Source organism: Aptenodytes patagonicus, chromosome 21, assembly GCF_965638725.1.
Source record: "Aptenodytes patagonicus chromosome 21, bAptPat1.pri.cur, whole genome shotgun sequence".
NCBI classification, from domain to species: Eukaryota; Metazoa; Chordata; class Aves; order Sphenisciformes; family Spheniscidae; genus Aptenodytes; species Aptenodytes patagonicus.
Window position 1 is genome coordinate 3,440,612 of NC_134969.1, and position 218,891 is coordinate 3,659,502.

The 218,891-nt window shown below is 47.7% G+C and overlaps 18 protein-coding genes across 36 annotated transcripts; 7 read left to right on the forward strand and 11 right to left on the reverse strand.

Moving 5' to 3' along the window:
* The first annotated feature begins 3,944 nt into the window (after nt 1-3,944).
* Nucleotides 3,945-17,783, forward strand: CAP1 (cyclase associated actin cytoskeleton regulatory protein 1). 3 transcript variants are annotated; one of them, XM_076357333.1, is made up of 13 exons: nt 3,945-3,991; nt 9,569-9,681; nt 10,120-10,220; nt 10,675-10,752; nt 12,639-12,782; nt 12,880-12,965; nt 13,510-13,615; nt 13,723-13,900; nt 14,590-14,777; nt 14,984-15,107; nt 15,208-15,290; nt 15,842-15,985; nt 16,370-17,783. In XM_076357333.1, exons 2-13 carry the CDS (start codon nt 9,588-9,590, stop codon nt 16,451-16,453), a joined length of 1,410 nt encoding a protein of 469 aa, XP_076213448.1. In that variant the 5' UTR covers nt 3,945-3,991; nt 9,569-9,587; the 3' UTR covers nt 16,454-17,783. The 3 variants fall into 3 exon arrangements, with proteins under 3 accessions (XP_076213448.1, XP_076213450.1, XP_076213449.1); XM_076357335.1 differs by lacking the exon at nt 3,945-3,991 and adding an exon at nt 4,213-4,235; XM_076357334.1 differs by lacking the exon at nt 3,945-3,991 and adding an exon at nt 4,801-4,902.
* A 46-nt stretch (nt 17,784-17,829) lies between these two features.
* PPT1 (palmitoyl-protein thioesterase 1) lies at nt 17,830-23,728 on the reverse strand. Its single transcript, XM_076357346.1, has 9 exons — nt 23,617-23,728; nt 23,149-23,258; nt 21,639-21,766; nt 21,267-21,337; nt 20,315-20,417; nt 20,131-20,221; nt 19,521-19,619; nt 19,217-19,288; nt 17,830-18,741 (listed from the first exon to the last, which is right to left on the reverse strand). Exons 1-9 carry the CDS (start codon nt 23,714-23,716, stop codon nt 18,619-18,621), a joined length of 897 nt encoding a protein of 298 aa, XP_076213461.1. The 5' UTR covers nt 23,717-23,728; the 3' UTR covers nt 17,830-18,618.
* Nucleotides 23,729-23,942: 214 nt separating this feature from the next.
* On the forward strand, nt 23,943-29,191 carry LOC143169745 (sodium-dependent phosphate transport protein 3-like). Of its 2 annotated transcripts, XM_076357332.1 has the most exons (13): nt 23,943-24,078; nt 24,444-24,592; nt 24,923-25,095; nt 25,339-25,572; nt 25,673-25,760; nt 26,153-26,239; nt 26,622-26,740; nt 26,947-27,108; nt 27,313-27,445; nt 27,531-27,678; nt 27,982-28,072; nt 28,605-28,755; nt 28,866-29,191. In XM_076357332.1, coding segments are annotated over exons 1-12 (1,518 nt in total). In that variant the 5' UTR covers nt 23,943-24,076; the 3' UTR covers nt 28,737-28,755; nt 28,866-29,191. The 2 variants fall into 2 exon arrangements, with proteins under 2 accessions (XP_076213447.1, XP_076213446.1); XM_076357331.1 differs by having other exon boundaries at nt 28,605-29,191.
* A 1,002-nt stretch (nt 29,192-30,193) lies between these two features.
* On the forward strand, nt 30,194-33,798 carry RPL11 (ribosomal protein L11). The gene is made up of 6 exons (XM_076357425.1): nt 30,194-30,251; nt 30,615-30,765; nt 31,191-31,297; nt 31,708-31,839; nt 32,617-32,727; nt 33,723-33,798. Exons 1-6 carry the CDS (start codon nt 30,246-30,248, stop codon nt 33,750-33,752), a joined length of 537 nt encoding a protein of 178 aa, XP_076213540.1. The 5' UTR covers nt 30,194-30,245; the 3' UTR covers nt 33,753-33,798.
* A 70-nt stretch (nt 33,799-33,868) lies between these two features.
* LOC143169792 (kelch-like protein 31) lies at nt 33,869-60,267 on the reverse strand. 2 transcript variants are annotated; one of them, XM_076357423.1, is made up of 3 exons: nt 60,260-60,267; nt 38,395-39,606; nt 33,869-36,962 (listed from the first exon to the last, which is right to left on the reverse strand). In XM_076357423.1, the coding sequence occupies exons 2-3, from the start codon at nt 39,582-39,584 to the stop codon at nt 36,230-36,232; spliced, it is 1,923 nt and encodes a 640-aa protein (XP_076213538.1). In that variant the 5' UTR covers nt 39,585-39,606; nt 60,260-60,267; the 3' UTR covers nt 33,869-36,229. The 2 variants fall into 2 exon arrangements, with proteins under 2 accessions (XP_076213538.1, XP_076213537.1); XM_076357422.1 differs by lacking the exon at nt 60,260-60,267 and adding an exon at nt 40,011-40,049.
* On the forward strand, nt 43,375-59,476 carry ELOA (elongin A). 3 transcript variants are annotated; one of them, XM_076357418.1, is made up of 11 exons: nt 43,375-43,498; nt 48,888-48,944; nt 49,587-49,705; nt 50,592-51,807; nt 53,111-53,225; nt 53,592-53,747; nt 54,197-54,294; nt 54,577-54,757; nt 55,300-55,411; nt 55,710-55,861; nt 56,459-59,476. In XM_076357418.1, the coding sequence occupies exons 1-11, from the start codon at nt 43,427-43,429 to the stop codon at nt 56,518-56,520; spliced, it is 2,340 nt and encodes a 779-aa protein (XP_076213533.1). In that variant the 5' UTR covers nt 43,375-43,426; the 3' UTR covers nt 56,521-59,476. The 3 variants fall into 3 exon arrangements, with proteins under 3 accessions (XP_076213533.1, XP_076213535.1, XP_076213536.1); XM_076357420.1 differs by having other exon boundaries at nt 53,595-53,747; XM_076357421.1 differs by having other exon boundaries at nt 49,590-49,705.
* On the forward strand, nt 59,885-62,905 carry PITHD1 (PITH domain containing 1). Its single transcript, XM_076357424.1, has 6 exons — nt 59,885-60,073; nt 60,305-60,348; nt 60,511-60,588; nt 61,480-61,584; nt 62,111-62,219; nt 62,458-62,905. Exons 1-6 carry the CDS (start codon nt 59,885-59,887, stop codon nt 62,557-62,559), a joined length of 627 nt encoding a protein of 208 aa, XP_076213539.1. The 3' UTR covers nt 62,560-62,905.
* Nucleotides 62,906-63,330: 425 nt separating this feature from the next.
* LYPLA2 (lysophospholipase 2) lies at nt 63,331-72,853 on the forward strand. 5 transcript variants are annotated; one of them, XM_076357432.1, is made up of 11 exons: nt 63,331-63,389; nt 64,681-64,895; nt 65,972-66,077; nt 66,873-66,904; nt 67,585-67,650; nt 68,466-68,513; nt 68,711-68,781; nt 69,059-69,132; nt 69,327-69,428; nt 69,888-70,064; nt 70,302-72,853. In XM_076357432.1, the coding sequence occupies exons 3-11, from the start codon at nt 66,000-66,002 to the stop codon at nt 70,350-70,352; spliced, it is 699 nt and encodes a 232-aa protein (XP_076213547.1). In that variant the 5' UTR covers nt 63,331-63,389; nt 64,681-64,895; nt 65,972-65,999; the 3' UTR covers nt 70,353-72,853. The 5 variants fall into 5 exon arrangements, with proteins under 5 accessions (XP_076213547.1, XP_076213546.1, XP_076213548.1 ...); XM_076357431.1 differs by lacking the exon at nt 64,681-64,895; XM_076357433.1 differs by lacking the exon at nt 63,331-63,389 and having other exon boundaries at nt 64,069-64,895.
* Nucleotides 72,854-74,046: 1,193 nt separating this feature from the next.
* On the reverse strand, nt 74,047-78,085 carry GALE (UDP-galactose-4-epimerase). Of its 3 annotated transcripts, none has more exons than XM_076357426.1 (11): nt 78,053-78,085; nt 76,485-76,611; nt 76,267-76,382; nt 75,868-75,981; nt 75,430-75,606; nt 75,185-75,298; nt 75,021-75,087; nt 74,818-74,903; nt 74,585-74,662; nt 74,254-74,368; nt 74,047-74,162 (listed from the first exon to the last, which is right to left on the reverse strand). In XM_076357426.1, the coding sequence occupies exons 2-11, from the start codon at nt 76,603-76,605 to the stop codon at nt 74,107-74,109; spliced, it is 1,044 nt and encodes a 347-aa protein (XP_076213541.1). In that variant the 5' UTR covers nt 76,606-76,611; nt 78,053-78,085; the 3' UTR covers nt 74,047-74,106. The 3 variants fall into 3 exon arrangements, with proteins under 3 accessions (XP_076213541.1, XP_076213544.1, XP_076213542.1); XM_076357429.1 differs by lacking the exon at nt 78,053-78,085 and adding an exon at nt 77,917-77,973; XM_076357427.1 differs by lacking the exon at nt 78,053-78,085 and adding an exon at nt 77,898-77,951.
* Nucleotides 78,086-78,438: 353 nt separating this feature from the next.
* On the reverse strand, nt 78,439-83,526 carry HMGCL (3-hydroxy-3-methylglutaryl-CoA lyase). Its single transcript, XM_076357435.1, has 9 exons — nt 83,444-83,526; nt 83,003-83,089; nt 82,626-82,733; nt 82,113-82,208; nt 81,431-81,579; nt 80,760-80,823; nt 80,233-80,421; nt 79,972-80,097; nt 78,439-79,521 (listed from the first exon to the last, which is right to left on the reverse strand). The coding sequence occupies exons 1-9, from the start codon at nt 83,492-83,494 to the stop codon at nt 79,420-79,422; spliced, it is 972 nt and encodes a 323-aa protein (XP_076213550.1). The 5' UTR covers nt 83,495-83,526; the 3' UTR covers nt 78,439-79,419.
* Nucleotides 83,527-85,111: 1,585 nt separating this feature from the next.
* Nucleotides 85,112-90,222, reverse strand: FUCA1 (alpha-L-fucosidase 1). The gene is made up of 8 exons (XM_076357436.1): nt 89,879-90,222; nt 89,118-89,252; nt 88,757-88,894; nt 88,002-88,107; nt 87,363-87,563; nt 86,957-87,147; nt 86,026-86,125; nt 85,112-85,355 (listed from the first exon to the last, which is right to left on the reverse strand). The coding sequence occupies exons 1-8, from the start codon at nt 90,220-90,222 to the stop codon at nt 85,215-85,217; spliced, it is 1,356 nt and encodes a 451-aa protein (XP_076213551.1). The 3' UTR covers nt 85,112-85,214.
* A 1,669-nt stretch (nt 90,223-91,891) lies between these two features.
* Nucleotides 91,892-92,941, reverse strand: CNR2 (cannabinoid receptor 2). The gene has a single exon (XM_076357438.1). The coding sequence runs from the start codon at nt 92,939-92,941 to the stop codon at nt 91,892-91,894; it is 1,050 nt and encodes a 349-aa protein (XP_076213553.1).
* Nucleotides 92,942-105,335: 12,394 nt separating this feature from the next.
* On the forward strand, nt 105,336-109,897 carry PNRC2 (proline rich nuclear receptor coactivator 2). The gene is made up of 3 exons (XM_076357083.1): nt 105,336-105,470; nt 106,596-106,800; nt 107,569-109,897. The coding sequence occupies exon 3, from the start codon at nt 107,587-107,589 to the stop codon at nt 108,007-108,009; it is 423 nt and encodes a 140-aa protein (XP_076213198.1). The 5' UTR covers nt 105,336-105,470; nt 106,596-106,800; nt 107,569-107,586; the 3' UTR covers nt 108,010-109,897.
* A 598-nt stretch (nt 109,898-110,495) lies between these two features.
* SRSF10 (serine and arginine rich splicing factor 10) lies at nt 110,496-121,522 on the reverse strand. 6 transcript variants are annotated; one of them, XM_076357610.1, is made up of 7 exons: nt 121,360-121,517; nt 119,143-119,249; nt 117,286-117,387; nt 115,461-115,623; nt 115,109-115,162; nt 114,834-114,935; nt 110,496-111,720 (listed from the first exon to the last, which is right to left on the reverse strand). In XM_076357610.1, exons 1-7 carry the CDS (start codon nt 121,422-121,424, stop codon nt 111,702-111,704), a joined length of 612 nt encoding a protein of 203 aa, XP_076213725.1. In that variant the 5' UTR covers nt 121,425-121,517; the 3' UTR covers nt 110,496-111,701. The 6 variants fall into 6 exon arrangements, with proteins under 6 accessions (XP_076213725.1, XP_076213727.1, XP_076213726.1 ...); XM_076357612.1 differs by lacking the exon at nt 114,834-114,935 and having other exon boundaries at nt 115,109-115,159; nt 121,360-121,515; XM_076357611.1 differs by lacking the exon at nt 114,834-114,935 and having other exon boundaries at nt 121,360-121,512.
* Nucleotides 121,523-125,091: 3,569 nt separating this feature from the next.
* Nucleotides 125,092-127,973, reverse strand: LOC143169686 (fatty acid-binding protein, liver). The gene is made up of 4 exons (XM_076357224.1): nt 127,858-127,973; nt 126,657-126,829; nt 126,283-126,372; nt 125,092-125,202 (listed from the first exon to the last, which is right to left on the reverse strand). Exons 1-4 carry the CDS (start codon nt 127,922-127,924, stop codon nt 125,152-125,154), a joined length of 381 nt encoding a protein of 126 aa, XP_076213339.1. The 5' UTR covers nt 127,925-127,973; the 3' UTR covers nt 125,092-125,151.
* A 1,944-nt stretch (nt 127,974-129,917) lies between these two features.
* On the reverse strand, nt 129,918-158,992 carry MYOM3 (myomesin 3). Of its 2 annotated transcripts, XM_076357138.1 has the most exons (38): nt 158,954-158,992; nt 158,797-158,865; nt 156,473-156,607; nt 156,246-156,320; nt 155,402-155,561; nt 155,001-155,158; nt 153,770-153,865; nt 153,041-153,129; nt 150,006-150,050; nt 149,651-149,791; nt 148,498-148,659; nt 148,073-148,214; nt 147,782-147,981; nt 147,412-147,465; nt 146,958-147,085; nt 146,168-146,351; nt 145,115-145,289; nt 144,359-144,480; nt 143,493-143,680; nt 143,203-143,329; nt 142,544-142,722; nt 142,353-142,467; nt 141,932-142,088; nt 141,429-141,538; nt 140,910-140,954; nt 140,642-140,778; nt 138,896-139,040; nt 137,629-137,688; nt 136,578-136,645; nt 136,180-136,290; nt 134,984-135,071; nt 133,871-133,909; nt 133,235-133,340; nt 132,255-132,418; nt 131,575-131,611; nt 131,438-131,460; nt 131,292-131,347; nt 129,918-130,573 (listed from the first exon to the last, which is right to left on the reverse strand). In XM_076357138.1, the coding sequence occupies exons 3-38, from the start codon at nt 156,577-156,579 to the stop codon at nt 130,310-130,312; spliced, it is 4,257 nt and encodes a 1,418-aa protein (XP_076213253.1). In that variant the 5' UTR covers nt 156,580-156,607; nt 158,797-158,865; nt 158,954-158,992; the 3' UTR covers nt 129,918-130,309. The 2 variants fall into 2 exon arrangements, with proteins under 2 accessions (XP_076213253.1, XP_076213252.1); XM_076357137.1 differs by lacking the exon at nt 158,954-158,992 and having other exon boundaries at nt 158,797-158,897.
* Nucleotides 158,993-163,456: 4,464 nt separating this feature from the next.
* IL22RA1 (interleukin 22 receptor subunit alpha 1) lies at nt 163,457-171,491 on the reverse strand. Its single transcript, XM_076357236.1, has 7 exons — nt 171,431-171,491; nt 169,111-169,243; nt 168,201-168,382; nt 166,799-166,983; nt 166,187-166,322; nt 165,818-165,939; nt 163,457-165,163 (listed from the first exon to the last, which is right to left on the reverse strand). Exons 1-7 carry the CDS (start codon nt 171,471-171,473, stop codon nt 164,135-164,137), a joined length of 1,830 nt encoding a protein of 609 aa, XP_076213351.1. The 5' UTR covers nt 171,474-171,491; the 3' UTR covers nt 163,457-164,134.
* A 3,967-nt stretch (nt 171,492-175,458) lies between these two features.
* Nucleotides 175,459-180,622, reverse strand: IFNLR1 (interferon lambda receptor 1). Its single transcript, XM_076357139.1, has 7 exons — nt 180,565-180,622; nt 179,747-179,870; nt 179,305-179,486; nt 178,748-178,890; nt 178,039-178,195; nt 177,419-177,543; nt 175,459-177,194 (listed from the first exon to the last, which is right to left on the reverse strand). The coding sequence occupies exons 1-7, from the start codon at nt 180,620-180,622 to the stop codon at nt 176,286-176,288; spliced, it is 1,698 nt and encodes a 565-aa protein (XP_076213254.1). The 3' UTR covers nt 175,459-176,285.
* Nucleotides 180,623-218,891: the final 38,269 nt, after the last annotated feature.

Genomic DNA, 218,891 nt, shown 5'->3' on the forward strand with positions numbered 1-218,891 from the left:
GGGCACAGCCAGATGTTCACCCCAACCGCAGGGCACTTGTCCTGGGAGGTGACTGTGGAGGGGACAAAACCAAGCAAACATCAGTCGTGGCCTCCGAAGGGCAGCACACGAACCTGCAAAATTGGACCTACATCCTCTGTTTGTCACCGAGGGTGGTCTCCCCCCTCCCCGGGCGAGGCAGAGGCAGCAGGAGGGACAGTCCTCAAGGTGAGAGCGGCCATGCTGTGTCTGCTTATCCTACGGTGGATACGTGGAAGTGTGAAAAGTCACTCCTTGCAGGGGGGGCAAAGAATAACCCCCCTCCTTATCCCCAGGGAAAGGGCAAAGAGCCTCGGGTTTACCTCGCAGCAGAAAGAGATTTATGAAACTTTCAAACAGCTGCTGGTGAGGATGGTTTTCCCTTGGCTCCTGGGCTGGAGGGACCTCTGTGCCCCACACTGCAGCAGAAATCACCCAGGGCTGGTTTCACGGACACTTCAAGCTGAACCAAGCATGGGCTCCCATGGAAAGGGGTTGTCTGACAGTGCAGCCACCCCGCTGTGCTGGTACATCAGGGAACAGATCCAGTTGGAAATTAGCTCAGCCGGGGAAGCTCTGGGGGAGAAGCAGGATTGCTGGAGCAGGGCTGTGCTCGGGACAGAGGCACTGGCCAGCGGGTCATGGTGAGCAGGTCCACCTCCCTGCCACGCAGATCCCCAGGCGGGCTGGGCTCTGTCACCAGCTGGGGAAGGCAGAGTTAACCCAGGGCCACCTGCGCAGCTCGAGGGGTGCAGCACAGAGGCATTCCTGGGTACAGCTGTCCCCAGGGGTGACCCTCCCTGTGCCACCTGGCTGAGGTCACTCACTTTATCTGCAAACAGAGACTGAAAGCTACTGACCTGTTTTGGTGGGCTTTAGTTAATGTTTTGCAAAACCACTGTTTCCAGGGATGTAAGCAGCCAAGGTGCTGCAGTATGTGGCCAGAAACTGATGGGGCAGCAAGACGGTTTCCTGCTATTCCCCCCCCCAAAAAAAATCCCTTTTCCCAGGAATTAAGCTTTAAATTGCTTTGCTGGGAAATGAAATGCTGTGTGCAGGCCAGGTTTCAGGCTTAGCCTTAACCAGAGATGACTCAGGGAGCTCTGAAAGCACAGGACTGCCTTAGCCCCTGCCAGGACTGTGTTTGCTTCTGTGGAGGAGTTGGAGGCTGCTGAGCACCACAAGGACCTGGGCTGGAGCTCGGACAAGTGCTCTCCTCACACAACAGAGCAGGGACAAGTGCTCTCCTCCGGCTGCAGCAAGCCAAAGGGCACTGTCTAGGGGACACAAAGGCATTTTAGCCATTTCATGGCTAAAAAAAGGAGCAAATATTCCCATGGTGCTTGGAGGAAAGGGGGACAAGGCACCAACCACCTGGCAGCAGCATGGGGAAGCTGTAAGCTTTGCCCTGGAGACAGGACAGTGTCAGCCACAGGCTGGCAAGATTTATGGGCACCAGGATCCCCCACAGAGCACTGACCTGGTTTACAGTCCTCCTGTAAACAGGCAGCTCTTCCGTGACCCAGCCTTACCAGGAACTTGATCTTTGTTCCTTCAGGAACCATGTTCAGCTGAACAGACCCACCCCAGAAGCAAACAGACCGGCCTGGGGCTGGGTTAGAATATCCCCAGTGAGCAGTGCTCTTCCTCCCCCCGTTCTCCGGTTATTTCTAGTTCCTCTCCCCAGTCTCGCTTCCTCCTCGCGGATGCTGCTCGGGAGGATGGCTCCTGCCTGTGCCGCCCACCAGGATTAACCGCTGCCCTCACACCAGTGGGGCAGGACGTGGCTAGTGCTTCACTGCTGTCACCGTTATAGGATGCTATAAAATACAAGTCATTGGCTGCATGGAAAAGAGGTGGTTGTATCTTATTTTCTATTTTGCATCATGTCAGTTGTTCCTAAGGTGCCTGATCATGATGGAGACAGCTGCAAGAGGCAGACCAGGTGCTGGCAGGGTGGAAAACGAGGCAAGAAAACCAGGCAAATGGCATTGGTGACTGCAAGGAGCTGCTCGTCTCCTCTATAGGCTTCAGCCTAACTGGGAAAGATGATGCGAGGGCAGCGGTGCAGGTCCCGCTTGGCTCCGTGTGCTTTGCCAGGGCGGCGGCTGAGAGCTGGGGGGGCTGCACAGAGGGGAGGGGGGATATTGGTGAGCTGCATCTTCACCAAGAAGACACACGACTCCTACCCACTGGCTGCTCAGAAAAATCAAACCCTGAAGTGTTTTGAACGCCTTCCCAGCTCACAGGGAGCGCAGAGCCGGAGGAGACAACCTCACTAGATGTCAGCAGAGCCACGCTCCCGGCAATCCCGCTCCCACCCCTTGGCCGATCCCAGGCTCGGCCCCGCTCCCGCCTGCCCTGGTTGGGATCCCACAGACGGAGCCCGGATCTCCGCTCGGGAGCTCGGCGGCGGACGGGCCCCGCTTCCACCCCACACTGCGGCAGACGTGACCATCTACGGTAGCGGAGCAGAGGGCAGGAAGCAGTGGTAAAGTCAGCCAACCTCGCCGGGTTTTCTCCTCCTTCCCATTCTGTCAACATGTCCCAGCCCTCGCCGGGACAGATGCTCTGTCTGTCTGTCTGCACAGACCCCCGGCTCCAAGGGCGGCTTCAAGTCCCTCCCCGGGGCTGCTGGGACCCAAAAACACAGAGCAAAGCTCCAGGTCCCTCGCAGCAGGCAGGGAGGACCGCTGCCCTTTCTCTAACCGTGGCAGCACACACCTTTTTAGAGCAAGTCCTACCCTAATGGTAAAAGCAGACAGCGGAGCCTTCTGTGGGAACAATCCCATGTTGACTCCAGGGACCTCTTCCTGACTCAGAGTTATTTTTCCCTCGACCGCCCTGTTCTCGGTCTCTCCAGCAACAAAGCTGGGACAACAATATTTACCCACCCTCTGCCAAGTGCTTTGAGACCCTCAGATCAAAGAGGGTCTGTGAGCACAAGGCTCCAAAGCGCTCCGTACCCAGGGAAGCACGGGAGCCTTGTAGGAGTTGTTTGATGCTTGGGATGAGCCAGCATGCACCAAAAGTAAAACCATCTTTGCCGCGCAGAGCCAGCAATGACAAGCACCCCTGACACAGAGCACCAGGGGCCCAGAGCCCTCCAGGATTTACCCTGAGGAAAGGGTGTAGCCGTTTCGATCGTCAGCAGTTCCCCGGCGGGACCGTTCTCCCATCCCGCACCCACCACGCGTAGGCCTTGACCTCAGCTCCCCCTGATGCAGCCATCTTCCCATTCTGGAAGACCCGATGTGTCCCCTCCACCTCCTCCTAGCCCCAGCCCAGGCCGCCCTGCTCCCCAGCCAAGTTCTCCCCCTGCAAGGCCGGGACAAGCCCCCTCCCAACGGGGAGCTCATCCCATCTAGCCCCACCCTGGGGACCCAGGGTGCAGCCCCCAGCCACATCTCTAGGGCCCCAACCTCCAACCTAACCCCTCTCCCAGGGGTCCCCGCCTCCTCCCCGCACCCCAAACCACCCCCAACCCCTCTCAGGGGGTCCCGGACCTCCTGAGGATCCCACCGCCCCAACGGCCTCTCCTGGGGGGGTCTGCAGCCCTCCTCCGGACCTGCCCTGGGGGGGGGGGATCCCGGCTGCCCCCGCTGGGGCTCTCAGGCCCCCCCAGCCCCTCTGTGGGGGCCTCGGGCACCTCGAGGATCCCGGAGCGCCCCCGGCCCCTCCCCGGGGGGCCCGGGACCCCCCCCAGCCCCTCGCCCCCCCGGCAGCACCCTCGCGGCCCCACCCCCAAGCGAGGCCCCACCCCCAAGCGAGGCCCCACCCCTCGCCCTCTTCGACCACGCCCCCTCAACCCCACCCGCCAATCGCAGGGCGGGGTGGCTGACCGAAGCTCCTCCCCGCCGGCGCCGCGCCGCGCCGCGCGCACTTCCGGCGCGCGGGGCGGGGGCCGGAAGCGGCGGGCGCGGGGGGTGCTGGGCGGCGCCGGGCGGCGGCGGAGCGGGAGCGCGGCGGGGAGGTGAGCGCGGGGACGGGGGTGGGGGGTCCCTGCCCGGGCCGCGGGCCCCGCCCCGGAGCCGGTACCGGCGGGAGGAGACTTGCGGGGGGCAGCCGCCAGCGGCCGTTCCGGGCCCCGGGGCTGGCCGGGGGGCGCCGGTGAGGGGTCGGGCCCGCCCCGGCTGGGCGGGTTCCGTCCGCCTCTGCCGGGGCCGCGCTTGGGCGGGCGCAGGGAGGCGGGAGAGGCTCCGGCCCGGCTGCTGGGGGTAAATCCGTTAAACGTGGAGGTTTCGGGTTAATTTAGTCACGGAATGGTGAAAACTCCCCGACGCGGCTGTTACCGGGGCCCGCCGCCGTCCGTGGCACCGGGCGGGGCAGCTTCGGGCCTCCCCGGGGCTTCCTGCGCGGAGCGGAGGCGCTTCCTGCCGCGGGGGCCCGGCCCGGGGGTGTCTCTGCGCCCGAATTCTGCCGGGGGAAGGCGGGGGGGACGACGGGACACAGATTACCGAGGTCCGGGCCGCCGTGGTCCATCCCCACCGGCGCCGCTCGGCCCGCTGCGGCGGGGTACGCCGTCCCGGTGGAGGGGCGGGCTGGGGGCCTGTGCTTGCCCCCATAACCCCAAGCGAGAGGCGTTTAATCCTGCCCGCCGCGGCCGCTCTGGCTCCGTCCCCTGGAAGAGAGGGGTCGGGGTCTGCCGGCGGCTGCCGCCGTCTCGGCAGCTTTCGGTCAAGAGCCGCCACCTCTCCCCGGTGATGTGGCGAGCGGGGCGGCGGGGGGGGAGCCGGTAGGTTACCGGGGCGGGCAGCTCCTGGGTGACTCGTTCGGGCAGGGAGAGGTGTGTGCCCCGGTGATATCTCCGGCTTCCCGTGACCCGACTGACTCGCCGCAGCCTCCAGCGAGGATATTTCTGTAGTTCGTGCTTCCAAATAGCAGGTACGCTCTCCACCCTACCGGACTGGGGGTAGTTTTTGTCTTTAGCCTGTTGCTGACTTCTCTTCTGCCTTCTGCGTTTTGGTGGTGATTAGGATGGGATAAACGCGTAAGCGATTGCTTTGGATTTTGTGATAGCGAACGGAAAGAAACGACGCGGGCGTTTCATGCGTCAGGTCACAGGATTTTTGCACATCGGGTTCTGGAGTTCTCCAAGACCTGGGCTGTAGATGCACATCGCTGAAAAACCAAGAATCGGTGACCTCAAGAAACTGCTGCATTCCCTTTGTCTTCCTGAGGCGATCCTCGTGTCCCCGGAATTTCGCTGAGCTCTCTGAAAGCCAAAAATACCCCCTATTATTCATGCAACAAAGTTCAGCCAAGCAGCCTCTGCCTGAGCAGGCACAGCTCGGGAGGGATGCTGACGAGGTTCGATGCTCTGAATTCCTGATATGGAGCTTGGTGCTGTATCCAATTTAGCTTAGATCTGAGGTTCTCCGTTACTTCCCTGGTGGATTCGTCGCCCTGACGGGGAATGGAAATGAGAGGAGCGTAGCAACGGAGCCTGGCAAGTGCAAATCTCCCATTTCATATAATTGTGATGAAAAAGGAGCCCTTGCGCTTGCTCTGGTGTGGAGGGAAGTGATACTTTAACCGTCTCTTAATGTTTGAGTAAAAATGCCAAATAACATTTCCAATGATTTCAGTAGGATTTGTTATTTGAGAGAGCTTAAATAGGGTCTGGATGGATTTTTTTTTTTTTAAGCGCTTTTGGTTTTCTAAATAAAGTAGATCTGAGATACCAGAAGTAGACACCACGGGTTCTGGAGCAATGTCAACAAGTATTGTTGTACTATAAACAGCAGAGATTTCTGTCTTGGCAGCTGCTGGGACTAGCGATAGCTGTCTTGTGTTTGTGGCTGGTCCTGACAACTGACTAAGCTCAGGCATTTGAGTCCTGTCTTGCTTCAAGTAGTTCCTTACTTGATGAGCTGAACTGTTTAAAAAAGAAAAAAATAATCTTTGGGCTTTTGGAAGATATAAATGTTGGAAATCATCTGGTAGCCGATCCCCTGAGATATTCCAGTGTCAGCTCAGAAATAAACTGTGGTGTGTTCTTAATTTAGTCGTCCCATCTTTATTCCTTTTGCCTGTAGAAACAGGAAGTAGCTGACGCAAATTTCACGTTGCTGACAGCCGTTTGTCGGGCTTCACGAAAGCTGAATCTGAAGAGAGGCGTAGGTTTGACTTGCTTTGGCTATAAAACTAACATTTCTGCCTTCCAGAATGTCTAAGTGAGGACCCAGGTTAGTGTGCTGTCTCAGGCAACCGGAAGAATTTCATTTAATGCTGTTTTCATGAGAACTTGCTCCTCTGAGGACCGGCCTTTGGCTGGGACATGCCAACTCCTTGATATTCTCCAAACAGGAAACTCCGCTTACTGTGGTGTTGTACGGGATCGGCTTTGGGATAGCTAGTGTTTTTACAAATAAAATCCCTTCCCTTTATTGCTCTGATCGGTATATCAAAGCAGTCTAGTTGTAGATGAAAGCCTGTTTGCTGTACAGTGTGTTCAAAACCATGTTCCCAAGTTTTGATGGACATAAAGGCTAGTTAATAGATTAACCAAATGTGCTATGAAAATGAATGGACTTTCTGGCCCAGGGTAAAATGTGTGTTTGCTGCGAGTCCATTAGCTTCTGCTCCATTGGTAATCAAAGTTCAATTGAATTTAAACAAGACCTAGATTTAAATCCTGCATTATAGTCCCAAAAGGGAGAGCTTCAGCTCAACTCCGCTTCTGTCAGCTGGAGAACTCTAACCCTCGGCTGCACGGCGTAGCTTGAAAGCCTTTCTCATTCCTCCTGGCACAGGATGATGCGCTGAACGACAACGACTCTTCAATGATCTGTATGTCTCAGCTTCCTCTTTAAAGAAGGCAAATGAGATCCCATTTTCTTACTGAGATCTGTGAAGTGTAGATGTGTAGATGAGGCGCTTAGGGACATGGTTTAGTGGGCACGGTGGTGTTGGGTTGATGGTTGGACTCGATGATCTTAGAGGTCTCTTCCAACCTTAATGATTCTATGATTCTAAGTCAGTTTGTCACTTACTGACAAATTATTCTGCATTCAATAGACAATATATATCAACAGACAAAATGCTGTTTAGATGTAGCCCAAGCGGATCTACTTTGTGGTCTTTTTTTTTTTTTTCCTCGCTAAACATTAATCTCTCTGGATTGCAGACTCTGGCTGTTGATGTTAGTTAGGTTCTGGTCTGTATAACTAAATATTTTTATTTCTTTCCGGATGAGTATGTGGATAGCAGAAAGAGCTGCATCCACAGAGTAAAGAGCATAGTAAGGGTGAGTCAAGACAGCTTTAGCGAGGAGTGACTGAGATATAGCTGCCTGCTCTAGGACTTTGTGCTGCCTGCACTTAGTTCTGATTTTGCTGCCAATTTACCAAGTGACTTATCTTGCGAGTTGTCCTAATGCTGCCTGTTAAACAGAAATTAAAATGAGTTCACCATCTGCCAGATAGCGCTAGGTTTACAAAGGTGGTATCGAGCACTGTGAGTTTATGGCTTCTGTCAGGGAACCCCACTGAGGCCCAGGAAGGCCGTGTCAAACGGCAAGGAGACTGGAAGGAATCTGAATCTCAAGGAATCCTGTCTTGTTAAAGGACATTAATCCCGACAGCATATCTAGAATTGATGTGATATGCTCCTTGCAACAGCGTGTTTTATTGCGGGGTGTCGGAAGTAGCTTTCCATCTGGACTTTCTGGTTTGTAATCCTGATTTGAAATGCAGTTTGCAACTAGGTAATGGGGCTGATCAGATTAGAGCCTCGCGAGGAATGTGGTGGGGATCAGTGGTGCAGAACAGCAGCTTTGTCTGCCCAGCGCTCTGTAAACCTGGTGTTCTTCCTGAAACCCCTGCGTTACGCCCCTCTATCTTGCTGCACTCTCAAAGCACGGGAGAATTTCCTTAACAGGTGGCTCTTTTGCGGGGGGGAAAAAACCCACCCTTCTTTTAGTGTGCTGAGAGCGGGGGAGGCAGAGCCCTGCTTTTGGCTGCGCTCCCACTTGAAGACGTGAGCCCCATTCTGGATGCGTCGTCCTTGGCTGCAGCAGAGCGCTGACGATCCTGTGGTCAGGATTTCTACATTGTACAGAATTAAAAAAAAAAAAGAGGTATTCATTACTGTTGATTATATGGGTGACCGCCCACAGGTTTCAGCCTCTCTGAACTTTTTTGTATCTGGAAGCCATCCAGTTGCTGCCGTCCAGTTTTACGCACAGTATCTCTCCTGGCTCACTCTTGCACAGAGGAGGAAACCGCTCTCTTCCCCTTGGAAGGGGGGTGGCCTCTCCCCTGCCCCCCACATCAGTGCTGCTTCTCCTGATGCAAGCAGGGCTGGAAAATGGCCTTGTTTGTCTTGTGACATCAGTGCCGCTCGTGACTAATGCTGGGTCTGCCCCACATCCTCTGGAAATTGGGTGAAAACATGCACTTTGGAGCAGGGCTGAGAAGGCTTGTGAGCAAAAGCGAAACCCTAGTTAGAACTTCAGGTTTCATTTCTGAGGGAGATCTAGTATCGGTTCGTCGACGCAGCTGGGTGAACCCTGCCTTCCTTTTTGGGTATGCTGGGGAATGTGCTGGGAAGGACGTTCCCTTTCAGGCAGGGTTTTGAGCTCTCCCAGGCTGTTGCAATAAGAATGAAGCTGTGTCCAGGCCATAATCGTGATTCACATTGTAAAATCTTCCAGTGAGCGGTGATAAGATAAAAATGCAATTGGTGACTTGCTACTCCCTCCCTGCATTCCCTGTGCATTAGTGTGCTTGGAGCGTGACTTGTCTTGCTCCTTGGTGCAAAGCAGTAATTAATGGAAAATTTATATGACACTTAAGACTTTTCCAGATGAGACGCTTCAAATGACTTATGTGCCTAAATAGCTTTCCTGTGCAGGGCTTGCAGAGTAGATTCTGCAGTTCAGATACCAAAGCCTGTAGAGGGAGAGTATGAACAGGGGCGCATTGTTGTAGAAGCAGCTATGCCTTCTTAGCTTGTGCAGCTGCTCATCTTAGCGTGTGCCAGGGTGGCTCGTTTTGCACGCTGACGCTCTCTACTGTAGCGATGCTGGAGTTATAGATGGTCCTTGGAGGAACTCAGGACTCCGGGAGGTCCCTGCGGATGCATTTGCAGAATCAAAACCACTAGTTCTAATCTGAAGTGCGTGAACTCCCAGTGAAGCGCTCGATTTGCTGCCTGATCATAGCTGGGGCTTTGGCCCCTCACTGGCTGCAGTGAGATTCTGTGCAGACCTTTGTTTTATTGAGTGGTGCCAATACAAGGTTAGAAGATGTAAGTTTTAGTATCCTTATAGGTGTAAGAAGTCCTTACAATGGAATAAGACTATGTGGCCATTAAGGAGCAACTGTGGCAATAGTAAGTGGCTGTGTGCATGGCTGTTGTGTAATCCGAATGTCGCTGCTAATGTGAGGGTACCCTGCTGCCCATCATCAGGGTGCAGAGCTAGGTAGAAATTATTCTTCTGGAACTGGTAGAGCTTGTACCAGACAGCTGATAAACCCTCTTCAATATTTGGTGTACAAGTTTCATACTGTCAGAGGATGCGAATAATTGTATTCCGTCTGTGCAGGTTGTGGACAGCGGTAGATATGGAAAGACTGGTTGAACGGTTGGAGAAGGCTGTGGAGCGCCTGGAGACGGTGTGCCAAGGACCTGGCATGTGTGGAGATGGCTCTTCCAAAGGTAAGGCCCAAAGCATCTCCCCAGCAGCATCGCCCCACGGGAGTCCCTGTATCGAAGCTCCAGCCAGGCAGTGCGACAGTGTCGGACATCAGCAGTAGCTATTGCAGAGCGGACGGTGCTCGTGCAGGGCGTGCAAAGGGCTGTTAGATGAACTGGCTGTGCGCAGAGGGGAAGTGAGTTTCGCAGCAGATACTGCGCAAACGCAGAGAGGCCTGCGGTTACCGTCCTGCTAAGATAAGGACTTTCTGTGGCTGCAGCGCTTCCCTCGTCTGCGTTCAGCTGCGCGCTTCGGGCTGAGCCTCCTGCGTTCGGTCGACGTGACCCGGGTGGAAGGTGCGGCCCAGGAGCGCAGTGCGTTGTGTGTGTGTGAGTGCTCCCAGCCCCGGAGCCCACCTGGTGCCTCTTGGTGATACCTGTGCTCTGGTTCCCTCTCTGCAGGAGTGGCTCAGTACGTGCAGGCTTTCGATGCCCTTCTGGCTGGCCCAGTAGCCGAGTACATCAAGATCAGCAAAGAAGTTGGCGGGGATGTGCAGAAGCATGTAAGGACTCAACGTTCTCCCTCCACTCTAAATAGATGCTGCTTGTTCTTCAGGGCTGTTAAGGGCCAAGTTTGCTGTCAGTGTTTGCATTCCTTTAGCACTGTATTCTAGGATGTTTGTAATCTTCGAGGATTCAAAACAGATTGCAGATGCCCAGATAACCTCCAGCAGATTGCCACCTACACACACTATGAATCAAACCTCCTTCTTGAAATCTTTGTTAGTTAGGTGTCTAGCTCTTTTTATGGACTTCGGCGCATGCCTTTAGGCAGCCTGTAAACTACCCAGCCCAAGAGCTGTTACACTCTTGTAAGTTTTCTCTGAGGATAGATGTCTCCAAGAACGCATAGCTGCTTTCTTACAGACTAGGAACTGCGAGCAGCGGGAGCTTGAATGACTATTAGCGTTACCCTGGGTACAAGGGAAGCTCGCTCATGTTTCTTTCTATTCTTAGGCTGAGATGGTTCACGCGGGCTTGATGAGTGAGAGGGCTCTTCTGGTGATGGCATCTCAACATCAGCAGCCAACAGAGGTAAGTCTGGGAAATCACTCATCAGAAGACTTGTATGCCCTTACCTCAGAGTCGGGGATGACTGCCACTGTAGAGGAATCTGGGCCGTTAACAGTTCCTCCAAAAGAGGAACCAGAGGAGGACTGGAGACACTTGCATCCATGAGGTGGCACTTGCTGAAAGCGTGAACTGTTCCGGGTGCTCACCCAATACTGTGCAGAGGTTGAGTCTTAGAGCCGCAGAACTGGCCTTTTCCAGTCATTAGAGCAACAAGTTTTCTGTAGCTGCCGGAGCAGCCTGTGAGTGTCATCTCACAGCGTCTGTCTTGAGTTTCACCTGGCACCAACACTGCACAATCACTGTTCCCTGAGATGCGACCTGCAGACAGGAACCTGTCTGAGACAGGAGCCACAGTGGGATTTGCGTAGAGCATGCTTTTCATTATGTGATGCTTATAGACTTTCAGGCATTAAACTCCTTCTGAAATATAACAGATGCTTGTCTCTCTTGAATGGTCTCTGAATAATAGCTAGGCTTTTAGGATTGATTTGTCCTTAGCAAGTAATTTAACTTTACCCTAAGCTGCTGCTTCTCAGCAGGATGTGTGACTGAGAATCTGATCCTGAATGCATTGGCTTTTCCCTGCTGAGAACTTTTTCCTGAGCAACAGGATCCCACCTTGCTTTTCTTTGCAGTTATTACCTGGCTCAGTCACGGCTTCTACTGTTACACTGTGGTAGCTGGATTTCTGTGCTACTTTCCTATTCACTGCAAAACATATCTGCATCTTTTTCCCCAAACTCAGCATTGGAGGGTTGTTTATCTTTCACCAGGTTTGCTGGGATGCTGCTCTGCATAGCCTCTAGTCTGAGAATCTGCTTACAAATTCCGCTGACACATTATTTAAATAAAGAATTAGGAACAAACAACAACCTTAATCTAGTGTAGGCCTTTGTGCAGGTTGTCCTGCAGGAGTCTAGTCAGTTCTGGAGTAGGCAGTTTAAAAATGCAAAATGTATGGACTCTCATTGCTTGTGGCAAAGAATTTTCCCATCCTGTTACTTGACAGTGCCGCTAGGCTGGAGCTTCTGAAAGTGTCGCCTGGCCAGCGGTCCTTGGAACCTCTCCGTTTTCATCTAAACAGAGGAAGGGACAGCAAATGGAAAGGTTGAGGCTTTGAAAAGCAAGTTTTGCCCACATTTGTCCCTCACTGCTGCCACCAGCAGGAGAATTTCTGATCTTAAAGGCAAGAAAAGTTGCCCAAGAGGCATCTCTGGAAATGTGCAATTGGCTGCTCTGCTCTAACCTCAGAAGAGTTCTAGGCACTTTCAGTCAGCATTCCAAGTGAACAACACACAGAAACAATTTTTATCATCCAAATATTAAAGGCTTGGATTGACTTGAGAAGTAACTTGAATCCTGAAGTCCAGCTTGATAGGGTGAGGTGAGAATTTGCTGCGACTCCGATTGTAACGCAGGCTGTAGATCCCAAACTGCAAAAGCCTGCATAGCACTCCCTTTCTCTGAGGGTTTGTAAAGGAGAGGAAAAACTTGACAAACTGTCTTGGAACAAAAGAATCCAGGGAAGGCAAATGCTATTTCTGTCCTCGTTACTAACAAGTTTTGTCAGTGTCTCTTGGATTGAACATGAGTCACAGTTCTTGGCGTACTCCCATAGTACCAATCCGGTTGGGAGCTATGTCTTCAGCCCCGGAGGAGCTAGGCTGTGGGACCAAGCTCAGCTCGCAGGGAGGGCCAAGCCTGGACAGGAGCTGTAGCAGTAACTTGTGCCAGTTGGAATCTTCCTCCGAGTAACCATCATCTTGGCAGAGCCGCCAATGACGATGTGCAGCCATTCCAGAGCAATACTAATGTTCTTAATTGTTATTGTCCCTCTTGTCCTGCAGAACGCGTTCTCATCGCTTCTGAAACCAATTTCAGAGCAAATCCAGGTGGTGCAGAATTTCAGGGAGAAGAACCGTGGTAGCAAACTGTTCAATCACTTATCAGCAGTCAGCGAGAGCATCCCAGCCCTGGGCTGGGTGGCCATGGTAAGAACTCCAGTGGGAAGCGATTTCCTTGGGCTGGTGGGGAAAAGTCTGGCTCCCTGGTCAGCTGTTCCATGCTAATGTGTTCTTTCTTCTTTAGGCTCCAAAGCCTGGTCCTTATGTGAAGGAAATGACCGATGCTGCCATGTTTTATACCAACCGGATCCTCAAGGAGTACAAGGATGTGTAAGTTCACCTTCTCTCTTAAAGATGTCATTGAACACAGCTAGCGGGGTGTGTAGGGGCTACTCCAGTATCTAACCACAGCTGCCTTGGTCTTTAATTCATTCTTCTTTTTTAAAGGCAGGGTATATTTCTAAAGCCTCACTTAGCTGTTCTTTCGTGATCTTTAGGGTCAAGATTCCTTGCATTCATGTTGTAGCTGGAATCTCTGGTAGCCAGTGTATTGCTGCTCTTGTCTCGGCGTCATCTGGTGGCTGAACTGTTTCCCAGGGCAGCAAGTTGTGTCTCGGGAATGGGTCTTGTTGGAAATACCAGACTCCTCAATTAAAATGGGTTACAGTGCAGAGCAGGCCTGTGGCCTTCTGCCTGCAGGTGTAAGATTAATGCTGAAGCTACAATGCAGTGCTGGAGGTGCGAGGCTGCTGTGCTGGTCCAGCTGCGTCTTGCCTGTAGGCTGAGGTGGAGAGATTTAAAGAACTGTTTGTAGTCCTTGGGTTTTAATGGCAAATGCACCTGATCACTCCTCGTGATCTCCTTGTGTCCTCAGAGATAAAAAGCAAGTGGACTGGGTGAAAGCTTATCTGAGTATCTGGACAGAGCTGCAGGCCTATATCAAAGAGTATCACACCACAGGGCTGACTTGGAACAAAACAGTAAGTGCTGGCTACATCTGCAGGAGCTTCTTAGATGAGTATTGCATGATTATTGCAGCAGATACGGAGCTTGTGCAATTGCCTTTCCTCTTGCCGGCCTCTTACAGGGTCCTGTAGCAACAGAAGGGGCTAAATCACCATCCATTCCCCGAGCCGGGGCTGCGCCTCCCCCACCAGGCCCTCCTCCCCCACCTGCTCCTGCCCCCGCGAGCTCCAGCACAGATGACTCTGCCTCCCGCTCTGCACTCTTCGCCCAGATCAATCGGGGAGAAGGCATCACCTCCGGTAGGTGGAAATAGCTAGCGGAGGGAGGGCAGCCGCGAGCGAGAGTACTGTTGTGTTGTGAATCTTTGTTTTGCTGCTGTCCCTCAATACACCTGCTTAGAAAGTACGCTTACAGTAACAGAAGACCATCTGGTCCGAGTATGAGGCCGGGAGCCAGAAGCAGCCCTGAGGCAGTTCACAGGGACAAAGGGAACACATCTGAGTTAGAATTCTCAGCCTCATCTGTCAAGTGTAGCAAGAGATTAATCTCTAGCTGGAATAGAGAGAGTGAGCCCTCTGGTTGCCTGCATGTCTCCAGTACAAAAGGTGCAATATTGCACCTATTCATATTTGCACAAAACTCATTCCTTTTTTGTGTTACCTGGTTAATGTATCAGGACAGACGTGAAACCAAGGCGAGGTGCTTGGCTCAAGGCTTTTTCCAGCTGCAGAGTGGAAGAGCTGGCGCCTTCTGGATCTACAGTCCATCTTGTGTTCTCGTCAGTATTGCAGCAGTGTTTCTTGCTCCCTCTTTCACTTGCTGTCACTCGTGCTTGGACTCAACTTAGGCCCAGTCTCAATAATTTATTTGCATTTTGAAAAACGTTACCGTGATGATTGTTGTAATCACTGATGTCTGTTGTGAAAATGCAGTTGTGAAACTGCGTTCTTGAAGGAAAGCTGGATCTCAGGTTTGTCTTCTCTTGCAGGCTTAAGACATGTTTCAGATGACATGAAGACCCACAAGAATCCAGCACTGAAGAACCAAGGGGGTCCTGTGAGAAGTGGACCCAAACCTTTCACTGCTCCCAAACCAGCCTGTAATGCTAACCCCGCCCAAAAAACCTCTCTAAAGGCACCTGCATTGCTAGAATTAGAGGGCAAAAAGTGGAGAGTGGTGAGTGCCTGGCATCGGCGTGAGGGGGTTGGAGGGATGGGAGCTTTGCAGCAGGGAAGGAGGGTCTCCTGAAGACCTTTCATGTAAGAGGCACCAGCCTGAAGGTACGTGCAGTTTTCTTTTAAAGGGGCTGCACTGCCCTGCTGTTCACGTGGATTAATTGGTCTGCATCCCAAAAATAAAGTGTGTTTTGCCTGCCTTTTCAGGAAAACCAGGAGAATGCCACTAACCTGGTAATCAGTGACACGGAGTTGAAGCAGGTAGCATACGTTTTCAAGTGCACAAATAGTACGCTCCAAATCAAAGGCAAGATCAACTCCATCACCCTCGGTAAGTGGAGAAACCCTGAAAACTGCCTCTGTGTGCTGGTCTGTTTGCAGAAGGCTGAATCTCCAAAACCTTTCTGTGAGCTACTCTCTTTTCTTTGCAGATAACTGTAAGAAGCTAGGGCTGGTATTCGATGACGTGGTGGGCATCGTAGAGATCATAAACAGCAGGGACGTTAAAGTTCAGGTGAGTGTCTGCGACCTGTTCTCTGCCTGGAGTGTGACTGATGCACGGTACAACAGGGCGTCTGTAGCATCTGCTTCTTTGAGTGGTTTTATTTCCAGAACAGGAATGTGCATCTATGGAGAACATTCATGAAACACCATCTGTCCTACTGCTGTGCAGCTCACCCTGCCCAGCCCTTAGGAAAGGGCTGAAATTTGCCTCACTGAGCTGCTTCAGGGCTCTAGATAAAAGATTAGCCTCTGTGAGGCGGGCAGCGCAACGTGACTGCCGAAGTAGGAGGCCAGCAGTAGAATCTACTCTGATTCCAGTTTTGGTATCTGATTTGGGGTGGTCAATTTGCCCAGCGTTCACTGTAGTTTTGTTCTAAAGAGATCAAAACAAGAAGTAACTTTGGATTTTTGCCAAAGGTGGGAGTACTTGAATCCAGCGTGTCTGCAGCAGGGAGGCTGGAGTCAAACCTCTTGCCTTGAAGGCAAGCGCAAAAGAAAAATGTTGTGGTTGCCCGGTTCAAGCTAATGCTCCTCTAACTGCTGCTTTGACCATCCTGCTAGGTAATGGGTAAAGTGCCAACGATTTCCATCAACAAGACAGATGGTTGCCACGTCTATCTGAGCAAGAACTCCCTAGACTGCGAAATCGTCAGTGCCAAGTCATCAGAGATGAATGTCCTTATTCCCACAGAGGGTGGTGACTTTGTAAGTGTTAAGTTTTGAAATCATTGTGGTCCGCTTGGGGTTGCGGTAACGCAGGGCAGAATTTGTATTTTGAGCCCTGCGGGGAGTATCACAGTTACAGTGAGGTCTGGAGGGACAATTCTAGACTCTAGACTTGGAGGTTGTGAATGATGATCAGATGCTAAAACCAGCAAATCAAGTTGGTTGTCTTTACGGTGAGATACTTGCTGTTTTGTGAGAGTTTCTTCTTCCTCAGGATCTCTTGGGGGCAGAACAGGCAGCGTTTGTGGCACAGGAGGGGACGTAGCATGTATCTAAGAAAGAAATGCCTAAAGCAGCGGGAGTAGTTACTAGTCTCAGTCATAAACTGGTTTTTGACAATAGATTTCTATTTTTACCCTCCAGACTGAATTCCCTGTCCCAGAACAGTTCAAGACAGTGTGGAACGGTCAGAAGTTGGTTACCACTGTGACGGAAATTGCTGGCTAAGCAGAAAAGCTCCAAGGCTCATGCCCTCCCCTGGCCCTGCTGTGGGACAAATCTGCTTTCAGATGATTCTCTTAGATTTCTTGTACCTTTCTGCTCTCAAACTGCTTCTCTTCTACCCGAGAGACACAGCTACCTGCCGTCACTGAAATACCTCTGGCTGGCGTTTGGTGTAGGTGGCGGGTCAGTTATTGTCCACATCTATTAGCAGGAAGGTGGTTTGTTTTTTTTCCTCCCCTTGTCTGATCTAACTGCACCAATTGATCAAGTCAGATTTTTGGTGAACTTCACAGCCAGTACTGGCAGTTGGCTTTCAGAGTGTTGTTCGGGTTTTTTTTGTATTGCCTTTAAGCAAACTGTTCATGTGAGAGAGGAGTGTTGTCCCCTTTTTAAAAAATAATGGTTTATGTCGGGATCCAGAGTACCCAGTTGCTACGGCAGATGTCTCAAGAAGGTCCTGGAAGCTGCTAATTCCAGCTCTATGTACTAGTTGGTGGCATTACAGGACATGGGAATGGCTTTGTCTGACCAAAGGCTGAGGACCGGGGCCGTAGCATTCCACCCTGATTTCTCTTTCATCATTCCTACTAGCTCAGTGTATTTCTGATTGTGCCATGACAGGAGGCTTTATATTAACCAGTGCCACAGGAAGACTGCCGCGGAGTAACTGCAGTTACCCCCCCAGCAGTCTGGCTGGTAGCTTGGAGCTGAGCACCTCTTACTCCATAAGCCCTCCGCCCTCGCAAGGGAATCTTTGCCCCAGGGTTTCCTTCTCGGAGCAGCTGAACTCAGGTTCAGTCTTCCAGGACAGTTCTTCTGAACCTGTCCCCTTCTGCAGAGGAAGGGTCTCCTTCATTCCAGGGTCAGTAGTGCAGTATTGTAAATACCCGAGTTGGATCAAGTCGGTTCATCACTCTCTTCCTCATCTGCAATCAGTCCCCATAAAGTTAATCCTCTCAACCTCCCCTTTCCCCTGTTGCTTGGCTCTTTACTTTGGTGGAAGCTTGTAGCCTCTGTTCCAGGGCCCTGGAGCAGAGTGATGGATCTAAGACACAGTACTGTACTGACCCATAAAGGGAGCTGCACGTGCTTTGACCTTCATTTCTCCAACGCCTCGGGTGGCATAAGCATATCTTAAATGCATTTCCTCTGTAAAGTGTCAATGTTCTTTTTCTCTAGGACAAAACTTACAAAAAAATATGCAATTTTTTTATTTTGAGACTGTCCTGTGACTTGTACTCGTCTTCTCCTGAGGCTTGTGAAAAAACCTTTCTTATGTACTTAAGATTATACAGAAGATAGAATAAAGTTAATGCCAACTTGCTCATTACAATGGCTCGTTTACTCTTTGGGGGCACACAGGACCTCAGGTGGGACGAGATGCCCCTTGCTGCCTGACCCTGCCTAGACCACTTTGAATACTTTCCCCATGGGGAAGTATAGACTTTCCTCAACTCCCCTCAAATCAAATTGTCAGTAGTTGTCAAATCTCACTTTTTTTTTTTTTTAGTTGGTTAGATGTAAAGTTCTTTATTGATTTCAGTTACTGTACAAAAGTGCATAAAACAAGCCATTAGTTGGAATCTGTTCAAGCTGTTAATACCTGCTTAATTCAAAACCCTCCTTTTCCCCCAGAAGCCCCTAAACTTGGCCCTTTTCCCCACCTTGAAGGACAGGCTGTAATATCTTTCCTCTGCATACAGCCATGAAAGTCTACTTGCCGACCCCTTTAAGAGATGCAGCATTCTTGCACTAGTAATTTCAGTTAATACTGCCATTGCATCCTGCGAGGAACAGGCGACAGGGAAGACAAACCTCTCGCGCAGCTAATCATTTTGCCATCACCAAGCAACTGGCGCAGCCACAGCTCTGAGAACCGAAGTAGGTTTACCAGGGCTTGAGCAGGATGGAGTGCTTCAGAGTTAGTGCAAGGCTCAGTCCACCCACATTGGAGCGTAATTACATCCAGACAAATCCCGGTCTCTTACGGCAGTGTAACAGGTGCCACCTCTGCGCACTGTGGAACTGCTGAGCTAAACCCCCCTCTTCTTCCCCTTCCCCAGGTCCCCGCAGGCTTGTGTGCAGAAAGTGCTGATGCACAGTAGCAGCTGCATTAGCTACAGTGGTAGACCCTCCCCAGGGCTCTCACAGGGTGCCTCCCCTTAACTTCACTGGAGGAAGGGGAGGATAGTGGTGTAAAACCACTCTTCTGAGAAGTGCAGGTGATCCCCTTCCACCCCCAGGAACACCAGTTTTCCTGCTTTGTCCATCTCCTGCAGCCCCAGGCGATCCTGCAGAGAGAGAAGCATGGCCATAGCTTCTTGGGGCCCTGCCATGGCCAAATACTGGCAATGGCTGGGGAACCCAGCACAGAGAGAAGCACTGATGGTCAGAGACCGTTGTTGCAGCAGCGGTGGCTGGCAGGCTAGAGTGCGTTCCACCTCTGCTCTTCAAAGCTTCTCGCAGAGGGGAAAAAGGCATTTTGGATGACTCTTACAACAAGGCTTTAAAAAAGGAGCAGAGTTCATTAAACACATGCTGAAGGGGATCTTGAGCCAGGCGTGAGACCACCACTGTAATTCTCACTGCCAGAACGGGCCTAGAGGGAAATGCCTTCCCAAACAGCTGCTGGCAAGAGGAGGCCATGCCCCAGGAACGGCAGAGGTGGCGAGTAGAGCAGAGCTGTAGGGTTTAGAGTTCCTCGAGGCCCCAGGGACACTATAGAGTGGAAATAGCAGAAACCCCTCAGCCCCCAGCTGAACGTACCTCTGTGTACAGTGAGGTCTCCTTCAGCGGGATGGTCTCCTTCGCTTGGCCGCTTTTGTAAAACCCAAACCACTGTCAGAATAAAAACAAGGAAACAGTTGCTGAAGGGCTCCCAGGACATAAAGTGGGCTTTCACCAGCTTCTGCTGGAGACATGCTGCTGCAGACAGTGCAGTATCAGGCCTATGTTTGTGCTCAGCCTGCTCCTCGCCAACCTCAAGTTCTGCCACCAAAAGACGAACCAGAAACGAGCAAGCAAGAACCAAACCACCACCCAAAAGCAGCACCCACCCTGCCTGCCTCACCTCAGAGATCGGAGGGTCGACCATGGTATCATTGAGAAATTTCACCATCACAAACTTTTTCAGAGCCATCAGGTTTTTCTTGTACGTCTCATTGATGCCCTGGAGGAAAGCAACAGAGAACAGATCCAAGTCACTGGAAAGCCCACTGAGACAGGTCGGGGAAACCGCCTGCTCCAACTTGCCCTGTACCTGCAAAGGAAACCCTGGACTGCACCAGCCTAGGAGGCAGGAACGTGCATTTCTGTCAACAGCCTTCCTTGGCTGTGCTCATGGCATTCAGCCTCATCTCCAGGCTGTAAAGAGGGGATGGGCCTCCCCTGCCTCCCCGGGGGAGGGAGAGGATTCGCCCACTTGAAAGGCAATGGGTGGACTGAGCACGTGGCGTATCTACATGGACCACTCCAAGAGTGCAGTGACACAGGAACTGCTCTGCCACGGACAAGTCTCATTCATAAATCTATCGGTGAAAACACTTTGTACACTCCTGGGATGCAGGGCAAAAAATGCTCCCCTTCAAACTCCAGCAAAACTACTGTCAGGGAGAACTAACGTGAAGCAACTCACTGCTAAGGCTTTTCTGCTAGCATTTAATCATCAGCCAGGTCCTTACCCTCTCCTGATTTATGTCAGCCAAAAAGATGCTGTTTTTCCTGTAGTCCTCCTCCTTCAGAGGGTTGTGCCAATACTCTGCTTGTGCCAAGCTGGAGAAGAGAGAAACCAAAGATCAGATCGGAAACCCAGAGCTTCTCACGTGGGCCCGGCCCCCGTCGCTGCAGCCTGATGAATATACTCACTGCTCTTGAACAGCTTGCGTGTAGGCGCCCAGATCCAGGGTCTTTCGGATCCAGTCACAGATATGGGAGCTCTCACCAGGACAGCGTGGAAAGCCGTACACGCCTAGGGTACAGGAGACACGTATAACAGTTCGGTGAGCCAAACTCAAATCCCTTAATCCCTCCGGCTGGTAAAGAACCACCCTCTTACAGAGCAGTGGCAAGAATTACCCAGGGAATCAGGCAGCCTTTAATCCTGCAATCTCATTAGACAGCCCTCCTGCCCCTGGGCGCTATTACACACAAAGATAATGGATGATGTTCTTGAGCTGAGGGTATTGCTCTGGAGAATGGGGGCATGCAGATGAGCGGAATACTGTCCAGATCGCCTGGTGTGTTCCCGGGAGGTCTCAGGGTGGTTCCCTACAAGTCTTCCCACTAGACTACAAAAAAATAGACTCAAGCCATGGAACTTCTCAGGGGAGAGTATTTGAAATTCATTGCCAGCCACTCTTAACTGTACACCTCTTAAATTCCATTTCATACTGCCTCTTTAATCTACTGCAAAAAGCACTTCCCTTTCCTTGGGGCTTTAGCCTTCCAGATGCCAACTGTGACCCAGAAGGTTTGGTTTCACAAAGGCTTTGCTCTGTAGTTAGAAATTTCTTCTCCCGAAACAACTAATCCCAAGTGATTCCAAAGTATATAAGAGTTCTACCCAGAGAGCAAGTCGTCTACTTACAAAGGTCCCTTCTCATTGCCAGTTAAGCAAGACCAAGACAGAAGATAATGTACTCGGCTAACAACTGGGCCAAAGAAGATCCCCAGATTCAGACAGGAACAAAGGGACAGTTTAATTCACAAGAAAACAGTCAGTTTTTAGGGAGAGGCCGGAAAAATCATTCCTCCCGCCAACAAGAGCCCCCCACCCTTCACAGTGGTTAGGAGGTACGATAACTTAAGAGGACGCTACCTTGGTGTTGCCCCCCAACAGAGATCAAATTGAGCATGGGAGGAGAAGGACATCTCTGGGCCACCGCCCTCCTGTGGAGAAAGACGAAGGAGCTGAGCTGGCACTCAGCGTGCCCAGGCCACCAATGCTGGTTCACAGGCAGCTCTCAGCTTGCCACTGCGTGGGCTCGGGCACCTGGGTAACCTTTGCAAAGAGAATTAACCCTTCCTGGTAGAGTTGGGCTACAGGCAAACACATTCTTGCCTTTGGAGAGCTCCTACCTTTACAAAGGGGTTTGTCAGTTTACATCTGCTTAGTACTTCAAAAGAGTTTTAAATCAGAACCTAAACAGCAACAAAATTCACTGGAAATGGAACAGAAGTGTAAACTTACAGGAACTGGCCTCCCTGGGAGAAGCCCATTGCATTGTAGCCTCCTTTCAGGTGAGGGTCCTTTGTGAGTTGGCTGCACACCTCTCTCACTTGATCGTTCACATTCATAAAGAAGCTGTTCTCCATATCCTGATGGATTAGCCAGATTAGAAAGTACAACTTGTACCTTTACAACGGTATACGTTATTTTAATCTCTACAAATAGATTGCTAACAGTTCTGCTTTTGAAAAAGGACCTTAACTTTCACAATATGACAGAAGTGAAATTCAAGTTTTGAGACTTCCCTTCATCACGTTTTTGTTCCTACTTTGCCTGGCAAAACTGTCTCATACGGAACAGTGACATTTCCCCAAACTTCTTGACAATTTGAGTTCCTTCAGATTTTGTGTGTTTATATATATATATATATAAAAAAACAACCTCAAACTTCACCCATCTTTTCCAGATCCCAGAAAATAACATACATTGCACATTATCCTGAGAGACTATTTAAAGAAATTCCATAGGGCTACACAAAACTGTCACAAAACGTGAAGGTGCAGAAGAAGTCTGTATCTTTATTATACTGAAGATATATAGTGAATAAATGGTTGTAAATCAAAAAGGATGGCACGGGATAAAGCTCTGCCTTAAAAAGCACAACATCTTATCACATGCCTTTGTATTACCTGGAGGGGTGAGAGAATGCTAATCAGTGGATTTGCATATTAATCCAATTTAGACTAGGGATTTGTTTTTCCCCAGTTCTTTTCTGCAGGTATTATCTAGACTTTATTGGTTTCCACCTGACAGCTGTTTACTTCACTGTCCTGGTTTCGGCAGGGATAGAGTTAATTTTCTTCTCAGTAGCTGGTACAGTGCTGTGTTTTGGATTTAGCATGAGAATAATGTTGATAACACACCGATGTTTCAGTTGTTGCTGAGCAGTGCTTACACTGGTCAAGGACTTTTCAGCTTCTCACACCCTGCCAGCGAGAAGCTGGGAGGGGGCACAGCCAGGACAGCTGACCCCAACCGGCCAAAGGGATATTCCATACCATACGACGTCATGCTCAGTATAGAAACTGGGGGGAGTTGGCCCAGGCACGGCAACCGCTGCTCGGGAACTGGCTGGGCATCGGTCAGCAGGTGGTGAGCAACTGCATTGTGCATCGCTTATTTTGTATATTCTTTTATCATTATTATTATTTTCCCTTCCTTTTCTGTCCTATTAAACTGTCTTTATCTCAACCCACGAATTTTACTTTCTTTTTTTTCTCCCTCCGATTCTCTCCCCCATCCCACTGGGGCAGGGGGGGGAGTGAGCAAACGGCTGTGTGGTGTTCAGCTGCCTGCGGGGTTAAACCACAACATTCACAAAGGAAAAGAAAAAATTAGCAGGGAAAGCACAACACGAACCCTTGTAGAACCATGTTAATAACAGAGATTGCAATAACTATTACACCTTCAAATCCGCACGCTGGCCACCACCCTGCCAAGCAGAAACGCGAGTGACAGCAGAGTGAGTTACCTGTATCAGGTTGTTTCCAATCTTGAGAGACAGAACATAAATCCCCGGTATTTTATTCTCCACTATTTTCTTAATGTAGCCCATGCTTTGTGGATTGCAGCAACTGTCTCCTGTGAAAGGGAACACCGCGAAGCACCGTCACGCCACCACCGAGGCCCTCACCTCGCCGACACCCGCCTCCACAAACATCACACCAGGACCCCCCCTGCTGCAACGGGATCAGGAGCTGCCAACGGACACACGGGCCCGGGAGAGAAGGGCCAGCACCTCCCAGCCTCCGCAGAAACCCGCGGCCTGAAGGAGGGGGACACCGGAGCGGGGCCGGGGACGGCCTGCGAGCTCCCCTCGGGCCTGCTCGGGTCCCAGCACGGCCCCGTCCGCGGGCCCGGCCAGCTAAGCCCCGCCGCCCCGCCCACAGAGCCGTTACCGGAGGATCGGCCCGGCCCCCCGTTGCCGGTCCCGGCTCACCCATTCCGTGCCAGATAACCAGGGGGACGGCGGCAGCCGCGCAGCGCAGACACAGCACCAGCACCGCCACCCTGAGCGCCGCCATCTTGACTGGGCACATGACTCGCGTGCGGTCCAGGTCAGGCGGCGGGGGCGTGGCCTGGCGGGGCGGGACCCAACAGGGGCGTGACCCGTGGCGGAGGGCGGTGTGTGTGTGTGTGTGTGTGTCTATCGAGGAGGGCGGTGCTTGCGGCGGGGCGGGGCCTTGCGGCGGCGGGGCGTGGCCGCGGGGGGGTGGGGGTGGGTTCTCAGCAGGGACTGGGGTTCGAGCCCCGGCGTTGCTCCATGCCACCCAGGTCCCCGAAATCCCAAATCCTGGCGCAGCACGTGGCTGCGTCCCGCTCCCCGCGCCGGGACACGGACCCAGGAGACCCACGACCCCGTCGGTCCCCTCTGGGCTGGGGGAGACAGCTCTCCCCGCATGTGAGCTACCCCGAGGGCACGAGATGGGGTGGGGAAGGAGCCTCCCTTCGCACCAGCCAAAGGAGGGCAGCGGCTACCCCCGGGGTGTCGGCAGGAGCACCCTGGGGTGGGAGAGACCCCGCTGCCCTGCCAGGCTGTTGTGGTCGAGGGTTATAAACCACGGATGCAAATTAGGCCGTCCCGGGGAGGTTTGAGGCGGCTGTAAATCACTGTGCTCATAAAGCCTTGTGCCGGCAGTGCAGGCGTCTGCGACCGGCAGCCTGCTCCGCTCTCGCCGTGCCGGTAACGGCGTTGGGAGGAAATGCCAGCGGTCACTGCCCGGCTGCTCCCGTGTTTGTTGACGTTTGAGATTCGCTTCCCAACAGGGCTGGACGTTATCTTGAGGAGAAGCAGGCAGCAGCATTGCAGGAGGAGAGGATGCAGCGCCACGTGGACAACACGCAGGCAGGGGACGAGCCAGAGGCAGAGCAGGACGAAGCCCCTCTGCTTGCTCAGCAGCCCTCCTCCCGCACAGGTAAAGCCGCTCCCTGGGGAGGAGCGGGCTGAAGCGCTGCCTCAGCAGGGCCTGGGAGCCAGCGACCTCAGGCTTCGACATGTCCCCTCCATCCTTGGGCAAGTCTCCTTGCCTTCCTGCCCCTCCTTTCTCCTTCTGGAGATACAGATTGCCACCCCTGCAAAGGAGGAGGGCAAGGGCTCAGGGGTAGATGTCTGGAGGGTACCTGGAAAGAGCCATTTGTTGCTGCAGTAAGGTGATTGCCTGGCGACACGGATCTGCAGGAGGGGGTGAGAGTTAACCCATGGCCTCTCCGACCAGCCCTGGTTTGTGGGCGCTCTCCCTCCGCAGGGCTCTGCTCCGCTCGCTGTGGCCTGGCCCTGGTCCTGCACGTCTCTCTCTTCGTGGCATACGCGCTCCGGGTCAGCCTTAGCATCGCCATCGTCGCCATGACTAACGGCAGCCATCCTCACAGCTGGTCCGGCAGCGCTCCCCACGGCTCCTACCCAGGATTTGCTCAGGATGTAAGTGGAAAGCAGATGCAGATAACTGAAAGACGCTTCCCAGGCTTAGTCCACTCTTGCTTTTGCATGAGGACAGACTTGGAAGCAGCAGAGAAAAGCCTTGAGGACAAGGCAGGTGAAGGAGCAGAGAGCTCAGTTTGTTGTACTCAGGGCTGCGTTTCCTGGTTGCTTCTCGCCTTCTGGAGGAGTCTGTGCCTGGAGAACAGAGATCTCTGTCTGACAGACACGTTCTGTCTCCTCCAGGCCCCCGTGTACAACTGGAGCGCTGAGACTCAAGGAATCATCCTCAGCTCCTTCTTCTACGGCTACGGCCTCACGCAGGCGCTGGGCGGGTACTGCTCGGGGCTGTTCGGGGGGAAACCCGTCCTGGGCAGTGGGCTCCTGCTCTCCTCCGTGCTCACGCTCCTCGTGCCCCGAGCAGCAGAGCTCGGCATGAGCTTCCTCATTGGGCTGCAGGTGCTGCTGGGCTTGGCTGAGGTCAGTCGTGGCTCCAGGTGCTGCCAGGCTACGAAACCTGCTGTGGTTAGCCCTGGCTGCGCTCCCCGTGTCCCTCCACGCTCCCTGTTAATCTTTGCAGGGAGTGATATTTCCAGCTCAGTACACGCTCTGGGCAAAATGGGCCCCTCCGCTGGAACGCAGCAGGCTCATGAACATCGCTGATGCTGGTATGACACAAGGACTTTTCCCTACCACCGATTCACTAAGTGCAGGACCTCCCCTCACCCCCTTCTTCCCAAGCCAGTTCTTGTAGCAGCCTCAAGTTCAAGGCTGTGGGTCCTTGGCAAAGAAGTGTTAGCAGCATTCAGCCTTTCCGTCTCTCCTCCTCCCATCATGTGTCTTCTCTGTTTCCTTGGCTCAGGTCAGCTTGAGGCAGGAGAGGGAACCCGGACACGGAAAGGAGCAAACCTGGATACAAGGGTGCTTGTTTGCACAGGCGCTTCATTTGTGCCACCACATTTTCCCATCACAAATCAGGCTGGAGGCTGTAGGTCTGTCCCACTCACTGCTGGTCACACAAAGTCCCATTAAAATGACTCTTCTGGTTTCTGATCCCTAGGATGTACTTTTGGGACTTTCTTTGCTCTCCTTGTGGCTGGGATCATCTGCCAGAGTCTGGGGTGGCCTTTTGTCTTCTACATCTTTGGTGAGTAATGGCCCATCACGTCCCTCTACTCCAACCCCGCTGCAGACCATCTGCTGGCAGAGCTCCCAAAAGTTCCCCATCAGAGCCCTGCGGGACCAGCTCCGTCCTTACTAGTCCCCCGCAGAGCTCTGGGCTCCCCTCCCACCTGCCAGGCCAGGATGAAGCCATTTTGCTGGGGTACTATTAGGGAACGTGCCTTTGCCGAACATTTCGTGCCATCAGCTTTCACTGTAAGCAATGGGTTAAGGGGAGTTCTCCCTTTCCATCTTCCCGCGCTTGTCATTTCACTAGCACCAGCCTCCATCCCGCTGGCTCGCTGGCTCTCAGCTCTGCCGCAGCTCACCGTAAGAGGAGCTGGCATTGAGAGCCACATTCCTCGCAGGTGGCGTTGGCTGTGCCTGGTGCCTCTGCTGGTTCCTCCTCGTGTACGAGGACCCTGCACATCACCCATGGATTAATGCCGGGGAGCAGGAGTACATCGTGTCGTTGCTGGCTCACCAGGTACACACAAACCTTTTAACCACGACTGACCACGCTGCAGACACTGTAGCAAAGGGACTGCTCTGAGTCAGTTCATCTGGGCTCCTTATACAGCGGCCAGGGCTAGTCCCAGTCTTCTCAGCAGCAGGTAGAGAGGCTGAGGAAAGCCTGGACAGCCTGCCCAGGGGATGGGAGACAGGAACTGGCTGATGTTTTCTTCCTTCCAGGGCAGCTCTCATGGCTGCTCCCTCCCACTCGTGGCCATGGCTAAATCACTGCCTCTTTGGGCGATCACCATTGCCTGCTTCTGCACAGACTGGCTGTTCTACATGCTGCTGACCTCCATGCCCATGTTCATGAGCAACGTCCTCCACTTTGACCTCAGAGAGGTGAGTGCTGCCCTGCAGCTGAGGCTGGTCCCTGCAACGGTGATGGGATTTGGTCCCTCTGTAGGCTGGGAACAGGGGGCTTCCTCAGGGACATCTCTTCCTGAGGACCAGTGGCTCTGGGACCGAGGGAGCTGCAGTCCTGGAGCTCTTGGCTCTGTTCCTTTGTGCCATGGATGTGACAATGCCTTGTTCTCTGCTCTGCAGAATGGGCTCCTCTCCTCCCTGCCTTACATTGGGAATGGACTGGGGCACATCCTGGCTGGGCTGCTGGCTGATTTCCTCCTGGCCAGGCAAGTGCTTGGCACAGCAGCCATCAGGAAGCTCTTCTCAGCACTCGGTAAGGACAAGCTTTCATCTGTCGTCCAGTCTTTCTAACACACTTGTGTGGCCTGTTATAAAACACATCCCCTTTTCCTCCCAAGGGATGCTGCTCCCAGCTGTCTTCCTGGTGGCTGTGCCTTACCTTGGCTGCAGTTCCACGGTTGTTGTGGTCCTTCTAACGCTGGCCTTGACAATAATCAGCATGACGGGGGCAGGCATCAATATTAACCACATCGATATAGCGCCCAGGTAAGTGGGTCTGACCTCTGCGCCCTCCCTGGCTCTGCGTCCTTCCTGTTCCCAATCCCCCAAGGCTTCTGCAACTCCTACTCTCCCTTCCCTTATCTTCTGTAGCTGGTGGCATTGTAAGCTAAGGAGTAAAACAAAGACTTAAAATCCCCCCCAGCCTTGCAGGGAAGATCCTAGTGTTGCTCAGCATGACAGGCAGTATTCGTGCAGATGAGGGAAGGGACTGGCAGCACCTGCTCCTCTCCCTTCTTGTGACGGTTTCCTCTCTGCCTCACTCAGGAAATCTTTGCTTCCTCTCCCCAGATATGCAGGGTTCCTGCTGGGAATCACAAATACCTTTGGCATAGTCGCGGGAATTATTGCTCCTACCGCAGTTGGACTTCTTGTCAGCCAGGTAATTTGGGGCCACAAACCACAGGCACACCCCTGAAAGAAAACACAGGTCTGCTCTCAGAAATGGATTCCTTTCTTTGCACTGAATCAAAAATTACTCCAAGCCAACCCCCTCTCCCAATGAAAATGTGGTGTAGCACCCGGCAAACCAGAGTTCTGGACCATTTTGAGGACACGGGGATGACTCAGAAAGCAGGAAGAGCTCCACATGGGCCCCATCTGGATGTACTTAGAGATGGGGAGAGGGTCGAGGGAGTGGGGTGAGGGGGAAGCTCTGTGCCAGGCAGGAAAGCTTCCTGAATTCAGCACAGCACATAATGTTTCCAAAAATGCCAAGGCAGGAAATGCATCTCCAACAAGAGGAGGTCTGGCATATGTCGAGTTGAGCAAAGTTCTTCTGCTGTGGGTACTAGTAGCAAGCAGAGGATGGAGATGAGTTTAATGCCAGTGAACTGGGTGGCAGTAGTTGGGTGATCACTACATGGAGATAAAGGGAAGGGCGATACCATCGTGATCTGTTCTTGGCCCCCCAGGATCTCCAGACTGGCTGGAGGAATGCCTTCTTCATATCTGCAGCCCTCAACCTGTTTGGCCTGATCTTCTACATAGCCTTTGGCAGCGGGACCATCCAAGACTGGGCTAGGGAGGACACTGCTGTGCAATGAGAGCCACGAGCATGGGAAGGTACGCAAGGGAATGGGCTGCAAACGGCACGGGTCAGGCAGGAGCCCCTTCCACTACTCTGCTCTCACCTGCGCAGCAAAGCTCAGCTGTGTGTTACTGCCTGCTTCCAGGGCCCTTGCAGCATCCTCAGGTGACGGCATGAGCTACGCAGCCCTGCCTGCACTTTGACTCTTGAAGTGCCCAGCACCTTCACCCGGCTCTGTCTACCTTCTGATCCCAATCTACTCCCCTGGGGAGGCACCAGACCTTCGACCCGTGTTGCCTGCTGTGCATTTAACCCTGCCCTCAGCCTTTGCCCACCAGAAGGAACGTTGCAGCATGGACAGATCCTAAACAGGATCCACGGAGAGCTATTAAAGCTGGCTGCCAGCTGAGCTCTGTAAGGAGCCTGTGGCTATTTCCAGCAAAGCTGTTCTTAGATGAAGTAAATCGATAATGAAGCAGTAGAGTAACATTACTTTTTAACTAGCGGCTTCTCATGCCCTCTGCACAGAGACTCCTAACGCTTTTTTTCTCTTCTTAATGAGACAAGCTGATTATTCATTTATTCTTCATCCCCTTTTAGAAGCAACTGGGGGAAAAAATAAGTGAGGGCATTACAGAGTTCAACCTGGCAGCCCTGAGCATGGCCCCTGGGAAGCAGGGAAGGGGATAAGCAGGGAAAGCCTTGAGCTGGTGTTATCCTTACTGAGCGAGAGCCTCATTGCAAGCATTCAGCTCAGGACGTGGCCCCTGAAAGAGATCTTTGGACCTAAAAAGGGGTGTGAATTTGGCTTGCCCCCTTCCCAGAGAAGCTGTGTTATGCTCTGCTCCCAGCTGACCGCAGTGACTCCTCCTTTGCTCCAGACAAGCCAAAATGGTGCAAAAAGAGGATCCAGATCCCAGGCAGAGATCTGAAACCCACAAACGCTTCCCTGAAAGAGTGAAGTGAAATTGAAATATGTTCCCAGGTCTGGTTCAAGGAACTCAGGGGTGTGGGGGCGGGAGAAGCTCTGGGAGCCAGGCTTGGGTAAGCTACGCTCGATGCTGCTTGGGAGTGGAGAAGCTCCAACACCTTCTGGTGCAGCATCTCCCAGCAAAACCGCTGCGGCTCATCCCTCCCGGCCAGAGCGGCAGACCGGGGCTCCTGGCAGGACCCCAGCCCCGTCCACCACCATCTGCCCCAGCACTCTCCGGAGCGAGCCCCATGGCAGAGGCAGCAGCTCGCGGTGGTGCAGGCCGGGCCCCGGTCCCAGCCTGGCTGCGGGGCACGGGGTGAGGGCGGGCAGGGCCGGCGGCCTCTCCGCAACCCCGTCCCCACGGGCCTGTGGGACAAAATGGCCGCGTGGGCTCCCCGGGGCCCACGCCCGCCCGCGGTTGCCCCGGCAACCGGTCGCGGCGCAGCGCCGCCCTCCGGCCGCCAGGGGGCGCTGCCGCTCGCGCCGCGCCCTCCCGCGCCGTCCCATAAGACCCCGCGGCGGCGGCCGGTTGATCTCTTCCCCGCCCCCATCATGGCGGTGAGTGGCGGTGCCCGCGGGCCGCGGCAGGGCTGTACCGTTTCTATCCGCCGCCATCCGCCGTCGGCGGGGCCCGGCCGGGCCACGGCCCGTGCGGACGGGAGCGGGGGAGGCCGGGAGGGAGAGATGCGGGGCCGGTATGGGCGGGGAGGAGCCGGCGGCCCGCCCTGGGGAAGCGGCTGCCATGACAGGCCGCGGCCTGCCCGGTGGCTGGGCCGCCGCGGCGGGGTTCGCCCCCGGGGTGGAGCAGGGCTCGGTGTCAGGCTGCGGTAGCGGCCCGGCGAAGCCTTCTCCGGCCGTTGGGGCGAGCGGTGGGCTGTCTCCCGGACGCCCCCCGTTAGCCCCCGTGTCGTTTCTCCGCAGCAAGACCAAGGTGAAAAGGAGAACCCCATGCGAGAGCTGCGGATCCGCAAGCTCTGCCTCAACATTTGCGTTGGGGAGAGCGGGGACAGGCTCACCCGAGCGGCCAAAGTGCTGGAGCAGCTGACGGGCCAGACCCCTGTCTTCTCCAAAGGTGAGGGGCGGGTTTTCCTGCCGGCCGCCGAGGCGGGCTGCAAAGGAGCAAGTTTGTTGTCTGGCTTCAGCAGCGGTGGTTTTCCTTCCTCTCCTGAGCACGCAGAGGGTGAAGCGGCAGCGTGACTCCCAGGGAGGAGGCTCCTTGGCAGGGCCGGTGCGGGGAGGGCTGCTCTGATGTGGGCCTTGTTGTGAGAATTGGGGGCCTTAAATATTGAGGTGCTGGCGGTCGTTTCTGTCAGTTCAGTCCTGGCTCCAGACTCGGGCTGCTGCTTTGCCCTCGTCCCCAAAGAGGGCACGTGTGGTTGCCTTAGTTCTTTTTTTCTTTCCTTTAAAGTAATTTCTTTGGTCTTCTAAAGCAAGCTCTGAATCCCCCGCGTGGGAATTCTTTGAATAGCCTCTGAGTGTAATTATTGCTGCCCACAGCACGATACACTGTAAGATCCTTTGGCATCAGGAGAAACGAGAAGATCGCTGTTCATTGCACGGTTCGCGGGGCCAAAGCAGAGGAGATTCTGGAGAAGGGGTTGAAGGTGAGAATTTGGCTGGTCTGGATGTTTGATTTGTGAAAGAACAAAACTGAATCCATACCAGCTGAAAAGACGTACGCTTTGAAATGTTGCGTCTGATCTGGTCACAGGTCAGTCATGGATGTTAAGGGTTGGGGTAGCAGCTTTGCCTGATGCGCAGGCTGCTGTGTTTGTACTGTTTCTCTCTCTGGTTACTGTTTCATCCTTATTTAAGAGCTAGCGGGTGCAAGTTGCTGCTTTCTTTTGAGGTTCTGTCTTTGCTGCTGCGATGCATGAGCAGGCTGTGGGAGCAAAATCTTGGGGCTAAAGACTTGGTAGCATGAGAGCGAGTTGTGGGTCTGGTAGCAGTTGGAACACACAGGACTTCTTGTTGTAGTTAAAAATGAAATAGTGACTGACAACAAATGTTTCAGGTGCGAGAATACGAGTTGAGAAAAAACAATTTCTCAGACACTGGGAACTTTGGCTTTGGAATCCAGGAGCACATCGATCTGGGGATTAAATACGACCCCAGTATTGGTATCTACGGCTTGGACTTTTACGTGGTGCGTATTTCCCGCTTCCCTGCAGCTACTGGGCTTGTGTGAAAGCTCTGGAAGGAACCTAAAATGATAACTGGCTCACATGGATTTGCTGCCAAGTGCTGGAAGACAGAAAAATGTCAACAAAATCCAAGTCTAAACCGAGATTCCCAGGGCTGCCGTAAAATCCCTGATTTATGACATGTCTCTCAAAGCCTCTTCAGAAACAAATACTGTTGCTCTTCCTGGTACTCCTGGGATAACACTGAAACAGCTGTGCTCGGTTTGGGGAAGGAATGAGCAGCAGGGGCTTCAGGAATGCAGACTGAAAGATGGGCTGCATTGCTGGAAGGTTCTCCCTGCGTTTAGAGGGCTGGGCTGGGTCATGTAGCATGTTTGAGTCGTTCCATTCTGCTGTGCCTCACTCTAAATCTCTGAAATAGAGGGAAGCTGTTCCATACGTGTTAGCAATGCCGTTCAGCGTATCTTTTCTCAAGAGCTGAGGCCTCTGGGTATGGAATAGTGTGTCTTCCACACTCATTTTGGTTTCTCCGAGTCAGTGTACGTGCTAAGTTGTCCAGTCTAGAAGCTGTCCCTGTCAGTTTACCTGGCTGCTCAGAAGTTACTTAGTTTTCAGTTTACATTGAGGCTGTAGAAGATAATACTCTCAGTCTTGAACGTGACTCAGACAAGGAGATGTTACTGATGTGGAAATTTTAGCCTTTCCTAGAAAACTGTCAAGTTTAAGAAAATAAATAAATCCCAGAATGACATAGTGCTGTGGGTCTCGTCTCCTGGCAGGTGCTGGGCAGGCCTGGTTTCAGCATTGCTGACAAGAAACGCAGGACTGGCAACATTGGAGCCAAGCACAGAATTGGAAAGGAAGAAGCCATGCGCTGGTTTCAGCAGAAGGTAAAGTCCATCTTTATTTTTGTATCCCAAGAGTTTCCTAGCAAGTATCAGCAAAATGCTTCACCGCCGAGGGACTAGAACAAGTCACCGGGCAGGAGGAGATCTTGACTGCTGCTTAAATCGTTGATTTTTACTGCTCTGGGGCGGTAGAAGCTGCATTTGAGCACAAGTGCTGTTTGTGCCCCTTTTTGGTTTTTGTGTGCTGAACTGAAAGAGCAGCTTTTGCAGGATAGCTGGAAGTATTGGCTCTTGTGTAAATCTGTCTCCCCCAGTTTTTGGAGGTGTTACGTGTGCGTGGATCACAAGTGACAAGGCAGGGTTAGGATTTGTTTATCTGACACAGCTCCTAGATCAGCTGCCAGACTTGGAGGATGGAGCGATCCAAATGAAAAGTTCTTGGGTTTATCTGTCCGTAGCGCTTTCTGACACAGACTGGATAACGAATGGGGGATGCCGAAAGCTTGACGGGAAATGCTTGGAGATGGGGACTACTGATACTTTTTCAGAGGTGGAAAGGTGGGCAGTCTGTCTGGAGGCTCTTAATTGGCTACTCTGCCTAGACCTTCACTGGCCATGCCCTGCGCAGGGCGGGCTCCAGCCTGCTCCTGCTGAATGGCTCTTCCCCCCCCCCCCCCCCTCGTGCCTGGTTCTGCTCACTTGTGGCACAGTTACCTTCAGGGGCCAAATCCTGGGACTGTAAAAGGGACGAGTGTAGTTCTGGTCAGATCAACCTGTGAAGGGTGGGGCTTCTTGTTTCGCTGGGCTGATGAGCGGAGTTTAATGCTTATCTGAACAAAGCCCCACTTGGAAGTTAACAGCACAGCAGCAAAGTAGAAAGGCAGTCAGCTGCAGGAGAACTGGTGTTCCATGTCAGTGTTTGGCTGGCTTGGAATGGATGTGGTGACTCCGTTTTCTGCACAGCAGTGTACTGCACCTTTACCTGATGGTACTTTCTCACTTGGTTCTTTTTTTTTTTTTTTTCCCCCCACTCACAGTATGATGGCATCATCCTTCCTGGTAAATGAGCTGTTCCTGTTACCAAAAAAGCAAATAAAATTTTCTAACCCCTAACTCCTGTTGTGAATTTTGTGGGGGCTCTTCAATGGGAAGCCAAAGGAAATGGTGCACATATAGCTCTGCTTTATTAAGAGGATAAAGCCGAAATGTGGCTGGGGGTTCTTTGTCTAAGCCAGCATGACAGGACTGGTTGGAAGGGGCTGAGGGGGTGGGCAAGGCCTGTGGTGCTGGCAGTGCTGGGGGACTGGCCGGGCTCCTGAGCTAGGATTCAAACCTGGTGCCACAAGAGGGGGCTGGGATCAGCCAGCAGAAACCCCTGATCTGTGCTGCTTCCGTGGGTGGTGTGAGTGACATCGAGTGCCTGTACCTGCAGCTGGTAGAGTTGTTTCTACCCCACGGATTGTGGTGCTCTCAATGTGCTGTGGAAATCCTGAAGCAATTACTGGATGTGCTTGGAATGTAGAGGATAAATCTTGACTGGTTTCTTAAAATGTTTCAGGAGTGTGAACTTGCATTGCTGTAATTACACAGCCAGACAGTTTTCCCATGCAAAGGAATGGCTTTTATTGTTTAAAGAGAAAATTCCCTGCAGGACAATACAGCTCACACAAGTGGAGTTCAGCAGTACCCTTGCTTCTGCCTCTAGTGTTCAGTCCTCTCCTGCATCTTGCAGTAAAAAGTTAAAATAAGTTAAGGAACAAACTCACTTCCACACAAGTCTGCACACACTCCATCAGTGACTGTGGTGTTGTCTGAAAGACTAGACTGTTCCCTTGTCAAGCCTGTTGGAGTTGTAAACCAGGGGAGGCTGCCAGCGCTGTTCAGGATGGAGCCCACTCCAAAATACACAGGGCAGTGTGTACTGTGCATGCTAAAATGCACAGAGGAAAGTAGAATTTGAACAGAAATGATGTTCTGCCTCGGTATAGCTTTGTGCTTAATGTGAACTCTTAACTGAGATCGTGAATTCTCAGAGAAAGATCAATACCTTTATGTGAACTGTAACTACTGCAGGCTGCTTGGTTTTGGCGAGTTGTGAAAGGAAGTGAAGACCAGCCTGCTTTGCTGAAGCTCTTGTCTTGGCATCTTCAGGGCACGTTGGGGTTCACTTGAGCGGCTCATTGGCTTCCGGGATGCGATTTCACTGTGTTGTGCAAAAAAAGACCGGAACAAAAACAAGAGCATTTGCCTGGATGCTCAGCAGCATGTAGCTGCCTTGGCCTGAGACGAAGGTGATGAGCCAGTCTAGGATCACATGTAAATGTGCTCCAGTAACAGGACCTGTTATCAGAAGATGCTGGCCTCAGCAGGTGACTGTTGTGTGATGACCGTGGCTTTGAGACCAGGAAATAACCACCACTCGCTCGTCTCCTGCTCGTCGCAGGTTATCGCTGCTCTGGGGCTGTATCTCAGACCCGCTGGGGCAGGGTTTGGAGTGCTGTGGTGTGGTTTGTCCTGATGTACTCAGCCCAAGAGCATGACTGTGCTCTGCAGTGCTGTAAGGGGGGGTATGCAGTCCCCGTGCCCTCGGAAAGGGCGGCCAGGGTTTTAATAAAGGCTGGTAACTGTCTCGCTCAGACGCAGTGACAGGGAGGGACCCCAGGCACTGAGCAAGTGCTTGCCCCTGGAAACTCAAGTTTCCTAATTGCTTCTCCTTTTACAGGTCAGACACTGCTTTTACAGTAACGGGGAAGCGCTGATTGTGTTCAAAACCAAGCTGTCAGCTTGATGGTACGAGTAACAGGACCTGGCTAGGAATATATCTGTGAGAGCTTCTGGTTTAGATGCGAAGGGCTTCTGTTCCAGCTGATACTTATTTTCAGGGCACCATTCGCCTCTCAAACCTGGAGTCTCATAGCATCCTCAGGCACTTCCTCAATGCCCTCTGCTTGAGCTAGAGCACAGCACTTGGAAGAGCAAGGGATCTTGGTGAGTTGCTCCAGTAGTTCTCTTCCTTGCTATCGAGATTCACTTTATTCCTGGTCTGAAGGTATCTAGCTTCAATGAGTAAATATTAAATGTCTTTTCCTTGAACAAATGCTACGTGAGCAACTGGGTCTGCTCTAGACCTGTTGCTTTCTTGTACCTAATACCAATACTACTGTTTTGAAAGTGTCTTGCGATACTATTCCTACAGTAGAATTTCTCCTGCGTTATTCTATGTTGTTTTTCTTCTTTTTTTTTCCATTTTTTCCCAATCCACGCTGCGATACAGTGCTGCAGGCTGAGGAGAAAAGCTCTTCTGTCCTGCTTGCTTCCGTGTCTGCCCCGCTTGAGCAATCCCTGCTTAAGCTGCAGGATGGAGATGCAGGCAGCTCAGAAGACACTTTCCTAGAGCCCAAAACTTGCCATGATGGAACAAGAGCGTTTGAGACTTTGCAGTGACTCCAAACATCAGCGTGCTGTCCCATCCAGCTACCCCACACTCCTCAGCTCTGTCTCCTTCCCTAGCTGCTGGCATAAGCCACATGGTACCCAGGGCTCTTTACGTGCTGGCTGCTGCCAAGGCCACAGAGCTGGCACGGGACCTGGAGCTCGGGGAGCGTGGAAGGATGATAGTGCAGCATGAGACACCCACGGTTGCCTCAGGGAGGTCCTCATCCTCGGCCCACTCGTTGAGATCAGGATTGTAACACTGCACACATTTCTGATACTTCTTCCCGCTCTCATTCCAGCCACCCACCAGGCACAAGCGCCCCTCCAGCAGAGCCACCCCGGCCGTGCTGACCCCCGTGGGCAGGGGTGCCACGTAACTCCACTGCCCTGTGAGTGGGCTGTAGCACTCCACGGGCATCACGTCTACCCGCTCGCCCTGGGGACCCAGCTGGCTCCCACCCAGCACATACGCTCGGTCGGCCACGGTGGCTGCGCAGTGCCAGCCCCGGGGGGTGCTGAGCCTTGCCTGCTCCCTCCAGGTGTCGGTACTGGGCTCGTAGCAGCACACGGTGCGGGAATAGGCATGGCTGATGTAGCCGCCGGTGACCAGGAGCTTGCCATCGATGACGGTGGTGGCGTGGCAGCAGCGGGGCGTCTCCAGGCTTGCCTTGCTCTGCCAGCTGTTGGTAGTGGGGATGTAGCACTCGACAGATTCCAGTACACCCTCAGCGTTGCGCCCTCCGACAGCGTAGAGGAGCCCGTTGCAGGTGCTCAGGCTGAAGTGTGTCCTCCTGTGCTGCATGCTGGCCAGGTGCAGCCAGGTGTTGAAGCGCGGGTCGTACCTGGGGGACGAAGGACAGATCTGTCTGTCCAGGACTAGCATCAGAGCCACGGGGAGAAGTAGGGCCTGGCAGACATCTGCTTTCAGAGGAGACAACTTGTGCTCTGGAAGAGCCTGTCTGTCTTCTCCAGCAGTAAAAAAGCATCTGGACAGGCAGTACAGATGGAGACGACGGCACTGCACAGGACTGGACCCTACCTGTGACTGCTGGGGTTGTTGCCACTCTAACCCTTGGGATGGCCCAGCATTGCTCCTGCTACCACAAGCTCCGGCCTGGCTTGGAAATGGCGAGTGCTACCGATCGGAGGTGTCCCCGAGCACTGTCACTGTCCCCTCTGTTGGGTCTTGGCAGGTAGAAGAGGACCTAGGGGCAGGTCTTCCCTGCCCACCCTGCCAGGCCAAAGCCAGGCATGTGATAAGAAGCCAGCTCCTTGTGTGCCCACAAGATGGCAGAGGGAACCGGAACTGCTGTGTCCCCAGAGCGATGCCCCAGGGACTAAGGCCAGGCTGGGAAAGGTGGATAAGCTACTGGCCAGAAATAGAAAGACCTGCCAGTGGGCCGCTGAAACCTCACTTGGTGCAGGAGAAAGAGCTCAATGACGGATCCTGACTGAGGGGTGGTGAGCTGGGGCTGCAAAGGGCTGGCCTCGAGCAGTGCCAGCAATGTTGCATGTGGAGCCTCAGGTCGCTGAGCCAAACCGTGGGCAGAGCCACCGGGAAGTTCAGGTTTAGGTTGCAAACAAAATACTGCATGTCTGGTTGCCATGGTTACTCCTCCTTTCTTTGAATAGTAATCCCTTGGCGATCCAGTGACAGGTTTATGGGGATTTAGGAAACAAACCTTGTCATTCAAATGATGAAGAGATAAAGGGAGGTGGAGAGAAGAAAGCCTAAAGGGCAACAGGAATCCTACAGACAGTAAATCTACCTTAAAATGAATCCATACAAACCAGAGACCGTGTCGAGGCTGGCACTGGCTGGAGGAACAGCCAGCGGGCGAAAAGGGGAGCTCCCCAGAGTAACAAAATGGGTTACTTCTAAATAACAAGGGCTCCCATTTCTCCAGGAGCCTCGAAGCTTCAAAGAGGCCCTGCCTTGCCCTTCTCCTGCACCAGTGCTGCGCGCTGCCGGAGCACGTGGGCAGCACAGCCAGCCCGGGTGCCAAAGTCCCCAAGGGAAGCCCAGGCCAGGGTCACACAGACCAAATCCCTGGAATTTCCAGGTCTTCTGTCTCACAGTCTAGCACCCTGCGCTGGGCCTCGCTGGCAGCGTTATCCCAGAGGCCAGACCTACCTCCTGGTTACTGATAGCAAAGAGGAACCTTTCTGACGTGCTTGTCCCTAACCCCATGGGGGATGCTGGGGCACAGGCAGACACGGCACAGCTCTGAACCCCTGCCCAGGGTCTGCGTGGCCAGGTGGAGCCCATTTTACCTGCTCAGGCTGCTGACGGCATGCTTGGCCTGGTTCCTGGCATCATTTTGGTCTTCGCCACCCGCGACGTAGATGAATCCATCCATCACGACCACGCACTGGTTAAAACTTTTTGCTGGCATCTCCGTCAGCTTGTTCCAGTTTCCCTCTGCGTCCCTGTAGCTGATCTCCCTGCTAAGAGCCTTCTCGGTCAAAGCTGGTCGACCCCCAACTGTGACAAGCACCCTCTGGCCTCCCCGAATCCTGGTTCTCCAAGACTGAAGGCTGTTTTGCTGGTGGGGGAGCAGGTGGTAATTCATAGCATCCACGAGGAGCTTGTGGCACTGCGGATCTTGCATCATGCGTGGCACAGGTTGCACATGGTTGACCAAGTCTGGAGCTGAGATTGTGCCGAATCGAATGTTGCTCAGGAGGTCAGCAGCATATCGAACCCGTTTCGGGTCAAACTCCAGCCACTTGACAGCGATCTGGAAGGCTGCAACCTCGCTGGGTATCTGCAGGCCATCATCCATCAGGAGCTCATTGATCTGATCAAAGGGGAGTTTCATGAACTGGTCGGTCTTGGAGAACTCCAGGAAGTTTTCCCGGATGAATTTCCGGGTGGCGTCTTTTACCTGGTTGAGGCCGTAGGTGGCCGAGATGTTGGCGATGTACACACAGTTCTCCACGGCCATCTCCCGAACGAGGAAGTCGCTGCACATGTTCAGCAGTGCCGGCACCTGCAGCTGGGTGGCCGCGGCGATGGTACTGCCGATGGTGTACAGCGAGAGGCTCAGCTTCCCCATGTAGGCGTAGGTGATGACGGTGGTCAGGCCCAGTGGGGAGACGTCGTGGAGCTCCACCCGGTGCAGCTGAGGGTCTCTCTGCAGCAGGCGGTGGAAGTACTCGCTGCAGGAAGCCAGGATGAGTTTATGCACCTCAAAGGACTTCGTTTTGGTGGCAATGGTGAGATCACAGAGGAACCGCTTCTGGCGCATCTGGTTCATCCCCTCCAAAAGGCTGGCTCCGTGGTCCGGCACTTCAACCTCCGTGGCTGTGCAGTTGAAGCCATTGGAGCCGCTGTCATACAAACCATTCAAGTGATTAAGGTGTTCGACATCTAGCAAAGCATCTTCCACCATCGCTGGGGTGATGGATGCATCCTCTTTATCCACCTTGGGCTTCCTGGGGGTTCTCCTTTTGGGTGCCATCTTGGCAGGACTGGAACGGGACCTGGTGAGAAAGGAGAGGTGAGGAGCCTTGTAGCAGGGGTACAGGTGTCCTTCTGCTCTTTAAGACTTTCAGTTAAGGAAAGGAAAAACTCCCACTGACTCATACACTCTTTGGGTCAGGCCAAGGGAAGGATGGAAACTGCCTCCCAAGCCCTGTACCCCCCGAGCTGCATTAAAGGCATCAAGGGCCATGACTGCAAGAGGGGATCCTCAACTCTCAACCAGTACCAGCACCTTCGCTGTGTTGAAAAAGGACTGGGGATTTTGGGTGGTTGCCTTGGGAAACTGGGAGCACCCACTGGTTCCTGGGGTGTGGGGCTGTGCTCGGCCCCGCTGACAGCTCTGCTGTCTGGGGTGACACAGACTCCAGGCAGAACGAGGGGGTGATCGCAGGGTGTGTTTCACCTGACTCAAGTGCATGTCAGATGGGGTGAATCAAGTCCCAGCAGCTCTGACAGAGGTTCCCACACAGCAGCGAGGTAAGACGAAGCCCAGCATTGCAGGACCGCATAGAAAAGGGTGTTCATTCCCTCCCCCAAGGCCCTTGGGCATGGTGAGGCACTGCTGGGTAACCAGTGGGGCCGGCTGCCCCTTGGGGTGACCAGTTCAGAGTGCAGGTGAAAGGGAAAAAAAAATCATCAACAACAACAATCCAGCTTTTGAATGTTCCCAAATTCCAGCTTGAAACTCCAGTCTGAAACTCGGCAGTGACGTCAGCTCCTCTGAGGGAGCTCAGAGCAGCCAATGTATGAGGGAACAGAAATAGCTGTTACTGCGCTGTCTCACATGTCTGGGTACTGTTTATTACGCTTGGCCATAAAGATCAGGTTTCTTGGAACTGAGTAATCAGCTCCTATTTAGCCCTGGGCAAAGAAGAAGGGGGGCATTATGAGACTTCGGCAAAAATATGGAGAAGGGAAAAGTTTAGTAAAAGGCCCTTCCAGGAAAGAGGATTCAGGGCTGAGTCAGAGAGGGAGAGCAGCAGTGCCGGCCCGGCCAAGCTCAGCTGGCTGGGGTGGGCAGAGGGAGCAGGGACAACAGAGACGCCCGCAGACCCTGCTCCCTCCTAGCTTTGCACAGAAGCCAAGAGGGTTCAGGAGAAAAGTCCCAGGCACTTGAGCCATCCCTGGTATTGCGGTGTTTCACGGGGCTACCCCAATTTACACCACTGAAGGCTCATCTATCGCAGTGTCATATCCTGGACGTCAGTCCTTCTGAAACTGGGACGCAAATGCCGCTCTCTCTGTGTGTTTGGATATGAAACTGTTTCTGACACCCAGCTCAGGATTGGGAAAAGGAACTAGGATTTACCCTTTCAGAGCAACAACACTCTGACGTTTCCAAACATGCATTTTGTTCAGACTATCCATTCCCCAGGAAAATTTGCAGTTTCAGGTTTTCAGCTGGATTTGAAGTGACAACATAGGTTAAATACTGGAATTTCCCAGGAAATGAAAATGTTTTTCCAGGCCTTCTCTCCAGATCCCTCAAGGGATGAGACCTGTATCTCTCCGAGATACAGTACTGCAAAAACCTCCTTGCTGCCGAACAAACCCAAAGAGAAGCAGGACTTGTGCTGGAGGGAGGTGGCCGTCCTGCCGCCCTCGCGCTGAGACTGGTCCCAGCAGGACGGGTGCCAGGTTGAGGTCTGCAACCTGCCGGGGCAGGAGGGTTTGGCCTTGTGAAATAAGAGACCTGGGTGTCAGCTCCCACCGGGCTGCGTTGAGGATCTGCCTGATCCCTTCTGCTCCCCAGACTGCCTTCATTTTGGCCTTTTTTTACAGAAACAAGCACAGTGTCTGCAGCAAGCCACTGTTTCTGTCCATAAAACTGCTCACCCCCCTTTCAGGGGTTCCAGACCCCGTTTTAGAGAGGAGACACTAGCGCTCAGCAGCTCCTGTGGGCCTGGTATAGAGCCCAGCATCACAGTTGGGCAAGCTGATCTCCGAAGGCCTTCTTAACTCCTTCTGGAAAGCCCAGCAATGCAGCTGGCTTTCTCCATCCCCTCTCCACCCCACTCAGGAGTCAAGGGGGGAAGTTGTTCTGGGATAAAACAGAGGTCTTCTAACTGCATTACACTTCATACAAGTACAATGGAGCCACGGGAAGTTTTGGGCTCATATTAATGTCCGTGGGATCCTGCCTGTCCCCTTTGGGCACCTTTGACAGACTCCAATTTGAAGCATGTGTTCATGTTATTGCAGCGTCTGGCTGCAGGAGGGCAGAGCAACCTTTACTACCTGCAGCTGATTTAAAATGGGACATCATTGCTGCTTCTGATTGAAATACCACTGTAGTGACTTGAAAGGGATATTTTTCCTACAGATTAATCCTGGCTGCTGGATTAATCTGGGGAGCTGGAATGGTTTGAAGAGATTCCAAAGGGCCCAGACAGAAAGGACGGAAGACAGGGCTTTTTTCTAGCTGTTTAAACTTCTCTTAAAAGACAGTAGTTGTCCTCGTATCCTTTCAGTGCTGCTAATCTCAGCCCTGCACCATATTACTGAGCTAACAGCAAAGCAGGACCTACGCTGGGTGATACTGTGTCTTCAGAAAGTTATGGCAGGCTTATTTTCTTTAATATCTAACCAGAGTCCCTCTCCTTTACCTGCTGGTGTCCCCAGCCCTGGGTTCAAGCAGGGTCTGAGTCACAGCAAGCACTGAGCTGGCCTGGAAGACTACCTGGACACTGCAGCTCTGGGCACCATATCGCTGCCAATAATTCCTCCAGCCCCATTTTAGAAAACAACAAAGCCTTTCCCCATGCCATTATTTCCATTATTCAGCAGTTCCCATGCCCCACGCGAGGTCTCTGCAAATCCTGCTAGGTAAGCCCCGGTTCCCTGTGACTCATCTATAGGCTGGGTCTGCTCCTTACCTTGCTGTTAAGACCGGTTAGTCCAAGGGGAAGCTCTGACCAGCACAGGGCTCTGCAGGTTGAGAGGCAGAGACCCTCAACTTTCCCCCCACAACATCCTCCTCCCTCCTCTCCCCTCCCAGGCAGCTGACTGCTCTTATCACTTCTACACTTACAGCAGGCTTTTGGGGTGATGTGAGGACAGCCGCCCTCAGCCGAGTCCCGAGAGACATGGAAAGTGCTGGATTAAGGTAGCGCTGCTCCAGCCAAGGGCATTGTCACAGCCAGTGATGGGTGAAGGCCGTAAACCAAAGGCCAGGCATGATTACCTGGCCACTGCCAAGGCAGAGGCAACAAGGAGGCAGCCAAAGGCCTGGCTCCACTCCAGAGGGGTTCACCAGGGCATTTGGGGATGAGCTGGGGAAACATCGCCCTCCTGATGCCTTCCCCACTCTCCTGAGTGAGCGGAGGGGATGGCAGCTCCAAGCCCCCGGCCTGAGGAGTCCCCAGCCTGGTCAGCTGCGGCCCTGATCCATTTGCCTTTGGCCACGAATGAATCTAAAAACCTACTTTCCACTCACTCCTAACAGCCGTGGTGGAGCTGTTGGCCGTTGGGAGGCAACAGGAATAGGTATGAAGGGACATTTCTCTCAGGAAAGGCTGTCCTGACCACTGTGGGGCCGGAGATGGCACCACTGCCCCAGTGAGCGGCGGCCATGGCAGCCTCGGTCCCCTCAGCAGCGCCCTGCCAGCACTCAAGATGGCGCTGCCCGCCGCCGCTGCCAGGCCCCAAGGCACCCGCCGAACTCTGCCCGCACCCGCCATGGCCGCCACCGGCCGGGGCAACGGCTGCGCCGCTTCCGTTTCCTGCCCTCAGCCAAGATGGCGGCGGCGGCGGGGAAGCGCCGTGTGGCCAGCGGGCGGTGAAGCCGCTTCCGCCGCCGCGGCCTCTCCAGCAGTAAAAATGGCGGAGTCGGTGCTGGAAGTTGTGGGCAAGCTGCAGTCGCGGCTGGCGGGCAGCTCAGAGCCCAAGAAGGTGACGGGGGCGGCGGCGCGGCCGGGGCTCTCCCTCCCCGGCGGGGGCGGCGCGGCGGAGCCGGGGGTCGGGAGGCTCTAGGCCACCCCGCGGGGGGCACGGGGAGCGGGGGGGGCCGGGCCGGGCCGGGCCTGCCCTCCGCCAGGTCGTCCCCCCCCCTCCCCCGCCGAAGTTTCCTGCTCGGCCGGGGCCGCGGTCCGTGGGGCGAGGCGGGCGGCCCGCCGCCTCCGAGCCGCGGCAGCGGGGCAGGCCCCGGGGGGGTTGTTCCCGGTGGGAACCCCCCGCGCTGCTGCCAGCTTGGGGTAGGCTCGCAGGCCCCGGCTGCCCCACGGGAGGCCCGCTGCGGTGCGCCGGGGTCCTTGTGCGGGGTTCCCCCGTGGCATGTCGATGGGGTGCGGTTTGAGAGGCAAGCGGGCAACGGGAGAACTTGCCGGAAGAGTCTTGCCCTGGTGACGTGTTCATGGTGGAAGAGCCGCGGTCCCCGGCGTGAGCCCGGGCGGGAGGCGGCAGGGAGGCACGGCCCTGCCGAGGGACTGGGGAAGGCCAGGACCGTGGCAAGGCCACCACGATCGCCGGGGAGTTGGGGTCAGGGCAAGAAGCTGCCGAGTTTTAACTCGGCCCCTGGCGTGGGTTCCCCCTCTGGCCTTGGGGAAGTTGCTTGACGCCTCTCGCCCATCTCCACGAGGGAATGTGTCCGCTGCCGAAATCTGCTGCCTGTAGCAGCTGTCGCGGAGCGGCTGCCGGGCCCGCGCTGCCCTGATCTGCGCCTGTGCTCGAATCTGCTTGGTGACATTCGGCTGTGTCTGTTGCTGACAGCAACTCTCCTGCTGGGCACCAGGGTTCTGAGCTGTTTTTTTTTTTTTTCAACTGAAATTTGAAATTAGGGCTGAGCTCAGGTGTGGGTCTGCCGCATACTGTTATCCCATTCTCTAGGATGTCATATTTTATGGAGGGAGCATCTGTTTTGACTATTTACAGGTGTTTGATTCACGTTTCACTTAATTCAGGTGAAAGACAAGGCGGTGAGGGCTGTGCAGCCAGTCTGCACTCGGTTAATTTTGTTTAACTGAAGCAAACACCTGCAGAACTACTTGCTTTCCAAGACCTCCCACCACCCATGAAGAAGGATGGATACTGAAGTGCTCGAGTGCTGACCCTTTGAAATGGAGGCCCCTATACCCAGCTCCAGTCTAGCTGGGGGGCAAAGCGATGGGGGGGGTCTGGTTCCTTTTCTCACCCTCTCAGCCAAGACCAGAGCAGGGTTTAACCGGTGGGGCCCCGAATGCAGCTGAGGGACTGCTGAGGAGTAAATTCCAGGGAGTCTTGGGCTCTGTGGTGCTGAGAGCACATGCAAGACTTCAAATATTGGCTCAGCATGCTGTGCACAGAGAATTAGTGCTCCCGTTTCTTGACCCTTGTGTCAGCGTGGGGCAATAACTGCTTGTCTGTGTTTCTTGGGCATTGGAAGTCTTTGGGCACTATTTGCACAGGCTGACTCTTTCTCCAGTAACCTTGCGGTGTTAAGCTGTTTCTTTCTCTGTTGATCCTATGCAGTTTTGCAAGGAGAGGGAAAGGTGGTAAGCATTTGCAAGCTGTTACTAGCTAGGATAGTGACTTTAAACCTTTTCCCTTCCCCAGCAGAAAGGTCCCATTAACTATACTCTATTTCTGATATCTTTTCAACTATATCCTTGGAAGTGTTTCTAGGCTTGAATTTAGTTGCCATCGCATTATCTTGATAGATTGTGTATCTTCTGAGCACCTTCCTATCTCAGAAAAATGGCTTTCGGCTCTTCTGCTATAACCATTTCCACTACGGTTCTGTAGCAGCTGCAGCTTTACCCTGTCAGCAGGACAAATCCATGGCACCTCTGGGTGCTACCCACACGTTACACCATTTCTTTGGTTTTCTTGCCTTGTCCTTTTGAAACATTTTATCAGTAATGTGAAAGAATAATATTTGCTCAGTATCGTGTACAACTCTGTATTGCCTTGCTGAAAGGTGTTAAGTATTAATATTGGTTTTGGGTGAAAATTAGGCTGCTGGCACAGAACTGTGTGAGTGAAACTTTGGACGCTGCTGTAATGGTTTGGAAACGGTCTTTTTTTTTTCCAGCAGAGAAGATACAAACTCTGCTGCAGGAGTGTTTCTCTTCTGGGAGAAGAAAGAGGGTAAGGGGAACACAAACAAGAGAACATCTTCGCTGAGAGGAGGAGGCCAGGCTGTGCTGTAGTAATTTGATATTAACGTGTGGCGTTAGCATTGTAATGGCCTGGCTGACTTCTTTTAGAAAAAGAAAACAATCCGCCCATATTCAACAAAACTTTATTGGAGCTGGAACTAAGCGAAGTTTTTATGGTTTGTGTCTTGTGGCTGATTGACTGAAACTCTACCCTGTGCTGGAGTGTTTTAGAAGAGCTTTCTCGTAGGTATTTCATCTGGTGTCTAGCAAGATACAAGCCTTGTGTTTTCTGTCTTCTACCTGGCTGCCTTTTTCTCATAGGACTTGTAGGATCTCAGTTATTTCCGAGTTGAGCTGCCAGATTTAAGTCTGCTTGGCTGATTTCAGCTGAAGGCAATGGGGTGTACTGCATCAGCTTGTTTCCATAGGAAATACAGATTAGCGCAAGTTCTTAAGCCTCACTGCATCAGAGCTGTCTCACTTGGTGCGTCTCATGCACATGGACCTGTGGTCCACACAGGTTGCAAGCGAGGTGAGGTTTTGCTGTGCTGTACAAACACAGCTCCCAAATATATCCCTACTCGGATATTGCCAGGCTGCGTGCCACTTGGATGGCGTCAATAAGCTCAGGTTTTGATATCTTAGATTGTCAGATAAGTGCATTACTGATGACGCAGGTAACAAAAATGCCTCGTTTCCTGACAGCGTCATTTTGAGATTTTTTTTTTTATTACTTGACTGGGAAGTCTGCTGAACTCAAACTGTGTTAACATTTCTAACGAACGTGCAGGTGTAAAAGCTTCATACAGTGACACTTAGGCAAAAGTATGTGTATGGTGGCCTCTCAGAAAGCCAGCTCTTGCGTGGGTTTTTTTTTCTGTTTGTTTGGTTGGTTTTTTTTTTTAAGATGTGTGGAGGTTTCCAACCATTGACTGCAGTGGGTGTGGAATAAGCCAGTTCCCTGTGAGATGTGTTCTGGATCAAATGTGTGGGTCCCCTGGTCTCAAACCACACTTCCCCTGGCTATACAAAATCCAGAGATGAGCCCCACTGAGAATAGCACTTTTCGTCTTGGAATTCAGCCCTGAAGGCAACAAGTAACTAAAGAGCAAAAAGAGCTGTGGAAGATGCTACAGTGGGGTGTAGCTAGAAAATAATTGGGAGGCTTTAAGGATACCATAACAAGTTTTCCCTTGGTTCTTACTCTCACGGTGGGATTTTGTAAGCTCTGAAACAACCTCTCTAGGAAGGTAACTGGCTTACAGAGATGCTGTTGTCTTAATATTGTCCCGTTTTACTCTTTTTTCTATTTAGTACAAAATCCATCATCCTTTCCCTCTCTTCCTGTCCCCTTCCAAACAGGGCCTTCGTGCACACTAGTCCAAACCCCTGTGTTACTGATGCCAGAAGGATCTTGGCCTTCCCGGCGGGATCCCGACCCGTGAGCTGTGGCAGGCCTTGCCGCGGCAGTTTGAGGGGTGGCAGCAGAGGTGGGCTGTGTCTCTACCTCTGCTGCTTCTGGTTTGATGGCTTCGATTGCCAGTGAGCTTGTCAAGCAGCAGTGCTGGCAAAGTAACAGCGGTTCTGAAAACTGAAAGGATGTTGGGATTTTTAGCTCAACTGGCTGCTTCCCCCCCCGCCCCCCCATCAGTTGAGGTAGGTGGTGGAGTGTGTTACCTGCCCCAGATCCCATGAATCCCAGGGGAGACTCTGCATTACCATGAGCCCAGAGTTGCAGGGACAGAGGCTTGAAGACCCGGTTAGCTATGGTTACAGCACAGCTAGAACTATTGCATCCCCCTCAGCACCCCAGCTCAGGAGTGCTGAAACACACTGTTACTGTTGGTATCAGTGTCTCACTCTTCTAAAACAAACAAGAAAACCTAAACCTTCAGTCATGGCAATGAAGTCCTAAATATAATGGAGATGGGGCAGTGGTTTCTGGTGAACAGAAACTATCCTGTGGTTCTGCTTAAGCTAGATGAACCCTTATCTCTGTGTCGAGGAGTATTTTCTCTCTGAATGTAACAGCACTCTTCAAACAGGTTAAAAGAACTTATTTCCTTCAAAAGGAAGGAAACCTCTAAACCTCTTTGATCCTTGCACGGTGGAAGTGGGGGTGATTGGAGTAGCTTAGGCTGACAGTGCTAATTTGAGCATGAGCACAATGCTTTAAAGAGAAGATCTTCTGGATCAGGGACAGCCCTTTGTATGGCATATAGCACAGCAGTGCTGAGCAAAGCCTGGGCTGTATAGGGGCTATAATAATGGGAACGCTGATGAGGCTGGTCTGTGGCTATAGCTGAGCTGTGGGAAATAATGTGAGGGGCAGCGGTGCTGTCAGATGTGTGTTGCCATGTACTGTAACTAAAAAGTTGGTAGACAACTCGGTGAAGCGGTGTCCCAAACCACCTGGATGGCAGAGGTACAAGTACGTCCCCTTCACCTGCAGCCCCTCGCCGGGGTGCAAGTCGGAGAGGGCTCCTCTTCCCTCCCTGGCCCGCGGAGCAGCTGTACGTGCTGGCAGGGCCTCGCTTGGCAGTGTGTGCGTGGAGGAGAACAACATTTTTCACTGGTGTATGGCGAAGGGAAGGGAAAAGAGTGGGGTGAGAGGCAGTGGTCGTGGAAGGGAACAGTTGTCTTTTTAGCACAGACTATAGCTGAGAGGAGAGAGACTGTCAGCAGCACTGACGGTGGAGGGTCTGCAGGGGAGATATGGGTTCCCTCTTAGATCTTTAAGAGCATCTAGAAATCTTCCTTCCCTCAGTGTCTAGCTTGCAAAACTTCAGAAAGGACTCTTCCCCCCCCCCCCCCCCCCCCAACAAGTGATGTGATTCTCAGCACCACCTTCTGAGAGTCACAAGCTTCCGAGTCCTTTCTTCCACTTGCTGTGCAACAGAGTTGTGTGTCTCTGTTCCTGATGCTTTAAGCCAAAGATAAGTTGCAGTCCTGTGTGAAGAAAGCATTAATATTTGAGTGCGTTTTAAGATTCTCACATGGGCCCTCATAGGCAAAGAGGTGATAATTTCTTAACACTTGGCCCTGGTGTTCAGCTTCTCGGGAGCTTGATTTGGAGCAGGACAGCAGCTGTCTGCCACTTGGATCTTTCTAACAAGCTCTCATGCAGTGCAGAATTTTCTTCCTTTCTAATCACGGTATCTGGTTCAGTATGACAAGTCTGAACACTTTCCTTCTTGTCTCTGCAGCTGCTGAAAAGTCTGAAGAGGCTGTCTGAGTTGCCCATCACAGTTGACATTCTTGTGGTAAGAGCTGTGAAATCTCTCACACTTTCATCGTGTCTGTCAAGTCACAGGATAACTGTTTGCCACAGAAATGTTGCTTTCCCTGGAATGGGGCATATTGCCTCGGCCACCTGCTACAGCCTGGTGTCACAGGCACGATTGTGATGAGGTTCTAGAGATTCCAGGCACGGGGAAGGAGCGTGTCAGAGCAACTGAGAAGCCATAGAGGACAGTTTGTCATCCTCAGTTCTTCCAAAAGCTTAACACTTGACTGGGATATGAGAGTCGGAGCAGTTCCTAACGATAACAGAATAATCATGAAATTAGGAAGTGCTAATCCTTAAAATTATTAGTGACTTCTGGCTTCCAACTTACCTACAGTCATGGTAAATACTAACTTGGTTTATTAATACAGATAACTAATGTTTGACAAAGGCAGAGTTAAGTCGTCTTTGATTTACAGAACGGTAGTAAGTGATATAATGGCCGCTGAAAACATAATATATTATATGTGATATCTTTGCCGTTAGATTAAGGAAGTTTATTTCTACCTAGCAGCGATAGGTAGCGGGTTAACTTTATTCACTTTGTAAGAAGTTTAGCAGAGGTGAGAATGCTGACTGCTTTGCTAAGATGAATTCATGTCTTGGCTCTCTCGTGAAGGAGACGGGTGTTGGGAAGACTGTGAACAGTTTACGGAAACACGAGTTTGTAGGAGACTTTGCGAAGAATCTCGTAGCCAGGTGGAAGAAGCTAGTGCCGGTGTCCCAAGAGGCAGACAGGTAAGTGAACCTGTTCAGTTATCTTGACGGGTAAGCTTTGTTATATTTTTGCAGTAGAGATCATAAACTTCTCTGACCAAGGTAACAAGTTTTTCCAGAGCCTTCACTTTTTAACACAAGTGTGCTAACTCTGCAGGGGGTTTTTGCCTTGTTTTGGCATAAACTTCCTGCCTGCGCTAGCCGCGGACCATTGGGTAGCTGACGGCTGCAGTTCTGCGTGAAAGTAGGGACCGATTTTCAAGAATTTGCGGTTTGATGAAGAGATTAACAGTAGAGGCCAGAAAAGTGCCTTTAGTAAAGCAAGAGATGCAATCTGCTTTCTTCCCATTTTATCATGCTAAAGAGAAGAAGTTCTAGGCCCAAGTAAAGGAAGTGACTTGTTTTGAAAGAAGGCTTTTATGTGCAAAAATCCTATGGAAACTGAAAGTTAACGCTAGCAAGCGTGTTGTAGTAACAAAGCTGTGTTGAACCCAGCAAGGAGATCATTTAGATGTGGGTGATAAAGACCCAGTTATTCCTGGTAATTTCGATGGCTGTGGTATCCCCATGCTTAACTGGGGGACATGTTTCCTGTAGGCACCACGCAGCCAGGAGTGTGTAGGCATGGAGAAGTCTCTGTACGCATCTGTCTCCGCTTCCCAGTGAACTGTGAAGTCTCTAGTCCTAATAAAAATGCTTAATCAATTCCTGCGTGAGAAATGCAGTTTCTAAATCCCTGAATGTTGCTGTGCCTGAGAAAATTAGTGGTATTCCTGCCACAAAACTACAAAATACCACCTCAGTCTTCTGTAAGAGAGGTTCCCGTCCACATGGTCCATGGAGAGTGGCTCTTTTCATTCATATTGAGAAGTTTTAATCTAACTATTTTGTTTTCTTATCCCTTCAGAAATAACCTAGATTCTGAAGACCGTGACTATGAGAGAAGCAGCTCAAGCAAAAGACATCAAGAACCCTCCCTCAGAGAGGATGAGGAACCTGACCAGGAGTATTCAGAACCCTTCCAGCCGTCTTGCAGCCAGTCCTATAGCCCAGATCATAGGGAAAAGAAGTCCAAAAGGTATCCTAGGCCTGAGAGAGCCCATGAGACTTATGGCTATAGCAGCCACGAGGGGAAGGGTTGGGGCAGGTCTTCCCCAGTGCTCTCTTCAGATCAGGAGTACTCGGACTATGGACAAGCTGTGTCACCTGAGCCAAGTGAAAGCCCTCAGGATATGTACACAGACCCTTATGCCTCTGAGGAGCAGGAAGAACCAACAGTATTTCATCGGAAGGCCAGTAAAGGCCACAGCTTTCAGGAGAAGCTGGGGGGAGGCCGGGAGAGGAACCCTGGTGAGTTCTACGACAAAGGGAATGTGAGTCGAAGCAAAGAGCACAAGTCTTCTCACAAGAAGCAGCGACTTGATGGCAGAGGGGAGGACAGGACCTCTGCCTTCAGCCCAGAAAGATTGCACAAGACATCTTTTAAGGAGCAGCTCCGAGAAGCCCCAATGGCAGGGGGCAGCAAGGAGAAGCAGAGGATGTCAGATGGCACCAAGAAGGAGAAGAACCGAGAAAGCGGCACCTCCAGAAAGGAGAAGTTGCATATGTTGCCACACTTGGAAGAGTCTTTGGACAACCACGTTAAGAAGCCAAAACATCGGGACTCTGAAAAAAGCAAATTGGAGAAGCCCAAGCTGAGCCTGGAGACCTCTAACACAGAGCGGGAGAAACGGAAAGCTGAGAGTGACTCATCAAATAGGATTAAAGAAAAGGGGATTTCTGGGAGCTTAAAATCTTCAGAGGGGAAGCGCAAAGTCTCCGATGTGGACAAAAAATCGATGGGCTTTTCCTCAAATTTTGGGGAGGGGGAAGTGGAGGATGAATTTGAACAACCTACAATGTCCTTTGAGTCGTACCTCAGCTATGACCAGCCCCAGAAAAAGAAAAAGAAAGCGGTCAAACCCTCTGTGTCAGCTGGGGAGAAGGACCGAGGGCACAGCAAACAGAACGGATCCAAAGCCAGTACCAACAGCTCAAGCTCGAGTCGGAAAAGTCCAAGCCACAAGCGAACAAGTGAGAAAAAGGCAGAGAAGAAACTACCAGAGCCTCCTAAACCAAACAGGGTAAGGTTTTGAAGATCTGAAAGTGAACAAAGAAGGTGGGATCAGCTGCTCTCGGTCCTCTGCCATCTGAGGCTTATTAGTTTTCCCCTTGGAGGTGCTGGGCTGTGTTCTGCATCGGGTTGTGCTTGCGCTGTCTCATTGGTATCTAGGTCTGTGACTCCTGGTTCCTGCTGGGAGACACCATGTGTTTCATATGCCCTATGCCGCAGGCATCCCCTTGTGCTGTTAGGATGGAGCTCTGCTGGAAAAGTGGGTGAAGAAGGACGGGGGGGGAAGAAATGCAGTAGACAAAACCCTCTTTATTCAAAAATGGGGAGAGTAAGAGGGAAACACGTTCAGCTAAATAACTGTATGAAAACATATTGGACGTGATACATTTGTTAAGCATGCAGAATATCTTTAGATGCGAGTCAGCTTAGAATCCTGCCTCATATGGAGTGCATCTCCACCTGCTAGCAAGGTTCCCATGTTTCTCCTCTCAAATATTTATGCTTCTCTAAAATTGACCTTTTTTTTATCTTTATCAGTACTGCAGTCTTGTTAACTAAATCTGTTGCTCTCCAGAAATGGGAGAGAAATGGGAGAACTGGTGTTACAATGCAGCTTATTCTAGAAGACAGACCTCCTTTTGTGAAAGCGTGAAAAATGAGCAGTGTTTCTATATATATTCATTACCACATGGGTGCCAGGGTTGTGTATATAAATAAGGGCCTAATGTGTAAAACCTTGACTGCTTCATCTTTTTACTCAACTTGAAAGACTTTGCTCTTCAAAAAGTGTTTTTACCTTTTAAAATCCTGCTTTGCCATTCATTCTAGTAAGTGCCTCATATCAAAGTTTTAGATTTCCCCCAGTTTGTGAGGTTCCCCCCTCCACTACTGCGGAGTTTTTTGCGGGGGGGAGAAGAGACAGAACAGGTAAATGAGTGTTTGAGATCAAGGAAATGTTTCTGCCAGCTTTCTCTTCTGTTTTTTCTCTAGTTCTTTGCATTGTTAATCTGACTCGGGTTCTTGCCTGAGGCCTTTAGCACTGAACCTAGCAGGTTAAAGATGTGGATGGCTCTTACTGGAGGGTGCTGAGGGATTCAGATCCTGAATTTTGCCTTCTTTGTATTGACAGCCTAGACAAAGCCACAGTAATGTGGCAGAAGTGCAGGCTCCCTCTGAGGCTATTTCCTGGTGCAAGCTGATCAGCATTGAATGTCTTATTCAGAATATCAAACAAAATGCTGTTTGTACACTGGCAGGATGTAACATTCTCCTTATTCTAGTCTTACTTGCATGTACGTGTCCTTTCCTTCCAGATACTTTTAGATGTGGTACCAACATTACCAGACATCCCACTGCCGCCGATTCAGGCCAACTACCGCCCTCTTCCTTCGATTGAGTCCATTACCTGCTCCCAGACAAAAAGGAAAGGTATGTTGGGCAGAAAAATAGGTCTGAAATGGGCTGCAGCCATTGTTTGTGGGAGGAAGTGGATGCTGGCTGGGTTGAAGTCTTTCTGTTGGGGTCTGGTGTCCTGCCTCTGATGGCCAGAGCCCGGGTTTCAGAAAAAGGTGGCTTCTTTTCCACGTTCTCTAGCAGAAATGAGGAAGGTCCTTTGCCGACCCTTCTTGGGGCCCGGGCTTTGGACTTGCCCTTCCTGAACTAGGTTACAGGTATCTTAGAGAAGACTTGGCCCTTTCGGTTGCTTCTGGGTGACTCTGGTTTGTCTCCTGTGCCATTCATCAGGGTGGGCTCTTTTCTCTGTTCCCTTCTTACTCCAAGTCTTTCTCTTTACAGCAGTGTCCTCGCCAGTTGAAGAGAGCGAAGCGGGTTTTACGGGCCGCCGGTTGAATTCAAAGATGCAAGTGTATTCGGGCTCTAAAACTGCCTACCTCCCAAAGATGATGTCTCTGTATCAACAATGCATCAGAGTCCTCAGTAACAACATTGACTGTAAGTACCTTTCCTCATCTGTCTTAAAGTCATGTTGCCATGCAGATAATACTGAAGTCTTGGTAACTTGTTCGTATATATCCCAGAAGCATCTGGCTTGGAGCATGTGAACAGTTAGTTGCCCCTTGTCACAAGGCAAGCTAACTAATATGGGACAGACCTCACCGAAAGCTCAGGTGCTGCAGGAATCGGCAGCCAGCATGCTTTCAGGGAGTGCTAAAGCACTGGAAACAGTGGTAAAGAAAGCCTTGCGCAGGCACTTAACTTGGAGATATTGGTGCCTGATGACCCACTAGAGCTATTGCACCTACAGTTCCTTTCTCCTTCCCCTCGTATTGTGTAGTGGCGTGCAGCACTGCTGGTTTTTCCACTGCATTTCAAGGTGTCAAGCCCTTTACGTGGCAAGGAAGGAGCAGGATAAATACTCTGTGCATCTTGCTTCTCTCTAGCAATCTATGAAGTGGGTGGTGTCCCTTTCTCAGTGCTGGAGCCGGTATTGGAGAGATGCACCCCAGAGCAGCTGTATCGCATTGAGGAATGTAATCATGTGAGTGCCTTGGCCTGGGGAAGGGATGGTGACATGTGGGAGTGATGTTTTGTCCTCATCTGCAATAGCAGAATAGTAAAGAACAACGCTCTTTATAACAAGAGGTGGCTTTTTGCTAGTCCCGAGTTCCTGGATTTGCCATCCGCCCATCTCTTGCTGCAAGGCCCCTAAGCTGTCTTGTCCTCTGTGGTATTCCAGTTGACGCTGGCGCTAGCTGGTGCTGAGGGAGAGGGCAGTGAAGGTGTCAGGAGGGATCCCAGCTTACACGTGGGTTTGTTTCAGGTCCTCATTGAGGATACGGATCAACTGTGGCACAATCACTGTCTCCGAGACTTCAAGAACGAGAAGCCAGAAGAGTTTGAGTCCTGGCGGGAGATGTACCTTCGACTTCATGACGCACGAGAGCAGCGGCTGCTCATGTTAGCACGGAACATTGGCTCAGCTCATGCCAACAAACCCAAAGGTAAAGTAGGGCTGAATGATCAGACAGGGGTCTGGAAATGCTGCCTAGGGGATGTCTTTGTTGGGGGAAGGTCTTTCGGAGTGGCTGGTTTAAATCTAGTCCAATTTAGGAGTTGCTTAACTCTGTTATTTGTGGTGGCCTTTGCTTAATGGCTTAGCAGGCTCTAGATTTCATCCATAGTGTTGCTGATGCAGACTAGACAGAGCAATATTTTATAGCAAGAACATGCGGGGCTGCAGAAGCACCTCCTGTTCTGCTAGAGTGGCTTCTCCATGCTGGGGCTGAAGAATGTCGAGGTGGAGGGAAGCACTCCTGCTCTTTTGGTGAACATAATGAGAACTACTGACCTGATCAGTCTGATTTCTCACAGCCCATGTTGTGACTGCAAGAGGTTCAGACCTTAGGGAGGAGGCTATCGCCTGAGCTTTGAAATGGATGGACTGGGGAGAGGTGGTTGGAGCTTGCTGTAATAAGACAAGCCCTGAGGAACCTCCTTTATAATAAGCTGGATCTAAGCAATGCTCCCCTCTGGCCTCCTACAGGTAGAGTGGCCAAAATGGCGTTTGTGAACTCTGCAGCCAAGCCCCCTCGGGATGTACGAAGGAGACAAGAGAAGTTTGGAACTGGAGGACCTCTTCTGCCAGAGAAGACCAAGTGAGTGTTTCTCGGTAGCGCTTGCTGTTCAGGGCCTTTTCCTGTGGGCTCCTGCCAGCTTCCCCCTGGAGCTCTGCATCCTGGCGGGAAAGGATACTGGGTGTCCGGGAGGTCCTTTTGCAGTGAAACTTGTAACTGTAATAGCTTCTTTCTTGCTGGGAAGTGCGGAGATCCTGGTCACCGCTGGTTCCATGCGGTATCAGCCATGCCGCTGTTAACAAATGTGGCTTGTGTCTGAAGAATTGCATCAAACCACAGTGACTCCTTTACTGAAATGTCTGTCCCGTCTCTCTTTCAGAATAAAACCAGTCCTGTACACATCTAGCAAAAGCCACACTCGTGTGAGTGAGGAGCAGTCCTACGATGGGCCCAGCACCAGCAGTGCCCATTCTGTCCCATCTTCAGGTAGCACCTTCTCCTCCTATGACCCCAGGAAACCACCAGTGAAGAGTAAGTACAAACTGCAGAACATCCGTGTGGTCTCCTAGAGCTCCTCCTTTACAAACGCACGAATCTGCTGCTTCTGCTGTAAGAGAAATCCAGGCTGTGCAGGAGGGTTGATGTTGGTGGCCTCTCTCCTCTCCCTAAGGGGAGAGTAAAGGCTGTTCAAACTTCTTGCACAAGAAGAAGCATAGGGAAACATCCGATTCGCCTGCCTGCTCAGTGCTGACTGTATCAGCCTGTCCTAATGGTACTAGTGAGGCAGAAACCCTGCCTTTTCCCTCCTGCTGTCCTTCTGTGTCTGTCCAGCTGTTTGGAACCATGAAATTGTAGTGCAGCTCCCTTGGGAAGGAAGCAGGGAGAGTTTAACCAGAGATCTGTGTTCTTGCAGTGCAGAAAGCAGAGTGGGGGCTCTCCTCAGTCTGTGACCTGAAAATACGATAGGCCATGATCAGAGAGCGCACACTTACACCTGCCTTGCATCTGCTTTGCCAGGGCTGCAGCTCTGAATTTCTCTCTGCCCTCCTAGTCTGTGACTGCTGCGTTAATGTGTGGGGTTTTTGTTTGATTTGTTTTTTGTTGTTTTTTTTTCTTTCTCTGTTGCAGAAATTGCACCCATGATGGCAAAGACTATCAAAGCTTTCAAAAACAGGTTCTCTCGGAGATAAGTTTGCAGTGCAGATCTGGGACTTTCCTTCTCGAGGGGGAGTGGCACTGAAGGGGGAGAAGGTACCCAAAGAGCCCTTGTCTTTGAACTCTTTGGAGGCTGCAGCTGCTGGGAGAAGCTTTGATCTGCACAAGATGACAGCACAGTATTTTATCTTTTATTCTGGTCCCTTTCTCAGTGTCAAGTCCCCCTCTTTTCCCCCTACCCTTAACATCCTGTTTCTGGCTTTGTCATCCATCAAAAGAAGGGTGTACAGAATCTCCCGACATGAGAAAATGTGAAGTCTTGGCACCTGCTGAGAGTGGAAGATCCAGAGACTATTTACTATTTAACCTCTTAATAAATTATAAAATGGTTTTAATTAATATTTTGCCCCTCTATCCCGCTGGTATTATTTATGTTGCTCCCAGTAGTCTTCCCCCTCCCAATCCAGTACAAGGGCCAGCCTCTCTGTGACTCGAGCTGGCAGGAATCCATCTGTCTGAGTGGACACTGGGTGTCACGGGAGTCTTTCCTCGTGATCTGGTACCTGCTGGGCCCAAAGTCCCACCTGGACTCTCTGGGACAGGTAGGACCAGTGGCCCATCGATCCTTTGGCAAGCGCATCAAGTCCTGAGGCTTTGCTCTCTACTTGTGTATGTTAATAAAATCTTAGCTCTCGACCTTCTCTCTGCTGTTACTGTAGATCTTGTACAGATGCTTACGTTGTTGTGCAGGGATGCTAAGAGCCATTGGGGACTTCTTCTCTGCTGCTGTTGTCTTCTGCTGGCTACTGGGAATAAAACTACAAGGGGTTTTGGGAGAAATTTTACTGTGCACCAAGTCAGATTTTAACTTTTTTGTTTTTGTTTGTGGTTTTGTTTTTTTTTTTTTTTGAGAGAGAGAGATAGGGCACTTTGCCTCTGGAATTGAAAACAGTTTTTAAATATCAATGAAGGCATCGGTTTGCCTCTTTTTTTAGCGGAAAGAAGGAATACTTTTATCTTGTTTTCTGTGTGGAATTGGGAAGGATTTATTTCCAGTTTCGAAGCTGGTGCTTAAATCCTGTCTTTTCCCTATATGTTTTGCTCTGCCCCCTCTTTGGAAAAAGCAAGGATTTTAGTCTTTGGACCTGAAACCACTTGGCTGGGGTTGGAGGGGAGTGAATAACGGGATGTGGTTTGTTTTTAATGCGTGCATACTTCATAGCAGGACTTCAGAAAGCTCGGCTGTACTCGGTGTCTGAGGAACTGGAGCTCTGGAAGGAAAAAGTGTGTGATGTGGCCTGGTGGACCCAGGGGCTGGTGGAAGTGTGAGGAAGTGCCCTGGAGCACAGCTCCTCTGGGGAGGTCGGGAGCCCGAGTGCTGCATGAGGTGTGTGATTTCAGGTGGACTTGCTGAGGCCGCAGCAGAGAGCGGGGAGCTGAACACAACTAGGCACTCGCTATTAAATGTGAAGCCTTATCGTGGTGAACGCTTACTGCCCATGGGTTACGTCTGCCTCGAAAGCAAACTTACCCAGAGGATGGAGCTGGTTAGACCCAGGTCATGTGGCAAGGGAGACAGCCTCTCTGTTAGCACTCGGAGGTCTGACTGGATCGGAAAGGGGAGAGATTCTCCTGTTCCAAGCCATATTTGCTGCCCTAGGACTTTGCTGTCTAGGTGGAAAAGGTGCTGGTAGTGGATGCTGTTGTTGGTGGCAGCTTTTGAGAAACTGCTGCTGGCTGGCTGTGGCTGCCAAATCCCGAACCAGTGGAGTTGTCTGTGCGCACTGACCAGGGGAAACCTTGCTGTGAAGAGCCCTCCCTGGAGGGCTCTAGAAAAATCCCTGTATGCTTCTGGTTTCTGTTAGTTTCTTTCTTTCTTTTTCTCTTTTTTTTTTTTTTTTTTTTTAATTTTAAACCATTCTGAACACCTGTCTCTTGTTTATTTGGTCTGTTCTTTTCTTAATTTGAAGGTCTTGGAAAAATGTTCTCAGACTCTCATGTGCTGTAAGTCTGTTACAGTCCCAGATGCTTTAATGTTACTGTGCAGCATTTCAGTGTGTGTTGTGCTGTAAAATAATGGCTCCTTACTCTTGCATTTTTGCTGTATTTAATTTTGCTGTATTTTTAATTGGGTAACAATATATTATCTTCTGCTGACCGTTGTGCTACCATTTATTTCTCCTCTGTACTTGGGGTAGGGGCAGAGGGGAGGGAAGCGGAGTCTGACATCGTGTTCAGGCCCCAGTGGAGCCTTGAGCAAAGGATCTGGGTGAGGCCCGAGAACGATCTTGGGCGCTGCTAAACTGCCACTTGATTAATATTACAGCTAGATAGTCGGATGTGGGTATTGCCTAAAGCATTGCTGTTACGGGGTGATGTACCTTCCCTCTCAGAGCAGCCTCTTTTGCTCTAGGCTTTGCCAACTGTGTCTGTGTTTTAGCTTAGCTGGATTGCAGGGAGAGGGGGTACAGAGAGGATCAGACGTGACGCTGTGTCTGAATTGACTCCGCTCTGTGCTGAGCGGGTCCCACTGGTACAGGGACCGATGCCAACCGCTCTCCCTTCCCGCTCCTTCCTTTTGCTCAGACACTAAAACCGCACGGCTGGAAGAGGTGGGCACCAGCCCTCGGCTGGGAAGAGAGGAGGGTTACTTCCACGAGACACAAACTAAGCAAAGCCTAGGGTAAAAGCGCTTGCTCCGTTCCCAGTCTCTCGGTGCCCGGGCTGTGACACTCGTGCAATTTTTCTGTGCTACACTACACACGAAGGAACTGAGCAGAGCTGCCTCTTCCCCCTTCGCCGCCCCGCTGGTGGTGGGATGAGTAACGTGGGCAGGAGGGGGAGTGACTTTGACTTGCATTTGTATTTTGGTCCTTGACTGTGTATATACAATTTTCTATGTTCCTTTTTTGTGGTAACTAAGATGAATATTTTAATTAGATAAGTTATATGAAAAGAGGAAAAATCATGTCTCAATAAAAGCCAAACACTGGACCCTGTCTGCTTGTTCCTTTCTGTCTCTGAGCCATGAACGTTAAATACGCCGTTAGCAAAACTAGGTCTCCGTGGCCCCTAGCGGGGCTCCGGCTCGGCGGTCCCGGCGGGGCGGGGGGGGGGGGGGGGCTCCCGTTCCCCCTCCCGGCTGGAACAAGCCCCAAGCTTAAACCCCAGGAGCTCTTCTTCCCCCAGCGCCCGGCGCAGCCCCGCCTTCCCCGGGGTCCGTCCGAGGCCGGGCTGGGGCCGAGCCGCCTCCCCGGGCCGAGCCGCCTCCCCGGGCCGAGCCGCCTCCCGCTGCTCGGTCCGCCGGGGGCCCGAGCGCCGGCAGCGCCGAGCGCCGCCCCCTGGCGCGCGGGCGGGGCGGCAGCGCGCAGGCGCGGCGGGCGGGGCGCGGCGGCAGCCATGGCGCACGGTCACGGTCACGGCTGCCGCTGCTGCTGCGGGGAGGCGGCGGCCGACGGGGACCGGGGCGCGGCCTGGGGGCTCTACCTGCGTATCGACCGGCAGCGGCTGCAGTGCCTCAACGAGCGCCGCGAGGGCAGCGGCGCGCTCGTCTTCCGCGCTTGGGAGGAGCGCGGCGACCGCGCCCAGGTGGGGCCCGGGCCGGGCCGGGGCCCGCAGCGGCGCCGCTGCCTGAGGAGAGCCGGGCGGCGGGAGGGGACCGGGGCGCGGGAGTAAGCGAGGTGTCGTGGGTCCCCGCCTTGCCCCTGAGCCCCTCCGAGGTTACCCGCCCCGCCGGTCCGTGTTCCCCCAGCCCCCGGTGCGACACCCGCGTACCTGCGCGGCCGGGGCCAGCCCTGACCTGCTCCTCTCTCTCCCCAGTTCGTCGAAAGCGACGATGATGAGGAGCTTCTCTTTAACATCCCGTAAGTTCTTTCCCTGACCTCCTTCGGCATCGTTTTGGCTGCCGGCAGGGCTTGTTCCTCGCCTTTGTGTCCCTGGGGATGAGGCACGTCTGCGTGCTGCTGTAACCGGGGCCGATTTGGGGAGAACGGAGATGAAAACGCCGCTTCTGCGTCTCTCGGCAGGTTTACGGGCAACGTGAAGTTAAAAGGAGTAATTGTGATGGGAGAAGATGACGGTACGCATCCAGCAGAGATGCGACTGTAAGTAAAATGAGCGTTAACTTTGCCGGAGCCTAAACCGAACCGATTGACTCGCAGCCAACAGCAGCAGCGATTCTGGCGCTGTTGGGTGCCCAAGCGCCCGGCGAGGGTGCGCAGTGCGGGGGAGAGCAGTGTTACTGTGCAGCACCTCGGTCATCCCAGGGCCCCGGGAGGAAAAAGAAACGGTAACGTGCACGGAGATGAGCGTGGCTACTTGCTGCCTTCTCTCTAGAGAAACGGGGCGCTGATTTTTAATTAGCGGAGGACGTTTGGTTGAGACACTGGCTGTGCTGCCAAGAAACCAACCTGCTGCTGGCTTAGATCAGTGGGCCAAGAGGGGTTACGCTTTGGGGGGGGGGGGGGGGAACTCTGAGGCCTGGGAGGGAGGGACACAAGTGACGGAGCGTCCTGCAGCCAGGTGATGTTTGTGAGGCTCTTGGCAGCGGTCCGGCTGCGCTGAGCCACGTGGCCTGTTTTAGCTCCTGAAGGGAGAGAGATCCTTCTTAATACTACCTTTTTTTTTTTTTTTAAATGAAAAAGTATTGAGTACTCTGCAGTTCTTGTGGGGAAAGAAACACACCTTTATCGAGCCCCTGTTTTCCTTGGTCTCCAGTGTACTAGGGTCTGGGTTTCTTCACGTACCCAAGCGTGCCGAGATCTGTATCTCCCCAGCTTTGTTCCTCACTCTTCCTTGTTACTTCTTCAGGGTGTTGGGTATTCTGGAACATGACGATGCTTTGTGGTGGCGTTGGTATTTTCTCCCTTAGAAGACAAAGCAAATCCAGTTTCTTCTTGCTGAGAAGAATCCGGGTCGCGCTAATGGATGGGGAGGAAACCAATTAGCTGACCTGTGTGTTAATAACTTCCTGGGTTTCCTCCCTCTCTTCCCAGGTTCAAGAACATTCCTCACATGTCCTTTGATGACGCAGCCAGGGAACCGGACCAGACCTTCAGCCTGAACCGGGATCCGGCGGGCGAGCTGGAGTACCCCACCAAGTACGATGCAGACCCGAGCGCCTGGGGGGTGCGGGGGGCTGCTCCTCCCGAGCACAGGGGCTGCACTCTATCCAGCCTGCCATTTGGTGTGCCGCCAAATTTTAGGAAGGTGTTAGCAGAGGGCAGCTCCTTCCCTTGCATCTCAAAGCTGCCCACGGTAGAATTTGCCTCCCCGGCTCCGTCTTTGCCCTCGTCAGGTGAGAGCTCTGGTCTGAAAACCTCCTCCCCGGAGCCGGGGGGGGGTGCCTGCGCCCATGGCCCAGGACTTCTCGGGGTGCAGGATCATCCCAGTGTCGTGTCCCCTGCTCCTGGCCCCAGTGACAGCTTGTTGCTGGCCCGTTCACCGCAAGCGTGAGGGAGGCTGCTCCTCCTGCACCCTCGCGCATTTGCTCCCAAGTCTGACTCGGATTAGGGTAGGAGCTACGCACGGCGCGGGGCCACGGCGCCGTGCTGAGAGGAGGCGGCAAGGCAAGCAGAGTGGCAGCTTGTACGCGCAGCTCCGGTTTCAGAGTGTGTTTTCTTTCAGAATTGCCCGTTTCTCCAATGTTTGCCACCTCTCCATCCACTTTCCGAAGAACTTTGGAGCGGAGACAACGAAGATTTTTTATATAGGCCTGAAAGGAGAGTGGACGGAGGTGGGTGAGAGCAGAGATGAGCAAGACTGTGCTAATAGTGTAAAAAGGCCTTTAAATCGTAGCTTAAGTTGAGCTCTAGCGGTGAGGAAGAAGGTGAGGGTAGTGTGGGGGTGGGGATGGAAGGTCTGCGATGAAAAGTCTGTAAGATGGGAACCTGCTCAGCTCTCGCCAGTCAGGTGTTTTAGGAGGGACTTGAATTCTGCTCTCCTCTGGACTAACACGTTTAATCTTAATTCAGGCTCACCGCCACGAAGTCACCATCTGCAATTACGAAGCGTCGGCAAACCCAGCTGATCACAAGTTGGAACAAATCACCCCACAGACTCACTTCATCTCCTAACAGCGCTGTCGGGAATCTCCCGAAGGCTCTGGTACAAGTGTTACGGACGTGATGGGCTGACTCGGACGGAGGTGGCTTCCTGAAGCACTGGAGGCCGTTGGATCGGGTTTGCGTTCCGGTCCTCGCCTCGGGAAGCAGAGTGCTGAGTGTGTGCGGTGCCCGTACGGAGGCGGCCGCCGAGGGCAGCGGCCTGTTGGGTCCTGCGGAAGGCAGCAGGTCTGCTCTCGTAACGGGAGGCTCGGTCTTTAGGCAGAGGCGAGCTCGTCTCTGGTGTCGTTTACTTCCCCGACTGCCAATAAAACACACGCTGAGGCGCGGAGCTGCGCCTCTGGCCGGGTCACCCGGATCCCTGTCCCTGGATGCGGGTCACGGTATCCGTGCGTGGAGCGGCCCTCCTGTCCCCGCGGGGAGCCGGCGGGCGCAGGGTTAGTGAGCGAGCAGTGACGGCGGGGACGGCTCCGGGCCGCGGCTGTCGCCGGCGGTTGTGTGGCGGGGAGGGGGCGGCGCTCGGTGCCTCGCCGGCAGCAGAGACGGGAAGGGGGGGGCAGCGGGGGCCGGGCCGCTGTGGTGACGACGGGGGACCGGGGCCTACCCGCGGCCTCCCCCCCAGCCGCCCCGCGTCTCTCCTCCCGACCGGGGCCGGGGCTCCGCCGCGCTCGCCCCCTTCCCGGGGGCCCGCTGCCAAGATGGCCGCCGCCCCCCCGCCGCCGAGGGACGGGCCGCGCGTCACTTCCGCCGCGCTGACCCGGCCGCGACCCGGTGGGCGGAAGTTCCGGTGGGAGCGCGTCGGGGGAGCCGGGAGGAGAGCGCGCGCCGGGCCCGCGGGAGAGGTGCGGGACGTACCACCGGGGCGCGGCGCGGGGGGGGGGGGGGGGGGGGTGTTGCTCCGTGAGGGCAGGGCCGCCTCCCGGCGCCGCGGGGATGGGGGGGGCGGCGGGAGGCCGGGGCGGGCTGAGGGGCCCCTTCCCCGGGGTGCTTAACGGGGGGGGGGGGGTGCGGGACGGTAGATCACCGGCTGGTGCAGCTGCGGGCCGGGCTCGGGGTGAGGGGGGGCTCCGTCAGAGAGGCCGGAGATCCGGGGCTCCGCTCCCCGGCCCCGCCGCGGTTCCGGCTCCGGCCGGTGGCCGAGGGCGGGTCCCGGGCGGGCCCCGGCGCTCCCCGGCCTCGTGTTCGGGGCGGCGGAAGAGCACGCTGCCGGTAACGGGGCCGCTCCGCGCAGCGGGGGGGCCGCCCTCCCGCCCGACGCTCGCCTCGTCCCACGCCCAGGGGCCTCCCGGGGGTCGGTACGAGCCCTCCGGACTCCCAACCTTTGGGAAAAAACTCCCCCAAAAACCCCATTTCCAGGGAAAACCGGCGTTCCCGTTCCGGCCGCGGCAGGCGGGAAGCTCCGGGGGGGGAGGGGGCGGCGGCCGAGCCGGGCGCGGGGTTCGGGCTGGTTCCCGCCTCCCCTCGGGCCCCCCGCTCCCCTCACGATCCCTCCCGTCCAGCCGCTTCCAGGCGGGATTTCTCCAGCCTCCTGTTGCCTTTCCCTCCCGGCGCCGGTTCCCCTCCGGCCGGTTCGGGCCTGCCGGCAGCGGGAGAGGCCGGGGCACGTTATTAAACGACCGATTAGCGACTTGCTCCCCTCCCGACGAAGGCGGCAGCACGGAGGCCTAACCCCGGGGCCCGGGGCCGTGGGTTCCCCGCTGGCGTCAACCCTCCTGGGCCAGGGGTGGGTGTGGGGTGCCGCTGAAACAGCCCAAACTGGACGCGAGTCCTTCTCCTTGTTGGTTTTTTTTTTGTGCGTGGGTGCTTTTATGCAGGCGCGGAGCCGTTTGGGGGGAGGGTTTTATCCCTCCCGTGTTAACGTTTTGGCCCCACGGCTGCCTCTGCTCGAGCTGTTCTCGTGGCGGCAGCCGCGGCTACCCCGGGAGCGGGGCAGAAACACCCCGGAGAAATCTCGGGTGTCTCCAAGGGGCGGCCCGCGGGGTGCTTCGGGCAGCCTTGGCCCTCGAAACCCCTCCTTTCCCTGAAGCCTCCGTGAATAAGGCAAAGGCGTGAGTCTGTGTCTGCTCAGGGAGCACGTTTCAGCGTCTCCCATCTGTCATGGAAGATGCTTTTATTTATGGCTCTTCTTGCCAGGATTTTTGGCAGGTGCTGTTTTTCCTCGCTGGTTGTTTTGACCCTGGAGTACACACGAGCACGTGGGCTGTGTGTCTGCGAGGTTCGCCAGACCCGAGGAGCTTGTTGTTCCCGGTGGTTTTGTCTGAGTTGGGGAAACAGCTGACGAACAGTTGGTGAAACGAGTCGGGCAGGTCTTGGCCCGGGCTGGTAGAGGAGGCGGCTCTTTCTGTTGGGTAAGGCTGTCTGCTGGGGTACCGGGAGTTGGGAGGGGGGTGAGGTGGGGTTGGGTGGTCCCGTGCCATCCGAAATCCTCTGGGGATGGTGCTCGCTGTGAGATGCGAAGACTGGAGCAGACCGTGGGGTCTGATCTTGCTCCTGGCAGTAGCCGGGAGGCTGATCTTGCTCCTGGGAGATGATGGCAGTGCTGTAAACGTGCTCTGATCTAATTAGTCCTGGGCGGTAAGCGGGCGTTAGGGCCTGTCACGTGAGGTGCGGTAGTTTTAGTGATTTGCGCCGGACTGGGAACAAACACCGACTGTCGCGTCTGAAGGTGGTGTCGTGGGGACTGTTAGCTCTGCCGGAGCCGCCCGCCCCGCAGGTGACCGGGATCCGCGAGGTGACGGTCAGCCCTTCGTGCTGGCAGGAGACCGTTGCGGTGGGGACAGCGGCGGTGGCCCTGGCTGGCTGCCTGGCGGGGAGGGACAGGGATGGCCTCGCTGGGGGGGGGGGGTGCAGGCTCTGGGAGGCAGCGCGGGGCTGGGTCTCAAGCCAGCGCCTGAACGCTCCGGTTTATCCCCAGCCGGCTCCATAAAAAAGGGCTGGACCTTTTATTAGTGCTGTAAAGCCTTGTGCTGTTGCCTGCTGCGTGCCGAGGGCTGGCGTTTCCTGCTTCCCCATCGGAGCAGATGTGGGTCAGGCTCCTCCTCGGCTCCGCTGGCAGCCGGGAAGGGATGCTGAGGCTGCGCGCCGCCCGGCCGCCCTCTGCCCACGTCGTTACAGTCACAGAAATAACTTTGGCTTTGAGGTGTAACAGAAAGAGCTAATTTTAACGCTTCCAACACCCCACACGCGCATCCCCACTCGCACGCATCTGGTGCTGCGACGTGGGAAGCATTTTCTGCTTCCTGGCTCTCCGGCGTTGAGAGGCCAGGGATGGAGCAGGGCTGTCCCAAGGGCTTAAACATCAAAGACTTCAGGTACTCTTTGATTTTCCCCCAAATAGCTGGTCCCTCTGGAGCAAATTGTTGCGGGCGGGGGGGGGGAGGAAGGGAGTATTTTCCTACCTTACCTTTGTCCCTCTGTCCCGCAGGTGCCAGTGTCTGAGTCCCTCTCGGTGTATGTGTGGTAACAACATGTCTGTCCCCCTCCTCGCTGATGCAGTGACTGTCTCAGGGGCAGAGCGGGAGACTGCCGCGGTAAGGGCCCGGACCCCTCCTGCCTCACCTCCTTCTTCCCTTTTAGCAGCCTTGAAGATAAGGAGCTGCTTCCCTGGGGTTCGGAGGGGCCGGGAGCTGAGCCCGTAATCCCTCAGCTCTTCAGATGTACATCTTGGTGCATCAAAGGGGGATGCAGGACCAGCGAGCTCTTGTCTTGCTGGGGAAGAGTAACCGTCCTTTCGGCTGGGCTGTTTGTTACTGGTGCTCGGCCCAGTGTGGAGGCAGTCTCACAGCTAGGCTTGACCCGCAGGGAAGTCGGTGGGAGTTGGATCTGATTTGGCTATTAAAGCTTTTAAAAGCAAATCCCCCAAAGAAAATCCTCTGTCCTTCCCTGAGGCCCCACAGGCTGCCCTCCCTCTGCTCCCTGTCGCTGAGGGGCTGCTCAAGTCTTAGATGAAAAGCCCGTAGAGATGGGTTTTGTGAGTCCTTGGCAAGCTCGGCCTCCGCTCAGCGTGGTGCCGCGCAGCCTGGCGGGACGATCCGTCGCTCCCTGGCCCTCTGCTACGCTGGGCAGCCGAGGGGCCGACGACGCCCACGAACCTGGCTGTGACAGCAGGCTCTGTGGCATGATGATGTGCCTGTTCCACCCATCCGTCATGCTCAAAGCTGTAGAGGCGCGTCATTAGCATCGGCTAATTTCTGCCTGTTTGAGTCTCCTCTAGTTAGTGACTAAGTGGCCTTTTGCCACCTCCCCGCGAGCTCAGCCCTGCCTCTCTCCCAGGGCACCGGCTGTCGCACCAGCTAATTCTTTTGTTTTTCTGCTTAATTTAACAGGTCATTTTTTTACATGGCCTTGGAGACACGGGGTGAGTATTCCTGGAGCCTGGCTCTGGCTGTGACGCGTGGTTTGCTGAATGCGGGCCCGGGCCCGGGCGTTTGCTGCGAGCGCCGGTGCTGCTCTCCCCGGGGGCAGCTCCGAGATTTGTCTGGGGCTTTGAGCTCGGTCCAATAGCCGTGCCTGCGCCACCCTCACAGGGAATCGCCGGCCAGCAGCTGTCTGCACTTGAATATTTATGATCCTGGCAGCCCCCCGCCTCCTGCGGGTTTGATTTTCTGCTTTCTTTAAGGCAAGCAGATAAGCACTGCGGTTTTTCCAGTCCTTGGGAGTTGGGTTGTGTCTACGCGAGCGCACCTCTCTAATGTGCAAGGCCGCCTTAGAGGACAGCGTGAGATACAGCAGTAACGAAAGGCTTCTCCCCGCACAGGAGATTCTCCCTCCTCCCTTGCTGATAGCAGCTCCCCTGCCTCCAGCTGCGGGGCTTTGTGTGCTGCCTTTGCCCTGCCGCAGAGGAGATCTGTGCCGGGGATTCACGTTGGGATTCAGGCTGCTGGGGTGGGCAGGACCTGGTAAAATAACGCTGGAGCAGGGGCAAGGGGCCAGCAGCCTTGGGGAAAACCTGTCCTTGGGGGAAATCCCTCACCTTCGCCAGCATCCTCCAAAATGCTAAGGCAAGCCTTGAACTCCCTCCTCTCCCTCTCTCCCCAGGCACAGCTGGGCTGACGCTCTCTCCTCCATCCGCCTCCCCTATGTGAAATATATTTGCCCTCACGCGTAAGTGCCGTCCTTGCTTCGGGAAGGGCCTGGGGGGGGGCCTGGGGGGGGCTGTGAGGCCGGTGCCCGCTGCCGAGACTGTTTGTAGAGGCAGATGGTGGCCTGTGCCCTGACCTACCCGCGGGGCTGTGCAGTGAGGCTTGCTCTCCTGCTGTGGCCGGTTCGTTCAGGGCCCCAGCCCTGACATTTTCTGCCCGCGGGCAGAGTGGTTCCCCACAGAGCTGATCAGCGCGGGAGCTGCTGCTCTGAGTCTGTTTTCTCCCCTGTCCTGTCCTCTGCCTCTCCCCGATGGCTGCAGTGAAAGCCAAAAGCGCTGGAGCTCCTTCCCCTGGTCAGGCAGGAGGGGGCTCAGCAGAAAGGGAAGGAAACGCTCCCCGATGTGTCCCCAGTGTTGATAGCAGCCCATGCACGGGGGCACTCACCGGGCTGGGAGAGCTCTGCCTCAGCGGCGTCCCCGACAGCAGGGCCTCGGCTTCCCGGTGTCCTGTCTCAGCAGCAGAGGCAGCCGCTCCCTCACCATCTCCTGGCTCGGCAGCAGCAAACAGGAGAGGGACGCAGGTGCTCTCCTTCCCCAGGCGGGCCACTTGGCAACGCCCTGGAGCTGCCAGCTCAGCCGGGATCTGCTCGGGGCTCATGGATGATCCCTGGGGTCACCTTGCATCCCCCGAGCTGGGTCTGGTGGCACCGACCCGCTGCTGTCCCTTGGGAGAGGTATCCTGCAGCTGCGGGCAGGAGGGCTGGTCACCCCGCTCCCCTTGGCTCGGATTTTCTTCTCTTGCACTTGAACTAAAAGACCCAAACTCTTTTCTCGGCAGGCCCCGGATCCCGGTGACCCTCAACATGAAGATGGTTATGCCCTCTTGGTCAGTGCTTTGGGTGGCAGGGGTGGGTGGGACCCTTCTGAGGGTCTATTTTGGGGAGTGAGAGGGATGGGGGGACTGAAGAGCCAAAATCCACTGCCCTGTAGGAGTCAGGGGAAGGGCAGAGCACACCCAGCTCCCACCTCCCCACACCCGGGGTGCTGGGAGAGGTTTGGGGCTGACCCTGCTTCTTCTCCCAGGTTTGATCTGATGGGCTTGACTCCAGATGCACCTGAGGATGAAGCTGGGATCAAGAAAGCCGCAGAAAACAGTAAGAGATGTTGGGGAGGGGGAAGCGCTGAGCTCCTGGGCGCCTCTCCCTCGCTGGGACAGGAGCAGATGTCTTCCTTCCACCTCTCCTTCCTTTCTGCTCTCCTGTGATCCCAGCCCACCTTCTCCCTGGCTGAAGCCGAGTGCATTCGGTCACTGGGACCTCTGGCACCTGCCTCTCCCTGATGTGCTGAGCGTCCTGTGTGCACCCCCAGGCCTCGGGTGCTGCTCTTCAGCCTCCCCACCTTTCACTGACCCATTTCTCTGTCTTCTTCCAGTTAAAGCAATTATCGAGCATGAGATGAAGAACGGGATCCCACCCAACCGCATCATCCTGGGGGGCTTCTCGCAGGTGAGCTGAGCTGCAGGGGGCTGAGGCGGAGCAGACTGAGGGTCAGGTTCCCCCTTCCCCCTCCGAAGACACGCCTCAAAGGGAGCATCCGTGGCAGGGAGGCGGGTGGGTGCTGGGTGAGCCCGGGGCTGGTGGGTGCTCTGGGGCTGCGGATCCCCTCCATCGCGCTAACGGACCTTCCTCGTCTGCTGCAGGGCGGTGCCTTGTCGCTGTACACGGCTCTCACCTGCCAGCACCAGCTGGCCGGCATCGTGGCGCTCAGCTGCTGGCTCCCGCTGCACAAGGCCTTCCCGCAGGTACCCTGCGCTGCTGCTGCCCCGCGTGTCCGCAGGGAGGGTTGGTGAGGGAGGATTTTCCCATCCGGAGTTTGCTGCAGTGTGAGCCTGGGGCTGCCGGAGGCATGAGGTGCCTGTGGTGGGGGGTTTAATCCCACGCCCCTGCTCTTGGGGCCTGGGGCAGGTGAGGGCACAGGAGAAATCAGGGCTCTGACTCCGATCTGGTGTGGGCATCTGCGAGCTGATCTGGTCCCCAAGCCTCCTCGTGCCCACCGGGCAGCAGCTCGGTCCTGGTGGCAGCGTGGGAGGAGGCGTTCGGTGGCAGGGCAGCAGGCGCTGTGTGAGCAGCTCTCCCACGTCCCTCTTGAGGAGGGGAGCTGGCAGGTGATGTGCATTGGGACGCGGATAAAGCACCTGCCCCGTTCCCCACTGGGGTTCCCCTGTCCTGGGCACCCCCAAGCGCTTCCTTCCTCGCTGCAGGCGGCGAATAACGGCGTGAACAAGGACATCGCCATCCTGCAGTGCCATGGGGAGATGGACCCCATGATCCCCGTCCGCTTCGGGGCCCTCACTGCTGAGAAGCTGAAATCTGTCGTCACCCCCACCAAGGTCCAGTTCAAAACCTACCCCGGCGTGATGCACAGTTCCTGTCCTCAGGTCAGTGCCTCGGGGCGGAGAGAGGGGACGGGGCTGTCAGGGGCTGGTCTCGCCTTTGGGACCGACCCCAGCACGGTGGGTCAGGCAGGGAGGGGAAATTGCTGAGTCCAGGACACACGGGATGTGTTTATTCCCCGATTCACTCGCGGGAGGCTGCGCAGCCCTCGTGCCCCCACGCTTGGGACAACACACGGCCCTTGAGGAGCCCCGGAGTGATGGGCTCTGTGCTCTCCGCAGGAGATGATGGCGGTGAAGGAGTTCATCGAGAAGCTGTTGCCCCGGATCTAAGCGGAGCCAATCAAGACTGTTGCAGGGAAGGACGCCGAGGTCGCAGCCGCCGATCTTTCCCCCGTGACCCGTCCGCTGCAAACGGAAGCCATGGCACCCCACCGCACCTCCCGCCGCACCCCTGGCCCCCGCCTCTCCCCGTCTCCTCGCACCGCGTCCTCTCCGGCTGGGGGTGCCCTGTCTCTCCCTGCTGCTCTCGGAGCTGAGATTGGAGCTGTCTAAGGCGAGTCTTCGAGTGGCCTTTTCTCTCCTCCTCTTGCTCCGAGAGGTTTCTGTGGGGGTCACCATCCCCTCGACTCCCCGTTCAGGCACCGCGGTGTGTGGGTCTGGCATGGCACGGGCGAAGTTTTTTTTGTTGGGTTTGGGTTTTTTTGTAACAGTATTAGGGGTGGGACGTGCCCCCGTGCGGCAGGAGGAGCGGTGCGGGCACAGGGCAGGGCTGGGGCACCCTCCGGAGCCCTCTGTGGCTCAGAGCAGCCCGTGCTTCTCCTCTACCCTCGGCCCGTCCTCTCCGTGGCTGCTCTCGGCCTCCGCTCAGGCGACTCACGGGTTTTCAGTCAGAGCTCAGGAACCCGGGACTCTCCTGCGAACGCCTCAAGGCCCAGGGAGAGGCTCTGCTCTGGGCCGGTACCGCCAAAGGCTGCCCCGTCTCCCGGGGCCGGCAGAAAGGCGTCCACGCAGCTCCTGCACCTCCTCGCACGGGGCCCCGGTCCCCGCCCTGTCGCACACGCACACTCCCCGGCGGGCTCGCCCCATGTTCCAGCAGCCTCAGCCCTCGGCTTGTGGCAGCTCTGCCCTCCTCAAGATAATCGCCTCCTTCCTCTCCTCCTCCTCCTCTTGTTGCTTTTACAATCTCCTCCTCAGCCTGGCAGGGGGGTCCCAGAGGTTCTTTCTGCCTCCTCAGAGCCCCAAAGCGCTGCCTTTTACAGCCAGCGTCCGAACGGTTTTGCCACAGAGCCCGCCCGGCGCTGGCCTGGTCCTTAACATCTCTCTTGCTGCTACTTCTCCTTCCCTTTGGACTGGGGCTGGCTCAGGGAGGGAGAGGAGAGGCGAGGAGAGGCCCCCGGCCCCCAGGGGTGACTCCCGGTGCAGCTGGAGGAAGCAGGTTTGCTCCCAGCCATCATCTCACCAGCATCTAACGCCCGGGTGCTGCTGCGCCCCGTCCTGTGAGGCAGCGCGGGGGGTCTCCGTGCTCCCCAGGGCGAGGGCTGTGGGCTCTGTTGGCCTTTCCGTGTACAATCACAGGTTTCCCCGGGGGCCCTCGCTCACCTGGCCGGAGGCTGCAGCCAAGGCTTGTCCTCTCTCGAGCGGTGGCCCGGCCGTGCCGGCAGCCGTGGCTGGCTGGGGCGCAGGGCTGGGACCATCCCCAGCAGCGGAGCAGCTCCCTGGGCCCCGAATGTCTCCTCCGGGGGTGGGCTTCCTGGCTGCCCCCTTCCCTCCCGCAGGGCCGAAGGCACTTGCTGTTGAGCAGCGCTGCCCTTCTCCTCGCCTCTCCTCCATGGGCTGAGCCCACAGCACTGTTGGGCCCTTCCGGGCTGGAGCTGTATGTGTCTTTTAAAAAAAAAAAAAAAACAAAAAAACAAAAACCACCACAAACCCCACCTAGCCTAAGGGCTGTCGCTCCCTCCCGCATGCTCCGGCTCTGTGTGGGTCAATGCCCCGTCCGGCCCCTCGCCCCGCAGAGCCTCTGCTCGGTGCCCCGTGGCCAGCAGCAGGCTGTGGCCGGGCTCACGGTGCCAGCCCCGCGAGGGCGAGGGCTGCTCCGGGGCGGGGGGCGGGGGGGGGGCTCGGCACCTCGGCTCCAGCCATGCCCTCCCCGCCTGGGATGCGTAAAGCAATAACCCGCTCTCCGGAGAGTCGGATCTGTCGGACTCATCCTCGGTTGGTTTCTTGGGTTGTTTCGGGTGGTTGGGGTTGGGGTTTGTTCCCCCTGCCCCCCCCCCTTTAGGAAGTCTTAAGCCAGCAAACCTGCTGCTGGTGTCGGGGGGGGGGGGGGGGAGCCCGGCTCTTCCCCTTGCTTGGGGTTCAGTCCTGCTGTTTCTTCTACTTTGTTTTAAAGCTGCTGTGTCCTCCCCTCCCTGCGCTCGGCGGGTGGGGAGGCGAGAGGGGCTGGCTGGGACGGGAACGCAGCTCCCTGCAGCTTACCCGAGGGCTGGCGGACGGACAGACCGACCTATTTGACTGTGAACTGGAACCGTGTGCGTAGCGGGGGGCCCGGGACTCGTGGCCATCCTTGGGCATGGCGCGGGTGGCCGCGCTGGCCCTTTTGCAGAGCATTCCTGCTCGCTCCCCGCCTGAGCAGCACGCGCCTGGCCAGGGCCGTGCTGAGGACTCGGGAGGGAGAATGGCTTCTCTCCATTCCTCAATACAGCTTTTTTTTTTTTTTTTTTTCTTTCTTTCCTTCTCTCTCTCTTTTGTCTTCCTTGTAAATGTTTGGGGTTTTTTGTGTGTGTGATCCACGGAGTCAGATACAAGGTTAAATAAACTGTAAACCTCTCCCAGAGCTGAGCCGGCGTCGTTCGTGGCTGGGCAGGAAGCGCCGTCGGCACCTCTGAAACGGAGGTTCGGGGGGAGCGGATTAGCACGAGGCCCCAGGGTGCCGTTTCTGGGGCCAGCGGCTCCGGCTGAGGGGAAGCAGAACAGAGCTGCCACTTAGAAAGTAAGAAAGTTTATTTAAAAACAAATCAAAAGTGCGATTCATAATTTAGTAGCATAAGTTATTAATCGAACTGCCAGCAAACTGGGCTGACTGCGTCATCACTGCCTAACGAAGCCGTTGGAGCTGCCAGTAATAAATAGGAGCAGTATTGGACAGCTGAGCAGAGCCTTCTCCTGGGCAGCCTTTGGCAACGTGATTACGGAAGCGGCTGCCACAGGCAACGTGGAAGCAAAACCAGGCACCAGCCGAATGAAATGGCAGCAGGGGGGCTGCGTGCAGCCAGGCGAGGCTGGCCGTGCCCAGGGCTGTCACAGCCACGGGCAGGGGCTCCTGCGGAGCACGTGGGAGATGTGGCTTGGTCCCCAAAACCATACTGGGGGGCAGGGGAAAAGAAAGGGGACAGCCCCTAGCAGCCATCGGGGCCTTCTCCCAGGGGAGCTGGGCTGGGGAAACGAGCCACGGTGGCCTTGGGATGTGACAGGTCCCTGTGGGAGTGGGGGGTCTGGGGGCTCCTGGGGCCTGAGGCCATGAGGTAGGTGCTCAGCAGCCCTCTCCGTGCCCAGGGCAGGGGGCAGTGGGTGCCCCGGCCTCCCTCCGAGACTGGGAACGTCCCCGGCTCCCCGAGCTGGGTGGGTTGGGGGCCGGGTGCAGCAGGGAAGGGGTGGTTTCCTCTGCAGTTTGGGCTCAATAGGACTCGCCTGTTTGAGTGCTGGATGCGGCCACTTCCAGGGCACAGGGAGGGTGCAGGAGCAGCTCCAGCAGTGGCTGCAGGGCCCAGCCTTCTCCCTGCTGGGGCTGGCACCACCCCCTGTACATTCCCACGAAGGGATTTCATGCCCTGGGTGCCAAAGCCAGGCCCTGGCTCCGTTCTTCCTTGTGTTTCTGCTCTATGAGATGCAAAGGACCTGGGGGGCCGAGGCTGAGGAGTGAAGAGGCTGGGGATGCTCCCGCCTTCCTGCCCCGTGCAAGAGGCAGGAGAGGGAGCTGGAACTGCACCCAGGATGGTGGCAGCCTCGCTAGGGCTGCGGGGGGGGGAGGCAGGCAGGGCTGGCCCGGAGCAGCCCACAGCAGCCAGGCGAGCCCTCGGGCCACGGCTCAGTTCTTGCTGAAGCCTGTGGGATTCTGCAGCTGCCACCGCCACAGGTCCTCGCCTGCAACAGGGAGAGAGCGGCAGTGAGGGGTGGGCCAGAAGAGGGGCAGCCGGCGGCGCACAGCGCGCCGGGGAGTGGGGGGTGCTCTTACACATCTTGTCCAGGCCAAAGGCAGCTTTCCAGCCCAGCTCGCACTCGGCCAGCGCCGGGTTGGCGTAGCAGGAGGCCACGTCTCCCTCCCGCCGGCCCGTGATCTTGTACTTGATCTGCAGGGAAGGCAGCACCGTGGGGTCTGGGGGCTCCTGGTTCTCGGCAGAGGGGCCTCATCCGAGGCCCCGGAGCTGAGGGGGAGGTGCCAGTGGCTGCCGCAGACACAGGCACAAGGGCTGCCGTGGCAGTGACGGCTTGGAGCGGCGACGAGGGGCCTGTGGGAGCAGCTGGCTCCGTGCCCGCGGCCCTGCAGGCTGCGGGTCAGACCTTACCTCCCTCCCTGAGGCTTTCTCCATGGCCCGGACCATCTGCAGGACGGAGTAGCCGGTGCCTGTGCCCAGATTGTAGATCTGGGAGGAGGATAAGAAACATGGGTCAGCTTCTTTCACAAGGGGAGAAGGGCCAGGCCCCCTTTAGCTTCCCCAGGGCTGCAAGAGCCGGGCCCTGGCCCAGCCCCACAGCCCTGGCAGGCTGACCGCACCCCAGACAACGGCCCTCTTGGTACCTTGCAGCCGCAGTTCTCCTTGAGCTTCTTCAAAGCAGCGATATGGCCCTTGGCCAAATCCACGACGTGGATGTAATCCCTGACGCCTGTGGGGACACAGAGGGTGAGCGCAAAGCCCTCCTGCCCGGGGCGCAGCCGGGCTGGGGACCTGCGATGGCTGCCCCGGGGGACGGGGTGTCTGCTCCACCCCTTCCGCGACGTACCCGTTCCATCGTCCGTCCTGTAGTCGTTCCCAAACACGCTCAGGAATTCCCGGCGCCCCACTGCCACCTGCACAGACGGACAAGCCCACGAGAGCCCCGTCACCCTGTGCCCCACTCAGGCACCATGAGCCCGGGGGTCCTCAAAGGCTGAAGTGGGGCAGTACCTGTGCCACGTAGGGCATGAGGTTGTTCGGGATCCCCTGAGGATCTTCTCCGATCATGCCTGACTCGTGGGCACCGATGGGGTTGAAATAACGCAGGAGAACGGCATTCCAGTCCTGGGGAAACACACAAACGTGGCTGCCTGGGAAGAGTGTAGTGCTGTGCGGCGCTGCCTGGTCACCCCAGCATGCTCCAGTGGGAAAAGACCTCGGTTCCCAGCCCTGCGCGCCTTGGGGCAGCTCCTCACCCTCTCTGCTTTGCAGAGATCTCGAATCATCTCCTCGATGAAGTACTTGGATTTGCCGTAGGGGTTGGTGCAGCCTCCAACTGGGTGGTTCTCATCCAGGGGCAGGTATTTGGGGTCTCCGTAAACGGTGGCAGAGCTGCTGAACACGATGTTCCTCACGTCGTGGGCTTTCATGGTCTGTGGAGCAGGGACCAGCCGCCACTGAGCCAGCAAGCTCCGCGCCCTCCAGCTCAGCTGCGCGGCTCAGTCCTCCACAGGCGGCAGCTCCCGCCATGCAGGCACTGTTACACCCCTGGGACAGGGCCTGGGCAGGGGGAGCACCGCAGGGACCAGGCTGCCAGCCAGAATGGCCACCCCAGAGCAGGATCACACCCAGCACCAGTCACCCAGCACCCGTGAGGCCCCCAGCGCCACACGCTGCCTCTCGGCTCCGCTCACCTCCAGCAGCCGGATGGTCCCGGTGAGGTTCACCCTGTAGTACTCCAGGGGCTTCTGCACAGACTCCCCCACTGCCTTCAGCCCCGCAAAGTGCATCACGGCTGAGAAACGGTGCTGCAGAGGGAAAAAGAGCTTGGCATTAGTGCCACAGCAAGAGGAGACAGAAGCTCCAGGCAGAAACCAGTCAGAAGTCTCCCCAGGAGTTTCATTCAGCCAGCCCGTGTGGTCTCCATGGCCCAGAGGAACATTTGCTGGTCACGGCATTTCCTCAGCACTGTCCTCCCCGCTCAGCTCCTGCCCAGTCCACGTCTCCCTCCTGGCTCCCACCCCCAGCACAAACCCCTCTCACTCCCCGCAGCCCATGAAGCCACCTTGGGGCACCGCAGCTCTCGCTCTCACCTTACTGAAGAGCTCCTGCAGCGCTGCCTCGTCAGTGATATCCAGCTCCTGGAAGAGGATGGGCTGGCACACGATCTGCTGCACACGCCGGAGGCTCTCAGGGAGCGCGTCTGCCCCTGGGGAGATGGAAGGGAGTGAGGTGCTGGGATAGCGGGAGGTCGTGGCATAGACCGAGAGAGTCTGAGCCCCTTGCATGGGAAAGGATGAAGGCTCTGTACCTCGAATGGCATTGTGAAAGTTGTCTATGACCACGGGGACATAGCCAGCCTCCACCAGCTCCAGCACACAGTGACTGCCGATGTAGCCAGCTCCGCCGGTCACCAGGATCTTCTCTGCCATGGTTCCCTGGGGGAGGAAAGGCCCTTCAGTGCAGAGCGCTGTGTGAGGTGGTCTGGGGTGAGCACAACAGCTACGGGCCCTGGGAGGGAAGGGGCAGGCAGGACTTGGACACTGTCACGTCAGCACTGCCTCTAAGCACTCCCTCCACTTGGCCCAGCCAGCGCCAGGACGACACCCAGAGAGGAATGGGCTGGGCAGGTTGTAGCACACCCTGCCGACATGGTTCACACCTCTCGGACAGGGAGGGTTTATCTGACACTTGTCACATACCGGGGAAAAACCCTTGTTCTTCCCGTTAAATCCAGGTTAAAGATCCTGGTGTCACCCATATCCTACAGCACAAATCCCTCAGGCTAATTCACCCCTAAGCACAAGGGCAGGGAGTCATCTAACGGTATTAACTTGGGTGGTTTCCTCAAGGGGCATCAGCTCTGCCCTCTTCCCCCCATTCCCTGTTTTTCCTCCAGCTCCGACATCCCCTCTCTACAACAGTCCCAGCGCTCCCTCCAGCCTCCCCTCCCTTGCCCAGGGCTGGCCCCGTTCCACCCCTGCTTCCCAGGAAGGTGGGCATTGGGTCACTGCAGACTACAGGGACATTTGCTGGCATACACAAAATGGAAACCTGGAAGCTAACCTGCAAGAAAGCCCCTGTCCCTGGGAACCGAGCAGCAGCTCCTGCCCAGCGGGTAGGAGGGAGAATCCTCTTTACTACCAAGGCATACGGAGGCAGCACAGGGAAAGTTTCCACCCCGGGTGACTTGAGTCACTCTCAGAGCTGTGTCTCAGGCTGAAAACCAAACTGACACCCCTAAACCGCCCTGCCCTGTGTCTGCTGCCGGCCCCAGGGCTGCTCTAGCAGCCAGCGAGGGCAGCTCCGAGGGAGGCCAGAGCCTGAGCCAGGCAGGTGAGGGCTGGAAAGCCAAAATAACGCTGCTTTTAGCCAGGCAGGCGAGCAGGCAGCAGGACAGGGCAGGGGCCTGCGGGACAGGGCGTGTACGTGGGACAGGGACAGGGCGCGGACGTGGCACGGCCGCGGGACAGGGTTACCTGTGAGGCCGTGGTTACCCGCAGGGCCGGGGATACCCGTGGGTCTGGGCTTGGGGCCGGGAGATACCTGAGGAGCTGGGCCCAGGGCTGCCGGTGGGGCCGGGGGTCTCCTGAGGGGCCGCGCATTGCCTGGGGGGGGGGGGCTGGGGTCGGGCCCAGGGCTCACCTGAGGGGCCGGGACCGGGGGTCCCTGCGGGGCTGGGGGGCTCCCGAGGGGCTGAATGTACCTCAGGGGCTGGACTTACCTCAGGGGCCCGGCGTTACCTCAGGGGCCCGGCGTTACCTCAGGGGCTGGATTTACCTCAGGGACCGGGCCGTGGGAGCTCCTCGCTAAAGGAGGACACAGCAGCAGCTCGCTCCGCTCCCTCCCGCCCCGCCCGCGCCCCCCGCGCCCGCTCACCCGCCGCTCCGGTCGCCTCCCGCCGCCGCGCTGGCTCTGCCCCCGCGCCCGGTGCGGTCCCTTTAAGGCCCGGCCGCGCTCCCCGCCCCCCGCGGTGCCACGCGCACCGCTCTCCCATGGAAACGTGTCACCGCCGCTCCAGCTACGGCGCGGCAGCGGGGACAAAAAGCCCCCGGGGGGGGGGGGCGCATGCGCGGGATGGGGCGACCACGCCTCCCCGGGGTGGGGAGCAGCGTAGAGGGACGGCGACCATTGGCGCGCCGGCAGAGAGGGCGGGGCCGCGCCGCGGGGAGGGGCGGTGAGCGACCCGTCCCGCAGCGCCCCCTGGCGGCGGGAGGAGGCCGCCGAGGCCCCCCCCCCCCCCCCGTTTATCGACCGACCCCAGCTTATTTCAGCGTTAACGGTTTATTTAACTGTTACAGCTTATTGAAGTGACGTGGAGAGACCCGGAGGGACGGTCCCGCGTGCAGCACGCCAGGACAGTCAGAGAAAGGCACAGAATGCAGCTACAAACCAGGCCCGGGGGAAGGACAAGGTTTCTGCGCTCGTCTCCAGTCTCGCAAATAAACTATTAAATAAATTATTTTAAATAGGAGATAAGGGGAGACCGCCCTCGGACCTGTCTACCGTGAGGGGCACGTGTGCGTACAGAATAAGCCCACGATGATGCAGCGTTTCCCACAGTGAGGGCTGGCAGAAGAGGCACTTGGAACCAAACCAGCAGCAAGAGCTCTTTAAGCAGTTCAGTTAAACCGAATTTCTAGTAGTTTAGACTATTAAATAGTGTGTTTATTACTCCTAGTATTTAGAAGTATCCTACAACAGATACAGTCCTTTGTTACAGTCCCCAAATGCAGAAGGTCCAAGGCTGCCCCGACACCTGAATGACGAAGGGGAGCCTTTCGATTTCAGTCTTAACATTTGCAGCGAGGAGAGAGAAGGGAAGAAGGGTCAAGCCTGACCTGGAGAAGCGCTCTACCTGGAAAAGCTGTGGTTTATCCTTTGCTGGTAGTTTATGGCAACAGACTCTCGAGGCAGAAGTCACCGGACGTTGTTCTGAGCTGGTGCCGGAGACTGCGGCTCTCTGCGAGAAGGCAAGTGGTGCGTCCGCTACTTCTCCCTCAGCCCGTCCGCGCCCTCCCTTCTCCAAGGCAAACGGCTAACGTCTTCAAGGTTGAATACAGCATTCTTTTTTTTTTTTTTTTTTCTCTCATTTCTTCACAGATTCTGGTGGATTATGTGTTTCCTCTCAAGCGCTGAGCCTGGAAGGAGCACTGAAGATCAGAGGCAGCAGAATGGAGGGGCAACCCCGGCCAACGCCGGATCCTTGCTTTCTTCTTGATCCAAGGAGAAACTCGATTTCAGTATCACAGTCTGCAAGACGCCTGGGACACTTTGGAATTGGTTCGTCTGTTGAGAGCATTGCAAATAAACGTGCCCGTGTCCATCAGCTTCTGCAGATCCACACCCTTCAGGGGAAAAAAAAAGATACGACACGCATTGGTAATCGGTTCTGCCACGTAAAGCTGCCCAGTAACAACCGGCATCACTGGGAGCGACTAGCTGGGGGCGAGGGAGCCTGAAGGGTACTCGAACGAGGCCCTGAGTGCCCGCTGCTCACTAGTGCGACTCTGGTAGCGAGGGTTAAATCGCAGAGCGCTGAAAAAGGGAGAGGAGGGAATGCTCCCAGCGGGCGGGGGGGGGGTGGGGGTGGGGGGTGGGGGGGGGGGGTGGGGGGGGGTGGGACTGGCATGGGAAGACAAGGCCCTCAGGGCACAGCCTGGCTGACCTGCAGCCAGAGCAACCCTTGCAGCTACGCGCAGGCTCCCCGGGGCCAAGTTTTGGACCCCCGCTGAAGCCTGAACAGAGCCGTCGTGCGAGGGGCTCAGCTGCTGCAGGCAAAGGCTGCTCGTGCTTACCGTGTGGATGCCCAGGCCGTTCAGCATGTACACCAAGTCCTCCGTAGCAACGTTTCCCGAAGCTCCCTGGGCATAGGGGCAGCCTCCAAGGCCAGCGACGGAAGCATCAACCACGTTCACGCCCATCTGCAAAACAAAACCGCTATCGGTAAACTCCTCTTAAAGGACAAACTGCGGTCCTGGTCCTAAAAATCTACAGTTCACAAGCAAACACAGAAGAAACTCGAGGAAGGATGCGATACTGCAAAGCAAGAATCTTACCTGAAGCGCTACCAAGATGTTGGCAAGAGCTTGCCCGTAGGTGTCATGGCAGTGAACGGCAAGAGCCCCAACCGGCACCTCTTTCATGACTGCTGTCAGCATCTCTCTCATGCTCCCTGGGGTCCCGATGCCAATGGTGTCACCGAGGGAAATCTCGTAGCATCCCATCGAGTACATCTTCTTTGAGACCTGTCCAAAAGCCAAGATGCTTACTGAAAAGGCAGCTTTGTCATTCCCTTCCCCAGAGCTGGAGACCCGCCGTCCAGAGGGACCAGAGCATGCTTCCCTGGAGCACAACAGCCATGGGGACAACAGCCAGGAGACTCTTCTCCCTGAATTCCCCCATCCATTTCGGCTAGATCCAGCCTTCCCTCCCTGCGGTGGCAGCTAGCTGTAACCTTCCCCAGTCTTCCCTCAGTCTTCGGTTAAATGGTTTGACACATCCTCCAGCCCCCGGTGCCCAATTCGCATCCATAAAAGGGAGCCAAAAACCTCTCAGAAACTGGTTATATTTATGATGAACTCACCTCTGCAACTTTAGCTGCAGAAATCTTCCCTTCATAGGGACATCCAAGGACACAGGAAACGTATCTACGGTTAAAAAAAAATACACGCTTTTAGCTAGAGAACTGAAGTGAGATTATACTGGCCAAATTAGTTGGGACTTGTGCAGCACCTTGCGTGCTCTATACAACGGAAGAATTAATTTCATAGTCTAAAAATCAGTCCAGTGGACAAAGCCTACACAATTAACTATTCAACAATTACTTCCTGCATGGATACGAAAAACTTGCCAAGGCAAGAGTATGCCAGACCGTTAGGCTTGTTGATCTACACCCTTCAACGTGGAATGCTGCCAAGAGGCTAGTATTATTTTGGGTCATTTGGTAAAGCTGAAGGCAGGATAATTACACGAAGGGTGAATCCATCTGGAAGAATGTGAACTGTCACGAGCGGTACAGGCTTCGCACCAAGCCAGCATCTGAAACTGTGTCAGGGTGGTGGTATTTCCAAATTAATGCTTCTCAATTGCGCTGAGCTCACATGTGCTCGCACCCATCCAGGTAGAGAGACGCCCCCCCCAAAAGAAGGTAAAGTTTAAAAGAAATCCCACTCCCCAGCGCTGCACGGGCTGGACTCCAAAGGGATAAATTCCAGCGGTCACATCTCCCCAAAGTTCGCAGCAGGAACTCCTCACCCCCGGACAGGAATGCTGGCCGCTCTCGCTGCGGTCATCACTTCATCGAATCTCTCCAAACTCTCCTCTATGGAACAGTTGATGTTCTTCTTAGTGAAGAGCTCAGATGCTGCTCCGAAGATCGACACTTCTTTGGCCCCTGCTGCCACCTGCCAATAGAAAGCATAAATTAAAGCGAGCTGATTTCTCTTGCAAGGGAAATGACAAGCACAACCATGACTGCAGTTCTCTCATGTTATAAAAAAATACTTTTTTCCCCAATTCTTCCCCGAATAACCCGATTCTTCCCTCAGTTCGTTCTACAACAAAAACATAATGACACATCCAAGTTTGTCTTCAAAGGAAGTGTAAAGTTACAGACACAGCAGTAAAGCCACATCTGCTGGATGTGGTCAGGAGAGCTGTGGGACACGCAGGTAAGTCTGAAAGCATCACTGTCAATTAAAACAGATTTTTTTTTTTTTTTTTAAATAATAGAAAAGATATCAAGGTATTTTCTATTATGAACAACAGGTTTCTATTTCCCCAGCAAAATGATCCCTTGTAAAGGACCTGCAAGACGAGACTGCTGCCTGCCGGAATGAAAGATGCATTTCCCACCCGTAACCACAGCTGAAACGTTCCTTCGTAGGCAACCCTGCACGTGAGGCACTGTGAACCCCCAGGCGCTGCCATCTCTTACCGCTGCCTGAAATCCTTTCAGATTAGGGGTCAGCACAGGATAACTAATACCAGGCAACTTATTAATTCCTTGCATGACTTCAGCGTGGTCAGCCATCTGCAAAGTAAACAAGGAAAGGTTTCTAAGGGTGACAACATCCACTTCTGCAAATTACAAAAGAACTTTTTATTTTTATGAAGTGGGACGGGAATGTTTAGGAATAAGAGAAACGGGCCTCTAAAGAGCAAACGGCATCGCACCCTGTGAAGGATCATAGTTCAGTCACCCAGCCAAGCCAGCGCCAACATGTGCACAACCAGCTGTTCGTATCCGAGCTGTGCATTTGCTCTTTCGCAGGGTCCAAAGGGAAGACCCGGGATATTGCAAGTGCTTTTATTTGGCCTTGCTGCTTCTTGCCCAGTTACAAGCCACGGTAACAAGGGTTTTGGAGCAAGCAGAATCTTTTCATTGGATTACTATCTATTATTAGGCATTTTTATAACATACAATTGTAAACCCCGTTTGAATACTGACCTGAGGAACCCATTTGGGGGAAACAAAGCTGGTGGCCTCTATAACCTGAAGCCCCGTCTCTGACAGCATATTGATTAAACTGATTTTCACCGGTGTCGGCACAACATTCTGAGAAGAAGAAGAAAAGAAAAACGACCTTAAGTTATTATTTTCACAATAAACTTTTCCACCACTGCAAACCCCCCCCCGCTCATCTTTCAACACCAAAAAGCGCCATTTAAAAAAAACCCCAAAAACCAACAACCCTGTGTCGGTGGGGCACAAGGGCACGTTACGGGCGTTTGGTTAGAGAAAGCCCCCGGTGAGGTGCTGAGGGAGACGCGGCGGGAGGCCGAGGGCCCCCAGGAGCCCCGCGGGGAGCCCGGGCCCGCCCGTACCTTCTCGTTCTGCAGCCCGTCGCGCGGCCCCACCTCCACCACCTTCACACGCTTCGGGATGGCTCCGGCCGCCGCCGCGGCGCTGACCTGGGGACAGAGGGAGAGCGTCAGCCGAGCCCCGAGCCCCGAGCCCCCCGGCCCCGGCCCCGGCCCCGGCCCCGCTCACCGGCCGCAGCGCCGCCGCCCAGCGCGGGAGCAGCCGCCGCGTCGCCGCCGCCATGCCCGCTCGCTCTCAAGTGACCACGCCCCCACCCCCCCCCCACGTGACTCGAAGGAGGGGTGTGGCTTCACGGTCACATGACAGCCGCGCTACCGCGCTCTCCACGTGGAGCCGGGACCCTCGGCCGGGGCTTGCGCGGCCCCGGCTCCTCCGGCCGCGAAGGGCCCTCGCTGCCCGCCCCCGAGCCGCCGTCGGGGGAGCGGGAGAACCCCGACTCGTACCTGTCCCCGCGGGCCGTCCCGCGACAGCGCTCCGGTGGCGCACTGCGGCATGTTTCCCTCCGACGCCGGCACTGTGCGGCCCCTCGGGAGCCGCTTACTTATAGGGTGGCTTTCCCGCTGGCTCGTGCCGCTAAATAAACACGGCGTGTTTGTTTTGGATGGGCCCCCTCCCCGCGCCAGAGGTTACCGGCGTGATCAGGTTGGGAGACAAAGAGGCCACCACTCTGTTGTCCCTTCCCCCCCCCCCCCGCACTCCGTGTCGTCACCGGAGCCGGGGTGATGCTCCAGTGAGTAAGCGGGTCCCCGGCACTCAGTGCCAGTTCTCTGAAGCCCTCAGAGATCCGTCAGTACAGACCGTTATTTGTCAATTGAGTAACAGCTCCTGCAGTGCCAGCTCAGCACGTGTGCCAGCCCTGGGGCCTAGCTCGCGCTAAACTCTTAAGTGCTCTGGCAACTTCTGCTTGCGCCACATCGTGCAGTAACAAAATAAAGCCCGTGCGCGACGTCAGGGGGGCCTTCACGAGAACCGTGCTGCAGAAACACAGGCTGTTACGAGGAGCTTCATCACGGAAGTACATATTGTTCAGCCCTTTTTAGCGAAGCTCAACATCAACGCAGGAAATCTTACGTCACTGAAACAGCAGAAGTCAGAGGTTCGATTCAGAACGGTGGCTTCCCTTGCTAAACTCACGTAAGAAGAAAAGCTCTTCTGCTTACAGCTGTCTCCACCAGAACATAAATAAAAGTTTGTTAATGGATTTGTATTAGATTATGATTTTCTATAGCTGATTTCTTCTAGACCTCTTCAAACAGCAAGCTTCCATTATATTTCTTCGTGATGGAAGTATGTGATCATAATTATTTCAATCCATACCAAAGTAATACAACGCATCTTATCAAGTACCTATTTTTACGCAAGTACATCATATGCAGGAATCTGTGATGGCACTGTGGTCGGTCTTCATTAGAACATGCCCATCACATGCAAGGCTTCATGATTCCACATGTAAGAGTATCACCTTGGTTACCAAAATGAATTTCGATGAGTAATTAAGCCAGCGGCAGGGCCTGCTCCTGCCTGGGAGGTGCGGACCCTGCTGCCGCGCGTAGCCTGGCTCACCAGGGCTGGCTGCACAGACGTGAACACGGACACAGCTCCCGCTGCTCCACCTCCTGTGAGCTGCTCTAACAGTCCAGACCCTCTCACCATTAACGCGTGCATCCCCTCCTTGGCAGACACGCATCCTCTCGGCTGTGTCGTCTGCCAGCTTCACGCATCAATACCTGGGTGCCACGTGGCCTGGCCTGACACCCCGAAGCAGGTCCTCTTAACTAATGGGTTAGTAACTCTGGAACAGAGTAAGTAACTCTTACTAACTCTGTTCCATACTAACTCTGTTCAGTCTCCCACCAGCTCCGAGTCTGTCCAACGCCATCACCTATAACCACAGCAGCGAAGCAGTAACATCCGCCAAGAAACCCAGCTTTACATCAAAACCCTTCTTGTTCCAAGGGTAGATGTTTGGCTCCCGGGCTGTCACATCCCAGCAGAGTACTGCAAAGGACGTCCCAACTTCACACCGCTGAGCGGAGAGGTCAGCCCTTTGCTGCCAAACAAGGTCCACTGACACACAGATCACTTGCAGACAAAAGGGATTAGAAGAGAAATTCTCTTGAGAGAAAAACAATTTATTCAACAATAAATGAAAAGTCCTCTGAGACTCAATTTAAAAGAAAGGTGGGGGAGACTGCTGCTTTCATCCCGCAGCCGTCACTTCACACCCTCAAGCTTGACAGCCCAGCCAGACTGAGGAGGTAGAGGAGATGGAAGCATGTAGGGCAAAGTTACGAGCAGTCCTTTACCTGGGGACTTCTGCCACTTCAGAGTCCCTGCAAAACCCAACATCGTCACCTGCAGAGGAGGGCAGGGGAAACACTCAGTTGTAGCTCACACAAGTTCTTCCCATTTGAACACCCCGGTACACCCAAAACACGTTCGCAGTCTCGGTACAGCATTTCCCACACATTCAAAGCAGTCCTGCACATTTCCACCCATCCCTCACAGTGCACAAAAGGTAACACACGGGATATTCTGGGGCCATACATTTGACTGCAGTTTGTTGTTTTACTGAGAAGGTTTTACCTCTGTTTGTTTAGAGCAAAGGGCACTCTAGCATTTGCGTCACTTACAATTACATTTACAATTAGCGGGTCAGCGTACCTGATTTGAATTTGAGATGCAATACCAGTGGTCCCTTCTGCGTGTGAGGCTTGTTATTCGCTTCACCTCCCTGTGTCAATAGGATCAAAAGACGCTGGGAAGAAGTGTCCCTGCCTACTCTGTGGCAGACTGTGAGTCTGTCCTGGCAAGCCCTATCCAACATTCTGTGTTAACAGTGAGCTAAAGCCTGGAGGATAACCTGGGATGCTGGAGGGAGGCCAGAGCACCCCAGAACAAGAAGTACGGGATGGCAACTTCCACGCTCTCCCCAGTTTCCAAATGAAGTCCGGCTGGACCTTCCCAGCCCACATGTGCCCAAGATGGGCTCAGAGTGCGTTATCTTTTTTTTCAAGTTCCTTACTTGTGTGGCTGGGGAGGGAGCGGGCGAGGACAGCTCCAAAACGTTGTCGAGAGGCCAGATCAGAAAGATGGCATAGACAACTGGTCCCTTAGAAGTGTACCTAAGAGAGCAAGAGTTCAGCAAGGTGAAGAGCCCCGTAAGAGAGAGAACCAGACACGAGCTTGACCTTTCCAGACAGCACGAGAACACCAGCTTGCCTACTGTCACCACACAGGGCTCACCTACTTTCCCCTCATTCCAAAATCTGTCACTTTGGACCCAGCATTTAGCCAGTCAGTACCATCTGATGAAACCCAAACAAAGTCCGTGCACGCTTCCTAAAAGCAAACGTCATTTGCCGATCTGTCCTTGCCTCAGCTTGTGGTCAACAGAGCAGATACGCTGCCTTACCCTGATCATTGCTCTGCCTTTCTAGACTGAACACACTTGGGCACACTTGAGAAAAAAAATCGCTCCATTTTGTAGCAATTTCTGGCTCTTGACTCACTACGCCCTTCTCAGTCAGTATAAATCTAACAGTTGGGTAACAGTGATTAGTACTATTATATAACAGCTTAAAAGCAAATATCGCTACATTTACAAACGGTATGCATTTAGATGAACTACATTTGTGCAATTCAAACTAGCCAGGACCACTGCTTAATCAGTCCTGACAGCAGCAGCGTGGAAATTTTTTTAAAGGAAGAGCTGTTTTATTCCAAATCAAGCAAGATGGATGAAGTCCTGATTTTTATTCTCTTCTTTCAAGCAAGATATTCCTTAGGTAACACCCTGGGGCAGTAACTGAGCACTCCAATTGTAGGATATTACCTAAACGCCATCTGCATCTGATGGCAACACTTCAGAGAGTACCAAATTTAAGAACAAATAAGAAAGAAACGTCAGCTCTGGAAGTCCCAGCCCAGATGGTACTGAGCAATGGGGTCCTTACCAGACCGTGTCTGTGCTGTTCTCCATCTGTACTCTCCATGGCTTCGATTCATAAATTGCCTCCCCGTTAGTGTCCAGCCACCTCCCAAGGGCCAGAAGTCTTTCTTGGAAGATGGGAACAATCACCCCTTCTTTTGTAGGTCCCACATTGAGAAGGTAGTTGCCTCCAAAACTCACAGTCTGCACTAGCTCCTGTGACAGATAAACCAAGGTAACAAATTGCATTATCTTCACTTCTGACAACAAAGAAACCCAAGGCGGGCTTTGTCCTCATCAACTGCTCCTTTAACTCCAGCCTGATTGTATGAAACACATGACAACTCTTTCTGCAAGTAGGAGGATGAAGAAAACCTCTAATTCTCAGTAACTCCCCCACACCTGTTTTATTTTGATTTCAGCTTTCTTACCTCAATGATACTTGCTTCATCCATTAACTCAGCAATGTTCATGTTGCTTCGATAGCCCCAGGAAAGCTTGTCAATAGAGGAGCACATCTCCCACTTGTGAGCTGGCAGGGTCCCTGGCTTGTATTTGTCAGCACAATTGTAGTAGCCTCCGTGGCGGCAAGAGCAGTTATTACACCAACGATCATTAACGACAACAGTGTCCTGAAAGAAGAATCTCAGCTCAGTAGGGAGGATGTTTTGTCTTGGATTTTTCAGCTTGCATTCATCCCTCCTAAGTTGGCAAAGGCATCTAAGTTAGGAGGTAAGTACCTGAAACCCCCTGTGTAATCAAAGGAAAGAGAGAGAGGATCCTCCAGAGAAGGCCGAATCCCTCTCTGGGAGAACCTCTCTCTATTCACTCAGGTAGAAGTTGAGGCAACAAGGTTCCTGGCCTCTGAGCCTCCCACGCGTGTGCTGTAAAGGGCACTAGAGTCTTCTCATAGGAGCACAGTGTAGGCTTCTTATTTTTTGTGGAAGAATAAAGCACATCTGGCATCTGTCAAGCGGGTTTCTGATTTGATCACATTCATACCTCACTGCTGCCAGACCTTCCATACCCATAAAATGCTAGAGGCCATGAGGGATAGCTGAAAGCGATACCTTGACGGGACTATCGTTATAAAGCCAGGCAAGGAAAGAGGTAGAATTCCAGTACGACTCCGGAGCTTCCCAGTCTCCATCCGACCAAATCAAATCTGGTTTATATCTAACAGAGAGATGAATGTTATTTCAAAATGGCTTATTTTCTCCTACCACAAAGGAAGCACTGTGTTTCTTGTGTCTGGAGTCTAGCTTCACTTCCTCTTCCTATTGCCTGACGTTACCAGGAGGCTTATGCTATCACTTTCTGCTTCAGACAAAGCTTTAAGTGAGGTTCTTGCAGCAGCAAAGCATGATGTGTTGATCACGGCTCAAGAGAGGATGCAATTCTTCCAAAAACCAGAAGATTTCATCTCAAAGGCAATTACGAGGCACATTCTTTACCTGGGACAACGGCCATTCTGAGCAACACGTGTCCAAGCCTCGTATTTTTGTCAACAAGGGGAAGCAAGGCAAGGAAGTAAATTCACAGTGAAATTGCTCTCCTACTCTACTACATACTAAGCAGCTTGCTCCACTTTCAAAGCCACTCGGCATGAAAAATTTGCCTCTACCTTATTCTACGAGCTAGACTGTCCACAGGGCAAATGCGAACCCCTTTTCTAATTACCGCAAATGACTACCGATACGTAAACAGATTTGCCTTGGCAAAAATTAACATTCGTCACCTCTCTTCTCTGCATCCACTTTGCATCTTTCTCTACAGTACTGAAACCAGGAAATGCTCTTGATTCCTAGCTGGTTGCAGTTCTTACTTTAAGACAAGATCATAAAGTTCTGGCATTGTCTTCTTCAAAACGAAGTTCTGGGTCTTGAAGCCACTTTCTTTGTCAGCTAGATAGAGTGGATTAAACCACTCTAACAGAGAGTGATACAGTCCGTAGCGTATGTTGCTGAAGGACAGAAAACACGGAGGAAAGAGTTAGGCTGGCAGTAGGGATTAAGAACCAGTGGCAGATTAGATTACTGGCATTACTATGCCACAGAAGATTTCATGACTTTGCAAGCACTGCTGTTTTCATATTAATCTCATTGTTTTCTGCCGTTTGTCAAGAACAGCCAGGAGAATTCAGTGCACACAGAGGAAAGGAACAGCACAGTTTGGTAGTGCCATACCTCTCCCTGAGGGCTTGTCCCAGCTCTCCCACAAGATCTCGGTGGGGCCCCGTATCCAGAGAATTCCAGTTCCAGGACACGGGCGACCCCCAGTTGGTGAAGCCTTCATGATGCTTCGTGGTCAGTACCACGTACCTGAGGGGGAAAAAAGTACTTGATCAGGGTGACAAAGGAACTACCTAAGATATTCCCCAGGCTCACTGGCAAACCCAGTCACTAAGAAAGCAAGGGACTGAATAACCATGCTGTGAGGAGCCCTCTTTCATTACCCTTTAAATTTAGAAGCAACTACAAGAGTAATAGAGGGTTTTAATGGATTTTAATGCTGGAAAAGAATGAACAATCGAGACTTAGGAAGTAGCAAGACCCAGCATCTCCTCAGCACCCTGGGCATGACCCCTCAGGGATCCCCAGCACTGCTCAGGGACCCCCAATCCCTCAGGGATCCACAGACTTGGCTCTTCCATCCCCTCAGGGACCCCTGCATCCTCCTGGGGACCCGAGGCACAGCCCGCTCCATCCTCTCCAGGCCTTTCCACCCCCTCAGGGACCCCCAGACACGGCTCCCCCATCTACTCAGTGACCAGGGACCCCCATCCCCTCACAGATCCCCAGAAATGGCTCCCCCATCCCCTCAGGGACCCCCGGGCATGTCGCTCATCCCCTCAACGACCCTCCGTCCCCTCAAGGACCCCCAGATCCCCCCCCCCCCCCCATCCCCTCAGGGACCTCAACCGCCCTGGCCGGCGCCCAACGCTGACCTGGCACCAGCCCGCTGGAAGAGCTGGGCCCACTCGCGGGGCTGGAAGTCGTGGGCGGTGAAGCGGGGCGCGAAGTCCGCGTAGGTGGTGTCGGGCGGGTACCGGCGCCGCACGAAGCGCTCGTAGTCGGCGCGGTGCTCGCCCTGCCAGTGCCACCAGAACCACTCGGAGCCCCAGGCCGGGACGGAGAACACCCCCCAGTGCACAAACACCCCCACCTTGGCCTGGTCGAACCAGGGCGGCAGCGGCCTCGCGTCCAGGCTGGCCCAATCCGGGCGGTAGCGCGGCGCGGCGAACACCGGCCCCAGAGCGGCCGCCAGCCATAGCAGCCCGCCGGCCGCCATGCTGCCGCGTGACGTCAGCGCGGCCGCCACCGCGGCTACCGAGGCAACGGCGCCGCGACGCCGCCGTGGCTACCGGCGGGGGGCCGCCGGTTCGAGGCTGCGGTCCGCCTGGCAGCGGGGCTGGCGGCCCCCTTCCTCCCTCCTTCCGTCCCTCCCAGCCCGGCTCTGCTCCACCATAGCCGCCTGTGTGCCTCTTCCCGTGGTTTGAGCCTCTGCGTCCATCCCGTGAGGAGCCAGGAGAGACCCCGTGGGGTTGGCCTCATGGCAGCTCAGCCTCCACGAGATCCCTCTCCCCCCAGCCCCCTTGTGCTGCCAGAGCAGGCCCAGGCCCTGGCTCCAAAACCCGCACGTGAGGGCCAGGTGCATCCTCTGGGGAAACAGGACAGAGTCCAAGGGCCTCGCGGCCGTGCCCCGGGCCAGGCTCATCTCCGTCGGAGGCGTTTCGGGAGCCGGCAGGAGCCCTGCTGCTTCCCTGCGGCACTGGCGAAGGGCCCCGTCCCACTTTGCTCTCCTTGCAGGTTTTGCAGCTAAAGGTGCTGCTTTTTGTGTAATTTGCAAAAAAATCTATCAAGTTTCTCATGCTCAGAGTATCTGCCCCAGCTTGGGCTTAAACTTGTCACCAGGAGGAGCTTGTGCCCCAGAGGTTAATGGAAGAAAATGCTGAAAAATGGCTTTAATGTTTAATCACATAATATCCAACAAACGCCTGCGTGGCACAGGTTAGCTTTCCTTAAATTTGCTGAAAGAAACGTGCTGCCTGTAGGGTCCTGTCCGCCTCGAAATCCTCAACTGTGGCGGAGTCCGTAAGCCACAGTGAGACTATTTCAGTTTTCCATAAAGAATTAGATGCTAAAATCGACACGATCCTAAATGCTGTGAGACGCGATTAGCCAGGACCGTCTGCAAGCGAGTCCAGAGAAACCATCTGCACCTTTCCCAGCAAGGGCCGAGGTACCTCCTGCTGCTGCCGGTCCTGCTCCCGCGCAACGTGGCGAGGCATTCACCGTCGGCGGCAGCTCGTCACGACTTGGTGTTGTTCTCTGCCACCTTTGCCAGGACCTGAAGACCTTTTGTCACTGTGCTACTAGTACATAACACCCCGGGACGGCATTCAAGTCTGGTATAAATAGATGTACCTCTGCTACGTAGCAATGTACTATTAGCACTTTGCTGATGGTGCTTGTACAGCTCTGCCCGTGCCCGGTTAAGGGGTTTAGAGAGAGTTATGTGATACCTGGGGATTTCTAGAGAAACTGAAGGTCTGCGGACTGTTTTACTTGAGGTTAGCTATATTTTATGGAGTGTGAGGAAGACACCACTGCATGTAAGAAAAATGGGTTAGGAGGTTACTGGTGGACAGGTGGGAGGCCAGGTAGGAGGAATTGTCATAAAATATTGGGATCTGCTGTTCTGGGGCATGGCGTTATCCGCTGCCTCATGGCTGGCACACAGACGTGGCACCGGTATCTCTGCAGCTTGGGGACCAGCTGCCTGTGTAAGTCTGTGCACTTTATGTCCCAGCGTCTAAGAATAACACCAGTGGGAGCTGGCTCCATGACAGGCATCTGATCCCTCATCTCCCAGGACCTCCATAAGAAGAGAAAAGGAAAAGAAAATTGATCCAGACTGTTTCTGCCAACCCGAGCGCAGACTTTCCGTGGCTGCCTCCCTACGTTACGTGCATGTCCCCGCAGACGGTCTCTATCATGGAGGACTTGTGGGTGCTCTCTGCTTCTGGGCTTTCCTCAGAGGCCTTCAGCTGCCTCCTGAACCGAGAAAAGACCATCCTCAGGGAGGAGTATAGCTCCTTGCTCCGCAGGGCATAAATAATGGGGTTCACCATGGAATTGAGCAGGCAGAGGGTACTGCAGAAGGCAAACACCTTGCGCAGGCAATTGCTCAGCCTGGCAAAGATGCTGTAGATCATGAGAACGAGGACCGGAGACCAGCACAGCACGAGGACAGCCAGCACCATGACAAGGGTCTTGGCCAGCATGACATCCATCCTCATCCTGGTGTTTTGCTTTCCCACCTGCACTTGGTGCTTCTCCATGTAGGCCATGTGCTGGTGAGCCCTCCATAGCACATGTGCGTAAGCATAGACGATACACCCCAGCAGGACCATGATGAAGCAGATCCAGCTCGACAGATAGTTGTTGTCCACAAACGGGAACAGCTCGGAGCAGGTCGAATCAAGCGTGCAGCAGTTCCAGCCCAGGAGGGGCAGGGAAGCAATGGTCGTACATGTCACCCAGACCACCCCCAGGGCTATCCATGCTCTCTTCCCTGTCATGAGGAGCTTGTATTCGGAGGGCCGGCTGATGGAGATGTAACGGTCCAGGGCTGTCAGCAGCAAGCTGCTCAGGGAGGCAGAGAAGGATGTGTTCACCCCTCCGAGCTGCAGCAGGAACGTTTCTTTAGAGAAATCAGTTTCATTAAAGACATGGAAGTTAACAAAACTGCAGACGAAGATGATGCTGGCCAGAATGTCAGCCAAAGCCAGGCTGCTGATAAAGAGGTAGGAAGGCTTTCTTCTGGTCCTGGGGGAGGAGAAGATCAAGTACAGCACCAAAGAGTTCTCAAAAATGCACAGTGTCCCAAAGAGGCCGCACAGCATGGCAATGCTTATCTTCTGCGCTTGCGTGCTGAGGACCATGAAGCACTCCATAGTGTTCACACTGCATTTGGAGGCGTTTTCATGTATCTTACAAATATTCATTATAATTAACTGGAGCTAGGAGCTTGCAGAGAGCCTTTCTGCTGCCTTCTGCACTTCTTCAGATGCTCTGAAAAAGACCAAGGTGAAGAGGACTTACGGGAACCCAATGAGCAATAAAGTCAACTAACTTAGACACATCCCTCCCTTCAGAGGGAGGCAAGCAAAAGGAAAATAGCCCAGGGAGACCTACTTTCAGGTCCACAACCCAAATGCTGGAGCCAACTTCCACCCTTTCCCAGCAGAGATCCAGGCTTTGTCCCACCGGTGATTTGGCTGAGACCCGTCTATCATAGCCCATGAGTACCACGTCCTTACCACGTTCGTAGTCTGTACCACGTCCGTCTCTTGGGCTGTTTCCTCACCACAAGAGGGAAGCAGCAATGCTGAGAATTGTACAAATCCTGGGCCAGCTCTTACCAATCCTCCGGGATTCACTGCTCAGGGCCAGCAGTGGTGGAAGGGACTGCTCATGGTGACACCGTGCCGTGGCCGGAGACAGGCTCTGGAGAACAGCCTGTCCAAGTGAAGCTGCCCCGGGAGATGGCTGGGATGGAGAAGAATGAGGGATATTGCGCTGCTGGGGACTCGGTGCAGCTCACCTGGGAACACAAAGTGCACTTTGAAGCATTTACTCTTCAGTAAAGCTGTTTGAACACATAAAATGACTAGACTGGTTTTATATTTAAGCTTGCCCATTGCAGTTTTATAAAGCTCAGTTTCATTAAAGTTTGTTTCTCCCCCCATAATCCCTGTGTCATGAGTCAATCCGTCCTGTGGTCAGAGTGATTAGAAGTTATGTTTAACATCAATATCAGAGTGCAGGTTGGACATAAAAATGGAGACATGCTGGAGTTAGACCACCTGAACCTAAGAACCCCTGTCCATGCCCAGGATTAGGTTAATTTTATCAATATTTTTAGCTTCAGCAGAGATGTGATAGAGGGAAATGCCTTATTTTCCCCATGGCAGATGTTGAGCTGCTCAGTGCACTCTGTGGCAGCAAAGTTGTGTTTTTCTCTACACTTCTGCAGCTTAATGCATTTAAATCCCTTCATCTTCATTACACTGATGAGCTTGCCCTTCAGATGATATTTTTCTCCTGTTCTTGCTCTTGATTATACTCGTGCTTTAAACCAAATGCACTTTCATTGAGGGCTGAGCTGCTCTGTGTTGCCTCATGTAACGGGGAACAAGGTCATCTAAACCCTGGACCGGGTTACAGAGAGCAGATGAAGGGGCGGTTGTCGGATACACTAAAGCTGCCTTATTAGCAGAGAGATGCTGTGTCCTGAGTGCCATGCACTGGCAGGTTGTACTGCCCTGCTGCAGTGGTCCAATGGGGCAGGACACCCCTTCCCGAAAGCATCCGCCTGGCTTTGAGTATCCAGGATCCCACATCCAGGCAGTGGGACCACGAGGTCCCGCTGCTGGAGGAAAGCACTGAGCTGACAGCGTTCCCTTTCCCCCAGAATAAACAAATCACCATCTCTCCCTCCCCTCAGCTCTCTTTTGAAACAGGTAATGTCCAAAACACGTGAGCCACAGCAGACGGGATGTGTGACAGCTACAGCTACCTGGGGAGCGGAGCGAGCGCCCAGGTGGTGCAGGGGCCGGGCTGCTGCGCTGCTGGGCTCCAGGCACCCATAGCTGACCATCTGCAGTTTCTCTGTGTTTTGAAATTCAGCACAGGCAACGGCTGCCTTCAGAGGCAACAATAGGCAGCAGTGACCAACACGCTAGAAACCTTTGTCCGCAACATCTTAGCAGTGACACGTATTTTATAGCTATCTTCGTTACTTCTTTCCCTGCTGATTCCCCCGTCCCCTGGCACCCATCACTGTTTCTGTGTTTTGCAGTAGTTGCAAAGTGCCTCAGAGCACTTGAGATGCTGCCCAGGAGCTCGTGGAGAAGAGCCTGAGCCCCAGCACTTTGCTCCTGCCTGCCTGTCAGGGCTCAAACATCGGCGGTTGCAGGGCGTTCGGTGCACGTTACAGCCAGAGCAGTTCAACCCTGATTTGCATTTGTTGGCATATGAGACTGGAGGAGTCCTGGACTTTGGGATGAAATGTGGCTCAGCATTGCAGCAAGCCTCTCTCCTCTTACATCAGGCTCTGGCATGGGGTAATCACGCAGGACCGGAGATCTTGCACTCCAGTCTCAGCACTCTTGTTTCCTGCAGCTCTTCACAGAAACACTACGAGGGCAGCAGTAATTACTAACTGCTGTTATTAAACCTGATGACATCTCTCCCTCCAGAGAGAGATGGATTTAGCAGACAGATGGATTTTGACGTATCTCAGGGCTCGCCAGGGGCCACCGGGGCAGCAACTGCCTCCTTGAGTATCCAAAACTCCCCAGCCAAAACTCCAGCATGCAAACCAAGACAACTCTTAGTTAAGCAGACTTCAGCATCACCTTGACATCCATTAATTCAGCCAGCATTCCCAGGACCATCTTAAATTCTCAGTATCTGCAGTTGTGCAATGTCCAATGAACATACTTAGGAGCTTGGAAACTGGACTGAACACGAGGCAAGAGACTGAAGGCCAGCAAAATGCTATCCCTCATGTTACGTTGCTTGGGGAGAGAATTTGGTTATAATGGCAAAAATAACTCCTGCACTGTCTGTTCTGGTACAGCTCTCTCCATTAAGCTGACATAATTCAGATAAGCCCTCAGGTTCAAAATACTGTGCTGGGCTCGTAGCAATCAGCCAGCCAGCCCAGACCTTCTCTTCCCACATCTGTTGTGGCTCAGGCTGAATGACAAGGATGAATCTCTTTGCAGTTTTGACTGAGCTCCCCTAAATCCTCCTTCCAGCTCCCGTGTCTGTGAGGAAAAGCATGGGGCTTTGCTCCAGCACAAGATCTCTTCTGCAGAGGCTCCAAAGCATGAAAACACAGGCAGTGCCAAGAGCCTCTCTCTTTGCACTGCCTTTCCCCTTTTTTTTGGCCATAAGGCTGCTTTTTCCTGCCCAGGGGACATTTTTCTCTTGTCAGACGGGCTCCTGGATTCAACCATTTGTTTGTTCATGCCCACTGCCTCCTGCATGCTTCAGCTCCTGGGAAACAAGCCAGCCCGTATCTGGATTCCGGGGGAGAGCTGATCTGCGGCATCCTCCGTGGGGCAAGTCCCATTTCCAGGGTGGAAACTCCCTTCTGAGGGGCAACATCTCCACCTCCCTGGGAATTACAGTCCCGAGCACAGCTGTGCATCCCCACCACAACCAGCCCAACAAGCCCAGAGTCCCTGCCTGCCGGGCTGACATTTCAGCTCAGCAAGAAAGAGTGAAGGGGCTTCTCGCCTTCCTTTAGAGCCAGGAGGCTGCGGCACAGAGGGACTGGGTCCCTGGCAGCTGCAGGAGCCGAGCGGGGATTTCCTGGGCCTCTGCACAGGATTAATTCTCCTCCCAGCACAGCAAAGTGTCTCCTGCCAGCAGGATCTCCAAGGGTGGGGAATATTCTGCCAAAATAAAGCAATGGAAACCCCGACTCTTGCAATGGAGAAGCCCCCAGACAGTGCCAGTAACAATAGCAGAGCCCCAGGAGGCAGCAAATGGAGGCAACGCACTGAATGAACAAGAAGTCCAGCTATTAGGAGCAAAATGCAGATAAGACATTTGGGAATGCAATATATTTCTGATACAGCCTCACTGACTGCCAAGTCTGGCCAGAAGCAGCAGAGAAACCTTTCCTCCGTTAGATCTGCTTGTGAGCCCACTCACTCCAGCCTAATAACTCTGCTGGCTTCAGTGGAAATTAAATCTACAAGTGAAAAAGTCCTTTTCCATTTCAGTGCATTGCTGCAATTGATTTCGGCTGTCAGACTTACACTGCCTTGCATGCAACAGCACGGTTTCTGATATCACTCGGGATGGTTTCTTCATGTACAGAGACATCTCAGAATCCTTGGGATTAATAAGTTAATATACCGGTTGCTTAGATAATGTAAAATTAAATTTTCCTGCTGCAATCAGCCAGTGCAATGTGCCTGCAGCACTCTGAAAGCACTGGCCTTGACTATTTCATTCCTGGAATTTCTGAGAGATTTGATCTTTACAATAAAATAAAATGTCTTAAGTGATCACCCAATATGAACACGTGAAGTGATATATGCAAAAATTGTCATTAATGCTTGGACATTTCACTTGCTGAAAAAAGCAAGATATCTTTTGCTTTACAAATATTTTAGTTTGTATACGATTTCTTGTTTTAGTTGCAAAAGTTTTGCCATTATTTTGGAAATAGCTGTTCATCCCGGTTTGTCCCTCCGACCATATTAAATAATGCTGAGCAGAGTTACCTCCCTGATGTAAGAACTGTCTGGCACAAATGCCACGCTGAAGATTATATGCTTTATTTCCTTTCAGAGTCCAGTTCTGTCCATGTGTGACTGCTTGGGGTGACAGCATTCGAAGCACACGGGTGTGTGGGTGCAGAGCAGCATTGCGAATGCCAGTTTGGGTACAAAGTATGGCAAAACAGAGCTCCTCTCACTCCACCAAAACCACCACACGTGGAGTCATAATAAACACTAACTCGTTCAGAACGCTCAGCCTGAGAGCTCAGTATCATACCCATGCTTGCGAGACATTTGGAAATACATCTGACATATCCAACGTTAATATTCCCTAAAACCAGCTGTAAAGAGTTAGTCCGCAGCCTGCTATTTAAACACTTACCTTTCGTGTTCTCGTTAAGAAAGCATTCATCCTAAAAAACAATTTTCCCACCCTTTGTTACACATTGTATTGCAGTTTATCCTGGATAACACTGGGAATCTCCCCGTGACAAACCCTGCGCAGCAGAGTCTCCCCAGACTGCCTGCGTGCGTGTCAGCACCGTGGCCTCAAAGGTACGATGTGTTTTACTGCGAGAAGAAGGATCCTTGGCTGCAGGATCTCCCCACGGATTAGCAAACGCAAACCACTCACCTCCTCTCGCTCGCGTCGCGGGCTGGGGATGCTTGGGGGCTTCCCATCCCTCCAGCTCTCAGGGCAGTTTGTGCAGCTGCGGATGGCACCTGCTTCCCTCTCCTTTCACATCACTTCTGGTTTCTTCTGGGTTTCTCGTACCATTCTGTTTTATTCCCCTGGGCTGGAAATCCATCAGTGCAAATCCTTCCTCTGGTTTCTTGCTTTCGTTCACATTCTTTTGGTGAATGTGTGTCATGTTTTCTTTCCTTGCCCACTTCCCCTCTGGGTCTTGTGTTCTGCTTCTGGCTGCTAGTGCCACATCTCACAGCCACCCTAACCCTCTGACTCACTGAAACAATTTGCTCAGTCCCTCTGATTCCTCCATGTACCTGCAGTGTTTGAGGCAAGAGACATTCAGGGTCTTTTCCTGATTTCTCTGGGGAAGTGGAAGAGGAGGGGAAGGAAAAGAGCTAGGAGGCAGACATGGAAAAATCTGGATATACCTAGCTGTGTGCAGGTCTAAGGGCAAGCTCAGAAATCTGCTGTCCGCTTATTTGCCGGCACCATTAACAGCAAGAATCCCACCTCTCTGTGCCCCAGAAAGTGGACAAGCCGCTTCTCTGTACACAAATGTGCTCTGCTAATGCCAGAAGAGTAAGGTGATTTTCTCTTTGCAAGTGGAAGGGAAAGGAAATGGCTTAAGGTCTTAAGTTACACAACCATACCCCTGTGGTCATGATGGACCCACAGCTGCAGAGGCCGAGGTTTCTGCTCTGCCTGCTCTCAGCTATTCTTCCACGCAACTAACCACTTCTCCTGCTCAGTTGGGCAACAGCAGCCTGTAGCTGGTTATTTGCAGGTTGTGCTGTTGCTGCTGGAAAGCAGGGACATCTGGCAGGTGACACCAGAGCACCGGGGAGAATATCGCCTGTTACTCAAGGCTCTATGTCGGTGGGTAGATGCATGTTTGCCCAAAATCCCAAAGGAATTGGCCACATTCTGGTTGGGTAAGACCATACAACCTGTAGTGGGGAGCACACGCTGCCCTAGCTGCAAAGGAAAGGCCATGCTCCTTAGCCCCCAAATTCACCCTGCCCCACAGCAGGTCCCGCTCTGACATCCTACAGAGCAGCTGCAACCCTCTCCCACAGCCCCATCCCAGCACCATCAGCCTGTCTTCTCCCAAGCGGGAACTCAACCTTCCCTCCTACTTGGATCCCAGTTCCCCCATTCAGTGGATTCACCATGGTTTCGAGTAGCAGTTACATCTCCCGCTCTACAAATCTTTGCTTCACCTATTTCCCCTCTGCCATTATTTGTGGCTCGGGAGTTTCCCAGCAGCTGCTGGAGCTCAGCTGTGCGCCCGCATTCGACAACGCGTGGCTGCCCTCTCCAGGGGAGCCTGCAACACTCGTGGGGACATCGGCCTGCGGACGCTTGAGAAAGAGGCAGAATTGGGAACCCAGCACTTCCTCTTGGCCCCTGGCCGGGAAAAGGGGCTTCCCCTGCTCATCGGGGCGCTCAGGCACTGCTGGGGCCTGGGACCTGCCTTACCCTTTCGATGCTGCTCAGGGCTAGGTGGTTTTGAAAGCCCCTCTCTGGATCTCATGTGTGGAAACCACAATAAAGATGAAAGGCATCGTGGACTATTCTATAAGCAAAGGAGAAGAGGCAGGTTATCAGCTCTGTCTCAAAAAATAACGGCTACCATTTCGGTTCCCGTGGACTGACAAATTTTCCTTTGTAAGAACAAATATGAGACTGTAAAGAGCTAGTGAAAAACAGAAAGATATTTTATGCTAGTCCTGAGTTAAAAAAGCAGCACTTGGCCCCAAACTATTCCCTGCTCTGCAACAGCTTCACATCCAGCAGGATCCTGTGAAATACAGACCCAAGTTTCCTCTATCTGCAAAGAGAGCTGTTCTGTCAAAGGAGTGCGTGTTACAAGGAGAAACATTATTACTGCAGCATAGCTAGAAGCTTGTAATTTGGTTTCTGGACTCTCTTCTATAGCAAAAATTGTCCTGCTAGAGTAAAAGAAAACCATTAAAGGCTGACTTCTGTAATGTAAGGGCTTTTTGTTCCCCTCTAGCTTGGATTTTTTCCCTCAGCATCAGCTGCAGCTAACACAGCTGTGAATAGCCCTGCTTTGGGAAACCCCCCATACCCAGGGTCAACATCTGGGATCAATGCTCAGCTTTACATTCCCATAAAGGTCATGTTCTGCTTTTGCCTGCTGGCACCGAGCAGAAGTACAGTCAACTCATAACTACTGGGAACTAAAGGAGCACCACCACTGAAGGTAGAGCTCTAAGAGACTGCCTTGGCTGGGTGGGCTTTAAATGGCCTCTTGCAACTGGGTGGGGTTGCCTGAATTCACGGCACCTGATTTTATGTTATTTAAGCCAGAAGCACAATCAGGCATAACTGAGCTGTTATGCAGATGGTGGTGCAGGATTTTGCTGAGCTCTTCAGGATGGTCTTGGCAGCAGTTTGTATTTCTTGTCTTGCTGCCCGTAGCTGTACCTAGATCTCTCCAAGTGAATGAGGCTGAGCAGAACTGGTAGGTGGGGGAGATGACCTTGGAAGGGATGCTTTCCCTGCAGACCTTACACAGGTATTAGCTCTGGCTGCAGAGGCGTCTGGCTGGTGGGCACCCCAGCTTGCTGGGGTGCAGGATGGGCTGGGGCTGTGTCTCAGTGAGCTGCTAACTCTGGTCCTGCAGCGTGCTGGAGGGAAGGCTCAAAGAAAAGCTGTGCAGGCAGTGGGGAAAAGGGCTTATGAGCTTGGCCTTGCTCAGTAGTGTCTCTGTCTCCAGAGCAGTAGGGAACAACCTGTGGGGCTGCTGTTAGGACATAGATTATGTGATGGGGCACTTTGTCACCAGTGCTTGCAGAAAGTGTGGCTGTGCTTTGTGGGAGGACAATGACTTACTTGTATTTCTCTGACTTTGGTGTTTGCTGGGGCTGAATTTGAAAATTGAATGGCCTAGACAGGGCTGAGGGTGGAGGCACTGCTCATGTTGATAAGGTGTGAATCAGAGAGCTGGTGTGACTTTATACTGCACTCTTAAAGGAAATGCTCAGGAAAAAAACAGACTCATTCTCTTGTATAGTATAGCTCGTGTGAGCAAAGCAGGGCTTGTCTGATGAGTTTGCCCTCTATCCCTGTAAGGCAGTGCCTGTGCCCTGGGTGAGCTGTCCTGCTGGGGAACCACCTCTGCCCTTGTGTAGTGAGGTGGGTTAGGTGTGGAAATGTTTTTTCCTGCTGATAGGATATGAACTAGGCATATTGATTAAGTGGGCTGAAGGTTCCTGCAGGCTTTTGTGACTCAGTGCTGGTGTGGATTTCAACAGGGTGCTGTTGAGACAGCAAACCTACAGGGTGTGACTCAGGAGTCATGCCTGGATGTGCTTTTATTTACAAAGTTCGGACATCAGCTGCAATAAAGCTGCTTCAGCACAAGCCCTTTAAACCCCCCTGGGCCCTAAGGCTCAGGGCTTGGATAACAGATCTTCAATGAGCTGTGCATGTCCATGGTGGTTTTACTCTTGGTGCTGAGTTTGTTGTGTTCTGTGTATTCGTATATATCTACAAATGTGCATACTGCAGTCATGCAAAGGAGATATGCTCTCAGAGACACTCCTGAGCGCATAACTGCTTTCAGCAGTGCAGAGGAGGAAACTCTTACTCTGGAGATGATGCAACTCAGGTACTGGTGGGCACTGACTTAATTCATATCTACAGCTTATATAGGAAAGTATCTTTAGGTATCCTGCCTCTGCTTTATTTAACAACAAACTTATAAGGAGCTTTAAGCAATTAAAGTACATAGTTTTATTGAACTGTTGGGGTACTTGCCTTGTACCTCCTCTCTATTTACTCTGGAGAGATTCAAATATCCACCTCATTCCTGTAGATCACTGCTGTGGATTTCCTGAGCTTTATTTGATTGAGAAACAGGGGTCCTCTGCCAAACAGAATAAAGGTTATTCTAAATGTTACTGTGTACTCAATACTTTCATGCAGATTTTTAAGAAAATACAAACTCAGCATGTTTCCCACATGAGGAAAACTTAGGTAGATTGTTACCCTGGTTAATGTTTGGCTCAGATGGAAACATCTAACTAGTTTCAAGTGTCATGGGACTCTTAGTAACCCCAAGGTGTTTGCTTTTTATGGCTCTAAAAATCGTGTGCCACTGGAAGCTCGTCACCTGTGGAATAAAACTGGGGCAGTGGTTTACTATTGACTTAACAAATGATTCATCTGTGCTGGTTACTTCCTGCAGCATCCATCAGTGGGTAGTTCCACTGAAATGCTCTGGCATGAATATGTGAATGGCTAGATCCATCTCAATCACAGCTGGAAGCATTTCAATTTGGGGCTAATGAAGCTCTGGGGACTTTGTCTTCACTGGAACTTCTGTGCAAATTGCTAGTTGTTGCAATGCCAGCACAGATGGAGCTGCTTCCCTGGGCTGGTATTAACACTTGCTTTGAGAGGGAATGGAGATGCTGAGTGAAAAATAACAGTGGCTAGGGAAAACCTTGAGCTGTTGTCACTGTGGCAGCAAAAGTATGGTGGAGGGCTGAGAGGAGGATTTGAGTAATGTAGATCCTACTGAAGAAACTGGCTCCCTGGGAACATGAGGAAACTTGGTAGTTATTGCAGTCAGCCTTGGATTACCTGGAGGAAGCAGAATAATCCAGACCGAGCAGACACTTGCACAATAGAAAAATCATGTACAATAGGTTATAAGAGCATGTAGCAAAGGTGTAGTGGAGCTGAGGTCATTGAGTCTGTGTTGCCACGTGGCAATGCACAGCAAAGTCAGGTTTGGAGGTACTACCCTGCTCAAGCAGCATGTTTGAGGGCACTGCCTCTTAGACCTTGTCTTTAGTGGATGGAGGCCTGCATGGCACAAATGGTGGGCATGAGCTGCTCCTGGAGGCAGCTCACACTCGCTGCAGCCCAGACAGTCTGCCCGTGGGTAACTGAGGTGAATATAGTGCCATGGGCTTTGGAACAAGAAGTCTTGTGTTGAGGCCATTGGAAAAAAAAGAGAGGGTTTACAAATCATTATTTGAGGGAGTGAAGTAGCTTCTCTTGATGGGATCTCAGATCTTGATGATAAGGGATCAAGACCAAACCCTGGGACTGAGTCTGTGCCATGTCTTCAGGACATGCAGTCCATGACATGGCAGGCACTTGACTGCTTCTGTACATGTTAGGGTTACCGTAGCTCTGGGAATATCTCCTTTTCTTCCACTGCAGGAGAGGAAACCTGCCCAAGGTTTTAGCAGCTGAAGTGTGAAGCACGGGTAACTTTCTCTTTGCTTGCAAGTTGGGCATTGTGGTGTTTTGGATATTCTGGACTGCCTGCCCTTTTGATTTAAAAAATACCCCTTGCATTCCTGCTTTAACTGTGAATGACACAATGAATTGTGAATGACACAATTTACTGTAGCATTCAATTGGTTTCCTGGTATGTTTCAGTGAAACAGTTTCTGCATGAGTACAGGATTGGTTTATCACTGACATTTCCTGCTCCCCTCTGGTTAAATGTGTCAGCCTGACCCCAAAACCAATTCTGAAAGACAAGATGTTCTTTTGAAATATCTAAAAGATAGCGAGGAAAAACTGCCAGACCTTGTGTCATCCTTGATCTGAACTGAAAAGTACGTGGCTGTTCTGCTCCCCAGACAAGAGAGCACATTTGCAGCCAGTAAAATGATATTTCTAAATCTCAGTGACATGTCCGAACTTAGACATCTACACACTGAGATGAGATGATGTTTTAGCAGATATAAACACACTAAAGATAGAACCAAAGCAAAAATCTGCTGATGTGCATTATAGTAGAGTTGTTTGAGATAATTAGTGGAATTTCAAGGCTTAAGTGTTTGGTTACAGCAGATACTCTTGTCTTCTATCTAAATGAAAGCTGCTAAAAGGATCTTAGCCATAACATTGTGCCAAGAAATACAGAGCAAAGGGAGGAAAACAAATTGATCTCAGCTTGGTTTGTGCAAACATACAATAAAGAACACGAACAAAGGTCTGGGCTTGGTTATGTCAACACACTTTGTATATTAAAACATAGCATGTTTTTTTCAATAACACTGCATAATGAAAGATAAACTTAAAGATGCAGATTTTCTTTGGAGTACTTACCTTTGTCCCATTAGTGCCTGAAGACCCTATGATGGGTCAGAGACCCCTGTAAAACCAGGTGCTGGTCAGTAAGAAACCCAGCTCTGTTTTAAATGGTTTACAGATAAAGGAGGAAAGTAATTTTTTCATTCTGTAGCTAAAAATCCAGGGTGCCTCAATGAACTCTTCAAGGTGTCTGTCTATTCCTCAAAATAAAAACTCTGAATGTTCTTGTGTTGGTTTTAAGTACTCTTTCCCCCCTGGCATTGGTTAAACTGAAATAGTCACTTTTAATTTTCTTTTGAGATTTCTTTTTTTGGTCCTTAATGCAGTGTACAGTGCTTGACTGGCCCTGCAGTGGTGGCGGGGAGCCGGAGTTCTCAAGTGTGTGCAGGTTCCCTGTATTTATGTAATTTCCTTCAGCCTGTACATGGTAAAGGGCAAATCTCGTGGGTTTCGGTGTAAACGATCCCTTGAGGCAAAATAAGTGTGTGAATATAAACACAAACAGCAGCCAGTGCCAGGGGCTCGGCAGCTTTGAATCCCTTCCCGCAACAGTAGTTTAAAACTGTGGAAGCCTCTCCCTTCACGCATTTGCCTACATTTTGACATTGAGAATCCCTCTAAATTCTTTTTAATAATGTAAAACTTTAAAATGATTTAAATAAATGCAGGTGCGGGGTATGGGCTCGACGAACCCCCTCACTCGGAGATACTCTATGTGGCGAGCTGAAAGCTGCGGGGGATCTCTGCGGGGCTGGGTTTTGCTCTTTGTTCGCTGTTGAGTGACTCCCCGCTCCCGGGAACCCTCTTGCAGCCGGGGAGGGGGGGGAGGCGTTGTGTGTGTTAATTATTTTACCTCTTTGAAGCCCCAAGCGGCAGCTGGCACGGCCGCTCTCCTCCTTTTGTTGTGCTAATTCCCGAGCTGGGGCGGGGGGGTGGGGGGGGAAGCTGGCTGCGTGGCCAGGGGGTTGGGGAGCGCAGCCCGGGGCCCCTCGGGCCGTGCCGCGGCCGCTGTCCGGCGGAGGGGCCGGCCAGGGGACAAAGGGCCGCGGGCCGGGGCGGCCGCGCTCCCGAGCTGCCCTGCGCTGAGGAGATTCAAACGGCGGTCCCGCCCGCGGCGGCCAGCCTGCCCCGTCCCGTCCCCTCCCAGCAACAGGCGGGGCTTGGCTCGCATTGGCGGAGGGAGCAGACAGCGCGCTCCTATTGGCTGGAGCAGGGTGGTCTGGGGAGGGGGGGGGAGGCGGGTGAGGGTGTTATACGGAGTAGGCAGGCGGCCGCCATTTTGTGTGGGAGATAGAGGGGCAGCGGCAGGAGTCGGTGGAGCGGTTTGGGCTGTGCTTTGCGGGGGGGGGTGGGGGGTGTCGGAAAGTGACGGCGGAGGAGCAGCGGGGTCGGTTCCTAAAGACCCGTGTGCGTGTGTCTGTGCTTGTGGGCGAACGAGACGGACAGAAGTCGGTAAGGGAGGAGCGGTGCGGGAAGGGCCGGGCGCTGTCGCCGCCATGTTGTGCTCGCTGGGCTGCTCCATTGTTGGAGAAATGGGGACGGGGGTTCCGGGCTCCCCGCGGGGTTAGGCGGGGGACGAGGGACCGGAGGGCGTAGGCAAGATGAGAAGGGAGAAAGTTCGGAGACGAACAGACAGAGCTCTGGCAAGCGCCGAGCCTGTGAGGGCCGCTCCGCTGGGAGCAAACAGCAGCTTGGTTTGTGCTAATGACGTTACCTCGGCCTTTGGTTTTAGTCACAAGAAGGCGAAAGCTGGAAGTGAAGATGGGCGGCTCTTCCTGGAGCTTTTGGGAAGAGATGGACTAGGGGTGCTGATGACTCTTGAAGAGTGACGCATCGATTAGGGGGGAGGTGAACGGATTGGAGTGCCTTAAGATTAAAGTCTTTAAAAAGATTTCAGGAGTGAGCGAGCCGTGGGCTACACAGGAAATTATTTTAAGAGTTAATAAGGAATTACTTTGCTAAGGAAGGTGGAAAAAAACCAGCTGATAGATTAGAAGTGGAGCCCTGTTGTAATGGCTGGAGGAGGGTTTGGGGCTGCGATTGGTTTCATGGGAAGTGTTGGGGCACTTGGGGTCGGGGTCAGTTTCTCCGCACAGTGATTCTGGGCGGTGCTTTCCTGTTCTGGTCCCACAGAGTTAGGCGGGTGAGTTCTCAAGGGATAGCTTTCAGGAAGGGTTTCTTTGTGCTCAAGAGTGATGCATTGAAGCGCTAGTTCCTTAAGAGTTCATCCCAAAGTATTTTCCATTGTATTTGACTTTTTTCCCCCTATTAAAAAAAAAAAAAGGGTAAGGTTCTTGCTTGCCTATTGAAATACTTATCATGCTCTCTCTATATATATCTTAATAAAAATGCTGTTCTTTGTGAAATGCTAAGTATGGTGGTGAAGTTTCAAAGAGTAAGATAAACACTGCTGTGTCTTTTTTTCAAGTTTGAAGTATATTGTCATTTTTAACAAATAAGAGACACAACTGACTTTATGAATTCTCTGAATTATTTCAGCTTTTTCTTTTTTCCAAATTAGAAAGGGAAACAATTGTTTCCTTAAGCTGAATTCAAACTTCATTCTCGTTTATGCAGTGGGACTTCTCCCTTGGAGCTTCTGTGCCGAGAATCCGATGTTGGGCTCGGCTACCTGGCTGAATACAGCAGATCAGCCCATGAAAACTTCTATTCCTAGCCAAAGGAAGGAGTCCAGCAAAAGGCAGCACCTACTCTTTCAGGCTTGGAAGCAAGAAAGGGGGCAAGAGTTGGAGAGTGTGGAATCTGAGAAGACAAGTGAAAGGTAAATGGGTGTGGGAGAGGAATAGTATATTGTAGGAGTCAGCATGAAGGTGCCAAGTACTGTGTGGTAGTATCTGGCTATGTGCTTTGGAAGTTCAGTTAAAAATGTCTGCTTTCCATTTGAGGTTGTTTTCAGATCACTTTGGGTTTATCAGAGTAATTCTTTGACTTACCAGAAAGACTGGGGGAGTGGCTTTATCAGTGCAAACTTTGCCTAGATCTTTAGGTGTAACAAGCTTGGTTTAAATGTCTTCAGGATTAAATACTAATACCTTAAATTTGGCACTGTATTTTGCAAGCAACATGTCTTTCACATTCTTCCAGTAACACCTTTTGCTGAGGAGAAAAGAAGTGGTGTATTTAGTAATTGGGCTGCCTGGAGGACCAGCGTTTTCACAACTAGGTAGACAAAGCTGTGACTGTTGATAAGGGGACTGGGGTACAGTTCCTGAAGGATGGATTGGTATATGATGTGCTGGTCAGCCATCAGCAGCAGAACTGTTAAGCCATTGTAGAGTCAGTAATCTCCCACTTGGAAGATATGCTGCATTATAATTCAGTTCTCATGAGTGTGTCAGCTAAGTTCTTGGGTATTATTGAAGTGGCGTCCAGTAAAGGAGAAAAACCACTACTTTCAACTGATAGAAGTTTTGGGTAGATGGATTTCAGTCCCCTTGCTTAGAACCTAAAAATTCTCTGCCATGTTTTCTGTTTGAAAAAAAAAATAAGTAGTAATGCAAACTCCACTGACTTTTTCCCGTTTTTACAGGTGACATTTAAGTTGAAGATGGGTGGTGGAGAAAGATTCAACATTCCAGTTCCCCAATCTAGAAATATCACCAAGAACCATCAACAACTTAAAAACAGGCAGAAGAATAAAGACCAGAATTCACAGATGAAGACCTATATGAAGAAAGAAAGAGGACATGGATGCAACTCATCATCTGGTGCATGGCAGGCCATGCAAAAAGGGGGGAAGAACAATGTTCATTTCCCCAGTAATCAAAATTGGAGTCCTACTTTATCAAATCGCAACCTGTTTTTCACACCTCAAACCAATCAGAACTATGCTGGAGCAAAATTTAGTGAGCCACCCTCACCAAGTGTTCTTCCTAAGCCACCAAGCCACTGGGTACCGGTTTCTTTTAAACCTTCTGATAAAGAAATAATGACATTTCAGCTTAAAACATTACTTAAAGTCCAGGCTTGAGATGTAACTTTTCATATTTTTTAAAGTTATTTGAATTTACAGGGTTTCAAATTTGAGAATTGTTATTCCTAACTCCAGATGCACAGGTGTACAGAACTAGATGTTCTTGCTGTGTGTAGTTAGTCACTTGGAAGAGAAGGGGGTGGAAGCTTACATTCCCCCATTTTTTACCTCAAAAGTTGTGTGCTGTGTTCACTTCACTGTGCAATAGGTATTTTTCTCTATAATCAATCTAATCAAATCCTGAACAGTCACCATTTATTGTATGTATTGTAAAAGTAAATGGGACTGTCTCCCAAAATTGGAATTGTGACTACTTTTTGGTATGGTGTTAGAAAACCAGCTTTTGCTTAACTTAATGCAGCATTTACTGGAAAAAAAATGCACTGAAAGCTTTAGTCACGTACTTTGCTGCTTTTCAAACTTGCGTAAAATTTGCTAGTTAAATAAAAACTCTGCAGAGCGGATTTGCTGAGCAGAGGAGACCTCCACCTAGGCACTAGGTAAAACACAGATTATTCTCGTTTATACCTGTGAGCTTTATATGGCACTCTTGAATTGGTGGAGAAGCATTTCAAGCCTGTGACTAAAATTGAGATCTAGGAAACGTATCGGTGCATGTTCTTGAAGGAGGAACACATCAGGCAAATCTGTAATTGTCTCTCCAGCTCTAGCAATACTTCACTGGAATCTCAGCAAGTCAGACTGTGCCAACTAGTGATGCTGCATTGCCAGATGACTGCCAAAAACCTCTAAAAAAATCCTTTGTGTCCCGATTGCACTGATGAGTTCTAAAATGCATTTTTGTATCAGCTTTTAAAATTGTGAAAAAGGTGTAGTTACTTAGACTGGTCTTAAATTGGTTACCCTGTAATAATTGCTTTAAGTTACAGTAGCTTGTGGCAGGTATTAAAATGTTTTCATAGGGAAGACAGAGCCATGTAAATAAGTGTAAAACTTTGTAGCATATGTAAATTTACGCTGGGCTTTCCTGCACAGAAGTATTTTTAGTACAAAACTGCTGAATGTAAGATGACCATGTTGAATACATGGCCTGATTTAAAAAAAAGATATTTTGTTTAAAAAAAAAGAAGACATTTGTGGCTGTGCCCTTGCACTTAACATACAGTGAATATGCACATTTTATTTGGTTGTGAGCTCATTTTTAAAGTAAACTCAGTGCAAAAGAGGCTTATCTAGAATTTTTTAATAAAATAAAAAAACAAAAAAAAAAAGCTGCTCAAGGTTAAGATACTCATGCTCTGAATGTATAGGAGAGGTGTGTATTAAATGATGAAAAAACACTAAGGTGTTCAAAATCAAATTGGATGTTTCACAAGAAATTCAAATGGCTGAGTTTGGGTGCTTGGCGAAATTGAAGAAGTATAACAGTGTTTCTGTTCCTAAAACAAATCAATGCTACAGCATTACTTTGTCCCAATATTTGCTAATACACATTGACTTCAGAATGGGGACAAGGGCGGCTGCCAGTGTGCAGCCTTCAGTGCTGTCACAATTCAGTTGATCCTGTAATAGAAACTGAACTGTGATAACAGAATGCTGCAAGGGTATTTAAAAATACAGTAATTACTAAAAAAGTGCTTTAACTTGAAAGGGAGTTTTGCAGATCATGACGTGTTCTTAGAGATGTCTTTCTGTACATTCAAAAATGCATTGGCAGCTGGTTGAATGTTTACAAATCTATTGCTCTAAATAAGATGGAATTGGCGGTCTTTAAACTTACATCTTTGTGACCTGGACCTTCACCAGTGAATGAGCTGTATCCCAGTTACAATTGTGTATACTTCAAATTGTCAATTGTGAATGGTACATGTACAAATTGGAAACAACAAAAATTTAAATAAACTAAACTTTTCACCCCCTAAAAGCATCTATTTATTTTAAGATGGTAATGGAAAACTGGGATTGCATCATTTTTGGCAGTCTAGGAGTTCTAAGCTCTGACACTTCAGAATGCTGATTAATGTATTTAAATGCCCCCTTTCACATCCTTAACTGGCAAGAAACTCTCGAGGATTATCTTTATCTGGTACGAATCGGCAGCCTGAGAACCCCAGGCAAACCCCAGGCACACGTTCTGCCTGCCCCTTCGGGCCGAGCGTCAGAACAAGCTGGAAGTCGCTTCACAATGAAGGAGGTTTCTTCAACCACAGCCCTCTCCTTCATGCCTCGCCAGTGACTTGTGAACGCAGGGCTTGAAAACTAACACTAATAGTTACTCACAAAGATGAAACAGCCTGCTGAAGGGCCATCAGGCTCTGCCCAGGAAAGCTAGACAAGTTAGGCTGAGTAGATGCAGCTTAAGCTTAGCTGAGTACGGTTGTGATCACGCTCTCTGCTAGCTCTGACGATGGGTCGCTGGCTCAGTGCTCTGGGCTAGAGGGAGCTTCTCAGGTATTCAGTGCTTGGTGATCAATCTCCAACAGGCTACGGCTGTATTAATTAAGTCAGAAGGTGCTCTCAAGTTATAGTCAAAACTTGTACATTTTATTCCCAATTCACAGGGTTATTTGCACAGATGGAACACAAAACTCAAGAAGAAAGGATGTGTATGAATAAAACATTAGCATCTTTTGATCAAACACACTACAGGGTACATAGTCTTCCCTTCCTATAATAGTCTCATCAGTAAGAGCATCTTTAGACAAATATTATAGCAATGGACTACAGACTTTTTAAGCAAGTTACAAGATAAATGGAGAAAACCAGCAATTATTAATGGGTGATTATGTCCTAAAAATGTGTAAATTTATCCCTTTATACTTCAAAATGTTAATCTGCAACATCCCTGCCAAAAAATCAAGTAGCAGTGCTGCACTGTATATCAATCCAATTGCCCTTCTCTGAACATATTTCAAGCTGTTACCCCAGACTAAACAGTAAGGAAAAAAAAAAAAAGCTCTTTCCAAGAAGAGAGCTCAAAATAACATTTAAATTGAAAATTTCCACTTTGAATAAAGCCATTATACTGTACATTTAAACATCTTTAAAAGACATAGAAAGGATAACATTTAGCTTTCAGAGACCAGTCTATTATAGTCCCTAATTTAAACACCCAGCTACTTATCCACTAAATTTAAGATTTTTAATTATCAGTTGGGTGCATGGACTTTTGGTGAAAAAGAAGTTCCAATAGAGCCTTCTATTACTGCTGAGATAAATCGATACGCTGCAGATATTTTGGAGCACAGCCATTACTTTCAGCAGAATTTTTACATACTACTTCAATTCTACAAATTTTGCAGGAATGACAAAATCTAGTTTACCACAGAAAAACATAATTCCCACCGTTCTTGAGACTCCAAAAGAAAGATGCCTATACATGATCTTTTGTAGCCTGCGTATGTTCTTGCATTCCAGCTGTGCATAACCTGCGGGTAGCTTGCACAAGACAGGCTACTGCTTTTTTAAGAGCAGGACTAGGATACCTGCATCAAGGAAGGGAGATGTTATCTAGATGGGCTGTGGCTTGACTTGCATGAATGCGTAAACATTCCCTGCCCTTTTGGCCACATCCTGCTAACTCGTCCCCAACTGAAAGGCCCACAGAACAGCTTCTTCACAATTTTTCCATGGGAGCAAGAACTAGGACAACATCTTTATTCATGCACTCTTGAAACATCGTGGGTTTGTGTTCGGCTTTTCTGGCTTGTTCATATACACAAGTCAAGTCAAAGTTTAGTCCTACCTCTGGGAGAGAAAGAAAGAACCATCAGAACTGTCAGATACTACATTATACTTGCAATGAATTGGATTTTCAAAACAAAAAAAATTTAAACTGTGCTATACATAAATGTTGAGGCACACAATATAAGGACATGCTGACAAAATAGTTAAGGTATAGTTACTGTTACTCTGCAGTCTCACATTAGAACCTCAGCCTGGACACAAAGATGTTCTCCTCCCTCCTCCCCACCGATCCAGCTGTAATTCTGGCTGGACTAACGTGAACATCAACTACAGCAACCCCTCGCAGGCTGCTGACAAAAACATAACCCCACTTTGCCACGACACAGTCAGGTGGACCACTTTTAAGTAGGATTTTAGTCTTGAAGACTATATTCATTTCAGAACGCTGAAAAAGGGTGGGGTTTTCTGCTGTTACAAGCCATTTTTATGGACAGCTACAAGATAATCACAGCTCAACTTACACAGTGTCAGAGTGGGTTTATCAGAGCAATTAAGTGCTTTTCAGAGTTGTTTTCATTCAGTGGCATAAGAAGAACCAGTTGTAAATACCACAAGTGCCAGGAGGCGGCTCGAATTTTAAACGTCATCAGCAAAGTTTTACCACCTTCTAGAGAACCACTGCTGGCGCAATTTTTCATATGGCAAATATAAATCGATAAGGTGATACTAGAAATTTGGTTCTATATGAGTCTTCAATTGCTGATTTTAAGTACTTCATAACCTGGCTAATAATATCTGAATTATAACCATCAGGAAGTCCATCCAGCAATAATGAAAGTTAATGGAAAAGAAATCTCAATATATTAGACTAAAACATATGCTTATCATTCTTATTTTGTCTAGTACCCCTTTAAAAATGTGAAATGGTATTTATTCAGACATTAAATGTAAATTCCTGACTTTACTGAAATACCATAGTAAGGATTTTACTCCATAAGGGATGCATAGCTCTAGTCCTAACCATGCTCTGGAGTCAAATTCTAAAGCTACAATAATTCCAGTGGATCAGTATTTCCTTCATTTTTTTATTACAGCATGTTTGCTAAATTTACAGCAAGCAGAAAATAAGCTGGGTCTTTAGTTATTTTGATCAAAACATTGATGTTTTAAAGGTAGTACACAATATTTGTTAAAAAGAACATATAAAAATACCTTTTTAGAAGCCTCTATAAGAAAGGAAATACAAAGTTTAATCCCACAACTTTCCTCTGCTAGAGCTGCACGCTACTGCTACAGTTTTAAATAGACTTTTTGCTGTTTTTAAACTATACATCCAGGAAAGTCTACAAAATTAAAGGAACGTGCATATAAATGATTGCATAGCAGAACATGAACATTAACTGCAAACAGTAAAGAAAAAGTTAGAAATACTATCAAATGTACAAAGACTCTAGAATCAACCCCCTAAGCACGTTCCACTGCCAATATTTAAAAGCCATCTGCATTTCTTCAAAGGCCCTGCTGAAAACACTAAAACCCAAACCTAAAACATTTCTCTAAAAAGGAACTTTTTGAAATCAATGTCTTTATATGCTACTACATAAGACAGCAAGGAACACTAGGTGATTGATGCTGGCTTTTGAAGGTGAATAGAAAAAAACAACGCCAAAAGCCATTTTCATAACAAAGTATCTTGCCTTCTAGAGAAATACTGGTAAGATTACACACTGGTTTTGTTATTTTTCACATTCAATTGACTAAATATACTGTATTAGTGATAAACTAAATAGCTAGAGATGCAGCTCTTGTTCATATCCAACTTCAAACATTTGTTCTTAAGTAAAATGAAATCTTGTAACCAAACCACTATCCATTCTGAGGAAGAAGTGATTCAGACTTGCTTGACCAAATACTTTTTGACGTGTAAAAGCAAGCCTTTGTTACTCAGGAAGAGAGATGGCTACAGTTTTATACCTATGAATACACCAACTAACCACAGGAGTCATTGGCATAAAAGTTTAGTTCTTATATACTGTACACACACAACTCGAAACAATCTACTTGTATCTAACAGCAGGAAAACTAAGCAATTTTATGGTTAACTGCTCACTAAAATTTAGAATAGATACAAAAACTGCATAAAATGTACATACAACCTAGTATTTTGTTGCTCTGCCATTTGCTGAAATCTGAATTTAATTTTCCATTTCAAGGTGTTTTTTTCCTCACACATTTAGTACTAGCAGCCAGGTCAAAAGCAGTGAAGCCTCTATCCTGACAAGTCACGACACTGCACAATCTCTGAACGAGCTTCCAAGACCAACTCTCTCCCCATGTAGTACATGCAATGTTAGTACCATCTCTCCGGATGGCAGGGTTAAAGAGAAATCTCAAAAATATCTCTCCATAGAGCTCCATTTACCAACCTACTTGTGTCAGTGGGCATGGAGAGCACAGAAACCTGCCTTTGAACAATGGAAAGATAAAATTGCCAGTCTGCATTTCACAGCAGTCAGTGTTGCACTACAGCTGTCCAGTTTTCTGTTTTATCACAAAGTTTAGCATTAAAGAACAAGTTAAACAGTTGGTTTAACTGTTCAGCACAAACTGGTACCAATTTCTCTACGGGTATGACATTTTCAATAGGACAATATTGCAAGTTACGATCAAGTCATCACCAATATCTAAGCATTAAAAATGCAAATCTTTACAAAAATATACATAGAGACACCACAACCAAATCAGTAGCTGCCCATGACATTTAACCAAGTGGACATTCTCTCTCTCTCTCTCTCTTTCTCGCTCTCTCTCAGTGGCTTCTCAACACTGTTTTAATTTTAACCATTGTCGGCTACAGGGAAAACTGACAAAGAAAATATTTTTTAGCACTGCTGCAACATCATATTCCTGATAATTTAAGTAAACTGAACTGTGTGTAAATGAATCTTACATGCCTAAAAACAACATAGATACACTGTTAGTGGCCACTGGACTTGGGACTAGTCCATGACCTTGATCTGGATTTTGACCTAGATCTAGAATGTGATCTTGACTGTGATTTGGATCTAGCTGGTTCTTTTTTTCTCGACTCCTTTTCATATCTTGAGCTGGACTTATAGTGTGTTTTAGAATCTGTTTTAGAGGTGCCTCTAGATTTGGTGTGAGATGCAGACCTAGACCGTGATTTAGCCTTCATTTCTTTCTTGGGCTGTGACTTGGATCGTGATCTTGAATTGGACTTAGATCTTGAAAAAGATCGATTGCGGTGTTTGAACCTATCAGAATAAAGGGGAGAGAGGAGATTTGAATGTAAAAACGCTATTCTTAGACATCTAGTACATTAAAAATTGTTTACCGTTTTTTGCAGGAGAAACTTTTTTTTTAAACCTATAGTTAAAGGAATACAGTGATCTAGTTTTCAATTTAAAGGGTGTAGAAAGTATTTTACCTATCATTGTCCGAATGGCTTCTGCTACGACGAGGTCTTCCAGTAGGTCTACTGCTAAAAAGGTACATCAGAAAAAGTAAACAGTGACAAATACCTACGTATGTATACAAATGCTTAATAAATTATTTTTCAAGCTGTGCATTTGCTTTTAGTCATTCTTCAGTGAAGTACAGAATCATTTCATTCAATATTTCTGATTTGAGGTAGCATGCAAGATATGTAACTCCCACAAGTAATTACAAAGTGACTATAGAAAAAGATTATTCAAAATTTTAACAATTAAACAGTCAATGCGGTGTTTCTCCTCCAACAGACTGCTGTGCAGTTGAAGCCAAACACACACTACACTTACTTTCTGGGACTATACGATCTTCTATAGCTGTAATCAAAAGAACGACTTCTAGACCGTCTCCTTTCGTAACTCCGACTTCTAGATCGCCTATATCTGTCATAGTCATCGTAACGAGAAGAACTGTATAGGTTTCTCCCTTCCTTGGCTTTCATTTGATTTGGTGCTGTAAAAAATAGCAGTATTTAACATTGTAAGGTAAAAAAGATGCCCTACTTTCCCTTTAGTGACACTACTAATCCATATATTCAGTATTTAGCAGAAAGCCTAATTAATGATTCTAGCAGACATGTTTATGAAAAGGACAGATGAAAGATTGCTGTATGCTGTTTGCTTTTTGCTGCTTTAACCACTGGACAAAAGTTAATGCAGCCTTGTGGGCATTATAAATTTAGGAAAAAAAAAAAAAACAAACCACCCCAAAAAACAGTAAGAAAGGACTAATGCACCATAAAACCAGAACACAGAACTGGCTAAGGTGATTTCAGGCCACCTGGAAACTGGTACAACAGGCCAAACCCGTGACTGAAACATTCTAACATTCCTGAATCTACCCAAAAAGTGAAAGCTAACAGGGAATTAATTAAACATCTATTTTCTTGACTACACAGCACCACGCATTACACCTGATCCACAGTCTTCTTTAATGATTAAAGGACAGCTTATACAGAAGCAGCAATGGATGCCACACAAAGAGAAGTTTGATTCTAGAAGTATCCCCCTGCCAGTACAACAATGCACATTCACTCTGTAGCTTAGTTATTAAAATAATTAAGAATGAACTTACTAGTCTTCTGTTGTATTTTCTCTAAGCAGCATAGCTATCTCTCCTTCGTATTAAATCCCATTCTCATTCAAACCCAAAGACCACGCTCAAAGTATTTTAAATGTATCATGCTGTAATGAACACTATCTGTACTGAACAGCTACAATTTTTATGTTTTAAATGCTGCTGTTTACAACACTAAGGTAGATTTAGTTAATTTTTGTTCAGAAACTTAGAAGAAATCCCAATGTTTATACACAGGACAGAAGTTCGTCCTTCAGAGCATATAATTTTCATTGACTTCAATAAAAATTAAGTGTGCACATTTGGGGAAACCTGGACAGTTAGGTTGTTTCTTTGATAGCTTTAACTGAAAGATCTTCAACGCACTTTTATTCCCAAGCTGCACATGAGTATTATAGTCCTGTTTCAGATCAACAAGCATGCATTAGGTTTACCAACAGCATGTTTTATTTTTATATAATATTCTTAATATATAGATAGATACGGATATGTATATAAATAACAGATGGAAAAGAGGTAAGTTCTCTTTACAATTATCTGTTCAGAAAATAAGACTTCTGTTCCATGTTGAATTGCGATACCTTGAACGTTACTTCTATCCTGAAGCAAAATGAAAAGGAAGACATTACCTCAATCCTGGAAACTGGACTGCACTGGGAAACGTCAACACAGAATCACTAATACGCTTCAACACAATATAAACATTGCAGTACATTAAAACTGGGCTACTCATTTTGACAAGGAGAATTTTCAACAGTGTGTTTCTGCAAAGAAAGCTTGATAGAGCTGCACAGAAAGCTCTTAAGAATTTTCAGCTAGCAGCAAGAATAGGATTCTGGTAAGTGACCGTTACACTTAGTTATCTGTTTTTAATTAAAATGAGTCATTAATAGTTACTGGATAAAAAGCAAAACATCCACATACTATTTATATACAAGTAAGAACATATCACAACAATTACTAACACATGTAATGTTGTCTGGCACTAAACATTAAGGCTAAAATCATAGTCTCATAAAATACACGCAAGGCACTTACTCTTCCGATCCCCCTGTGCAAACTGGATTTCTATTTGCCGACCACAAATCCACTTTCGATCCAAATTATGGAGAGCATCTTCTGCATCACGGACATCTTCAAATGTGGTGAGTGTTAAGGTACTTGGGAATTTGAGTAGTTTACAGATTTGGTATTTAAAATAAAAAAAATTAATCAGTTATTTTTACAGGGTTTTGTTGTTTGTTTTGGTTTTTTTTTTAAGTTCTTTTGGTCATGCTACAGTACACACTAGTAAATTTATTTTTCTTTAATTAACCACCAGCTATCTGAGAACTCCTATAACAAAATTAAAATCTCATATGACCATGAACTTATCCATCAGCAAGCAGTTGCTATGCGATACTCTAACTTTTTTCTTCTCCCACTTGTACTTATGCAAGGAAAAAAAACGGGTATCCTTTTCAAAATACATTTGTTAATGGTCATTCAGTTCTCTCCACTACATTGACTGTACTAAAATTAAACCCTAGTTCTTAAATTATGTTAGGCATACCAACAGTAAAAATCAACAAGTGTCTATTAATTTTAGAATTGGGATAAAGCTTTCCTTTTTTTCACCAACTGACTTTAAGTTTAAATTATGTAATGCCATGGACATGTATACAGACCTTCAACAGTCTGAGATAAAAGCATACACTAAAACCCCTATGCTATCAGTCAGGTCAGATGTTCAGTAACACAGACATTACTAATTTTAATCCCCAAGATTGACCACTACTGTAAATCACACACCTTCTTCCAGCTATGTGACCTGAAAGAATGAATTGCCTTTCTCCTTGCAGCAACTCAGTTCATCATCAGCATCATCTATGCAAAAACTAAACTATCATGTTGTAGGTATATATCTTGATAAACCAAGAACGAATGCACTTTCATTCAAGACCACAGTTACAACAGCACTCACGAGAGAAATATTACAGGTTTTGTCAATGGACTAAACCAGAATCATTCATCAAATTACTGCTTACATGACAAACAGAAGAAAAACTGTTATTCTGTAGGATACATCAGGTATGACTCCTTTAATCTTGGCCACCATTCAACTTCATCTTGACCTTTAACTCTTTAAGTGCTTGTCAGAAGGACTTGTCATGAGATGCTTGGCCAAAAATGACAGATGGCTTTATCTTTTACTTTGAAAAACAACCTTTTCCCCCTTTTGTAGATAAAGCGAAGCTTTGTCTCCCATTATGGCTTGTCCTTCTTCCAGCTTTTCTTTATTTTTTCTTTTCCCAAACTCTCCCTTCTCTTCAAGCCTGATCCTTAAGAGGTCTTTGGCTTGTCTACTTGCCTTAATTGTTGAACTCTACTCTAAAGGTTCTTTCATGCTTTCTCTTTGGGGTCGCCATTACTGTACAGCTTTACATTCTGAGGCAACAACAGAGGACAGTAAATTAGGGGACAATATTAAAGAAAGAAGTTCACCTCATTTTTTATACAATCTGATTTTGATCAAGTGATTCCAGTTTCCATTTGTTAAATTAACAATGAATACCAGCCACAGTTTGCTAAGCACAAGTTTACTTACATACCAGTGATAATAAAAACGTGCTAGACAATTTTGAGTCAGTAATAAATTTTCATTTAAATCATATAGTATTAATTTCAGTGACATAAGCAAGCTTTTATATTACTGGACTTAAGTTTTGCAAAAAGGCAAAGAACAATTGAGAGAAGTTAATCTTCAAAAATAATGAAACACCACAATATAAGTAAGACACTTATTAGATACAACACAAAAGTAAACTGCTTTTTCATTTAGATTTGTTACCTCTTACATAAACTTGAATTTCAAACTTCAACACCCCTCACTAATCAGCCATCTGAAGAAAGGATATTGAACATAAGCAAATCCTCTGGGACGACGAGTGTAGAAGTCAAGTGGAACGTATACATCAACTATAGGCCCATAACGACCAAATTCACGACGCAAGTCTTCAGACCTAGAACATCACAAATATCTTATATGTTTTTTCACTATCTAAGGTGTTACAAAACATCCACCAAATAAAAAAAAAAAATTAAAAATCTACAATCAATATGGCCACCCATCTTTTTAGAAGCAGTTGGTACAGGATGCATGTAGCAAAACATTTTTTGGGGAAAAAAAGTGTTTGAGCAGTTCATTGTTAAGCAACACACTAGGCTTTTCTGAAACACTCAGGACTCAGGATGCTTAAGATATACCCTGGCATTTTGAAACCAGTGTTCAGCGTAACTCTACAACAGAAGTGTAAACTGAGAAGTGACACGTATTAGTCAATTCAATGCAGGATGCACTAGCAAAGGTGGGCAGAAAGTGAAAAGGAGGATCTAAGAATTATTGTCATTCAAGTACCTCATGTAACTCTTGATAATGCTTTTGCAACATGCAGACATCAACCGTAAGATCCAAAGAAAGAGCACAAGAATAAACCAGTCACACAAACTCATTTCCATAGAATAATCAATACTTACAACCACATCAAATAGAACAAAACTTGAGTGAGCAACCATTCATGCCCTTAGGATAGCTTTTCCAAAGAGGTGGCTTTAAGAGAGCTGAGCACAAAACTGTTGAACAGATCTGTAACTACACTTGGAACAACTACCATCTCCTCAACAGAGAGGTTTCTGAATCACATCAGCTTCTTTACATCTATTTTTATGTCATTTGAAGACAATAACCTGTATGAGAAAGACTGATGTAATACCCTATTTATGTCGTATGAAAGAGTTACTACTATTCATTTCTCTTTCTCATCAGTTGGGAAAGAATCTGCAGTGCATATAGTCAATGGCGGCAGAAGGCAACTACGACAACCAACATCAAGATCTCACAATGAAACCACCTCTAAGAAGAACGTACCATCTAATCGCAAGCTTATGGTGAAAGCCTCAATAGGACCCACGTTATTTTAAAAAGTTTGGAAGTAACAGTCCTCCCTGACTGTTCTTACAGTAAAATAAACTACCAGAAAGAGGAAAGAAAATTCACTAAAAAAGAAAAAAAAAATTAATTTGAAGCTATTTACACTTTTAACCACAGTAAGGTTCCTAATTCATTCCATCGTGCCCATGGTACTGTTATTTGCTGAACAGCTTGGTGCAAGCTGCCCAGGCAGCAAGTTTGAAAACTCATGCTTGCACTTTATACAACTAGACCTTACAGGGACTTCCATACAAACTCTACAATAATTAACAACATAAGGGTGCTCTAACTCACATATGCTCTACAAATGTTTTGCAGCTGATAAACACAAAAGGGACACGATAAACGGCAAAACAGAAATGGAGAAAGCTAGCAGTTTACTAAAAACATCCAACCAATAAATAAGAACCTGTGCAATACACACTTTTTAATTATTTCAATTCGCTATGAAAAGATATTTCACTAAGTTGCTGCACATATTTAGTCCTTACGGAATTTTGCTACAATACAACTATTACGGAGAAAAAGCATTGTTTTCCCCCCCACACTCTATAGTGAGTGTCATAAGAGGACACGGCACATAACAATTAACGCAGTAACATTCCACCCGAACTGGCATCAATTACCATACTAACGGAACCAACTACGCCAAGAATTTTGGGGACACCCACAGCAAACGCGTCGTTTTCTCCCTTCTAGTAACAATCGCTGTATTTCAAAAGAGCAGTCAAAACTCCAGCGGCTGCTAAGCACTGCTAAGGGGCACAGGCGGCTACCCCTCAAGCGGGCATGCAAATCCCGCCTTGATCTCCCGCTGGACAAACTCAAACGCGGCTGCGAGAGTTTCACTTTCTTCCGGCCCAGCTTTGTTCTTTCTGGACGCTGTTTTGAAACCGATCCTCGTGGAGAGGAGGGAAATAGAGCAGCATCGCGAGGAGAGAGAGGAAAATGGAGAAGGGCGCGGAAGGCAAGGCAGGGAGAAAGGTAAAGCAGAAGAAGGGAGCAGGCCGGCCTCTCCCCCTTCCCTTCCCTCGCTCCAGGAGGGCCCCCGCGCCCCTCCAGCGGCAGCCGCCCGCGCGGCCTAGCGAGCCCGCCAAAGCCTGCGCAGCCCCCGCGCCCCGCTGGCGCCCGCCCCCACTCACCGGGTGTCGTCGGCCACGTTCCGCACGAAGAGCGAGGTGTTGGGGGGGCGCAGGTAGCGGGACATGGCGGCGGCGGCAGCGGCGGCGGAGGGGGGGAGGGCGCGGGGGAGGGAGCGAGCGAGCGGCAGGGCCCAGGCGCTGCGGGGAGCCGAGCGGCTGAGGCGAGCCTCCGGAGCTGCACTCAGCGCCACCGCCGCCCGCCCGCCGCCTCTCGCGAGACTTCCCGCGGGGCTTCCGGCGAGAGCTCGGCGCGAGGAGGGGAACGCGGGGAGAGGCTGCCGGCGCCAAAACCGGCCCTGCCCTCACTGCGCATGCGCCCTCGGCCCGCCGAGAACGCGCGCGCGCGCAGAGCGCACCCGCCCGCCGTCACTCACAGCCCGAGCGGGAGCGTCCCCCCGCCCTCCGGCGCCGCCCGCGCATGCGCCCTGCTCCGCCCCCGCGGCCCCTCGCTTTTCCCGCCGAAAGAGGGAGAAGCGCGGGAGCTGCCCTCCTCGCGCGGGCAAGATGGCGGCCGGGCCCCCGCTGTGAGGAGAGAGGGCGCCTCCTGCCCCACGCAGTCACCTCTGGGCGCCACGACTCACTCCTGTGCAGTCGGTCAGCACAACAAACTAACGCAGCGGCGGGATGGGGTGTTGGGCTGTAGGGCTCGCTGCGTGAGGCCTTTTCCAGTTGGCTCGATGGATCGCTTTTCTGTGGCCCCGTTACCGACAGCGTTGTTGTGCCCCAGCAGTTTTCATCGGTCAGTTGTAGAGCAGTGCTGTTTGCAAAGGACCAGCCCGTTTTTACTAGAGCCATTTGTGTGATGAGAAAAAGTAGGTGGGTAGAGAGATTATTTCTTAACACGTTAATGTGTGACTCACCAACAGGTATATAGGCAGATAAATGGCAGATCTGTGGCTGAACAGTTACAGGTGATTTGATGAAAGGTTCAGTAAAGCAGCGTGTCTGCATCTTTGCTGGTGTCAGGAATTTTCAGCGAACTGCAGATGGGAGAGAAAGACTTAGAGTTGACGCAGTCCTGATGTCTGTCACTAGTGTATTTTCACTTTTTTATTTTTAATGTCTGAATATGAATGAAAACTCTGGTGGGTGGACACTGCTGTTCATATCCCGGCAATCTCACACTCAGAATTGCCTGACGTTTCTACAGGTTTTGAATGACAGCTGAAGTTCCATCACTGACACGGGAGGTGTATGTCAACTACATATGCCACTCTTCCGAAAAAAAGAAAATTATGGTGGTTGCATGCTCAGTGGCCTGTGTTCAGGACTCTGCAGAAAAGAGATGGGGGTCTCTGACAGCGTTTTCTGCATTTAATATTTACAGTTAACATTATTCTGTACTAAGTATGCTAGCAGCACGTTGAGTTTGTTACCTTGTGCAATATATACACAGATCTGCTTACACAAGTCGTCAAAAGAACATGAAAATCAAACCAAGAAAGCACATTAGAGACTGAAATTATGGTGAGAGTATGTGACACAAAGCAGAAAAAACTCCTTCTATTGACATTCCGAAAAACAATGGAATCACCAAAGTGTGGAGCTTGGTGATGAATAGAAATACTTGCTGCCAGGATTACCCTTTCAGAGCTTTTTGAATTTGAAATGAACAGTTTTGAACAAGATCCAGATAAGATTATAAATACTCTCATGAAGTCCTTTGCAGAAAAATTCACTTGGTTTTGTGGAAGAGTGGATCCAGTGCTATCATCCAAACCTTTGAGAGTTTGTCATCCAGAAAATGATCAATTACTTTGGGCAACGGGGCAAGGTTCACAATCTCATCAAAGTCCTTCAGGTTTTGACTGCTTCACGTAAGGAACTGCACTGAATATTTCACCTAAATCTGAGATGTCCTGTGGCAGAAGAATATTGCCATTGGATTGAAAAGATTGGCACGGTTGTTGGAAATGCTAAATCACCACAATTGTGAAGTAAGGTGAAGTATTCTTTTAAGAATTTTTAGTGCTTTCGAATTAAAATGGTTTAGCATCAGTTTAAGTTCTATATAGGACTAGTGTGGTTTTAGTATGTAATATCTACCATCTATAACTTAAACCACCTCTGTATACCAGTTGTCATGTATTGAGGTTGAACTTTGATATGGGATTGAATAGGGAAGAAGCGGGTTTGCAAGGCAGATTCTGTCCAGTGAGCTGGGAATATTTGAGTAGTTACTGAATCAAAATAAGATCTTCATGTTTCTTTTAAAAGCAAATACATACGCATTTTGCTCTAACATCATTCCCATTTTATGTCATAATGTATCAAAGCAAATAACTGCTGTTTTGTAACAGGCTTTAAAAGTGGTGTGTTCAGAGTAATGAATGATCTCTGTGTTAGTTTAGAAATAAACCTGAAGTGTCTCATATTTTATATCCTACAACTTACTGATATAGCATTTGGTCACTGAAGACTTGCAGTGTTCTGCGAATTGACTGTTGGAAAACTACGCTCTGCTTTGTAGTGTTTTGTTGTGTAGTTAGCAGCAGTTACCCAGCAACTTCCAAACAGAAGCATTTCAAGCTCTTACATGGCTTTCTGCAGTACGGATGCTTTAAAGCAGCCTTCTCCCTTTTTCCAGTGTCTTGATTTCTGTTCTGTTGATCTTATTTATGTGTAACTCACATGAAATTTAAAAAATTTAGTCTGCAAAAGTGTACTTAACATTAGAACTGCCTGGGAAGCAAAATGAACACTGATACTGGCTTGGTTACGCCAGTAAAACTCCCCATGAGGACAGCCTTATCCCAGAATAAGAATACACTTCCCAGATTGCTTGTATCATGTTGCAAGTGTTATTAACTAAAACACAACCTCCCCCGTCACAAACTGCTCTTCTAGCACAGGAAGATGTAAATTCGACACTCTTCGTTGGAATAAAATGTCCCCATGAAGATTTTAAATGGCATAATCAGGCCAGCAACTTTTTTCATGGAGGTCTTACGCCCAAGACTGATTCTAATAAATCTGCAGTGACTTAATTAAGTATGAAATAGGACTGCTAATATAATAGTAGGATCGAATGAGCAGTGAAGAGAGAAATGGTTATGGGCATGTGTCCTGTGCATTTTATACTTCAGTAGAGACACATAATCTGAACATAAACAGTCTAGTTTACTTGCACTTCACAAACTTGAACTCTGACAAGCAGATATTGGGAGTACGTTGTAAATTGGAAGAATGTTTAATTCCCTTTGCTCTGGTAGTGCCTCATTTTTGTTTAATTGTACTCTTGTGTACTTCCGTTTAAGAGCAGTCATTCCTATTATTACTCTGTAATTGTTGATGACCGTTAAATACTTCATAGCTTTTAAAATATTACTATTTCTATTCCTGTTACAGACATGTGGTGCAGATCAGCTAAACAAATGTCTAATTGTTCTTTGCTGGCTAGATTGTAGAGGAAGGGTTTTAGTACAAGACTAAACTTTATCAGACAAAGGAACTAAAGCTGAATATGTTCACTGAGTAAGAAATCAAGAAACATTTCTATCAGTTTTTGTCTGCTCCCAAGGATTATTATGATAAATCATAATGTTCCAGTTAATGTCCAGGTTTGGTTGTCTGGGAGGCAGATTTCTGTCACTTTGAGTATAGAAGGGATCTGTAAGTGTACTCAGGGAAAGCACAGTCTTATAATAATGGGAAGTGATGCGTGTGTGAAAGGAGAGTAGAAATCATAATTATTTTCTGTACTATTTTTTTTCAGATAACAAAGATCACACCTTGTGGAAACTGCACTTTATTTTAGGTATGTAAAGATGTCACAAAGAAGGTGATCTGTCTTTAAACTCTCTTGCTTCTTCTGACAAGTGTTACTCCACCAGAAGTCATAGTCTGTAGAAGACAAATATGCATAACTCGTGTTTCATTTATACTTTAGGAAATCTATTTATAGCTAAGAGGCTAGAAGTTTCTGTAATTCATGTATAAATCTATCTTATTCCACAAGAAAATACACTTACAGTACCTGCCTATAAATATGTGTATAACATTCATATCAAAGAAAATTTTTTTACAGAGCCAGTTCTGAAGATGGAAAATCTAAATATAAATGCCATCATCAACTACATTTTATTGCTCTGTTTTAAGAGGTATCATAGATACTACCAGAACGATCTGCTTTCTGTAATAGAAATCCACTGTCCCAAATAGTAATGGGTTCTTTTGCCTGGTGTTTTGCTTACTTAATGTTAGAAAAGTAGTTTGAGATACTCAAAATGATCTTAGGAAATTGTATGTCCAAAACATATAACTTTAATGGAGTTAGCTGTCATTCTTGTAGTAGTCTTTACCCAAGTGGACACTTCTTAGAAGCCTAATGACCTTAACTCTATAGAGAAAAGCTCTTCATCAGTACTGAACAATTTAGAACTAACTAAAGAGCTTTGAAGAATTGTAGGTGGAACAAGTGTGTTGTAAATTTTTAGGTTTGACTCAGCCTTTACTTTTCAGAGCCAATGCTGTGGATAAAGCTAAGGGTGGAAATACTGCTATTGTAATCTAGAGGAATTTATAAGGAGTCTTTCTGCAACATGCTCAGCAGCTAAAGCCATTCACACTTCAGTGCCTAGAATTGGCCCCAGGGTAGTAATTAATAAAAAGATTTGTTGAGCAGGATGCATCAAATATATGAGCAATGTTTAAAGGAGAGTCATCTAGGGCAATTAGTTTTAATAAGAAACAGGAATGGTAAAGGATACTAATAGTATTTTCCACTAACTGTGATTAGTTTGAAATACTAAAATTCTGTATCTGCAGATTTAAGCACCTTTAAGGAATTCTGCAAGTAATGTAGTAATTTTGGGGGCAGGATTTTTTTAAGGTGTTGAGCCTACACTAGGAGCTAATCAACATAGAACATTTTTTCCTTCAGCATTTTTCTTAATATGCCGTTATTTTCTAACGCTTACTTACCTCCACCATTTCACTTCCTTTAATTTCTTGCTCATGAGAGAATTTTTCCGATTTGCAGACAAGCTTCCCATTTACCATGTTCACAGTACACTGTTGAAGCAGATTTAAAAATTATAAAAAATTTTAGGTTTTGGAATTAAATTAGAATAAGTAGAGGACTACATAAATAGGAAATAAATGATACCGATGCTTCATAATCTCATCTGCTAACTTAAACTGGAGACCACAGCATTTTAATAAGAGTTTTAGAAGAAACATTCTGTTTGTTGAAATGATAGAAATGTGTGCTAATGGAAATGGTACAAACAAGTTTCATTCATACACAGAAACTGAAGGATGAATAAAGAGATGCACCCATTCCTGAAATATGTTACCTTTAGCTTTCTGCCATCCATAGTAGTAATGTCAGCCTGTTTTCCAAGCGTAAATGAGTTAGTTACAGATTGCTTGGGTGTTTTTGATGTCACAACAAAGTCATCTCCTTTTTGTTGTATTTCAACAATAGGCTTAATATCTTTGGCGGCTCTGATAAGGTCATCTGGCAATGCTGTAAAAAAGGCAAAAAAGGACTTTTTCTGTTATGAAGTAATGTGTTGATATGAAATAGTAGATTCTTTTCTCTGATAAAGGTGCAAAAGATACAAACCGGTAATAGAAAGTGATGTCCAAGTTAAAAGACAAATCATGTTTTGGATTCCTCACTTCTCTATGGGCATATTGTTCCATTCCATCTAGTCTGTATAGATTTTGATACTATATTTGTTAATCTTGTGTCAGAATACGTATTGTTTCTTTCAGTAACGGCTTGCCGTGTGATGACATTTCTTCATGAAGAAAACCATGTGTTTTGTATTTTGTTTCCCTCACCTCTTCCCAGGGATATTGGAGGTGGGGCTTATCTGTCTAGTCAGAGCTGCAACAGTGCAAGTAACCTCAAACTACCTTATCAGGGTGTCTCTAGCATGATTTGAGAGTATCATCTTCAGCAGCAGAGGGATTTGTTCAGGCTGTAGGGCTAGGCTTTTCAACTGTAACTGAGTTTTATTCTACTAAACATCTCTTATATACGTTTAAAAACCCCAGTGTGAATGTTTTGCCAAGATAGTCAGGAGGCTAAGTGCATTTTTATTAATGTAGGCACCTACTAAGTCTATTAGTTACAGATTACCAAACAGGTATAACATACAGTAATCCCTAGTGCTGTAGAAAGTGCCTGCACTACTAATAGTGCATTGGAAATCTGTATATGTCATTGACAACTTGTTTCTAGTTAAATGTATTTATAAAGTTATGTGTTAATCAAAACAAGTTGATTTCTGATATGCTGCTTCTTTCATGGGGAACTCATCTGATGTTAAGATAGGGATATGGGGGTTATCTGTAACCTTTCTACATCTATCTGTATGATTTTCAGCTTCTTTTCATTTCCAAATTAGACATAACAGACTTACCTGGCAGGGGGTAGTTTGTCATACAAACAAAAGAAAAAAACATAGAAATACAGTAATAAAAGATGTCATGCAAAGTGTGTGTTGTAATCCGAGCAAATTATTTCAAAAGTAACTCGACACTTACCAAGAGCTTTCAGAAACTCTTCATAGTTCTCTTGAGCGTAGACCTGCCAGGTTCCATTGAATGCCATTATGGATGTTATAATGCAGTTTAGGGCGGTGATGCTAGCAGGAGAGTGAGGGCTTGCCCTGGTCATTCAGATGCTATTTATGGAAAGGGAAAGGCTAGCCCGAATTGTGAGATGACTGGCTAATTATTAACCATGAAGTAACAATTATTAATCATTTATTTGTTCTTAATGATCATAACCTCTAGTTCATTCTGCTTTGTAGAGAGTCTTACCTTGACCAGCTGGTTTGGGATGTTATGTTTATTGTGGGTTCCTGAACTCGGGTAGTTATTCATAATTGTTGTAAAGTGTTGCATGGATTAATTTGTTTTCTTTTTGTTCACAACTTCTATGTTTAATACATTTCCTGTGTTTTGGATAGAATTCTTCAGATAAAATGGCATAATTTACAGTTGATGCAAGGTAATTACTGTCTTACAGCAGGAACTTCCTAATTATCACAATATTCTCTACTATGGGCACTTGGACCTTAAAAGGTGGGAATAAAATCCACAGCTATTTCTTCCAAAATTGTGGGCCTCGAATTGCTTGAGGACAGGGAAAATCATGTTGGAGTGGGACAGTCAGTTATGGCTTTATCCAGTAGATGTCAGTAATGTGCATCTAAATCTGTATTAAAGTCTTTTTTTTTTTTTTTTTTTTAAATAATCACTGCATACATAGACGATTAAAGGTAAAATAAAACATGGAACATCGCTTGGAGACTGAAATGAAAGCAGTAAATGAGATGTATTATTTTTCTTCTCACCAATTGCACCAAGAATTCCTCACTCATTATAGTTATTGAGTGATATTCCTTGCTGTCTGTGCAGGCATGACTGTTGATTTTGGAAGACATTCATTAGATTGTGTCTTGCAATTATATTGCTTAATTCAAATAGAGCCTGTATCCCAGGGGTAGGTGACCTTTCTAAGTTAACTTTTATTACCCCATATCAGTCAGTAATTCTTCTATTTAAATAGAAAACCAATGCTGAGCTTTTTCTTACAAATTCACAACTTTTTTTCAGTATGTAATTTTAAAGAAAATTCACACACAAAGAGCCAATTTTGTAATCACATTTACATATGATAATACCTGAGTAGCAAGGATGAGGTACTGATAATGAGTAAGGCCGTATTTATGTGTGGGGTGTAACACACATGGCTCTAAAAGGTACACGTTTATATTGGAGTTATTCTAGGACGATTCATCTGTTTTACCATAGAGTAATGTTAATGATGCCATCAGAAGGGCCTGCTTTTCTTCATTCACTGTAAGATGAATCTAGGTAATTAGCTAAGCTCTCACTTTTTAGTATTATTAAATTTAATAATATAAATTATATACATTTAATTTTAAGTAATGTCTGAAATGTAACTGCTTTTGGTCAAATGATTGGCAATCCTGTACAGGATTGCTGCACCCATTTATGTTGACACTGGAACAGCAGTGTCCCTCAAATAACCGGGAAAAATACTGCTATTGTGAGGACAGTTTATACTAGTTTGTGGAGCAAGGTAACATGCTATTTTGCTGAATAAATGCATTTAGCTGGATGGCTGTATTCGGAATACAATCACTTTTTTATCTCTCACTGACACGGTTTTACTGGTAGAAGATGGGACTGTAGCTGTGGCTTCAGAGCATTTGAGAGGCCACACTTTTTCTACATCCAGAATAATCTAATGTAAGTAATAAACCTAAAAATCTCTTTAACTCTAAAGAATATAGGTGTTCAGTAGTATGGAAGGATCTGGGTCCACCTCTAGATGTTCACTCAGTCCTTTTGTGTAAATGTATTACTGCGTGTCAGTATATATAGAAGCTGAATGTGTTCCTCTGTAAAGAACCAAGCCTTGAAAATGTCACTGCCTTGTTTTCTTCCCATATGGCTTAGGTTTGTAAAGGTCCGTGCTTCAAGGCCCTGATTCAGCACGGTACTTAGGAAAATTCCTAACTTCCCCCACGCAGGCCGACTGATTTCAAGATGGATGTACTTGATAACAGTGCTGAGGTGTCACCAAAGGTATAAATTTAATAATACACACACACAAGCATATGTCAGCTACAAGATAATCAGTAACACATAGTGATTTACTACAGAAAAACTCCACTGAAAGCCTGGTTCTCATATGTGAATCCTCTGGTATTTCCCACAGAGATTTACTAGGAAAGAGTTTCTCTGTAAGGTGAACATGCATGTGTGCACACATGAGAATTGTTTTCCAGCAACTACCAAAATAAAAATACTAAAATATTGCTAAAATAAAAATAGAGGCATGAGCCTGAATTTTAGGGCAGAGACACTAAAAGGAATCTGAAGGAGTTAAATTCCTTTTAAATTCAATGAGACATAATTGACTAATTCATTTAGGCTTTTTCATTATAATCCCACCCGGGACTTACTCTTCTTCCATTCCTGTTGGTATCTCTCCATGCTTATAGACACTGATAGTAACCTGCCCTGTTTCAGAACCATACTTATTCTTGACATAGATGCTGTATTTTCCTGTGTCTTCATTGCAGACTTTCTCTATGGTAATTGTGACAACTGTCCCCTTCACATCCATTTTGTAACGATCTTTAAAGACGATAACCTTCTCATTTTTGAACCAAGTGATTTCTGGGTAAGGATCTCCAGATACACAGCAAGTTAAACACAGGGTCTATTGTAAAACAGATAGCAGAAATAGATTATGAAGATATAAATGAGCAAGGAAATTAAGTTGATGAGAAATTAAGAAAAAAATAAATTCTCTTAGATTTTTCAGTAGGTGAGATTCTAGGGCTGTCCACTCCTTTTCCTGATATCCTCCAGTATAATCAGGATTAACCTGACTGAATTCACTGGGCCTGACTCATATTTGTGCTACTGTCTTTTTATAGCTTTCTTACACTGTAAAGTGACACTGAAATAGGTACATGGTGAATTTGCAATTACTTTACAGGACTTTTATTCTGCCTGTGTACCAGTAAAGGGGAATGTGACTCAGAAATATAAGCAGCAAGTTGATATGATAGAAAAATCAGGTCCAGCACTTAAAAGCCTTAGTCTAATCCTATGAAATGGGAAGACAACAGAAAGGATCTGGCTGTGAAACAGACCTAGGAAGCAGTAACATCTGAAACCTGCAAGAACGACGTTCTGTGCCACGAAGAGCACCTATATGTGCAGAAGCATGTGCATGTTTGGAAGCACCATCAACAATATAGGGGGCTGATACAAGTATTGCGGAGGGTACCGCTTCACACCTTTGGCGATTGCAGTAGCTCAGAAAAGCTCCTGGGAACGTACAGGAAGGGAAAACAAGTAGTTTTCTCCCCATCAGTTATGCTTCTATGTCTGTGCAAGGGCCAATTATATGAACAGTTACTCAATATTACCTTGTCCTCCATGATGGTGGCAACATCTGGCAGACCTTGAACAACTCTGGCACGACCTGGGAATGAATAAATATGACCTTTTAGTTTTACATATCGGCGTACCACTTGACTTTGTTTCGCAGAGGGAAGGAAATTAATTTACTTACACTTTTCTGCTACTGCTGCTTCCCTGAAAGTGAGAGAGAAAATTATAGTGGTTTTATTTATTAGGCATTGTATTCTCAATACAGGATATGACACTCAAAATAGATTTAGCTGTGAAAGTATTTAGGCAGGAACTTACTTTAGCCTTCTGTGCTCAGCCAAGGCATCTTCAAAGGCTGCAAGGAATGAAAAGGTTTTAGGGAAAGTTGCTGATTATTTCATTTGGCTTAGTAGATTTAACATAGTGCATCAGTGCTGGAATTACAGGTATTTGTGCACATAGATATGTATAATTATCATCTAGACAGTATCTATAGCTGCCTTAAGGAGATACGAATCCATTTATATACTACTGAAGTTAAGTGGGGCCTAGTATTCTCCTTCCAAAGAGAAGTCCAGAGGAGGAAAAAAAAAAACCCACTTTGAACAGTTTGGAAAAGTCTTTGTAAACCTGAAGACACATTCTCTTTTCCAAGATACCACCTGTAAGCTCTGTTGGCCTATGGAGGAATCGGACACATCCCAGGAGCAGCTGCCCTCCCACTCATCCTTTCCCCAGGAGTGCCTTATGCTATGGCAGCAAGGCTCCCTAAGGGCTTCAGTCCTTTCTGCTGCGCACTGCTCCTCTCCCCGTGTTTCCTCTGACTTCTATGGGCAGTTCACTGTCCTTCTTAACCCAATTTCATAGCGTGCTGTCATGGAACTGCGGCTCCAGCTCAAATAAAGGAGGGAGGAATTACTGCCTGTGATTTGAAGGAATCTTGGAAAGCAGCTCAGGTATATCTCATTCCTATGACGGTGGTGTTTGACTCAGCTTACCTTGTCCAGACAAGTCAGTTGACAGTTTGCGAGAGTTTTTCCCATCAAATAACTCCAGGGTGTATTTTCCCTTATCTGCATCTGTTGGGTTCAGTATGTGAAGCCAGATCTGATTCATTGTGCTCCCAGCTTTCAGTCTGTCACGGCTTTCCAGTTGTTTCTCCCTAAATAAACAAATGATACCATTTCAATAGTATTTAGCAGAGCTCTATAAATTAGAGCGCTAACTTTTTTTAGACCTATACTGGTTAGAATAAGAGAGTGGGAGTCAGGACCTCACTGTTAATTTCATGGAGAGCTACGTACTCAGTCACTTTTGAAAATCTCATGGGGCCTCTAGCTGTGCCTTTAGGCAGTTTGCCAAACCTCTACAAACTCTATAAAAGACCTTTCAGTTCTTATTTAGGAGATTAAATAGGATTTAGATGTTGAATATTTGTAAGCGTTGAGCCCTTAAACATTTTTAAAAATTGGCCTCCTTATATACGTGTGTAGGCAGTATCTAATAAACCACCATTTCTCTATTTCATGAAGACATTATGAGGCTAAATTAGCTAGTGTTTGGACAGAATTTTATAACGTTTGGGAATATTTGTTATTCAGAGTGGGGGAATAGAGTTGTTTAGGGAAGTACAAAGTAGTAGAAATAAAGAATTTGAAAAAAACAACTCCTTTTCCTGTATGTAACCAAGGTGGCTGTAACTGAGCAGTACCTTAAATGCATCATTATTATTCTAGTAAAGATGATCACTTATAAATATTTCTGCAGTGCTAAGATAAAAATAACATGACTGCTTATTTTGGAATTCCCAGACATGTTTCAGGATGCAGAGTGAATTGTGTTTTTCAGCCCTTACTAAGACAAATCTACCATTGCCTTAAAAAGCTATGGGCTCAGGCCCAACATGTTTAATTTTGATGATAAACAGTTACATGCAACAGGACTCCAGAAGCCTTGCAAATATCTTTTGGGGACTTACTTGTGATACCAAGTTGTTTTCATGTAGTCTGTGTAGTACTTCACATCTGTGTAGATTTTGATGCCTTCTTCAGTAGGCTGAATTTTCAGAGGTGTAGCAGAAAGAGCTAATAGTATAATTGAAAGACTGAAATTGAGGAGGACATTCAAGAATGCACAATTTTACATGTTATGCAAACAAAATCCCAAGCAACCTATTAACATTTCTCTCTGGAGAATGTGGCTAGCTGAAAGTAGGATGGTATTCTACCTCTTGAAGACCCTGGATCTTTCAGCAGCTGGTAGAAAAATGTCAGCATCTCTTCTAGAGACTTGGGTCTGGAGTGCACATCTCTCAGATAGAAATAGTACAAGTTGGCCAAATTCACATAGCAAGCGTTGTGACGAGCAGGCTGCCGGCACGTAAAGGTCACAGAATTAATTTGTAAGTGCAGAGGATTTTATGTCCCTGGGTTTATTTACTGACCATCCTCCTTGACAGTTTGAAGGTGCTTCTAACACTAAAGGAATAGTAAATGGGTGGTATTGTAGTTGAGCCAAACCCAGGAACAGCTCCTGAGCAGTTTGCTCTGATCGTAGCACCCCACCTTTCTCCCCTTCCAGTATTACTGTGTCAGCTGATGAGAAAATGACATACCACTGATCCTACACAGCTCCTTGAGAAGGTCTTCAAAGGCTGCAAAGACATAAAGATTTAAGTGTCTATAAATACAATATTTAGCAAATGACATCTGATCTACCAACTTAATTTAATTATGTTTAGAATGTATTATATCTAGTAGTTACTTGTTTTTTTCTGTTGCAAAGCTTACTCAGAATGGAATTTTTGCCACTGACTCATTTATTTTCAGATGGTGTTCTTACTATATTTAGATGCTTCTATCTTCCTTAGCACTCAACGTGTGCAACAGTCTGCCACGCAGAAAGCAGATTTATGTATCAGGTTTAAATGATAGATTCCAGATGTCAGGGTAGGATTTAATCTTGGGAAGCAGAATCTTCTGATTGATGCTGAGTTGAAGTGACTGAAACATTGCTGAGCTTTTAACTGTGGTGCTTGACAGAATTTATAATGCGGTCATAGCTTGATAAATGACTATATATGTAAATGACATTAGAATGTCAGAACTGCATATTTATTTTTCAATTTTCAGAGCGTATTCAGAACACTGAAAAGTGAAGCAGGAATCTGCAGTAACATGTAATTGTTTTTCCACTTGATGTTGTCTTTAACAACTATTCTGTCGTTGTAATTCAGCCTAGAATTTTTTTCACTGGTTGGGGATGCAGAGTGGAAATGGAAATTTGTTCTCCTGATGCTTTGGAGGACTGGCTGAACTTCCAGGAGTGAAAAGTTTTCTGTGGATTATCAAATGAAGTACAGTATGGACAGATGCAAAAAAAAAGCTGTGCAGATACAGAGGAGACTTATTCTGTTCATTGGGCTCTGTATAACTCTTGCAGAATAAGAGACTGTTTTACATAGTGCATTTTATGACTCCAACCTCACATGAAATATTTGTGATTTTTAAAATGATCAGCATATATATATATATATGCTATAGTAGATCATGAAACTCTTTAAACTTGACCAGTAACTTTTTATTCAGGTTTTAATCCCTATAAAAGCATGTAGGTACTATGGTAATGAACAATGCAGTAGAAAGTTATGAAATTTGTTTTTAAATCCAAAATTAATCCCAGGCAGGGGTGTGAATGTGTATTACTGCCTTATACAAGGTTCTCTTACCTCCTTTTGTGAGATCAAGTTGGGTGTAGTCCTCTCCTCGGTCGTCTGAAACAAGTGCTTTGTATTGGCCCTCATCTGCTTTGGTCATCTAGCAAATATGTAGGTACATATATAATATTTATTAAAAAAACCCCAAAACCAAACACACGCACACACACCCCCAACAGAAATTGCACATTTCATTGAAATAGGGCAGGATTTGGAAAAGGGGGAAAAGCTGAGATTTTCTTCTTCCCTCCCAATGAATTTGGCTGGATGGATCAGAAAGGAGGGCAAAAAAGGCAATTCACCCCAGAGTCTCCTTTGAAAGGTTAGAGCGGGCCCTGGTTGATTATGAACTGATATCATATCAGTTAATTATGATAATCAGTTATGATTATCAACTGATGTTGTCAGTTATGGGAAGTCAGTATCTCAGCTTTTGCCCTCAGTCACCCTGTACCACTGCGTGCCTTTAGTGGTGTAAGGTACAGGTATGTCTGAGACTCAGTGATGATGAATGCCCACTGCTCCATAAATTTTCCTCGTGTTGCTTTGCCAGTGCTCTTGACTTCCAGCCTGCAGTGTTCCTGCTGGTCCTCAGACTTGTGTGAGCAGAGATTCCTGTTCACATACATTTATCTACTTGTTTTCTATAGCTGATTGGGCTGTTTGAAGTTAAGATGAAAAATCAAACCCAAACAAGATTCAAATTAGCCACGCAGAGATTGCACTAAAACTCTAAATGCACCATCAGGCTCCCTTTCTCCAGCTGTATCTTCTCTGAAGCAGAATTAAGATTACAAGGAGCATTATATCAGCTTGTCTGGCCTTCTCTATAGGTCAAGCCATAAAATTTCATTCAGTTACTTCTGTAATGAGCTCAGTAACTTTTTTTTTTTTGTTACTAAAGTTCATCTCCAGACTAGGCAACCAGTCCTGATCAGAAAACCTGAAAAGCCCACACTTTTCTTTTTAGCCACTCAGGACATGTTAAACTTTTAACAGACACTCACTCAAACATCTTATTTCTAATTCAGATCTATCTGACTATAATGTTAAATTGTTTCTTCTTTTGTGCTTTTCTCAGCATTTGTTAATTTCTTTCATTTGGTGGGCGTTACCCAAAACACACATTGAATGTTAGTAAGATCAATCCATATTTTTTGCATTTTCATGTGATCACCAAAGCCTCTGAGTTGCTTTATGTTTTTCACCTTTCTAATACGAAGAGTTCCTATCCCAGTCTGTGGATCAAACACACCACCTGCTCGTGCTTTCTTATTGAAGAACCATTGGAAGCTGGTGTCCTTTCTCAGGTTTGTTGCCTGTTTGGACACAACATTTAGAAGTCAGGGTCCCAAATGCATGTTATTTCTGAATGCTTTGATGTCCTAATATGAAACATCACTTGCATTAGAACATTGCTGCAGAATCTTAGAAACTGCCTTCTTTATTAAAATTTCTGTCCAAGATATACCATCTCTTAACTTTCATTGGTCTGCAAATAAGCATTTGGATGAGCACTGTTCATACCCTTCCCTTAAAATTCACATCTAAAATTTAATGCTAAAGGAATTCAGACTGTGCAGTTGCATCACATAGCTGTATGTACCTTGCAGGTAAGGAGTACTTCACAGTTCTCAGTAACCTTCCATTTCAAATTCTCTATAAAATGTGGACCTATAAAAGAAAATAAATGTCTTTTGCAGTGCATTTCCACAGCTCTCGTGTTATCTACAGAAATGCCTCCATCTAGCGGTGAATCCCAGCAGTGCAGTCTGTAGGGAACGCTTCACGCCACTGAGTTTTGCATGCGATAAGCACCACAGTTTCGAGCATATAATTATTGCTGGTTTTGTAATATCCTTAGGTAGCGTATCTTTGTTGAGGAATCCTGCCTCCAAATGTAGTTAATAATGCTGCCTAACCAGTCCTTTATGACTCTGCTTTGCATCAAGTCAGTGTAGGAGTTGATAGGTATTTCCCAGGTGAATTGCAATAGAATAGAAAAGCCATGTACTTTCTGTTTTTCTTCCTGATTCTGGGAGGGTAAACTGGGGGACAGATTCCTTTATATACACTTTCATCTTATACAAAGCATCTCTGAAGACAGGAGACTGGACCTATAGTCTACTGTGGTATCACAGTTGTTATTAAGTGAATATTTTTATCACTGCTAGAAGGGGATCACCTTTCCAGTTGTAGTATTTTTCCTCTGAAACTGTTTTATAAACTTCCTTATTCATAAATATAAGATGGAAGATAAAGTGAAAGTGGAATGCATGATTCTTTTTAAACTTATCTAGAGAATCCTGTTTACTACAAGGAAAGTGAGTGGATCTTAATTACATGGTATATATTCAGACTGGACAATTTTCAGAATTCAAAAATGTTCAGTGTTACAGCACTGATGCAGAAGATCTATACTGAGGATTGTGGCTAGCATGGCTAAAACTATTTAAATAAATTACTTTGATCTTTAAGAGCAGGGCGGAGTATCTTAAAATAAGGACTCTTATCCTAGTGTATTAATCAGCTTAAATAATACACTTAAAAAGATGATAAAGGAAATTATTTAGAGCACTCAGTGAAACAGCTTTGCTCAGGTTTTGCCATCCTGTTGGCATAGTTCTGGCAAGTCATTAACCTTCAGCTTATCTTACCCTGCTTTTTCTTCCATTCTCTCCGTTTTGCATCAGCCTCCTCTGCAACTTTAGCAAAACCTGTGAGAACAGCAATGGTCAAAGTCAACAAACCCCCCGCTATTTCTCAGTGTAACACTTTAGAAATTTCTGATCACAAAAGGTATTATCATTAGAGCTGTGATATTTGTTTATAAGACATCTCTAGTGCATGAGTTACCACTGGTCCCCACTGAGAACCCTGAACAGATGAGTACCATCATTCTTTCATTGTACTGGTTGCTCAGAACCTAACATTTATTTTCATTAAAATAAAAGAGTCTTTGAAGACCTGACCATTCTGCATTAATCTGAAATTAAAATGTTTAAAAAGTAAGAAACACAGAAGAAGGCAGAGAGCATAGAATTTACCTCTGTTTTAGACAACCGCATGTAACTTCAGTTATCTCTACTTCCTTCATTGTCAGTAAAGAAAAATGGGCACTTCTAGAGCACAATTCATCAAACTTATTTTATATCCTGAACATAGCATGTGCTGAATAACTCTGTAAAACTGCCTGTTTCTCTCCACCAGTTGTAAAGGGAGTCAAGTAGACTTGATGTTTTATAGACACTTTCCATTCAAAAAGTTTGGAAGCTTTAGAAGGTCACTTGAAAGCAAACTGTTTGCAAGAACTGAAAATAGAGATAGACACTCTATGGGGAAGTATTTGAATGAGAATCTTGTTACTTTCTATTTTTAATTAATTATAAAAGGCTCTCTGTACTAGCACATACAGGGACCCTGTGTGTTTCATGTTCAGCTTTCTTTGTTGCTTGGACTTGTCCTTGAGTACAGTTGACACTGGTTTCTTTATTGCATTCAGTTTAATGCAATTAACCAGCTGCTAAATACACTGAATTTTCAACCTGATCCTGTCCTGAGATAAATGAGTACATGTAATAACACGTCATACAGTTTACTCCCAAGACACAGACAGTTTGCCATAGCAAGTTAATATGTAAAACATTTGAAAAAATAACTAATCATTCCACTGGTATTTTGCTTTAGCAGACCATTTTTATCAAGGACCCTATTTATAAGACCAAAAGCTTCAATTTATGTTAAAGAGAAATTCAGATAATTTCTTACATGATTCCTGGACTGTAAATGTGTGCTAAAATAAATATTTGTCTCCCTATTCACAGTCTGCCATTATAACTGTCGGAAATACTTTGGGACCTTAAGTGCCTAGAAAACTTTCCACTGAGCATGGCAGTCTATATTTGATCCTGAATTTCCACTTACATTCATCCACAAGAAGTAGGGTGAATTGATTTTTAGCTTTTCCATCTTGCAGCTGGGCTGTGTACATCCCTTTATCGTCATCACAGAAATTCTGGATTATCAGTTCTACGAGACCTTTTCCTTTGACAAAGTTTATTTTATGTGTCTGTGTAAAACAAAGGAAATACAATAAACTGAACAGTTTTTCCACTGCGGAACTGTTCCAAGGTCAGATCCCGGCACAGCATCTTCTACAACACTCAGACATTACAGTCCTTTCATATATGTATCCTTATATACTTTCCCTTACCTTACAGGAGTAATGAAGCCAATGCACTCTGATATTCTATATTCTGGGATTCATCTATTCAATTATTATTTGCAGCAGGAACTTTTCTCTGAGAGAAAGTTTCTGTTAAAACCACATAACACAATAAATTCTTTCTTGTTGGATATTACAGACTTTTCAGCTTACCAGAATCTGCATGATTTTTAGTATAATAGAAGTGTTGCACTTAATTACACATCTGTGGCATGTAATTGCATATTTGGGCAATGATGAGTAATACTGCCACCCTCTTGACATCATGCAAGCACTACTGAACCTTTTATACATACACCCCGAAACCTGCCAGGCGCTTAAACATAAATATCATCATTATGCCTTACTGCCTTGTTTGCTCTAAGCAAATATTATCATTACAAAGAGCTCAACAAATACTTTGTAATCATGCATAACCGTGTCAGTTCTCCAGTGTAGAAAAGACACTGCTTCGAATAGACAAAGCCTTCAATAAATTTGCTACACATTGCTTTAAAAAAACCCAACATCGCAATAACAGCTCTGAAATTCTTTGGCCTAGTCCTATCCCTCTGTTATATCTGTTCTTTTTGTTATCTTGGCATTGCTACACTGCATTTAACTGACAGGCGAATGATTTATATTGTTCTTCATTCTCAACTGTTCTCCCCTCTGGTCCTGTCATTCCAAATACTTTTTAAATGTTATAATATTAACTTGATACGGGAAGACAAGGAAGAGGCTAGAACATTTTTTTAAATGTATGAGAAGGTTGGAGTGCACTGTAACACATGATGCAGTGTTATTTCCAGTGCCTCTGACTGAGAAATAAATCACTTTCATCTGCTTTTACAATTCATGAGATTTATCTGTATTCAGTTCAAAGAGATAGGGTGGAAAGCTTGCAGCTTTGCTTGGTAAAGCAGAAGAAAAATATCTTGTCTTATTGTGAGAGATGGTATTTCTTTAGCATCCACTGAAATGAGTCGAGTTTGTTTGTCTAAGACAAAGCTCTCTGCTGCATTTGTAGTATCAGATGAATTACACAAGGCTGAGGTTTGTTGTCAGAAAATTCCATTATAAAAGGGAAGTCTCTGCTGTGGCAAGATTGTCAGAGGCAGCCTCTCAGGACGGGGGGGATAACAGGAAAGCTGGATAAGGAGGGGACGTTCTCTGAGTGTTACCACTGAAGGTTTTGCTGGCCATAGCACAGAGGAATATTACACTGTCTTGAACTAACAACGTCAATGCTGCAGCCTTGCTTGATACTAGGACTGGACAGCTTGAGAATCAGACAGTTGGCTTTCTGTTTATGCACAGTGGAAAAACCAAGCCCTAGAGTCTTCCAAAACCACACATCAAAATATCTGATGGGAATTTAGAAAACTGGGAATGTACCTATTTGCTCTATCTCCCTGTTCAGCAGGGGGAAAGTAAGTCAGGATTAAAAACAAAACAAAACATACTGGAGTACTTGTCAGCTCCTTGTCATTGAAGATTAAATGCAGCTCTGCATTTGGTGACAGCTTTTCAACCTCCAACCACAGCCGCACTTCTCCTTTCTCCAGAACATCAATGTTCCATCCAGATATCAGCTTGATCACTGGAAAACAAAGAGAAGAATGGAGGGGAATTCACAGGCAAACCACAGAATTTGGCTCAGCCGGGGTTATGCCAGGGTTCCCCTTTCAGTGTCTATACATATGGTAGTGGCTTCTTACTCTTTCAACTTACATGGGTTCCTGATTTCATGGCTACGTTTCAATAACTTGTCCAGATCTGAAATGCAAATAATAAGTTATTTAGATTAGTACAACTAGGCCAAAATTAATTAATTGTATTAATTTAATTTGTTAATGAGCTTTATTTATGTCAAGAAGAAGATAATAAGTACGAAACATTGGAGGAGGACTAGAAAAGGTTGTGAAGATAATTCTTCGTTATGTCTGGACAAAATGTTAGTTGTAGCAATTCAAGAAGCATGTTAGAGAAGTTTTAAATCACTGTGATAGTGTAGCTGTGTGTGAAATCTGAACTGTAATGGAAAAATGACCTTCCAGGAGCATGGAATCTTTTCTTAGGGGACTGTAAAAGAAACTGCCCTTGAGCCTTCAAGGAATGGGAAACATCTTTCCAATGATGCCACTATCATTATCACTTACTATTCCTCTACGAGAAACTTTCCTCTAAACATCTAATTTTAGAAAATTATAGCACATTAGATTTTTGTTCTTGTCAATTATTAGTTTTTACCTTCTTTTGTTAAAGTGCAGCTGGCAGAGATATCGTCATCTACATCCGTGACCTCCACTGAATATACACCCAGATCCTTTTCTGATGGGTCTTTCAGTATAAGCTTAGATCTTAGAAATAATAATAATAATAACAATAATAATAATAATAATAGCCTAAAAAATTATGCCTTCTGTAACAGAATGCAATACATTTGATACACCCGGAACATCAAATATAGCACTTATTGTCATTTATATGTGACACTGAGGAGCAAGGCAAAAACATTAGCAGTATGATGGCTGATGCTTCCCTTTTGTGACCTGAAGATTGCACTGAATGCCCCATTTCATGGACACCAGAGCTGAGAATCAGGTACAGAGATTTGCAGAAGTTCAATTGTGTATATGTATTTTAGCTTGGAAGGAGAGGGAAGCATTTGGCTTCACATTTTTCTCGGTGTTTAATGTGTTCTTTATTTGACAGTCCACAATTAATTTTCTCAGTGTGCATTATATACTCACTTATTGCCTTTCTCTTCAGTCTGAACTCTGTCAGCATCTGGTGGTCCTTCATAGTCCTTTGACCAGATAAATTCAGAGCAGTCATTCTTTTCAGGAGCTTCAAAAGCCATATAAATGAAACCCTCTTCATCGACCCCAAGTTCAATATCATTTGTGCCTGTATGAGGAAAAAAACCACAAAACATTCCTTACCAAAATAGATCAGGGCTTAGCTTCTGGACATCTAACTCAAAAAAAAAAAAAAAGACAGACTGTACAGCTAGAGTAAATTCATTTGGGCAGTTTGATTTGCTAATCTTTATTTTGACTGTGGTTCTTTCTTGCTATGAAACATGTAGCTGATGTTTCATAAAGCAGTTTTTTACCGGAATCATCATAGTATTTACAGACTTGCACTATCTCATCACTTTTAGTTTCATACCGGGTTTGGTTTTAGCTACCACAGGATCCGAGGGGAGTGAAGGGGGTCCAATTCCAGCCTTGTTCAGTGCTCTTACTCGGAAAATATAGCATTTCCCTGTCTCCAGATCTGAAACCTGCAGGAAACAATGACAGGAATTAACGTAAGACTAAATGAGAAGCAACAGTTGGATACTAGGTGCATATACAGACCTTCATATGGGTGGTGGCTATGGACTGCTTATTTATTTGTTTCCATTCCTCTGATCCTTCTTCACACATGTCTACATAATACCCTGTAACAGGACCTGCTCCTATGTACAATGGTGCTTCCCAGTGTAGCTTCAGGGATGTGTCTCTCACTTCAGTGCACTTCACATCATAAGGAGGGCCTGTTCAAAGAAGGGTAGGCTGTCAAACAGTAACATTAAAAAAATGCAACTGGGTGCACTTTGTTTGAGTTTGAGATCAGAAAGTAGAGAGTTTTAAGGTAACAAGGAAATAGTGGGCGCATAGGAGATGCTTTCTATGCTAATTAACTGTAGAGGTAGGTTCTAGAAAAACGCATGCACCAGCAGGTTTAATGTTATTTGCTTTGGTGTAATATACAAAGACATTAAGATATTAGATCCAGATTCTTCATTCTCTGGAAACGTTATTAAAAATACCTGGGTGCTGTATCTGTGTAATGAGAAATAATAGCCTATGTCTGAATCAGAACTTCCGTAGAAGTTTGTGTGCTTTTCTGTACTGGGAGCCACCCTTCTACAGACCTATAGTTTTCAGAAGTCCCTTGGATTCACAGAAGAGTGAGGAGATAACTAGTATACCTGGAAATATTTTTCTGGCTGTTGTTTTTACATGAGAGATACCTGGTTCTGGCATTGTCCACTCCTCACATCTGAACAAGTCACTGGGTTCAGATACTTCCCCAACACCAGCCATGTTCACTGCACAGGCACGGAATTCATACAGGTGACCTTCCTCAAGGTTGCTGACCTTTGGGTTCAGAAGTGCAAACAGATTATTAGAACAATCCTGCATGGTCGTAGTCTTGTGAGGGTAGGAGGAGAGTTCTAGACTAGAAAACAGCTCAACCCTTGTTACAGCTATGGTTCCCACTATGCTTAAAGAAGGACAGTATTGTATCTGAAATGAATACCGTGCAAACTCGTTGCGGAATTGGCTGAATATTGACTTCATGCCAATCTAGTTCAGATATATCATGCTGATCTACGAAATAACCCAGAATCTTTGTTCCTCCCTTGCGCTTCGGGGGTTTCCAGCCAATGGTCATGTCAGCCTTCCCACAATTTAGAAGAACAAACCCGTGTGGTGCTGATGGACAAGCTGTGCGGCAGAGGGAGAGAGAAAACACGGTATTATTCAATGCAGGTTTGGGATCTAGGGATCGGGAAAAGAGGTGTAGGTATGGGATGAACTGGGCTGAGGAAATCTCTGTGTGCTCATACCAGATGTGATTCCATTTGTGTTAAGGCCCCTTAATACCACTTTTGCTGTGTAAAAGTATTTGAAAATGACCAGATTCTTATTTGGAAGTCACAGCAAAAGTCATGGATGTGTCTCAGGATATTTCTTGCATGTTGCTTTATGGTTTGTCTGACAGAAAAGATGGAAGCAGTGGGTCGATAAAATGGAGAAGATGGAGGGTTAGATACTGGCTAATGTGGTTGGTAGGATTTTGTAATTGCCCTGGAGACGTTCACAATGATGATTTCAAGATACCAGCATAATTGAGCACTTAAAATGGTCACTTGTACCAGTGCCAAATTAATACTGAAAATGTAACACACTGCTAAGTCAAAATGCTCATTAACTCTGTCCACCCTTGACAAGTATAATTGATGACAGAAGCTGCAGGATGCAAGAAAATCAGTTCCCTGTTGCTTTGCTTTGCTTATCTGCTCAATGTTATTACCACTACATGTAATAATAGCTATGCATGATAAATACATTTTTGAGGGATTTAATTTTTGTGTGTATGTGCATGTATATGTTACTACTTACCAATAGCTTGCCTTACAACGATAGGATCTGTTTCTGGTGAGCTTTCACTTAGTCCTGCTTCACTGACAGATTTCACACAAAAGACATATTCTTTTCCAGGCTGCAGCCCAGGAACAGTAAATCTAGGAGAGCAAATTAATATGTTTGTGTTTGACTGTTCAAAATACAGGTAAACAGTCTTTTGAACAGACAGCAATACATTTTAATAAGGCATTGTTACTTACAAAGTCATTATTTGCCATTACAAATTGAAGTTCACTGTGTCACGTAAAATGGCTACCAATAAATCAGACAGTAAGTATAGATCAGATAGAGAGGTGTCACACTGCTGGCTGGCATTGTCTGTAGAATAAATAGGACTTTTTAATGGACTTCTTCTGCTTGACATGTGACCCTCACAGCTAGAGAGGTATTCTAAATCCTATGTGTGAATGACACCAACTTACTCTACTGGAAAGCAAGCAAAAAAATGGAATGTAGTTCTGCTGGTGCCACAAGGTCTATCTACCTTCTGCAGATCCAGAGACTATGAAGATATATACACAGACTTTGCTATCAGTCTGGCTTTGGATGTAAAAGTGAGACTTTGAGCAATACTCAATTCTAAAAGAGGATGTGGTGTTTGTGTGCATGCATGCTTATGCATGTGCGGAGAAGGAAGTTCTTCTTTTATCTGAAATATGACTCCAGCCTTAAACAGAAGAATCCAAGTCGGCACCCTGTCTTCTCTCAGTGGAGTATAAGAGCTGAACTCACTCATTACATGTCACGGGCTTATTATTGACAGTTTGCCATTCTTCTGTCCCAGTCTCCCGACAATATATGTAGTAGCCAAGAGGCTCCAGACCATCCTTTAACTTATCCCATTGCAAAACAACAGATGTCTTGGTGTCTCTGAAAGCTAAAACCTGAGATGGTGGAGGCAGAGTAGCTAAAAAGGAAAAAACAGAGAAAAATAGAGGGGTTTAAAATTTATGAATTTAAAAAATACTATCAGTGAGTTGGTCTGTTTGATTTATTCACCTTTTCCGGAGCATCATTTTCAAATTAGAGCAAAATACCATGAACATTGTCCCAGTCTACAGCCTATACTTCTATGTTTGGGTTTGCCATATCTCATATTCCTCTCCCTTACAGCCCATTGATTTCTGCAGAGTTACACCTACTTAACCTTCTCTGAAGTAGAGGAGAAATGAGATTCATACAGCAACTCTCATGTGACTCCACAATGAAATGGGACCTGCTTCACTCTTGAAAAAGGACAGTATGAGTGAACACTAAGGCAGCTTTAATATGGGAGAATATAAAAAAATAAAAGAAAGAGTGAGTGCTCATCTCTGCACAAGGGAAACATGGGCATGAGCCTTTGCATCTCTTACTTTTGTCAGCTCAGTCCGGGAAGAAAACAAAACAAATCAGCACTGTGAAGACTGCTGTTCTGTGTGAAGCCCCCAGAAACAGGCTCCTTCAGCAGTTGTATCATTCCTTCCAACACTGGTCTGTGTAATCACTCTCTTACACAGTGCTGGAAGCATACTTGGATTAAACACAGGCTTCAACTGTTTCTTATTTTATTAAATGTAATTCCCCTATCATCACTTGGTTAGATTTACACTGCACTGACCAACTGCAAAGTAATTAAACAAGGATTTAAGGCTTTAAGAGATTTCCTGATATCAAAGCAACTGCTGTGTAATCATATACCATGAAGTTTAAAGGAAAGGAGGGGCAGGGGAACCCACACGTTACTTTCATAGTACATCTCCTTTTCCATGTCATTAGTGTAGAGCATATTAATGAAATAATTACCCAGTTTTGCTCCAGCAGTTACAGGCTCACTGGGCAGGGATGGCTCACTGATTCCATACTTGTTAACAGATCGCACGCGGAAACAGTATGATTTTCCTTTAACGAGATCAAAGAGTGCAAATCTTGGGGAATTAACTGGCATATCCAGATTAACCATTTGCCAGGAGTTGCTGCCTGCAATTGACTGTAACGAAAAAGGTGATGATTTACAACTCATATTGTAACTCAAGCTTAAAACCCTCCTGAGCAATACAAAGCTGATCTTTACAGGAAAGTAATTTTAAAACAAACAAACAAACCAAATGATTTATTTCTTGTTGATATACCCAAACTTTTCTTCCTTGGCAACAGAGGGACCCTTCGCAGCAGAAATGGTACAGCAGGTGGGAAATGAGTATGTGTGAAAGGAGATTGGTAGAAGATATTAATTAACGGGCAAAATGATTAGTGGGGAACTGGAAAGTGAACTATTGTGCAGTTCTTTGCAGCTTTTCCACGCTTAAGGGCCCATAGGACAGGAACACTCTTCCTGTTAAAACTCTGCTACTATTCTGTGGTGTAAAACTTACTTGTTTATTCTTTGTTAATCATTACTATTTGAGTTGGTGGTAAGAGTCACGATCGTAGGTCAAGTAAACTGTGGATCTGGAGAGAGGCTGAGCAAGCCATTTTTGAGGCTGTAATTCTCCAGTTATCGACACAGTGAATAGCCTTGCCTGTGCTATAGGCCGTCTGAGAAATAAATGATTCTGTTCTGCAATTTCCCTTCTATGTGATATTATTTTCTTACCTTTTCCACATAATAATTCAGTGGCTCTCTGCCTCTTGGATCTGGTTCGTCCCAGGCCAAAGCCACATAATCTTCTCTGACCTCACTTGCATGAACATTGGTGGGTGGCAAGGGAATTTTAATATGTCCTATGGGAAGTCAGAATAGGCTATGCTTTAGTTATAATGTGGCAGGAAAAAAAAGTTCTTTTACAATGGATTATGTTTTCCCACTATAAAGTAAGATTCTTCAATATAAAGGAGGAGACTTAAACCCTTTGGGGACATAGCGGCAAACCAAGATTATTATAAAAGGCTGTGCTATTTAGGATAGTTTCTGATCCTTGTGTAGCTTACAATGATGTTTCACCATATATTTTCCTAAGTGTGTTTTCTCAGAGTCATGTTATTACAGATCTCGTTGTAGAACAACCATTCCTCTCTGAGAGAACGGCTCAGTATAAATTTGAACTTACCTTCCAGGTCATCCTTGAAAATTTCTATCGTCCTGCCTTCGTCGTATGGAATAACTGTAATGTCAAACAGGGCAATGTTATCCACTAAGAGAAGATGCTTGGGGCTTGTCAAGAAAGACAGAGCCCAGGACTGTGTCATTTCATTATATGCATAATTATAGACATTTAATTACACATACAATGAAATGTCGTAACTGGTATTTTGATCTTTTTCTGTTCAGAATAGTACTAAGGTGGGTTCAGCAAAGGCACGTCAGTATGTTGCAATGATATTTGTGAGAATGGGGAGAATCTGGACAAACTGCATTCAGTTATACCTGCAGCCTCACATTGTACTTAAGGAGAAAATTTTCCTGGTTTTAGTACAAACCTGTCACTCTCTTGTCCTTGCTGGTGTCATATGTTGTAACTGGATCACTGGTTTTTGAAGGATGACTGATGCCCTCTTTATTGACGGCCTTTACTCGGAACTGGTATGTCTGTCCTTCAGCAAGGCCCAAGACAGGGTATCTGCAGGTTTTCACAGGCTTGTCATTGCATGGGACCCAATCCTCTGACCCAGCAACACACCTGAAATGAAACACAGCCCATGGAGTTTCTTCGTGGTTTTTCCACAACATGATCATGAGCATTTTTGCTCAAAGATGATTAACATACAGACCTTTCAATATAGTATCCCAGGATTGGACTTCCTCCGTTGTCACTGGGCGCTACCCAAGAAAGAATCAAGCAGTCTGTATTTACATCATGGCATTTCACGTTGAGTGGGGATCCAGGTGCACCAGCTGTTTCTGCTGCAGCATCTATAGAAACACCAAGTGATAATGGTTAGGTTTTTTTCTTCTCTGTACCAAAATTTTCATTCAGTAGCTTAATTTTAAGTATCTGAGGGCCTACATCCCAGTAATACAAGTCATATTTTCTAATACCTAAATCACTACTGAAAATAAGATTTGGACATTTTGATAACTGTATCCATGCACAAAATTGGGAGATATTTTCTTGTCTATGAGGCTGTGAATTCCTTTATGCCAAGGTATTAGGAAAGGAGCTTTTGTTCTAAGTAGGATAGAATCCTGCTTATACCTCTAACAAACACGTAAGTGGTCTGCTCTTTATATCCATCCAGTGAGGGGACACGGATAGTGTAGAATCCCTCATCTTCTTTGTAAGCACATGACACCGTCAGAGAAGCCTCCTGGTCTTGGTACTTTAGTTCCCGACATTCAGAGTTCTGCAGCAACTTGCCTGTGAAGCATGAGAAGGGGTAAAGGAACTCCACCTGAACTGGTTGAGTCAGGACTGGCATATTTCCAAATGCAAAAAAACCCACAGAGCAAGATGAGGGATCTCTAAGACACTCCTGATATTATTATTATGCCTCCAAGTTACAGTCATGGACTCTGATCCTACTTTGTTGCTATGCCTCTCTGTTCCCTTTGTACACAAATGCAGAGCAAAAATCATGGTCCTTGTCCTGAATAGCTTGCAGTCCAAGTGAAAAGGAGTAATAAAATGCAGCTTCAGATGAATTAGGGAGTAAAAGGTACTCTTCACACCAGGTAACTGGATGCTCTGAAGTCTGCCAAATACTGTGCCAGCTCTAACTGAGGATACATGACTGCTCAGCACGCAGGGTCTTTTGTCTGAGTGGTGCTCAAAACCAAGAAAGCGGAATGGCACATACTGTGCATTTTGTGTATTTTTATCAGATCTGAGATACAAACTCTAGCCAAATTCTCCTCAAATCACTAAAACTCAATAGGCCCTGCTATTTTCACAGCTGATACTGGCAGAAGTGCTGGAATGGCAAGAGCAGTCTTACTGTGTTGCTTCTGCTTTCCAAAACTTTAATAGCACAGAAGGATTACCAGTTTGGCTAAGATCAACATCCTTGATTGCCAGCAGAACAACACAGAATATCCAAAAGGTTTTTTTCACTAGAGAACCACTGGCTTTTCAAACGCTTGGCCCTTTCATTGTATAGAACTAAGGCTCTTAAACTATTCTTACGAGCAGAGATAAGTCATTACCTCCAAAACATTTTAGCGGTGTCATCCTTTTACAAGTGAGGAAAACATACAAATTAAATAATAACATCTGTAGCTTGAGAAGAGCTGAGAGCAGCTCAAGAATCCTGAATTCTAGTTCTCTCCTGTGAACATTAGAACACACCTGTGAATTCAAATGGTATATTCATATAGGTACATGTATATAAACTTAGCTGTTGCATACAAACCATCTCTGAACCAGGTAATGTCTCGTTGGTGTTCAAGTAAATCAGAAGAGAAGTAACAGGAGAGGGTGAAAGGCTCCTTTTCTCTTGAAAATAAGGGTTTCAGTGGAAAAGCAAAATCTGCCTCTCTGGCCATAAGGGATCCTATGAAACAAGAGTAAAAGCCAGCATGATAGACTTCCCAGAGCCTTCCTCCTTGTAGTATTTTTATTATCATATATTTAGAGTGGTACCTGAGCCTTTTACTTTTCACGTGCAGTCAGGCTAATAGGAAAAGCTATAGCTCAGAAGAAAAGAATCAAATTGCTTCAGGCTATAAAAATAAAAGTAGTAATAATAATAACAACCATTTACTCACTTCTGTATATTTCTGAATCAAATCCTGACTCCTTTCCGTAATATTCTATAAGACAAGAAGAAAACACATTTAGCAAATCTCATGCCAGTGTTTATCTTCCCCTCAAAAACATACAATGATGCTCAGCAAACTATGTTTTTCCCTCAAACCAGCTCTTAATGTGAACCTTCAAAGTGTCATCATATGGTAAAACATTAATTCATTTGACAGCTGATGCCCTTCACAAACAACTCAGGATGCATCTACATAGGAAATTGTTCATATGACTATACTAGTATAAGCAATACTGCTTTAAATGCTCATGTGCACACGGCTTTTCATAGCTAAGGAGGCTTTTTTTCAGTTTGGCTTCTGTCTTTTTAAGCTGCACTAGGAAAGTTATGCTGAATAAAAGCATGCATACAGAGAGCCACAACTTTTGTTACATGGGTGTACCAACATGGTACTGTCCAAATTAGAAGCGTCACAATCTAGGATCACCCATAACTGAAATGCTTCAATTATGTCCCTATTTGGAGACAGAGCGTGACAGCTACTTATTGCCACATACAGCACGGAAAAGGAAAAAGTGTTGGTGTCATAAACATTACTGAAAGTGGAATTTGGCCAAACCCCTGGGTTTAAGCAGCATTCCCAGAGGATGGTGTGGGATTCTTGAAGACTACCAATGACGGGGACTTCAAGCTTTAACCAAAAGAAAGGATATCTGTCCTGAGACACTGAGGGAATTCCTGGACCAAGGGAAGTGTGTCCCCTGCCAAATCACTTGTTTCAACAGTCGTGGATTCTTTGGAGACATTGTATGTGAATGCTGGCCTGCTTCACCTGATCTAGCCTGTGAGAACTGCTGGCATCACAGCACAAAATGAAATTATTTGGAGCCGAAATGTAAGAACTGATGCACTTCACACAGGATGAAATTAAGGTACTTTCCTTTCTTATCTTTATAAGCTGCAAGAAATGCACATAAAATGATGCCTATTTTTTCAATGAATGAAGCTTGGCAGTAGCAGAGCTCACTCATAAGCAAAAGATGAGGACTGAGTGTTAATAGCTGAAGAGGAAAGAAATAGAAAGCACAAGAGGCAAAGCACAGCCTCATTCCAGGTCCTGTGAGACCCTCAGTGATGTCTTTAGGGAAAGTGAACCACAGATCCCGGAGGCCCTCCCCTGGCATCAAGGGCATTCCAGACAGCGTGGGGCCAGGAGAAGAGATGCCATCGGCCTGCCTGGGCGATGAGGAATGTTTCCAGTGGAGGCAGGATTAAGGCCTTGGTGTAGTCTCTATTTTCAGAACGTTAAATGCAAATAGCAAAAGGAAGAATCATGTTACTGGGATGGCATTAGGCAGGGTCAAGTGAGAAGGAACAGTGTGGGCCTCTCACCCCCAATCACAAGGAACAATGTTTGCAAGCTGTTTGAAATGCTGATCAAGCCTGATGAAGGGCAGTTTAATCAGGCACTTAGAGGTGAAGAGAGCAGTCCCATCTAAGGTTTTCTGTGATAGACCACAGCTCTTATTCTACCATCGTGCCTGCTCTGATCCTAAAGATGCTGATGGGAATTGGGAGGAGTATGTGATTATCGCCATGGATTTTTTTTCAGACAGCTGCTTCTGCTTTATGGCAAAGGCCCAGTTCCTGAGTTCTGGACATACTATAAGAACCTTTCTAGAAGAGAAGCATTGCGCACCTGGTAAATTTTTCTGTATTTCTGCATTAGGATAAGGGCAGTTTAGGAATCTGAGAAGGCTTGCAAATGAAGGTTTTATGGGCTATTATACACGTCCCTTTAGAATTGTTAAGTGTGTGCTGCATATTTCCAGATATGCTGAATTTTGACATTGTTTAATTAGAGGATCTGAAAGATATCATAAACAATACACTTCTATTACAATTCTGGAGTCACATTCTTCTGTACGCGTATGTATCCCCAAACTGTATTCCGATGTGATCAAAATATGGCATGCAAAGAATAAGGATGATAATAACATAACCCATGACAGAGCCAAGAATATATTAAAGCACTAACAATAAATATACTATCTAAACCAGAGAAGACCCCTTCTGTCTGAAAAAATAGTTCAGTCTGGCTTTGCAATTCAATCAGTTGAAGAAACCCATCTCTTCGTGACCAGTAAGATGTCCAAAGCAAACCTGTTCCCTTCCTGTTACCATTGGAATTACTCCCTGGACGCTCTCAGTCCCACTGAAGCATTTAGTTGTCTACAGTTCTGTGGATCTATTCTGTTCAGGCTTTTTATGACAAAATTGTTATTTTTATATATATGTGTGTAAATATATATAAATGTGAACAGCTAAACTATGATCCTATGAGACTGCACTGCATATTTCTTAAAGCTTGATATAATTTCCCTTTTTAAGTACTGGTGGTTTACTTCCTTCACCATATGTGTGGATTTGGCTTGTGCAGTATGTGTATCTACGGAGTCTATGCCAGTTATTTTAAGAACAGCACAGATCCAAAAAAGAAAATCTTGTATTTGCTCTTGGTAGTTACCGATTTGAGAGAGAAATACGGTATTCTATGCAATATTGCACTGAGAGATCCCTTTGAAAGCCACAGTACTTGTTAACCAATTTCTTGCTTATCTTTAGAAATGCAGCAGACTCTTTCTAAGCCTGTTATGTATTTAACTGTATGGCTGTTTCACATCAGTCCAGAAGAAATAAGTACCTAAATTTAGTACAATTTCAGCACATTGGAAGGACAGCTGTGTCCGTATGGAATCTGAAAGATTTTGCCTGAGTCCAGAAGTGACTGAGGAAGAGAAGCCGTTATATCAGCCATATACATATTAGTTAGTGGTAGCTAAGGATTATTTTACCCAGTTGTGCTTTCCCCTTATTAATAACTGAGAGAAATTCTCCTCTCCTATTAACAGAGTGCTCACTTCTTTCTCTGTTTTTCCAGAGTGCTTGTATGTTCCTATGATATAATGTATAGCATTGAAAATATTTTGAAGAATCTAAAGAATTTGTAAATTTAAAACCAAAGGAACATTTCCTACTTACTCCTGACAAGCACTGTAGCAAATGAATAAGCCTCGCCGTATTGATTCTTAACTTCAACACTATATTCAGCAGAATCTTCCATGGAGCATCTGGAAAAAAAACATTTCCGCTCCATTTAGGTTTCAGTTATTGTTCATACTTCACGGGACAAATTCAAGGAGGTTTGTTCCCCTTTAATTCCAGAAGTTAGAAGCAGATACTTGCTTTTCGTCAAGAAGCTGCTTTTCCTTTCAATTACAAGGATTTCTTATATTTAGTGGTCAGTTTTTCTCTCTTGATACACAGAAGCAAAACATTTCAAGTAATGAACAAGCAAAAGACCTGTGAAACACTTCATTCCGCTGAAGATATGCATCTATCTTTATCACATGTATAATTCATAGAGTTGAACTAATGTCATTCTGATTACATTGATCCATCCTAAATCACACTGGTATGTCTGCTTGTGAAGTGCTCTTAAAGTGCATGGCCTTACCCTGATTGAGAAAATTTTGGCCATGCCTAAAAAGAGCAAAACCAAATAAGGCTCTAAATTTTTTTTTTAAGATTTTTTAAACCTCATGAACTTCCTAACGTCAAAGGTTTAGCTCAGACACAACCCACTAAAGTCAAGCAGGGTCAGATTCCAGAAGAATTCTCTTTTTTTTGTTTAGCATACACAAACTGGGAGTTTCAGGAGAGCAGGTCTTACTCAACTGAAAAAACAACTCGGACGAGCACACACATTACCTGCTGATGTGCAGGGTCAGCATCCCAAACTTGTTTTTTATCTTGTATTTTCCTGCTGGGGCTAGGCGAGGATCAATACGCACTCCATTTTTATACCTAGTTGAACACAAAGGAAACATGCTGCTTAGGAAAGGACAGAGAAATTGACTGGTAAAATTAACACTTTATTTTATGATTAACCATGTCAAACACAACAGAGGCACAACAAAACAGAGGAGTAGACACAATTCCCTCTTTTACAGGTCTCTCACACCCCAAAACAGCCTTGCAGCTAACCTAGATCCCCTCCCATAGTCCTGCGTCTGTTTCTTCCCTAGGGCTGCTTGCAGACTGCCTACGGGCAGCTTAGCATTGGCTTGTTGCTTCCTCCTCAGTTTGCGCTCCCTGCTTTGCAGGTTGTGCGAGGGAGTTCGGGCAGTTGTCTCTTGCTTCTTTGTGTTCACTGGGAATCTGTGGGAGGTTCATATTCTCTTTGTTCTTGGAATAATTCAAAGAGGTTGTTCTGGAAGAACACAGGATATCAGGAGTTCTGACAGTGGCAGAGTTAGCTGCCTACGAAGTCATTAGTAATCCAAATGTTTGCATACTTCAAACCTTCCATGGGAGGAATGGTCGATCACTTTAACAAACTGGTCAAAGTACAGTTTGCAAATTGTTTTTTGAGGTGATCTTTCATTTATTTCCATCCCTCTGTTATTAACGGTAAATGCTGCAGTCAGGCCCAGTACGTAACACTTCCTCTCCTGTGGTTTGGTAAATATGCAAAGCTGAGTAAATGAAAGAGTTGGTTTGTATTTTACAAATTGTAGGAGTGATGGCAGTTTAATGCTAAAACTTGCATAGTATCCAAGGTATCCAAGCCTTGATGGTGCGTATGTGTGCAGTGATTTAGTGCTGGCAATAGATCCTGGTTTCCGAGACTTAAATCCTGAGTTTGCCTGCAGGATGGAGGACAGCACCAAGGGAAGCAGGGAAATCTACATGAATGTCAGTCCTATCCAGAAGGAGCCCCGTAGGACTGTCCACTGCCTCCACGGCCCACTGATTACTTAATGTCTTTACTGGTCCTAACAGTGGAACTGGAGAATTGAAAGTGTTTTCCGTGATTTCTGAAGCTCTCCCTTCCTTCCTTCTAGCAGGACACAGATGTTACTCCTCTGGTTGCTTCCTGAAACGCACACAGACTGTTAGCCACGTGGGCAGCATGAGTCATTGCTATCAACTGACATACCAAGTAACCTGCGGCGGTGGGGAAGCCAGGACCGTACATGCCAGCTTCACTTCCATCCTCTCCCAGACTGCATGTACTCTGAGGGGGATCCAGAACATAGGTGGTCGCCCCGATCGCAGCTCAATGTATTCCTTCTCCACGCATGCCTTTTCTACAGCCTATGACAAGGATAGACTAAATAAAGGCAATAGAAAGGGATTACGTTCTAACTACACAAAGTCTTTTACAAAGGGACATGTGTGATAATGCTTCAGTGGCAGGAGTATAAGGCCTTATTTCTAATGGTTTTGAGGTTGTCCTAACACCTGATTAGGTTTAGAATCGTCTCCAGAATGCTAGTTAGTCTTGGCAATTTTAATCCTGTTGCCATTTCTGCTACCAATAGAGATGTCTGATCTGACCTTCCTCCGAAGGGCCTTCCGGTCAGCTCTCACACGCAGCAGTCTGCAGTTCCGAATAACCTCCTTTTCCAACTTTTCCATGTCATTCCCAAACCGAACTCTCTTTTGCCCCCTCTGTTCTAGCTCTAGGATGGCAGCTTCTCTTTTTATCTTGTAATCCCTGCAACAGAGGATGATAAAAGCCAACAGAAGTTACGATAATGCTTTTTGTTTTGTTTTGGTCTTTTTTGTTGTTTTATAGCACGTATTTTTGGTTAAATCAGAACAAGTGCTAAGGACAGAAACATCAGCTTGCATGCAGTATGGGTATGAATGTCAGGCAATTATGCCTCACAGGAACCAGCAGTGCTACCATGAAATATAACACTTTAACGGCATAAGAAGGGGATCCACTATATCACCACTTTTAATCCCAGGCAGGGAACTGGGAGAAAGGTTAAAGGGAGGAGGGATGTTGCTAACTACTTAGGGTGTTCAGCCGTCACAGAAGGATGGACAGCAGGATGATTGCCAAGATTCTCTAGGAAAGAGGGGGAGCTCCATCTGTTACCATTAATTTATTAATCTGACGGTATTTTCCATTTATTCATATGAAACCTGGTTTCTCTTAAGCCCTTGCTTGTGAGCAGGGCACTATTACTCATTATCACAGGTACCAAGGCGATATAATTTCGTTTCCTGCATTTTAGTTGAGGTCTGGTGTTTTTCTTTTTAAAGAAAGAACCTCTTGATTGAACCTGCTCTTTTTGCTTCCAGCAAAATGAGTTGGAAACTGGGACCCCTATATACAAAGGTGATGTTGCATACAATGGTTGTATTTGAGTTCTAATGATTTCTGACTTACTGTGGTATTTCGGAGGTCAAGGCAAGGGCAGCTGCTATCGATAACTCTGAAAGGCTGAAAGTCTCTTCTTCCTCGCTTCCAGAGGCAGACGCACGTAAAAAAATCCAGACAAGATTCCATAATTTCATAAACTCAAAATTCAACAAATCTATGAATGCTTAGTGCCGAGTGTAGGAAGTCCTGTCTGGACCTGATTTACTTGGCCTGTCTCTAACTCTGTGGCTTACCTGGTTTTGAACTTTTTCTTTCTAGTTGTGGAGGTCATTTGCAAGCTCTGTTGCCTCTCCTCCTTTTGCTCCTCCTCTCTGTGGTGGAAGAAGGTTCGGGTTCCCATGCTGGGAAGTCAAAAATGAACTTCCTTGCTGGAATAGAATAAAACATAAAGTGGCTTTCAAATAAGACACCTTAACAGAATCTCTTTAAGTTATCATTAAGTCCTTGCTTTGCATTGACGTTCAAGGGCTGTGAATGAAAGTTCATATAATACTATCTTCTGGCATTCAAACTATGAAAGGGGTCTGTTTCGTGATGCTTCTGTGAAAAATGGAATCAGATGAAGAAATTAATAAGTCTTTAAAGGCAGCTGAAGCTGTAACAGAACAGTAAGTGGGCAGCATTTTGTGGGTCGATTTGTTTTCCTAGGACTGATCTTTGTTTTCCTAGGACTGATCTTATGCTCTAAATCTGGTGGATATTCTTCCAGGGAGTTCCATTAGATCAGACCCCCAATATAGCATGCAGACGAATGAGGAGCATCATGAGAAGGGAGATCAGAAGGACATGGAAGATTAGGGACAAAATAAGGTATGGAACATCAGATAGTAAGATACGGAGGAAAAGTTTAGAAAATAAGCAGATTTTCAGTCTGGAAACTATATTGCAGGGGTAGCTATGATGCCAAATAGCCTGTGACCTGCCACCCAGGTTGTGATCAGGTCAGAACGCATGTTCTGACCCTGCCTGGATGTGCCAGGGGTTAGATAAGGCAATGCTGTTGAAGCAAACACACGGGCTGCTGTGCAGAAATCACTTGGTGTCTGTGGTAGTTGGAAAATGCAAGTGGATTTTCTGGAACTAACCAGTTCCAGTTGCCGTTGCCGAAACAGCACTTCTTCAGCCTGTATTCCCGTCTGCGTATCTAGGCTGCTGACAAGAACAGTTACAGTTCAATACTTTAAGAGGATAATGCTTTATCCAGTCCTTTGAGTCCATCCTGAGAGATCACTTGTTTCTCCTTAGGTCTTAGGAAAAGGTTGATAAAACATGGAGAAAACAGCATCCTTCAAAATGTTAGCCTTAAAGGAGTTGCTCAGTAAACAGCAGGATTTTTCCCAGAGTGACCAGAGAAGCCTTCCCCGAGAGATCCCTCTCCTACAGGTGAAACACGGGGAGCAAACATCGGCGCTCTTGGCTCCCATCCACCTCCTGCATTAGCTGCTAAAGAACTAGGCTGTTGCTGCAGCCTCTCCTCTGGGAATAAGCAGCGTGCTGCTTTTAGGCACTGACTAATGAGTGGGCATTAAACAAAAGTAAATTTTAGAACTGTATCCCTCCTTATCTCATTCTGTCCTGCAATTGGTTCAGAAACATACAGCACAATCCTTAAATTGTTCAGATTTTCAAGTTCTAAGAGCTTAGGTTACTTTATAAAAACAGCTTTGGAAATGTAATTGTTGCCGAATAATATTTGTTCAAACATACTTGTAAATCTCTCCCTAGCTCATGTTCCATTACTGAAATTTCCCCTTGGCAAATTTTGCACCTGGATTTTAGTTTTACTGCTTTCTAATCCTAAAATGATAAAAAACACAACCCCCTCAGCTTTTACTAGTAGTACAATTTTCTGTTAATGCAAACAAATTTCTTAAAAAACAGTCCATGGAAAAGCACAGTTGTATGGAAAAAACAGAGTTGTTGTGGTAAATGCAAAATATCCCAAAATGCAGATGCAAATACAGAATTATCACGATAATATTTCCTCAGCAGACGTTAACTTTGGAAGAAACAAAGAAATGTTGGCAAGTGTAAGAAAGAGAAAATAAAACAGGCTTTTATGGAAAAAAACCTTTGTAATTTCATAGAATACTACTCTCTTCAGGACTATTTCAGCTGCAGAATGGCTACTGGGCATCAGATCTTTGTTTCCATTTTCATGAATAGTTACCGATCCAGGTTAATTTTTGCTATATAATGTTTTTTATTTTTCCCTTGAAAATTTTCAGTGCATAAAGCATCTAGTGTTTATTGTAAAGACACAGAATTCTGATCTGCTAAAACCTACACTTTTCAATCCAAGTACATATTTTTTTCTAAACAGACCGGTAAACCAGAATAGATTCTTGTGAGAAAACATGAAGTAAAACAGTATTTTCATAAGAACAACACTGGAAAAACAGTAATGACACTTTAAAGCAGATACGATCACGAAGCACAGTCTATCTCTGAAGTGCAATTCAAATAAAGTGATCATATAAAATAACTGATGCTGCTATGAAGATCTTACAAAATCTTGCTATAAACAGTAGTTTATTTACAGATAAACCAAACTCACCCTGTGAAGACTACAGTGAGAGTGCCTGTCCTCATGAAAGGGAAAGGACAAAGGAGCATTTTCTTCTCCCTGTTGATGACACTAAGAATGACTCTCCCCAAAAGAATGTTCCCCATGTTTCAGTGCCCATCCTGGAGTCTTAAATATAGCATCCTACCATGCCATCGCAATGACAATGGGGAGACCCATGCAGGGGTTGCGCAGTTGGAGCTGTTTACTGCAATGGCAACTCATCACAAACTTTTTCAGATCGGGGAAATTATTGCCTTTGCCAAATGATATAAGGAAAGACAGGTGCCTCCAAAATTCAGGCATCAGAGTATTGGATTATCCTCTGCTCATTTAGGATAGAAGCTCACAAAGCATCTAAAATGAATTATGAATGTTTTATCTCCTCCAGGAATTTCCCTTGGGTTAACATTGCCATTGCTGCATAATGGAGTGAAATCATTTACTTTGACATCTCTTTAGTGAATGCCAACTCCAGCCAAATTATGTCAGTGTATAATTAGATCAGGAGCTAACAGCAGCTCTTATGTTTTGGTTGGCTGCGACTATGATACTTTCCTTATTACAAGCAGCTGAAGGCTTGCTGCCACAATAGCGGGTGAGCTTACATATCCAGCTGCCCATGGTGGTATCTAAGAGTCTGGGGTAGGGTAAAAGAACAGAGACTACTGTTTTTCCATTTATTTGAGATAGGCTTGCAGTTTCAGCATTCAGGACAAACCCTTCCCAGCAATGTGAGAAGCGAGTGATATGTTTTTGGTGTCAGAAGGAGAAATGGAGGTTTGAAAGTAGCAAAGCTCTGAGGCTGCCATACCAATTTGTGAGCCAGATGTTTTCCAGCTACATTTTATTAGATGAGGAGTCAGCGCATCAACAGCCACTAGAATTCTGTAAAGAGGATATGTAAGAACATAAAATTGACAAACTGGATGAAGCTGAAGGTCGGTCCAGCCCGGTATCCTGTCTCTTGAGAGTGGCCCATAGCTTTTCCTGAGCTGGACACAATGCTTTATTGTCGCTAATAGTCCTATCCCTGTTAAACTACCTAAATTCCTTTTTGAACACTTTATGATTCTGGCCCCCACAAGGCCTTATGGAAATGAATTCCACTATCAAATTTGGCATGGTTTGAGTCACCCCGTATCGGTAGGATCCATTTCTAAGAACCTTTGTTCGCTTCACCATCCAAATAAAACAAAGCTGAAACCCAGCAGAATCAGCACTAGAACTACAAGGACTTCTGTGTGTGAAGTTTATTTAGTGGCTGTGTTTCAGACATTCCTAAGAAAGCAATAAACAGGTACTACTGGGCAGGCATGACTGAATACGTTTTGGTATAAGCTGAGCTATCCAAGTGAAGGAACACTTTTCTTTCATTGGTTTTGAACCATTGCATGATCACTTAAATGCTTTCCTGAATTTTGTGTTATGAGAAGGAATGAGTAATTATCATCTGTTCTGCTTAGTATTAATAATTTCATTGATCTTTGTCATATCAACCCTCTGTTGTATGTTTTAAGGAGAAGGGTCTTATGCTCTCCTCATATGGATGCTGTTTCAAACCTTTGACCAATTTCGTCACCTTTTTCTTACAAAATCTCTTATAATCATGTCTCACAGCTCTCATTATCTCAGCCTGAGAAGAGAGAAGATATACATGGACATTTTAAGTCCTCTGAACCAGCAAGTGTAAGGCCACTGGTCAACACTGTGATCCAGCTGCTGTGCGAGTTCTTTCATGTAGTTCTGCTGCATCATACCTCCCCATCACTAACAGCAATACCAGTTAGGCCAATGTGATGCCAAAGCTAAGATATAAAGTCTATTTTATCAGGGTCCCTAATACTTTCAGAGCTGTTCCTCAACTCTGCTTCATTCTGTCTCCAGAATTTGGAGCTTTTAATTTGTTCCTTGAGTAAGATTTTCCTCAAAGAATGTGTTAAAAAATCATCGGTGATTTTTTTATAGTCTTCAAACAGGGCACCTTTCAATGCCAAAACAAGTAACGAGCAAATAATGAGGGAGAACATGAGCCTCAGTCTGCAGCAATATGTTCATCCCTGTGCAAGGATCCCTGGTGAGCTATGAGCCAGGCTGCTGGTGCGGGGAGTGGCTAAGTGACAGCTCCCAGATTTAGCTGAGAAGACAAAGAGTAATACTTCGCTATAGGGTTACAGCTGCCACCTGCTATGCTGGTATCCTTGTGACAACTGGAACTGCAATGCTCACCTGTCATCGTCGTGACATCTGCCTAGGAATAAGCACGGTCTTTCTGGCAAGGCACTTCTAGTTTTTATTATCCAGAGCTATCAAAACTGTTGTCTGGAAAAGTCAAGATAAATGAGGAACAGTCTGTTAGATACAGATGGCTTGCACGAGAAGACCTTTGAAACAGTGTTGAAATCCTGCTGTTTATCTAAAAATGTCCTTACACAGAGCGAGAATGAGATAATTAGATCCTACTGTAGCTGTTTGCTGTGAAGCATTTTGAAACAAACAAAACTATCAATTTGATTATGAAAAGCAATGAAGCAGAAGGCAATAAGGTCAGCACGTGTTGATGGGGGATGGAGGAGCACTTTCCTTGCACAGCTACAATAAAGCTCAATAGCGACAACATCTCTTTCTAAGCTTTTCCAAAGAGAAATAGTTTTAGAAGGGCTGATCCTCCTGTTAAATTTAAGAGGTGACTCATGAGACAAGAATCAATCTCCTCCTGCTTAGTATATCAAGACCTAAAAGGTAAATACTGACTTAGCCATGATCAGAGTAGGAAATTGAGAATATCGCTGTCAATCACCTCCTTAAGACATGGCTTACAGAATCCCTCTCTTGACTGCGTTCCCTGTTCATTATAGTTGCTGCTGTTAGGGGCAGAACAGACGAGGATAGTATGGGGCAATAGCTGGGCTGTAAGCCTTTAAGATCATTCCTGCCATATGCAACTTTGAGTGTGGTCAGAGGCAGTGTAGCTTTTAAGGTGTTTAAGGTGCCTGAAGAAGAGATCGACATCCCAGCTGTGGGACACTTTGCATCTTCAGGCACCAACATACATTCTAAAAATCTGGTCCTACGCTTTCTGTGCCTCAGTTCCCCCCTCCCCTCCTGGGGCACCAAGATGATACATTTATTAAGGGCTGGACATGATCAGACCCTGTGGCAGGGGGTCTGCAGAGGGATTTGAAAAGGCTTTTAAATAGGAAATGTTGTATTTTTTAGCAGCATCTTCAAATGCTCTCCTAAGGCCCCTTTCCCTTCTGCACTACACTCCTGTGCTGAGGGTTATGTTTCACAACATAAGCCAAAATGTTGACATTGTGGCATTTGATTATTCCCTGAGTAGCATCACTAGGAATGTTGTTGACACAAGATATGCAGCCCACAGGCAACTCTGAATAAGGTAATTGGCATCACTGGCTTGAAATGCAGCCTTTCCAGGGGGGTAGTTGATGGGGCAGAATGTTATCCCTGTGGTCTCGCACTCCTTGGAAACAACACAGCCGGGCTGCTGCAACTCCTATAACTGCAGCGTTTCTGTGTGTATTGTTTTTGATGGTATAGTTTGGACACAGAGTACATGAAACAGCTCAAACGACATTCCACAAAACCTTTGATACTGAATGGTATGAAGTAAAGCTAGCACAATGGAAATGTCCTTCCGGGTTGCTGCCCAGACCATGCAGATATTCATACTTTTCATACCCTGTATGATGACATCCCTTCACCACATCTGGCATTTCGACCTTTTGGCCTCATATGACATGGCCATAGTGCTTGCTTTGTTATTGGTGCTGGAGTTTGGAGCTGAACCTTTGCCTGTAAAGTTCCTAAGACTATTCCTTTAATCCTGGGTTGTATCATCAAACCCCTTTACTTCATGAGGCTACTGTTTATTTGCAAAATCACACCAAAGCAAGTGGAATTTAGCCTTTCGCCTCAGTTTCCCTGGACTGAGAAAACACCTAAGTGCGCTCATGGTGAGAACAGCTGAGTTTTGCTTCTGGTCAGCCTTTCTCTGTCAGTGCTCTTCGAGTGAGTACTTCCCCATACCCTTCAAAGCCTTGCTTATTCCTATAAATGGTTTCAGTTCTCTAAAACTGATGTCATTAGACAGTCACACTTTGTCACCACACCAGCGGAAATCAACAGGCTGAACTATGCTTTCCTCTTAATGAAAAATAATTGCCTCCTCTGTCCCCCGAATAAATACCGTTTAGCTTGCTTTTGGTAAAGGTGCGGTGCTAAAGGAATTTGGCTCAGTTTACATTGGGTTTGGTTCATTCCAGCCCTGGAGGTGGGTGTGCTGGTAGCAGGAGCAGAGGAGGGCTCTGCAATGTAGACTCCTCTCTATCATGCAAATGGAGCATGTTTCTCATCGACAGTGTCAGTGAAGGGTGGGAGGAAGCAGCTCGAGACCTCCCTAGCCTCCTTCGTAGATTACTGAGTGCATGAATTGAGATTAGGGTAAATTGAGATTGAGATCTGAACTGAGATTAGTGTAAATCCTCACATTCCTGCCTATGTGGAACGTGATCCTAGCTGCTTCATCCCTGGGGACTTCAACGGAAGAAAAGAATGTGCAACTATTTCAGAGAAAGAAATGAGCAGCAGCTGAGAAATATGTCAGAACTGGGCCAAGACTGCATTAATCTGTTGCAGAGATGAAAAAGGCTTTATCTTTCTACAAGCATTAAAGAGCACAGCAGGATAAGGGACATGTTGTTTCACAGAACTGCTGCATCAGCAGCTATTACCACAGTTCCAATGACTGCTTTAAAGGCAAAGTCCATTTCATGGAAGTAGCCTTTTGTTTTACACGAACCATATATCCAAGGGTACAACATGAATATGCATTTAATTCTTTTACTGTACCATGATACATTTAATTCTTTTAGGTTTGCATACTTCTGCACCTGAATTTCTTCAAAGGGTGGATATATCTTGGACCTGGATCTTTGGTGTTGGTAAAGTGTAAATACAGTTACTGTTGTGAATTTTGCTAAATTTTCAGTAAACTGAATCTGGAATTTGAACTTGAACCTTAACTCATCTTTTAAAGTAGTCCAATTCATAATAAATTTGAAGAATAAGCAAGAAATAAAGGCCTATTATTTAAATGCAAAGATACAGTATTGCAGCATACCAAGAGGTAATTATATCAGTAAAGGCACCTATCTCCACGACAGAACAATGGTGGAAACAGTCTGACAACTCTGCCATGTTAATACATCCAAGATTAGCTATGTTTATTTGCATTGCACTGTTGGCGAGGTAGGCTACTATTTCATGCAAGCAAACATAATCTGGATTTTAATATCATTAACTCATCCTAATAAAATTCTGTGTTTTCATCCTGATCCCACAGTACTTTTAAGTCTAAATCTTTGAACAGCATAGTGAGAGGAGTGCCATTGTCCCAGTCTGAGATAGTGTCTTGGGACACAACATTATTCAGTTTTGTGCAGCTTAGCTCCTTTGTTGCTGTTAACATTTCTGTTTCTTGAGTCTCTGGGAACTGCAATTTATTTGCAGCATGTGAGAATGAATCTGGCAACATCCACTGCTCTGTATTGTTCTCTCCAGGGAAGCTGTTACCAGTACCGACTGAGAAAAGGAGGGTGGCTGATAGAGATGGCAGCGATTCATTCTCTGGAACATAGTCTGTGTCAGCTTTCACTGAAGACCATAACAGTGGCAGTTCTGCTGTCTGTTGTCTGTAGCATCCTCCTTGTTCCAGCAAAGACAGTGACAGCTGGGATACATGCACTTTATTTTCCATCCCGTCAGTCTGCAACAGCAGTTGCTGTGTTTGCCCAGGGCTCCCCTGTAAGAGAACTGACTCTCTTGTGTCACTGCTGTTCCACAATGCCAAGTTTGGCCTCTGTTCTTTGTAATTCCAACGGCTGCAGCTCTTGCCCAGCATCTGGGTTATGAGCTTTCCACAAACAAAACTATCTGGGGAAACTTCCTTTAGCATTTGGTTTGGCTGCAAATTCTTCTGGTCAACGTGGTCTGTGCCTTTGACACACACCCCATAGGTTAGGGGCAGAATTTTGCTGGACGCGGCAGTAGGAATGCTTTGCTCAGCTATTTGAGGAGCGTAACCAGCAGGAGCTGCGCTTGTCAAGCAGGGTGGCTGAGTGGGCAGCTGGAATGTCGGTACATCCATCTGTTGCTGGTAGGCAGTTTCTGGTGGACGGAAAGACCATGGTGGCTCCAGTGCTCTGTCCACATGTTGGCTGATCTGTGGTAACTGCACTTCAGGGATGAGAAGTGAAGGTTTGGTTAAATTAATGGTCTTTATAATATGTTCCACTGTCAGTGTAAGAGGCTGGAACGATGAAATCCCTCTGAAGTCCTGTTGAAGTAGATAGACAAAAATTAATTAATAACAAGAAGCTGTGACTTTGAAGGTTTGCTTTAGATTCTTTAAAATTTTCTTTGGAGAAATATCAGTAAAAGCCAGTAACAACCAACAGGGATCTGCTCTGTTGACAAAAGAACTCTGGGTTTTTTTCCTGGGGAATGACCCTTCAAAGGAATACAGATGTCTCTCATTATGCATCAGGGCAACTGTGCAGTCCTAAAATATGTAAATCAAATTGCCAGTGGGTCACTTAAAAATTGGAAACCAAAATCTTAAAAAACTTCTGAAAATTTTAGAAAAAAGGGAACGTCTGAGGGTCTGTGATTTTGAGAGCTGTTCTAACATATTAGTATAGAGCCCTGCTCTCCTCTAGGGACACTATACACAGTTTATTTCCTTTAATAGAGTAACCAAGATTCTTCAAATCCGCAGGCATCTTTGCTGTCTTACTTTACAACTCCCTGTAACAAATTTTCTCTACCTGTGGCAGGATGACCAGATCTAAACTGCCAGTAGTCTGCAGTGATTGCCTAGACAATGCTCTTGTCTGCTCATTCATCCTCCTCAATTAGCAATGCTATTTAGGTGCATGCACGTAGTCGTGAGCATTTTAAAGATTTGCTACAATGGCTCAGGAACACTTACCAAAGACATAGGCTGTGCACTGTGTTGCTTGACGTATCTATAGATCACATAGCTAATTGCAGCAAACACCAGTCCAGCACAGAATGCGAGTGCCACGAAACAGTAGAGAAGCCATGTGTTGTCTGGTTAGTGGGGAAGAGAACAAGTGGAAAACGTAGCTTCAGAGAGTTGGATTAGAAAAACTCCATGGGATTAGCTAAATTATGTTATAGGTCTAGTCTCATAGAACTAGATTTTTAAATTAGGAAAGTCAGTGTTGCTTCAATATCTTAGCAAGACTATGTTATTTTATACGAGCTGAAAATCAGCCTCTTTTGTGTATCCAGTATCCCAGCTGGACTTCTAAATGAGCAGAGTTAACAGCCTCACCTGCTAGTGTTTTAACCCAAAATACTTGAGCTTTGCTGCTTCTCTGGAGGAGATATATGTATACTGTTCCGTTATATTCAGTGTCTGGGTCCAAGTTGAAAACTTCAAATTCTTTGTTGTGCTCATTCTTTGTCCACTATTTAAAATAAAGGCAAATTCTGTATTTTAGAAAGATTAAATGCATACAATTTCTCCAAAACAGATTGAAAAATTCAGCATGAAGTTTTATTTACTAATAAGGTGTTATAGGACTATAATAATTCTGTATATATGGAATTCTAAATATATAATTTGCTTTCTACTGTTACTGTATTTAATTTTTGCATTTCAGTTTCTTAAGACTTGAACTAATTAAGTCATTCTCTTTTTTAGTCACCAGCGATTTTACTTTTTGCTACTTATACAGTACCCTGAGAAACTCCAGTTTCTTTTCCAGAATTTTAGAGGAATGCTTAAAGTTCCTCATGTCTACTGAGAGTCAAAGACTCTGAGACTTTCCGTTGTACATCAGAAATCTCATCCATCATGTATAAGCTCTGAGGTCCTTCTCCATCTTATGCAAAGTGTGATTCACAAAAGTCAGTGGGTTAGTGGCCTGAGGTTGTGCTTTACCTTTTGGTGTGTCCTTTGGTTGAATATTGTTAAGTGATAATCAACAGCACCAAATTTGCTAGAAACGTCCTCTACGGTTAGCTGGCGGTCATCCTCACCTCTCAGTGGAGTATAGGGGGGCCGTATAAGAAACTTTATGGACCGTACATAAGGAATATACTCCACCTCTGGTGCTCCAATAATAGCTAGAAAAGACAGAAGAGGAAGTGTCAGCTGTTAAGATTAAAGCTGATACATTATCAGATCATCTTATACACATCTTATACACACACCCCAGACTCACTGTAAATTATTACATCTGTTTATATACAAAAAAGTATTTGAGCCATATTTCACTGAGCATAGGAAAAATCAGACAACTGGAGGTACTGTCTTCCCTCAGGGTTCTGCCACCTTTAGCCAGTGTTTGTCCCTGGAAATTCTCACTGCTTCCATGTTGCTTTGCTGTCCTGCATAGGGACATCCTCCTTCATGCGCGTGTGATGATGAGTGTGAAATCCCACCACAGGGCACTCAGTTAAATGCTACCTGAATTCCTATTCCCACCCTACATCACATTTTGTCTTTAGAGTAGTTCAGCTCTTTCATATCTACACTTATCTTCAGTGGAAGGCATATGCGATACCCAACATTTAAACAGAAGTTTAACCCAATCGATAACAGCAAATTTAAAAGTAGCATTCAGTATTCCTCCAAGGCCATGTAGCTTAAAAACATCAAACTGAAAAGAATGGCTCTGGGGGATAGGATCACCTCACCGTGGGTGCTAATGCTTATGCTGCAATGAAAAGTGAATGTTTAATGATCAAAACAACTTATGGCTCTTTCATAGCTTATTCCATGCACAGATCTTTTCTTATCTTATTATGAAGGCTTTTCATAATCATTGACTGCTAATGCCACCTTGAATTATTGACAAATATGCAGTGGGAAAATTTTAGTCACAGACCCAATAAGAGAATTGCCAAAGGCTATGTTTTATGTCTGCAGTAGAGCTCACTTAGGGGTTGGGAACATTAAATATCCATTGGTCTGGTTGCTTATCCTGATTTTCAGGAGTTCACATTTCATAGCTTCTATGTATTACTGGCTGTCCTCAGGTTGCACATCGTGTCTTACTAGTTTCCTTCTGCCTCTCGTCAGCCTTAATAGCAAGTCTTCCTTCAAGGAATCTGGCTTTTCCTTTTCTCCTCTAATCCCACTTTGGTGTCGGACCTCAGGGAAGGCCCTGCCCATTTGCTCATTTGCCTCCTTGCCCAATAACAAGCCTTCTTCAGGCTTTCACTTCAAGCACAGAGTCTTGCAATACTGAGATTAGAGGAAATGCTGTCCTAAACATCAGTGAGACTTGGAATGAATTCCTAACAACCAGGATTTTACAGATTTCAGCAGCGGTACGTACTCTCTTTTCTGGGTTCAAATCTTTCTGAGCGCACCCAGTTGGAGGAGCAGTAGTTCTGGCCAGTGGCCCTCACCCTGGCATAGTAATGCTCTGTGATGTTTTCTGTTTCACAAGTGAGATTGCAGAAAGGCTTCGTGATACTCTGGCACTCACGCTTGTTAAGCCAGGATTTTTCTCCGTACCTTAGGACAAAAAAAGCTTTTAGTCTGTTGGTAGAACAGATGCAATACAACCCTTCTCCAGAATGATCCAAACAGGCTGTTTTGCTAACTGTTAGTAGTTTTTTAAATTCATTATTGCAATTACCAAGTGGCAGGGAATGTAATGGCAAAGAAACTTCCCCTGGACTGCAGCCCTTAATCTGTTCCCGTTGATGGCTTCTGCGTGGATATCGCCTTGAGGAAGTGCAGGTTATTTCAAGGCACACACAGGAGCGTCCTGCGAGTCAGCACTCCGGGGTTCTTTGCCCAGCTCTGGCACTGAATGATTGCATGCAAGTTCATGGGAGAGTTTGCAGACTTAACCAAAGGCAACAAAGCTATTGTGTAGCATTGGTTTGATTTCTCTTAGCGCTAGTGACTGAACCAGAGGAAGACAATTGCTATTACCTGTATTTACAGGTGAGGAAACTACAGAATAGCGAGAAGGAAGTTGCTGAAGGCAAAGAATAGCTCAGTAATGGAGTAAAGCTGGCAACCCAGTATGTAAAAGTATTTGCTTAATTGAGCACCATCAACCAGTTTAAATAATCCTGTCCTTTATTGAGTTCTTGTCTAAGCAGAACCATTCCCGTAACAGTAAAACAAGCAGCAGAAACAGCAACACCTACTTTTCTTTCTCAGCCCTTCTCTCTCTGAGAACAGTGGCCCTAAGAACGCAAGAACACCAAAAAGAAGCAAACTTCACATACTGTTTATATTGGACATCAAATACAGTGCCAGGGGGAATATCTGCTTCAGTTTGCCATGTCAGGATGTTCTCAAAGTTTGTAGAAGAAAATGCTGCACGTTTCAGACATGATGGCCCCTCTGTAGTCACAATGCCTAGGGGAACAAAGAAGCTAGTATTAAAATGCATATTCTGGCATCTCAGCCCCCAGATGAATATGGGTCCAATGCTGCTCAGCCTTGTAGTGAACATAAATATCAGGCATGCCAATTTCAGTTTGCTAGAGATGGGCTGCAAAGCAGAAGCTTGAACAGAACAGGAATTCAAACCGTGTACACATCACTGTATATACCTTGCAGATTGTTGACTCATCCCAAAGAAATGTAGGTCAGGAATTTTTACAGAAAGACTTCAAAAACTCAGAGTCAGAAAGAGGATCTTTGAGTTCCTCATCAAGTTTCTTTTAAAGCAGTTCAATGGCTGGAAAACTAAGAACAACAACCTGTTTTCAAGGCTAGATTCATGTCTATGAATGTCTCTGCTTTCTGCCCATGCTCAGGGAAGTAATACGCTGAGATCAGTTTCACATCACTGAGGATGTGACGGTCATGAACCTCTTGTGCTCCGTGTTTTACTGGATGGAGACTGCCTGTACAGAGCAACTCTGGACTCTGATCTGGGTGTGCCAGGGTGAAGGCAAACAACTCGCTCAGCTCCCTGCTTTCTGAGCCCTCTGCCTCTTCCCCACGGAGGATGGGTTCTGGCTTTAGTAAGCAGAAATGACAAACATGCCCCTGGTCTGAGCTGCCTCTGTAGAGCAGAATACCACCATGATCCACCTGCAGCAAACTGGCTTATGAGCAGGCAATGCAGAAGACTGTCCTAGAGACTTGACTCTCTCCTGTCATGAGAACACACAGTGCAAAATTTTCTCAAGGCTGATTCACAAGACCTAACTTGGAGAGTAACCTTCAGAATTGATAAGCTCTGTAAATTCGAATTATAGACACATCCTTAAAGATAGATAATTTATACATTACTCAACTCTTGGTTTGCAGTATTGATAAACACCTTGAACCTGCACGGGCTTCAACCTGCACTTGCTGAAAATGAACAGTCCCATTATGGTGCTTGTAAATGGACACTCAAAATCAGTGAGCCCCCCCCCCATGAAAAAATGGTGTGATAAGCAAGTAAAAGTTTTACAGATGGGAAAACTAAGGACCAGAATAGGGGTGACTTGGGCAAGATCACATTGAGCAGTTGTGGTAGAGCAGGGACTAAACCACACCAGTTCCTGGATCCTCACTCCAAACTTTCCCTCCACCTGCCTCTGTGGAGGGGAACTGAGTGTCAGCAGTTTAAACTAGCCGTGTAGGAAGAGAATTAGGCATAAAGACATAGATCCAGTTCTCAGTTTTGTTGTGTACGGCATTTTGGCAGGGAAGCAATGCAGAAATGGATTGCAGTCTAGTTCAAATTTTGTCCTGACCTCCTCTGCAGTTCAACACTTGCCTTTGCTCATGCAAGGCTCAGCACAGTCTACCTGAGGAGGCAGAAATGCAGCAGTCTGTATAACGTGGGTGGGTTTCCCTGTCTGGGCACCATGGAAACTGAGTCACCAATACTCTGATCATATCAGAAGCAGGATATCTCCATCTTCCCACATTTATCCATACTAAAACACAGTTATGCAAAGTAGTGTAACGCAAGCACAGTCAAGCGTGGGCAGGGAAAAACCAGGGTATTTCACAGTGTGAAAGTCCCTCTGTTTTAGAAGTTTCTGAAGGCGCCTTCCCTACAGTATAAGATCACGGACACAAGAGCAGATGAGTGCTAAGGTTGCTTGCTGAAAAGCTGGCATTTGAAAACATAGCAAGTTTATCCTTGATTCACCCAGGAGTGAGTTTGCCACATCTGGAGTAGGATTAAATGGCTTTTAGGGATACATTATTTGTTTGTACCTCTTTTAAAATCAGAGCTGTTCTTGTATTCATTTGTGTCTCCGCTTAAGACACAGGGGGACTGATCCAAAGCCCCCTGAAGTCAGTGAATATCCTTTACTCCTGTAGGATTTGTATTGTAACACATCAGTGGCAAACACTTTGAAGTGAAGGAATCTTTTCTTCTCCCTACTAATCCTTAAAGCACTTAGCACACCAATAGTACTTTGAAAGTATTAAAAGGAGAGAGCAACACAGAAGAGAGCATTTGAACAACCTCAGACAACAGCTCATTCTTTAGGTCTTTTTTCAGTAAACATGATTGAACTACCTCCCATACTACAGGATCAAGCAGAAACAATCACTATCAGTGATAGGAAAGGAGAAATCAGGACTTACCGACCACTGAAAATACAGCGAAGACGATCAGAAATTGCTTCATGAATAACTATGCAAGCTGGGCTGGGAGAGCAGACAGTTGATTCTGTGTGCAGGTGAATCACCTTTTACAAGAGCTAAGTTCTTGTTTGTGAGGCCAGGTTGGATTTGTTGCCCAGTAACAGGCTGCAGAGCTACTGTCGCACCTGCATTTGGATCTGAAATCACCAGGTAAAGATCTGTGCGCATGTGTAAGAGAGAATGTAAGAGTGACAACAGGAGCACCTCTCCCCGTCTCAGTATGCACACCTAACTGTACAAAGGTGCACGAGCCAGAAGCTTAGAAAATCCCCAGCTTTTGAAAGAGAGCCAAATACCATTTTGCTGATAGCGAGCTTCCTGCCTGAAAGCCCTCACTGAGGTTTCTCAGTTTTGGGGCTTGCTTTTCTGGTCAGGTAACTTTGACTTGTTAAAACTCTAGAAATTAAAACTTAGTGCTGTGCACATAGTTGGTTTTATAACTGCTGCAAGCAAGACACCTATTTCCTTAAGAAATACCTTTGAATACTTTCTTAAAATGAAAGTCAGCCAGATCACTGTTTTTTAAGCTCTTCAACTGCTCATACTGGCCTTGGATGGGAGCCACATGACTAGCATGTAGCCCTGCTGCATATGGGGCAGAGCATGAGGTCCTCAGTCTGCCATGACTCTGCAGTACCAGGTGGCTGCAGAGGTTCTCTCATTTGACATAGAAAGGAGGTAGCCTTTCAACAGGAGGAGCACGTGCTGTCCCATGGCTTTTCTCAGAGACCGCTGTAGATCTACAGTTTATTTTTGTGGCTGGTTACAATATAAGGCTCTGTTCTGAGTATCATGAATGCCATATGGTAAGAAGGGGGAGTTTGTATGAAATCTAAACAAGAAGGAGATACAGTTCCTTCTCCATAGTGTTCTTAGTTTTTTAGGGTGTTGTTAAGTTACATTTTCAGGCTTTTCTCAGAAGAGGGAGAGACATTTCCTTCTTTGGTCAAAAGTGAAAACTAACTGCCTGTCCTCAGGAGATGCGGATTTAGAACCACCAGATGTGTATAACATCTGAAGAACTGGTACAGCTGCATGCTGCTTATTTTACCCAAGATGTCCTAAGTGGAGAAAGCTTCACACATACAGCCTGCGTTTGAGTCTTAGGAAACTCCCTTAGCCACTGCTTTTGAATTTTTATAGTATAGCTATTCCCTTGACACAAACTGGATAACCTCCCTGGCTTATTTCTCTGGCTTACTTTATTCCATGGTCATAATTGTTCACAAAATGGGGAAGTCCTGTCCTCAGTACTCGGTTTTGCCTAGGACTAACTGGACCATTGCATAAAGCTGAGGTTCCACCAAAGCAAAACGAACTGGACTGTCCTTCTGAGCACTGAGCACCGTTCAAATTGTGATCACTTCAGGTCTAGAAAAGCTTTAACAGAAATATCTGCCCTAAACCACATAGGACAACTGTGCATTAGACAAATTCCTTATGAGCAGTGTTCTTATATTGTCTAAAGCCTATTTAAAGCTCCTAAATGCTAGATTTTTGTCTTATTGTTACAAGTGAATCCCATAAGCAACATCACACCTGCAGCTAGCTTAATCAAAATACAAACCATGTGTGCTTCTGAAGCTGAAAGCACACTACTTTCACTATTCTATCCTTGTGGCCAAACGTGTGATAGAAATTACTACCCCTTCTACTTACCTCTTAATCACATGGATTTTCTGTTCCTGAAGTTGTTTCTATTCCCTGCCCTGCTTCGATATTAACGGGGCTGTATGCTTCAAACCATGCCACTGATGCATCGCTGTTATTTTGTCTTTCTCATCTCACTTGGACAAATGCAGAAGCCTCACAGGTTTATTAAACAAGACACACCTATCCACCAGTATGGGCTACATCTAATTAAGTACAACTCTTTGTTAGGGTGTTTCCTGAATAGCTTGCTAAAGTATTTCCATTTTTTTCCTTCCCTCACGTCACTGCCTCATGCCTCTACTGTGTGATGACACATGATAGGGCAGAGGTGAGGGAAATTGTAGTGCACCTGAGACTTTAGTTTAGAGAATATAACTTAAAACTTATTTCTAGAGAGATGTTACCTTTTGAATAGCCCAGGAAACACCTCTCTGAATCTTTAGGTACCTGAAGATCTCCAAAAGTCTGATTCTAAGTTTAAAATTAAACACTTGGCTCTCAACTTCCAAACTGTAGAGCCTGAGCCTATGTCAGAAGTTAGTTCCTAAGGACAAAAACAGACTGGGAGGTTCGTAACACAGATTTTCCATGGAACTCTGCTTATAACTTGGCACAGCTTGGGAAAGAGGAGGAAAATCTTGCGTGCCAGAGATTTGTGAAGATAGTAGATTAAAGCCAAAAAGACCAAGGTGGTTATCTCCTCTGAGCTGCTGCAGGGCTCAGGCTGCAGAGCTCCACTCTGTGAGGACTGCATGAAGCCTGGTGACTGCTGATCCAGGGATGTAGGAGATTTGATTCCAGCTCTTGCACTTATCCAGTAGATGAGCAATGTCCAGGTTTTTTGGTTGACTGGGTCATACCTCTTCCAACGAGAGGGGAGAGCTGCTTTTCTCATTACACAGCTGCAACTGTTAAGTAAGATACGGACCGATTGCTCTGGAAGAGGGAGCACTGTGCTCTGGCCGTCCCTGACCCTTTTGCAGTGGAAAGCAGGTCTCAAGCCCTGGTGAAAGAAAACATGGAGAAGCGGGATGCTGCGTCCACCAGTACAGCTCACCTGGCCTGCAGTGTTTCCACCAGCTTCCATCCTGAGAAAAGCTGGACAAGACAAAGAAGTGATCCCAGGCTCTGTTTGCAGAGCTGTGACATGTCAAAATAATTTTGTAGAGGTTACACAACTTCAGAGCTTCCTGTAACTCAAGCCTGGGATTTTTCCTTGATTGCACAAGAAAATGGGTGGTGATTGTATTTAGATGATCTATATCTTTCTAAATGAAGAGGAGGGATTACAATGCAGGATGTGGGAGACATCGCTCTCTACAACTACCTGAAAGGAGGTTGTAGCGAGGTGGGTGTTGGTCTCTTCTCCCAAGTAACAAGCGATAGGACGAGAGGAAACGGCCTCAAGTTGCACCAGGGGAGGTTTAGATTGGACGTGAGGAAAAATTTCTTTACTGAAAGAGTGGTTAAACATTGGAACAGGCTGCCCAGGGAAGTGGTGGAGTCACCATCCCTGGAAGTATTTAAAAGACGTGTAGATGAGGCGCTTAGGGACATGGTTTGGTGGGCATGGTGGTGTTGGGTCGACGGTTGGACTTGATGATCTTAGAGGTCTTTTCCAACCTTAATGATTCTATGATTCTATGATTCTACGTACCTAAGGACACTTTGCGGAGGACAGGTGAGAAAAAAAAGGAAAATTCTAGTTGATGAATCTTTTCTACCACCTCCCCTTTTTACTTTAATTCAGGACCTTAATTAGTACATCTTGCTTTCCTCTTTCAAAGCAGTTCCCAACCCCTCCTATCATCCTCTACCTCTTTCTGATGTTCTGATTCTCTGAAGATGTCAGCTTTAATACCCTCCATCAGCACCCTTCCCTCATCTGAGACAACTCTTTCTGAATGCAGAGAATGGCTATTGTGTGTCTCCCTCTTTCCTTTAATGCTTTGCTTTTCTACGTGTCCTTTTACTGGAATAAAATGGGAGAGTATGTTCCTGTGAGATGTGAAGAGTGCAAATTAAAAATACACTGAAAAGGTCAGTACTGACCAGTGAAGAGAGGCCTTGTCTCTCCTGTGCCTTTTGCTGGTGGACTTCTGATTTGATTCTTTGCTCAGAGAGATGGTCACAGTCCTGGTCTTTCAGTGACTCAGAAGGAAACCTGGCTGGGAAGTCTCATGGGATTCCACTCAAACCAAAGCATTCGGCATGGGAAGCCCATGATTAAGTCCTGTTTTAAAATGTAATGTTTTTCAGGATGAGCTGCAGTCACCCTTTGTAATTCTGGGAAACATAAAAACACACACACAGAGTTATATATCAAAATATTATTGCCTCTGCATAAAGCAGCTCTCAGACATTCTGCACAGCAGGGGGAATTTCAGTGTCAATAAGTATACTTGTATAAAAACAAAAATAAATAAATAAACAAACATGCTGCACATTTATCATTTTGACTTCAGTTCGCTCTGTTGAAACACAGAAGGTGATCTCTGTCGGTTGAGGTGTAGATCTTTTCATCCCACAAAAAGCAAAGGTTGTTAAACGTCTCTGTAAGGTACTTCCAGTCAAGCAGGGGTGCAGTTTCTTGTGCAGTTACAGAGAAGCAAATGTAATGTTAGCAGTTCATCCTGGCTCAAAATCAACATGCAGGCACAACACTCTGTGTTTTCAGAACCCAGCTGATGGTTTCACACAGGTCCAGGTTGTGTTTTTGCTGTCTCAGAGGTGTTTTTGCCTTTCATAACTCACATGTAAAAGTTACCTTGCTCTGAAGTCTCAGGTGAACACAAGGCACTGCGTGTTTGCTGTGTGACACCTACATGAGTTATCACTGCATGCCTCACCCCTGGCTGGGTTCGAATAGTGTGCCTCATACCAGAGCCCTAACACCTTATCACAGCTGTACTTGTACAGAGGGATGGTGAACGTACGTTAGTTACTTAGCAATAAAAATACACCTTTTGTGTCCCTAAAGCCTTGATAGGCCAGACATCAGTAGAAAAAACTCTGTCTAAGTGAATAAATACAAAAAGCACTGCTATCAGTTATTTGTCCTTGTTCTTGTTTAGGTATCCTTGCCTGGATATCTGGAGCTCTCTAGCATTTTCCAGGCACGCCACAGAACTGCTAGGGTACTCTAGCTCCTTCCCATGTAATGTGTGTGCTCGTAGCCTTTGAATTTAAACTTTTGATCATATTTTTCCTCCATATTTGAAGTTTCAAATGCGTCACTTAGCACCGTGGATGCAGGAGGTGTCCCTTCTGTAAAATTATCGCTGTCACAGTCACTTGCAATACCTTCATCTTCTGCCACTTGTAACGTCTGAAAGGAAATGAGCAGCTTGGTGCTGGGATCCTCACTGAGCTGTGATATCTCACCGATCTGGTCATGCAGATCAACTGTTGGTTTCTGGTAATACTTGGTGAAATGATGAGCCTTCCTATGCAGGTAGTGCTCATCGGCTGGAAGTTTGGCACAAATCCCCTCCATCAGTGTTTGAAGCGGGATCATTTCCAGGCATTCATCCCTGTCTGTATCATGCTGTCCATGTTCCCTGGGACTTGGGAATCTCACATCAGTGAGGGATATTCTTCCCAAAGAGGAACTGTGAGAAAGGGATGCCTTCTCCTTTCCTTGGGATCCTGAGGTGTCCACCTCTTTCTTTCTTATTGGAAAGAATGAAAAACCCAAGGTACTTAGGTCAAGCACAGATTCACTATCCACAGAGAGACCTCCAGATCCGGAGTCCAAACTAGTTTCCTCCTGAGCTGTTCTGGATGGTTGACAGATGAGATGTCTCTTTGGAAACTGAGGCATTTCAGTGTATGGGATGAAAGTAGTGCTGTCTTCTTCCTCTTCCTCCTCTTCTGATGATGATGATGAGAGGAAAGAAGCCATCCATGGTAGGTTGTTTCTTGCTAAAGTTTTGTTTGTCTTCCTTTGTGACTTTGGCTTCTCTGTGCAGATAAGAGTGTCCCTGAAGAATTCCTTGTCACTGGGCTCACAGTGAAAGGCTGGTCCAGCAGCTTTTAAATGAGATAAATCCTACCAGCAAAGAGAAACAAGACACACAGATCAGTGAGTTAGTGATGCTTTTTAAAGAAAAGTTTGGATATAGGACATGCCAGAATCAAAGCTTACTTATAAAGGGACTTACGAATGCAAAACTGAGAAGCGCAGAGCCCATGCAACTCCCCCACTCCTCCCCAGTTACCCTCTGAAGATCAGCAAGACTGAGTCAGGAGGGGACCCCAACATTTGGGCCATACCAAAGCATGAGGCATCTTCTTTCGCTTAGCATCTTGTTTCAGCAAGCAGATGACGAAGGCACTTGTCAGAAGGATGGGGAGGACAAACACAGGGATCATGGCAGAAAATGGGAACTTCCATTCCACTGCTGAAAAAGAAAAAGACAAAAATAATCTCCTGCTGGTGGTATATTTTATGCTAATAATGGGCTATTATACTCAGCTTTTCTTTCAGAAATCTCAGAAAATGTTAGGCTCAAGATCCTTATTTTACAAATTAAGGAAAGGATAAAAGACTTGCCTAAGATCTAAGTCAGAGTCACAGACAGAAATGAATGTTGATACCAGCCAGTGCCTTACTTGGAGCAGGTAAAATGCAGGAGAAATTTGAATATTCCCAAAATTTCATTGTGAGCATAACTCAAGTAGAACATTTCAGGATTTTCAGGAAATATTTCAGGGTTGGATTTTTTAAATGAAAACATTTCTATAGAAAGCAGACACCTTTCACTAGGATATCCAACTAATCCATTTAACAGGAAGCACTTTTTTTTCGTTGAAAGCTAATTTTGATGGAAATGTTTGACTTGCCCTAATCCCATTTGATGTTTCACCACATCCTTTTCTCAACAGGGACATACCTTTGTGGTTTAATAGCACACATACTGGTTGGGAGAATTTGCTGCGCTTGAAGTCAATGCTTTGGAAGGAAGATCTGGCACTTAAACAGTAGTTGCCTCTAAGTGCAGTGGTGTCGATAGTCACTGTATTCTTCCTAAAGATACCTTCGTATTGCTTCTGTTTAGAAACAAAAAGAACAGAGAGTTGGAAAGATGATTCTTTCATTATTTGAGTGGTGTTTCTCTACCTTTTTAGCCCATGATTCTCTTCATCATGTTGTGTGGCTCCAGTAGTCAGAAGGTGCATGGAGAGACACTTCACGTCTTGCTTGCTGTTTGTAGCAAGCATCTCTCCTAGGGCTTAGGGATTCTAGGGTGGGATTTCCAGCTCGTGCTGTGCTCTGTGCTGCCATGGCATGCTGTTAGCAGTACCTGAACTAGTTGTTTTAAACCTCAGATATTGCCCTATTATACTGACTATAGTGTAGCCTCCCCATCACATCTTCCTGATAAAAATAGGAATAGAATAGGAAAGGGAACTACCAATAAAATAAGGATGCACTCACACACATCTACTTCTTTTCTCTGTCTTTGCTTTAACTCTGGTTTGTCCATTTCAGTTTCTCCAGGCCCTGGATCCAGTCCCTCCCTGCCCAGAAATTTGAAGCTATTTCAATTCAAGCTGGGCATCGTTCCTCCGTTTCATCTAAGAAGTACCACTTTTACTGACCTTGTCTTCAGATCCAGCTTCCCAAAGGTTCAAGTCATACATCCAGGAGAAACTCTCCACACAGGTGGCCAAAGGAAAGGAGGCATTCACATGGATTAAGTTCTTCTTTACGTTCACATTTAGCACTGGGGGAGCCAGTTCCACTGTAATTGAGTGATCAGACATAAGAATAGTGCTTGCTTGTGTCTTAGCTTCACAGAAGTAATGCTTTTCTGTGGACCGGTCTACACTTCTGACTGTTATTTGTGATAGACATGAAGGAAGGAGGAAGGCAAAGGAATACCTCTTTTTTATCTAACATACCCCCACTGGTATGTGGAAAGCTTGAAACCAGTTTGTTCACCTAGAGCACTGATGAACAAATTCTGACACCTGCTACAAAATTTATTTTCAAATGATCATGGCTCATTGTTGTTTGTGCTCACTCAAATCTCTGTCATTCATAAAGCTGCTTGTTACTGTTTCTCTTTCTGTGGTGTGTGATCTACTCATTTGCTCATGCCAACACTGTTGTTGGGATGTCCTTTCACCCAGGCTGTAACCTAACAGACACTCACCATCCAAATAGTATTCCTTGAACTGTGATTCTACCCATGGTGACTGGAATCGTCCAGAAACAGCTTTTACTCGAGCCCGGACTTTAACAAAGAAGTTTGGAAGCACACAAGTCAGATTGCAAGAGGTACTGCGAATATTTTTGCAATGAGGAACCTTTATCCATTTGTCCATGCGTTCCTGGCTAAAAGAAGAAACAAGCACACCATAACATTAAACATGCTGTTTTATTATAATTGATAGAGCAAGAGAAGGAAGTGTTTTGGAGGATGGGTACCGAATCTTGCTCAGAGTTTGGAGCACTTTCCAGATGGATAAGGATTGGTTTTGGTGAAAGGTGAAAGGACGCAGCCAGGTCACTGATCATAATGACATTGATTAATAAATGCACAGATGTTTGCCCTGTGCCATACTTTCAGTCAGACATCCTTTGTAAGGGCTTACCTTTCATACCTCACAGTGTATGTCACATCTGGTGGAGAGCCTTCTCCTGGAGTCCATGTCAAAATCATGTCAAAATCCTTTGACAGTAATGTAACATTTTGAGGAGGGGGAAGTTGAACATGACCTGATTGAAAGGGAACATTACATGAATGATTTAAAATATCTTTGGGGATAGGAAATATCACCTGGTTTTGACCAAAGTGGTTTCAAAATTTGGGGCAGAGCAGCTCAGTTCATTTAAGACTGGAAATTGGCTATGGAAGCAGCTATGTCTGTGATGTAGTCGTGTTTTCCTCATCTCTTTTAAAACATCTTCATCTCAACAGCTTTTAGAATTAGGACCTACATTTGTGTGAACCATCCTATTCTAAAATTTGGGTGACTTCCCCCATGGTCTCACTGGATTTCACTGTGACCTGGTTTACAACCCCACAAACTCCAACCTGACTCCCTTGCGCTCCCACCCCGTAGCCCCTGGATGAGGCAGACACAGCCGGCTCACACCACTCATTCAATCCCAATTCTTCAAAGGCAGATCCTACCACGAACGCAGGAGATGCAGCATGCAGGCTTGCGACTTGGACTTTCCTGGTACTTACTGTTTCTGATAGGTAAATACGTACATCGCTAGCCTTCAACAAGACACATTCTACAGACAGATTTTAAATTGCCATTTCTTTACAGTGGAATATTTCACTTTATGTGAATCATTCCCATTTAAACTGCTTAAAATTTACCTGTATATGTCTTTCCTCCTACAAGCAAAGCCACATAGCATAGCGAAATGAAAAGTAACAAAGAAGACAGTTGTACCGTACCTCTAGTCTGCCTCAAGAAGCACAGTGCCATCAGGACTCTGACTTTCCAGGTAGACATGCCGAAGCAGAACTTTTCCACTTGTAATATATTTCTTTTCCTGCTACCTTTTCATCATGTTGTTTTCTTGTATTAAGTTGTATGAATTATGGAGGAGCATGCAGTTAATGAACTGCACACATGTGCACAGCCTCACTTCCTGGTACGGCCCAAATATAGCACTGCACATTGAACTGGGAAAGGAGCAGATGTGAGACTGCTTTTGATGAACGAAAAATGTAAAGATTGCAGTACTGCGCCCTCCAGTGTAACATAACTGATCTCTGTCACAGGCTACGTGCAAAAGGAACACAGTAGAACAGTGCGAGCCTTATCTTGTGAGGCACCTCATTAAAAAATTGACCTTTGGAATTTACCTGTGTGGCTGTGAAATATTAATAGAAATCAAATAAGGTTTTACTGCATGAGATATCTGATAATAACCTAGCAATAATAAAAACCAGTAATCAATCAGTAGTATGTGATATTATGATACTCCTGTGTTTACAAGAGATCAAGGATTTTCTCTCAATTTGTTTTTTGGAAGTTGGGGAATTACTCCACTTTACAGATGGGGGAAGTAAAGTGCAGAAACGGGACAGGGATCTGCCCCATACACAGTGTGGGCGAATGAAAGGGCGTGGATCCTTCTGATAAATCCTGTGGTTCTATTGAATGCCAGTGTTGCAATTTCCTTGTATCTTAGTTACCACTTATCAATTATTTGTCATCAACCCAAAAATATCAGTCAAGATCATGACCAGTTGCCAGGACTGTGCCAACACATGGATGGTTCTTGGCTCCTGCACTGCCTGATCAATGAGCACATTGGCTGTTGGCCTTGGCATTTGCAGCTGTGAAACTCTTGAGGTGTTTGTGTTTTCAGCATGCAGTACCTTTAAACTCCAGAGCTCTCCTGGGGCAAAGCTCAGTTCCTAAGTTGCTGCTGTATGTTACAGCCTCACGTGTCTTCCTAAAGCAAAGTCATGGAGACAGCAGTTTTGTTCTGCGTGTATCAGAAACATAGCAGGAAACATCCTGGTTCAGCCAAGTACAATGATGTGCCCAGGCGCATGTGCTTGGAATAGCTGTGCCATTGCATCCTGTGCACAGAGAGAGAAGGGGGAAAAATAGCCTGATCAGTCTTGCTGTTTGGTTGCCACATGTACTCTCCTGCTCTTCCCATCACAATCACATCCAGGCCTGTGCCATGAGGAAAGGAAATGGCTCAATGAAGTTACACACAGAAGGTAACACCAGCATAGAGAACAGGGGCTTTTCTGGGTCTTCCCCAGATGGAAAACTCACCAAGCCCAGCAGACAGCCCGTTGCTCTACCTGTGAATGTCAAGTCTGGGTATAAGCAGGAGAAGAGCCGATGGAGCTGGGATTTGTATTGGCAAAAGCTTGTACGTTTACCAGGAAGGTATCAAATGTGTCATTTCCCTGAACATGGTACCATTCAAGCCGTAGGAGGAGATGCAGTTACAAGTTTCTTCAGTCACAACTTTCTCCAAAAATCTCCGTTTCTTCTTACTGTGGGCTTCTAATACCAGTACTTTTCTTGTTCCTTGGCTGTTTTGCTACCTCTGTTTAATTTCTATGAAGTTTCTCTTTCTCATGCAAAAAGAACTATAATCCTTTATAAGGAAAAAAACAAAGCTAAGCATCTGGAGGGTCCTAGGTCTATCCCCCTTCAGCATCAGAACTGCAGAGCTAGTCCCAACACATGGCTCTTAGGCTTCCTGTAGCAGCCTGAACAAAATAGGAAGCAATTCTAGGGCCAGTCTCATTAAGGTCTTGCTAAGAGCCCTCAGGCAGCTTCTCTTAAAGATGACATGTGATTTTTAGTAAGCGTTTGCAAGAGGTGAATCTTATCATCATCATTGTTTCCCGTGAAACATCAGCCCTGAAATCTGGGCTCCACCGGACTCTGTGGCAAAACTCCCCGATTTTGGCATGACTGAGAACCTGTCCCAGGAAAAACAAGTGTGCAGCAAACTGCGGGGGGGGGGGGGAAGGCCTGTGCCACGAGGTGTCGCTGCCTATCAAACAAAATACATTTGTTCCTCCAAGCGACAGGCTCTCATCTAGACCTATTTAAAAACTTGGCAAGCTTCACTAAAACTCCTTCTGCCCTCTGCATTGCCTAGCACCCTCCTGTACAGTGGCCCACATGAGTGTTTTCAACAGCATCCTCTAATTGCAGGCACTGAGTTTGCATTGTACACAATGAAGTTTTGCTCTCCTGTCCGACTAGCCTTTGTCTCTGGCCTTGGGTGCCCAGGCAGGCAATGGATCAGGTGCCAGCAGGAGTGAGACTCGTTACTCATGTGTGAAGGGCAGGAAGCACCATTGCACCCATCGGTGTGCTGGGAGCCTGCTGTGGGGTCTTCTGGCCTGTGATGACTTTATGACTGCAGGCAGGGATGCCTGCTGCAGCAGAGGACTGGGCTTGGTAACACCACTGGTGTCTCTCCATCATTGGGCAAATCACGCCACCGTGCCTACATTCTCCCACTGTTTTACTCTTTTGGAACATAAAAGCTTTGGGATGGGGTTGTCATTCCTTAGTACAATGCCTCATCTCTAGGTGGGCCTTTGCGTACTGCTGTAAAACCGATGATACGTGGGGAACTCTCTCGATTTGCCACCTCTTGCCTCTCTGCGTGCAACAGATGATTCAGACCACGAGGGCAACCCTGGCAATCTTTCTTGAGTCAGACTGACTGATACCTTCCTTTCTTGAGGAGGGGCACTGCAGGAAATACAGTCTTAATGTTGTGAGGAAGGCACTGTTTGGGCTGTGGTTTGATTTTATGAAACCTTTGGAGGCAATAGGCAGTATAAAGTACTGTCATCCCAACTCCTTCCTTTTGCTCTTACCCCACCCACGTAGTTGTTGTGGCAGAGCTGTGTGTGCTGCATGCTGTGAGCTTGGGAAGACCACTGATCCCATTGAGAAAAAACCCACATATTAAAAAATTTAACAGGGCATTTCTGGTATGAGTGGCACAATGGGAAACCAAACCACTGATGCGTAAGTGCAGCATGCAACATTTCTGATGTGCTCTTACATTTCTATCACCACCATATTGCTTGAAGGACTGGCTGAATGTTTTCAGTATTTCTTAAAATGTGAAGTAGCCTTCTGAAATAGCCTCCACATGGAGTCTTCCGCAGTTGATTTTTGTTTCTTTCTGAAATGTTAAGAGCTTTTTTTCCCTTAATGAAACAAGATTATTTTTTGAGAAGGTTTCTATTGAAACACTGGAAAGTTCCACCTCAACATTTTTGGGGAAGTAAATTTTCAGCTTCTGCAGGACAAAAATCATTCTTCTCTAGCAGCATTCATAGTCCTGTGCTAGGTGAGGTTGCTCAGCCTAAGAGAATGTTGCAGGTGGGGAGGGGAGATGGCAGTTGTCACAAACATGTTGGACACTGAAAATCTCAGGGAACAAGAGTGACATTTCCCAGTGGTTCTCACTGGATGATTTGAGAAATTTCTTAAAAGCACATGATCCAGATAAAAATTATTTTAAAAGGAGTTTTTGCCTAAGATCTTGGTAAATGAGTGACTAAGACCTTTAGTCATTCAGACTCAGCTTTTTAAATGATCTTTTCCTTTCCTGCTATTTAATTAACTTCTCTGCTTTGCTAAGGGCGTGATGCTGCAGACAGTTCTGGCAGCACCTGCTATCTGCACTGCTCTGGCAGCTGAGCTTGCCGCCCCTGTGCTTGGTGCTGTACATGTGCTCATGGCTTACGAGGCAGCCCACACCCCGCGTAGCATTTCTTGTTGTTTCTCCAGAACATAGCCCTATATCCCTCTCAACACGGATGTGTACACAGGTATTGTGCAGATGGGGACTGAGGAACAGAAAAAATTACGGACTTCCCCGTAGCAGTTCAGAGGCACGAGCCCAAGGCTTAGCAGTCAGAAAGTAATGTCTTTGACTTACCTGCAGAGCTTCCTAGCAGAGGTGCAGTCTTCACCAGTGCGAGATTGCTTTTCTTGGCTTAATGTCTTTATTTCTGGAGGTGGTGGAGCTGATGTAACTGTGGTGGCAAAAGTGTGCAGTATGGGCCTGTCTTCAGAGCTGGGCAAAGTAAAACCCAAGGGCAGGAGAGGAATTTTTCCTTCAACATTTTTCACCGCCTGTTTGGAAAAGTGAATGAGCATGGCGGCGTCTGAAGAGAAAATACTCATTAACCCCAATCTAAACAAAAAGCATAAGCTGAAATTGAAAGTGAGACTTCGCCTGGTTCCAAAGTTTTCCCTGGAAACCACTTGTAATTTTTGTGGAGAACATACTGTTCTTCAAGGAAACCTATGCTTAGGGGAGGGGCAGAAAATTTTCAAACAATTCAAAAGTCACCAGTTTTGGAAACTTCCTCCCCTGTCCCGAGTTTCTCGCACCAAGAGGACAAGTTTGGACCTGAGGTGCAGGGATCGCTCTCCCTCAGACAACACTTGTCTCTTTGGCAGTTCTTCTGCCCAACTCTCCTTTCTTTCTCCCTGGCTTATGTAGGTCTGTAGGACGAGTTGTGCGGCAAAGGCATTCGTACCATCCAGGAACGCGGAGTGTGGAAACAGCCACCGCCCCTGTGAGTGGCTGCAGCTGTGGCTTTGGCAGCAGTGTGCAAGGCACATACTCCGAGAGGAGGAGATATATCAAAGTGACAGCCTTAGACCGTAAACACCAAGGAGCTCTAGCAGCGAGCCTGATCCTGGCTTTAGTGAACTAGTTTGGTGAACTTGAACCTTCTTGCCTATCCCTGGAAAATCTTTTTGTTGAAGGCTTAGCTCTGACTGGAACCGGGGGCACTTGATCTTCTGCAGCCCAGGAGGGGAAATACTTTCTTCTTTGTGCTTAGAAACTAGCCTGACATACAGGCTGCTGAGTGTTTGGATTTGATGGAAATTATTTTGGTAGGTTTAGGAAAGCAAATATGGGGAAATGATGGGATGAGCAAAGAAGAAAATGCTATTGGGAATTAAGAGGCTAAAAAATCTGCAGAGCTGGCCGATTCCAGATGGTAAAATAAAATGCAGCAGTGTCCCCTTGGCCCAGACAGGCATCTGGGCAACCTGTCACCAGGAGGAAGAGAAGAGAATGAGCTTGATTTGTTTTTTAAACTGAGTCTGAAAAGACTTAAAATGAAAAGCAAAACCAAGAAGAAAAACATAAAACGTTCCCCATACAAGTGCTATGAATCATTTCATGTCCTTTATTTTTTCTTCTGGGGCAGGGTTTTTAAAGGAACTCGGGGCTTTACCTGTACACCGCAACTGTAGCTGATTCAATCCCTGATACAAGGGTCACGATTTAAAGGGTGTATGCATTTAATAGTCTGCTCCTGCATGGTAAGGAGAATGCAGTAATCCTGTAAAGACACCTGGACCCTGTAGGTCAGCCTTTGTATTAAGGATTGTACCTGTGTCATAGTTTCATTAGACCATCGTACTCTGACAGGTATTAAGGGTGGTTAGACAAGGCCTTAGGAGCTGCCTAAGGAGAGCATAGCATTTCACAGCTATTTCAGACCTGCACAAGCAGCATGTAGTCACAGGTGAGAGGACTCTCCTCCCTTGTAAGCCTCATTACCGTTAATATTGCAGTCAGGCAGACTGGATGCCACTGTGACACTGATGGTGGAGGGCTGCACAGCTGCCTGGCTGCCCTGGCAGAATACAGGAGCTCAGACTGGATGGGCCAGTGCTACGGGGGGGAAAACGGGGGGCTTCGCAGGCATCTCCATCCCTTCTAGATTTAGGTCCTCTGCTTCGGGGAGAGTTGGTAAGATGCATGCCTGTACCCAGAGAGGACAATCTTCCCCTCATCTCCTCCCCTGTATCGGTGATCTCGTCCATCCTTCCTGCACCATCCCTTGCTGCTTTATCATTTAGCAAGTGCAAATCCGCAGAGATTTTTTTTTTTCCTCAGCAAAGAGAAGCCCCTACTGAACAAGGCACAAGCCCTGTGCTCACAGAGTGAAATCATTCCCTCCAAGAGGTGTACGTGCTCACAGTAAACGAATGGGGAGAAGAGTCTCTTATGTGCATGTTTACAGGATGCCGAGAGGGCCTTACCCCCTTTTGTAGCAGTGGTTACTCATGCTGCAGCTCCGAGCTGACTTCATTTTTACCTTCCCTGTGACCTGCTTTTTGTGTGCAACTCTGTGGTGTGCAAACACAGTGCTGCTTTATTGAAATCCTCCTGTGGCAACCCTCCCTGGGCAGCTGGCTGCGTAACATTAAAGGCAGCAACTTGCCTCTTGAGCAAAGGCACCAGTTCTGTCAGCTGGCAGTTCAGCTGATTCCCCAGATCCCACATGGGCCACTACAGGAAGGGGGCAAAGTATCACCCCTGATTTTACTTGGTTGAGTTGGGCCTGCCAGCAAGCAGAATCCTTTTCTACAACAAATAAATTAAATACAGCAGTTAAATAGATCTCAGTTAAAGTCCAGACTACAACAAAGTAGACTTAGCTTGGATCCCAGCCTGAGACCAGACAGACATCTCCCTTCCCTCTGTGCCTCTCTGAGCAGTGGGGCAGACATGTGGGATGGTACTGATTAGCCAGTGGACTCAAGCTGATGACCCGTTTCATGCTGCTGCTCTCGCTTTTCCTGAAACCTGTCCCTTCCCCTTTACAGTGCCTTTTTATTCATGCTGAAAGCAGTTAGGGAGCTTGCCTGGACATGCAGTAACGGCGAAACTCCAGTGCACACAGAGTAAAACATGTGCTAGCCCACAAGGTGCAGATATAACAACACAGGAACGTCCTGGGGGCACCGTGCCTCCCGAAACCCCTAGCTCTCACTGATCAGCGTGGGAAAAGCGGCGGGGACCCTGCATGTTCCAACAGAGAGAGAGACTTAATTCTAGCAACCTGCCTGTTGTACTGTCTGAGCTAAACTGTGCTCTTGGGGGGTCATCTCACAGGCTTCAGAGCTTATCCCTCGTCAAGAGCATCTCCTTACTGTGTGATATGACGTCACCCAGCCTGATGTGAGGGGTTTCTGTCTTGGCTCAGGACTGTGGGATGCCGGTACACTGGCCCTGACTGTGAAACTCTCCCCTGCATGGCAGGGGGATGCAGGGATCTCTACATACCCCTTTCAAGCAGGAAATAAATCTTATCTTGCGTGTATTTCACCCAATGGTAGAGTGAGTGCACAAGCTGGGAAGGAGGAGTACGACATGGAGAAGCCACGTACGTTCCGTATCTGTAATTTGAACATCATCATCATCGGAAGGTGAGTTATCTGCAGAAGTGGATGTGCAGGGAGTCCAGGGAGCACAGCACAGCGAGAGGTAGATTTCCACGCACCCCAGCCAAGGCTGCGAGATGCTATGCCTCTGCAGCCACTAGTGGCAGCAGCTTCCTGGTGGGGTGGGTAGTCTTTGTTTGAATGTTTGCAATGTTTTGCATTGCAGTATTTGGATGTTAAAGCTATACAGTTCCGTAAAAGTTAATTAGCCAGATAACTAATTAAAGACTTCTCCCTTTTATTGTTGCCAACTTGCAATTCAGAAAGGGGCTTGTGTCAAAGTAAATCCAGCCACACACCCCAGTGAAAGAAGTGATAAACCATTCAAGATCCAATTAACCATTCAGGGGACTGGTGCGGGAAAATCCCATCACTGTCTGGGGGAAAGAAACATCCCAATCACATGCAGCACCAGCACAACTGACCTGGCTTTCAATGCCTCTCCAGAGGGGCTCTTGCTGTGGAGGGGAGGGTTACAGCCTGGAACTGAGCTTGGAGGACAGGATTTATAGGTGCCAACAGACGTTATGGTGTTGGAAGAGTCCCCATGAGGGTGACATGTCCTTGGGGACCTGGTTTGATCTCCCTGGTAAAGGTCCAAGGTGTGGGTTTACGGGGCTCTGAGCTAAGAGAGGATGCACAGGAGGCTGTAAGAACACAAGCTTGTGAAACTTGCTGGTGGGTGATCAGTGGCGGCTATGCAGCTATCCTGCTCTCAGAGAGGGTCCCCATCTGCTGAGGGGTCTCACTGGAACAGGGGAAGATCTCACTGGACAAGCAGACATTTATAATCTCCAAAGTTGTCACTTTTCCGTGGGTCACTGTATAGGAGATTCATAACATCATCAACATCATGAAGTCATCAACAGCAACACGTTATCATTCATATGGGCCAACTTTGCCAGTGGTATAAGAGAGTGCACATCCAGTTACTTCAGCAGTGTCCTGACCTGACTATTGCTGGGGTCATTTTGGCCCTAGGAAAGATGCAATTAGAGGGTGGAGGGTAGAAGAGCTAAGAAGAGGTTCAGACTCCTCTGATCTGGCCACCAGCCAGGAGACGTGCTGTAACTAAGTGGCACTGGGCCCAGAATTTCCAGGAGGGCTGAGCTCCCATCTGAGATCAGGAGAGGGGCCCAGATTTCCACCAGCATTTTGCATGTGCTGGGTGCGCACAGGGTCTGGGCTCTTGTGAAATCCCAACCCGACTGAGGGTGGCTGAGTGTTTGAAATTCCACTGAGCTGCCCGGCCCTCCCTCCCCACTGAAAAAGAGGGGAATTGAGCAATTTCTGCAAGTGTTCCTAGTCTGTGGAGCTCACGTACTCCACAGGGCAGACACACAGAGCATGATGCTGGTTTCACCCAGAAACCTGCTGCCTTGCAGAGAGGGGAGTGTTTTAAGGCTTGTAGTTTTGATGGCATGACTGCTGAGATCAGTCCACTGGCACATATTTACACCAGATGAGGATCTGGCCAGAGTCCCGATACTGGGAGAATATGCTTTCCACCCCCGCTACTATCAGGCCCAGCCCTCAGATGACAAGAATTTAATTTAAAGGCTCAATCTCTTGTCTGAACAGCTCCCTCCCTCCCCCACTCTGATGGGAGGAGAATCTTTGGAGAGGCATCCAGGCGAGTGGGAAAGCTTTGGAGAGAGCTGTCTCTTGCCCTTTAGCCATCCAGAGAGGAAGAGCTCATCTGAATGAAATGAGGATCAATCAGAGAGAGGCATGGGAAAAGTTGGGAAAAGGAGCCTCCAGTGATGTATATTCATGGGGGGGGGAACCTCCCCCAGACATGCAGAAGCTTTGATGAAAACCTCCCAGCTGTGCTGAGCCTTTGAAGTGACACAGCACAAGTGTATTCACAATTACCCAAGAGATAGAAGCAGATGAGTTCTCAATCAGCTGAATCCTTACATTTAGGATAGGCTTTAAAGCTTACTTTTTATAACTCCTTCCAAAATTAATGAGAATCATCTGCACGGCACCCCATCATTCTTCTCCCCTGCTTCCTCCCCCACCCCAGATAACCTACAAAGCCAGAATCACGTTCCCAGAGGGCAGGGGATGAGGTGGCCTTGGTGTTTCATGCTCCAGAGGAGAACTGGGAAGAGTCCTGAGCCATTAACAGGAAATAGAAGGCTAATGGAAATGGGTTACTTTTTTTTACCAAAAAGGAGGTTTCTGAGATCTCCCCACACAGCTCGTGTCAAAGTGTCATAGCATTTCATCAGCAGTGTGTCTCCTACTTCAGCATTTGTCTCTACCTGCTCCCCTAATCTGAGTCTTTAAAAGCTGAGTCTAAAATCTGTGCTCTGGTTCTAGAGCCGAGCAGTGTTAGAGCTGTTTTCAACTGGGAGGGCCTTTGTACGCAGGGAGACTTATGCTGGGGGTGGGAGGGATGAATCCCCAACATCGCAGTGTCCAGCGTGGCACTCTGGATCACCATCATGGGCTGGTAGCACCTGCTATCCAAGGAGTTGAACCTCATCCGCTGAGTTTACATGAGTACCCAAAGCCCGTGAGAGCTGTTGAAGTTTTTTTGCTGCTGGAAGGCTTCTCCATTCATAACCACAGTGGAAAAGTCAGTTCTTGCCAAAAGCTTATTCAGAAATGCACTTTCACCTGGCCTTTGCTTACCTGAGCTGGGTGATGTGCTAAACACAAAGCGCTGAAAGTTCCTCCTATGAAAAACCTCAAGGAGTATCCAGTAACCCAAACCCCAGGTCATTTCTCCCTCATACTGCCCCTTCTCAGCGGGTGGCTCCCTTGCAGGTACACTTAATGGAAACAGGCAGATGCAATCAGCCAAGTCATATATGTTTAACACGCTTCAAGGTGCGTTGGCAGTTCCAGATGATCAAAGCCTCTCTTGTGATGCAGTGGCATTGCCGGGGTGTTTTCTTTTAACTCTATCAGATAAGTTGAAAGAAAGTCAATAGTCAGTTTTGATGTTGTAAGAAACCAATTCAGGAATGGTCAGAGACAAAAAATTGCTCGAGTTCAGTTAACTGAGAGCATGGGCATTGCCAAGGCTGAGAGGGTACTTGCACATATTTCTGGATCTTTTGGTATTAATGTGGCCTGGTTTCACTTTCTTCAGTGATTTTACAAGTTCACAGCCAAAACCAGCACAACTGGAAATGTCAAGTGTCAGTGTTTTGAAATGGGAGGTCTTAATCCCTGAGAATCACCCTAAAATCTCCTCTGATGACCTGGCACTATCTCCACCCAAGAGGATGGGTCTTCCCAGACTCTTGTTATTTCTCTTTAGTGCTAATGGCAGTTGGGCACATGCACCCACAATGAGGAAATGTCTTCACCAGGTGCCTTTGTGCTCTTAGGAATGTGTTTGCACTAAAAATACATGTTTCTTACACAGATTTTTCTGTGCAGGATGGTGCAGACTGTGTCTAGTGTTTAACTACCAGGTGAGGCAGGTGTGGTAACACGTAATCTTTATAACCAGGCTTGAGGAAAACCTGTACAGGCATTAACTTCGGTCCAGTGAAGTCCTAGTATGGTTATTACAGAGCAGAGGAAGTGCACTGAGAGCGAAGAAATGAGGCTGTTTATCCCATGAATCCAAGAAAGAGGCAGTCTGGTCCAGCAGAAAGGGCATCAGTCTTGGGTTTGAGCTGAGTTCTGCTCGTGGATCTCTTGTGTGACTTTGAGCAAGAGGTGTACCCTTTCTGAGCACGGTTTGCCTTCCCTCTTGCCTCTTGTTTCTTAAGATTAAAACCAGCTTGGGTGGGATGTGTACCACAGGCAGTGTGGTAGAGCTCTCGTGTTTGCTGGCATCGCTAATAAATGAGTGAAAGTGATGGTGGCAACAAGCATGTAGCATAGCACAGCAGCTCTGAGAGCTCAAACGGCTCCTCACCCACCTCCTTGAGAAGGTCCAAACTCCTGTCCTCTTTCCTGGCTGCCACTGCTCCATCGTGGATCTGACTCAGGCTAACTAGACACCCTGCTTCCCAGCACACCTCCTCCATAGCAAGCTCTTTAAATCTGGAAGAAACAACTGTTAGTAGGTCTAATGCAGTAATTTTGCCCTGACGTCTGCAAGCCCTTTGCTTTCATTAGTAAGTGAGTAGCTCCATTTGTGGCTTCTCTCATCTCTCCGCCCATTTGTCCAGCTCTGCGCCTGCTTTAATCTGCGCTTTAGGCACGGCTGCGTGGCCAGGTCAGCAGGAGAGACTGCAGCTCAGTGACAAGGCTTCTGCAGTGGCCCAATGAGTCAGCCAGAGGACTCAGAGTAGGGCCTGGAGTTGGGATTTCCACGGATACCCTGGCACATGACAAGTGCGTTATGCACTAGGCAGTGACATAATCTGTAGAGAGCAAGACATCGTTAGATGACATCTCTGTAGTTTAATATGCTAACTCAGAAAAAGCATGAGATTTTACATATATATACTTATTTTGCACTACTTTTTCACGTCCCCTTGTTTGAGAACATTTAGTATTATACTCCCATCATGTTTTCAAGCTTTCTTTTGGCAGTGTCTTAGAAGTGTGAATTTGAAGTGAGCTACTTAAACGCCTTTAGATTCAATTAGAATTAGAGTGTTCCGCACAGACTCAATTAGAATTAAAGGGGCCTTCTTTGGATTTACTGTAATTTAATTGAAAGTGAGTTCAGATTAACTGATTCAGCTAAGGCTATCTGATTCTGAACTGGAGCATCTGCATGAGAGTTCATTGCCATTTCACTGACCTATTTTAAGATACTACCATTCATGAACTCAAATTGATTTCCCTGAATTTCCGCCATGTAGACAAGCTCTAGGAGTTTCAGCCTCAATCTGAAATGACTCCACTAGACCTCCAGCGTTTTTCATAGCCTTCAGGTACTTTGGAGAAGAGTGAGGAAGCAATGAGCAGAGGAGGCTATTGGCATGACCATTAGGAAATATCTCAAAACAGCAAATCTTCCTTCACCGTGAAAGTAAAGAGACAGTTCCTCTGGCCTCTATGTCCAATGAAGAGAGTGGAGCAATAGTTCATCAGGAGTCTTGCTCAGCCTGTTTAAAGTCATGCAGGTGCTCTTGTTGCATCCTTCGTGAATGGAAGTCATTCTTCCTGGTTCCTTAGGGCAGGCAGGGATTTCCTGGACCTGTCCTTTAGGAACAGCCTGTGTCCCAGCTGACTCAGGCACTGTCTGAAGTGGCATATCAGCATGCTGGTACTGCTGCCACCAGATGTGTCTGTGCCTCACACTGCCTTGGTCCCCAAGCCATAGCAGCTTGCATTAAACTACGTGTATTCCCTGGCACCACCCAGCTGTGGGGTGAAGGTACGCAAAATGAGGAAAAGGAAAGGAGCCCAACCCGCTAACCAGTCTTCTCCTGGACATTCCCACCTGAAATCCTGAGCTACTGGCACCCCAGCCTGCAGAGGCTGTTCCTGCGGGACAGGACACAGCTACTCACACCCTGCTGTTGTTTTCGACATAGGTCCCATGGGATCTTGTAGCAAACGGGCCAAAACTTCTGCCCTTACTGTAATGATTGCTCTCTTTTCATGATGGGCGCTGCTTAGGAAGCCTTGTGTCCCCCTCATAGCACATCCCTCTTCAAAATATCTCTCTTGGGAAGGGCAAAAGCTTTGTCTGATCTGTGGTGTGCTCATGCATGCGAAGATCTTTAGAAAGGCATGAGATACCTTCCCCTTACATGAGCCAACAAAAATGTCACGTCTTGAGAAAATGAAATTAAATCTAGTGTGTCATCTGTCCTGCTGGGCAGGCAAATAAAATCCAGGGGGAGTTTTTAAAGGGGCCTCAAATTTTCAGTGCATGGGTGAAGCTCTAACCTTTCTTGAAAGGAACTAAGGGGAAAAATCAGGATTCAGTGCTTTAATTATTTTTTGTGGTGGGTTTGTACACACAAAGACAACATTGGATCTCTGCCCTGAGCTCTGCTTAGACCAAATACAGAAATGTGGCAGTTTAAACCTGCTAATGTTTGTTCATACTCTCCAGGCTGAGTTACATGACAGGAGAGTGACTGCTAACATCCAGGTGGGTTGGCCAGGGAGATAAGAGTTATTTCAACCCCAGGAGAGTAACTTTGTCCTTTGCCAAGTGGTTCTGCAGGGAAAACTTTTGAAGACCCTTTTCTGTATTAGTTTACGGCCCAGACCAAAGCAGAATTGTATGGAAAGCATGGGAACAGCAAGGGCTGGCTTGCCAATGCCTTACGTGTTGAGGAATTGCCACCGCAAGGCAGCGTGGATGCTGACCATTACTTAAGGGCTAGTACCATTACACACTGTATTTTTATGGGTACAAAAGCTTGGACGTGGCAAAGGGCAAAGAAAAGTCAGGCTCTGGGTGTACTGTATTCTGCCTGGGTCAAGGAGAAAAGCAAAAACCATTGGGTTTTCCTCCCCATTCTGTTTTTGGGCAAGTCACCACACTCTCTCTGAGCAGTTTTTCCCCCATTATATAAACAGTGTGTTAGTAAGAAAATTTTAAGGGAAAATAACTTTTTATTTGAAAGAAGTAAGTGCCAAAGACAAATTCCCTTTGAATTTTCCCCCTCTTTTTGAACAAAAATAGAAAATCCATTTTTTTGCTGTTTCCCATCCTATGTGTTATAGATCAGCTATCTTCTGGAGATGAATGGGACTATTCGAGTACTGATTGTATGTCTGCTATTGCTCAGTACTATGCAGCATCAGCCATCATTTCCAAAGGGTCTGCATAGGTGCCTTGCACTTGGGCAAGCTAAGTGTCTCTTTTACCTGTTTCCCATAGTCACTGCAAAACAACGTGAGGGATTACAAAATGCCTAGCTGAATCAACAAACAGCAATAAGCAGTGCTTGACAATGCTGTCCGTAGAAGCCCATTACCTCCTCTAATTAATCCTCACTTCATTAGGCAGAAAGAAGGCCACTCATGGGAGTGTGGGTGTGATGAGGATACGGCCACGGTAACTCCTCTCCCCACTGCTGTTTGTTGGTTTCTGTGGCCATGAAGAGACAAACAGACCCGCCCTGAGCGCCTGCGTGGGTTCAGCAATGAGCACATGCTGAGCAGAGTACTTTTACCATTGCATTTTCTCAACAGGGATTAAAACCCATTTCACCCATGGTTCTTCTGGCTTTCTTTAGGCACAGAGAGGAAACCTCTCTCCCTCTGGGGCAGGGGGATGGTGGTGAACCTCTGCCTGGGTGGACACTGCCGCAGCCTGTGAGCTCCAGTTTGGGCTGTGCCATTACACAAAGATGCTTCTTGCATCACAAGAGATCCCATTCCCTATCTTCAGTCCACACCCTCTTCATCCTATTTAATTCTGCCCTTACCCAGCAACAACCATTCAGGCAGAAGACACCCTTCCTCGCATCTCCGCTCCCCTATCAAATGCTAGTTTGAAGCGAGACGGTATTTTGCCTGCATAAAAGTAGAGGGTCAGGGCCTTCCACTGTCCCTTTCCTTGGATGATTTGACAACCCACACATTTCTGGCATTAAATCTCTCCATGCAAAGCCCTTGGTAAACATCTTTGAGAAGAGAAAGGTAGCACCAATCTGCTGCAGCTTTCCTCTAGCCTGAGCCCAAAGGAGACCACTCCATGCTGGAAGACGGCTCGTCCAGAGTGGCAGGATACGTGAAGGCAGCCACCGGCTTGCAATGGGCTGTCTGTTGTGAAAGAGGATTTTTTTAGCAGACAAACCTGTAGTTATGAAATGAAGTCTGCCTCAAATATAACAGAGGAGGATCATAGAGGCAGTTACTATAATTACTACTAATGATACTTACACTTACCCGTACGTTAGTTCCATATAAACCTTTTTTATTCCCTGTGCAAGCAATGAATAATTAGCAGCCTCTATCATTGCCTTTTTAAGAGTTACATCATGTTCCCTGGGACAAAGACCATCTCTTTGAACAGCACCTAGCACTGAGATTTCTAGGGCGTTGAGTGCCACTGTAATAAAAGCATGTCAAAATTGCAAGTGAATTCATTAAGATCAGTAGGGACTAGTTATCTGTAGGGCAAAACTGTTCCCAGTAGACCTTTTCATTAGCTTTTTATTGGTAGTGTAATTTTCTAGGGTGTTATTTCACATTATGGAGCAAATCTGTTTTAGGCTTGTTTCTTTTGACACTGAAATTGTAAGGCGTTTGTTTAGGGGCTCTGATGGAAGACAGTTTTTCTGTTTCAGGGGTTTGAAGGGTTTTGGCATTCATCTGCAGTTGTTTCCCTATCACGTACCTTTCTCCTACCTCTGTTTTGGCAGTTGCTCACCCTTATGTGAGTGAAATGTCTCTCTCAGCCTTGATGAGGCATCAGGCATGCACTTGTGAAAACAACACACAATTTTTCTTTCCAACATCATTTTTCTTCCAGATAAAATTGGATTTATTGCATAATAAATATGTTCACTGGAGCTAAGGTGAGTTGGTGGTTAAAAACAACTGTGGTTTACATCCCTTTTCAGACCACCAAAGCCCAGCCCTCCGGTTTGTGCTGATGCATTACCGCTGACAGCAGTAATTTTTAGTGACAGATACAGAAATGTCCTTAGGGAAAATACAATAGTGATGGAAGTTTCCTGTGGGAAAAAAGCTTTTTTTCTTCTTCTTCTTCTTTTTTTTTTTTTTTTAAAGTGCTTTCACCTTTTCTGTTTTTTGTCTTTAGGGACAGTTTCTTCACAGGCATTCAAAAGCTCTTGATCCCATTACTTTCACCATGATTTAAGGTCAGTCTGCATCTTACGAGGAGTAATCAGTTTCTTTTAGGATCAAACCTGAAAAATTGGCTGCGCTTTCCAATTGCATTGGATCTAAATGACAAGCCAGCTGTGGTCTGTATTTGTTGCAATCATTGGAAAGACCACACCTCTGTATGAAACATTGTCTTTTGCATAGCAACTGATACTGTGGGTTAAGCTGGATTGCACAATTTAGACTCTAATCTTGACTGGAAAGATAGCATCAGTTCTGAGTCAGAACCATATTTTCCCGTATCTCAGAGACAGGATATTTTTGCACAGCAAATGGCAAAAATTTACATGTATGTAAATGTATTTAATCTTGATCCCACCACTCCAAGTGAGTCCTGGGTCAGGTAAGTCTCCCACTGAATGCAAATAGCCATTTATGTATCGCAGTCTGAACAAAGGCTGGATAGGGCCCCGCTCGCAGGATCTTACAATCTAAGTCCAAAGGAAGAATTGCAGTAAACAAAGGGGAGGAGACTCGTAGGGGAGGATGAAGGTTACAACAGCGAGAGATCCTGAGATTCACCTGTTGTTCTAAACCATTTAGTTGGGTCATAGTCCAGAACCAAAAATTTTCATTAAAAAAACATTGCTAGGTGATAACATTATACCTACTTACATGATTTGTAAATAGCGATCATGTCAGAGCACGGAAATGACTAAGTAACTGCCCACATTTCAGGCCATATTTACATGGACAAGCGCAAGCAATCATGAACCTCATCTGTCCATGCCCTGACCCAACCAAATATGAAGTTATTTCAGCCTGGAAGTCCATTAGCCTTATTAACATCACATGAACTTGTGCTAAGAAGAAAAACTTAGCACAAGTATCAACCGCTTTTTCTCTCAGTTTGTCTAATTGATCAGCATAATTTCGTTAAACTCAAAGACAATTTTCTTGGCCTGAACGTGACTTGAAATTTGTTGCTTTTGAGTCGGATCTAGATGCATGTTTGAGTGCCCAAAAGCATCTCTGTTTTTTCAGTGTAGCAGCTGGTTTATAAAAGATAACACCTCTCGCTACAAATATTTGCCTTGCTTAAACGCACTGTGAAATCTTGGTTCCACTGCCATCAGCAGGAGCACTAAAGGATAATGCCCCTTGCTGCAAATCTTGCCTTGACTAAACACTCTGGGAAATCTTGATGTCGGTAGGAGTTCTTCACACAGCTTCACAAAGTCAGGATTTCTGCTATGTAGAGAAGTGTACTTTAATGTCACATCATGTCCTTAACTCTGACCTGAAAATTACTGATCTTTTTAACTGTTATGGCTCTTACAGCCTTAATGCCATTCTCAGAATATGTTCTTTTAAGGAATATGGTGAAACGGAAGAAAACAATTAATTGATACATTTACTGACTTGCCTTTGAGTATTTTGCTATAGTAATGGTAACTATTACCTCTTGATAATAAGGTACATGTATCTTAATGGGAAACTTAATTGCTGTTGTAGCAGTGCCTGCAATCCCAGGACCCCTGTGCTAGGTGCTGGACCAACTCAGAACAGAAGGCAGTCCCTGTCCTAAAGAGAGTACAGCTACGATGGCATGTGTCATCAATATGTTCATGTAGTTTTCTTGCTTCTCATTTGAAAGAGTGTTTAATAATAAAATTCTTGGATTTTGTTTTGATCAGGACAGTGACTAAGATATTCATGCTGTAATTAATACTTGTTTCTTTATATTTGATTATGGTGTGTTTGTGATGTGAGAAGTATAAGGTTAATGGCACATGTAGCAATCCATTGTTTTGTTTCTAATTGGTGAAGTTGTGCAGAGGAAATGACAAACACTTGTGTTGCTGTCACTCCGTGAGTCTGGATTAAGCTCTCAACTAGTGTAATTGCCTCCTGATATGACAAGTAAGTTGTACTGACTTAAAATACCTCAACACCTAGAACCTGACTTGGGTCTTTTTTTGGAGACATTTTTAGCAGGATTCCCTAGGGTGTTTTTTTCTCAGCAGTTTGTTGTGAATCCTGTTATCTAAATATCTGAATCATCCCTACATTTTTAACAAGCTTACCTCCAAATAAACAAGTGCAGTAGAGGACTGATGTTATCACTGGATGAGATGGAGGTAAAGAGAGTTTTCCTCAAAGTCCTGTAGCAAATCTGCGGCAGAGACCCTGAGTTCTGGGATAAAGCTACAATCACCTGGCTTTCTTCCTGGCTATAAGGTGCTTTGGACTGTGATCTGAGTGGGAGGAGATGGAATGACTGAGCCCGCTGATCAGGGAATACTACAGTTACTTTAATTGTGACAACTAAGTGCCAGCATTTTGATGAGGCCCAGTGTATTCATTAGAAATTGATGGTTATTACAATTAATAATACACTGAAATTAATTACTGGGAAGAAAAATTATGTCTGTGTTGATCCATCCACGTGAATGACAGTAGAGATGCCTTCTGTGGCACTTTCTTCTCTTGCCATTTGTACCGTTTTCCTGGAGGGACCGGGATTTCCAGTTAATTCTCAGAGTGACAGTTTAATGTATTTATCTGATGTAATTCATTCCTCTCTGCAGCCCCATCTCCAAGCAACAAAGCAGGAGAAAATAACCGCTCAACCACCCCTTAATCCACTAAGAGTAAAGGCAGAGAGACTGTGAACTAGCCTGACAGGAATGATGACCGACAGAGCAAACGGCTGGGGGCCCCGGAGGGAAATCTGCCAAGCTTTGGTCCTATAAACCACCTAATCCCTTTGTATCTGAGTGCCTTTGGAGCTGCTGGAAGTGTTACAGGGCAGAAGATGCTGCTGTGCCCGTTTGCTAGACTATGAGTCCTGACGTCCGGGTTTTTAAGCTACTTATATGGGGATGCTGGGAGTGATATTACAAAGTGGCTCTGAGCCAGCTTAGGGCTGAGAATAAGATTTCCTGGAAGCTCAGGTTTGTACCGCTTCAGGACTGCATAGACCATCATTCTTCTGCTGAGAAACGGATTCCTTGCAGGTATCCTCAGCAAGCACACATGCATGCACACACACATGTGCATGTGTGTGTAGCAATGCCTGAGACCTCGTAAAAATGAGATTCTATCTGGACATGATAATTTACTTGAAGCAGACAGGGAAACTGAGGCAGAAGGACTTACCCCATAGGTAAATGTTGAAAACTGAAGTACTAGGCAGGAAGGAGGTTACTAGAGGAGTTCTTCCAGAATAATTTTTGGGCTCAATCTTATCCATTTTTTTCAGAATAAACAAAAAAGTGTGTACTGATGAAATCTGCTGACTTTCATCCAGATTTTATCATCAAAAGCAGGGGAGGGTCAGGGCGTTCTACAGAAAGAGCGGTGTGACCTTCAGGACCAGAGCAGCAGAAAAAAGATGACATTCAAAGTACAAAATGCAAATTCATGCATTCAGGGATTAATAACTAAACAGCTATAAACAGGGAATGTTTAATTTGGAGATAACAAAAGAAGGGAAGGACCTGGGTGTGCTAAGTGATCACAGCAGATCTGTGAGCTATAGGGACTAGGCAGAAGTAAAAGAAAGCTAAATGTGATATTAGGATGCATGGGGGGAAGAGAGTATTACCAGGGGAGCTAGAGAGGTACAAGTGCCCTTGCACAAAGCCAGGGAAAGCCTCGTTAGAACTAATGTCTATAGGTGCGGTCATCAGTGGTCAGTGGAAGGCGGATCGACAGTGAGAGAGGTTCAGAGCGGGGGTCCCAGGACAACCAGCCTGCAAGAGCTGGCTCCGTCACCCAGCAAAGACCACGCCGAGTGGGAATATGGTCACTCACCATAAATACATCAAGAGGTGAGCATTGCGAAAATGAGAACTATTTCAGAGGAAGGACAATACTGACATAATAATCAGTGAATTTAAAGTGGCCCTGGGTTGATTTAGACTGACAATGAGGAGACACTTCTGCCCACTAGAGATAACACATTTTGGAGGCATCCGGCAAACTTCATACCCTCCCTGTGCCAGTAGATTGGCAGCGTTCAGGAGGAAGAGGAGCCCAGGCAGAACCACAGATCCAGCTGCCCAGCCTTTAGCCACCAAAGGTGGGAATTTAAAATCAGTTCCACAGACATATTATTTGGCTGGCCAGCATAACAATATTGGGTAGTCTGCTCCAGCTCGGAGTCAAAACACAATGGTTTGGCCTACATTTTTCTTCGTGTCTGATGTGTTTATCTCTGGTCCTTGGAGAGCATCCCCGTTGATTCATTAGGACCCCAGGGGTGGACTCTCGTCCAGTGTCCCTTTTATTTCATGGCAGTATTGCTGCTTGACTTATTTGTTAGATGTCCTTCCCAAATCAAGCCAGTGGCTTGTCCAGTGCAGCATCTTTTTCTTTTTACCATCAAGAGTCGATGCCTGGTATTTCTATGGATGGTGAAACTCCTACAGAATGCACCCAGCTACTTGAGCAATGCTGTGAATGGGAGGAAAAATTCCTCCATTGTCCCTAGAGGCCACCAGCTCATGCCCTGAAGCAGGAGGTTTCATTACCCCTATTTTTTTCCCTTGGGTTATATGACTGCCAGTGTTATTTGCAGTCATAAAATTTTCCAACTCAAGTTTGAAACCCAGTCAACATTGTTTGTCTCAGTCGCCTTCCTGCGGCTGCAAATTCCTTTGCTCTGCTATGCACTGGACACAGCTAATTCCTTTTAGGAGCCCGCCATATGCTGCCCTTTAATTTCACTCAGAGCCCGCTTTTTCCCACAGGGTCTGGCTGAGGGTGCTCAGCACCTCACAGGATGGAGCTCGCTGCTCAGGGCTGGCCTTAATGTTAGCAGGACTTCAGAGAGATGCACAGGTACGGAAGGGAGTCACAGCTATGGGGCAAATAGCCTCCCCTTAGGAAGGCCAGGCTGGCGGAGCTGTTTGCTTTGCTCATCACCATGGTTCTGTTAGCAAAGAGCGCAGTTTTTGCAATGCCTTCCATAAGCAGGGCAGCCCTGTTGAGACCTCTCTGAATCATCTTTCCATAGCACAGGCCAAGGAAATTCGACGGTATCCCCACCCATCTGTGTTGCTCTTTAAATGAGCCTTATGCATTCAAAAGTCAGGAAGTGCACTGCAGAAATTGTGGGGCTCAATTAGTTTTATTTGTTCTTTGGTTCTAGATTTTTTTTTCCCAATAAGTAAGGATGAGAACTCCTCTCCTCTCCTCTCCTCTCCTCTCCTCTCCTCTCCTCTCCTCTCCTCTCCTCTCCTCTCCTCTCCTCTCCTCTCCTCTCCTCTCCTCTCCTCTCCTCTCCTCTCCTCTCCTCTCCTCTCCTCTCCTCTCCTCTCCTCTCCTCTCCTCTCCTCTCCTCTCCTCTCCTCTCCTCTCCTCTCCTCTCCTCTCCTCTCCTCTCCTCTCCTCTCCTCTCCTCTCCTCTCCTCTCCTCTCCTCTCCTCTCCTCTCCTCTCCTCTCCTCTCCTCTCCTTCTTCTTCTTCTTCTTCTTCTTCTTCTATGACTCAGGTTCTTCCAAAATGAGAGGTTTGCAGGCTCTGGCACTGTATGAAAGAATATGAAATCTTTTTATTTCAAAGAAAGAATACTATTGAAAGCAAAATTGTCTACAATGATGCCCAAGAGCGGCTACTCTGGTAAAAATGGAAAGCACAAGTTGCTTCCGCACAACATGGTATGTCCTCTAAGCCAGCATTGACATTCTTTGTAGCAGATGTGACAGGGAAGGGTGCAAGCTACTCTGTAGTAGATATTTTTCTGCAGTAACCTACACGAAAGGGAAGGCAACAGGATGCTATATAGAAGGAAGAGATCCAGACATCTAGAAATCCAAAGATTTGCTTCCCATCTATCTCCTGAATTTCTAGATTTAATAGAGGCAGGGACTGAAACTGCTGCATAGCTCTCGTAGTGGCTCCAGGACAAAGCCGTGGTCCTCAGCGATAACTGCTTTCATTCTCACACAGAGCGCTGAGTCTGCAGGGTAGCACCAGGGTGGGAAGAGGCTCAACACTTAATTAAAGGAAGGTGCTCGGTGCACTGGGGTGGAGGTGAAAGCTAGCTCCCTGGGGATCCCTGCTGCAGAGCTACAGGTGATTGCAGGGCCTGTGTGAGCTCCAGCTGATAACGGTAGGAAGGCAATTACACACCTGCCAGTACATCTGTTACAGATAGCTCCAGAGGCTGATTCATGGGGTGGTTTATTTGATGCTTTTTTTTTTCTTTTCCTTTTTTTTTCCCTACTCCCCTTCTGGCAATAGCAGTGAGGGACTGGCTGAGTTTGCTTGCTTTACTGACAGGAAGGAGGACTGCTTTGTTAATATATGAGCACCTACTCTTCAAAATCTGTATGGTTCTGATGCAGGCATAACGTTAGCCACATAGAAGGCACGGAAGCATGTGAAGAACGGTGAATTCAGCAGTCCTGGGCTACCATCATCCTGCAGCAAGAGAAGGTACTTAAACATTTCAGGGCAGGCAGGCAGGCAACTCATAGAGCCCAACAGCTACTGCATCGAGGGCTGCAGCTGCTTTTCCTCTGCTCGGATCTCCCTGGGAACAGCAGTGCAAGCACAGAGTGGGGGGTGTTATGCCAAGTAGGCCTGGTGTCTGTGGAGAAAAAGTATTTCTGCTCCTCCAACACCTGAGGCTTTGCTTCTTATTGTTTCTCTCTTTGCTATTGGCAAAGGAGAGCAGAGGGGTTGCTGTCCTCCCTCCTGCCTTCCTCTTGGCTCCAAATAGGATTACAGTTACCTAGGCTGATCCTTGCTGCCAAGCATCAGGTTCACCCACACTTGGATTGCAGGTGGAGAAGTCATTTTCCCTGAGGCCCTGGTGGTAGGGATACGGGGAGGGCTTCACCGTAACTTGGAGTACCAGACTGGGGCTAATCTGGCCTGACCTCCACTCTCCCACCATCCCAGCCTTTTGCCGTGCAGGGAGATCCCTCTCTAAGAAGTTATTGCTGCCATGCAGCTTTGCTAGGGGAGTCAGGATCATCAGCCATGCTGGGCTGGCATCTGGGGAAGATCTGAGGCCAAGCTGAGGCAGAGCTGGCAAATCAGACTGAATCTGGCCCTAGTTCTTCCCCTGAAAAACACATATTCATTGTCAAGGTCATGCCATACTTTGTAGGAGCAGACTATAACAAATGCTAGTGCTAAGGGGGTGTAAAACAGGCAGAGAATCTGGCCTTTTTGTCTTCAGTGCCACAAGCACAAACAGAAATACCTGGGTACAATGTTTTTACTTTCATCAGGACTCTACAGATGTGATGGGGCCCCTGTTAGATCATTTGCAGAGATAACTCAGAACATGTAAATAAATCCATTCCTGTCTCTCCAGAGATCCCAACTCAGATGTTGCATGCTGTAAACTCTAGCATTTGTAGCTCTCATTTACATGATCAGATGGGGAAGGGAGGCAGGTTAGTAACAAAGGGTGCAGCTGCCTGCCCCACATACTGTCTCCAAGATCAACAGATTCCTTCACCCCCTGAGGTGCTGGAGTCTTTAATCTAAAGCTCCATGGAGATGCTCCATGCAATTAGCACCTATGCTTATTACTCCCTCTTGCTCCATTCTTACCCCAAAGCTCTCTAGATAAAAGGGAAGACTTTTAAAGCTCAAAGTTTTCTGTGGCAGTTTCCTACTTCATGCAGTTTTACCCCGCCTCTCCTCTCCCTACTCCTTTCTCCATGGCTCTGAGAATCTCCCAGGTTTGTTTGTGGTTTTTCTTTTTCACAGGAAGTTCAAACTCTCCTTTCCCTTATTAGGATTGTCTGCAATTCCGTCTCCTACACATCCATCTTGCCATCCTTGAAACTTTTTTCTTTTTTTACACACCTTTCTGCATCCCGGAGCCCAGCTAGTTATTAACTTTTCCCCCACTGGATGGCTGCTTATCTGTTTATTTGCAAAACTGGATGGAGGTCTTCTAAGATGAGATATTTTCATTTGATTTCCAGTTGTCCTTGCTCCAATAAAAGGCAGAAACTCAGCAGAAGGAAGATTTTAGGAGGTTGTTTTTTTTTTTTTTTCCTAGTGCCAACCATAATCTGAAAACAGTGTGGCAGGAATCAGTAGTGCTTGTAGTTATCTTGGCTCTGCTGCTCTCTCATGCTGCATTCTTGGGAAGACACTTCGGCTTTGAGTCTGTTTTTCCCAGTTATCAATAGACAGAATCAAATGGGTTGGTATAGCTCCCAAGGATGCTGTAATCTTTAATTAGATGGTCCCTGTAGAGTACTTCCAATATGCAGCTTTCTGTGGCGGAGCTAACTGTCATTGTCCAGACAAAAAATATGCTGGAGTAAGTCCTGTCTCTTCCCAAGACGCTGAGTAAAGGGTATGATATGTGCTGGAGAAGCAATAAGGAATGAGGATCAATTCTTTTTAACCACAGACTCCTAGGGGATTTGTATGACTTCTAGTGGGTCTGCAGATGGTAACTGAGAAAAGGAAGCTTATTGTCAGTTGGTTTAAACTGATTATATACAGAAGAATGGAAAATTTATAGAGATTCTTGTCCAAAAAATGTTGAAAACTACTGATGGCTAGAAATGGGTCAACACTGGGGTGGAAGAAGTCAACAAAGACTTGCTCAAACTTTCATGTGAGTTCCTTTGTGACTGTACACCTGTGGGGTATTCTAGGGATGGGTCAGCTCCCAAGAATAATCCTGGAACTAGTGAATTTTAAGGAGCTCTGATTTTAATTCATATAGTTTAGTTTCTGTGGTTTACATCAAAAGACACCAAAATGCTGGGAAAACCTCTGGAGCAGCCACACCTCAGTTTTGAGAAGGGCAGTTCATTCACACCTACTTCAGTGCTCTTCCTTTTAAGCTGTATTAATTGTTTTAATAAACAAAACACTTTGCTTTCTAGAGCATTCTATTCTTTTAGCTGCTAGTCACTTAAGCGGTATCCCCATATGCTATGAAGTTGTCCTTGTTTTTTCTTTGTCTGCCTCCATTTATAGATTTTCATTGAGTTTGAAATGGGCAAGAAAGAATAGATTTCTTGGAGTCCAGATAATTCTGCCACTGGCACATTCTGAGGTGTTCAGTACTCTCAGCTCTCCAAATCCTATAGCTGTACACCCAAATCAGGCAGGTAGCCATGAAAATAGGGAATTAGGTGGCTAGTTACCCGATTTGCATGCACAAATTGACATTTTTATGTGCAAATGCAGCTTCTTAGCGAGGTAACTGGTTAGGTGTATTTATTTCATTTCTCTTTAAAATATTCCATTGGTTTCTTCTGCTGCTTCCACTTGCTGCAAATTAGGGCCAATCCAATCAAGTTGGTGCTGTTGCCTCAATGAAAACTAGTATGAGCAAGAAGAGAATTGGGTTTATTGACTGTGTGATGGTTGTCACTAGAGAAAAAAATCGGCGTGCACTGTGCTGGGATAGTTGACTTTGCTGCATGTTTGAGATATTTCCCATTCGAAGTATAGGAAATACTTGAACAAAGTCAACAACAGTGTAGTCAGCATGCAGTTCTCTTTAGATGCCACCATTATAGCTGTGTGTTGTGCTGACGGAGTGAATTCCAGATGGAGCTTGGAGAAGTGATGATTAATTTCCAGCAGTTCCAAAGAGGAAATTATACTTGTTAAATCAATCTAGGCGAATTTCAGCTCTTGCATAAAAGACACCCTAATTGCATTGGTGAATTCAGAATGAACTGCAGTACAGTGCGCAGGAAGTTCACATATGCCTTGTACTATCATTAATGATTGCAAAAGAGCCTGAAGTGTTTACTCACTCGGCCAATAACATGTTTGTGCTCCCTCTTTTTTTTTTTTTTTTTGACCTTATTTAATTGCAATGGGAAGGGGGCAAATATATGGCCTCTGATGAAGTGGAATGATGCACTGAATAAACCCTTGGCTGGTGTTTCTGGGTCTCATTGCACCACAGCAGCGCAAGCGAAGCTGCTGTGAAATGTGCTGTTCAGCTCCAGTCGTGAGACCAATTCGCTGTAGCTGAAGATCTGTGTCTAGCTCTGAGCTTGGGAACATCAGTCATGGTTTGCTGTTATTTTCAGCCTGCCCTACTTTGCGCTGTCATTAATCATGGAGAGGTAGATGGGATGGGGATGAGACTGGCAATTCCTTTTGTGGTGATAGTCACACAGCCGTCGGTGTGCAGACAGCCTGCGCGCCGCTTTCTTTCCACCGAACCTTTCCTTTCCCAGAAGCAGGATCAATGAGACATTTAATTTATTAGCTGTGCAGGGTGATTTACTAGCATCAAATTAATATAAGTTAAATTCACAAGGAGCCTGTGGAGAAGAAAAGCAGCTAAGGAATGAGGCAGCCAAGTGTTTTGTGGGCCTGTGACTCAGCAGGTTGCAATTAGGCCACGTAGGGGAACGGAAGGGATGGCCACTGTCTCTTCCCATTGCAGAGTCTCATTGGGGACAGCAGTGGAGCTGCTTCAGGTTGACTGTTGGGTGCTTAATTCAGCCTGTCATGCTTTGGGCACAGGCTGGGTGAAGATTTTCTGTCAGCCTCTCTTATTTTTTCCTCCCTCTCTCTCTTTCTTACAGAATGGCAATACTTATGAAAGGGCTGGGGTGGAGTTTTTTCTGTGTCCAGGCTGAGTGCAGTTAGGTTGTGTGTGGTCCCTGTCACTTTATGGGACTTGGGTAAACACCAATTGCTTTGTTATGTGCTGAATAGGAAAGTTAGCCCCAAATTAGCACTAATGTGAGGTCATTTAACCCTTACGGGAGGTCTTTTGAAAAATCATAATAGAGCCATGCAGGAGTCAGGACAAACCAGTCACAGAGCCAGGCGAGGTTTTGTGCAAGATTGACAAAGTGCACTATTATCACGCTGAGACAGGGTCAAAAATGTAAATACTCCGAGGCCAGCCGAGAGAAACGTTCCTCCTGCTGGGCCGATTATTCCTAAAACAGGTGCTGCTCCCAAATCCCCATGCAATGGCTACAAGCTCCCCATATTATTCCTGCAGGGTTTCAGGCCAGGAGAATTAAAAGTAAATTGGAGCCGAGATGAGCGTCAGCATCTCTCAATCCAGCGTATTCATTGACATAATGGTTGCTGGGTCAGAGCAGCTCTTCCTGCTATTTCATTGCCCTTGAAACAAGAGCTAGTCTTTAATTGCCATTGAAATAACTGTGTGTGGCTTGTTTGGGACATGTGGCAGCCTGTGAGTGAATGGAAGCTCTTATAGGCGTGATACAGACACTGGTGTCCTCCTTTCTCGGGCAGCTATGGGCTAGGGATGGGCAGACATTTCCAGCCTGCCTTGCTCCTTGTCAGCGGGAGCAATAGTCTCTGCTGGTCAAGACATCTGAAGTGGGGTCTGTATGTGTGTGTGAGTTTGCTTTCAAGCAAGGTCCACCCTGGGGGAAGGCTGTGATGACCTATGGACTAAGCAAACTATCAGGGAGCCATAAACCTCTTGTAATTGGGGACCCTCATTTGCAAGACTTATTAGAGCTGTTGGTCTAGCCACAAAGGTGGAATTATGGGAGAAGAGCCCAGTGTCAGTGGAGGCCATGGGGGTTCCTGGTGTGTGCTGGGTGAGGCAATGGGTGCATGCAGATCCCAGCCAAGGGAGGAGTATGGACCAGGCTGTTGTGGGGTGGTACAACTGGAAGGTGGGCACAGATAGCCCCGATGTAGGGCACAAAGAGATCGCAGAGTGATGGAAGGAAGTGTGGAAGGGTGTAAGATGCTGAGCTGGAGGGAGGGAAGCGACTCAAGGAGCCTTGCGGCATGCCATGGACTGGCAAAAGCAGCAAGGTGGGTGTCCCTCCCATCCCCACTGCCACACAATCGAGTGTGCAGGGCCCTGGCTCTGCAGGGATTCCTTGTATGACCCTGTGCTGGGCATTTCGGATGTACTGGCCTTGCAGGGGCCTCTGTGGCTGGGAGAACAGGCTTAGGTTAGAAACAGGAGAGCCTCGTGCATGTGACCCACTGTGTGAGGCTTTAGGCTGGCAAGCCCACATATGCGGGCTGTACTGTGCAGATGCGAACAATTTGTGTCTCCATTTTCATGGGGACCTCTGCACTGTGCTGTGTTGCAAGGTAAAGGCATACCTCACAGCGTAAGGAGAGGAGAGGTTTTCCGGGCTTCACGAGGGCACTGGGAAAATAAACCATTAGAGTGTGGGGCACTTGATGGGATCAGAGGCCACAGGCAGAGAGAGAGCAATCCAGACCCCTGGAGCTGCCGGAGCCTCTTTATCTGTGCACTGGCAAAGAGAAGAACTGAAGGCCTTAACCAGCTAGCTTTTTACAATATTAAGCACATTTAAAGTTTCCATATGGTTTACATCCACTTTAAGTCCAAAAGTCAGGAGAGAAACCTTGGTCACTCTTTCCTGGTGAAAACCTGGCTGTACTTCCCTGCATGCCAGTGAGTGCTGGCTCTCTAATTCCAGCCTTCCCAGGATGATTCCCCAGGTTGTTGAGAAATACCTTTCTGCCAAGTAGTCGGCAGGACCGGAAGCTCCAGATACCTTCTCATCTGGAAAGGCAATCAGACAAAATGCCAAGCCCAGGGGGCAAAATTTCAGTCTTGGTGCCAGTCCTGCTTATTACATATCTGGGTTCTGCAGCCTGGTAGACTTTCATCATGTAATTTATTTGCTTCTCAACATCCCTGCAGTTATTAAAAGCATCGTACTCAGAACTGCCACCCAAGGTTTCTCTAATTAGTACATCTGCCTTTCGGGGCAATTTTGGATTGTTCATTTTACAGCTTGACCTCAGGCAGCGAATGGCCAGAATTCGATCTGGGTTCCTGTTAGCCAGGGGAGCTGCCTGGGGTCTTTAGGACACAGGAGATCACAGGGAGAAAGGATCTGATACTGCAGGGATGGGCTCTGTAGAAATGTCAGCCAAATGTCATGTTAGGGTCAAGGGGGGGAGTCTCCAAATACCCTTGCCTGCACGCTGCCACACAATGCCAGCTTGCACCGCAAGGCTCTGCAAAGGGCAGTTTTTCCTTGTGTGGAAGATAAGAGCAATCCAAAATCTCCCTTGGGAAGGCTCACAGCGGCCCTGCACTGCCCTGTTTGGCACTTGTCTACACTCGAGGTTCAATGCTGGCTCCAGACAGCTGGCTGGGCTCCCCAAATATCATCTCATATACTGGGATTAAGTAGCTGGGTGCAAGGAGAACTCCTTAGGTTGTGTTGTCTTCCCCATATATGGTCCTCCCGCTCAAGCATGGTTGAGGTGAAGAAGTAGTCTAATGCAATTAATCCCATCAGCTGGAATGCAAAGGCAGTGCAGACCTAAGACAAGGAGTAAGCCTATCCCTGCCTACCCGCTGAGCACCTTCAAGTGCAGGAACCCAAATGGAGAGGCAGGTAGGCCAGGCGGGAGCCTCATGTCCCATTTGTCTGACCTTTCATTCAGGAATGGATAAAATAGGTTTAAATTCTTATAACAAGGCTTTCTCCGACCATCTGGCATCTTTCATCTGAACCCAGTCTTCCGCTTTGCCTCTCCACTGAGCTCTGAATCTGGCTGCTCCTGGGTCTGACTCAGATTAGATCTTTCTAGTTCATCCTAAAATGAATTCATTCTATGCTGAAAATCAGAGCAGCAGGCACTGATTTCACTGGCAGTGATTGATCCTAAAGCTACTGTAGGAGCTCACAGGAAAAGGTCTCACTGTCAAGGTTATAAATCCTTCAGGTTCAGATGAAATTGTAGCTTTTTAGGACTAATCTGTACTTGGGTTTTGGCCACAAGTACCATTTCCGGCTCCAGTAGAGACACGGTTTATGCTGGTGCAGTATAATTTGTTTGATCTTGTTTCAAACTGGGGTAAAAATGCATTGCTATAAGTCACATCTCCACTAGTGGTTTGCGTGGGTGACTAGACACTCAGGGTAGGCAAATTTTTCTAAGACTTGCATAAAATCACTTGCAGTACGGTCATGGCTGCAAATCCCATGAGAGCCCCAGGGGTGGCATCTGTCCAAGTGCTTAGTGTGGGACTGCCCAAACAGGCCTCCAACTGGAACAACAGGCACAAAGGTTGTGAGAGGCAAAGCTCAGGCACACTGATGTGCAGCAAGCAGCGCTTTGGTCTCCTGCTTTCCATTTCAGTGCCTTAGAGACAAGCTATGGCAACAGATCCTCCCTGAATATCAATGACGAGTGCTGTTGCTGCTCAGACCCAGCATCAGAGGTCTGCAGGTAAATTGGGTTTGCCATTCTCAAGAGGCCTACCCAGCCATCAGTGCCTGGTATTTGGGTGCCACATAATATTTGTGGCGAAAATATGAAAGTGTCAGCTTAGAAGGGAGGCTGATTCTCAGATCTTGAAGTAAAAGAGGATTGATTTATTTATCTAACAAAGTTAAAGCAACAGTTTGTTTTGTAATAGGTATGTTCTTCTTGCAGGAGGCATTTTCTATGAGGAAGGAAAATCCCCAAGCCCCTAAGGGCCAGCAGCCCTTATGTGCTAACTGCCACCCAAGACGTTCTTGGTGCATCTCTTTAAATATTGCAAAACTACCTGATATTTTTCCACTCCACGGGATAACTGGTACCTTGCAGTGAACTTTCTGTTAATCCCCCAACAACAACCTGCCCAAGAAGGGAGTTCCAGCCCTACAGAGGCTGATGAAAAGTAAGCTTATCTACTGGATTTGCTGCGCAGGAAGGCTCGTGGATTTATACATTTGACCTAGATGCTGGGCAATCTAGAAACAATCTAATAAGTTCTTACAAGGTTTGGTTAGATTTGTTATCTGAGAAGGTGATGCAGTGATATGATTTGAATTTAGGTTTCATTTAAGATGGCAAGATTTTTCACTGTAGATGTTGGATTATGGCCTGGCCAGGAAAAGTAAACAATATGAGCAGGTAGAGTGAGTCAGAATTAAGTGGGCCTTTATTTGGTATCAAATATGATAGACAGGTGCCAGCTAGGAAGCAAAGAGAGCTTGCTCACTAGCAGAGGGTGGAGTAGATGGGTATCCGTTTTTCTTTCTCTCCTAGACTTCAGAGCCATGGGAGGATGTTTGGGAGAGACGATGCCGGTGGAGTTTCAGGGCTCCTCCACACTGCCATGTGCCTGCTTGTGTACTGTAGCTCTGACAGGTAGAGATAAGAGCAGAGCCCAGGTTCCCTGCAGCTTTTGGTCTCTTTGACAGAGGTGTCAGCAGGAGATGGGCTGCGGTGCATGGGCTCTGGCAGGTGAAGGCCTGATACCTGTATCCTCACCAGATCACAGCTTCATCCAGGGGTGGTTGCAGCTGCAGTGTGGATGGAGGAGGACTATGCAGCTGAGGGAGTGCTGGAGTGACTCAGAAGGTCCCACGACCCCCTGATAAAGCTTTCCCTGGTGTTACTCTGTGCTGGCAGAGTGCTGGTCACAGGAGTGGCAGTGGCGTGCAGCACCAAAGGGGAGCCAGAGAGCCACTGACTCCCTCAGTCTGTCAGACAAAGATGACATACTGCAGCAACTCCCTTGAGCTGTGCTTGCACCAGAAGATAAAGTCCAAAAACTCAATTCCTTTCTCCAGCCCAGAACTGTAATTTTTACAGGAGGCTTCAGCACTGCCAACTTTGCTTGGGTTTTGCTGCAGCATCCAACACACTGTGGGCTCCGCATGTTTTGCGAAGGGGGCTCTCCTTTTTCCTTTGATGGCTGCATGTTAGCATGACAAAGCCGGAGCCCTTGGCGAGGGAGCAGGGCCAACACTGGGCCTGTTTGCAGGAGATTTTCAAAGGGAAATCCCTTCCTGCCTGTAAAGAGCTGAGAACTAGAGCTCCAAGTACCGGGTGCTTCTCCCGCATGAGGTTGTTCAGAAGTTTGCGCTGTATTACCTGCGCAGTATCAGCCAGCGAGAGGATAGCTCGGTGACTCATGCGGGGCCTTTGGCAGGGGTTTCCAGTTTTCTTAGTGGAAATGAGATTCAGTTCCCACAGTTGATGTACCAAGCCCCTGCCCAGCCTCACTGATTCTCCCCTACCTCTGTGTTTGCCTTTTCATTTGAATGTTTCAGGAGCGGAAGGCGTCTCCAAGCCAGGCCTGGGATCTAAGCACGGAATCCCAACTCCAGGGACAATTTTAGAGTCAAATCAAGATTATGGAGCCAACTTCTTCTTCCTCTTCTCTATAAATAATCAGGTCCAACAGCTGTCTTCTCAAGGTATTGTGGGAAAGTCAGCTTCTGCCAAAGTGCTGAGACAGAGAAAGGCAAGACGACTGCTGCTGTGTGCCAATTCTACCCATCCCAAAACATCCCCTGTACCAGTATCCCATGACTGATTCAGATGAGTAATGGCAGGTGTAGAACAGAAGTGAGAAAGAATTAAAATTTGCAGAGTGCTTTGATTCCAATACTGACCAGCCTTAGCACTCATATGTCATGAGCCATGATCCTGCCAAACACAGGGCTGGCTTAGAAACCACAAGCCAGGTCCCTGGTAGATGTAGGATTGGCTTTAAAATTGCTTAACTTTGTGGGGTGTGTGAGGGAGTTATTTTCATTTCTGTCGCTTCATTCCTAAGCCTATAGGGATTGTGTTTTGAGGCGTTTTGCAACAATCATTAAGGACAGAGATTTTTATGTAGAGAAAACTTTCACATGATCATGTGATTACAGGAAGTCAGGCTTTAAAAAGGCAACTAAATAAACTAATAACAACAGCAAGTATCAGCAGATTTGTGATGAAACCATGAAAGCTGGCAAACCTGAGACGTTATGAGTTCCAGATGTTGCACACAGATAGGGATCTCTGGCCAGAGCTTTTCTAATTAGCTACAGAAACTAAGTTGTCACATTAAGATGTCTTTCAAGGCTCCCTGAGCAGATTCATTATAGTCCACCAGGATGGACTAGTATTCATTCATAATATTTCTTTTTTTATTTGCTACTTAGGATTTACTGAATGAAATCCTGTTTCTGTGCCGTGCTTAGATTCCAGTCGGAACCGGCATCTCTGCAACTGCGTGAACCAAGCAGACACTGGGATCCAAACACTCTTAGTGCTTCAGCTGGAGTCTGAATCTGAGCCCAATCTCTGCTGCTGGGATCTAACCCACTGGCTGATAAGGGTAATTTATTCTGAGCAGCTTGGGACACCTCTGCCAGTGACATTTCCATATCTCTGGTCATGAAGGGCTGATTAATGATGAATGGAGTCAACTGAGGTATCTGAGACCAAACTCATCTCTGCTATAGCGTCACTGGCTGACATCAGATAACTTTCTGAAGGGAGGCAGCTTTGATCAGGCTGCAGCAGTGGGGGAAATGGTTGGGAGCAATACCTGATGTTTTGCATCTGGTCCATTTTAAAAACCGTTTTCATGTTTAAAAATAAGTTTCTCTCAGTGAGGAATCGCAGCACTGCGGTAACTGTGGGCCCAGCCCTGAGCCCTTCCTTGCACTGCTGGCATCATTGACAGCACCTTGGTTTTTTGCAAGAGGAAATGTGCTTTTGTTTCGAGTTGCAGGTGTGAGGCAGTTGATGGGAGGGAAGTCCTGTGAGTTAGGTATGGCTGAAGAGCTGCAGCATGTGCTCACTGTTGGGTGCTGGGGTTAGAAGACAAAAGTTTACTCGGACCCAGTCTGAAATCCTTTTTAAAGAGGACCCAGTTTTCCCCTGTGAAACCTTCCCCTGACTCCTTCCGTGTACATATTTGTAGCTGAATATCACAGGAGGCCTGGGCAGCAAATTTGGCTGAAATGGAGAACATCCTTGTGACATCTCCAACCAACTCCCTCCCTATATAGACTAAACTGGCATGTCTATTCCCCGCTGTGGGTTTCTTCTACCTGGGTTTGGATTGACAGGTGTCAGCTAAATGCATGCACTGAAAGTCAGCTCCAGAGTGAGAGCAGGGAACAAGCTCAGGTCAGAGCAGGCAGAGAAAAAGTGAAGCTTCTTCCACAAAGAGAAGCTGGCTGAGACGGTGGGTCATGTTTGTTTATTTAAACTGAAGGTGGCTGCCCTGAAGACTGTTAGTTGGGTCAGTTGTTTGCAACCCAAACTTGTTACTGTGTAAAAACTGGTAGAACTAGATAAAGACAACAGGAATTTTCCTATAGCCCCTGGGGCTACAACAGATATTAACAAACTGGCCTGACTATTAAAAAGACATTTAAGCATCGGGTCATGTTGTTTAGTGGTACTAGGATCCAGCAGAGCCAGCCGGCTTCCCAGATACCCTGCAGACAGAGGTATTCACCTAACTGGAAAACAACTGCTGGGAAAGGGTCAGTGAGGGGTTTCTCTCTCTTGCTTGCTTCAGAAGGCCAAATTATTTTTTCCTTTTCCTCATTATTACTATGACAATAGGGCTATAGAGTGACTTTTGTAGCCTCTGTTGTGCTATGTGTTGTACAAACAGGGTGAAAGAGCAGTCCTGCCAGACTAAGACTTGCAGCCCAAGGAAGTTCCAGTTCAGCTTTTTGTTCTGCCTTCCCAAGGAAAAGGCTCTGGGAGGCAGAGGGAGTCTCACTGGGAAGGGGTGTCTGGTCTGGATATCAAAGGTTTCTACAAACTTATATGGCCCAAGCTATATTTTTTGCTGGAAAAGCACCTGAAGCAGCCACATCTCCCTTTGGAAAACAGCTCACTTAAACCTGCTTCAGGCTGCTTCCTCTTACTGCGTATTAATTGTTGAAGTGTTTTAATAACCTTTGGTCAAAGACAGCTGAAATTCCTGGCACATCACAGGACAACTGGGAAGGATGTTTGACAGCTGTCAGTGGAAAAAGCTGTGTATCCTAAAGGGATAAAAGCCCTTGCTTTGAAGTTTCTTACAAGTTATACAAAAAAGAAGCCAGACTAGGAACAGGGAGTGTGAAATGACTTATCTGAGGTCACACCACAAATCAGTGGCGGAGGGAGAAATAGGAACATCAGGGTGGCATGGTCACAGGGCCGCGCCGCACCGCACTTTGGGCAGCTCCTCCAGATGCAGACCCAGCCAGCTTCTGACACAGCAGTGGCATCTGAGGGCTGGAGACCCGATGAGTGATGTTGTCCTCAATCATGGAGCTGCTGATCTCTTGCTAACGAAATGCAGCTAATCACAGTCTGCCCCTGGATGTTTAAAGAGGGTTTAACAATCCAAACACAAATGCAGCCCTGTTGCCTTAGAGAGGGTGTAGCTGTGAGCAAAATTTGGCCCTCTCTTCTAAACTTTGCAGTTTGTCTTGACTGCTGCATGCTTTATTTTTAGACCGTCATAAAGAGCTTTTGTTCCAAGGTATATTTAACAGGGAGCGGAAGGGAAGTGGGAGGGTTTTGTGCATAGAGAATGTCTCTCTTGGTCTCTTTCTTCTAACCCACCCCCTCACCAGATACTCTTGGAGGGTGGAGTATAAATGAAAAAAAAAAAAGAGAAAATAATAATTAAAAATACTGAAATCATAGTCAAAGGGATTGTCTAGGCGTCCAGGCCTAGAGGCCTCTCGGGCACCATAAAACATACATTATCACAAAAAAGACAAGGTGCCCAAGAGAATGGACGAGGCAGGGTAAGGGTGGTCCTGTCTGGCAGGAGCTGGCGGGTGTTGGAGGCAGCGTGGTACCCAGGCAATGCCGGCTGTCCCTGCTTCCCACCAGGACACATCACACCTAGACTGGTGTGTGCGTGCTGGGGTGGTCCTGATCCTCCTTCACTGGCAATAGCGTAAACCTAACTCAGGGGAGGCTGTGAGGGTCCTGTCTGTGGGAACATTGGTGATAGGGAGTCGGTAACATTTTCCTCTGGCCTTGAAAATGTATCTGAGAGAGCAAACTCAAGCTGGTGTTACCATAAAGAAGACAGACGTGTACAGGCCCCACAGTACTGACACAAAGGGGCTGGTTTCCACTGTGAGCGATTATACTGAGGCGCCATAATTCCTGGAGGCTGGGAGAGTGCCTCAGTGCTGCGGGTAGGCGCGTAGCTAATTGCATAAGAAATAAGACTGTATGCGAGAACGAGCACACATCTTCCTACCTGGCAAAGTCTCTCATTCTGCCATTGCAATAAGCTCGTTGCAGGAAAAAAGACAAGGTCCTGGATCAGTGGCAGCAAAGCGAAGAAACTTAATGCTTAAAAACAGAATTAGTAAAACTAAGAGAGACAGTCACAGCTGTCCTTTTGGAGTCCCAGTGAATTTCTTCAAAGGAGAATCTGTGTTTCTGTCCTTTCTGCCAGTCCTTCCCAGCCTCCCAAGGGACCTCATGGTTTCTCAGGCAGACTCCAGACACACTGAAGCAGGACAGGGCATGTAGCCTCACCGGTGACTGGCAGGCAGCACCAAGAGCGTGGTAAGCCCAGACTGGCCCTGGCTGTCCCCACTTCCACCCGAGCTGCGGCACATGAGCTGCAAGTGCAGCAGGGGTGGGCTTAAACCCCCAAAGGTAGAAACAAGGCTTTGTCAGCAGCATGCTGGTTACAGAGCTTAGCTCCAGGCAGGCAGAAGGATCTGGTGGCTTTGTTTTTTTCCTGTCCCCTATCACAGAGCAGCAGACAGCATCATCCCTGCTGTTCTGCAAAAGGCCGAGTCTGAAAACCTGAACGTTTCCATCCAGAGGTGGATTTGGCCTGGCCGTGGTGGCACTGAGGCCCACAGGGCACCTTTCACTAAGGCAAAGCCTGTCATTGCTCAGCTTTGCCAGACACATTTCCCCCTCTCTTTTCTTTGACACAGGCTTTTTCTGGCAGAGGTCAGAATCCTGTGCCCTGCCATTCCCCTGCATGGTCTGGCTCAGCTGGTGTTTTCTCCTCCTTCACTTTTGTTGCTGGAATCTGGTAAGTCTCACTGAAAGGTTAGAAAAAACTTGGAAATCCCCTAGGGGGATGTTGCTGCTCTTTGCACTATGCAGAGTCAGCGAAATACTCTCTGCCTGGATCCAGGTAAAGGACGAGTACCCAGGACTACAACTCTCGTCATCATGAACTGGGCACGGTTTCCTTAATTTAGAGATGTCATCAGAATATTGATCAATTAATGCCACCTCTGCATATGATTTGTGCTTTCCTTGGCTGGATAGGACATACGTGTTCTTTCCTCTTCTTTTTTTGTGCTCTCACCACTGCGTGGTCTCTGCTGTGGCATTGATTCTGATCACCAGCCCTCATTCAGCTGACTTTTGGGTATTGCTGTCCTCTGCTGTACAAGGTCATGGCAGCTGGTGTTCTCCAGTGATCCCCAATGGAGTTTCCATTGCTCCAGACCTTTGGTTTTCATTCCCAGAAAACAGACTTTGTCCAGTCCCTAGATCCCTGGCAGGCAGGAGTTTGCACAGCAGAGTGGAGGGCGATAGTTTCTGGCTGGGTCAGGCAAAGCTCAGCCCAGCACGTCCTGTATCAGCCAGTGCAGATACACCACGGTCATTCTTCCTGCGCTCTGAGCTGACCATGCTCTGAGCCAGAAGCCATAGAGATGTGTTTGAAGGGTGTTGTACCCAAATTAATATGCTCTGTCTTCACATCTGCCTGTGTAGACATGCCTTATGTCTGCCTGAGTGCGCTGGGAAGGCCATTTGCCACCAAGTTGGGAGAGCTGAACTTACTGTTATGTGAAGGAAGATTTACAAGCTTTCTTGTATTCAGCTGCTGGTGCAGGGCGCTGAGTGGGACAGATTCAGTGAGTGAGACAGTGATGGGGGGTGAGAACAAGCGGTGGAAACCTTTCTTTTTCCCTTTGTTTTAAGGCTTGTACCAACTTGTCTTGTAAAATCCTCTCCTGCCTTCCAAATCCAGTCAACGTGAGTCACCCGCTGAGCCCATCCTTTGCCTCCTCATTGCAACACGGATGACAGAAACCATCCAACAGGAGTGCTTGAATCCATGATGAGTTTTGTTCTATTGCATAAATCTTTTCCCCGTTTACAGGTGAGTTGCTACAGAGCTATTGCCTGGGTGGTATTCCTGCAGCCAGCTCCCAAACGGCGTGTGTCTGGGCTTCCAGCTGCCATCCTGTACGTGCTGGAGTGACGCTCTTGTCTGCGCTACAGAAGGCAGGACAGCGTGCGTGATCGGTACAGAAAACGGTTATCCCACAGACCTGTTTTCCTTACATATCCAGTGTAATGCAAAGATTCCCTGAGCCAGTATGTTTGCTGCATGTCTTGGCACCTGAAGTTAGGGCTTTTAAAGTTACTTTTTTAAAAGAACAAAAAAAACCCCACTTACGGAGGCTTTCTGGAGTGAGCAGCTAAGAGAGGGTGAGAAAAGGAAAGAAAGGGTTAGCCTGCCAGTACAATTACCATTTAGGAATGAGAGGAAACTAAGAGGCTTTTCTTCTTTCCTAATTTATTCCTTTATATATATGTATGTATTTTTGTCTGTATATTTATATATAAAGAAACAATAAGGACA

Excerpts from the sequence above, each read along its gene's own strand:
- PPT1 (XM_076357346.1), bottom strand. The coding sequence starts at position 23,716 with ATGTGCCCAGTCAAGATGGCGGCGCTCAGGGTGGCGGTGCTGGTGCTG. Across the intron at positions 23,259-23,616 it reads GGTTATCTGGCACGGAATGG|GAGACAGTTGCTGCAATCCA; the intron begins GTGAGCCGGGAC and ends TCCCTTTCACAG. Across the intron at positions 21,338-21,638 it reads TCCCAGGGAGGCCAGTTCCT|GAGGGCGGTGGCCCAGAGAT; the intron begins GTAAGTTTACAC and ends CTTTCTCCACAG.
- LYPLA2 (XM_076357430.1), top strand. The coding sequence starts at position 65,815 with ATGGAGCAGGGCTGTCCCAAGGGCTTAAACATCAAAGACTTCAG. Across the intron at positions 65,859-65,971 it reads TTAAACATCAAAGACTTCAG|GTGCCAGTGTCTGAGTCCCT; the intron begins GTACTCTTTGAT and ends TCTGTCCCGCAG. Across the intron at positions 69,429-69,887 it reads TGCACAAGGCCTTCCCGCAG|GCGGCGAATAACGGCGTGAA; the intron begins GTACCCTGCGCT and ends TCCTCGCTGCAG.
- PNRC2 (XM_076357083.1), top strand. The coding sequence starts at position 107,587 with ATGGGTGGTGGAGAAAGATTCAACATTCCAGTTCCCCAATCTAGAAAT.
- HMGCL (XM_076357435.1), bottom strand. The coding sequence starts at position 83,494 with ATGCCGCAGTGCGCCACCGGAGCGCTGTCGCGGGACGGCCCGCGGGGA. Across the intron at positions 80,098-80,232 it reads ACATCTTGGTAGCGCTTCAG|ATGGGCGTGAACGTGGTTGA; the intron begins GTAAGATTCTTG and ends TTTGTTTTGCAG. Across the intron at positions 79,522-79,971 it reads ACGGCCTGGGCATCCACACG|GGTGTGGATCTGCAGAAGCT; the intron begins GTAAGCACGAGC and ends TTTCCCCTGAAG.
- LOC143169745 (XM_076357331.1), top strand. Across the intron at positions 26,741-26,946 it reads TGTCGTTGCTGGCTCACCAG|GGCAGCTCTCATGGCTGCTC; the intron begins GTACACACAAAC and ends TCTTCCTTCCAG. Across the intron at positions 27,679-27,981 it reads CACATCGATATAGCGCCCAG|ATATGCAGGGTTCCTGCTGG; the intron begins GTAAGTGGGTCT and ends TCCTCTCCCCAG.
- GALE (XM_076357426.1), bottom strand. The coding sequence starts at position 76,605 with ATGGCAGAGAAGATCCTGGTGACCGGCGGAGCTGGCTACATCGGCAGT. Across the intron at positions 76,383-76,484 it reads CTTTCACAATGCCATTCGAG|GGGCAGACGCGCTCCCTGAG; the intron begins GTACAGAGCCTT and ends CCATCTCCCCAG. Across the intron at positions 74,369-74,584 it reads AGAAAGCCTCAGGGAGGGAG|ATCAAGTACAAGATCACGGG; the intron begins GTAAGGTCTGAC and ends CCTTCCCTGCAG.
- FUCA1 (XM_076357436.1), bottom strand. The coding sequence starts at position 90,222 with ATGGCGGCCGGCGGGCTGCTATGGCTGGCGGCCGCTCTGGGGCCGGTG. Across the intron at positions 88,108-88,756 it reads CTTTATGATCTTGTCTTAAA|ATATAAACCAGATTTGATTT; the intron begins GTAAGAACTGCA and ends TCTCTCTGTTAG. Across the intron at positions 86,126-86,956 it reads AACAGCACAGACACGGTCTG|GTACACTTCTAAGGGACCAG; the intron begins GTAAGGACCCCA and ends TTGCTCTCTTAG.
- PITHD1 (XM_076357424.1), top strand. The coding sequence starts at position 59,885 with ATGGCGCACGGTCACGGTCACGGCTGCCGCTGCTGCTGCGGGGAGGCG. Across the intron at positions 60,349-60,510 it reads GAGCTTCTCTTTAACATCCC|GTTTACGGGCAACGTGAAGT; the intron begins GTAAGTTCTTTC and ends GTCTCTCGGCAG. Across the intron at positions 60,589-61,479 it reads CATCCAGCAGAGATGCGACT|GTTCAAGAACATTCCTCACA; the intron begins GTAAGTAAAATG and ends CTCTCTTCCCAG.
- IFNLR1 (XM_076357139.1), bottom strand. The coding sequence starts at position 180,622 with ATGTCTACCTGGAAAGTCAGAGTCCTGATGGCACTGTGCTTCTTGAGG. Across the intron at positions 179,871-180,564 it reads CTTCTTGAGGCAGACTAGAG|GTCATGTTCAACTTCCCCCT; the intron begins GTACGGTACAAC and ends CCTTTCAATCAG. Across the intron at positions 178,196-178,747 it reads AAGCTGGATCTGAAGACAAG|AAGCAATACGAAGGTATCTT; the intron begins GTCAGTAAAAGT and ends GTTTCTAAACAG.
- RPL11 (XM_076357425.1), top strand. Across the intron at positions 31,298-31,707 it reads TTCTGGAGAAGGGGTTGAAG|GTGCGAGAATACGAGTTGAG; the intron begins GTGAGAATTTGG and ends CAAATGTTTCAG. Across the intron at positions 31,840-32,616 it reads ACGGCTTGGACTTTTACGTG|GTGCTGGGCAGGCCTGGTTT; the intron begins GTGCGTATTTCC and ends GTCTCCTGGCAG.
- ELOA (XM_076357418.1), top strand. The coding sequence starts at position 43,427 with ATGGCGGAGTCGGTGCTGGAAGTTGTGGGCAAGCTGCAGTCGCGGCTG. Across the intron at positions 49,706-50,591 it reads GTGTCCCAAGAGGCAGACAG|AAATAACCTAGATTCTGAAG; the intron begins GTAAGTGAACCT and ends TTATCCCTTCAG. Across the intron at positions 53,226-53,591 it reads CTCCCAGACAAAAAGGAAAG|CAGTGTCCTCGCCAGTTGAA; the intron begins GTATGTTGGGCA and ends TTCTCTTTACAG.
- MYOM3 (XM_076357138.1), bottom strand. The coding sequence starts at position 156,579 with ATGGGAACCCGAACCTTCTTCCACCACAGAGAGGAGGAGCAAAAGGAG. Across the intron at positions 141,539-141,931 it reads ACTGAAGAGAAAGGCAATAA|ATCTAAGCTTATACTGAAAG; the intron begins GTGAGTATATAA and ends ATTATTTCTAAG. Across the intron at positions 139,041-140,641 it reads AGGAGCTGACAAGTACTCCA|ACACATAAAATAAACTTTGT; the intron begins GTATGTTTTGTT and ends TGTTTTACACAG.
- LOC143169686 (XM_076357224.1), bottom strand. The coding sequence starts at position 127,924 with ATGGCATTCAATGGAACCTGGCAGGTCTACGCTCAAGAGAACTATGAA. Across the intron at positions 126,830-127,857 it reads AGAGTTTCTGAAAGCTCTTG|CATTGCCAGATGACCTTATC; the intron begins GTAAGTGTCGAG and ends CCTTTTTTACAG. Across the intron at positions 125,203-126,282 it reads AAGGAAGTGAAATGGTGGAG|ACTATGACTTCTGGTGGAGT; the intron begins GTAAGTAAGCGT and ends TGTCTTCTACAG.
- SRSF10 (XM_076357607.1), bottom strand. The coding sequence starts at position 121,424 with ATGTCCCGCTACCTGCGCCCCCCCAACACCTCGCTCTTCGTGCGGAAC. Across the intron at positions 119,250-121,359 it reads AACGTGGCCGACGACACCCG|GTCTGAAGACTTGCGTCGTG; the intron begins GTGAGTGGGGGC and ends GTGATGTTCTAG. Across the intron at positions 117,388-119,142 it reads AGGATTTGCTTATGTTCAAT|TTGAAGATGTCCGTGATGCA; the intron begins ATCCTTTCTTCA and ends CACTCACCACAT.
- CAP1 (XM_076357333.1), top strand. The coding sequence starts at position 9,588 with ATGGAAAGACTGGTTGAACGGTTGGAGAAGGCTGTGGAGCGCCTGGAG. Across the intron at positions 12,783-12,879 it reads CCCTGGGCTGGGTGGCCATG|GCTCCAAAGCCTGGTCCTTA; the intron begins GTAAGAACTCCA and ends TTTCTTCTTTAG. Across the intron at positions 15,986-16,369 it reads CCACAGAGGGTGGTGACTTT|ACTGAATTCCCTGTCCCAGA; the intron begins GTAAGTGTTAAG and ends TTTACCCTCCAG.
- IL22RA1 (XM_076357236.1), bottom strand. The coding sequence starts at position 171,473 with ATGAAGCAATTTCTGATCGTCTTCGCTGTATTTTCAGTGGTCG. Across the intron at positions 166,984-168,200 it reads ATTTGAACCCAGAAAAGAGA|CTATTATTGGAGCACCAGAG; the intron begins GTACGTACCGCT and ends TGTCTTTTCTAG. Across the intron at positions 165,940-166,186 it reads TTGGGTTAAAACACTAGCAG|ACAACACATGGCTTCTCTAC; the intron begins GTGAGGCTGTTA and ends CCCACTAACCAG.
- CNR2 (XM_076357438.1), bottom strand. The coding sequence starts at position 92,941 with ATGAATATTTGTAAGATACATGAAAACGCCTCCAAATGCAGTGTGAAC.
- LOC143169792 (XM_076357423.1), bottom strand. The coding sequence starts at position 39,584 with ATGGCACCCAAAAGGAGAACCCCCAGGAAGCCCAAGGTGGATAAAGAG. Across the intron at positions 36,963-38,394 it reads GCCGTCAGCAGCCTGAGCAG|GTACGACCCGCGCTTCAACA; the intron begins GTAAAATGGGCT and ends TTCGTCCCCCAG.